The following is a 269,794-nucleotide window of genomic DNA, read 5'->3' as shown; positions in this document are numbered from 1 at the left end:
AATGCAGAATATTCTGCTCAAGGTTTTTTGTGGCAGGAAAAAAGAAGTTCTGATAGGTTCGGATCTGAGACTTATGATATTGTGGCATCCAAAAATCCACTGCAGCATTTCTTGATTTTTTTTTTTTTTTGAGGAGGCTCTCCTGAGGGCAGGAGGAGAGATGATTGGAGAAATTCAGAAGGGTTAGGCAATAACCTTGAAGATGGACCAGAGTGGAGACAGAATGGCTAATGAGGATATTTAGTAGACTAAGCAAGACTTGAAAGCATTGAGGGAAGTGAAACGTCATGTTGGGTGAGAGTAAGGTAAGGGTGGCAGAAGTGTTCATAGGGATATCAATAATCACCTAAAGTCTTACAAGTCACGTTTTGTGTGAGAATAACCACCATGAAGACAGCAGAAGTAAGAGAAGAATGGGTGAATTTGTAAAGAGGGCCAGCAACATTATTCTTAGATTTCTACCTTCAATAATCAGATGAAAAGGGAAAGCTGACAGTGGAGATGATCCGGGACCAGAAATCATAATTTACAGTTGCAGCATTTTCCTTCAAAAATGAAACCCAATCTCGACACACTCAGATTTTTAAAATATGGGAATTATAGACCAGAAAAGAGCTGCTCGGGAGCCGTGAAAGCCTAGTGCTATGTTGTGCTAGTTCTCCCGGAGGTCACACCGGCTTGGGGGCCCGTGGAGGCCACATTTACAACAGTGTCCAAAGAACCAAAATTCTGAGCTCCCCCCTGTTCGCACAGGAGCACTGCTATGTCATTTCTGTGAGTCGTCAGCCCCTCACATATGACCAGGAGCGTGATTTTCCGTATTCCTCCCTTTCGCCCTTCGTGTCTAACTCCCTCACCAACAGCACGAGAAATCACCTCAGCCAGGCACTGCTCTGCCCAGGGTTCTGTCTTCTGTTCCCAAACCTGCCCTTCCGTGTGTCCCGGGGCCGAACTGGTTTGCATGGGGAAATGGGGAGCACTTTGCCTTCGTATATTCATTCGACAAACATTGAAATGCCAATTATAAACCCAACAAGGTTCCACGTCCTGGGGAGAACACCCATGACACAAAATTCTTGCCCTCCCTGAGTTACACTCGGAGCCACAGAACCTCAGTGAGGCCGTGAGGCAGCGATGCCGGAATCCAAGTCTCACACAGTTTCTGGTAAAGATGGCTCCTCCAGCTTTCGGCTCCTGTCAGCACCTCTCCAACAAAACCCTCGTGTGCTGAAAAAGAAGCACCCGTTTTTAGACACACAATGTCCCAACCCATATTTAGAAAGCAAAAATGGACATTTTTGTTTTGTGGGTGGAACAAAGTATCCAGAGCTGTAATTCTGTCTGCTGCATTGACAATCTTTCACATGATTCTAGAGCCTCTGCTTTTGCCTGAATAGTCCCTGGGCCTGTCATGGCGGTCATCCCAGAGCAAGTCGTTGCTGGCCCCGGCAGAGTACCTAAGCTGTCAGCGCTTGCAAAACAGAAAACAGCTCCGCTTTTGACGTCACAGTATTTTTGGCTTTTGATACCTGCCTCAAGATTTCGATGTTCTTGGGATCACGTTTCAATTAGATTCAAACTCAGGGAACTGTGAGCTTCTTCTTCCCCTTAGCAGTGTCTACAAGTTGGCGGCTCTCTGTGGCAGCCTGGGAGCAGGAGTAGACCCTTCCATGAAGGTAATGGAAGTCTCCACTTTTCCCTTTTATATCTTTTTTTGGGGGTCATTGTCTTTTCCCAGTGCACCCTGTGATAAAATGCTAGAACCACAGTACATGACACTTTTGTGAAGGACACAGTTTTTCTGGAAAGGAAAAACAAGGGAAATGAAGGCTTCATTTGAAATGGCTCAGCGTAAAAGTCATGTTCACAAATCAACTCAGATTCTGTAGCAATTCGTTGTTGCAATGTTTCCAAATCCCTTTCTGTACCCCTTTGCGGGTGGGGAGAGTTGAGAGGCGCTGCAAGGGGGCCATGGCACCACTAGGAGGCAGTGTTGGATAGGAACGAAAAGGAAAACCTCACATTCATCCTCACATAGAATGAAATAACATTTCAGTAAATCTTGTGGGTCGGAAGTCACCTGCACTCCGACGGTACTGCCTACACCTACATGTCAGAGCAAGTGTGCTTTGTATTCATTCATTCTTTTTTTTTTTTTTTTTTAAGATTTATTTATTTGAGAGAGAGAGAGAGAGAAAGAGAGAGAGAGCATACGAGCTGGGGGCAGAGGGAGAGGGAGCAGCAGACTCCTGGCTGAGCAGGGAGCTGGAGGCAGGTCTCCATTACAGGACCCTAAGTTCATGACTTGAGTTGAGGACAGCCACTTAACCAACTGAGCCACTCAGGCAGCCAGGGGGAGAGAGTCTTAAGCAGACTGCTCCCTGAGCAGGGAGCCAGAGGTGGGCTGGATCTCAGGAACCTGAAACCAAGAGTTGGTGGTTCAACCGAGGGAGCCACCCAGGTGCCCCTGCGTTCATTATTTTCTCCATTCAATGATAAGTTCCTTAAAGATGACTGTCTTATGCTTCATTCGTCTATACATATTTGTTGAATAAGTGAATATTTTATGAGCACCCTCTGAATACATGCTGAGTTCTTAACAGTTGAAAACATTTTAATAAAAATACGAATTTAAAGTTTTGATGTAGGGTTGACGGTATTAAACAAGGAAGACATAAGGAACCCAGCATCGAGCTAAGTCACTACTCACACAGCCGTGCTTAGTTCTTTGCCGAGTGTCGCCACCTACTTTAGGTCATTTGATCCTCCTGATAACCCTGGGAGCTGAACTGAGTGGCTCCAGGTGTCTACAAGAAGTCACAGCCCTCGGGGACCCATGCAATCGTGTGTTTGGATGCGGAGGCCGGCCGAAGACACCCTGCTCCCTTCGTCTGCCGTGCACCCCTTGTTTCTGAGCATTTTGGCCTGAAGGAGGTGTCGAAAAGGAAGACGCAGTATTTCTGGCTACTCAGGCCAGGAAGGCGGGAGGGAGAAGCTGAAGAATCAGTAGAGATTAGGAAAAATTATAGAGGTATGAGCAGGTTGGTCCTGAACTGTGTGGAGCGGCTCAAAGGATGCGTCATGAGGGCTGGACTTCGGGAGCCTGGAGGCAGCTCAGCCAGCCTGGGGGGGACCAAGTTCTTCGGGAGGACAAGACATGCGGGAGTTAGGGAAGAAGAGGGTGTGAGGAGGGAAGGGGGGGGTGTCCCCGCTGCCCGTGTAACCCGTATACAGTTAGCTGATAGCGCTTAACCTTGAGAGTGTGTCCCTTTAGATGCTAAGAAAGACTTAATAATTTCTGGTGAACACCTGGCTTAGGGACAGACTATCCATAATGACCGCAGAGCTCAGCGCGTCCAACGTGCCTTATCTACCAGACTAGTGAAGCAGCGTCTGTAATGTCCAGACCAATCTGCCAGGCCTTTCACTGAGCGCTTGATAAACGTTAGGCATTACTATTACTACTGAGAGTGTTACTCATTGTTATTATTGCTGCGTCATGACACAGAGGCTTATTCTGACCAATTGTCAGAGAGTACAGCACTTATTTATTTATTTAGATTTCCCCCTATTTATTTATTTGTTTTTAATTCTCCTATAGTCAGCATACAGTGTTCTATTAGTTTCAGGGGTACAATACATGCCTCAACAGTTCCGTACAGTGCTCAGTGCTCACCATGACAAGTGTACTCTTAATCCCCTTCACCTATTTCACCCCCCTGCCAACACCCCCTCTGGTAACCATCAGTTTGTTCTCTATAATTCACGGTCTGTTTCTGGGTTTGCCTCTCTCTTTTTTACCGCCTTCATTCGTTTGTTTTGTTTCTTCAATTCCACATGTGAGTAAAATCGTATGGTAGTTGTGTTTGTCTGCCCAACTTATTTCACTTAACATGATGGCCTCTAGCTCCACCCGTGTTGAGGGTCCAACACTTTTGACCTCTGGTGGATTTGGTTGGCTGCTGGGGTAACTACGCTTTGCCTTCTGGCTTGACAGTCACGGGGGAAGCACACTTGGCACAGCACTGTCCAACAAAGAAATCTAAGGGTGATTCAAGATTTCTAGATTTGTTTCGTTTCAATGTGAGGGCCTTAACAACTGAAGAAGGGCACTCTGGCTGGATTTGCTAGTTGTCTTTTGAACTTAACAGGTCCCATCTTCCTAAGCCACTTTAACATGCCTTTCCTTCTTATTGTAAGAATTTTAAAAATGGGGGCTAGCGGGGCGCCTGGGTGGCACAGCGGTTAAGCGTCTGCCTTCGGCTCAGGGCGTGATCCCAGAGTTCTGGGATCGAGCCCCACGTCAGGCTCTTCCGCTATGAGCCTGCTTCTTCCTCTCCCACTCCCCCTGCTTGTGTTCCCTCTCTCGCTGGCTGTCTCTCTCTCTGTCGAATAAATAAATAAAATCTTTAAAAAAAAAAATGGGGGCTAGGAATAACACCTATGTACTTAATTTATGTTTCTTTTATTTTAAGATTTTTATTTATTTACTTGTCAGAGAGAGTGAGAGAGAGCACAAGCAGGGGGAGCGGCAGGCAGAAGGAGAGGGAGAAGCAGACTCACCGCTGAGCAGGGAGCCTGATGCAGGACTCGATCCCAGGGTCCTGGGATCATGACCTGAGCCAAAAGCAGGCGCTTTTCCGACTGAGCCACCCAGGTGTCCCACATCCATGTACTTTAAAAAATGTTTATTTTGAAAATGTTCAGACATAAAGAAAATTAGAAAAGTGTACTTAACACCTCTCCTCAATTGTTATCTTGCCACATACACTTCATCTATGTGTTTTTTCATGAAACCATTTTAAATTGTAGACTGTATGAAGTTTCAGTCCAAAATACCTCAGCATGTAATCCTATATCACATGGTACCGTTATCACACCCGATGAATGAGCAATTATTTCCTAATATACCGGCTATATTCGATTGCCTCGACTCACCCCAGAATGTCCTTTATATGTTCTTTTTCAAGTCAGGCTCTCATCAAAGCCCATATACTATATCTGTTTGTTATGTCCTAAGGCCCGTATAAGCCAGAACAGTGTCCTCCTCCCCTTTTTCTTCTGTCAATCTGTGAGGACACTAGGTCAGTGGTTTGATCGAATATTCCTAACACCCCTAAACTTGAACTTCATTGTAGCTACTATGCTTGGGGTCGGAAGTGGGGAGCACCTTGTGCCAGGGTGGTGTTGGGAACCTCCATGAGCCACGGGTTGCCTTTGTTTTCAGTTTTAACAGTGATGTAAATTTTACCCTGTCACACACAAAATATAGGGTTGTGACATATTTCACGATTTTACTCCCTATATGATCTCTTTTCAGTTTTCTGTCATGTTTCTGAGGTTTTCACACACAGCTTTTTCTTTCAAGGTTGATCCTCCAAATATCCTCCCAATGTGCTCCTTTTTCAGAGTTTGAATCTGGCAGGTGGAATGTCAGAAAATCAAAGAGGCAGGGCATCCCACAAGGGCTCCATGCCAAGGTTGTGACAAATCAAGATTCTATGTTGTGTTTTCAGGTGGGCCTGGTAACGTTATTTTGTATAACACACTTTTTGCAGGTAAGAATGCTTTTGACAATGTTCCTAATTTTAAGAAAAGGTTTGTAGTGTTTTTGTTTTACTATTGAACAAAGTAAAAAAATCACTGGACCAGTTGCTCAAGGTTGGTGGATAAGATCAAACTTCCTTGGCACCCAGGGTTTGTAACTCTCCGCGAACACTTTAACAAATGCAGTTTCTAAAACCAAATATTTATTTTTTTTGAAAAAATATTTTATTTATTTATTTGACAGAGATAGAGACAGCCAGCGAGAGAGGGAACACAAGCAGGGGGAGTGGGAGAGGAAGAAGCAGGCTCCTAGCGGAGGAGGCTGATGTGGGACTCGATCCCAGGACCCTGGGATCACGCCCTGAGCCAAAGGCAGACGCTTAACGACTGAGCCACCCAGGCGCCCCCTAAAACCAAATATTTATAACATAAAGGTTACAAGTAGAAGTCCTAAAAACTAGTAAGATAAATTTTTGAAGATTATAGGGAAACTCCTTATCTTAGTCACAGAGTTACACCGATGACAAAATACAAAATTTTGTGATGACAAAATACAGAATAAGTATAAAGTTTACTTTTATTTTATGGTAACTGGTATGTATATCTGCTCAGTTCGACCTTATCTAAACAAAGCCTGTTGTAAATCTTGTGGTTTGCGTTCTCAAATGTGCTCGCAGAAACAGCTTCCTGACGTGTCCCTCAATGTTTCCTGCTTCAAACAAGACAAAACCAACAAATGAACAAGACAACTTTAATATAAATTAAGACGGAATCAAAGATATTTGGCGTCTTGGGTCATTTATTTCCACTCAGTGGACTCTCTCTCCCGGACTGAGCACCACTGGATTCCTGTCCTTCTTACCACTACGCATCAATTATACAGGGTTCTTTTTCTTCCTAAAGTGGTTAAGCTGTCACTGGAAATTTCATTCCATTTTTCTTGGTGAAATTGTTTTTGAGACATACTCATTACTCCAGGCTCTCGCTGGAATTTTTTATTCAAGGAAAGGTTGGTCAGCTTGATTGATACTGAGCAGAGAGACCCTTAAGGGAGAAAGAGCTAAGATTCCAGATGCTCATTCTTTCTGCATAGGTGGGCAAAATACAAGCAGTCCGCCTTCGGGGGGTAGGAGGGACAGGAGGACAGGCAGGCAGACATCATGTACTGGCCTGCCTGCTTTTTGTTTCTCCGCTTATGTCCATTGGGCAGCTGGGAGTCTTGGGCCTAGCTGGTGTAGGAGAAGCTTCCCCACTGCTAGTTGGCTATCTCTGCATTTTGTTTCTTCTTTGGAGACCAAAAAGCATGAGAAGAAATAAGGCCTAAAATTTACTCCTTTGAAACACTGGCTGTGAGAATCTTTGTCTTAGCTGGGTTTATTTCGGTTTTATCAAAATAACTGGAGGTTAACCGGAAATCCTGATCCCGCTTCACAAAGACCATGACCTCTCCTTCTTTAAATAGTCCGTCCTGGCAAAGGAGGTATGTGAAGTGAAAGTGGGAATTACCCACGAGGAGAGTGATGAGAGATGAGGGTCTGGAGGGGTAGATGTCCAGGGAGAGCTGGTTCCGTGGACTCAGAAGTAAACTAAGGGTGGTCCAGCTGAGTAGACAACAAGAGGGCTAGTCTTTAAGGGCTGCGTGGTGGTATTTAAAATATGTCCACCAATTCTTTGAGACTTCTCCTTTCAAGAGGTGGAGTCTCTATTCCCTCGCCTTGAACCCGGGTGGTCTTGTAGTTGCCTTGATGAATAAATGTGGCTGAAGCAACCCTGTGTGACTTCCAAAGCTAAATTAGGAAAGACCAGGCAGCTTCTGGTAGTTCCACCTTTGGCACTTCCACGGCCATGTTCAATGTCCACCTGAGGTCGTCCTGTGGGGAGGCCTCCTAGGGAGAAAGGCAGAGAAATGTCCAAGGAGCCCCAGCTGTTCTAGCCTGTAGCTGTTTGACATGTGTGAAGCGGCCTTCAGGGTGATCCTGAGCCCCCACTGCCCGACCGCACCTGCACAGAGAACCAAGTGAGAACTGCTTACCTGCGTCCACTCAGCCCAAGGTCAGTGAGCAAAATAAATTAGTATTATTTTTAAGTCACATTTGGGGGTCACTTTTAATGCAACAATAGATAATTGAAGCAAGGCACGAAAATAGAACAATGCTGATAAATTCAAGTTCTCTCAAAAATTCTGGTGAAATGCAAATAAATCCCACTCCTGCAGAGGTGGGTGCTGCCCTTGTGAGAAAATCAGTTAAAAAGCAGTTTGCTTGTGCTTGAGCCCATCTCTGTTGTGTATTGTGTGAAAAGCAATGGAGTAAATTCCACTTCTCTGTACCAGGGATGGCTTAGAGGAGGTTGGGACTACTGGGGAGGAGAATAATTTCCCTCCACCCTTCTGAGTTCTTGGCTGAGACCCCTGTAATAAACGACAGAGGAAAACAAACAGAAGCTGATGATCACTTATGCCTCCTGTGCACATGGAAGATACTGAGGGGAAAATGAGTTACTCCTGGAGGTGCCTTAGGATTCAGGCTTAAATACCATTTTAATAGGGGAAGAGGAAATCATTTTTAGGAAAGATGAATGGGTACTTTGAAGAATAGAAGTGAGGTTTGATAGCTTGTGACAAAGTCTTTCTGGATGTGGTATCCAATTTTATCAATATTCCCTGGTTGTTGAAGCTGCCCAGGAGAAGATTTATGACGATTGAGTTCCTTTGGGACCATGTGTCTTTAGGTCAAAAAGGGGAGTTCAGAGAAAGCCTCTCGCTGCGTTTGCTATTTTGCAAGTGCCGTGAGCAAGTGCTCACGTCAATCAATGCCCCGAAGTGGCATATTGGGGTGGCATGTCCTGAATTTCTACAGTTATATTTGGGAGTGGCATATTCTGCTACCCTTCTGGGCAAAGCTTTCTTTCTTGATGAGAAGAGATTCAAGAGGTTGAAGGCTTCCCTTCCAGGCCCCAAGTCTGGGGGGTGATGGAGGGGGATAAGAACCCCCCAGTTCCATCTTCATTTTGGTGCTGACCTCACCAACCTGGAATGGCTGACCACTGGGCTTCGTGTTGGATAATAATTGCCCTTCTGAGAGGAAGGTATCCTATTATTTGTGGGTCAAAACATGACATATATTTGACATGATGTGGCTTCCAAGGAATGAGTGATTAAAAAAAAAAGAGTTCTAAATTTTAAATTCTTTAGTGCATCTTCCAAGAGGTTTCCCGGTTTCAAAGGTCACGAGGTGGGGGGCGCCCGGGTGGCGCAGTCGTTAAGCGTCTGCCTTCAGCTCAGGGCGTGATTCCGGCGTTCTGGGATCGAGCCCCACATCAGGCTCCTCCACTGGGAGCCTGCTTCTTCCTCTCCCACACTCCCTGCTTGTGTTCCCTCTCTTGCTGGCTGTCTCTCTCTGTCAAATAAATAAATAAAATCTTAAAAAAAAAAGTCACAAGGGAAAGCTGAAGAGGCAACTTGCACTTGATAAAAATGGACTATTTTGCTGTTTTCCCTGCCCCCCCCATGATACTAAGCCTACTTCAGCAAGTAGAAGTAAGTTAGGAAGCAGATCTGATTTTGTTCCTTCTGTTTCTGCAAATTTTCTTGTGTAGAAAATGATTTGGAATCCCAGAGTGAAATACGAAATACCATGGAAGATAGTTACGTTTCAGGATTTTGTAATCAAAAGCTGTCAGGGGTTGAAGTAAAGTCCTTCCCTGTCTGATTTTAACATTCTAGGAGGGCCAGCTGTTACGGGCTGAATTATGTCTTCCCCAAATTCATCTGCTAAAAGCCTCCCACTATCTCAGAATGTGACCTTATTTTGGAAATAGGGCCTTGAAGAGGTGATTAAGTTAAAGTGGGATCGTGAGGCTGAGCCCTATTCCAGTAGCCTGGCAGCCTTGTAAGAAGAGATTAGGATACAGACAGAGAAGCCACGCCCTGGACTGGGGAGAGAGGACCGACAGACAGACATGAGAACACACAGGGGGAGGGCAGCTGTCTGCAGACAAGGAGAGAGGCCTCAGGAGAAATCAAGCCTGTCCATACTTAGATCTTGGACTTCCAGCCTCTCGAACAATGAGAAAATAAATTTCTGTGATTTAAGCCTCCCAGCCTGTGGTATTTTGTGACGGAAGCCCTAGCGGACGAATGTGACAGACCTATGCCCTTTGACTTATGGTGATGTAAGGAAGAGTTTTTCATCCTTTCATTTCATCACTCATAAGGAAAGGGGTGAAAACACCGCAAGTAAAGAGAAATTTGCAAATAAGTCAAAATACAGAATTATATCCAGTGCCAGTTCTTTGGAAGGTGCATCCAGTTTTTATGAACAGGTAATCAGTTTCATCCCACCCGCACTCTATGTTAAATAAATGTTTATGGATTCTGGTTTGAAGAGAGCATTAAATCATCAGGCTTCCAGGTTTGCTCACAGGGCTCAATCCAACCTCTGAAAGAATAAGGGACTTGGAACCACTTCTTGTGATAATGAGGTGTTTGTGAAGAAGACAGGGAATAAAATTTGACTCATTGATTTGACTCAGCGAGTAGCTACGAGACAATGATGTTAGAGCCATTGTTAATATTTTACACTTATTAGTGGATAAGGAAACACTTGACAGATGTTATTTTTGTTCAGAGTTCCCAAAAGATGAATTAGTTTCCTGAAGGATAGGATCCAGATCTGTCGGATTAACTCTGTTATACAAGGTTGTTTGGAGGCAAATTTGTTTCCTTTGTTAAGAAATTTGATTAGTCTTTGGCCTAATTATAAATTCAGTTCCCAAAACAGTTTGTCCCTAAGTAAATTGCAATGCTGTTTTCTATTTAATTTTCTAAAAAAAGAGAAGTGAATGGAAATGTTCTCACTAGTATTTATCTGTTATTATACTGCAATTAATGGAAATAAGTAGTTATTACTCTTTTTCCTCCCAGGTCATTTTGATGCTATGGAAATTACCCAGGGTGCTTTCTAATAAAATAAAAATAATAGATCAACAATCTTATCTAGGTTTTCTCAGGTCTGTCTTGCAAAATTAGCCATCAGGAAATATCTTATCTACCAAAATATAACACTAGTATATACAACAAAATGGTATTTTTGGAACTGTGGTTCACAACAAAAGATACACAGAGAGCTGAAAGTTTTTAGTATTTTCTTGCCCAGTTTTCAGTGACATTCTTGAAAACAAAAGCCCAACTTATAAAAAGAAAACCAATTCTCTTCGATATACTGGGTGTATCGAAATTTGCATATATATATATGCAAATTTGGGAAAGTCCTCAATGGCTGTGGAATAAAAACTGGAAAAGGCAACTGTAATTCTGTTCAATTTTGTTACCAAGAATGTAGTCGATTTGTTAGAAAAGGTGCCTGCTTATAATAAGTCAATAATCAATAATTTAAAAATAAACATATATGCATAGAACCTTTTATTTGGAGAGTTTTGGCACTATCATCTACAGGAACGCAAATTTTGTTTTTCTCAAGTGAGGACAGAATTCACACAAACAGTTGCAGTTACTAGAATTGGGACCAACCTGGCATATTTGATAAGCCACCTGCCGTGGAAGCTTTCAGGAAGGCCTACGGAGACGAAATTTAATGCAGCAAAAAAAAAGATCAGTATATCTATATACATATTTAGTTAGTTTGTTTATTTATTTATTTATTATTAACATATAATGTATTATTTGTTTCAGGGGTACAGGTCTGTGATTCATCAGTCTTACACAATTCGCAGCACCCACCACAACACATACCCTCCCCAATGCCCACTGCTCAGCTACCCCATCCCCCCACCCCCCTCCCCTCCAGCAACCCTCAGTTTGTTTCCTGAGATTAAGAAGTCCCTTATGGTTTATCTCCCTCTCTGGTTTTGTCTTGTTTCATTTTTTCCTCTATGATCTTCTGCCTTGTTTCTTAAATTCCACATATCAGTGAGATCATATGACAATTGTCTTTCTCTATTGACTTATTTCACTTAGCATAATACCCTCTAGTTCCATCCATGTCGTTGCAAATGGCAAGATTTTATTTTTTTGATGGCTGCGTAATATTCTATTATATATATATCCCACATCTTCTTTATCCATTCCTCTGTCGATGGACATCTGGGCTCTCTCCATAATTTGGCTATTGTGGACATTGCTACTATAAACATTGGGGTGCAGGTGCCCCTTCAGATCACTACATTTATATCTTTGGGGTAAATACCCAGTAGTGCAATTGCTGGGTTGTAGGGTAGCTCTATTTTCAACTTTTCGAGGAACCTCCATACTGTTTTACAGAGTGGCTGCACCAGCTTGCATTCCCACCAACAGTGTAAGAGGGTTCCCCTTTCTCCACATCCTCGCCAACATCTGTTGTTTCCTGACTTGTTCATTTTACCTATTCTGACTGGTGTGAGTTGGAATCTCATTGTGGTTTTGATTTGTATTTCTCTGTTCCAAGTGATGTTGAGCACTTTTTCATGTGTCTATTGGTCATTTGTATGTCTTCTTTGGAGAAATGTCTGTTCATGTTTTCTTCCCATTTCTTGATTGGATTATTTGTCACTTGGGTGTTGAGTTGGTAAGTTCTTTATAGATTTTGGATACTAACCCTTTATCTGACATGTCATTTACAAATATCTTCTCCCATTGTGTTGGTTGTCTGTTGGTTTTGTTGACTGTTTCCTTTGCTGTGCAGAAGTTTTTTATCTTGATGAAGTCCCAATAGTTCATTTATGCCTTTGTTTCCCTTGCCTTTGGCGATGTGTCTCGGAAGAAGTTGCTGTGGCCAAGGTTGAGGAGGTTGTTGCCTGTGTTCTCCTCAAGGATTTTGATGGATTCCTGTCTCACATTTAGGTCTTTCATTCATTTTGAGTCTATTTTTGTGTATGGTGTAAGGAAATGGTCCAGTTTCATTCTTCTGCATGTGGCTGACCAATTTTCCCAACACCATTTGTTGAAGAGACTTTCTTTTTTCCATTGGATATTCTTTCCTGCTTTGTCAAATATTAGTTTACCATAGAGTTGAGGGTCCATTTCTGAGTTCTCTATTCTGTTCCATTGATCTATGTGTGTTTTTGTGCCAGTACCATACTGTCTTGAGGATTACAGCTTTGAAATAGAGCTTGAAATCTGAAATTGTGATGCCACCAGCTTTGGTTTTCTTTTTTACATTCCTCTGGCTATTCAGGGTCTTTTCTGGTTCCATACAAATTTTAGGATTATTTATTCCAGTTCTGTGAAAAAAGTTGATGGTATTTTGATAGGGATTGCATTGAATGTGTAGATTTCTCTAGGTAGCAGAGATATTTTAACAATATTTGTTCTTCCAATCCATGAGCATGGAACATTTTTCCTTTCTTTGTGTCATCCTCAATTTCTTTCATGACTATTCTATAGTTTTCTGAGTACAGATCCTTTGCCTCTTTGGTTAGATTTAGTCTTAGGTATCTTATGGTTTTGGGTACAGTTGTAAACGGGATCAACTCCTTAATTTCTCTTTCTTCTGTCTCGTTGTTGGTGTACAGAAATGCAACTGCTTTCTGTGCATTGATTTTATATCCTGCCACATTGCTGACTTCCTGTATGAGTTCTAGCAGTTTTGGGGTGGAGTCTTTAGGGTTTTCCACATAAAGTATCATGTCATCTGCGAAGAGTGAGATTTTGACTTCTTCTTTGCTGATTCGGATGCCTTTTATTTCTTTTTGTTTTCTGATTGTTGAGGCGAGGACTTCTAGTCCTATGTTGAACAACAGTGGTGATAGTGGACGTTCCTGCCCTGTTCCTGACCTTAGGGGAGGAGCTCTCAGTTTTTCCCCATTGAGAATGATATTCACTGTGGGTTTTTCATAGATGGGTTTTATGATATTGAGGTATGTACCCTTTATCCCTACACTGTGAAGAGTTTTAATCAAGAAAGGATGCTGTACTTTGTCAAATGCTTTAACTGCATCTATTGAGAGGATCATATGGTTCTTGTCCTTTCTTTTATTAATGTAGTGTATCACATTGATTGATTTGCAGATGTCGAACCAACCTTGCAGCCCAGGAATAAATCCCGCTTGGTCATGGTGAATAATCCTTTTAATGTACTATTGGATCCTATGGCTAGTATTTTGGTGAGAATTTTTGCATCCATGTTCATCAGGGATACTGGTCTGTAATTCTCCTTTTTGGTGGGGTCTTTCTCTGGTTTTGGGATCAGGGTAATGCTGGCCTCATAAAAAAAGTTTGGAAATTTTCCTTCCATTTCTATTTTTTGGAACAGTTTCAGAAGGATCGGTATTAATTCTTCTTTAAATGTTTGGTAGAATTTCCCTGGGAAGCCATCTGGCCCTGGGCTCTTGTTTGTTGGGAGATTTTTGATTACTGCTTCAATTTCCTTGCTGGTTATGGGTCTGTTCAGGTTTTCTATTTCTTCCTGGTTCTGTTTTCGTAGTTTATACATCTCTAGGAATGAATCCATTTCTTCCAGATTGTCAATTTTTTGGCATATAGTTGTTCATAATATGTTCCTATAATTGTTTGTATTTCTTCAGTGTTGGTTGTTATCTACCCTCTTTCATTATGATTTTATTTATTTGGGTCCTTTCTCTTTTCTTTTTGATAAGTCTGGTCAGGGGTTTATCAATCTTACTAATTCTTCAAAGAAACAGCTCCTAGTTTCATCGATCTGTTCTACTGTTCTTTTGGTTTCTATTTCATTGATTTCTGCTCTAATCTTTGTTATTTCTCTTCTCCTGCTGGGTTTAGGCTTTATTTGCTGGTCTTTCTCCAGCTCCTTTAGGTGTAGGGTTAGGTTATGTATTTGAGACCTTTCTTGTTTCTTGAGAAAGGCTTGTAGGGCTATATGCTTCCCTCTTAGGACTGTCTTTGCTGCATCCCAAGGATTTTGAACAGTTGTGTTTTAATCTTCATTTGTTTCCATGAATTTTTTAAATTCTTCTTTAATTTCCTGGTTGATCCATTCATTCTTTAGTAGGATGCTCTTTAGCCTCCATGTGTTTGAGTTCTTTCCAACTTTCCTCTTGTGATTGAGTTTCAGTTTCAAAGCATTATGGTCCAAAAAATGCGGGAATGATCCCAGTCTTTTGGTACTGGTTGAGACCTATTTGTGACCCAGAATGTAATCTATTCTGGTGAATGTTCCACGTGCACTAGAGAAGAATGTGTGTTCTGTTGCTTTGGGATGGAATGTTCTGAATATATCTGCAAAGTCCATCTAGTCCAGTGTGTCATTCAAAGCCTTTATTTCCTTGTTGATCTTTTGCTTAGCTGATCTGTCCATTGCAGGGAGGGGGATTTTAAAGTTTCCCACTATTATTGTATTACTGTTGATGTGTTTCTTTGATTTGGTTGTTAACTGGCTTATATAAATGGCTGTTCCCAAGTTAGGGGCATAAATATTTACAATTGTTATATCTTTTTGTTAGATAGACACTTTAATTATGATATAGTGTCCCTCCTCATGTCTTAATACAGTCTTTAGTTTACAATCGAATTTGTCTGATATAAGGATTGCCACCTCAGCTTTCTTTTGATCTCCATTGGCATGATAAATTGTTTTCCACCCCCTCACTTTCAATGTGGAGGTGTCTTTGGGTCTAAAATAAGTCTCTTGCAGACAGTATATCAAAGGGTCTTCCTTTTTTATTCAACTTGACACCCTTTGTCTTTTGATTGGGGCATTTAGCCTATTTACATTCAAGGTAACTATTGAAAAATATGAATTTAGTGCCACTGTATTGCCTGTAAGGTGACTGTTACTGTATATTGTCTTGTTCCTTTCTGCTTTATGTTACTTTTTGGTTCTCTCTTTGCTTAGACGACCCCTTTCAATATTTCTTGTAGGGTTGGTTTGGTGATCATAAATTCTTTTAGTTTCTGTTTGTCCTGGAAGCTTTTTATCACTCCTTCTATTTTCAATGACAGCCTAGCTGGATAAAGTATTCTTGGCCACATTGTAGTAAAAAATATTTTTAAAAGGAGACACAACTCTGCAAAAGACATTTTCCTCATTTTATAAATATATTATTAAATGCTATTTGCTTTCATACAGCACTATTCCACCAAATTCATCTCCTTATTTTTCACGAGGTTACCAAGACTGTAAACGAACATCTGAGTGAGGGGTGGGAGATGGGGCAGAGATGAGACTAAATTATCTCTGTTGTAACTATAAGATTCTGTGGCTTCAGGACAATGAGGCAATGACCACGATAGCCAGTATTTATCTCGCACTTACCCCACCCTAGGCACTGTTCTTAGTGCTTTGTAAAGTCATCTGTGAGGCTCCAGGGTTATACAGAATGAAAAAACAAAGAGCTCCAAATCAGAGGAAAATTCTGAGAAGTAAATTCTAGAGGTTATGGTTTAACAAGAAAACTCATTCTCCCGATGGCCCCAGTATTCTGAGGGATAAGGGAAATCTCATCTTTGATTCAGAGACTCCTGCTTATCCCACCCTACCCATTCTTCCCATTTCTAGCAGCTGCCACGGACTGCCTGGAATAAAGCCTATGGGTTCCTTCCTCCCTTCCAGGTAGGTACGGCCACGTGACTCAGTTGTAGCCAACAGAACAGAAATGAAAGTGTTGTGAGGTATCACGCGGGAACCTGCAATATGAGACCATGTACACGCTTTAGGCGGATCATCCGATTGTACTGTTTTTGTTGCCTCCTTGGGAAGGGACTTTGTACCATGAAGTAACGCATCAGGCTAACTGATTTCTGTACGTCTTGCAACGATACAGCATGAGAGCCAGCCAGCTTTTTGTGTGCTTAGCTTTTTTTTTTTCAAAGGTGAAAATGTATGCAAAGAAAGTTGAAGTCAAGCTATTACTTCAATGAATTGAAGTAAGTAGATAGGATATAAAGCAGGAAGGTAGTAAATATTAGAAATGGAACAGATCAGTAAAGTCTGTGTTGATCCTTGAATCACTGAGGAATGAATAGGTCACTGTGCTAAAGCAAAGCATATTCGTTCTTCACATGTAATAATCTCGTTTATCTTCTGAACTTGGTTTTCTGGATTCTCCAGATCATCTACTACTTCTTTGGGAAAATAACAGCTCACGTTTTAATATTTCTCACTGCCATGGAACATACTTTCCAATGTGCCTAACTTTTCTTTTATTCGTTCATTACCTTATTCATTTTGGAAATTTTCAAGACTGGAGTTGATCCATGAAAACTTCATCCCTCTCTCTTTCTCTGTTTTTGTACTTCATACTTCCTTAGTTAAGGACGTCCTTCTCTTACCTGGTTGACTAACTCCTACAACATGTTGGCTCCAGCTCAAGCATCATGTCTCTTTAGGGAGTCCATTGTTTCTAGGAACCTGGTTTAGGTACCCACTGCGCGCTCCAGCCCACTGAGCCTAGCTCCACCAACGCACTTATTACTCAATGTCGCAGCTTTGTTTGCTCCTCTCTTCTTCCCCACTGGACTATAAGCTCCTTCAGGTCATGGACTGTCTTTCATCTCCCTATTCCTAGATCCCAGCAAAGTGCCTGTCTTATAGCAAATCTACAATAAATTCTTCTTTAAAAGTTTTTCTTTCTCAGATCTGAGATTCCAAATATTTCAAACACATTTTCTTTAATACACTTCTAAAGTTAAATTTATTGAGGAGTGGGGTGCCTGGGTGGCTCAGTTAGTTAAGCATCTGTCTTCGGCCCAGGTCATGATCCCAGGGTCTTGGGATCAAGGCCTGCATTAAGTAAAAGAAATAAAATTATTTATTTATTTAAAAGATTTTTATTTATTTGTCAGAGAGAGAGAGAGAAAGCATGAGCGGGGGAGGGGGAGCAGCAGGCAGAGGGAGAAGCAGGCTCCCCACTGAACAAGGAGCCTGATGCAGGACGGGGGACTCGATCCCACCACCCTGGGATCATGACCTGAGCCAAAGGCAGACACTTAACCAACTGAGTCACCCAAGCGTCTCAAATAAAATCTTTTAAAAAAACTTATTGAGGAGTAACTCACATACAATAAAATCAACATTTAGAATTGTACAGATTGATGACCATTGTCAAAGGTACTTTGTACTTTTTTGAACTTTGCCAAATGTATACAGTCTTGTAACCACACTGCAACTGTGGTATAGAACATTTCCATCACTGCTAAAAGTTCAATTTGCTCCTCTGTCGTCAATCCCCTACCCCATCTCCAGCCCCTGGAAGCTGCTGCTCTGACCTCTGTCTCCACAGTTTTGCTAGTGCTATGCGGTTACATAAAACGGAATCATACGTCGCACGTGTGGGCGTACGTTTTATTGCACTTTGGCTTATTGTACTTCACAAATACTGTGCTTTTGCAACTTAAAGGTTTGTGGCAATTTTGTGTTGAGCAAGGCTATTGGCACCATTTTCCCATGACATTTGGCTCACGTCCTGGCTCTGTGCCACATTTTGGTAATTCCCACAATATTTCAAACTTTGCTATTACTATTCTATTTGTTATGGCGATCTGTGGTCGATGATCTTTGATGTTACTATTGTATTTGTTTTGGGGTGCCACGGATTGCATCCATACAAGACAATGAACTCACCTGATAAATGTGTGCGTTCTGCCTGTTCCCCATCTCCACCTCTCTTCGGGCTTCCTACTCCCTGAGACACAATATTGAAATTAGGCCAGTTAATCACCTTATAATGGCCTGAAAGTGTTCACATGAAAGGAAGAGCCAGTTGATGTGTCAACCTTCACTGTTGTCTTGTTTTAAGAAATTGCCACAGCCACCCCCGCCTTCAACACCCCCCACCCTGATCAGTCAGCAGCCACCAACCCCGACGCAAGGCCCTCCACCAGCCAAAGGATTGTGACTCGCTGAAAGCTCAGATGATGGTTAGCATTTTTAGCAATAAAGTATTTTTAAATCAGGGTATGCACATTGCTGTTTTAGACATATTGCTATCGCACACTTAATAGACTACAGTTTAGTGTAAAGATAACTTTTCTACATGCTGGGAAACCAAAACATTCATCTGACTCACTTTATTGCAATAGTCACATGACTGTGGTGGTCTTGAACCAAACCCACAGCATCTCCAAGGTGCGTCTGTCTGTATTCCTTTGTGTTTCACTTTCACTGGACATAATGTGTTTGCGATCCACCCATGTCACACATGTCAGCAGGTTATTACTTTCCATGTGTAAGCGGTACCCATCTTACGCGTGCTCTAAATATGTTTATCCACCGGGCGGCTGTTATAGTTGTTTCCCGTTTTATTATTAGGGATAACACTGTTAAAAACATTCATGTATAGACCTTTACATGGGCATATATTTTCATTTCTCTTGGGTAAACGTGGAGGATTGGGATTTCTGGTTTGTATGGTAAGCCCGTGTTTAACTTTATAATAAAATACTAGCCTTTTTGCAAAGTAATCGTACTAATTTATACTTTGACCAGTAGTCTATGTGGTTTTCAGTTCATAAATGCTTTTAAAATGAGTATCATATGTATACTAGATTTCTGGTTCTATAATTGTCAGATGTTGCTAAGTAACTTAAGAAAATGTATAAAAATAAATGGATGGATGTATTGAGGTCTAGCTTTTTTTGGTGGCCAGAGTAGAAAGATACTGAATAAGACCCATTCCTCCCAGATAATTCCTCCACTGTTTTAATTAGCAATACTTCAAATTCCTTCCTTGCAGTGTCATTGTCCCCCCAATAATTTGTTAGAACTCCAAGTCCTCAGGAAGCTGATCTGATAGTATCACTTCAAGATTTATGAGGACCAGTTTCCAAAGCCCGAGCTGTGAGTCGAGTGGGAGAGCCATTCCGAGTATGGACAGGCTGAGTCTGGGGACGAGCCAGAGATGGGAAGAGCTGAGTTCCAGGATGAGGGACACGCAGCAAATGGCCAACGACCAGGCTGGAAGGAGACTGGAGCCCGCCGGCCGTCGTACTCCTCTGCCAGTGGCGACAGCGCATCGGAGTTTTTCTAGCTGCGCCACTTGCAGGTCATGCGGCTTGAAGCAAATCCTGCAGCCTTTTATTTAAACATCAGATTTTTTTTTCCCCTCCATCTGAGATGCTGAGGAAATAATAGCAGCCCCATCTGCCTCAGGTGATTGTTGTGGGCATTGCACTGAGACGTGCTGGTAAATGCAATATATATGTCATGAGGGTCTTTTGTTTTTAAAATTTTAAAAAGATTTTATTTATTTATTTGAGAGAGAGAGAGAGAGAGAAATCACAAGCAGCAGAGGAGGGACAGAGGAGCGGGAGAGGGAGAAGCAGACTCCCTGTGGAGCAGGGCTCGATCCCAGGGCCCTGAGATCATGACCTGAGCTGAAGGCAGACACGTAACCAACTAAAGCGTCCCCCATGAGTGCCTTTTAATTGGTCAATTTTAAAAGCTGTTTTCCCCCTAAATTCTCCTCTGTTGAACCTTCTTTTGACTTTTACTCTATAATGACCACATCAATGGTCCCCTCTCTCAGATCCATTTAATCTCTTTTCCTGCCCCTTTAGAACATCCTATGTAGTTTAGAGTAGTCGTCTGTGGTACTTTCATAAATGTTTTTCCTCCCACAGTCCATCTCGGTCCCAGAGAACAAAACTATGAGGTTTTAGACGTGACTGCGATGTGCTTTCAGTTTCGGGTTGTGTGACATGTCAAAGACTCCTCAAATTACACTGTGATGATCCTGAAGGAGGATTCAAATCCATCTGAGAAGCTAGGAGCCTTCTCAATATCTGAGGGGGTGTAGAGATCCTTCTGTGACTCTTCCACTATCTCTAACACAAGCATCTTTTCACAGAAGTTCAGACATCGTCATTTATAAAACGCCTACGTTTTCCTGGAAATTGTCCTATATTCCCTTTCTATTTATAACTGCATTTGTTTTGCCTTTTCTGTGTTCCAGCATGATGTTTGTTTATAAAAAAGATGTCATGTAATCCTTGCAATGCCCTCCATGATAGGAAAGATGAAGTTTTAATGGAGTAAATGACTCGCTAGGGAAAACACATGTCTATGCCATGATGTCATCACTGATGATTCCATGGCCCCTTTGTTCTCTGGGGACCTGTGTTTCCATAGGCCGTCTAGCTCACAGGATGGTTTTGCTTTCAAGTAAAGCCAACCTCAAAATTATGCTAAGTGTGAGGGCCAGAAGTTAATAGGAGTTAAGGAAATTCTGAAGACAATAGTGCAAAGAAGATTCCTCTGTTCTTGGCAGCTAGTTCTCCAGACTGAGTGGAACGAGTCAAAATTCTTACTAAGGTCTTATTAGATCTGATGTCAGTAACCAGGACTATTTGGCACCTTGAATAGGGACTGGCTGGGCTTACTTTTTAGCTACCAAGTGCCCAGCCCAGCCCAGATGGCGGCAGAAGGTGGCTATGCACCACTGCACTGCTGTTTATCAGTGATAGAGTCTATTGCTCATTCCCTATTTTCTCTTCTCTCTTTCTGCCATAATAATGGAACTTGAGAGTTTTAGGTGGGCACCTGGGTGGCCGGAATAAACCCCATTGTCAAGCCTCCTTTGCAGCTAGATGTGGCCACGTGACTAAGTTCTGACCAAAGAAAGATAATCACAATCATCAAAGAGCAGCTTGTGGGAATCTTCCTCTGAAGACAACAAAGATTACCGTGTGACCCCTGGACCCCACTTTTCTTTTGGTCCTTTGCTTTTTCCTTTTGGCTAAAATTTTTGTGTCCTATCTTAGGTCAGAACAGCCATCTTGGACCATGTGGTACCTTGAAATTGAGTCCTCATCTGTGGAGTAATAGGATGACAGAAGCCTGCATGTCTGAGGACTTCATGGAACAGTCACTGTCTCAGCTGTGGACTGCCCACCTCTCGACTTCCAGGAGTGTTTTCGTCCCTGTTATTTCTGCCCCTGCTTCTGGCAGCAGAACCCTTCTGAGGCAACAGAGCACTAGCGGTGGACACTTTGAGGAGAGGAGAGATTAAAAGCAGGGATGGCAGTGTTCTCATGGATTCCCAAAGGTGGTCTCAGGAAGGAAGCAGACACTGCCTATTGGACGTGAGGCCACTGCGACGGGTTGGTCCTTCCACCTCCACTCAGGACACATGGCAACTGTCCCGGTGTTGCTTCAGCATCTGCAGCAAATAGGCCTGGAAGGAGCAGGAACGAGCGGTCCCGAGGCACCTGGATCCTTATTAGCAGCTCCGCCGGCTGCGCTGGTTAAGCGCTGGGTGGGCTGGCCACGCCCAGATGCATCTGTCACCGCCTGTTGGTGGCGATTTTGTGTTGCTTTAAGTTTCAAAGATCTCAGAGGCAGATATCCTGTGACAGGTGGCGGGCTTCCACTGCTCCAGTCCAAGCCCATTCTTGAGGGAGCGCCGCAATGAGTTCCAACATGTTTTGCCAAATTTATGACATGCCCAAGAAGAGGGCACCCAGAATAATGGAAAGAAGACCAACCAGGCAGCTGGCACCTGGATTCTGGTCCTGGCACCAATGATAGAAACACGACATGGCGGGACCTCCTGAGCTGCTCCGGTTCTCAGGTCTTGTGACTGTGAAATGGCGCCGCGGATTACGTGATTTCTAAGACCGCTTCTGGTCTTACAGTCTGCCGGTCGTCCTCATGATCCCTTCTCTCTTTCTTCCGTGAGAATAGAACATCAGAGTTCTGTTATCATTCTGATGATAGATGAGTCCTGTCATACATATTTCTCTCTCTCAAAGTATTCAGCTGACCTGTGTAATATACGTACAGTAAACCATGTTAAAGTCTTTTCATTGGGAATGGAAGAAATAAAACAAATTTGTCATCATCTTTGGTCTTACATTAGTAAGAGCAAGAAATAAAGAGCATTTTGAGTGCCCTTTGGCAAATGAAACTGGACCATGGTTTCGTCTGATTTCATCGTTAAAGCCAATGAGAGCAATGAAGCTGATTCTCTCCAGGTGTCACCTGGAAGGGGGGGTTGTGGAAGCTTGGGAAGCAGGTGGGGCTGGGTTTGATTCTGGCTGCCCCACCACCGGCTCTATGACCCTGGCTGATCAACTTTCCCTCCGTTTGCTGGTTTCCTCAAAATATTTTCTGACTACTGCTGGCAACACTGAACCCAAATTTAAACACTCCTTTGGAGTGATGATTTGGGGGACCAGCCCTACCGGTGATTGGCCCCCCTGACCTGCCAGGAGTAGATGACTCCCCTTAGTCTCCCAGGTACCAGTTGGGTTTTCAGCCGCCTCAGTGCAGACCTCATGAATAGCCAAGGGGCATGACTTCGATAAGCATGTGTTAACCCTCACGGGCCATCAGAATTATCTAGGCAGCTTCAAAAATGTATGGATGCCCAGGCTCTACCATGGAGAACCCATTTGATTGGTCTAAGGGTGGTGCTCAGACATCGGTACAGGGGTTTTTCAGACTCCTTGAGTGATTCTTTTGTGCAGGCTGGCTTGAGACCCATTAGCTTGGATCTCCTATAGTCACCTCACGCCCCATGGTAGGGCAGTAGGGCAGAAATGGGAGGAATATCCTGAGCCAATCACAGAGCCCACATAATAACCATATTGTGAAAGCCCATTATTTATTTGCTGAAATCCTAGCCTTGGCTCCAGTGTAGACATGGGAATGAGCATCACACACTGCTAGAAAATGCAAGACCAGACCTTTCAATTTCATCTTCATAGGTAGCAATAAAAATAGTAAAGGCCCAAGACTTCATTTCAAAAGAGTGTTAATAAAAACATAACCTCAACACTGGGTTCCCTAGCTCTGTGTTGTGAGCATGGCCCTAAGTGTTCCTGACATCAGGACCAGAAGCTTTTGTTTGGGGGGGCAGTTAGTGGTTCTGTTCAAAGCTATTGCTACCAAGAAAAAACCAAAAATATAAGAAAAAAAGCCATTCAATAAATACAACTACACTTAAAAAAAAAAAACAAACCTAGACCATGTGTGAAAGTTAGAAATGATTTTCTCAATTTAAACAGTGAGTGAGGACTTTATGTACTCTCAGCCTGATGAGTCCAGCACTGGGGCAGCAGACACAGGGGGACGATGGAGAAAATTGCTTAAGCATTTCCCAGATGCTTTTTTGTATCACATGCAGTGTTATGAATTCAGCCACCCATGAACAAGCTTGCGGGAGAGCCAAGGAACCACAATGCCATCGTTTTCCCTTTGAATAACTAGCTGCCTGTCACACAGAGTGCAAATGTGACTCTTCAGTAGTTTTTCACACTTTGCAAAATTCTGGCAAAAAAGGGAAGGATGCATTTCTCTCTCTTAAGAAAAATCTGTATTGGCATCTGAGATATTATTTATATTTTATATCAACATATTAATAAAGTGTAGTAGAAAGTTCCCCCAAAACTTTCTTTGTTAGGGAAAAAAAACCTCCGAGGGTTTTGGTCATATGTAAGGCCATTTTGTCATGTTCTCTCTCTCTTTTTTTTAAAAAAAAGATTTTATTTATTTATTTGAGAGAGAGAGCGCATGCACAAGCAGGGGAAGTGGCAGAAGGAGAGGGAGAAGCAGACTCCCCGCTGAGCAGGGAGCCTGATGATGGGGGGGAGGTGCTTGGGGATCAATCCCAAGAGGGGCTCCATCCCAGGACCCTGGGATCATGACCTGAGCCAAAGGCAGACACTTAACTGTCTGAGCCACCCAGGCGCCCCTTGTCATGTTCTCTTAAAACCAGCTTTCCTGTCCCACTTCCCTACTATTCCCCCTGGCACATCATGCGTTCAGTCATCTGACTTTGCTCAGTCATTTTAAGATATTTTCCCTTTCTGACTTCCTAACACCAGTCATCTTCCTCTTGCCACTGCTGTGAGTGCCCCAAGACGGACCCACTGAGTCTCTCACCTGGACTCTGGCCCCCCTCTCCCTGTCTCCTTGCTTGCAGGCTGTCTTCTCAGCAAGTTACTGTGAGCCCCATTGCCAGATTAGGTTTTTTACAACAAGATTTTTATCATTCTTTTGTGTAACAAGCATTCATTTTAATATACCGGAAAGACCATGAACTCAGTTATCGGAGAGCTGAGTTGACATGTGAGTTCCAAAATTAACTAGTAAATCACTTGACTCCTCTGAGCCTCAATTCCTTATCTATAAGCATCGAGCTATGAATTAAATACGACATATGTAAACTGCTTCGTGCAGTGTCTGGAATACACCCTGTCAATTATTCACTAATTATTATATTTAAAGGAGTAAATTCCAGAATCTCAGCCAGTTCCAAGCTGTTCAAGAGTTCCAAGAGTTCTAATACTATTCCATTGTGTTCACAAACCTTCTGCTAAGACAACTCTGCTTAATTTATGGCCCAAGATATTTCCTGTCCCTTTGCTATTTTTTTTCAACTTCTCATTTTGAATCTTGGGCTTGGAATGTTAACTGCTAGTCCTTTAAAGTCTTCCTCCTCCAGAAATTCTTCAGGGACCACTTCAGCATACGCTACTTTCTCCATTCCATGAACTTGCTGCAATTCTTAGCCTGGGGAGACATCTCTCCACGGGTCCCTCATGCGTCTCGTGTCTTTTGAGCAGGGAACTTGCCGCTTTTGCTTCAGAGGATCGCTCCTAGGGTGTTTGTATATTTGCGGCCTGAGAATACAGAGGTAATTTCTCCCTGCGGAGCAAAGGGCAAGTTTGTTTACTGTCCAGTGTAACAAAGATAATGCCTCCTTTCAGGGCAAAAGTCAGACAGGCTCACTGCCCTCAAAAGACATGGGTTCCCCAACCTCGGTTCTGTTCCCGTGATGCAACCCGCTGTGTATGTAAGGGCCGCTGGGCCTTCTTTGGATTAGCCTGTGGGAACCGGGGCCTGGAGGACCGGTGCAAACGATGATCTCTGGCTACTGCTCTTGCCGTCAGTCAGTCCTTTGGGTCTGGTTCCTTGGGTGTTCTGCCAGCATCCCTGACTCTGTAGTATGTTAACTTGCTAGCTTGCGAATAGGAAACCATTTCAGATCCTAGAATGGTTCTTGACAACTATTATTGTTATTGTTATTATTTGGTTGCTATGGCTCCTAAATATTTTTTTGTAACAATCTACTCTTTCCCCACTTTTTTCTTGTCATGGGTCTGTGGGGAGACTGATTTATAGAGCAACTGGTTTGTGGAGAAATTGCTTTTCTGTAGAATGTTCTGAATCATAGGTTGAGTTGATTGCTTCCTGTGATGTCATTTGTCTTGCTTCTGTATAGTGTGATTTCCCCCCAAATTATTTTTCATGTTGGTCTGTCAGCTTCCAATTACACACTGTCTCCAGACCCCTCTCGAATCATTTGACTTTTGTTCATGTTTATTTCTGGCCTTTGTTACTACATTTACGTTTTTTACGGCCAGCATCTCTTTTGATTTGCCTTAAAGAAAAAATCTCCCACAGTTTCTAGTGAACATCATGATTAGAGTAATAGCGTTTGCTGAATGAATGCTCAAGACACACACGATGAAAGGGGTCGTCTAGTCAGGTAATGGCCGTCTTTTCCCTCTTTTCCACCAGAGGGCGCATCCATTTCACCTTGGATTTAGGAACATTTCAGTCTGGGATTCAGTCCTCTTTGAATACCTGAGTGCCTGTGCTTCATAAATGGGGCTGAATGAAGTAAGTGTATAAAAACGCTTGCTCAAGTGAAGCCTTGGTCTGGTTACACTTTATCCTACACTGAAGCTCCAACTGGGGCCAATGAAACCTTCTATGATTTCATCACTATTGCATTTCAGTCTACTAGGTAGTGAGTTGGAAGGCCAAGACCAAATCCTGAAAAACAGGTTCCTGTGATTTTTCACACTTTCCAGCAACCTGAAAGTTTGTGTCAGTGCACACAAACCAACTGTCCACACACAGAGCAGTGGTCTGACTAGAAATTCTGGACCTTGTGCTACTCTGATGGCTATAAAATAAATGGATTCTAAGTCCCAAGGTGGTAAGGATGACTTGACCAATACTGAATCTGATCGATATGAGGTGACAAAGGGCTGCTTTCTTAACCCTTAAGTGAATGTCTTTCCTTAGTCTTTCACAGTTTGCTCAAGGAGGTCAGAGCTAACTGAATCATCAACTCCCACCAGCATTGGACTTCTATTACATTTGAATGGTTCATCCTAAAAGGATATTGTATTAGGATGCAGGGTTTTGTTTTGTTTTTTTTTTAAAGCTTTATAGCTTTCCACTCAACCACAACTTTTTGAGGTCACATGAGGTGACCTTGGGGAGGAGGATAACTATGATGCAGTTAATGTTTTCTGCTCCAAAGTTGCTCCCACTCTGACAGGGAGAGATTGTTTCAGGACAAGTGAGAGGTCTGGGTGAGGTGTGTGCAAGGCCTGTAGACTTCACGGAGATAGTTCTTTGTGAAGAAGCAGAGCCTGTCAAGAAGGCAGGAATGCAATATGTCCCCTCTTCCTAGCTTTAGGGATGGTTTTGGTCTCTGGATTCTTCAGCTTTGCTAGTGCAGAGAAGGGCAGTTGTCCACTGCTTCTCATTTTTAATGGGAAAACATTTCACAGCCATAAACTCTTCAGAGAGCCGAGGGGCCAGTGACGTTGCTCCAGGCGCCCCAGCTGCTGCCTGACAGAGTTTTGAGGGCAAGGCCTCATCTTAATATTCTCCATATCCAGTGCTGTGAGCTTGTGGCTGTACAGGCACATGGAAGGTGCTCATTAAGTGCATTTTGACTTAGTGCACAGCATTCTAAAGGAGAGGATTCAGATACACTGTTTTGATGTGACTTCTTGTTTCTTCAGATATACTGCCTCGCTGCCCCTGAGAATTCGGGTAGATAGAGTACCGCCTCCTCTCTTCACACCCTTACGTCAGAGGGCTTGTGAGGGCTTTCTTCACCCAAGGCCCCTAAAGTCCACTCTGGGTACAGCGCACACACAGCCCCCAGAACTGGACGAACAGTGAACCTTCACTGGGGTTCCTCTTCCCCCTCCCCACCAGGCACCTCAGCAAGCACCCTCATCCGTACCAGGAACGCTGACTAGGTTAACCCCAAGCAAACCAACGAGGAGGCCGCTTTTGCCTTTTTATAAATTAGGGACGACCTTGTAATCTGAATTCCTTCTTGAAAATAGCACCTCACCCTTTGTTTACCCCTGACCAGAGCCTTGCTGTGCAGACTTTAAGCAAAAATTTCCATAGGCGGCTAGTTAAAGGACACAAAGAAAGTTTATACCATCTTCTCACTTGTTCTGCCATCTTTTCGGTTCTCAGCCATTCCTGGGAATCAGACAGATGACACATTTTTTTAAAATCTCAGAACTCTCAACTTCTAGCTCTACGTCCTGTAACTTTGACCTCCGGCGCCAGCGCTCGCGCTGACCGCTAGATCGCGCTGTCGGACAAGGAATCTGAAGCTCCGGACCCGCCGGGAACCCCGGAGTCGGAGGGAGAAGAGGTGGGAGCAGAAGACAGGGAGAGTGAGCAGAGGGAGATTCCGGGGTATAAACCGAGGACGAAAAGCCACAGAGAGCAACCAGGCTGAATAAGTTCAGCCAGCTCTGCTTCAGTCGGTAAATATCAATTCGTTGCAAACATTAACGGATTCCAAGGGGGTGTCAGGAACTGGATGCACTACTAAAGGGGGCAGATTGGAAGAGGGTTTCCTTTTTTTTTTTTTTTTTAAACGCAGTTGCTTACTTAGCGTGCTAGAAGTCTAGCTTGCGTAAGGGCCCCCGGAGGCCAAACCGTGCTGATGTCGTGCTGGAAGGCCCCTGAGGAGCTCCTTTGGATACCCTTGAGTTGCACTCAGGTCCCCTGGGAAGGGGTGTGCTTGGGTTAGCTTGTGGATGTATGTCTGTGTACTCCCCGAACCAGTGTCCCTTCCTTCCTTTTCCTCTCATACGACTTTGGAAACATTGTGTAGAGATCCTTTTTTCGAGGGACGGGGCTGTTTTGAGGCCGGTGGTTTTGTTACAGAGCTTTGCAGCAATCATTTTCAAATGCATTGAATCTGTGAGCCACACTGCCTTAAAAGAGGATAGCCACGGGGGTTCCCAGGACGCCACTCTGTGTTGGAGAGCGGCGCTAAATGAGCGCTCTTGGGGCCCTCCGGCCCCCGGAAGAGGCACCCCACTTATCCCGGGCGGGTGACTGGCCGCTCAACTCCCGGGCTGATTGACACATGTGCAGTTCTGAGTCAAAGCAACAGGAGAGAACCCTTTTTAAAAGCAGTACTATCAACACCCGGAGTTACCCTGCTCCCCAGTCAATAACTTTCCCATCACAAATAAAAAACAACAAAACGTATGTAAAGAAAAACGCGCGCGCACACACGTGCACCCAAACACACACACCTGAGCTAAATGCAAGCCCCAGCCCGCCTTGGCTGGCGTGCAAGGCAACAGTTTTCCTTTTCTAGATAGTTGGGTGTCGGCTTCCCAAGGGGCGTCTCTGGTCGTTCAGGCCACTGTGCGGGCTAGGGCGTCTGCAGGGCGCGGCGCAGCGCGACCAGATGTCCGGCCGGCGGCTGCCGGGACTTATCTGCATTTCGGCTCTGTCCTTGAGTCTGCCACCAGCCCATGTGCGTGTGTAAAAAGGAATTTGAGTGAGGGTGCGGGTGGAGGGCTGGCCCGCGTGCGGAGGCTGGCTCTCCACCGGCTGGGGATAACAGTTCAGTGGTACCCGGCTGTTGACCTGGTTCTGCGTTGTACACGTCGGGTTATTCACGCCCAGGAAGCGCTCCCGCCCTGGGGGTTTGTGCCGGACACCCGGGTTGTGAGAGTTTGAAGGAGGGGGAGAATGTGCACTGTGCGCGTGTGTGGGCTCTTTGTGAGAGCTGCCCAGCTGGACTTCGAGTGGGCCGTGTGTGGCTCAGGGAATGTGCAGAGGTGGGGATTCCCATTTTTTTCCCGTTCTTTCCCTCCAGTCTTCTCTCTGGCTTCCTCTGGCTTTCGCTGGAGGCAGCTGTGAGTGGGGCAGAGTGGAGTGGGGGGCGGGGGGAGGGAGCTCAGCAAGTTCTTGTCATTCTAAAGCCAAGTTCAGAGGATATCGCACCTCTTGGAGGGAAGGCCCAATCTGCAGAAGTCAGATCAAATCGGGAAGAGAGGTTTACACTGGCGACAAAACCTCCGCTTTTACTATCGAGGGCGGTCAATTTCAGGAGCCTAGCTCCTGCGTTAGCCTCCGAGCCCCCTCCTTCATCCGGGTTGCTCAACCTTGCGGGGTAAACCTCTGGGCGTCAAGAGGCCAAAAGTGCGGAGCTTGTGCGGAGGGCACAAACACGGGTAATCTGAACCTCTCCTGGATCCTTTTTCTGATGCCACACTGTACGAGCCCCGCGCTTCCTCCCGTGCGTCCTCCTGGCAACCCTGAGTGCCAGGCTCGGTGCTCAGGGCCAAGGGGGTGGAGCCGAGGAGGGAGGCGGCGGTAGACACGAAAAGATGCTGGCAGAATGTCAGCCCCCATTTGGCCTCCGTCTCTTTGGCAGTTGGGGAAAACTTAATTTCATTCGTCTCCTTGACCCCGCGGGGTTTTAAGGGCAAAGTTTTGGTCCAAAGCTTCTGCCAGGGGTCATCTTATGCTCACGGTCTCTACCGTGATTGCAACTTGTTCTCTAGCGGCTTCTTGTTCTGAGGAGCCCTAGGTTTCATTGCGTCCCTCGCCCTCCCTCGGCTCAAATTAAGCCTCTCAGTTCCGTCCCAAAGCATCAGGGAAGCAAGACAGGACTGGGAAAGCCATCCCGTCGCTGAGCCCCGTGCGGGCTGCTGTACCGGTTTCCAATAGCCGCTCGGAGATTGAAAAAGACAGAAGGCGCGCCGCGTGCACAGACAGTTAGTTAATGGAAACCCTGTAAATCGGTTTTAAGTGCACCCAGGACGGAGGGGGAGAAAAGTGTAGGTGGTGATGATGGGGGATGGGGCTAGGGTGGAGTGGGGTCGGTCACACATTCTTGCAGTTCTAAATATAAGAGAGTCGCTTCCCTCCCTCCTATTGTTCTTAATTTAGGAAAAATAAATTCATTAAAGAAGATCTCAAGGATAGGGAAACCCGAGCTCTCCAGCACGCCCCAAGGGGAGGAGTGCGCGGCTTCCCTTGGCAGTGAACCCGACTGCGGCTGTCCCCCTCTTCGCTTCCTCCTCCCCCTCCCTGCATCCCTCCCCCCTCGCCGGCGGGGCACTGCTACTACGGGGATCGCCACCTCACGCCGAAGGAATGCTGGAAGTATGCACACGTTCCCAAAAGTAGACCTCCTTCACCGCCGGAGGAGCATACATCACCCCGTGGCAGCCGTCCACCTTTTCAGGCGTTTCGTAACCGAGTAAACTGAGAGCTGGGAACAGCCCTCTATTAAGTAGCCCGCGGCGCGGAGCCTCTTCCCACTCGACGAAGGCGAGCCGTCGCAGACGCGTCCGCGCGCGGGCAGCTGCGGTCCCGGGCAGTCTCCGCGGGTTCTGCCGCGTCTGCCGCTCCGCCTGGGATCCTCACCCTCTTTGCCTCCTCGGTGGCCCTGCCGCTGCCCAGCTCCCGGCAGCAGCCAGGTGCTCCTCGAGCGCGGCGCCAATTGCCTGGGCGTGCGGGGGTCACACCGAGCCCCGGCTTCTAGACGCCGGGAAGCCGCTGTCGCCGCCGCTACCTCGGTCACCACCGCCTCAGGTTGGTCCGGCTTCTAGCCATTTTCCCTTACCCCATACCTCACAAAGATAACTAAGGAAACTTGCTTCTAGCCGGTTCCTTGCTCTGCCCTAAGCCCTTAAGGATCGCGGACGAGAGCCGTTTGGACTCGTAAGAGTGGAGCTGTGCCCGAGTCTGACGGGTATCCTGCGGTTCTGTGATTCATTTTATCTTTGAGGGAGTAGGAATTGTAGCTTTTAAAAAGAGCTGTGCAGGGCGGCTGTGTATGTAAAACACCCTGTTCAGTGCTTCTGTTTGTAGAGGAATTTCATCTATAGATGCTGTCGGTTTCAATGAAGGGTGCCCCAGGTTCTGTGGCCACCTCGTTATCTCTTGGCTGTAGCTTTCCCGGGGGTGCGGTGTTGCAGCCCCGGCGCTGAGGAGGTATTTTAGTGACGCATGGCGCGGAATTCTTTGGAGCGCCGGCTGAGTGCTCTGCAGCTTGTCGAAGCTGCGCGGGTGTGTGTGGCATCTTGAGACAGATTCCTAGTCGAGTGTTCCGGCTCCTTCGCTTTGCAGAGCATCTGAGGTGGTGGGTTAATTCAGCTCTAGGAGACTGAGCCTTGGCAGACGTTCTCAACTTCTGGAGAAAGCTCCCCCTCCCTCCTGACCTCTTCCCTAGTGCATTGGTCGAGGCCCTACTCGGGGTCCGTGGAACCTTTGAAGTAGTTTCCATCCTAAATCCTACACAGTGTAAAGATCAGAGAGCTTGGGGGCGCCGGGTTCATTTATGGAGCGGAAACCCGAAGCCAGGGAGCAAAAAGTTACCCCAAATCGAGTGTCCTTAGGGAAAGTTGACCCATTCGGGGCGTTCCAGGACCCCTTTCCCCCCCTCCCACCTCAGCCTGGACTATGTGACCTAAAGTATGCTGGAGCACTGGGGAAGGATGGAGCAAGGAAGGAAAAGAGCGGTAAACTCGCCCTCGGCTAACTAATGTCAAGGTCGCAGTGGGTAAAAGAGGCGATAGGTGACTCGCAAGGAATCTGGAGGAACTCCGCGGGGTTGGGGGACGTGCAATTTTCTTTTTTGAAGCGCAATTTTCTTTTTTAACTGGACGCGGGAGTTAAAGAATTGGTCTTTTCCAGCGGGGTGGGGGAGGGGGCAAGTTGGTGGAAGGAGACCAATCCCTTAGGACCTCCCCCCGCACCCTCTCCTCCGCAACTGACTCATTTTCATTCATGAGGGTGAAGTGAGGGAATCCTCGCTGACACGTAGGGGCGGCCGCTTTCCGACATTTATGTCTGAGAATGTTCAATGAAGCATTGAGCTAAGCATTCACATAAATGTTTTGACTAAAAGGAGAGAAAACTTTTTTTTTTTCTTTTAAACATATGGACGGAATGACTGGCGGGCTGGTAGAACTGACTAGGTTCTGATACCCCGACGCAACAGGATTCATTCTTGCTTCTGAGTCAGGCAGCCAATAGGTGGCGCTCTAGACCCAGACAAAAGAGCTTCCACGGTACGGTTTTTATGCAGAGTTCAAGGTTAAAAAAAAAAGTCTGCACAGAGCTTTTTGATGGGTCGATTGTCAGCCTTTAACTTTTCGCGAGCACGACTGCCAACTGAGTTGGAAATTATTGTAGCAAAGTTAAGGCCAGCCGATGGGAACAATAGGCCAGTCTCACCTCCTGCTTTTCACTGATGGTAGAAGAAGGTTAGAAATGTCAAACAGCTGTTAATTAGGAAGAAAGAAATCGCTGGAGCCCTTGAATCTTCAGAGCAGCGCCAACATTTTAATCTTGGCTTCATAAAAAGGAGCTCTGGGCAATTTGGCACGCCTGCTCTTCAGACGTTTAAAATGCAATTTACACTCAGGCGAGGAAAGATGTCCTAATACATTTTGCCAATAATTTGGAAGGGCATGGTTGGAGCTTGTCAGTTTCTTTTCTCAAAGAGGGCTCGACCTTTGGCTCATTTTTGGATTCCCAAGCAGGACTTCATTTTTAAAGCGGCCTCGTATGTTGCCTTACAATAATTTATGTACTTCACAGTCAACTCTCTTCTTATGTTTTGCCCCTGGCAGCTTCCCAGTTCAGTTCATTGCTAGTAGCTTTTGTCTCTGGATTTGACCTCAGAATATTTTAGAAGATTCCCTTCTGCCAAGATAGATTAAGCACCTACTGTGTGCTGGGAGTCACAAAAGATGAATAAGACTCTTTGTCTTTAAGGAATTAATAACCTAGTTACAGAATCAGGAAAAATCAGAATAGAACATATTCTCCTGTGGAGCATATATACCTGTAATCTTCTGGAATCTGTAATCTTCTGGAATAAGTGAAGTGAAAATAAGTTAAATGAAAATATTGTTACTGAGAATTTTTATAAAAAATATCTTGGGAAAACAGACAAGAGTGTTTTTTGTCTCTTCTATAGCTTGTTTTTTTTTTTTTTTTTTTTTTTTTTTTTTTTTTTTTTAATGTATCTTAGAGTTGTTTTCCCCTCATCTTGGGTAAAGGATTTATCAGATGCGAAGACAAAGCAGCTAGCAGTAGGGTCAGGTTTCAGTTGGGCCTTACATATTTCTGTATAATCCATTTCAGATTTTAAAGAGCTGCATATTTGTAGGCAGAACAAAATGAAGAAAAAAAAAAGAGAAAAGGAGTTTATTATACTTTCCAAATTACCCAGAGACCACTAAAGTACAGTTACCTAAAGAGTTCAGCAGCTAGGAAAAAGCTGCCGGCCAAGTAAAATCCCCAGCTGGAAGAGACATTTAGTTGAGTCAGGGATAAAATGACCTCTGAATTAGCCATCACCAAGGCAGGATGAAGTCATGTGGGGCCTGGTAAGGCCGTCACCCGGGGATGCTAAGCAGGACCCACCTCCAGGAAAACAGGACCCTCTTTAAACTTGAAATCCCTCCTAGTGCCATGATTAAACTGTGATAGATGAACTTGACTTCCAGGGCTCCACAATAGGCCCATTCTATGCTAGGCTGGGCCCTGCGGATATTAAGGCAGATCTGGTCGGGTCCTGGCCCGGGTCCAGCCTCCAGTTCTAACCTGGTTCCAGGCCTGCCCCGACCCGGTTTTGATACGGTCACTGCTTCCTCCCGCAGATCCCTTCATGTGGCTGTGAGCTCGGAGGCCGAGCATGCGGACCAGGCTTCCCCCAGCGCTTGCCGCCCTGGGCGCGGCCCTGCTCCTGTCTTCCATTGAGGCAGAAGGTAAAACGCTCTTCCTTCCCCCTCTCTCAGTGACAATGCAGAATTCTAGAAAGGAAAAAGCAAACGATCTTGCCACTGTTGCTTGCTCTGTTTTCCCTGTACTTCGTGTTTTCTCCGGATGTTTCTCTACTCTAAGAGAAACGCTCCCTTCTCCTGAGGTCTGTCCATTTTCCAGCACTCAGGTCCAGCTCTTTCGTATTCTGCTTAATCCATTCCGTACAGTGCTGTGTGGTCTCCTTGCGCTTATCCCTGCGGTGTGCTGTCCACACTGCCACCTACACTGCTGCCTTCCGAGAGGACCAGCCGTCCGGGAGGGGGCGACAGCTGCACCCGGCTCTACGAACAGGACGCGTCCTGGTGCTTCCCGGGAGCCCCGGAACGCGGGCGCGCTCGCTCGCGTGGCTGTTCACCATCTGGCTCGGGGCTGCGACCTCGGGGACGGCATGAAATAAAGGACTCCAACAGTGCCGGCTCTGCGCCTCTGCGTGTTTTGTGGGGAGCTCAGTCGTTTAGGCGCACGGTGCAGGAGAATGAGGTGGCAGCCAAACCGCTTAGGGGGTGGGTGGCAAGCAGAGATCCGGACCCCGAATGTGTTCTCGTGGCCCGGGGTCACTGCTGTCCCTGTTTGGTTTGCGGGGCTCGGAGGAACGTGGCTCAGGCCCAGCCCCGCGCAGACTCACTGCACCAAGGTTTCCAACCCAGGAAGCAAGTGGGCACCCCGCAAGCCAGGCTCTCCGTCCCTCCCACTTCCCTCTCGCATGAGACCCGAGTGGTGTCTGTCAGGGGCTGGGACATGCATGGGTGGCGTGATCCCCAGGTCTGCAAAAGGGCTCCGCCATGTAGAAAATGAAGGACCTTTGCGAGATTTTCAACCTCACCTTATTCTTTTTGTTGTGTGCACTTGATGCCCTAATTTCTCAGTATTTATTTAAAAAGTTATTTCTGTGTATTAACCTAGTGAGCGCTTCTGTGTTCCCTCAAGTATCATTCGACAACTAGAGTTACTGTTCTGCAAGGTAAATCGGGTAATGCAGTAACAGACATCTTATTTTATTTTTCCCCCAATAAAAATGCCCCGGATAGAGTTAAGGGAGAAATGCGAGGGGCAGCTGTGGGAGTGCCGGGGTGGGTGGTACCTTTTTAGAGGTTGTGGGAAAGGAGAGCTGTTTCATGACAACACTGAGATTTTTAAAAACTTTCTGTTGTGCTTGATTTTCCACTTCAGGACGGCAGGTACCAAAAACAAACAAACAAACAAAAAAAACAAAATGAAGATTAGGAAAAACAGAGAGGCTCCACAATTTGTGGCCTGCTTAGAAAAGTGACAGAAACTTGCTGCTCTTCTTCTCTGACCACTCCTGTGCGAATGCCCAGGATTTCAGAGTGGCCTCTGTGAAGTAATAGTCAGACAAGGTGGCCTCTAATGTTCCTCTCTGTGTCGTTGTTAGGAAGGAATTTTATTTGAGGAGCTTCTGGAAGCCCTACTAAAGATATTTTTAGATAATTCACTGAAGTGGCCTATTTATTGCTCATTAAGGAAATAGTTATTTGAAAATCAGAAAGATTTGAGAATTCCTAGGAAAAGAATCAGGTTGGAAATGATGTAAGTGGAAAAAAAAATCAATTCTCAATTGGATAATGGCTGGTTAGCAAAGTGCAGTTAAAAAGAACATTTTAACATTGTGTGTCAACTATACAGCAGTAGTAGAAAGAAGAGAACATTTTACTGTCTACATTACCGATTATTTCCGTATTTCTCACATTTTATCTTTTCAATCTGGCGCAGCTCTTACTTTTGCTTTCTTCAGCTGTGTCTTTTTTGTCTCCCACCTCCTTAGGGTTAGCATTTAATAATTATATTTTAATGGGATTTTTGTTTTTTGGCCTTATTCTCTAGTTTGCTACTGTCAAAAAGAAATATATCGTAAGCCACAAAAGCAAGCCACATGTGTAACTTGAAATTTTCTGGTTGCCGCATTAAAAAATGAAAAAGAAACAGGAAACATTACTCTTTATAGTATATTTAACCTAACCCACCATATCCATCGTGTTATCACTTCAACATGTAATCAATATAAACATTTTTACTGCGATATTTTACAATTTTGTAGTAAGTCTTTGAAATTCGGTGTGTATTTTACACTTGCAGTGTGTTTCATTTTGAACTGGCCACATTTCAAGTGCTTGATAGCCCCATGTGGCTGGTGGTTCCCATATTGGACAGCACAGTTTGGGTGATCACTACCAACTAAGTAATCCCACGAGCTTGTGAAGGGCCAACAAAATTTGTGGCCACGGCCTTTCTGGGGACAGAAAGAAAATTTCTTGGAAACATTGGGGGGCATTTCAAAATTTCAACTGGCACCCCTGTGTCCTTATAGATCACCTAATTTTCTCATTTGCAAATGGGAAAATGAGGAAGAGAGGCTGAATAACTCAGTCAGCCAATGTGGTTATTCGAGGACAAGGTACAGATGCGGAGGTTTTCTCGTCCTGCTTTAGTACTAGTTTGCCTACACTGTGCTTCTTGCTTGAAAACTGGTCAACCATGAAAGAACACATTTTGTAATGTGTACAGAATAATCCATCACTTGTTTAAAATATCAACTTTTTATTTTTGGTATCTTATAAACACAAATGAAATGAATATATCATGGCAAAGATCATTAAACTTACATTAGCTTTGGATGGAAGGTATAAATTAATGTTGATAGCATAGAGTAAAGCCACTCTTTGCATACTTTTAAAGGTCTCTGATGGTGGAGTAGTATCCTTTCCAGTGTTATCACAAAGATCAGACTAAAAGGTCTTATTAGTTCATCAAGATGATATTTTGGTAGTATGTTTTGGTTTCTCTTTAACATATTTTATATGTTACCAAAACTTATTAGACTATTCTCCTATCTGTCCATCTTTCCATCCACCCATTCATCTCTGCATGGTTGGTAAACTTCCTTTTGGTTGCCATAATGAAAAAATTGTTTTATAAAATACATATCAAGATAGATACTTAAGATTAAAAAAAAAAGTGTGTAAAGTTAATTTGTCAAATTCTATCTATACCTGAACTGGAAATATCTGAATACCACATATTTATTATTGAACAGGCATCAAATAATGTTTTTTATAGAGTAGAAAAATATGTAGGTATATAGGCACCAATGTACAAATATTGCTTTCTAAAGTTAGTCATTCACTCAACTATTTCTCTTTGAAAGAAAGAGAATGCTCTGGAGTCTGACTATAGGATCAAAGTTTTGCTGCTTATTAGCTGTGTTACTCTGAATTTCACTGACTCATTGTGAAACAGGGATAACAGGGCACCTTATGCTGGATTGTTATGAGAAGAAAAAGAGACAATATACAAAGTGACTCGTACTCTGCCTATTGTATAGTAGACACTCAGAAAATGCTAGCTATAATCATCATTCCTAAAAAGCCAATTTATGTAACAAAAATATCACCAGAATGTAGTTTTCCTAGCATAGCTTATTGATAAGGAAAAGCACTATTCCTAAATGGGAGATCAAAACTACTAGAGTTATGAGCACTTAAAATTTTAGTCTTTTCATTATCGGTATTCAGGTTTTTTGAGTATATATCTGATTGCTATATTATTTATTTATAATTTGAAATCTATTTCTCTTGGTTCAGATTCTCATTGTATGCAACTATGGCTCTCTGCAGTCATAATCCATTGTAGATAGCTCGTAATTGAAATATTCTGGCATCTGCATTGTCTCAGGGAACATAGACACTGCTTGTGACAATGCAATGGCAGTTGTGAATTATTTTTATGCAAAAGAAAAGATTTTCAAAATTAATGCAAATATGTTTTGCGTTGGTTCAAGTTGACCTGGGTCCATACTCACACCTTCCTTGTTATCTTTTTTTTTTGAAACAAATAAGCAAAAATGTATAAATGGAGTGGCAAGCCTGAAAGGTTTCACATGTGATGAAAGTAGCAGGAAGAAAAGTGGAGTGGGCTCTCTCTTGTACACATGCTAGTTGGCCGTTCTTTCCTTCTTTTGATTCCCAAGTACCACATCTGAGTTTCTATGAACACCTTAAAATCCTCTGTTAAAGACTTTTCCCAACAGTCAATTTTTCAGTTTTTCTGGAATCCTGGTCATTTGGAAATCAACAAGGTGGGCCGCTGCTGCCCTTCAGCAGTTTTAACCTAATGTCTGCTGCTTCAGGTCAATTTCCTTGCAAGGTTGGTGGTACTGTTTTTCCATGTACTGATTTTATTTTTAAAAGCATGCTCAGGCCGGTTGTGTCTGCCTTTGCATTAAATTTGTCCTGAGCCATTGCTACTGGAACAATATTTTATAATGATATTCTTAATACCTCTTGTTCTATTAACATTTGTTGCATGCTTGTTATACTAAGTGATGACTCCAGTTAAACCTTGCAATATGATTACAGACAGCAGAATGTTGAATAATTAAGCTATGCATGTAGATTAATAGTCTAATCTCACTGCCTGTGTATGGATGGTAAGAAAATAACATTCATTCCACTGCTAGTATATCCAATGAAAATAAAAAGCCATCTCCTACAGTGGGAAGCAGCAGTTTATCAAAGCAAATGTTTGCTTAATTTGTTTTATTTCCATTAAAACGTGCTATTAATATTACATAAATCCCTAACCCCAGTTAAATTCTGTGACTCATGTCTCAAAGCTACTACTGTATTTCAATTGACCTCTATGAAAATCTAAAAGGAGATTGTAATCCCTCAAAAGAGATGCAAAGAATCTGACTCACAAGGAATACTTTTAGACTTAAATACTTTCAGAAGAGGATGGCTGAAAGTCATCTTACTTTGTTGACCTACTTCAAGAATAGTAATTTATAATGCATTGACCATGCACTGACAGTGAGTCAGTACAATGCTGCATGATGAGGCATGAACATTGCAGAGAGAATATCATTATAAAATATTTCTGAAACGTCTTTGTGTAATGACTATTGTACATGGAGGCTTTCGTTCATTGTGGGAAACTAAAAACAAGTCAACATTTCATTGACACATGCATGAAGCTGTATAGTTTTGTATGTAAACTATTTCTTTCTGTACTTTTCAATTATTCCTGTCATTGACTTCTCCAAGTTTTTATGCACAGTCATGTCTTCAGATCCCTGATTCTTCTTCACTGTTTTCTTTAAGTTCTGTAAATAAATGTCCATAAATATATGGTTTGATGTTGTCTTTTCATAATTAACCATCGTTTTGTAAAGGACCATACTGGCATTTTAATCTAAAATGCCACTTCTAGTATGGAGTATACCTGCTGCAAAGGGAAATAACAGTGTTGGTTTACACCCTGCAAACATACAGCATATTGGTGTAAACAGGCCGAATATTAGTTTTATAAACATCTGTATATATACTTTTATTAACCTCCCTTATTACTATTTTTGAATATTTGTCCATGTGAATGTGAATATACATTTAAATGTATATTTCCTTGTGCAACATAACAGTGCTAAATTTCCCATGACTCCTCCCCTTCATTAAATTTCATCTCTGCACAGATTGAGATTTATCAAACAAAATTAATGAGACAATGATGCAGAGAATGAACCAAAACCAACTTTCATTCTTTTCCATATTATGGGAAAAAAGTACTATATCAATGTTCTAAATTAACTTCTATGGTCATAAGCAGGTTGTGATTTGGCATGCTTATTCAAAATGCTCTCAGCATGTATTGAGATCCCTTTAATTGTTATGTGAATTGTTTGCATATGTGGTTATTATCTGTGATTTCATTGTACTTGTATGTACTTGTATCCAAATATGTTTCTATTATGCTTGATTTTGCTGGCCATTCTTGGATGACCTAGCAACTCAAGAATCAAAAGTGTTTTGTGCTGTCTTCTGTAATATGTATACTCTCTGATGTTTTGTCATAGCTTGTCAGCTTTTAATTTTATTCTTATCCAACAAGATATCTTCTATATTTGTTGGAAACAAATTTATGCAAAGACAATTTTAGTAAGCTTTGCTGGACACAATTCTTTATTGATTAAATTGACCATTTTGTGACATTGGAAAATGTAATTGATATCAACTCTCTCTTTTGCAGTTGACCCACCTTCAGACTTGAATTTTAAAATAATAGATGAAAATACTGTTCATATGTCATGGGCAAGACCAGCTGATCCAATTGTGGGTTACAGAATAACAGTGGACCCTACAACAGGTAAGTTTTGAGATGTTGGGGTTTAAAACAAAGACATCATAGATGATAAAATCCAGTCTTCTCCCCTCCTCGCATTTCAATATGAGAAAGCTGAAATTGAGAAAACCTTAGGACTTTAGCCAATGTCACCAGGTATTTGGTGAACTCAGGTCTCCGGATTTCCAACCTAGTACTCACTATTATATTTTTGTAATGTTGAGCTTTATTAAAATGGTTCACTGTGCTAAGCTGCTGTTATTAAAAGTGGACTTTTTTTTTTTTTTGCTTGATCAGAATATTGCTGGTAATCTTTGATTTTATAAAAAAGAATTCTCACTTCCTGATAGTCTTCTTGAGTTTGTCTTTTTAATATTTAATGTGTCAAGTGATGAAGTGAGTTGTTATGCCTTACCCAGTGTCCTACACAGTTCAGTACTCAGGAAACGTTATTCTGGAATAATGGTGAGCTGCTATGATGGAAGACAAGAATTTACTTTAGCTGGGGGGATTCCCACAGATCCTAGGCTGAGAGTCTTTGAAAAACAAAAAACACCTTGTTTTGGTTGTTTTCAGGAGTTATTTTACAGTGTTTATGATGTTGCCCAAGTGTGGAGAACTAATCCCTGTTGATTAACTTTTAGTTTTAACATGGAATGGGAAAATAACCATTTCCACTAGCACTGGCCAGGTGGTAGGAAGAAGTCTTATCTGGCCGATAGTAGAGAAGGATGATGTCAACATAATTTATCACTACAGCTGTGTTTAAATATTTATGGCCTCTAAAAATACTAGTGATTTAAAATGCTAATTTCTCAAGGAATTAGGAAAAAAATTTTTTTAGTAGGATCTGGGAACTTAAGGGGTCAAGAATTTACTTTTTCTTCTTTGAATCTTTTCTCCCCAAATGCACTTTCAGTTAATGCATTCATTTATTCCAAAGCAAAAATCTGTTGAAAAACAGTTCTATCAGTTTCCATGTGTTAGAAATTACTGACTCCTATACTCACCAAACTGGCACTGAGACCCCCCAACCCAGTAGAACCCTGGTGTCTTGTCCGGCGAGGGCCCTGGTTGGTTCTGCATGCTCCACACTTAAACCAGGAGTGTTTCTCAGGGTTCTATTATACTACCCATTACTTTTCTTGATTATTTCTGTTTTGATGAAAATTTAATATAATTAAAAATCCTAGCAGGCACTTAGTCCCTAGGAACTAATGCTTCCCGATTGAATTAAGAATGAATATAATCTGGAAGGGAGTACATAATTGTCAATATATAAGTATAAACCCGGTACACTGTATTTTGAAATGTTTGCTATCTAGTTAAGTCAATTCAGGAGACTATGGTTATCCATTAATGTATGCAACCATTTGAGGATGGAGAATGCATTGCTTCCACACAGACTGCTTTCTACTGCAGCTTGATTTTAACCTATAGTGTTTGCTGTTCTTGAGTTGATTTTCATCCCCTATTTGCCTTTCTTCACTCTCCTCCAGCACATAATTTAAAATTAAATGATTTTCTGTTTTCTGTCTCATTTATGAAATAATTTTATTACTACCATTCACCTTCGGAAACAATGGGAGATTTTGGTTTGATATTCTGGGGTATCTTTATTCCAGAGGAATCCTTGAGTCCTCAAACAGATATTGAATATGATTATCATAAGTAAAGCCTATGCCAGTCCATTTGTAGAATTTCAAAGTTTTGGTTTCAGAAGATAGAAGAAGATAGTGTTTGGATGTTCTGAAAAAATGTATATATATTTAATTTCTTAGATTTTGAGTATATCTGGAAATTACATTATATTGTGTCATGTTATATGTGAAAGATATTTTATTGCATTCATATTTTCCTTTCTATATTTCCAGATGGGCCCACTAAAGAATTTACCCTTGCAGCTAGTACCACTGAAACTTTATTATCAGACCTTATACCTGAAATAGAGTATGTGGTGACAATCACTTCATATGATGAAGTAGAAGAAAGTGTACCAGTTATAGGACAATTAACAAGTAAGGACACATATAAAGTACCTTTATGCTTTTTATTTTGCAGAAGATTTCTCCAGCTCTCAGATTTAATCTGTTATGCAGTTACTTTATATCACTATTAACTATTCTTCTATGATATTAGTCATTTGTGGATGTTAATAATTCATTCTCGATTTATAATCCTGGTCTTGGGAAGCAGCAGGAATGTTATGAGTGAAAACTATTAAAACATTAAACTTTGCCAGGCAACAATGTCCGTGTCTCTTGAAATATATCTAAAATCTCACTAAAAATAATTTGTGTGCAAGGCATTGCTTATTTGGCAGTATTCTCTGAGCATCTGGGCATGTATCATACATTTGAAAGACAGTGGTAGAAAACAATATACTTATATTTTTTTAAGGAAGTATTTGTAGGGGTTCATTTCTTTGTAATAATCCGGTTTTGACTCAGTTCAAACAGGTGGTCCCACAAAGCCAGGTGAGAAGAAACCTGGAAAACCAGAGATACAAAGTAAGTATTTCCCTTAATATTTTTGTTTGGATTTATAGAAGTCCCAAATGTAATATAAAGGAGATGTTCCAACTATATGCATACTTTGATTTTATTCCCATATTAATTTCTATTGGTGTTATCTAGAAGAAATCAGACAATATAATAGTAATATATGACTCAACAGTTATACTACCTACCTTCTGAATTTCTAGTCAATTTTTCATTCTATTTACTAAATTTATTCATTTTACTGGGAGTAAACTGTGAATTGGTGTGTATCCACATTTTTTTTTTTTTGCAGGATTTTGGCAGTAGGTGAGAAACAGAGCTCACCACTAGATTTAACTTATTTCTCAAAGACAAATCAATAGTAATAGGAATATATGAGGAATATAAAGCTAGAACACCAGAGAGATGCCCTCCTTGTGTTTGAAGAATTTCTTGCCATGAGAATATATTTCCAAACCTCTGGATATGTTATGCTCACCTCTAGGGTATTTCCATGCCTTTCACTGATGGCAGTGTCACCATTTCCAGTGTCTGTGTAAGACATCTCTGGTAACATGTGGGTCTTTCTTAACATATCTAAAGCATAATCACATTTTCCAGAGATTATGTTGGGGAGCTGGTGTCTGGGACTCAGGGGGTAAGAGATGGGAGTAGAGTCTTAAGCAGTTTGAAACAACTTCCCTGGTCATTCTGATACATTCTTGTACCACCTCTATTATTATTTCACCCCCACGAAGAATCATGGAGGCAAATTAGAAAAGAAAAAGGCACGAAAAACACTGTTTACAGTGTTTATAATATACAAGTGGGAGCCCAACCCCAAACAAAATAAGATACACAGTGATCCTTGGTACACTTATAACCAAACAAAAGGAATTTTATTCAGTCTAGGTTTGGCAATTTCTAGCCTCCTTTGTCTTCTATTGCTTTGCCTGACTTACTGGGATGGACCCTTATAGGGGTCTCTTGGACTTCTAATTTGCCACCTTATAAAGGTTGGATTTATGACCCACGAGGACAATAAAAGGATTTGAATACAAAGGCCCCTTTATCTGGAATTTTTCCCTACAAATGCCTGTTTGTCATTCTTTCTGGTGTCTAATAATCTGAAATGAACTTTGTAGTATGCAGTTATAATGCTAATATTTTCCCTGAACCATCGATATTTATGGTTCAAAGCATTATACCAAGTATTGACTATTCAATAGACTTAAATGGACCCATTAAATGGTGTGCAAAAATTATTTCGGCATGCAGTTTGTATTTAACTTGCAAAAGTTTCTAGGACCCTTTCCTTCGCTTCCTAGCCAAGTATTTCTTTTATTATCCACCATCTGACTCCAAGGACAAACCATCTTCAGAAAATTCACTTAGTGTTGCCTTTCGAATACAGATTTTCATGAAAATCAGCCTGTTTTCCTTCTGACTGCAGAGAAAAGGAAAGATGTGGTGTTCATTTATAAAAGCCAATCATTGCATTTCAGTAACTTAAAGATATAATGTGCCTTTTTTTACTTTTGAATTGAAGTGTTTTTCTACTCTTTGTTTTGTAAAAGTAGGTTTTAGATGTCAAATTTGAATACACCAATAATTAGGACAATAGATATTTTGGCTGTCTTGTATCATATTTATGCTTCTTTTTTACATCTTTTTTTTTTTTTTAAAGATTTTATTTATTTATTTGAGAGAGAGAGTAAGAGAGCATGAAATGGGGGGGGGCAGTTGGGGAGGGTCAGAGAGAGAGGGAGAAGCAGCAGACTCCCTGCTCAACAGGGAGCCCGACCCAGAGCTCCATCCTGGGACTCTGGGATCATGACCTGAGCCAAAGGCAGACACTTAACTGACTGAGCCACCCAGGTGCCCCTATGCTTCTTTTTACTTCTCTTAGACTCTATTAACCCTCTAGACTAACTCACTGTAAACTTTAGACAATTACATTTTAAAATGCAGGAGAATTTTAAAGGACTTTCTCTTTTCTTCCACTTAACTACATCTGCTTGAATAGGACAGCAATTATTTTGTATTTACTGCTAAATACCAAGGAATGAAGACACTGTTCATTTTGTATGTCTCCCAGATGTTTTGTGTAGTTTGTACTCAGAGAAAAGAGGAAAAGGATGTCGTTTATATAAATAGGTTGATAGCATGAAAACTGCGGTCACATGCTCTTGGAGAGTAGGTCATGTATCTATTTATCTCTTCTTACACAATGTCATATATAGCAATTTAGAGCCATATAGTTCCATAAATGCATCTTAGTGAAGGCACTGAAAATGCGTCTGTGTTTATTAATAAAATGTTATATTCTTTTGTGCATGTCAGTTGTGGGTGAAGAACAATGTGAATATGTTCTAATGAACAAAATGATTTAAGTTTTTCAATGTTCGTTTGTATTCGTTAAGGATGGATAGATCGTTTAAAAATATAACAAATGTATTTCAGAATGCTCTGTCAGTGCCTGGACTGATCTAGTGTTCCTCGTGGATGGCTCATGGAGTGTGGGAAGAAATAATTTTAAGTACATTTTAGACTTTATTGGTGCTCTTGTGTCTGCTTTTGACATTGGAGAAGAGAAGACAAGGGTTGGAGTTGTTCAGTACAGCTCTGATACCAGGACGGAATTTAACTTAAATCAGTACTACCAAAGGGATGAGCTTCTTGCTGCAATTAAAAAAATTCCTTACAAAGGTGGCAACACAATGACAGGTATGTTTTACAAGTTTTGTTATTGTTGAAAATAAATGAAATACCTGTTTGAGGAAGAAATTAAACATCGCACAATTTTCACATGTTAAATAATTTTGAAATTAATCACATGGTTTTTGATTTGGTAAAATTGTGTGGTAAGGAGTGAATGAACATGTTCCTTTTTCACTTCAGGGGATGCCATTGATTACTTAATTAAAAATACTTTCACGGAATCTGCTGGAGCGAGAGTTGGCTTTCCTAAGGTGGCAATTATTATTACGGATGGCAAATCCCAGGATGAAGTGGAAATTCCAGCAAGAGAGCTTCGAAATATAGGGGTTGAAGTTTTCTCCTTGGGTAGGTCACGTTTGGCTGAGTATTTTCACTTTAGACCTACCTCGATACTTAATGCTTACCAAGAGGAAAGGTAGGATTCCTTAAGGAAGGATGCTATTAGAAGTGTTTAGTGCATTTTATAGTGTAGTGTAAAACCATGTCATCTTTGAGTAAAAATTCTGCTTATGTATTTTTCTCATATAACTCCCTTAGCCTATGCGTTGTGAGGTGGTATTCATATTTTTTGCCAGCCCTCTACTTTTCAAAGAATGCTGGCCCAATGATTCTAATGAAGGTCCTCCTTGTATTATCATTAAGTGCTTTTTTTTATGTGTTTCCTATATTATGTAATACTTGAAGAATTTGGAGGGTTCCAGCTCATTCAGGACTCTGGAAGAAAAAAGTATTATCTTTACAGATGGCAGGGACAAATGATGGCATGGTTGGGATGAGAGCCCGCTCTGTTTTATCAACCATTCATTTTCCTTTTTGGGGGGTCACTTTCTGTGAAATTATAAAATGCCTTTGTCATTTGAACAGTTGCACATTCGTTATGAAGCAAAGCAATTCTGGTTTATGACCAAAGAAGGATTTACAAATGTCTTTATTTTTGAAGGACTGAGAAAGCAAAGAACTTCCCTAATCCAGCACACTTTTCTTTTCAATATATCCTTGTCCTTTTGTTTTTGAAGGCATTAAAGCTGCAGATGCAAAAGAACTCAAACAAATCGCCTCTACACCTTCATTAAACCACGTTTTCAACGTGGCCAATTTTGATGCAATTGTGGATATTCAGAATGAGATCATCTCCCAGGTGTGCTCCGGTGTTGATGAACAACTTGGTGAATTGGTTAGCGGAGAAGAAGGTGAGTGAATTGTTCAGGGATCCCCTGTGCTAACCTTTTCCATTATTTGATAGCACTTATAGCTTTATGGTATTCTAAAAGTAGGCACGCTTACTCAAACACATCTTCCAGTGATTTTCCAATTGTATACTCCATTATATTGTTTTTCAGTAACTTGGCTTGTTGATATCATTTGCATTGTTCCCGCTCCCCCAGTGGAACATGAAGTAAAATATTCATATCATTATAAAGTTTTTCAAAATCTTTTTTGGACAACTTTGACTTGCTCTTTTTCTCTGAGACCATTTTGCGCATGTTGAGTGTCCATAATTATTCTCTCCAGGTACTTGCTTTAATGATCTTAACCTCCAATGTAAGCGTGGACAGGCTGGGAAGACATGTATTTTAGCATTCAGCAACATCAACTAATGAGAACACAGTTTCTGTTAAATGGTGAAACAAAAGGGTTTTCTATCATCATTCTCTGCATGTTTTCAAAGCTTTTAAGAATATTTCAAAGATCAGTTTGATCCTTCCACATCTGGAAAATCTTCCCATTTTTATCAGTTATTGCTTCTAAATACATGGGAGAAAGAAAAGACATTTCAGAAGACATTTCATCAACATCCTTTTGGACATTCAAAAGTCACAATTTCCATGATTGTTCTCCTCTTAGCCTGAGAATTGACAAGTGATTAAAGATAAGTTCTAAATAGCTACGTCTTCAGTCATATAAACTCTTTAATCTCCAAACCCCAAGTATTTTGGCAATGTTCGCTGGCTCTGATTCTGTTTCAGAACCCCTTCTCATTACCTCATGGGCTCCAAGCCTTTTACTTTGTTTTACTGCCTAATGTCTGATTCTTTTGCTCTGTGTGAATACAAAATTGACTCCTTCACCTCACTTTCCCCTGATTAACCTCTCTTTACTTAGTCTTTTAAGCATTCTAATGTTGACCTGTCTCTCTGGGGTGCATGTGTGAGGATAGACCAAATGTCCATCCTGCCACTGTTTGAACTCGGCTTGTATGAGGCGTGGGGCTGTATTACAGGTGTTCACCCCGTTCCTTGGGGCCTCTCTTTCTTCCTGGCATAGCCAGTGACTTGTTTTCCCTGTACTGTCTCTGAATTACTCAGAAGTTTTAGCCAGACATCCAGTTGGCACATCTGTTGCTTCCCCCCAGCCCCCACTACTCGTCACTTTTTAGATATCATTTTTATGCACTCCATATAACTGACTGCCTTTTTAAGGAGGCTGTGAGCAAACTTGTGCCTGTTTGATTATCCACTTCTTGCAGGATCAGATTAAAAAAAAATGGAACTATATTCTGGGAAGTTGATTCCACCAACAAATATAAAAGTGTGAAAACTTGATCTGAAGTATCTTAAAAAACTTTGTTATCTGTTAAGTACATGACTATGTTCTATGTTGCGTAAGGATAGAAATGTTTTAGATGATATTACCTTGTTACTATACATGTTATAAAACACCGAGTCACTCTTGGTGGTATTATGAACATAGATGAGCGTTTTTTCTTGGCTTGAAATAAATGAGAATAAAATTGTCTAAAATTATAAGAACTGTCACTTAAGAGCTGCTGAATCCTTTATCTTTCTTTATGTACTATAAAGTGTCTTTTAAAGATTATATTTTAGTTTTTATAATATCAATACAAGAGAAAAAGAATTGAGTAAGTCATTGATTTAACAAGCATTTATCAAGTGCCTAAAGACAACAAGTAAAATACCAAAACCAGAATAAAAATCTTGGTCCCAGAGAATTAAGCATCAAATGTCTTATTATTAATTTCTTCCAATGACTTTCTTTTCTCCTAATTTTCTCAGCTCCCTGACTAAAAATCTGGCACTGAGTCTCTTTTGGTTTTGGATGGGTACAGGTGAAAGCGGAGAGTTGGGATTAGACAGCTTTTCTTGACTAATGCATGATTAATTTGGATAAGGAGAAGTGACCAAACCTAAGGGTTGCATCTCATTGTTTTTTTTTTTTTCAAGTTTATTTATTTATTTAAATAATCTCTACACCCAACATGGGGCTTGAACTCATGACCCCAGGATCAAGAGTCATATGCTCCTCCAACTGAGCCAGCCAGGCACCCCCACATCTCACTGTTTTTAATCACTGTTCTGCTTGTTACTTTGTAGTTATTGAACCTCCTTCAAATCTGGTTGCCACGGAAGTCTCATCAAAATACATTAAGCTAAGTTGGAGTCCATCTCCTAGCCCAGTGACTGGCTATAAAGTCCTTCTTACACCAATGACTGTTGGAAGCCGACAGCACGCTCTCAGTGTGGGACCGCAGACCACCATGCTCAGTGTTCGTGACCTTTCAGCAGACACAGAATACCAGATCAGTGTTTCTGCCATGAAGGGACTGACATCCAGTGAACCCATTTCAATAATGGAGAAGACTCAGCCAATGAAAGTTCAAGTGGGTAAGTGAATAGGTCTATCATTGGGTTTGGTATATGTGATAGTCCATTTGACAGTATGTCTTACTGGTTCAGGTTTAGTTTTAAAATATTTGCAACAATTTTCTTTAAAATAAGTGTGCTTATTAAGAAAACCAGATAACTATATTTAACGATTAATTTATACTTGTTGAACTCTAATGGGCTTTTTTTCTTTTTACAGAATGCTCACGTGGTGTGGATATAAAGGCCGATATCGTATTTCTGGTTGATGGTTCCTATAGCATTGGGATTGCAAACTTTGTTAAAGTTAGAGCCTTTCTGGAAGTTCTCGTAAAAAGTTTTGAGATTTCACCAAATAGGGTACAGATAAGTCTTGTCCAGTACAGCCGGGATCCTCATACTGAGTTCACTTTGAAAAAATTCACCAAAGTTGAAGATATAATTGAAGCAATAAACACCTTCCCCTACAGAGGAGGATCTACAAACACTGGGAAAGCGATGACTTATGTCAGAGAGAAAATATTTGTGCCTAGCAAGGGTTCAAGAGGCAACGTACCAAAGGTCATGATTCTTATCACTGATGGGAAATCTTCAGATGCTTTCAGAGATCCTGCTATAAAACTAAGGAATTCGGATGTGGAAATCTTTGCAGTTGGTGTGAAGGATGCTGTTCGCTCGGAATTAGAAGCTATTGCCTCGCCTCCTGCTGAGACCCACGTGTTCACAGTGGAAGATTTTGATGCTTTTCAGAGAATATCTTTTGAACTCACACAGTCTATCTGCCTTAGAATTGAACAAGAATTGGCAGCTATAAAGAAAAAAGGTTAGCAGACGTCAAGTCAAAATTGCCTCTTCATGAACAAAGCATTTTTGGTTCTAAAATTGTAGATAATATGCTTCTCCGATTCTTTTTACATCCAGGAAAAAGTAACTTTCCTGTCTGATAGAAATATATTGAGCTTAGTTTATTTAGCTCTGAGATATGACTTTTTCCTGGGTACGGATCATATATTTTGGTGAAAAAGCTATTTACCCTGAATCATGAGATGTTTTTGCTCCTAGATCCTTAAGAAGGGGCACCAACTTTATCACACCTATTTGTCATATTGAATTCAACAACCTCTAGTTGAGTGTCTACTAGGTGATGAGAACATAATCCTAGACCTTTGAATTCTTCTTACGTGTTCCCTGCCCTGGACCAATTTTGGGCATCGTTCCTCCAAGCTGTAATTCCTTATCCTCGTTTTTTCATTTGTTCAAATTATATTTGTCAACATTCAGTTAAAAGTCCCATCTCTTTCATCAAGCCCTCCTTAACTGTTAAGTGCTTAACACTTAAGTGCTGTAACACTTACTGTCACTTCCAGTCATCCGGGGTTCTTAGGTACCACTCTGTTTTGTTAATAATGTCACACTCTCCTGTCTTTCCAACTTGATTGTATGTTCCTTGAGAACAGTAGTGTGCCTTAAACATTGGCTCTTCCTATGATTTAGTTTAATGAATATTCTTTTGTTAGGAAGAGTTCCTTAATCATTCCTTTGAAATATCTGTCTACCACCAAAAGTTAATATCTGATTGCCAAGAATTAATGGAAAAATATAGCTGGGTTCATTTTAGGTCTGTTACTGTTTCAATATTCCAGTTGTGGGCAGGACCATTCCATTACTGCTGTTGGTTTAGAAACCCAATTCAAATTAAATTTTAGTTAATCTTTTAAACAGTGTAGCTTAGTATTGCGAACGGTCAAGATAAATGATTAAGGCCTCCCGGTAGGGCTGTAAATGAGAGGCCTTCTCTCAGTGGTCATGTGTGGAATATTTACTCAGTACATTTGTCTCAGTGACTATTCCCTCAATGAACATAAGCCATTTCAGAAACATAGTCATCAGGTCCATTTTTGCTTTATAGATCTAAACATTTTAAAATGTGTCCTTTTTTTTTTTTTTTTTTTAAATAGCATATGTGCCTCCAAAGGATCTTAGGTTTTCTGAGACGACTTCTTACAGTTTCAAAGTTAACTGGTCTCCCGCTGGAGAAAATGTTTTTTCGTACCATATCACCTACAAGGACGCTACAGGGGATGATGAGGTCACAGTGGTGGAGCCAGCGTCAAGCACCAGCGTCATTCTCAATAACCTGAAGCCAGAGACCCTGTACTTAGTCAACGTGACTGCAGAGTACGAGGATGGCTTCAGTGTTCCCTTATCGGGAGAGGAGACCACTGTGGAAGGTGAGATGGGGTTTCTGACCCTGTTTTCCAAAAACTAGCAATTTATTTTAGAACCAAGTTATAGTTTGAAATAACCATCTCCTCTATGGAGATGGTGAAGGCCTTTGTTAAGAGTCAGCATATATAAAGTACAGCTATTCATACATCTCTTTAAAAAGTAAAAAAACTTTATTAAAAAGCCCCTAGCTTTATTTTGATGAATTTGAGGTTAAGAGGTATAGAGAACTGTTAATAATTATGGAATTAACTCTTGAAATACTGCTTACCCAGATTTTTCTGTCCCATATTTCAGTAGTGTTATGTTCAAATACTTCTGAATTTTGTTGATTTTATCTGTGGATGTGATGGCAAATATATCACCAGATATTTTTTCTTTTTAAAAATTGTGGTAAAATACACATAACATAAATTACCATTTTAACGATTTTAAGTATACATTTCAGCGGCATTTAGTACATTCATATTATTATGCTACCATTACCACCATCCGTCTCCAGAACTTTTTTCATCTCGCAAAACTGAATCTCTGTACTCATTAAAAAATAACTCTTGATTTCCACCCCTCCCTGCTGCCCCACTGCCCCTGGAAACCACCATTCTATTTTCTGTTTCTATCAATTTAACTACTCTATGTACCTCATTGGAGTGGAATTATACAGCATTCGACCTTTTGTTTTCTGGCTTATTTCACTTAGCATAATGTCCTCAAAGTTCATCCATGTTATAGCATGCATCAGAAGTTCCTTTCTTCTTATGGCTGAAAGATATCCCATTATATGTGTATACCACACTTTGATTATTCACTCACCCACGGACGGACACTCAGGATGCTTCCACCTTTTAGTTATTGTAAATAATGATGCTGAGAACATGAGTATACAAAATTTACCAAATGTTTTAAGCATTATTTGTTTAGATATGTCCTCTTGACTGTATAGAATTGAGTACTTTCTGATACATTTCATTATATTCGACATTTAAAGGATACCAAGGAACCTGGTTACGAGAAGACTAAGACTAGGCAATTACTTGTCAATAGTAAAAGGCATGTCAATTGTTCTCTATTTTTATTGGGAATAGGTGAAGAAGCTCAAACAGATGCATGAGGAAATTAAGATAGTTCCAAAGAAGTATTTGCCAGCAGGGATGGCATATATTGGCATATCTTGCTGATAAAAGCTAGAGAATCTTTTTTCTCTCGAAGATTTTTAAAATAAGATTGATCTTTTCTTTTTGTGCATGGTTTAGGTATATTTCTACCCGAAGGCCAGCAAATAAAATAATGGCCTAAGTTGACTTCTTTTCTTATGATTTTTGTGTAATCTAGAAGTCCATGCTTAGATATTTCTGATTTTTTCTTTCTTTTTTAGGATTTATTTATTTATTTGAGAGAGAGTGAGTAGAATGGGGCAGAGGTAGAGAATCTTTTAAGCAGACTCCCTGCTGAGCGCAGAGCCCAATGTGGGGCTTGATCTCAAGATCCATGAGGTCATGACCTGAGCCAAAATCAAGATTTGGACGTTTAACCAACTGAACCATCCAGGCCCCTCAATATTTCTGAATTTCTGATGATTTCTCTGTAATGCCAAATTGTTGCTTGATGAGCCCCTGGCCCTTTTCCTTTAGCACTTTGGGATGGGGATGGGGATGGGAATATGTCTCAAGAAGAAATTTAAGTCCAGAGGGCTTTTGAGTAGAGCCAACTGCATTCATATATGCTCTAGTTTTTGCTCATTGGGCTTCAACAACAGCATTTGGTAATACATTTCCCGTCCTATTGTCTGAGTGAAATCTGAGATTTAAATGTTCTTTAGACAATAAGGAAGTTTCCAATTTCAGTACCTTTGTTAGGCTCCCAATTATTTACCGTCAACGTATGTGTCAGGTGCTGTGATAATTGTTTTCCATGGATTATCTCATTTAACCACTTCAATTTTCCTAGAAACAGTCTTTTTTTTTTTTTCTTTTACTCTTGGGCAATCTAAGGTTCAAAATTACATATTCAGCTTCAAAGCTAGTAGAGGAGTTCCCCTTGATCCTCAGCTTCACTTTCCATGGTTTCAGTTGCCCACGGTCAACCACAGTCCAGAAACAGATAATTTTCCTTCTGACTACTGTTAGAAGGTCAATAGTAGCCTAACGCTATGTCATGACGCCTACGTCATTCACCTCACTTTATCTTATCACATAGGCATTTTATCACCTCACATCATCACAAGAGGGGTGAGTACGGCACAATAAGATAGGATGAGAGAGAGACCATATTCGTGTAATTTTTCTTACAATTTATTGCTTTAATTACTTTATTATTAGGTATTATTGTTAATCTCTTAATGTGCCTAATTTATTAATTAAGCTTCATCAAATGTATGTATAAGAAAAACATAGTATATATAAGGTTCAGTACTATTCATGGTTTCAGGCATCCTCTGGACATTTTAGAATATAACCCCTCAGATAAGAGGGGGGGTGGGGAGCTACTATATTCAAATTCATCAGTTTATCTGCCTCATTTGTTCTGGCTATTTATTCTTTTTCCTTGCCATCTAAAATGAGTCATGGGTGTAAGTCCGCCAACTGTTCTTGCTTTTCTTAGGGGATACACTTTCTCCCTGAAGTGATCTACTGATGTGTTGGCTATTCAGATAAACTTCTAATTTCATGTGAGATAAATGCAGATGTATTGCACTGTGCTTTCACTCCAGTGAACTGAGAAGACAATAACCTTTAGTTCATCTTTCCTGAATGTGTGGTCCAAACGGACAATTTGCCCCTTAAATGAATTAGTAATGTTCACTAACTATAAAGGCAAATGATGTTCTCCTTTAGGCTTAATGAAAATCCCATTTAAGATTGTGAGTCTATGGACATTACCCACATTGCAATTTGACTTCAAGATTTAGATCCAGCTAGCATTCATTAAGTACAATGTGTTTGGTCCAATACATGTATGGGTCTAATTATTCTCTAAGTCAAACGATAATACAGATAAAAAAGTTAGCTGTGGAACTGACTGGATAAGACAGTCCATTCAACTGGGTAAATATGGTAGAACTGGGTGTTAGGTATTTTCCTACTTTTCTGAGAAAATCTAGTTAGAGGGAAAGCCTTGGCTACCTATATTTCAAGAAATGAAGTATTTTTATTCTTGAATATTATGTCAATATGAATTTACCATTTAACAGAGTATTTATGATTTTAAAACTTTACTATTAGGTACCTCTTTATTTGATTACAAAGTTAACAGTACTTAGTTTCTCTCTGTATATTGTAGAGTATTTGTTGTTTCAGCATCTAGTTAATATCTGGCTAAATGAATGCTGTAATCAGGTTGTTTGACAAAAAGCTGCTTTTGGATTTGTTTAGAGAAATGCTACAGTTTAGTGATCAAAAGCTTAGTTTTGCATTTTTTTATGTAAAATAAACTTTTTTTAAAAAACAAATTTCAGTAAAAGGAGCACCTCGAAACCTAAAGGTGACAGATGAAACTACAGACAGCTTTAAAATCACCTGGACTCAAGCTCCAGGGAGAGTTTTAAGGTACCGAATTATATATAAACCAGTTGCTGGTGGAGAAAGCAAAGAAGTTACTACCCCTGCCAATCAGAGGAGGATAACGCTTGAGAACCTGACTCCAGACACAAAATACGAAGTATCTGTAATTCCTGAATATTTCTCAGGACCTGGCTCTCCGTTGACGGGAAATGCAGCAACTGAAGAAGGTAGAGGAAATATGCTGACCATATGGTAACAACCCAAACCTTAGACCTCAAGGGATCCTGTAGGCAGCTACCCAGACACTACAGGCCATGAGTCACTGTCTCAATTATCTGAGTATCTTGGACTGTAACCTTTTAGATTTGAGTTACTCAAAGTTTTGACTTACTTATGACAGCATTTATTTGTGTCAATAAAATTATCGTATGGCCTAAATATTCTTTCAAAAAATAATATTATTATTAAATATTCCAATATAAATTGAAGGATGACTATGGATTAAAAATTAAACTGCTATGTACCATTGAGACAGATTAGATATTACCTCTTCAGGAAGATTTTTAAATATTAACCAGTTTTTATTTAAATGGCATGGTTAGACTCCCAGGATAGATTCTGATATATGTTGCAAATAGTTAATGTTTAATATTTATTTCATTGAGAAAAATTAAGGCATTTCTAATTTTCATTTTATTCCCTATCTTTAAAGTTAAAAATAATAATAACAACAACATATAAGCAATAATGAACTGTTATTGAGGACTTATTTGTGTCAGGTTCTGTGCAAAGAGCTTTTCATATATTATCTCATTTAATCCATGCATAGAGTCAATGGAATTGTTAATATTATTATCCTTTTTTATAAGGAAATCAAGGCTAAAGATACTAAATAGTAACTTGAGTCATGCTGCTGATAAGCAGTGAATCTGAGGCAGACACTCATAAGGAATACCCACCCCAGCTCGGCCTGCATCACTACTTCCCTCCCAGGGGAACCTAGCTAAACAGCCTTTCCTGTGGAGACCCTTTCTTTTTCCATCTGCTTTCTTCCTCCTCTCTGCCCTTAGGGAAATCGTTACCTTCTTTTTTCTCTTTCTAGTTGGGGATCTAGGGCCCTTTGTGCCGGGTACATAAAAAGACCCAGTGACTCTTCATCTTTCTAGAGTAAAAGTGGCTAGCTGTTGTGTGCCCAGTGGAGAGTGTCTGGGCTATCTCCAAGGGTTGGGTGACTTGCAACCTTCAGAGATGACATGACCACTCCACCAGAAAAGTCATGAAATGCTAAAAATCGTAGTTGTAAAGGGTTAGGTAGCCCCTGAGTTTTACCCAAGGCAAGGCCTCCCTTGGGCTGTTTCCTCTCTTTTTTTCTAGGGATAGCATTTGGTCATTTATTATTTTTATCACATCAGTGTATTTCCTGGCCATTACATTTAGAAGTTCATAGCATTATGCCAATAAATCTTTTTTACTGAGGCTTTCTTGGAGGCGTTGAAACCTACATTGTGATACCAATCAACATATTTACAATTTGTAGCTCTTTGTTCCACTTTCAGAGAAAAGATTGTAGTTTTTAATGTCAAAGATAGTAACACAAAAGATACTAACCTGTCTAAACACAAGAGAGGAATTGGATGATTTTTGCTTTGTTTCTATTAACACATAAGTCCCAGTTTAGAAATGTTGAGGCTCTGTTGGCTTGTCAACAGTTACAATTGCTGCAGTATCTCTCAGCATAGAAATTTGATGCAGCTTGCGCGCGCGCGCACGCGCACGCACGCGCACGCACACGCACACACGCAGACACACGCACACACGCAGACACAAAGCAATAAAGTGTTTTTGAAGTCATTTTATTAAATAATGAATTTCAATGTTGTTGTTTTTTTTAATGAAGTTAGAGGGAACCCAAGAGACTTAAGAGTTTCTGATCCTACAACATCAACTATGAAATTATCTTGGACCGGGGCACCGGGGAAAGTGAAACAGTATCTCGTCACATACGTCCCAGCGGCAGGGGGTGAAACTCAAGAGGTCACTGTGAGAGGACATACGACCAGTACTGTGCTGAGAGGATTAAACGAAGGGACACAGTACTCCTTATCGGTGACGGCCTTGTATGCATCTGGGGCCGGAGATGCCCTTCATGGTGAAGGAACGACACTCGAAGGTAATTACTGTCTTGTTTTATAGAAATCCCTGAGTTGATTTGTGATTGCATTTAGGAAGCTGAAAATGTTTGCAGAGAATCAAATCTAGAAATGTGCTATCCTTTCTCTTAAAAGGAATTTGTATTGAAAAGTAAGCAGCTACAAAACTGCGTCTTATTCAGAGATGTAGAATGTAAGCAACTGTAAAAAATTAAATTTGATCAGGAAGAGGTATACTGGGGAGCTGAGTGCATAAGAAGGCCATAGAACTATGTTCCTAATGCCATGGGCTGGGTAAGTGGAGAATAGGAGTGTGACAGTTGGAGTAAGAAGCGACCTTGGGAAACACGTGTGGAAGAAAAGGATTTGGGTTGCCCACGTAAACACAGCGGTTTCCATCACTTAGGAGCAGACAGGAACACTTTGCTGACTCTGAGGTTCTTCTCATTCACCATGCATAAAACCATTTAGCTTGAGAAATGTGAGGATCCATGTTTCTGCTTTGTTTGTTTGCTAAATGACCTTAACATTCAGTTCTGTGTTAGAAGTTTGAAGTTCGTGCAGTATTTAGCAAGAACCGCCAAGACTGGGGCTATGTCCTTTGTCCTCCAGACTTAATTGTCAGAGGGCTTCATATTTCTTAGAATCTTTGGAAATATAATGGCAGCTTCCATTTAACTCACTGCAACTACAAAGTAAGTTGTGTAAGAGAGAGAAAGCCACAATAAGAATGTTGTGATATTAAAAAAAAGTATCAGTGATGGTTACGATAATATGTCAGTACTGTAGTTGGGGGCCTAAATGGGAAATCAGGATTGATTCCTTCTTGTTATCACCATCTTTTATATGACCTATTTAACATATTTATAGGAAGAAAATGAATCTGAAGTATCTTTTGTGATGTGAAGTCACAGTGAGTTTAGGTAAAATGTCTGTCAAATTTGGAGGATCCTGGAGTTTGGAGGTTTGTAGATGTTGTAATTAATAGGGACAAGGCCCACAGGAGGCAGTTTCATTAAAACTACAAGATTAGTCAAGAATTAAAAACAAATAGCCAAAAAATATTTTAATCAATTCTATCTCTGACAGTAATCAAGAGTTTAATTCTAATAGTCCATGACATTTATTTTTAAAAGAGGACTTAAATGAAAGATTAAATACCAGTGTGTAAAATACTGATTACTAGAAGACTCCTGGTTTAACTACTTAGCCATGTGACCTTGCAATGGCTCCTTAACTCCTCCGAGCCTCAGTTTACCCATCTATAAAGAGGGGATGATCATTTCTTCCCCTGCATCCCAGATTTACTGTGGAGATCAAATGGGACACTGTAAGTGAAACTTTCTGGGAACTGTAAAATACTATACGTATATAAAAATTCATCAGGAGGAAATGACATTCACTTTAGAATTGATATCTAAAAATATGGCTTTTGTAAGTATTTCAGAGATATTGATTAGCTACACTAAAGTTTTGAAAATAATGAGAGGTGGAAATGGAAATTGCCTTAATTACAGACACCTAATCCAAACAGTAAAGCATGTGATCTTTGTATCTGGAGAAACATCCAGAATTTCTGACAAGTTTGTTCTTCTGTTTTGACCTTTTGAAGTTCTCTTTCTCTTGTGCTTCCCAAAGGCTTTCAACATAGATTGTTTATAGGATTTTTTTAAGGATAAACTTTTGAGCTTTTGTTTTTTCTGGAATAATTGTAGATTATTCATGTTTGTGAAAATTTCTCCCTTGTAAGGAATATCTTGGAAATATTTTAATAGTTTTGCTATTTCTTGTACCTGTTAACCTTCCAATATTCTTCTGCATTTTCTTACTTTAAAAAATATATTCATAGTCAGAATTTTCTTGGGGTTAAAAAATTAGGCATTTTTGCTAAGAATGATATATTAATCTTTAGAAAACAAAACACACATTTTAATTTAACAGTAAACACATTCTAATAGGCTTTGATTTCTCTGGGCCAGGTGTATGGCTAAACTGTTTCTAATTTTATAGTTTTGTACAAGTAGTATAGAAAATCTACCAGCTTGTATGCATGTGTGAGTGTGTGTCCGTCGTGCATGCGCACACACACACGCACACACACACACACACACATTTGATCAGAAATTACCTCCAAGGGCGATACATGGGGAGTAAAATTAATCTTAAAAATTACTGTTCTTCACTTCCTGAGACGGAGGGAAGTGAGATGATTAACTATAGTTAATTGATAACTAAGTGGTAATAACACATTTTTTCCCCATTTACACCAAAGCTCTTTACTACATAAAATGCTGTCAGCCTGATTTTATGAACATATTTATCCCATCGCATTATGTGTGGTAAACTTGACAAATATGTGAAAGCATAGTTGTGACTAAATTAAAATAGTAGAAGATTTTTGCCCCTGGTTATTCCATTTCATTTTATTGTATTAACTCAGCCAAATCCACATACCATATACAGGAATAGGATATGATGGTAAATGCAGGGAATGGAAAGCCAGAAACAGAGCCAAGCAACTGCTTTTGAGGGCTGCTGTTTTTCTAATCTGTTTTTCTCTTGGGAGAGAAGGTGGTAAGAGCAGACCTTGAAGGAATGTTTCTTCCATCCAGAGGCATGGCTCAGGTGGCAGGCGCATTGTGTAGGTTGAAAATTTTATAGATAGCCTCAGGTGCATTCTATTCAAATCAAAAAATATTAAAAAAATATTTAGTGTGGTCTGCAACCGTCCCTAACTTGAATCTGTTTCCTAGTTTGTTGAAATGTAGCCAATGATCAGAAAATTCCCCTGTCCCTGGAAGAGAGATTTATTAGCATTGGCATGGAGGAAGTTGATGGTTTGCGCTAGTACTGTATGAAATAGAATCACAAAGACAGTGCTTATTACTATTTCAGATCCAAACTTTAGAGGAATCTGAGCACAAACTATTAGGTTTGATTTATTTTGTCCCCCCCTCGCCCAGTTGTTGTTGTCAAAATAGATTTAACGTAATTACTAAAGGACGGTTGTACATGTAAGTGTACTTTAGGTCGTGATAGAACTTTTAGTTGTCACTGTTAGTGTGTAGAGAGAGGAAAACCTGCTCTTATAAACCTTGAAATGAATAATGCCCATTTTAATTCTGAGATTTACCACAAATGAATGAAAATTTCAGTTTGGGAATAACATGGTTCTTTTTGTTTTTGACTATTGGTTTTTGGCTATGGAAAAGATGACTTTTCAAAAATTTCCTTTGTTTCAGTTGCTATAGCAACCTGCCAATGTCTTAGACCCGGACAGCTTCCTGTACATCAAACCAAGTTCACTCAGCTGACATTTTGTTACAGTGAGGTTTTTAGCACATCACAGGAATTCCTCTGCATGATGTTGAGTAACATGGGGCCTCTCCAAGACAGACTAAATAAGGTCTCTGTTTCCCTAGATTTACTGCTATCGCATAATTTGAAAAAATCATACATTCTGGGTATAACAACGCTGAGGTTTCCAGGGAATTTTAGCACAGTTACCAAACAGCAATTCATATTTCCTTTCCTGTGCATTAATGGCTCATCGGAGAAATATCTAAATCACACTGGAGACATAACAATTATGGAAGAAATCTCATACAGGCTTTGAGGTTGAAGGGTGATTTAATTGTTAAAGAGGTTTTCAAGAACTATGTATTGCTTAATGTAGTTGTTGCTTATCAATAGTGAACTTTGTACTTTGGAATGGTGGCTCTGATTCACTGGGGTTGTAAATCAAGTGTGTTTCCACATAAACGTGGAAGCAGGTTTTCTGTATTCTGCTGTGGAAAATTGGATGACTTTTGAGCTGAGCTCTAACGGAAAAGACAAATTGATTTAGAAGAGGATTTACATTACATTTTCAATTTAACTTCTATTTTTGAAAGTGGTATGTGAAACTCAATGAAAGCCGACTGGAACAATTTATACAGTTTCATTTCATTATGATTAATTTTTCAGTTATCATCATTGGCTAATTTGTGTTATAATTGTATTTGAATTGGATGATGATTTGCTTTTCAGAAAGCAAATGGAAAAGGGCTAAGGAAACGTAGGAAAGTTACTTAAATGAGGCATTAGTTCTTTGGCCTTGTATGTGGAAAAAAGTGGAAATCAACCCCTTGTGGATGTTCAGATCATGAGAAATGCACCTGTCTAAATTACTTCCCACAGTAGTAGCTCAGAGATGCATGCAAGCAGGCATGAGAAAAATGCCTTTTGAATATACCTAAATATGGTTTATAGTCAGAGCAGAAATGCTGAGTATCAAAATTTCAAAAAACTGATAAATTTTGTGTGTTTAAACGTATGACAGAAAAGGATGCTATTCCTTATAACTATACTGGTACCATACTGGGGAGAATAGGTAACTGGGAAAACTATTGAGAAGGATAAAGTTGAAGGCACACCATCATTATAGAAGAGGACTTATTTGAAAAGACTGCCAGAAATTCTCTTACCAGAAATAAAAGTAATATAGAAAGCATAGTCATATACCCCAGAACAGCAGAAAACAGGTACCGTGAGATTAAATATTATTGAAAACAATGCCACTTACGTGAAATCCTGAACAAACTGAAACATCATAAAAAAAACATTTATAAGTCTTGGGGCAGAGCAAAAGAGGAACTTGAGGAAGTTGGAAGCCTTTGCTAGAGCAGAAGTGGATCCAGGTTCTGGGTAGCATAGTGACAAAGGGGCAAAAAGACTACTGGATTTGGTTCCTATTCACTGGACCTGTCTATGGCTTCCCCTGTTGAGATACAGTAATGCCTCCTGCAGAAAGGCTATAGGCTTGTCTTCTGACATCTTTCCTTTCTTCTTCCTCTCTCTTTCCTTTTCCTTCCCAGATTCACTAAAAAGAGACTCCCAAACCCAATCTAAGCAAACCAGGCCAAATAATCTCTTCCTGTGTTATGGATGTTCAAAGTTCCTTAGATTGAGGACAAAACCTACAATTCAGTATTTTAACCCAAAGCAAATGCCTGGCTAGATAACACTTGAATTGAACTTCATTCACAGGAGAATGTGATCAACTCTTGAATAAGAAGCATGTGTTGAGAGCCATTTCCTTTTGAAACAGGATGAAGGGAAGGAGAGAGCAGTGAACATCCCATGTGTGTTATGGGATGGAAAGGATGTGATGAGAAGATCTGATCAACTTCTCAGTTCTCTGAGGGTCAGCCTTGAGACAGTCTACTACCTAGAGGCCAATTTGTCATGTGTGGTCATAAATCCACACAATGTATAAACCAACAGATCGTCCCATACGGCGTCCCTGGGCCCAACGAGTTTGATCAGTTTTGCCCTCACCACAACCGTCTTTATTTTGAAGGAGCCTCATTTCAGAGTGAAAGCAAGCATGAGGGTTTCTTCCTGCACTGACCAACCACATCTTCCAAATAAATGCCTCCCTAAGGCCTCAGAGAGAAATAGCAGAAAGAAGGGGAAAGAAAGAAATTAGAAAAGAATAAAGAATTGTAGGGGACTAAGAATAAAGAATTGTAGGGGAAGGAGAATAACAGAGATTTTTTAAAAAAGATTTCATTTATTTATTTGTCAGAGAGACAGCACAAGCAGGCGGAGCGCCAGCCAAAGGGATAAGCAGCTCCCCACTGAGCAAGGAGCTGGACATGGGACTTGATCCAGGGACTCTGGGATCATGACCTGAGCCAAAGACAGATGCTTAACAGACTGAGCCACCCAGGAGTCCCAAGAATAATAGAGATTTAAAAGATTTTTTTAGGAAGTATCAGTGCTTAGGCGTATCTCCAGATATTCCAATTTAAATGATTTGGGCAGGGCCCACTCTTTGGCACCCCCGGTGATTCTGTGTATCCTATCAAATCTGGTCCCTTTATTTTGCCCCAGGGCCCTAGGAGGTGACAGCCTGCTGGTGGTCTGCCTGCTCAGCCGGTTGCACACCAGGTCTTAAGACCAGCTTGGCCACTTCACAGCCTGCCAATTTTATCACAGGGTACAATTCAGTTGCTTCATTTTTTGTAATCCAATATTTGTCCAAGCCAAGATTCCATTTAAAAAATATTTTTTAAAGGGTTATAGGTCTGATAAAATTTACTTGTCATGAATACATCATATTCTCAAAATTCTTGGGTGTAATGCAGCAGCTAGAATACCAAACCCTCCAGCTTTTTTGAGAAAAATAGTTTATCGATGTGTTTGACAATGGTATAAACTTAATATTTAGGAATATTCTTATCAAACCGACTGACTGACATATAAGAAGCTTATTGAAGAAGTTTATCTTTTCAATCTTGGCCTCTGGATGGAGGTGCCTTTCTTCTTTCTTTGGATTCCATATTTCTTTGTTACTAACATGGAATGTTGAATGTCAGTGTCTGTAGATAACACCTTTGGGTGTCACAGGCAGATTGTATAATTTTTTGAGGATAGCTTTCTGTAATTGAGAATTTACTCAGTGCTTATTGGAATTAGCGTTGTCATGCCATTAATTAGAATTTAAGAATATTTTTTAGCTAGTATTACATTTGTACTTTAAAAAAGTGCTTTTACTGACTCTTTTTGGGACACTGATAAACCTTGCAAAGGTCTTTATTGCAATTTCACTAGTATTTTGTTCCAGCTTTACAGGTTCTGAGAGTGTTAAAACAGTTGATTAAAATCCATGGGAATGCATGCCTAGTGAACTAGGCTCCTTTTGTTTGTAGCCCAGAAATATCTTTGTGAATGTATTTTTGCTTCAACCACAATTCTTTTCCTATTATTTTCTCACAGTGGAATCATTAGCCTGTGTTTGTGAGATTGATGTCTGTTGTCATGGTAATAAATAATGTCGCAAACTCAGTGCTGTACAAAGTAGGGAGGAAAACGGGCTGAGAAACACAACCTTGGAGCAGATGAGAAGCTGAAATTATTGTTTGTAAACTACTCCAGTGTTAATTTGGAAGATAATTCCCACAGTCTAGCTAATTTACTCGTCTTATACTTTTTTGGAATGTCATCAATGCCATTTTTAGCTCATTTAAGTTCATTCACTTTCAAGTACAACGATTTTACAATGGCTGCAATTCCTAACTGCAATTTAGGCAATTTAGAAGGGGCCCATGTGAAAAAAAGGTGTACATCAAGCAAAGGAAACATGTGCTGCACATTTAAATCTTAGAGACCAGTTGCTGGGATATCAATGATCTAAACAAAATAAGACATAAAAAACAACAACTAAACTAGATCAAAGGATCTAGTGGGCATTTAAGTAGCCAGTACAGTAAAAGAAGGCCTTCAAGTAAGAATTAGCCTGAAGTACTGAGGGAACAAAGTCAGTATGTTCTTGAAAAATAAGTATTCTTGGTTTCAGTGAAATATGTAGCTAATTTCCCTCCAGAGATGAGATGTCCTGTCAGCAGTTACAGTTATTTATAATGGAGTTCGAATTTTCCATTTGTGCTTGGGGTATGGTAGGATGCCCAGCTCCTGTTTTATTTATTTTTCCCTTTAAATTCTACAATATGATAGGTTTCTGTCTACCCAGATTTCTTTTCTTTTTCTTTTCTTTTTTTTTACTTATTGTTATCTTTACTCTTTGTGTTGAAATTTAGTTGTTTAATTATGAGTATTTTTAAGGTATTCATTTTTACTCTTTGATTCAAGTAAAGTAATAGTCTTCAAAAATCTTGTAACGGCATTATATATCATTTGCTTGAATTTACAACAATTACTAGTGAAATGTATGCTGTAGAAGCAGATAGTTTTATATTTATGTCATGCTGTGGCATAAACCCTAGTAAAGTTAGCCAATATAAAGTGACCTGTATATTTATCTTACATTTAAATTATGGAAAGTGAGGGTTTTATTGGAAGACATCTGTGCTTCCTATTAAGTTGAGGTTTCCATATTTTTCCATTTGGGTTGTATTTTTTTTTTTTTTGAATTGAAAGAGCCAAAATTTAGTAGCAGACATTTTCGATCAGCTAGAACAAGTGGTGTGTTTTATTTTGATGACTAATTGCTTTTGAGTTTTCCAGAAGAATTGGTGGTTTTTAGTTTCATTAGAGTTAAGCTATATTGGAAGTTTGCACTTCTGCTTTTAAATTGCATGAGCAAAGAGAGTTTTCACCAAAAAATGATGCTGGAATTAATTTTTGCAAGTGATATGAAATTGTGGAAGTTATCAAAGGTCATATATTGAAACTGAGCTTATTTAAATTACATCAGAGGAAAAAAGATGGTAAAGAAATAAAGATCTTTGTGAACAATGGGCTATGTCATAAAGCAGACTGACATAGGGTAAAATTTGGGGATTTCGGTGCCTTTTTTTCCCTTGGAGAACACATTTGTAGGCACGTACTCTTTCATGTTTGGATGGCATCCTTGTCCTGAAGGGCCTTACAACCTGACTGAACATGTGGGTGCCAGGGTGATAGGTGGGAATCAGAAAGATCCTAAAGTTTTATTCCATCAATCTGCTCCACTGACAGAACAGGACAGACAGCTCAGGAAGAAGAAATGGGCAACTTTAGACAAACTGAGTTTGAATCCAGCAAGTTAGAATGTCCACCAGGATGAAGGAATATTTACATATCTAGTAGACATTGAAAAATCATTCCCCTGTAATTTTTATTCTAGAACGTGGTTCACCTACGGATTTCGTTACTAAAGATATCACTGACACATCAATTGGGGCGTATTGGACATCTGCTCCAGGAATGGTTCGAGGTTACAGGGTCTCATGGAAATCGCTTTATGATGATATTGAGACTGGAGAGAAAAGTCTTCCCGGAGATGCAATTCACACTGTGATAGAAAATCTGCAGCCAGAGACCAAATACAAGGTTTCAGTCTTTGCAGTTTACAGCAGTGGAGAAGGAGAACCTTTAAATGGAGAAGCCACAACTGAATGTAGGTAACATCACGAGTGTGTTTCGCTGTGTGTTGGGGCTGCCTAATAGCCATCAGCTCAAGTGACAGTTGAATCGCTTGCTTTTATTTTTTGTTATATGATAAATGGGGATGAAAAATTAAGACCTTTAAAGACTATGGTTTAAATTCAGGTTGGTTTAGTTCCCTTTGTATAAAAATTATATCACATTTTGAAATATTGAATCCCATCCAACTACCTGTATTTGTCTCTGTCTTTTTTTCCTGATAGGATGGTCAGCTAGATAAGAAACTCAACTAGTGAAAAGTTCAGAGCCATGGAGACAAAGAGAAGGAAGGCCCATTTATAGTTGTATGACTTTGGGCAAATGACTTAACCTTCTTTGAGTCTCTGTTTCCTTATCTGTAGATTGCAGTCTCAGAGTCGTCTTGAGGGTTAAATGAAATAACAGTGTGCAGAGCACCAGGAAGAGTGCCTAGCCACTTAGAGTTGCTTGATACATGAGAGTGGCTGTTGAGACTGATTATTATATACCCAAGACCAATCCTAGAGACTTGACTTTATCCCTCTTGTATTTGGTAAGGTTACATCGAAAGTCCCCTCAATTTTCTGGTGGCTCAGATTTACCTCAATGTCATTAATATTCTTTCTGGTGAATAATTTTGAATGAAAAAATAAATTTTGAATTTATTATCAGCTGGTTGGTGAAAAATGCACCAACATCCCTTAATTCTCTTCCCTAAGAAGCCGTTTATTCCTATTAAGCATAGGCATTTCTAAGCATTTATAGGAGAAAAGTTTATTCCTTTTGTTCTGGGAGGGTTTTAGGAAAAGGGGAAAGCATGGGCTATTCTTGCATTTCCTTTTATTAGAAAGAAATGGAGGGATTGAGGGATTTTTCTGGTAGAGGAGGGGAGAGGAAAGTGCCATGAGCAATTTCAGATAAGCCCCATATCCTGATTTTCAGTTGTCCTTAAATTAAAGTCTTTTCGTCTGAGTTGTCTGAAGAACTCATCTCTCTTTTTAATCACTGGCAAACTCAGTAGGATGTATCTAAGTTTAAATTTGTGTCAAAATTTACCAGATTAAAAAAAGTCAAAGTCCTTTTTGGAAATTTAAATATGTGAAAAGCCCTTTTCTCAGATATTCACATGATTGGTTTCCATGGTAGTAAATGAAATCTCGTGTCTGAATATATTGGTTGATGTAATTTAAGAATCTGGCAGAAATTCATCTCTATTTCTGGCAGAGATTTATTTGTTGTAAAGAGAAATCATGATATAAACTAGGCCAGATATGACACATATAGCTAAATTTATCTGTAGGAGTAAAGATACAATTCATGTGGTTGAGCAATTATGAAAGTATATTATTTAAAGGGAAGATTTTTCAAAAATTCTCCTCCATTGTGTCTTCTTCCAAAAAGACCGGGTCTTCAGATATTTATTTGGGATTGAAAATCTCCACAGGGGATATGTTTTAGCCAAAAGCAAATATGTTAGTAGAAATCCTAAATAAACTTTCATCTCTAAGAAGCTGAGACTCTAAGAAATTGTCAGTATTTCTTGGCTAATTGATTGATTTAAAGGTAAGTGAACAGAAAGGCCTCTTTTTTTTTTTTAAAGATTTATTTATTTATTTATTTATTTATTTGACAGAGATAGAGACAGCCAGCGAGAGAGGGAACACAAGCAGGGGGAGTGGGAGAGGAAGAAGCAGGCTCTTAGTGGAGGAGCCTGACGTGGGGCTCGATCCTGGAACGCCGGGATCGCGCCCTGAGCCACAGGCAGATGCTTAACGACTGCGCCACCCAGGCGCCCCCAGAAAGGCCTCTTTTGAACTAGAAACAGACTAGGCAGGAATGAAATGTACATTTTTTTTCGAGTTTTATTTTTGTGCAAACTGCTCAAACATCTAAGCAGATAAGAGAGAAGGCAAGAAACTTCCTTTGCGCTACTACCATTTTGTTGAATTTTATTTTGCTTTCTTTGTGGGAAGTAAAGCAGTTTATAAAGTGCTTGAGAAATCTGAGTCAGATGTGGTGTTTAGGTACTGGATGAATCCTAAAGTACGGATAACTGGGCAGAGTCACTAGGTCATGCTCTTAGAGTTTCTTCTAGATTTCCAAGGGGACATTTTGGAAGTATTTTCAGGATTGCTTTTACCTAAAATTCAGCAATATGGTATGCGGACTGTTGATACAATGAAAACCATGGATTGCGGCTAGAAAGCCAGCAGATGGGAACCTTTCTATTGGACCTCGAGTCTATGGCAGCTGGTTTAGCAGAGGTGCAGTGGGTGTTGGAAAGCATCTCGTGAGAGTTTCCAAAATGTGAAAAGAACTTACGATGTGACTGTTGAAGCATTTTATAGCGTGTAGCGTATCTATCAGTGAAGTGAAAAATCTTGCTTTTTACTCATGGGATGCCAATGTAGCTTTTTATTTCTCCCTAAAATCCAAAGTTTTCCATTAAAACTAGGGTAAGATATGTTGTACCGTATGCTTACATTGCTGCTTTTAAGATTTTCTTTTTAGCACTGATTTGAAGCAATTTGCTTCTGATGTGCTTGTTGTAGCTTTTTTCATGCTTCTTGTGCTTGGGGTTCACTGAGCTTCTTGGATCTGTGCGTTTATAGTTTTATAAAATTTGAAAATCTGTAGATCATTATTTTTTCAAATACTTTATTTATTATACACCCACTCTCTTTAGGTACTCCAATTATACATGTATGTTAGTCTATTTGAACCTATCACACAGCATACTATTGTGCTGTTCAGTTTTTCAATCCTTGTGTTTCATTTAAGATAGTTTCCATTATCATGTTAACAGTTTCACTAAGGTTTCTTTTTGCAATTTTGAATCTGCTGTCAATACCATCCTGTGTATCTTTCATCTCAGACATTGTATTTTCCATCTCTAGAGGTTCGGTTTGAGTCTTTAATTTTATATGTTCTGTGTCTTTACTTAACATGCCTACTATTTCTTCTGCTATTATCAACATCTGGAATATAGTTGTAATAGCTGTTTTACTGTCCTTTTTGAAGAATTATGTCCTATATGTCATTTCTGGTTCTGTTTCTACATATTTGATTTTTCTTCTTATGGGGTGGTGTCTTATCTCCAACTGCCATAACAAAACACCATGTACTAATGGCTTAAGCAACAGAAATTTATTTTCTCACATTTCTAGAGTTGGAAGTCCAAGATCAAACTTCTGGCAGAATTTGATTTCTGGTGAGAACTCTGCTCCTGACTTGCAGATGGCCATCTTCTCGCTATGTCCTCACATGGCCTTTTCTCCTCTCTGCATGTGGGTGGAGGAGGGGGAGGGGACGAGAGCATGCTCTGGTGTCTCCTTTTCATTTTATGAGGATTTCAACCCCATCAGATTTAGTACTGTACTCTTATGACCTTATTTAATCCTGATTACCTCCCTAAGGTCCCATTGCCAAATACTATTGCATTAGAGGTTAAGGCTTTAACAAATGAATTTTGAGGAGACACAATCATTCAGTCTATAACATAAGTCATATTTTTTTCCTTCGTTGCATGCCTGGTAATTTTTATTAGATGCCAGACTTTGCGAATTTTACTTTGCTGGGTGCCAGATATTTTTACATTCTTATAAATATCCTTAAGCTTTGCTCTGGGATTCAGTCAAGTTACTTGGAAGTAGTTTAATTTTTCTCAGGCTTTCATTTAAGTTGTGTTAGAACTAGAGCAGAGGATCCTTTAGTTTAGGGATAACTTTGCCCCATTAGTGGGGCATTACTGGGGACCTGCATGAACTCTAGGAAATAATTGTTCCTTCTGCTCCTTTTGGGTGGTTCTTTCTCTAGTTTTGGGTAGTTTCCTCATACATATGCACTGATTAGTACCGGGCTGAGAACTCCAGGAGGACCTCTTGCAGATTTTTGGAGCTTTTCCCTCTGTTACACCATCTCTTCTTCAGTACTCTGCTCTGCAATTCTAGATGCCTTGGACTCCCCTGACTCACAGAACCATCTCCTCAATTAAGTGAGATCACCAGGCTCCATCTGGTTTCTCTCTTGCTGAACTGGAGCTGGAAATTCTCTCTAAGCAATAAGCCAGGACAATTGTAAATCTCACTCTCATTCCTTTCTGTCTCTCAGGGATCACTGTCCTATATGGCCTAATGTCCTATGTTTGAAAAATGTTGTTCAATGTATACATTTAGTTTATTCAGATTTTTTAGTTGTTCAAGTTGTCCTTGCCTATTTGAACATGAAAATTCCTCATAGGATTAAGAAGCGTTCTTTGCAACATTTCCTTCAGTTTAGTGTCTTTGTATAGAAAATGCTTATGACCTTTGCATGTTAAGATTATTGAACCGAGGGGCGCCTGGGTGGCTCAGTCATTAAGCGTCTGCCTTTGGCTCAGGGCGTGATCCCAGAGTCCTGGGATCGAGCCCCGCATCGGGCTCCTCTGCCGGGAGCCTGCTTCTTCCTCTCCCACTCCCCCTGCTTGTGTTCCCTCTCTTGCCGGCTGTCTCTCTCTCTCTCAAATAAATAAATAAAATCTTTAAGAAAAAAAAAGATTATTGAACTGAGTGAAATAATCTTGCTTATAAACTCTATGTGAGAGAAAAGAGATGTGTGTTGGCTCTTCGTGGATGTGGGATGATCTGTTTCTGATACAATTATTGATAATTGTGAGATATTAGTAAACATTATTTAACAAATAATATTGATTATATATTTATGAAACACTTTTTATATAAAGCATTTCCTAAAGCACTCAGTGTTATACCAATGTATCTTTAGGGCCCTTGAGATATATTTATGTGTTAGAGTTTCCTATTCTCTTGTGTTCATAGTTTTACATGTCCGTGGCAGTCAGAAAGAATAGTGTTAACGATAGTCAACTCTGGCTAGTCATTTATCGACTGTATCTTTTTCTGAAAAGACCCAAGTAGTATTTCTGACCCTAAATTCATGATTTTTAGTATTCCCCACAGCATGATTGCCACAGGAATTATTTACAGCTGGAGATATAATAAAAATTCTAAAAGCTCATCTCCGGAAATGGATGTTTTTTTTACTAAAGTCTCTAGAATGCAAAAGGAAATCCGTGCAATAAAAACTTCCATTTTTTAGTTATTAGCTAGATAAAGAGAAAACATCTTACCATGATCTCACCGAGATTAGGTTCACGCGCCATCATGAATCGATGAGAGATCGTAATGCTAAGCAAGAGCACAGTACACATATTTAAGAAACCACAGTTTCTTTTCACATAAATGGGAAAGTAGACATGTGTATTTTCTTTCAACATAGTATACACTGTAATCTTCCTTTTATCTCACAGTATCTCAGGATTCAAAAATCTTGAAAGTGGATGAAGAAACGGAAAACACAATGAGAGTTACCTGGAAACCGGCCCCCGGGAAAGTCATCAACTACCGGGTTGTGTATCGCCCCCGTGGGGGTGGGAGACAAATGGTTGCCAAAGTGCCACCCACAGTCACCTCAACAGTGTTAAAGCGACTTCAACCCCAGACGACATACGACATCACAGTTCTCCCAATGTATAAGACAGGAGAAGGAAAGCTCAGGCAAGGATCAGGAACGACAGGTATAAAATAACTAATTTTTTTGGGGGGGAAGAGGGTAATATTTTAAAGGAAGGCTTTCATGCATCTACTTTATTTGTAAATGTCTAAAATTAATTCTGTAATAAGTTAAATTGTAATAATTAGATAAGATGCCTAATTAGCATTCTGTTTTTACCACTCTAGTTCCTGGTAAAGTGATTCTACATATTAATGTTCTAATGTTAATCTAATCTTCTCAATTGTGAGAATTATTTCTATGTCCACTTGGGTAGCACTTCGTGATCAGGGTTTTTATTGGGTATTCTATCTGGTGCTGCCTGACTTAACCCTATTTATAAATATAAAATTTGAAGTGTGATGTATGTGATGATTCCCATGTTTATCGCTTAGATATTTCTAATTCAATTTCTTATTGCAGAGGAGAATAAAAAACCCAAAGCTTAGTCTTATGGATAATATTTTAAGATCTCTTTATCCTTACAGCTTCTCGATTTAAGTCGCCCAGAAACCTCAAAACATCGGACCCAACCATGTCAAGCTTCCGAGTGACTTGGGAGCCTGCTCCTGGGGAAGTAAAGGGTTATAAAGTCACGTTCCACCCCACAGGGGATGACAGAAGACTGGGGGAGTTAGTGGTTGGACCATATGACAATACAGTTGTTTTGGAGGAACTTAGGTAGGAATGAACTGTATTCAGTTTTTGTTAAAAGATTGAATAATTTATGGAAATTAGTAGGCCTTCCACAGATAATCACTTATGTGTCTGTTTGCTAGCAGAGGGTTTAGAATCAGCAGAAGTTGTTCTCTTATTCTTGGACTTGCTGAAGTTGAGGTTAGGATTCAGAGGCTAGCAGAAGTTTTTGTAATGTTTTAATGATTTCTGTTATTAAGTGATCAGGAATGGCATTTTTTCAGTAACATCCTGCTTTTTAAAAATTAATGTCCATATTATACGATTTCACCAAAGGCAGCTTGTCCTAGCCAGACCCGTGGAAGCATGGGGGTTCTTGTGCCTTCTGGAAAGGCCCAGGTGACTCACGCTGAGATGCTGAGTATGAATCCCCTTCCAGGGTGGGCCATGGGACAGAGAAGCAGGACTTTGTTGTTGGTGCCAGCTGGCAGGATTTGGGGCAGGGTGGGCTGATTAAAGGTCTCGCTTGAGGCTGTGCAGTGGAAAACAAGGAAGTTTGAGTTCGAACAGCACCCTACATTCATTACAGTAGGAAGAATGGACTACTGTGGATTGCCTTTTGGGAAATTTGTTTGTCTCAATCATTCATTCAACAATATTGAAATCTGTATAAACGCTCACTATTTACTTTTATCGGATTAGACAGGATGAAATGTACTGAGCCCACTATGTGCCAGGCACTTTATGTTACCTTGCAAATGCAACATTAAAATTATTTTCTTAAAGCCCATTGCTTAGAAGCAGTATGTTATAATGTGCTTTAAGTGAATGTTTGTAAATCAAGATGAATGTCTTTAATAAAGCCAAACATGCTACCACTTGAGCCAGTATACATACAGACTATATATTTTAACATTTCAGGGCAGGTACCACCTATAAAGTAAATGTTTTTGGAATGTTTGATGGAGGAGAGAGTTCGCCACTTGTTGGACAAGAAATGACAACCCTTTCTGACACAACTGTAATGCCGATTTTATCCTCTGGTAAGAAATTGAGTTACATTGCCCTAGGAAATCTTAATATTATGAAACCATTTCAAATGTGAACTGTTAGGTTAATCACACAGTGAAAAGCAGCTATAAACATTTTATATTAAAATGTATTTAAATAATTTATATGCCTAAAAACATATCTTCAAACATCCAGCTAAGCATGTCTTCTACAGTATTTTTTTAAGGCCTGTTTTGTCAACATTGCATTGGTTACGTAGTACTATATTATTTAAAAGATGAGTTTTTGCAGTGGGTAGGTAATATAAATTTTCTCTCCTTTTGATGACTAAAATGCAATTTTATTTTGTTAATGTAGTTGCAAAAATGATTTACTTGGGCTGAGCAAGTAGAGTTGGGTTATATAAGTAGGTGGACAGCCATGACTTGGGAAGCAACATGGTAAAATAAACCTTTAGATTTTCCTGCTCTTGCCACAATTATAGCTTCGATGTGCACGATGCTAGTTCTGAACATTCTTAGAGGTGGAAGAGCTGGATAGAATTTACTTCCCAATATTTTCCAGCATTTGATAAAAAAGAGTAGATCTGGGCGGGTAGGGGAAGGCTTGCAAAGGCTTAGGTGTTTGGAGTAGTATCTGGGAGTCCTCGGCCCTGATGGAGTGTACTGTGCACGAAGGACACCTTTGTAGTGTGATAAACATCATTTAATTTTTCTCAATGAGCTTTTTAAAACAATATAAAGATCAGATGCTAAGATGGCAAGAAGTTGGGAAAGTCATGGCTGGTAATGTAAGCTCTCAGAAAAGGGCATTTAAAAAATATGGATGTGGATAAAATAAAGTGTCAAATCCTGTTTTGCATGAATGCTCTGTTGTTTCTGTTATGATGATATTAACTGACTTATATTTTTATTTTGTAGCTTGTGCACTGAGGATATTGGGATTTTTCTCTCTTTCCAAAGCACCCTAGCTTTGTATCAGTGTTTGTCCTTGTTGTCTCTACAGCTCTCAATTTGTATATTTGTTTGCATACTTCTTCTAAGCTGTCTCCCTTCTTTCTTGGTTTTTTAAATGTGCAGACTTCACCATCTGTATATACCTGATTGTTATACATAGTAGATGATAAAGTTAAGCAGCTAACAACTCAATAATATAATAGCTATCAGGTTTTAAAACAAGGTATCTTTATTTCAAAAAGGCCTAATTTTAAGAGTCATGTGTCTAGTCCTTCATGATATATGTAATAATTACCCAGAAGCTTAGTTATTTTAGAAGATGTTTTTAGCTCAGTAAAACCTTTCTTAGCTCACACATTTTATCAGTTCATTTCATACTTGTCTGCTAATGACCATTACAGCTTATGGAAAAATGCAGCATCTAATCTTTAGATCACATTAAAATTTTATTAAAATTATGAATGCCTTATAGTTAGATGGCTGTACATTCTCATTCATTTATTTCAGCTCTTGGGTTTGTAAGCCCATTCACATTTACAATGATGGTTTAATTTAAGTCTCCAGGGCCTACGACTGTGGCCAGGAAATATAGTCAAAGATGAAGGGAAGACTTGCCATAGAAATAATCATTGGAGGAATTGGTGATTCTCATGAATGTTATTTGAGGTTAATAAATCATTTGGACATATGTTCAGAGTCTTGACCTCCAAGTCACAAAGCTAAGCTACAGAACTGAAGGCAGCTAGGCAACACTGAGCATCCAGGGATGGCAGAGGCATGGCTAGGAAGTAACCCTGCTAAGAATTTGCTCCTGACCTTGTCCTGTCTCATGATTGCCATGTCAGGAATGGAGTGTCTCACCAGAGCAGAAGCAGACATTGTGTTGCTGGTGGATGGATCATGGAGCATTGGCCGGGCAAATTTTAGAACCGTGAGGAGTTTCATCTCTCGCATTGTGGAAATCTTTGATATTGGTCCCAAAAGAGTACAGATTGGTAGGTCTGGCAATATTGAAGACCTTTAGACATTTTAATCATGCTCTTTTATATATGCTAATGCCACTGATGTTATTTTAGCCCTTGCTCAGTATAGTGGGGACCCCAGAACAGAGTGGCAGCTAAATGCTCACAGAGACAAGAAGAGCTTGTTGCAAGCTGTGGCAAACTTACCATACAAAGGAGGCAATACTCTCACAGGTGAGTAAGGATGATGCGGTGTGCTTTTAGCTTTTGTTTTTGGTCAGAACTGGTGGCTGAGTAATCACGTGACTGGTTCTCTTTTAAACATAGGCATGGCTTTGAATTTCATTCGTCAACAGAACTTCAAGACCCAAGCTGGTATGAGGCCTCGAGCTCGAAAAATTGGTGTTCTCATCACGGATGGAAAATCACAAGATGATGTTGAGGCACCTTCAAAGAAACTCAAGGATGAGGGTGTGGAGCTGTTTGCTATTGGTAAGCACTCAAAAGGCTAGCGGTGCCCTGGGGGTTACAAAAGCTGAGGATATTTTTGTAGCTAAAAATAGTTTTTGAAGCACAAAAAACAAACAAACGTATTTTCCCTATCACATAATTTATCAAAATGATATGCCAAGAAGTTAACTAGTTTTCTTCTTTTCCCCTCATAATGGGACAGAAGTACATGGCTTCTTAGAAGAAAGTAATGGATCAAGAGGACAAATGTGCTATTAATAGGATTCAGGAAAATTCCTGTTTGGTTTTCCATGGCACCATGTTTATTTTTGATAGCCATTATTTTACTTTGCAGAAAAAACACTCAACAGACTTTTTGGTGGGAAATTGGTGCTAGAAGCTTTTAGAAGAAGCTAATTCAGAATAGCCTTTAGTTTATATTATTTTTTCTTTGTTTCTATTTTGTAACTATAGATAATCATTTTATTATTGAGGAAAATCACATGTATGTTCTACTTAACATTGAAAATTCAAATGCTTTTAATTTGAATATGTCCTTTTTTCCCCAAGGTATTAAAAATGCTGATGAAGATGAATTAAAGATGATTGCAACAGATCCTGATGACACCCATGCATACAACGTGGCAGATTTTGAGTCACTCTCTAAGATCGTAGATGACCTCACCATCAACTTGTGTAACAGCGTCAAAGGTCCAGGTAAGATTAGCCAAGGGTTTCTCACCCTTAGCACTGTTGATATTTGGGGCAGATCATAATTTTTGGGATGGGGGAAGGGAACACTTAGTGTCTTGGGAAATGTTTAGCAGCATCCCTTGGCTCTGCCCACTGGATGTTGGTGGCATACCCTGAGTTGGGACAACTAAAAATATCTTCAAATGTTGCCAAATGTCTGCTGGGGAAAATAATGCCCTCAGTTGAGAATCATTAGTTTAGTCCCTGATTTTTTCTCTGATTTGTTTCTGATGGCAGTAAACTAGAAATGGCTTTAGCTTATTTGAAGATAAACAAATAATGTGGTAGAAATCGTTCATATGCTTTGGGTACCGAGTACGTACTTATTTGACTTTTTCTTCTTGAGTTTTTCTCTCCAAACATTTACAGATTTTCTTTTTGGATTTTGAACAACAGACTGACCTTTTCCCTGGAGAAATAAACGAGCCAGGAAGCCAGAATTGTAGGCTTCTGGCTCTGGATTAGCTGAGAGAGTTGTAGTTTTATTTAGTTGGAGAGGACTTTGAGTGGGGATGAAAACATCTTTTATCTGTTTTCCTTTACTTTTTTTAAAAAAAAACTATGTAATAGTTGCATTCATTCTAGTTTCCCAGACAGTAAAATTGCTTGATAATTTTGTAGGCTTGATTATGACCCAACTATAATAAAGGTTAGAGTACTAAGAATGGAAATGCTTTCCCCAGCTTTACAAAGACAGTTGAGTTTTTATGAGATTGATTGCCATGCCAATGAAGTCATTGGATTAATTCTCCTTAATATAGTATAATATAATATACTATAATAAAATATATAATAAACTATAAAATATAGACATCTTTCTAATGGTGATAGTGAGCTTAGTATTTCTATTTTCATTGATGTTAATTCTAGATATTGTTCTGTAGTCATTCTGTTGTTCATTGGTCATTTCACTTTATCTACCCACAGAGAGCACAATCACAGGCAGTAGCATATTCCCAAATTTCAAAAGACTTGGTTGTTTTTCTTCTTTCTTAAGAAAGTGGTTAGCTTCTCTTACCACTGAACTAGTCCCCATTGGGGAACTAAACATAAATAAGAAACCAATTCCGTTCTCACAGAGCATAACCTATAGTTAAGGAGATAAGACGTGATGAATATAAATAATCAAATGATAACAAGGGCAGTGAACTTGGGTGGCACCAACAGTGATAGAGACAATGGAATTTCCAGGACCCAAATCCTTCTTCAATAATTATATGTATAAGATTAGAGACAGCACTAAGTATTCAAGGATGATGCAGATGTTTTTGAGTTAGGCGACTGGTAAACTGGTGCCATAAGGAAGGGTGGGACTAAGTTTTAATGAAAGACAATGAGCCCAGGCTTGAATCTTCTGGGACTGAAGAATCCTTTGCCTACCCATTCAGGGAGGTCTTACGAGCAATGGGACTCTAGACTGTTATACTGTATATCAGTATATCAGGATGTGTATACAAGTTTGAAATATGAGACGTAATACTATTTTAATCTAATTTCAAATTTCATCACCTTGCTATAATAATGAAAAAAGCGTATGTATTTTATTTCCATGTGTAGGTGACTTGGAAGCACCTTCTAACCTAGTTATTTCTGAGCGAACCCATCGTTCTCTTAGAGTGAGCTGGACACCTCCTTCTGACAGTGTGGATAGGTATAAGGTGGAATACTACCCAGTTTCTGGAGGGAAACGGCAAGAAGTGAGTAGGCAACACCTACAACCCACTCCGTCCTGAGAGTGATATTGAGTCCTTCACATTAGGGCTCAGAAAATGTTGGGGGGGGGAGCAGGAAGGATGTAGAGTGGGGCAGAACTGAGTCAGCATTGGTGCTTTCTAGTCCTTGCTAGGCAAGCACTTTCATTTGGGCTTAATTAAAGGATAAGAACTTTGCTTAAATTCTTATGGTTCTACAAATTGCAGAATATCAATATGGTTTTTAATTAAAGGATGCTTGATTTATTTGTGAATTTATATTAAAGTCATAGAGTTGGAAGGAAACATTAAAGATGATCTAGTTTTACCCACTCATTTTACAAATAAGGAAACAACAGCTGGGAGAATAAATTATATAAATTGCCTAAGATCTCATTGTAATCTGGTAATTTCCAAAAACAAAAGACAATGGCCTCACTGAAATATAATTTTTAAGTTCATTGTAGTTAACTACTTTATAATTATACTAGAAAAGAGGGAAGCAATTACAACATAGGTTATTATTTTTTAAAATTTTCCCCCTAGTTTTATGTGAGCCGCCTGGAAAGTAGCACAGTACTGAAAGATCTGAAGCCTGAAACCGAGTATGTTGTTAATGTGTATTCTGTGGTGGAAGATGAATACAGTGAACCTCTGAAGGGCACAGAAAAAACCTGTAAGTCAGATTAAAAAAAAATCTTCTCCTTATTATCTTTTTAAAGATAAACAGGTGGCATTCCATGTGGGCTTTTGGCAGCCTTCCAAATCATTCCTTTATTCAATACCCATTCAACAAACATTTACTAAGCATGTTCTTCATACAGGTGCTCAATAAACACTCAGCTGCTCTTACTGGCTGTTCTTGCCATCATGGGACCCCACTGATGGAATGGGTAGTCATGGCCATAGATAACTTAGAGGGATAACTTTCCTTTCATAGAGTTACTCACTTCTTAAGAAAGATATCATGTGGGGAGTGGGACTAAGGTTGGGAAGGGGAACTGTGCAGAGGTGACCTATTTCAGTTTTGCAGGTGGTCAGATCTTCCTGCTGTCAATGAGATCACCCTTTTTTTCCTGTCCTTTGCCTCCTGGCCTTTACTAGAGAAGCTCTAATAGCTTTGACTTTGAGTAGAGCTTTTGGCAAAAATGTTCCTTGCTCCTATTCCTGGCAGGGTTCCTGAGGCCTAGTAGGGTTTCTGAAGCCGTATGAAAATAGTCTTTCCTTCTCCCATCTTCTTGGCTGGACTCCAGGGCACGGGAGGCCACTAATAAGACAAAGGAGTGGGCATCACTCTCTCCAAGGCAAGAATTGACTCTATTTATCTTCGGTTCCGTAAGTCTTTATCTCTTCTCTCTCTCTTTGCTATGTAGGTTTTAGGTATAGAACATTGTAAGTCAATGTCTGTATACACTACAAAGTGATCACCCCCCTGAAATCTATTACCATCCGTCACTCTACACGTGATCCTCTACCCCTTTCACCCACCCTCCAACCCCGATCCCTTCTGGTAACCACTGATTTGTTCTCTGTATCTATGAATTTGGTTTTGTTTGATTGCTTGTTTGGTTTTTGTTTGCTTTTAGACTCCACATACGAGTGAAATCAGATGCTATTTGTCTTTCTCCTGGTTTATTTCACTTAACATAATACCCTCAGGGCCCATCACAAATGGCAAGATTTCATTCTTTTTTATGGCTGAGCAGTACTCCATTTTATATATATTTCATTATATACATATTATATACATATCACCTTTTCTTTATCCATCGATGCACATGTATGTTGTTTCCATATCTTGGCTATTATAAATAATGCCCCAATGAACATAGAGGTGTATGTATCTTTTGAATTAGTGGTTTTGTATTCTTTGAATAAATAGCCAGTAGTGGAATAGCTGAATCATACGACAGTGCTATTCTTTATCTTTTTTGCAGAATCTCCATACCATTTTCTATAATGGCTGCACCAATTTGCAATCCCACTGATAGTGTATAAGGGTTCCCTTTTCTCCACATCCTTGCTAGCACTTGTTACTTTTGGTCTTTTTGATAATAATCATTCTAACACGTATGAGGTGATGTCTCATTGTAGTTTTGACTTGCATTTCCCTAGAAATTAGTGATGTTGAGCATCTTTGCATGTGCCTGTTAGCCATCTGTATGTCTTCTTTGGAAAAATATTTATTACATCCTCTGACCAATTGAGTTGTTTGGTTTGTTATTCTTGTTGCTGTTGAATTGTGTGAGTTCTTTATATATTTTGGATATTAACTCCTTATTGGAGTTATGATTTGCAAATATCTTCTCCCATTCAGGAGGCTGCCTTTTTGTTTTGATGATGGTTTCCTTTGCTGTGCAGAAGTTTTTAATTTGATGTCTCATCTGTCTATTTTTAGTTTTGTTTTCCTTGCCTTTGGAGTCTGAGCCACAAAAACATTACCAAGACTGATGTCAAGGAGCTTACCATCTATGTTTTGATTCCAGGAGTTTTATGGTTTCAGGTCTTACATTTAAGTCTTTAATGAATTTTGAATTAATTTTTGTGTATGGTATAAGATAGTGGTCTAGTTTCATTCTTTTGTCTGTGGCTGACCCGTTTTCCAATACCACTTATTGAAGAGACTGTTTTTATTCCACTGTATATTCTTGGCTCCTCTGTCATAAATTAATTATCCATATGTGTGGGTTTATTTCTGGACTTTCAATTCTGTTCCATTGACATACGTGTGTGTGTGTGTGTGTGTGTGTGTGTGTGTGTGTGTTTGTGCCGGTGCCATGCTATTTTGATTACTGTATCTTTGTAATATAGCTAGAAATCAGGGAATGTGATACCTTCAACTTTGTTCTTCTTTCCCTGTGATTACTTTGGCTATTTAGGACCTTTTGTGGTTTCATACAAATTTAGCATTATTCATTCTGTTTTTGTGAAATATGCCATTGTCATTTTGATAAGGATTGCATTGAATCTGTAGATTACAATGGATACTATGGACATTTTAGCAATATTAATTCTTCCAATCTATGAGCACAGTGTATCTTCCCATGTATTTGTGTATCTTCAATTTCTTTCATTGGTGTCCTATTGTTTTCAGTGTATAGGTCTTTCACCTCCTTGGTCAAATTTATTCCTAGATATTTTGTTCTTTTTGATGCAATTATAAATGAGATTGTTATTCTTAATTTGTCTTTTTGATAGTTTGTTATTAGCGTATGGAAACACCACAGATCTCTGTATATTGATTTTATATCCTGTGATTTTATTGAACTCATTTATTAGGTCTAACAGGTTTTTGGTGGAGTCTTTAGGATTTTCTATATATAGTATCTTCTTTTGCAAATAGTGGCAGTTTTACTTCTTCCTTTCTGATTTGAATACCTTTTTTTCCTTGCCTAGTTGCTATGCCTAGGACTTCCAATACTATGTTGAATATATGTGGTAAGAGTGGGCATCCTGTCTTGTTCTTGAACTTGGAAGAAAAGCTTTCAGCTTTTTCCCACTGAATGTGATGTTATCTGTGGGTTTGTCATATATGGCATCTTCTTATGAGGTACATTTCTTCTATAGCCATTTTTTGTGAGTTTTTAAATCATAAATGGATGTTGAATTTTATTAAGTGCTTTTTCTGCATCTATTGAGATGATCATGTGATTTTTATCCTTCATTTTGTTAATATTATGTATCACATTGATTGACTTGTGAATTTGAACCATTCTTTTATCTCTGGAATAAATCCCACTTGATCATAATGTATGATGCTTTTAATGTATTGGTGAATCTGGTTTGCTGATATTTTGTTGAGGATTTTTACATCTATGTTTGTCAAGGATATTGACCCGTGATTTTCTTTTTTTGTGTCATCTTTGTCTGGTTTTAGTATCAGGGTAATGTTGGCCTCGTAAAATGTGTTTGGAAGCATTCCCTTCTCTTTAATTTTTGGAACAGTTTGAGAAGGATAGGTATTAAATCTTACTGGCTGTTTGGGAGAGTTCACCAGTGAAGCCGTTTAGTCCTGAACTTTTGTTTATTGGAAGGTTTTTGATTACTGATTCAATCTTCTTGCTAATAATCTGTCTACTTAGGTTTTCTATTTCTCTCTAATTCAGTCTTGGAAGACTGTATATTTCTAAGGATTTACCCCTTTCTTCTAGGTTGTCTGGTTTGTTGGCATATCACGGTTTGTATTAGTGTCTTATGATCCTTTGTATTTCTGTGGTATCAGTTGTAGCTTTTCTTTCATTTCTGATTTAATTTATTTGAATCCTTTTTCTTTTTTCTTTATTAGTTACCTAAAGGTTTGTTGATTTGGTTTATCTTTTCTAGCGCTTTGTTTCATTGATTTTTTTCTGTTTTCATTTTAGTCTCTAATTTCTTTGTAACTCTGATGTTTATTATTTCCTTCCTTCCACTAACTTAGGGCTTCCTTTTTCTTTTTCTAGTTTCTTTGTAAAGTTACATTGTTTACTTGAGATTTTTCTTGTTTCTCAAGGTAGGCCAATATTGCTATGAACTTCCTTCTAAGATCTCCTTTTGCTACATCTCATAGATTTTGGTATGTTATATTTCTTTCAGTTTTCTTTAGGTATTTCCTGATTTCTGCTTTGTTATCTTTGATGACCTCATGGTTGTTCAGTTGTATGTTGTTTGATTTTCATGTTTTTGTATTTTTTCCAGCTTTGTTATTGTAATTAATTTTTAGTTTCTTACTATTGTTGTCAGAGAAGATGCTTGATATGATTTCAGTCTTCTTGAATTTATTGACGCTTATTTTGTGGCCCAACATGTAATCTATCTTGGAGAATGTTCCATGTGCACTTGAGAAGAACATGCATTCTGTGGCTTTTGGATGAAATATTCCGTATATATATCTATTATGTATACTTCTATTATGTCCATGTGATCTAATGTGTCAATTGAGACCAATATTTCTTTATTGATATGTGATCTGTTCATTGCTGCAAGTGAGGTGTTAAGGTCCCCTACTATTGTTGTTTTCTTTTTAATTTCTCCCTTTAGGTTTTCAAATATTTGTTTTATATATTTTGTGCTCTTTTGTTGGGTAAATATACACTTATTTATAAATAAACACTCATTTATAAATGTTATAAATAAACACTTATTTATAAATGTTATATCTTCTGGTTGGATTCATCCCATTGTTGTAATGTGGTGCTCCTCTTTGTCTTTTAGTAGAGTCTGTTTTGTCTGACATGAGTATAGTTATGCCAGCTTTCTTTTCATTTCCATTTACATAGAATAATTTTTCCCATTCCTTCACAGTCTGTATGTGTCCTTACTTCTGAAGTGAGTCTTTTGTAGGTAGCATATAGACAGTTCTTTTTTTTTTTTTTAATAAAGAATCTATTTAGTCACTCCTTGTCTTTTAGTCAGTAAATGTAGTTCATTTATATTTGAAATAATTATCAGTAGGTATGTATTTATTTTCATTTTGTTGTTTTCTGGGTGTTTTTAAAGTTCTTCGTTGTCCCTTTTTTTCTCTTTCTTTCTTCCCTTGTGGTTTGTTGGCTTTCTTTAGTGTTATGCTTAGATCCTTTCTTATTTTCTTTTATGTGTTTAGTATAAGTTTTTCTTCGTGGTTACTGTGAGGTTCACATGTAGCCTCCTATGTATATAATATTCTCTTTTAAATTGATAGCAACTTAAATTTGAACACATTCCAAAACTTTACATTTTTATCCCTCCATGTTTTATATTTTTGATGACACATCTTATGTCTTTTTATTTTATGCATCCTTTAGCTAATTATTGTAATTTTAATTAATTTTACTACTTTTTGACTTTCATATTTTTGACCTTCGTGCTTGCCTTATCAGTGATTGATCAACTACTTTTATTATCTATTTACCTTTTCCAGTGAGATTATTACTTTCATATATTTTATTCCTATTAATTATTGTCTTTTCAGTATAGAGAAATCCCTTTAACATTTCTTATGAGGTGAGTTTAGAGGGGATGTATTAGCTTTGCTTATCCGGAAAACTCTTAATCTCTCCTTCAATTCTGAATGATAATCTTGCGGGGTAGGGAATTCTTGGTTGGAAAATTTTTCCTCTCAGCACTTTGATATGTCATGACCCTTCTGGTCTGTAAAATTTCTGCTGAAAAATCTCTGATAGCCTTGCAGGGTTTCCTTGTATGGAATAAATTGTTTTTCTCTAGTTATTTTAAGATTCTCTCTTTATTCTTAACTTGTACCATTTTAATTATAATGTGCCTTGGTGTGGTTCTCTTTGGGTTCATCTTATTTAGAGTTCTCTGGACTTCCTGAACCCAAATGTCTGTTTTCTTCCCCAGATAAGGGAAGTTTTTAGGCATTGTTTCTTCGAATAATTTTTCTGGTTCTTTCTCTCCCTTCCCCTTCTAGGACCTCTATAATGCAAATATTATTCCATTTGATGTTGTCCTAAAGGTCCCTTTAGGTATCCTTACTTTTTAAAATTCTTTCTCATTTTGTTGCTCTGTGTGGTTGAGATCCATTGCTTTGTCTTCCAGCCCACTGATTTGGGCTTCTACTTCATCCATTCTGCTATTGAACCCCTCTAGTATATTTTTCATTTCAGTTATAATTTCTGTTTCATATTTTCTTCTAATTTCTATCTGTTTGTTGAAGTTCTCACTGTTCATCCATTCTTCTCCTGAGTTCGGTGAACATCTTTATGACCATTACTTTGAACTCTTTATTGAGTAGGTTGCTGTCTTCATTTCATTAAAATCTTTTTCTGGGGAAAAACATCTTATTTCTGGGAATTTGTCCTGTTCTTTGGTTTGGAATATAGTCCTCTGTTTCCTCATTTTGTCTGATTTTCTGTGTGTATGTATCAGGCAAAACTGCTACCTCTCCCAGTCTTGAAGGAGTGATCTTGTGAGGTGATGATCTATGGGGTCCAGAGTGCAGTTTCCCCTGGGCTCCAGAGCCAGACACCCAAGGGACATCTCTTGTGTGGACTGTGTGCACTTGCTGGCTGTGGTGGGGCCACAGCTGTGGTGCAGGATAGGTGGGATGTGGGGCACTCATCCAGCCTGGTTGTGGTGTGACTGCTGCTGGGATAAGTGGAGCATGTAACATGCACACCAGTGCTAGCAGACATGAGGGAGAACACCAAAAATGGTGCTTCCAGCTCTGTTAATAGCAAGTTAGAATGAGATTGCAAAAATGGTACCTGCCAGTGGTTCTCTCCATAGAGAAAGTCATTACAGGTTCCTGCCTCTCTGGCAGCTGCTTTAAGAATTGTAAGCAGGTCTGCCTCACTTATGATCTAGGCACTTTCCAAACTGTTGCTTTTATGGTGGATCTCAGGGCAAGTGGGTCTGTGTGTGAGCCCTTTGAGAGCAGGTTATCTATTTCCTATAGTTTTATGCTTCCCCTGGACTTCACCCCTGTTGATTTTCAAAGTGAGGAATCTTTAGGGGCTTCTCTTTCATGTGCTGGACTCAAAGATTAAGGAGCTTGATGTGGGGCACACTCCTTTCACTTCTTGAGGGAAAGTTCCATAATTTGGGAATTCCTTCCCAATTGTGGGTCATCATGCTTGGGGTGGGGTCCCAGGCAAGCTTGAGTTTCTACATCTCCTATCTGCTTGATATGTCTCTTTTTTCTTTGTTCATCTAGTTCTCAGGTCCTTTTCAGAGGATATGATTTCATATGTAGCTATAAATGTATTTTATCCATGGGAGGAAGTGATTTCAGAGTTCTTATGCTGCCATCTTGAACCCCTCCTCCATCTTTTCTCTTACTAACCTTCATATGGCACCATAGGAGGTGGGAAATAATATATTTCAAAATGAGCAAGATTAATCTGCTAATTCCTTAAAACTTTAAACTCAATCTTTGGACAATATATACCAAGCCATATGGGTATTAAATGAAGAGGAGACTGTAAATCTTTTACTATGCCTCATGAGCCTATCTTTAAAAAGCCCATGAATCCCCTAAGTTCCAGTTAGTAATGTATGGCACTCTCAGTTACATTTATTTTTTTATGAAAGATGAAGTAAAATACTGTGCTGCTTATTTATGTATGAAATTCTATGATTGAAGATTGAAAATAGTTGACGTAAAGATGTTCCAGAAAAAGAGATTGAAATCTCAGGAAGTTGGTATATATTTTGGCTCCCATATAGATTCATTGGGATGCCAGTTGAAATTTAAACTTTCTGCCCCAATGAAATAGTTGTAACTTGCAGTCCTGAGTATGAGATGACAATGAACAATGAGATTGGCTTTTTCAGGGGAGAGGAAAGAATTCTATTGACTCTCACTGACTTCTCACAGCAACTCATTCTCTATTTAGCATACATAAATATCACTTATTAAGTAAAAAATAATTAAAAAATTAGTAGAATGACAGGAATTAGACTGATGTCTGCCTTTACATTCCAACAGTACCGGTCCCTGTGGTCAGCATGAATATTTATGATGTTAGCCCTACCACCATGCATGTGCAATGGCAGCCAGTGGGAGGGGCTACTGGCTACACCTTGTCGTATGAACCCACCAACGCCACAGAACCAAGAAAACCCAAAGAGGTGGGAAATATTTGTTTCTTTATCACTGGGTCTTTCTGAGACTTTATAGTTTTAGAGTCCGCATTAAATTGCAGTTACTTATGAACTCATTTATAACTTTACATGCAAAACAGAAAAATAGAAAATTAGACTTGGGACCTGTGACACATTTTAAAAAACATTGGCATGAAGAAGGAAATTCATGTCAGAGAGATGAAAAAGAAAAGCTGTGTTATAATCTAGTGGTTACAAATAGATTGTAATTTGCTATCTGCAGTAAGTTGAAACGTTTGATTTGAATGTCTTATTTCCTTTTGACATGTCCATATGCAGATGCGTGTGGGGCCAACAGTGAATGATGTGGAACTGACTGATCTTTTTCCCAACACTGAGTATGCAGTTACAGTCCAGGCTGCCTTGCACGACCTCACTAGTGAACCTGTCACTGCTCGAGAAGTCACGTGTAAGATATTGCCAGTGTTCTTTCTTTCTTTATTGCTGTAAACATAATGTTCACTAGGATTTTTCTTTCACCCAACGATGCTATCAATAATTTGATAATTTATGCACAAGTTACAGGGTTATTCCTTAGAGCGATCAAATTTGAGAATTAAAATTAACTCTAGACTTACGGCAGCATCTTAAATTGATCCTAGGATGTATTTTTTTTTTCCCAAATTGAATATAGTTGATATTGAAATGTTTCTTACAATTGATGGTGTACTTTTGGCCAAGTGTCAGTCAGGGAATAGAACATAAAATAGTGGTGCATCTTAAAGTTGACGTTGTTGTAGATCTATGAAGTAGGGTATATAACACTAGTGAGAAGGGAATGTTGGCTGAGTGTAATTTTGGAGGAAGATACTAGACTTAGGATTAAGATGTTCCAAGTTTTTGTTGAAGTAGGTTCTTTATGGCACATATAGAAAAGTCTGTTTCAATTAAGTGAGTTAATCAGTTTACTCAATCTAAAAACATATTGTCTGTTATACTTCAGTCACCATGCTAGGTATTGGGAATGCACCACTAGGTAATACCAGGCAGTGTAGAGCAAGTGAACTCCTTTGTGGTTTGCACTTCTTCTGTGTGTGTTGATTAATTCCTTTTGTGGTTTCAGTTTGTTTCACTGGCATTTGGGTGCTTTTTCTTGAAAAGTGACAAGGATTGTACCTACGACCCTTGCCTTTCCTGGCTGGAAGTTTTGTTTTATGCTTGTTGAGGTCATGATGAGATAAATGACTTGGCTTAAATTTGAGGCTCAGCCCACATTTCTAAGGAAATTAAGAAGACGGTAGGAATCTTCAAGGGAGAAGAGGGACTGAGAAGCATGATAAGGCAGAAAAGAGAAAGAGCCCCTGAAGGGCAGGACAATATAAATTCATTGACAACAAATAATCACTTTTTATATATTAGACCCTGTCTGGAGCTGGTGGTTTTGTAGAAATGGGGTAGTGGCAGATGGAAAGAGTGGGAAGCCAACTAGGGATGGAGACATGTGTCCTCGAAGTGCTGGGAGAGAAGACCCAAGAGTCATAGTGGGATGAAAGGCAAGTGTGGTCATGGATTTGATATGGAGTTGACTGCCCCGGTGAAGGAAGGGAGGCCACAGAGAGATGCCAAAAGACAAAAACATTGAAGGGATAAAGGTGCAGAATCATGGAGGTGGAGGGAGACATTCAGGAGGAGAGATGCAGAGTTGAAATGAGAGACAAAATGAAATTGGTCAACGGGCAGTTAAAAAGTGAGATCTGTCTCATGTAACAAAAGAAAATTTCTTTGTTAGTTATCCTCACCTCTGTTCTTTTTAAGGTAAGTCTTTGACTCGGCAAAAATTTATCATTTGGATTTTCTTGTAACTGTTTAGGCCCCTGTGGATTTTCTTTTAAGTTATTGGGTGCTTAATTTTGCCCCATCTTCATTCTTCACTCTCATAGCCCTTTGTTTTTCTATCATTTTGCATTCTTAAGAGAGCATAACTCTTTCGATTTTGTTTTCTAGCTTAACTGATTTAAATATCTGAGAAAGAAACACGAGCTGTACATTTGTGGTGACTTATGATTTACTATAGCTGAGCAGCAAGTAAGACCTTATGAAAATAGAGTGGAAGTTTACATATAAAGGAGAAATTAGAATTGTAATAAAAATTTCAACTTCTCATATTTTAAAAAAATCCTTCTTAAGAGGAATTGAGCTCTACCTGGTAGAATCATCATACTTTTATCATCAGAGCTATTTGTTTAAAGTTATTTTGCTGCACACTGTTAATTTTCTCTAAACAACTCCTTGAAAGCTTGTGTGAATGCTTTAGAGCTTTGTGGTTGAGAGCCACATCTGGATCTCATTTCTCGTGCATTTCCAGTGCCTTTACCCAAACCTCGAGATCTGAGACTCAGAGACGTGACTCACAGCACCATGAATGTCTTATGGGAACCCGTGCCTGGAAAAGTGCGTAAATATATCGTTCGCTACAAAACACCAGAAGACGATGTCAAAGAGGTAGGTTGAAGATTAAAATGGATTTGGAAATACTTGTTTTCCTAGTAGGTTTAACAACAGAACCCAAACAAGTACAGAGGGTAGCATGTTTTGAATATCTGTCACTACATTAATATAGTGTTGAAAGCTTGTTATATTAGTAGAGCAATTTTTGAATATCAATAATATATTGGATTGTGTTGCATTTATTTTAGAAATGTTTTCTTCTGTGATACTAATCTCAAAATCATCATTCCTTAGTGGACAAAGAGTCATAGAATACAGATAGTACTTCCTTCTCATTTTATGGTGCTCTGCATTCTATGAATTATTTAAAAAATCATATAATAATGTGTCTAAAAATAAAAGCTAGTAAGGGGTGCAGGAAAGAAGAAGGGAGTTTGTCAGATAATAGGAAGATAGGACAATGGAGCAGGACTGAGAGAATGGGTAAATAAATGGATTCTTAAACGAGTGTCCCTTTGGCCATGAGCATTTTTGAGATGATGTTGGGGCAGAGATCTGTTTCCATGACAACCTAATTCAAAGTGGGAGCAAATTGAGTGCTTTCACTAGAGAATGGGTTTAAAACTAATGTGTGCTTGGGGGCGTATTAATGTCAGAATCTCAGAGACGTTTTTGGAAGATAGAAATAATTCCTGTAAGTCCCTAGTTATTGATTGTGCGGGTCAGCTGGATTATTACCAAAGCTGATTTATACACATCCACACATTCATTTCATTCTGGGCTTCAATTTCAAAAGAGGCACAATGACCAGTGGGTCTCACAGGGCTCTTGTGCACAGCAAATGAGATAATGCACAGGAGAATATTCCTGAGAGAAATCAGGCAGTGTATACAAAGGGAAACAGGGAAACTGTCAGTGAAAAATGATTAGGTTGTTTGAATCTGTAAGAAGTCATTATTTACCGAACCCTAGCATTCAGACAGAGCTCTACTACATACATTTTCCCACTTTGGAAGCATTTAAACTGTCTCCAGTTCCTGGACTCTTATGCATATTAGAAAACATTGCTATTTTTTGTAGCATAATTCTTATGCTCTTGTGCAGTAAACAACAGAGATGTTAACTCTAGACCCTTCATAAAAATAGTTCCACTGCTCTATTACAGGTAGAGGTAGACAGGTCACGGACCAGCACCCCTCTCAAAGACCTCTTATCACAAACCCTGTACACAGTAGGTGTTTCTGCAGTGTATGACGAGGGAGAGTCTCCCCCAGTGACTGCTCAGGAAACTACCCGTAAGTTGTGATCATGCTTCACTGATAATTGAGAAACGACATTACGTGACTGTGTAACTGAACTTATTGGGTCATTTTGTTTCTTGGTGCTATTTTTTTTTTATTTGAGTATTTAATGTTTGAATTCACAGATTGCTTTTCACTTATTTTCTTCCCGTCTTCTACCTTCATGTCCATTCTTTTAGTTTATTTATTTTTTATTTTTATTTTTCAATTAGGTTTTTTATTTTAATTTAATTTTATTCTAATTCCACTATAGTTAACATATGGTGTTACATTGCTTTTAAGTACACAATATAGTGATTCAACATGTCCATTCCTTTTATGGTAATTTTTGTCCTCCTATTATTCTACCAACCACTGTCATTAATTCATCTTCCAGATACTTAACTGGTGTGTATATGTGTGTGTTTTGTGTGTGTGTCTGTGCACGTGTATGCAGTGTGGGGGGCAATGGAGAGGAAGTATATTCTTGATGCATGTTGGACATTTTCTCTGGGAAAGTTGTGTTATCAAATATTTTTTGAGATTTTACTATGTATGAAGTGCTATCAGGGATAAAAAAAATGTAAGTATCTTTGTGCTTACTAGTTCATGATTCCATTATGGAGATAAGAAAAATTAATTGACAACACATGGGATGGTGTAGGGAAGGTGAGGTAAGTGGCGCTCACATTGCACGCTGTCGGATGTCAGGTAAAGGGGAAGCTTGCACAGTGGAGAGGCAGGGGAGATGCAGGGCAGCCTAGGCAGGCTCCTCCTCACCTCCATCTGTTGCTGCTTCCAGAGATGTCTGTTTCTTTCCCTCTCAGGGTACTTCCATAGTATTTAAGCCAATTATGATTGCTTGTTGGTTTTTTCCTATCTATTCTGCTTTCCCCTTTCTCTCCCCCAGTGAAGGCAGAGACATACTTACTCTGTACAGCTTTGCATCTCCAGTGCCTGGCACCGTGCTCAGTGCATAATTTCCTACTCGAATAGTGGTTAAGAAGTTAAGGTCTAGAGCCCGCAGTGTTCCGAAGAAATATAATGGGAGCTACTTATGTAATTCAAAATTTTCTAGTACCCACAATTGAAAAAGTAAAAAGAGAAGAAACTGATTTTGATAATGTATTATATTCAACCCAATATATCAAAAATATTATCATTTCAACATGTATCAGCAGAATAATTGTTAAGATATTTCACATAATTTTTTTCCATAATAATTCCTTGAAATCCAGTGTGTTTTAATTTTATACTTAGCGTGTATCTCAATTTGGACTAGCCATATTTCAAGTACTCAGTAGCTGAATATGGCTAGTGACTCTGATAGTAGACAGCACAGGTCTAGAGATTTTAAAATGACTTGCCCTGCCTCATCTAGTGAGCTATTGGTGGGATCAATACAAATCTGGGACTTTTACTTCCTGTTCTGTAACTCCCTCACTAGAGGCTCAAAACTTCTCCTTTCATACCTAGCTGTCTCTACCTGATCAGAGCCTCTTGTCAAATGGCACAGCCTACTCCTTAACATCAGACAGTTCTACTTCTGCTACTTTCTTACCATGTGGTCCCTCTTAGCAATCTCACTTGCTTTCTTGGCGTCAGTTCTTACTTGGTAGGGTAGTGTCTGGATGTGAAAATTGGTGCATATGAGTGGACTGACAGCTTTGCACAAGCATAACAGATGTAGTAGAGAAAAAAATCAGGAAAAAAGACTATGAACTGAATTGGTAAGATACTTGGTTCTAAACAATATTTTTAGCCTGTTTCCTCATGTTCATGAAAATAAAACAAGGTGGTTTTATTATATTGCTTGTTCAGAAACTTAGTCCTGCTTTATCTCATGATAGGCACTGTGCCAGCCCCAACAAACCTAAGGATTACCGAAGTAACACCAGAGAGCTTCCGAGGGACTTGGGATCATGGAGCTTCGGATGTGTCCCTCTACAGGATAACCTGGGCGCCTTTTGGAAGCTCAGATAAGATGGAGGTAGAGTTAATTCTCTTCCTTCCTCCCTCCTTCCCTGTGTCCTTTCCTTCCTTCCTTCCTCCTCCTCCTCTCCTTCCCTCCTTCCTTCCTTTCTCCTCTCCTTCCCTCCTCCCTTCCTTCCTTCCTTTTTTAAAAAAATCTTATTTCGTGACAACGAATCTTATTGGAAATATGTATTACCTCTATTTCCTGAAAAGCATCCTTTCCTATTAGTGACATTTGAGCTCCTGGCATACATCAAAGGCAGAAGAACATCTGGCTAAATAATGTCAACAAACTGCCATTGAGAGTGTGATAGACATGGTGACTTAATTTTGTGTGGGTTTTTTTTTTTCTCTTTCACTAAGACCATCTTAAATGGAGATGAAAATACTTTGGTGTTTGAAAACCTGAACCCGAACACTCTCTATGAAGTTTCTGTTACTGCCATTTATCCTGATGAGTCAGAAAGCGATGACCTGACTGGCAGTGAGCGCACACGTAGGTGTTCAGCTTTCAAATAGGACATTGTTATTTTGAAGTTAATTTAAAAAAAGAGCTATAGCTATATTAGTAATATTTCCCAAATTCTGTTTTTTTTTTTATTTTAGCACGTTTGATACCCTTAACAACACAAGGTAAGAGTTTAATTTGCTGAGCCGTATGAATGACCAAATGAATGAATGAATGAGCGAATTAACAAGTGAATGAATGGAAAATACCACAAAAACCCTTGTAAATGGTTTTTCTGCTTTTAAATTGGAAGGCATCAACTGGGACCTTCTTTTAAACCTTTCTTGAAAAAACGTTGCTTTACTGCCATTTGTTAAGGCGTCATTTAAGATTCCATGACCATCATTTATCATGAGGTTTAGTCCTAAACCTACAAGTATACTGATTTTCTTGTGAATGGTGTTCATTTTGGGAAGAGGCCTCATTCTATGAGCTTACTCTGTTTCTCAACAATCATTTTTCAGCTCCAAAAAGTGGCCCACGAAACCTTCAGGTGTACAACGCAACCTCTAACAGCTTGACTGTTAAGTGGGATCCTGCCAGCGGTCGTGTGCAGAAATACAGAATCACTTACCAGCCTTCAACAGGAGAGGGCAATGAGCAAACGGTAATTTTTTTGAAAAAAAAAAAATATATATATATAACTTGGACAAATTCTACCTTTTCTCCTCAAACTCCTTCCCCCCTTGCAATGTATAGTCAGTCATACTACTTTGAGAGATGCAAAATTTACCATAATAAATGGAGTTATTTGACTCCATTCCTGATGGGAACTCAGTGGACAATCTCATGGGGGATGAAAGTTGCTTTTCATGGAAGGTAGGCCCACAGCATCAGGCATGTGCCTCATACATGCACATTTCCCTTACAAACTGCTAGGGCTGGATTATCTATGAAGATTTCTAGATTTTTTTGGTCTTTAGATTTTTCATCCGTATCTCTCTAACTTAATCAAATACTGTAAGTTTGCCAAATTTCTGTTATTGTAATTTTCCAGTTGTGGCATGTCATAAAGGATCTCTTGTATCTGGAGTTTCCAGATCTAGGTGGCTGTTCACCTAATTCATACTGTTTATCATTTTTATATTTATCCAAATAGAGGTTTCTGAGAAAGATGGTATGACTGTCAATTGCCTTCATCTTCTTTATTTTTCTGGTCTTCCCTGGTTTAGGAGAGTCCTAGTCCATTCACCTTGCTTACGTTAGTTGTTTGTTTTTGAACCTTCTCCAGCTTTGCTTTGTGAAATGTGTGATTAGAACTGCACGTATATGGTCATAGGTCAGGAAGCACCATGATTTTTTACACCAGGAGGGATGCTTCCTGATTTATTTCAAATGCCTCTTTTGGTAAGGTCCAGTATTTTGTTAACATGCTTTGGACTATAGTAATTCCTCACATAGTCTTAGAGATATGAGTTATTATCAATTAGTCGCCTGACTTGCTGAGCTCCAGCAAATGGGTTCTACCTCTTCCCAGTTTAGAGATGTTAGCAGGGGTGGATGCTGGCCGTGGTTAAAGGTTTCTGATATTGCATATTAAGTGGGCTTAGCTGAACCAGAAACTCTCCCATCCTCAGTGTGACTTTTGAGTTGATCTTTTGAGGTTTCCGTACAATTAGTCTTAGATGGTATTTTTGGATAGAAACTTTGTCTAATTAAAAAGGTTACCGAAAATAAACTAAATACCAACTGTAGTCAACTGGCTTTTGTAGGAAATAAGATAAGACACATTTGGTGAACTGATATTTCCATGTCAGAAGCAGAACTTCTTTTGCTTATGCTAGGCCAGGTAAAACTGTAAAGCAGGTGAGACTTGTCTTCAGCATTTCCCTTCTTGGTGACAGTGACCCTCCAACTGCTGTCCTTTGTGTCTTTACTGTCTCACAGCGGTTTGTTTTAACTTGAAGGAGTCTCATAAACTCACCCTCTGGAAAGCATTAGCTGATAATTCCTTGAGGTTTGTTATTCTTAGGGATATTTGCACTTTACTGCTAGTCCTTGGAATAAAGTAATGAATCACTTTTATTAGAATTATTTTGGAGAGTTGGACAGAAGAAGTAGGTAGACAGCCCTCTGCTTACTCATAGGGATAGTTCTACTAAGTGGATGCCTTCAGATTTGTTAAATATCGAATGGCTTGTACGGATATTGATACTTTTCTCTCATAATGTTAAATATTCAATTTAGCAAAATTAGCCACTGTTGTTTAATTTGCTCATATTGAGGATGCGTACAGTGTTTCACTGAGGTTTTCTCTGGAACTCAAAGAGTTGATGGGTGGTAAGTTGGAAACATCTGGACTGTACTAGTGCATCCAGCCTCCAGATGTGTACTCTTCATGGGCAACGTGCCATTTTCATACGATTTTAATTAGTATCACATAAGTATTTGAATTTGTTAGACTGTTAACAAATCATACAAATTTTCTTTCAACAAGATAGCTAGATCACCTTAAGCAATGAATAAAAAATTTCAAACTCTGTAATTGGAGGAAATTGAAAAGCTTCATACCGCAAGGCTGGAATCACAGAGATGGCTGGGAACCCCGGCCTGAGAATGGTCTGGCAAAGGGTCCAGTCACGTAGTTTGCACAGCTAATGCTGTTAGAATGGCAGTTTGGGGGGGAAAAGTTTTAGATCTTTTGCTGAATCATCTTAATGTGTTTCCTAAAGCAAATAAAAAACCACTGTAAAAAAGTAAAAATAATAGCAAATGGTGTGGACTCTCTAATATTTGGCAGTTCTTTGCTATCTTAAAGCTCTTTTGTAGCTCACTTATGATTAATGCCTTTTGGGGGAAGAGATCTGTGAAATGTGTTTTGGATGAAATTTTGCTACGCTGGCGGTGAGCAAGTTGGAATATCTTTTTGAGGTCATCAGTTTAAGGCTTAGAATGCCTTTTATGATTTAAGGTGCATATTTTACATTTAAAATTATACCATAAGATATATTTTAAACCTTCAGTGTGGTATGTGTTGCCAGATTTTGGCCAGGGTCTCAAACAGCTCCCTTGTAGAAAGAGCTTTCTCTAACAGATCAGTGAGATGGAGAGAACAAGGCTAACACTTACCCTTGTTTTGCTCCAGACCACAATTGGGGGGCGGCAGAACAGTGTGGTCCTGCAGAAACTGAAGCCCGACACTCCTTATACCATCACTGTGTCCTCCCTGTATCCTGATGGTGAAGGAGGTCGGATGACAGGAAGAGGCAAGACCAGTAAGTACCAGACTCCCGTAGCTTCTTTAATAGCTACCACAGAATCCCATCTTTACCTAGAAACACTGGGGTGACACAGTTTTGCTAATCAAATTTTAACGTATTTAAAAAATGATGTTAATTGCTTTTAATATCCTTGCTCAGAGTTACCGGTCTCTGTTTATGGAGAAAGACATTTATTACTTTCTAGGATTAAAAAAACAAAAAACAAAAAAACCAAAGCAAAACACCCTGGGACCAAAATATCTTGTGGAGAGGAGACATGTGTATCAGATTACCACAGACATTCTTTTATTTATTCAGTACCTCAACAAATATTTGTAGGGGGTCCACTGTGGGGTCCCTGCCCTGTTCGAGGTACCTCGGAAATATCAAGGAACCTGCATTTTGAGTGTGCTTGGTTGTTAGGAACATAGTGTCAGGTGATTTCTGTGCATTGCAGAACCTCTGAATACCGTGAGGAATCTCAGAGTGTATGACCCTTCTACCAGCACCTTGAATGTTCGCTGGGACCATGCGGAGGGAAACCCTCGTCAGTACAAGCTCTTCTATGCACCAACAGCAGGTGTTCCAGAGGAAATGGTAATTATGTCCTGTAGTGAAAATTTCATGTTTATTTAAACTGTAGCTGAATGATTTAAAAGCCAAGCTAAAAATGTTACCCAATTTGCTTTAGTGCTGAAAAAGTTCATATTCATTTATTAGAACTTGATGGAGGGTAATAGATTGTTGCCTTAGTGCCAGGGTGATGGGGGGGTTGTAGGGGATTGAGCTGGAGGAAGTAATCATTTCCAGAATTTCTAAAGGGGGATCCTAGAGTGAGCGTAGGGGTCTAGAGAAGTCTTTATAACCTCTTGTAACAGTTCATACGAGGCACATCTTTATATCCCAATATTACAGAAGTTGTTTCTTGACTTGGTCTTGAGTTAGTATTTTGAGTATTATATTGTTTGAGGTATTATTTCTTTTACAAGTTTTTCAAGTGCTTTGTGTTTATTAAAATGTCTAGGTACCAATCCCTGGGAATACCAATTACGCCATTCTTAGGAATCTGCAGCCAGATACCCCATACACTGTTACAGTAGTTCCTGTTTATACTGAAGGTGATGGAGGACGCACATCAGATACTGGAAGGACATGTAAGTTGAGAAGGAAGAAAAATTTGGCTTTTTCATTATAAATTTTGCTTTTCATTATAAAGGCCACATAGACCCATTAAGAAAATTTGGAAAATTCTGAATGATAAAATAAATATATACCAATTACCCATGGGTTATCTTCCAAATACCAACAACTGTTAACACTTTGATGTCTGAAATAACACATTTATGATGGCGTTTTTCTTCTGAAATGATACTATGAGGATTTATGAACGTGCATATGATCATCAGTCTGCTATTTCAGTCATTCTCTTTCACTGACAAAAGCTCATTTTGCTTTGCTTTGTGCTTTACACATTTGTGTGAAGCAGTGCTTTGTAATTGGCTTTTAGAGTGTGAATTGTTTGTCACAGTACTTGATCACACATTTCTCTGATTTGCTGATGAAGTGCTTTTGGTCATCAGAATTCTGCGGGCTTTCATTTGACATTGACATCTTGAAAAACCAGTTTATAGCAGTTTTACTGTTCATAGTATTGCTTACAGGGTTTTGTGCACGCGAATAAATAATTTCTTTGGCTTTAAAAATATACATGTTGATGGCTAAAAGGAAGCAAGTATGGGTGGCTTCTTTTGGTAAGAGATTAGTGCTCTAGAAAGATGATGTTGTTGGCTCAAGTAGACTTCGGGGTTAATACACGGATTTAATTTGTATGTTTTTCTAAGTCCCGCTTGGGGCAGTTAATGGAGAACTGAGTGTATGTTCTATTTCTTCCTCCTTTTGCCTTTTAATCACGCAACACATCAGTAACTATTTCTTGAATGAAGAAGGAATGAATGAAAGAATGAATGACTGAAACCAGCTGACTGAATTAGATGGGCTTCATAGCTGCTGTCAGTTTCTACTTAGAAGGCAGACACTGTAAAATTCCTTTTCTCTATCTCTCCATTATCTGTGTCGGAAAACCAAAGCTTCTTTTCCAGTCTCTTGTCCTGTAACCCTTGTCCTTTTATGGCCAGCCCAGTACTACTACTTTTACTAGCTTGTTTTTATTTGCAACAACTTTGCTTCCATATAGACAAAGGCCATAATTGGCTAACTTAGACTAAATTTGGATTTGGAGTGTTTTAATCTGCTTTTGTGTATAGATAATCAGAAATGGAAGGAGGACAGTGTTTTATCCTGTTACAGGGTGTAAGTCCTAGAGAAGTGGTCATGAAAGCTCGACATATATAAACAGACTTCAGAAAATATGTGCGGCTTTTCTTTCCTCAGTGGTGAGAGGGCTGGCAAGGAATGTCCACGTGTATAATCCGACACCAAACAGCCTCGATGTCCGCTGGGACCCCGCGCCCGGGCCTGTGCAGCAGTATCGCATCGTGTATTCTCCTGTGGCTGGCACGAGACCCTCCGAATCTGTAAGTAATTTTGTCCTCTTAGAGTTCAGTCCAAGAATTGTGTAGCGTCCCCTGCGCCTCCTGCCATGGCTGCTGGGCCAGAGCAGCAAGTCAGTTGTCAGTGCGGACCCCGGTCTCATGGAAACGTCCTTTCCTGATGAACGTACTCTTGTGTTTGTGTCTTGTTTGCTGGCCTGTGAGAATGCCAACCACAGACATGACAATGAGTAATGCTTTTATGGTTGCTCCTAATGATTTAAGGCAGGTGTAAATAACTGCAGGGTTAGTTAGCAAAAATGAATTTTGGGAAAATATAAATTAGCTATATGAGTTAAAAAGCCCAGTAGTAAATGCAAATCATTGATAGACCTTGTTGATATGGGGTTTGTTGTAACATAGAAATGGCTCCGTTATGAAAACATCTTAACGTTTGCTTTCATTAGCTCTTACAAATTGTCCAGTGTATTTTCAATTAACAGTACTATTCAGCTTTATAAGTAGATTGATAATGTAGGAATGAGAAGTTACTAATTTGAATAAGCATAGTATCATAACACCTGAGGGAAAGTAAATCGATAGACTAATTTATGTCTTTATAAAAATGGACAATGGTGGCAAACAAAGATAAATGATTTGCCTGTCCCTGTGTATGGTAGGACTTATTCAGACAACATTGCCCTTTTCCATTTGTGGAGTGGCTATTTTAACACAGACTCTCTTCTTGACTAGCATGTGTGGGGGATCCCTTCTCTTATGTGTGTCTAACATTCGGGATACTCTGTAGGTAACTACCATGAGCCCCAGATGTTGTATTTGAGAATCTTCGCTATAAACATAAATGAGAGATAATTGAAGCTACTAAGGGTAACTTAATATGTTTATTAGCTCAGTAAGTATGAACTCACTTTTTTTTGGGACAGGGAATTTCTGAGGATAAATTGTATCTCACAGTGTGGCTTTGTCAGATCTCATGAGGAGTCATAGTAGTTAGCTTCTGACGTGCCTAGGCTCAGTTTTTTATTATAAATGTTACTATGTTGACTAATAGAAGACTTGATAAGCATTTGAGTTGCTGTCCAGCAGAATTTGGCATTTCCTTCCCTCCAGATTGTGGTGCCAGGAAACTCGCGCACAGTGCACCTGGAGCGGCTGATTCCCGACACACCCTATTCTGTGAACATTGTAGCTCTCTACTCGGATGGAGAGGGGAATCCCAGCCCTGGCCAGGGCCGAACGCGTGAGGCAGAAATCCTTTCTCCACCCCATTCCCTTGTAACTCAGTTGGCAGGGCTTGTCTGAGTGAGTGAGAAGTGGGAGATGGGTGGTGAGTGAGAGGTGGTGAGAACTTTCTCCACCTCTGCACAGGCGAGCGTAGGCCTGAGCATGCTGTTCTGCCTGGGCATCCCCACATTCAGATTCCAGGCTGAGGCTCTGGGCCCGTGACTGCCCTCGGTGCTGAGTGAACTGCAGTCGCCCATTTTCTCATCTGGGACTTAAGGAGAGGTTTTCCTCTTCTGCCCTGCAGTGAGTCTTGTCACCAAAGGGGCACTTTAGAAATGTGAGGGCTTGGCCTCTATGTTTCATTAAACAGGAGGTGGTTATAGTAGTTTAAAATAATCCTTTTCTCTCCTAGTCGGTATATTTAGGCTCAAACCTAGCTCAGTGTCACTGAAAGTTCAGCACATAACCGTAGCTCCGAAATGTAGCACTTTCTATTATTTATGGTTTTGCAGAAAAACCAGAGGAAGTCTATATTTTATCATAAGGGAGTAAACATCCTGGTGAATGTGAAACTCCCACAAATAACTTCTTTAATCTGACCTGGGAAGAATTCTTTTATTACCTGCCCCCCCGCCCCCCGCCACCCCCATGTCCACCGTGCTCACAGGCAGGCAACTAACTTGATTGTATTTTTATTTATTTAGTACCACGAAGTGGACCAAGAAATATGAGAGTCTTTGGGGAGACAACCAATAGCCTCTCTGTATCCTGGGATCATGCCGATGGGCCAGTTCAGCAATACAGGATCATTTATTCTCCCACTGTTGGAGATCCCATTGATGAATATGTGAGTCCACTTCTCATTTAGTCAAGCATTTTGTAATCTCTTACCTGGCTGGAAGTTGAAATTAAGCTTCTTTCTTTGGGAGTGTACTGTGATTGCAGTGAGTAATTGTGTGATAGTCACATTTGATGTGTCTTCCTCTGACACGATATTGGGAACACCCAAATGCGTCTAATGTGGCCTCCCACATTACAGAGAATCAATGTCTTTGGGCTCATTTCTGTTCTAAAGACTGAAAAATTGTCTTAGTGCATGAAATGCATATTTCTAGCCACCTAATTTTATTCATAGGAACTGAGTCTAGTGAGACATGATAGCTAATATTCTGAGCTACTTAATGTTCAAAAGATGTGACCATCCAAATCTTCTCCTTTCTTTAAATCAAATTTCTCTACCAGGTATACAAGTATTCAAGTGCTAACTGATGTCTCTTTTCTTTAAATTTAACATTTTTCATCACACTTTGGTTTTGGAATATACACGCTCTTATATTAATTTCAAACTTCTTGTGTGTCATACTATCTCTGGAGAACCAGATTTAGGTTTCTTGTAGTTTCCTCATAGCCCTCACCAGGCATATCCATTTGTTATGGATGGAAAAACTCACCACTCTTTAAAAAGTGTACTGATTAATTGAAGTGATAGGTCAGTAGAAGATTACACAAAATCTTGATAGTAAGGCATTTAGGTCTGTGGTTTGCAAACGTTTTGCCACAGACCCTCTTGGATCATTCCCCCTTTGTTATCCCCATGTTATACTTCATCTATTTGAACTTGATATGTTAAGCTTCAATTCAAACCCACATTTTTATTAATCAGAAACACATGTAATTGTCATTTAGAGTTTCTGATCAAAATGAGATAAACAGTATTACCACACTTGGTTTGCCAAAGCAAAGAAGCTGGTGCTTTAGTGTTTATTCAGCTTTGCCAGGAACGAGTACTTGACTTCCCCCCACTTTCTGAAAACATTAAAAATATAACTTCTTCCCCCAATTCACCATTTGTAATCAGGGGACTCTATGCTGGGAATCGCTGGCATAAGTGATGCACGTTGTTTGTAGAAGTAAAGCATAGGGTTGGAAGAGAGATTGAGAGATTTATCTGGTTCACTTCCTCATCACGGAGGTAGTTGAATGTATTTTCCATTTCCTGTTTTTCATCTTTTCCACCTGATTAGTATCAGCCAAGCTGCTATTCCTGAGGGCAGGCTCGGAGTCCATGTTTGCCCACCAACGCATTCGCAGCAGCGATCACCACACCTGGCCCACAGTGGCTGCATGGTGCATATTTATTGCAGGAATGCATGAGAATGTAACACACAGATGGGAGGTGGAGACAAACATAGGGCCGCTGAGTGCTGCAGTAGTCAGGAATGTGCACTGAGGTGCTGTGTGTTCTTACCTTTCGTCCTCATAATTTCCTCCAGAGACGCTAAGTCACAAGGCTGGTAAGTGGCTGACCTGGGATTCAAGCTCAGCTCTCTCTGACTCTCAGACCATTCTTGCACGGTGCACAGAGGCAGTGTAGACCTGGACATGAGCATTGTGCAGCAGAAGCAAAACATGAAGGAACCATTGCCATTTATAGAAATACATAAAACTTGTTGTCGTTTGATCTGGAAGGCCTCTGGCTGATAATTAATTTGTAATTTAACTTCCCTACAGACCACAGTCCCAGGCAGAAGGAATAATGTGATGCTGCAGCCGCTACAACCTGATACTCCATATAAAATTACTGTTATTGCTGTTTATGAAGACGGAGATGGCGGCCATCTAACAGGGAATGGAAGAACTGGTAAATGTCTTATCCCTTTTATAATCTTCAACTTTGCCTTTACCAATGCATCCCAAATACTATATTAATACTGAATTAACATTTACATTAAACATTGAATTTTGGCAAAAATGATATTAGAATAGAATTTGTATTTTAACTTTTTAAAAGTCCACTTCTTAAAGAAGAAAAAGGAGACAAAAATCTGTGTATTCTGCTTTGCTTGAGATAGTTTTGTTTCTCCTTTGAAAAACCATTGCATATTCTCTGAATAATGTTTTAGTGTGTGTGGTAGCTGTTAACTCAGTCCATGTAGTATCAGCAAAAAACACTATCCTGATAGAATCTTAAGTCATAAATAGAGAAGCAAGATGATTAGCGGTCGTCTTCTGTCTTTACAAATTTTTCAATTTCTTTCTATTGTACTAAGTAATTTACAGAAAATTACAGTGTTCGGGCCCCTTTCTACCTTACATAGGGGTCAATTTCTTATTTATTTATTTATTTTAAAGATTTTATTTATTTATTCGACAGAGATAGAGACAGCCAGCGAGAGAGGGAACACAAGCAGGGGGAGTGGGAGAGGAAGAAGCAGGCTCACAGCGGAGGAGCCTGATATGGGACTCGATCCCACAACGCTGGGATCACGCCCTGAGCTGAAGGCAGACGCTTAACCACTGTGCCACCCAGGCGCCCCAGGGGTCAATTTCTTATTGGTTAGAGCAAAGGTTCTCCAAGTTGGTTGCTCATTGAAATCACCTGAAGAGCTTTAAAACACGCTTGTGCCTGGGTACCACCCCCAGAGATACTAATGGAACTGGTCTGAGGTGTGGCCTGGATCCGCTTATGCTCTAGTGTATAGCCAAGATTGAAAGCCACTGGTTCAGCACAAAGGCAGGCTGGGCTATAGGTCTGAGTTGTTACTGGTCAATATTGGTGTTCCTCTTTACACTTCATCCCACAAAAATCCACTTAAGTAAATGATTTCAGGTTCCTTGTTACACTCAGTTGCCCAAACTCCTTTGGTGCTTAAACAATCTTGACATTACGGAATTTGGGAGAGGTGACATTTGAAAGTTCCCAGGAGAAAAGCATGACTAGATTTGTTTCAGCTTAGTCTCTCAAGGCCAGAAATTTATATATTTATTGATACTTATTGTCTACAGGACTGAGTCAGTGGAGACTCAGTTTAGTGATTCAAGATTATTTAAATTGAACAACTTTTCATTTTTCACATTCCCTTAGGTTTTACAATATATTTTGGTACTTTTCCGGGGGAAATGGCATGTTTTAGAATTTTGTGCTTATCAAAATACATTAAAAAAATCTTTACCAGACTTGAATTTTCCAGGATGTGCCAAGCCATTTCCAGTTTCTCTTGTAAAAAAAGTTTTTAAGTTGAATTCTTTATTTGTGTAATGCTATATCACCCAGCGTGCTGCCTGATAGCATTGGTTTACGGGGTGTGCAGCTGGAGGCAGTACTTGCGGAGGCTTGAGGATTTGCTCTAGGTTATGCTGGGGGAGGATAGAAGGGTGCTGGGAATGAACATCATTTCGGTCTAGCTGTGTGGTCTTGGGCAAATCAAATCTTATTTATGTGATAAGGTGGTGGGACTAGGCAATTTCCAAATTGCTTTTTGGCTCTAACAATCTGTAATCTATAACATGCTTAAAAATGGTATGAGATCTCTCGTAGTTTCTGTAATTCTGCATTATATAACCTACGAGCTCTGGGACTCATCAGTTCCTGAGTCCATTTGAGTTGCTGTTCGAATTTGGACAACTGCTAAGCTTTCTGTTGAACATTTCAAAACTTTTAGATTGCTTTCTGGATGAGGGCATTATAGGATTTTATTAAATTATTCTCATGGGACCGTGCTATCAGTGCTCATAATCAGTACTCATAAAGTTCTGTGCTGTCCTTGTGTGTCAAGTCAGTGATGTGTGCCAATATTTGCTTCCAGTGGGACTGCTTTCACCTCAAAACATACACATCTCTGATGAATGGTACACGAGATTCAGAGTATCCTGGGATCCTTCACCCTCTCCGGTTCTTGGATACAAAATTGTGTATAAGCCAGTGGGTAAGGAAGCACCTTTATTATCATAAAATGCATTAAAGAGTTGTTTGTTTATGAGGGAGCTCATTAGATTCTCTTGATAGTTCGGTTGTCACCTCCTCTCCCACTAGAGGCAATATTTTTGGAAATAATGTCCTAAGCCAATAGTCCAAAGTATCATTGTTACTATGGGTGTAGATGAGACTCTCATCAAATTGCATGATTAAAAACTTTGGCCTGGTTCATAAAATTACGCTAGTGGAATCTGTGTCCAGACATTCTGTATGTTATTATGATTGTGAAATAATGCATATTTAATCAATATAAACTTTTATATTTTCCCATTATGTCAAGGTATTATTCCATTTTGGGCATATGCATTTTAGTTTATTCCTGCCAGGCTTGCTTTCAACTTCCTATTGACATTTGCACTTAAATGGATATCACCTTGATTAACTGATTTGCTATCTTTGTTTCTGTGTTCTGTCCATATGTTTAGCGAAATGGAAGAAAAATATTCTTTGTACCAAATTTGCCAGGGTCTCTTCCATGCACCCAGAGAGGGTGTGAGCTAGGAAGAGATTAAGAAGAGAGGACAAGAGAGAGAAAACATGGGCCTTAAGAGAGATAGCTGAAAGGTGGAGGAGGTGTTGGTAACTAAAGACATTCAGTAACCAAACTCGTGGGACGAGGACCAAGACAGAAGTTCTTAAATCATCTCTACAACAAATTGGAAAAATGTTAATTGAGCACCTACTATGTGCAAAGTTGCCAAAGTGGGGCTTAGAGAAGAGGCTTGAGGGTTTAGGGTAGTTGAATATATGATTGAATTTATTCATTAAAGGAACATTGATAACATATCTACTACTTTCTAGGTACTGTGCTATGTACGCTTTGAGAGTAAGAGGTGAAGAATTGAGTCTCTGCTTATAGCTTCGTATTCACCATATAATGGAATGTATGGCACAGTAACAAGTGCATGATGGGCTGTGGAATCAATGGTGTTCATACTATCATTTGAGTATAAGTTATTTGATTTAAAGGAGAATTTGAGACTAGGAGTGGAATATTTCTATGTCTTTTTGTGATTGTTATTAAAGGTTCCAATGAGCCCATGGAAGTTTTTGTTGGAGAAATGACATCATACACGTTACACAATCTCAATCCTAGCACCACCTATGACGTGGATGTTTATGCTCAGTATGATTCTGGACTCAGTGTCCCCCTGACGGATCAAGGCACTACCTGTGAGTCACGTATCTTTTTCATGGTTGTAAGAAAAATGTAGTACAAATTGCAAGGTCAGCCTGTTTTAATTTTATTTCTTCTTAACATATGCATGTTTCCTCAGCGTTAAGTAAGTGGCTCTTTCTTGTCCAGCCAAACAAATATATAAGGAATATAATTGAGTATACAAAAATGTATGTGATGAAATATATTTTGAATGTTGAAAGACAAAAAGTATAGAAATTACGTTTTTATCCTTGAATTAGTTGTAAAATTAGATTTGGAATGCTATGTAGTTTTTTTGACATATGATGTTGAAACATATGTTACCTAAATGCATTGATTTAATTGAAAGTTTTCACAGAAATGCCGTGATTACTGACTCAGCCCAAAGATAGATCTTTTTGTCAACAGGTACTGAATAACTATTTAAGGATTTAGAAGAGCCCTTTGGAAAAGTTTCTTATTATTTTACATGAGACGCATTTGTTATTTGTAGTGTCCAGTAGAACTATATAGAATGTCTTTCCTTTGAAAATTAGAGATAGAAAGAGAGGTCTGTTTTAGCGGCACCACATTTTCATGTGTATTTCATGTAAGTTTCTTACAAGGAGACCTACTAAGAATTCAGGCATTTTTTTTCCAGCCACAGTGGAAGTTTTAAAATTGTGTTATGATTAAAAGTATGCTTTTTTTGTCTTTATTTGCGAAGTAAATCTATTTCTTTTTTTCTTTATTTTGTAGTGTATTTAAATGTGACAGATCTGAAAACTTACCAGGTTGGGTGGGATACATTCTGTGTTAGATGGTCACCTCACCGGGCAGCCACCTCCTACAGGCTAAAACTAAGCCCCGCAGATGGTACGTGTGCCAAAAAAAAAAAAAAAAAAGAAAAGAAAAAAATACTAAAAAGAACTGGAGCACATAGTAGCAACATTTTAAACTTCAGTAAAGGAGATGCCATTTTGCCTATGAAATGATATATAAAAATGTCTTTAAATATAATTGATGGTGACAGTGGTATTTCTCTTTCTAATAATCAGGAACCAGAGGACAAGAAATCACAGTGCGTGGATCAGAAACCAGTCACTGCTTTACTGGCCTCTCACCAGACTCTGATTATGGCGTCACTGCTTTTGTGCAGACACCTAATCTCGAGGGACCGGGAGTCTCTGTCAAAGAACATACCAGTAAGTTTTTGAGTAATCTGAAAGTCTCTGTAAGGCTTCTGAATAGAATGTTCTATGTGTGGGAGACTTCAGTGACTCCTGTGTAGGCACTTTTCCCTACAGGCCACAGTAATGATTATAACGATGGCAGATTCATGAAGGAGTCTGTGGCTGGTTCAGGACCTTTTTCTACAACATATCCATGTTTTCCCTGTTACAGAGTTGGTGTTATTTTAAGAAAAAGGCTACAGGAGGGAGATATGGTTCTAGCTGGCAGTGAGAAGGTGAATATGCACCCATAGTAGTGACTTTTACTCATTGACCCTATTTGAAGGCCTTTCATGCATGCTTTCAAGTGTGGTTTTGCTTCCCACAGCTGTAGTCAGTATTCCAATGACTACCGATGATACCAAATTTGGACAAAATAGAATTTTCAATCTCTCAGTGCCAGTGAGACTTCATTTGCTATCTAGGACTTAAATTGCTCTTAAAATGTACGTCCTGTCATATGAAATTTGCACAGGTTATGGTCTTCTAATTATCATTTTTTAATTCTAGCTGTAAAACCAACGGAAGCCCCTACGGAGCCACCCACCCCACCTCCCCCTCCCACAATTCCACCGGCCCGGGATGGTAAGTGGCAGTACATTCAGCTGATCGGGATTTATAGCCTTCTTATTTATTTATTTATTTATTTATTTATTTATTTATTTATTTTTTAAAGATTTTATTTATTCATTGTACAGAGGTAGAGACAGCCAGCGAGAGAGGGAACACAGGCAGGGGGAGTGGGAGAGGAAGAAGCAGGCTCATAGCAGAGGAGCCTGATGTGGGGCTCGATCCCATAACGCCGGGATCACGCCCTGAGCCGAAGGCAGATGCTCAACCGCTGTGCTACCCAGGTGCCCCTATAGCCTTCTTATTTATGTAGCCTCTACATGATTTCCAATTGATACAGGGTATTTCTGATTTACTGTTCTTGCTGAAGGGTTTTTAGATTAAAAAAAAAAAAAGATTATCAGTAATTGTTCTTCTCCCCCTCAGGCCCATTTCTGTGTGTATAAAATCAGTCATAAACTACAGCTCTTCAGTTGCAGCTCAGAAACAGAGCTGTTTCCTCAATTTTGCAGATTAATGTCTAGCGACACTTCGCGTAGTCCGTGGTCACATGATGGGCATTTCTTTCTCCTGTCTGCTGGCATCAGTAGGCACTGTGAACTGTTTTGGCTGTATCTTCAACCTACCTCTGGGGCCTTTGGCTTTGGAATTCCTGGCTTCTGCCCTGGATTGCACAAAGCTAAAAAATGTTCATTCACTGAAGTTTGAGACATAATTGTCACTTGCAGTGAACTGGCAAAAAGATATGCTGAACTAATAGGACTGGTCTCTCAGTAATTTGGGGCAGTTCTCAGTGTTTTATCAGATTAAGTTTAAGCTAATTAACTACTGGTTTAGTCTTTTCCCACATTCTGTTTCCAGCATTTAATTGAAAGAACTTCAGATGTTAAAAGTATTTTTCTTTTGTCTTAGAAGGTTCTAGAATGCTACAACTTTATTAAACCTATTAAATAAATAAAATTAAAAATTAAAAGTATATTCTTATAGGATAAACTAATATTATACAAGGCAAATAGTATTGTTATAAGGTAAAATAATAATGGGTTTCTTTAAATTAGACTATCGAAAGAAATTCAGTAAATAAACTTGGCTTAAAAATATTGATTTTTTTTCTTAATAGACTCTACTTTTTAAAGAAGTCTTAGGTTCACAGCACAATTGAGCTGAAACTACATGGAGTTCTCATATATAACCTGCATCCCTCTCCCCCCCGCCCCGCCCCCAGACCCCCAGCCTCCCCTAGTATCAACATCCAGCACCAGAGTGGTGCATATGTTATAATCCGTGAGTCTACATTGACACATCATTTTCATCCACAGTCTACAGTTTAGGGTTCACTGTTGGTGCTATATATTCTACATGTTAAGTTTTTATACACTAAAATTTTAATTTTTTTTAATCCTCCAAGTCTGAAAATTCAAGTCAAAGATATTATTTTATTCCTTTCCTTTCTTCCCTCTGTATAATTCTAGTGGCCTAATTTAAAATGAAAAGGCACCTTATTTCCACCAAATCTTCGATAATTATATACAAAATCTCCAGACCCACTGATGGCTATTCTTAAATTCTGGACATTGTTGCTTTTCATTTGATTGCCTCCTCATCTATTGTTTGAAGCCACTTGAAGAGTTCCGTGAGAAAAGAGCATATATTTGCATCATGGATCTAAACAGATGGGATAATTCCAGAGCAGAACTTGAGGGCCAGTTAGACTAGTGCTTCTCAAACTTTCTCGTGCATATGATTTGTCTGGGTACCTTCTTGTTGCTAATCTGATCCAGGAGGTCTGGGGTAGGGCCCAGGATTCTGCATTTCTAAGAAGCTCCCAGGAGATGCTGCTGCTGCTGAACTACACTCTGAGGTTTTAGGCTACATTTCTTGGTTTTGTAACTTCATTTGAATGAAAAAATTCATGAGAATTGGTGTTTCTCTGTTTTTTTCCCCCCCAGTATGCAAAGGGGCCAAGGCAGATATTGTGTTCTTGACTGATGCCTCCTGGAGTATCGGGGATGATAATTTTAACAAAGTTGTAAAATTCATCTTCAATACTGTGGGAGCCTTTGATGAAATCAGTCCTGCTGGAATTCAGGTGGGTGCTGTTTCATAGGTGGCTATTCATTTGTAACGTCTTGTTATTTCCTTTGAATATTTGTTTTTAAGTAGAAGGGCTTTTCAGTATAAACTATGTTTTGACTTTTGTTACTTACTTTTTCCTGACACATGTATTTTTGGGAAGGAGTTGGGTGTAAATGGCAAATAGAAAAATAAAAAAAATAAACCCTCCTCTAGGTATTCTCTTGGCTAGATGATACTCCTTTTGGAGAGTGTAGGGCATTCCTGCTCTGACTTCCTGATTAAGACTTCCCTGGATGATACATTTCCATAAAAGGTCATCTAATGTTCTGGAAACTAAATGCATTATGATTGTCATATGCTGTTAAGTTAGAGGACTCAGTGATGAATAGCGATTGGTGTGGGTGTGTGGCATTTCATACTTGGTCATTGTGGCATCCTAGATTATGAAAATAAGAGATTTTGACATAAGTCACAAATAATTTCATAAACAAATCACTTCTTCTTTTATGGAATAATACTAAATTTCAAATCCCCAAATAATCCTGCGAACATTTTTCCAACCTGAGAAGAGTAAAAATCCAAGCTAGTTATAGTCTTAATTAATGTGTTAGCAACCAAGCCATCTTTTCCATCCTTTTAGAAATTGAGATTTCTAATAAAGAATACAAGAATAAGCACTGTATTTTATTAACTTCAGTGTGCCAGCTACTTTCTATACATGATTATCAGTTCTTAAAACAACTCTAGAAATAAGTGTAATTATCTCCATTTTACTGATATGGAAACAAAAGCCCAGGGATGTAAAGAACTTACCCTATGTCACATAGCTACAAACTGGCAGAGCCAGGATTTGAGCCCATTGAATTCTGACTATGAAGCCTGTACTCTTTCCAGTAAATCATATGCTACTAAGTTTGTGGTGAGTGCTGATTATTATCAACATAGGCATAAAGAAAGGAGGGGTAATCAGAAGGGGGAATGAAACATGAAAGACTATGGACTATGAGAGGCAAACTGAGGGCCTCAGAGGGGAGGGGAGTGGGGGAATGGGATGGACCGGTGGTGGGTGGTGGGGAGGGCACGTATTGCATGGTGCACTGGGTGTTATATGCAACTGATGAGTCATCGAACTTTACATCGGAAACCGGGGATGTACTGTATGGTGACAAACATAATATAATAAAAAATCATTAAAAAAAACCATAGGCAGCATTTTAGTATTACTGTGAAAAGTAGATGCAGTTAGTGAGAAGAAGCAGTTGGCTGAGAACCGATTGCTTCGCCGACATTTGAGATCAAGATGGTGTGTTCTCATTTCTAATCCTGGGACCTCACTCTTCCCTAGCTTCACCCATCCCTTCCTATATCCTAGAAAAAGGATGTGGATACCATGTGAATACAGCATATTTATAATGTTAATATTATTGACAGTTTCGTCAAAGAGTGGAAATGAGAGAATTTAATGAAACAGTAGTCAGTGTTATAACAATAGCTATAAAGAGCTTTTACTATTCTGTCAGACCTAAGACACTTCCCCATTCAACAGCAGGAGTAGCCACTAGAAAATTAAAATATAAAAAGAGGCATCTTAACTCACCACCGACCACATTCCCTTTCAGGTCTCATTTGTGCAGTACAGTGACGAGGTCAAGTCTGAGTTCAAGCTGAACACGTACAATGACAAGGCCCAAGCCCTGGGGGCCCTCCAGAATATTAGGTACAGAGGAGGCAACACAAGAACAGGTACAGTTAATCAAAGTGTACGTACACCTTCACTCTCGAGAGTGTTGGGAGTGGTAGAACTGAGTGTACTATCACGTTTCATTACTCAGATTCTTATCAGTTGAGTGTGAGTAATGGCACTTGGGTAGTATTCACTGAACTGACACTAAAATCTTCCATACCACACTCTATAGGCAAGGCTCTCACATTTATCAAGGAGAAGGTCTTGACCTGGGAGAGCGGCATGAGGAAGAATGTCCCCAAGGTGCTGGTTGTGGTCACAGATGGTCGGTCACAGGATGAGGTCAAGAAGGCGGCTTTGGTCATCCAGCAGTCAGGTAAGCATAGGCATGAATTTGATGCCTCGTGATTGCACTATTATCTTAACAGTTTTACATGTTCAGGAATGATTGCAAAAGATGACACTGCTGCTTTTACTTTATTGTTCCTGCTTTACTCTGTACTACGTACCCTTGAAATGTTAGTTTATGTTTAATCATGGATGGTTTAGTAATTGCTCAAAATGGACATGGTGTATATCTTTGTTGAAGATGTGACTCAGGGTGTGTGAAAGAGCAATCCTTACTTCCCCAAAGTGGCTGGAAAGCTACGGAATGCAGTAATAGAATGCTCCTAGAGCAGGCTTCCTGCCACAGCAGAAGTGAATTTTGATGCTGGGTCCCTGTGCAGGGAGAAACATAGGGAAGCCTTTCACTTTAGCACATGCTTGCAGATGTGACCCAATGCAGCTTGCTGAAAGGAGATGTAATGAGGCCTCAGAAAGACATCTTGGGGGTAGACCTTGAAAATCAAGTATCCTGAGAGCCTCCTGGCAACACTGTCCCTTGGATTCATTTTTTAGAATTACTAGAGATAAAATGAGGTCTGACCAGTACTTGCATTCACACTTTTCACACTCCTAAATCCCAACCCCCAGGCAGAGTCCAAGGTTAACATATTTTGGAGAGAATTCTCTTTTGTGCGTGATCTATTGTAGTAAATTGCAAAATAATTTGTTATATGGAATTTGTCATCTGCACATACATGATTCTTTGGCTAAAAGTATGAGTCATGATTAGTGCTAAGTAATACTGTCTTCTTTCAATACAGGTTGTTCTTTGCACTGTTTGTTTTTTGTTTTGTTTTGTTTTTATAAATTTTTGCCTTTATGTTACATACTTTGACTAGATATCTACATATTTTGGGCTTTTGGTTGGTTTAAGTTTGGGCTCATGAATACTTGCTCAAGTTACCTTATTTATATCTCATTAGAGAACTAATTTCTTACATAGTCTATTTTTTCTACTTCCAGATTAAGCTTTTGGAGTGAAGTCTTTGTTTATTTGTATTAGCCTAAGTCAATGAAAGTTTATTGCCCATGGGAATTGTCAGTTCCATTTCGAAAGTGGCCAGAGTGCTGCCTTTGAGCTTGAGTTTGTTGAGAATATCAGTTTCAAGAACTCAACTTTTAAAATGAGCCCATTCTTGGTTTTTGAATTACATAAACCTTAAAATGTTAATGGTGGCTAAGAGAGCTATAGAATGGATGGGTATGTTAGAACTGTGGAACTCTGGAAGGAAACGTGCACCACATTAAGACTTGTTGCTGTTAAAATGTTCTTCTCTTGTTAGGATTTTATTTTAGGAAACCCAATTAGTTGAGTTTTCTAAGCCAGAAAATAGGAAGACCTGGAAAAAGTACAATTTATTACAGAGTGTTTATGTCAATTAAAAGGACTTGCTGCATCTACTGAGAAAATACAGCATCATTTCTGAAAAGATTTTATTTTGAATTGCTGAAACAATAAAGGATGGAGAAAGGGATATGTAATTTACTCTATAAACACTGCTTTGCAGGGTTCAGTGTCTTTGTAGTTGGGGTGGCTGATGTTGACTACAACGAGCTTGCCAACATCGCCAGCAAACCAAGTGAACGGCACGTGTTCATTGTTGATGACTTTGAATCTTTTGAGAAGATTGAAGACAACCTCATTACATTCGTCTGTGAAACTGCCACTTCCAGTAAGTCCCAGTCCAAATGGATCCACAATCTCACCTGTTTTGGAAGATACTACTTAGTGGACAACTGTCTGTGCTATATGGGATCAAGTCTGTGCATAAATAGATTCCAGGGAAATCACTTGGGAATCTGATGAATCATTGTTCCTATTGAGATCGTGCTAAATGTGTGTTTGTCAGAGGTCCACTTTTAGCCTTGACGATGTAATATTCCTTGTATGGAAATGAAATGTTTTAACATATCCTTTTCCCACCATCCCAATATTATGACATTTGAGTATATTAATCTTCAGCTTAGAAATTCGTTTATAGAAGCATTTCTGTAAGATGAAGGTTTTCCCTATTAGTAATCAATTGGTATTTGTTCTGTCAACATCCGTGTTTCAAGGGAGCAGTGAAAACACTGATCTTTGCATGTGCACTCCATAGAAATGCACTTGGTTCTCATTTGTTTTTTTGGGTGTAGATTTTTTATTTTTGGCCAAGACTTCAAGTTCAGCTTTTAAAATCCAGTGAAGGACCAAAGATTAATTATTTAAGTCAATTTATCTTCTTCCCCATCCATAAGTGCCGATTCTTGGGATATGATTTTATGGAGACAGTTTTGTGGCTAGTATAGGCCCCTGATCCTAGGGAGGGCTATGCTTTACAAGTGTGTTATATTTTCCCCTATTAAGCATTACTAAAAACTCAGAACTCTGGTTAGAGGTGGCAGTAGTCAACAAATACCAGCGGTTTACTATGAGAACTTACGCTGAAGCTCAGCATGGAACTGCGCTGGTGGAAGTGGGTCTGGAAGTACTGTTGTCTCCCTTGTGCTGCAGGGGGTCCTGAAAGCCACCCTCTGTTAGCCCTGTCTCTGGGGGGTCCAGGGTGAAAAGTACTGCACACTCGTCACTGTTAGGTGATGTTTGGTAGGCGACATGAGGCTTGGAGGCATGGCAAAGATGGCTGGATAGGGACAAACTCCTCCTGCCTTTGCATACCTTTAAAATCCCTTGGGAGAAAGTTTCTTTAAGCTATTGAAGAACATCTGAAAATTTAATTCTTTTTAATTCTATTTTAATTTATTGAATTCTCTATTAAAATCCTGTAATTCTATTTTACTATTCATGAGAACACTGTAAAATTCCCACTTGGGCTGGAGAAATTTCAGAAAACATTGATTATACTAGTCAGTACAAGAATTTGTTCTACACAAAGGACGTGTACAAAAAAATTACTTATAAAAGGGTAGATTGATGTTATTTTTTATAAACGGGTCAACAATTCCCTGGTACATGTACATAGCTGGCTTGTGTGCATATGTAATGTTTGCATGTCATGTCGATGAATCATACTTAAAGAGCACTGTACATTGCAGGTTGTCCTCTCATTTATTTGGATGGCTACACCTCACCAGGTAAGCATTTATACCCTTGAACTAATTTATTTCAGGATTTAAGCAGTAAAATCATTAACCTGACCTCATTTCAATATTTGCTTTTCTTTTTTTGTTGTAAAGGTTTTAAGATGCTTGAAGCATACAACCTGACAGAAAAGAATTTTGCTTCTGTACCAGGAGTCTCTTTGGAGTCAGGGTCTTTCCCCAGCTACTCAGCTTACAAGCTTCAGAAGAATGCCTTTGTGAATCAGCCTACAGCGTAAGTGTGACAAGTAGAAGGTTCCTTTTCTGATAATGGGCCTGACACTTTTTTGAGGTTCTTAGAATTTGTGCTGACTTCTTAAAAGCTAGAAGCTTTAGAATTGTTAGAAGTCTTCTTATGGATGATTTAATTTAGTTTCCTTAAATACAGTCGGGTTAAGTGTCTTCCATCGGGTCCCGCAGGAGACGAGAACTCAAGCCTTGGTATTCCCAGACCCAGGAATCTCACCTGGTTCTGTAGTATTATGGATTACGGGCCTTTTGGGATTTAAGGTGAGGATTATAGATTTAAGGCTTCTAACGGAGGCTGTTTAAATAGGAAGGCAATTAATTATTTTGAACATTTCTCCCTGTGGTGCAGAGGGACTGAATGGAGTAAGTGCAGAATGAGAGCCGGCATTCTTTTCAGTGTTTCCAATCTCCAGAAGATGGACTATTGTGGCAGTGTTGCTTGTCTAAGGTCAGACAGGCAGTGGTTAGTTTTTATTGGCCAGTGCTCTGGCAATCTGATGGGTAGCTCTAGCTGTTGTTATTTTACTTCACGAAAGTTTGCACCTGGGTATCATAACTAAAATATGGTTTTTTTTATTCATTAGAATTAAAACACTTTAATGTTGAAAATATGTGTTTGGCAGCTTATGGAGAGAAAAGAACAAGAAGAAATAAAGCCATCAGAACCTTAGGACAGGGTCAGAAAATGATGTCTGAAATTTGAAATCCTTTGGGAAAGCTGATGGAAAATTTAAACTAAAACCAAAGCTAATTTCTTTTAGGAAAGCACAGATCATATTGTTGTAGTTTGACCACATTGGAAGGTCCTAACTCTTTTATGGTTAACCATGTTGGTTCGCAGCTTTAGGCTTGTCAGTGAACCTTAATACCAGTGTTTAACTTTCAGTCACCACAAGATATGATTCCTATATTTTAACTTACGACAGCCTTGCGTTCTTCAGAGTCAGAACTTGTGGCTGAAAGAAGCTGAAAGAAAGAAGCATAAATGTAGTTAAAAGTTTTTTCATAAGCTCTTACTAACTGAGGAAGGAGAAAAATGGATTGGGTGAGAGATGAATTAAGATGGAGAAGATAAGATTTTTAACATGGAAAATTATGAAGATAGTGGGTTTTTGCACATACAAAAGGCATCGTGTTAGCTTGCCCAGAACACGTGTTTTAAGAAGCAGGGCAGCGTCGTATTCCAGAAGCACCAGTGGTGTGGTACTGGGACGTGAAACCTCAAGAGAAACTCCGTGAACTCTGTCAAAGTTTGTGAAGGAATAGCTTCTTTTCTGTCCAAGAGTTGATAATTAAAGCCTTTTCACTACCTTCGGGAAGAAAGTATTATTAAGTGATCTTAGACAGAAAACCATCAATCCTGCTTCAGAGGTTCCCCCAGAACAATGACTGACTCAACTCTGGAAGAACACACGGGACCACATTTTTTGTCTAATAGCCTTAGAGCCAAGAAACACTTCCTTTTAATTGAATCACATCCTTTATCATCACTAAACGTTTGCACATGTACATGACTTTAACATTTATTACTGGTTTTATTTTTGGGAACATGTGAGCTTCTGGAGATTATGTGATTTATTTGATTTCAAGGGAGGAATTTGGAAGTGTAAAAGCTATTAGAGATAGTGAAGGAGAAATTAAAACCTGAAGCCATATAACTTATGATCTCATACCTTTGACATTGGAAATTAAGTCTATTTAGTAAGATTCATTCTCTTTAAATTACATCCATAGATACAATGTTTATCACTCTAAAATTATTATGTAATTTTATAATCATCTTTGTGTCTAGAAAAAATTAGGATATTAATAGTTGTTTTTTTTTTTAAAGATTTTATTTATTTATTTGACAGAGATAGAGACAGCCAGCGAGAAAGGGAACACAAGCAGGGGGAGCAGGAGAGGAAGAAGCAGGCTCATAGCTGAAGAGCCTGATGTGGGGCTCGATCCCATAACGCCGGGATCACGCCCTGAGCCGAAGGCAGACGCTTAACCGCTGTGCCACCCAGGCGCCCCAGGATATTAATAGTTTTTAACAGTAGGATAAAAGACCATTGGGCAATTTCCCAGACTTTTGCGCCCTTAGCAGATTGTAAATAATCTATTAACTACTTATGTAATGGATCTTTAGTGTTTGTGCTTTTGATGTTTTCCCTAAAGTTTTCCTCTTCTCATATGCAGCCGGATTATTATGAATGGATTCTAATACTACCGATAATGAGATTATCTTATAATAAAGTATTCTCTATTTCTGGTGAGAAATCCTTATTAATTAATTAATCAATTATGTTTTATCCAACAGAGATCTACACCCAAATGGACTCCCTTCTTCATACACGATTATATTATTGTTCAGACTTCTCCCAGAAACTCCCAGTGACCCTTTTGCTATTTGGCAAATCACAGACAGAGACTACAAACCACAAGTTGGAGTAATTGCAGATCGTAAGGACTTTTATCTTATACCAAGGCACATGCATACATATTTTTTATTATGTTTTCCTTTCCAGAAGGTTTTAAGAACCTTCTGAATATATATATGTATATATTTACATGATATATGCTTTTATGTTTAAAGTTTTAAAAATATATCTGTAAATATTCTAATTACATTTTATCTCAACCTAAATGATTGAATATTTTAGAAATCTCTCCAGCAGGAATTAATTGTTAATACTTTCAACATAAAGTATATCATGCCTGTGATTTAATAACAATTATGTGTTGGTTATAGCTTCTAGCAAGACATTATCGTTCTTTAACAAGGATACAAGAGGTGAGGTGCAGACTGTTACATTTGACACAGATGAAGTGAAGACATTGTTTTATGGAAGTTTTCACAAGGTAAAAACATAAAAGTATCTGCTTTTTTTAATAGAAAAAGAATATGACTGAAAATTTAAACTAATTTATAATTTATTAAAATATCAGGTTAAATTGGTAGAAACATAGCTATGTCTTCTAAGAACAAAATCTTATTTTAGAGGATTTGATTAATTCAAGAATATTTAAAATAAAACAATAATTCTACTAATAAAGAGATAACTAGTACAAACATTTTGATATATTTTCAATGCTAATATCCTTTCAAAATATGAGTCACATAGTATAAATAGTATTGGATGTCTATTTTTTCTACCTCCATTTTGTTGTGAAACTTTATGTCATCTCATTTCAAAAGCTGAATTTTTGTGGATTGTATTTTAATTGATAAAATTATTCTGTTTTAGAGCACAGTAAGCTGTTTCTGCTTGCTTATTTATTGAAAAGTTACAAATATGCTAGTCTAAAAGTTATGATTATCTACCAAAATAATTAATATAAATATTTATGAGATTAACTTTTCAATGAACACACTTATGAATTCTCTAAAAAATATTAAATGTTCTAAGATGCATTCTTAGGGGATCATCTGTTCTTGTTGATCTTACTAGTTTTTTTGTATGTCAACATCAAATTTCTAAAGGATGATTAATTGACACATAAGTACTAAAGTTGGGAACATTAGGAATGAGAAAAACCGTCTAGGTTAGGAATAGACTTTCTAATAGTATTCCTCCATCCGCTGGATTGAGTTAACAGGAGGAATATCACTTGAGCAACAGTACGGCACTCAGAAAATTAGCTAGTCCCCATGCATAGAAGACAGATATTTCCAGTTCAGTCTGATTCCCAAGTGAAAATTGAGCTTTCCTGTACTTGAGTAGTTTAGCTAGATTTCTTACAGATTCTATTCCTGAGAATCTTGGTTTCTTTCCAGAATGTTTTTTTAAATTGATGAATCACTCTTGTTGAGGATGGCAAGGGACTCTCCTCATGGAGCTCAGAGTGGCTTCAACGTGCACATTAGTGAGAAACACAACAAAACAAAAGCAATGAAGGAAAAACAAAGAGTTCTGAGTCTAATGGCATATTGACTTAACAGTTACAGATTTCCATGATGAAGTACAGTAAAATAAATGCCTCACCAGGAAAGCAAATTCTAGTTTGACAAATATTATTAGCTTCAACTGCTCCTTATCTGATAGTAGATGTTGAATTTGGCTAAGTTCTTATGAACTTTTTTGGCTCATTGATACACCTATTAAACTTACATTTGAGTACTTGCTAAAAAGAACTATTTTATTTTTCCTTCCATACCACTGAAATTATTAGAAATTTAGTCTTCTATGAACCAACTGATAACCACTTAAAAACTATTATTTTTACATTTCCACCTTTCATCAAGTACTCCATTTTACGTAAGGGAAAAAAAAGGCAGTATTTTGCAGAGGTCTATAGTGACAGTCTAATTACAAATCAAGATAATTTTTTTTTTGACATTTCCTTCTTCGCTTGCCTTTATAGAAAGGTATTTGTGTTCTTAGGTTTATGTAATGCCTCTTCTTTTTCCTTCTGACAAGCTCTCTTGTCTACTCAAATCTCTACCTTCTTTTTTCATCAGACTTTTCTTTTTTTAGTTTTTCCTCTACTTTTTCACTATGCTCTTTTTCCTCCTCCATTCCTCCACCCCATTCTTTTAACCTATTCTCACTTATCTCATCAATTCAAATGCCAAGTTCAGTCACTGTTGTCTATTTACATTCTTAACTGATCCAAAGATTCACTTTTCTTTCCATTTCTGTCCAATTTGGGAACTGAAGTTCTTCAGTCTTTTGGATGAGAATGGGTGGTACTCTGATAGCAGGCAAGTAATGAAAATGACGTGCAGGGGGCTCTTGGGAGAGAGGGTGGATAGGCTAAAAGAGCTTAAATAAGGAATGGCAGACAGCTATGGCTTCTTAAGGATTCTCTTGACAAGTTTTTGTGTCTCTGTTCCAAGTGAGAAGTTTGTAATAAAAAGAAAAAATGGAATAGATGAAAAATAAAGATTTAGGGAATGGCAGACCTTGGGAAGGGAGATGAGTTGATAAGAGTGTTCCTATTGTTTGACTTATTTCACTTAGCATAATCTCCTCCAGTCCTGTCCATGTTGCTGCAAATGTTGTGTAATCGTTCTGATGGTTGAGTAATATTCCATTGTATATATGGACCACATCTTCTTAATCCGGTCATCTGTTGAAGGGCATCTCGGCTCCTTCCACAATTTAGCTTCTATTTTTCTGTGACCAAAAATGTTTCACAGCTGGGAAATAGTCCCTGAATACTTGGGACAGTGGTCTACAGATGCAGAGCCCACTCTGAAATGTTATTATGCATGTGTTTAAAATGTAATGAGACATATTGAAGAGATTGTAGCAAAATATGTTTTTAACATGAATTTCTTAATGGTTGGTATTGACTGACAATTGGAATAATTTTGTTACAAATTAAAAACTTTGATTTAGAAATAATTTTTGGGGGTACTATGATTTCTCAAATGCTTTGTGAATTTTTGGCCCTGAGATTGTTCATACAAGAGCCAACAAATAAAATTTTTTTAAAGCGGGTGTGGAACCCAATGCAAGGCTTGAACTGAAGACACTGAGCTCAAGACCTGAGCTGAGATCAAGAGTTGGATACTTAACTGACTGAACCACCCAGGAGCACTAAGTTTTAGTTCTTATTAGGTAGTAAATACCTTGGGAATGCACATATGATGTTCTTCTTGAATTCGATGTTAGATGATTGTTTTAGGAACATTTAAAATTTATTTTTAGTTAGCTATGTATCACTTTTATATAAAAGCAATCAATATGTAATTCACACTTACAGCTTATAGATGCACTAAATTAGTGTTTTGCTGGTGATTCTATATGGGAAAAATATTCACTGTTTAAAGACATTTCCGGGGATTATCCTAATGCTTATTGACTAAAAGCATTTAAGAGAATTTCTGTTCCTTTTAAGTTGGAGCCAAACTTTTCAAAGTAATCATCAAGTACTTACTTGAGTATTTGTGCTGTGATAAGTGGAAACTATGAGCATAACTATAAACACAAAGATTACCTGCAACCATTTTTTACATTGTTGAAATACAAATGTTTTGTTAATTATACGCACTAATAGATTTCAAATTCTGCGTGTCCTCAATCTCAGATAAGAAATAAATCAACATAAGATTCTTTCCTTATAAGGAAATTGAATCTTGTATCTATTGATTTCCAGAATTGAATCTCTGTAGAAGATATGTGCTAATTCTTTACTATGTTAGGTATCTATATGGTGTGCAAGTTCTTTTTGACTAAGATTAGGGAGTAACATTAAAAATTGAATTTAGCAAAATCAGTGGAAGACATTTGAGGCTCCTTTCTACTGAATATAATAATATATTAATAATTTCTTAACTTGTGTCTGAATAGTTTTTTATAGTTAATGGAATCATTTCATCTACTGCTCATCCCTGGTCATCTCAGTAAGGGTACATATGGGAAAATAGGAAATTATGCTGTGTATGTGGATGAGGCTCATTCAGTTTGATGTTGTTAACAAATGATATTGACATTGCAATCTGGTTCTTGGACTTTTAGTCCAAGACTTGATTGGGTTAAGAGTAACTTAACATGTTTTTTAACCTGTGATCTGAAAAATGCCGAAGTTAGCCAAGTTTTTTGGGATAGAAATTTTATAATGGAAACAAATGATCTTTTTAGGTTCATATCGTAGTGACCTCAAAAAGTGTTAAGGTTTATATCGACTGCTATGAAATCATAGAAAAAGACATCAAGGAAGCTGGAAATATCACAACCGATGGTTATGAAATTCTTGGAAAACTTCTTAAAGGGGAGAGGAAATCAGCCACAGTAAGTAGCACTCTTTCTTGGTACCTGGTGTTAAGATTGAAATAGCATTTTAAAAATAATCAGTGAGTTGTTTTTTGTTTTTTGCCTGTCTCAGTGAGTTTTATTTTCTTTTAAAGATTTTATTTATTTATTTGAGAGAGAGCACAAGTGATGATTTATTTGAGAGAAGGGCAGAGGGAGAGGGAGAAGCAGACTGCCCTCTGAGCAGGGAGCCCGACATGGGGCTCAATCCCAGGACCCTGGGATCATGACCTGAGCCGAAGGCAGATGCTTAACCGACTGAGCCACCCAGGTGCCCCCTCAGTGAATTTTAAATTGTCAAATTTCTTAGATTGAAACATTGAAAAAGTTACATTGAGGAAATGCTACTGACAGAACATAATAATGTGCTTGACCACTAGAAACAAAATAAGATGTCAGAGCACCAGAGAACATCATGTAGTCATCTTGAAATAGGATCAAGTTGGAGAGTAAAAAACAATAGTTGCCAGGATAATTAGTTAAATCTAAAATACTCATTTTTTGTTCTTCAAAGATAGTGATTGTTAGTACAAATTTTTACAATCAAGACATTAAACATTTGTAGCTTAATGACACAGACACAGGCTGTCACTGTCATAGAGCCTACACTGTCTCACAGAGGAGTCATCATTGGTCTGTCTCAGAAGGAAGATTGGTGTCATGGGGCGGCCAGCTGACCGACCGCATTACTCACAGTGTGCACTGGCTCAAGTTTCAGGCATGAGCATGCCAACCATATTTACAGTGCTATCTAGTAATAAAATTTTAAATTTAGAGTTTTCACTGTCTCAGGCTAATTAAGTTCATATTAAATGTTAGTCAAGAATAATGTTGTTGCTAAAAGTGAGGTTAACATCTTTGGCTTCTATATTTTTTTTAATTGCATTTATTTAATTTAGTTTTCTTCCATGGACAGGATTTCCTTTTCCTAGATTCACAAGTGAAGTTTTTATTCCACAATGTAGAAATAATTAGTGCAAACTTAATATATTGTGATTAACATCTGGACTTTTGATTTAATTAAATTTTAAAATTTTTTAGAGTTTAATAGAATAGTTAATATGTTTAATCCCCTAAATTAATAGCAATGCTAATTATGATTACTAAGATTTATCAAGCACTTAGCATGTACCTTTTTATTTTTCTTTATTGAAGTATACGTGACACATAATGTTATTTTACTTTTAGGCGTACAACAGTGATTCAACAAGCTTATACATAGACTTTTTATTGAATATTAGATTTGTTCTTTACCTAGAATAATTGTAACAGGTTTATAAAAGGATGGCTGTATCCAAGCAATCTTTTCCTTTTTACCAAAAGAGCTTTATTTTTAAAATGTAGAAAGATAGAAAGTATATACTATATTGAAATAGTTGAGCTGAGGATAATCATAAAAGTTATTAGTCAGCCCCCAGGTAAGAATTTCTGAAAAGAAAAGCATCAGTTTTAGAATAAATGAGGAATTTTTTTATTTTTATTTTTCTACAAGGGTGGACTCTTAAAAGTTGATTTAAATGTGTATAGTCTTCAAATTCTTAATTAAATAAAGTCTTAATTCTTAAATAAAGAAATTAATATTCTCTTTAAAAAGGCAAAACTCAATCGTGCATTTTATTTTAGCCAAGGAAGTGAATCAGAACTGGGAATTTCACATATGCATTTTGCCTTAACATCTCTTTCTCTTAGGCATAGGTTTTTATGTTCTTTCCTTATGAAGTAAGGATCATGTTGCTCTCAAGGGTTTGCACCCTTGAGAGAGTCTTTGTGAGAAATTGGCAAAGGTTAAAATGTAGAAACATTAATATAAAATGTTTTTCATGCATCTTTAGCTGATGTTGCTGTTGGTTGTTTGCAGTTCCAAATCCAGAATTTTGATATTGTCTGCAGTCCGGTGTGGACCAGTAGAGACAGATGCTGTGATATTCCCTCTAGGGTAAGTAAAACGGAATGGAATCATGTTGTGGTCTTACTAGTCCTCCCGGAGTAAGGGATGTGGATGCAGATGGTCCGGGAGAGGAAGCAGCACTCAGCAGCTGAACCTCCAGGATGGAGCTAAGGGACAGGCACTGTGTGCATGCTGATCCGCGACCACAGCCCAGGCCAATGACCCCTCCTTCAAAAGCCGGGAATACACAAGACCACATCTGGAAGTTCTCCCTAACAGCCATAGTGGTTATGTGTGGTTAGAAAAGTCCTGCTGAGTCAGTGTGTTTGATAAATCTACTTATTACAAGGCCCTCCTATTGTTTGTAAAATACCAGCATTTTACAGAATAAACCATCATCTGTATGGATATCTAAGGCTTAGGGTGAACGTAACTATATTACTTTGTGAGATGATGGTTTTCCCTCATTGTGTCTGTGTAAGTGGTAACAGTTACAAAGTGGAAAGTAATGATGGATTGGACACTTTTGGCAAGCAATGAACTGCATACATCCACAGGATGAACGTGTGTTATTTCTTCAACAAATACTTATTGAGCACCTATTTATTGTAAGCCAGGCAGAATTCTATGTGCTTGGGTTACGGCAGTGAAAAGTGAATATTCTAATGGAAGGAAGGGGGAGAGAAAAAATTAACAAGTAGATACACACTACATTACAAAGTAGAAAGTCCTATGATACAAAGCAAATCAGGGTGAGGGGACAGAGAGCCAGGTAAGTACCATCAGTCCCCAGTGATAAGGTGAGGTTTAAGCAGAGATGTGAGGAAGCGAGGAAGCGGACATTGTGGATAAGGGAGAAACAGCATTCCCGTCAGAGGAGACTGTACATGCAAAGGCCACAAAGTGCCCTAAATATCTGAGAAATATGAAGTAGATCAGTGGGGCTGGAGCTACGTGAATGGAGGGGCAGTGGTAGGCAGTGAGATGGGCAGGGTGGTGCTGGTTTGCAGAATGTGTAAGGACTTGTAGGCCATGGAAAGGATTTTAGATTTTGCCCCGAATGAAATGGTATTGATATCTGAGCTACTCAGCATTTCTCTAACACTGGATTAGAGAAAATTGTATTAAATTACCAGTGGTCCCTGGATGGTTTTGTAAACATTTCTTTGTTATGTAAGGTTTCCTAAAGTAAAACATAAAATAAGGACGTAAAGGACCAAAGCAAGATTCAACATAATACTGTTTGTCATGCTAAATACAAATTATTTCTTCACATTGAGAAACAGATTTCCTTGTGTATAGAAGATATAGGGAGGGAGGATTGGAAATCACTTTGCTCTCAATTCATAGGTAAATATTCTTTTCAAAATTTCAGAGAGATGAAGCAAAATGCCCTGCTCTTCCAAATGCTTGCACGTGTACACAGGACAGCGTTGGGCCTCCAGGTCCACCCGGGCCTGCGGTAAGGGAACTGCACCAGTCCTAGCTTTTCCTCTAACTCTTCAGCGTGACCATTTTATTGCCAATAGATAGTGGATAAAATGCTTCCAGCCATCTGTATTTCCCAGGACAGAGCAAGCTAAATTGCAGACCATTCTTTATGATATGTTTTGAGATCTGAAATGGAATAAATCAAGAAGAAAATTTGAACACATTTGCACACATTTCTCCAGTCATGCAGGAATGAATGATATTGGCTAGTATTCAAGAGCTTTTCTCTTTAAGATGTAAATCTGGTTTTCCATCTATAATCACAGGATTTTGAAAATTTCTTCTGTCTCCTAAAAGCTTCTTGTATGTATGTTGTGGAGCCATGGTTGAGAGCTGATCCAGAACAACTTGTTTAGAACCTAGGATATGTATATTTTATGTAGCACACATATTATGAGAATAACATTCTAGTAGGGAAATTTACGTATGTGATGATATTATAAACTCTGGGTGAAAATATAGGGGTTTGGAATAACTTGAAGTCTATGACCAGGTGTATTCATGGGGGAGGAAAAACCAAGAAGGTGCAAAGCACAACACTGAAGATTGCAGTGAGAGATTTCACCGATCAGTGTGGAACCCCTTGAGTTTGTCAATCCGGCATTTAATCTGGTGTGGTTTTCTGGAATGGAAAGGATACCTCTAAGACCTATTGGCCTCTTTAAAGAAAATGGTTAATTAATGTAGGAAAAGCTCAGAGAGTCTCAGAACACCAAATTTTATCATATTTGGGTCATAGCAAATAATGTAAATTGATTTTAGGTTAATTACAAACCAGCTCCTCACATATAGAATCAAATGTCACTGGAATTACTACCACTTATTTATTTATTTTTTATTAACAGTGACTTACCTGATTTATATTTGTAATCATAAAATTATATCCTTCTTGTGACTTAGATGTTTTTGAAAAGTGGGGATTTTTTGTTCTCAATAACATTATTGGATGTCACTGCCATATTTATTTCCTCTTTGTTCAGTGAACTCTGAATTTCTGTTACTAAAGTACATGTTCTTGAGACATTCAAGATACTCTCATTTTTGCATATTATTTTCTCTGAAGAATGCATTCATGTAATTCCAAAACAGAATTTTCTCCTTACTTTCTCCTTACAAGCATTTAAGCAATGCTTGTTTTTTCCATTAAACTTCAAGTTTTCAAATAAATTTCAAAACTTGCTAATGATTAAGAAAAGTGCAGAATGTAAAACGTGAGACACTTAAAATGTGCAGGGTTTTGAAATTCTCTTTCCCTACATATTTACGTGACATGTAATATTCACCTCAATATTTTGAAGGTAGCTATAGAAGTATTGATTGCCTATAGAATACCCTGCTTCTTGAAGTAATTACTATACATCAACTTCTCCCTACTTTCCTTATTTTTACCCTAAAACGTGTTCTTACTGTGTATTTTAGGGAGGACCTGGCGCTAAAGGTCCCAGAGGTGAAAGAGGAATCAGTGGGGCAGTTGTAAGTATATTTTAGAGTGCATTTAGATTTTCTCGTATATGTTGAAGTCTGATTGTTCAAATTTCCATTAAGGTGATATGTGACCTTGAGCAAGTTCAAGTTTAGTGCGCTTTAGGCAATATAAAGACTTATGTCTTGTCTCTAGTTGTCAAGACGATGGATTAGACTAGCCAGAGAAAGAATTGTCCAAGGCATCTCACTGCTGTAGGAATTACACCTAGGAAGTCCGCCCCAGAACCTAAGCGTTCTGCTGCAACATGGAGAAACAGAGCCGGTAACCCAATCATCAGTCCGAAGACACATAGGGAGCAGAGTCCCGCTGGAACACTGGAGAGGGTCAGGAGCAGTTGTGCTGCTCTTTACTTCCCCTGTCTCAGAGAAAGAGCTGAGTGACCGTGTATGTGTTCACTGGGGGTCACTGACCCCTTTCCACCAGGTCCAACTCAAGCTTATTAGGGCAATCTATTATGAAGATAATGTGTACTTTTTGTCATAATAGTAGTAACGATAATCTAACCCAGTGGAGAAAGGGTGAGGCTGGGATACTAACCCAAGGTCCTGACTCCAAGTTTGCACCTTTTCTGCCTGGACATGTTGCAAAGAAGCTCCAGCATAGCGCATCTTCTTGGTGGATATCTGTTTTTCCTTGCTTGATTTATGTATATATTAGTCCCAGAAGTAAGCCCAAGTCTAAGAGAAATCAGGACTAGCTAAAACTAAATCAAATCCATGAAATTCAAGCTTTGATCTCCTCTGAATTCATGAATATAAATGTATGAATATATCCTATTCAGTATGTTCTGCTTCTTTAAAAAATCTACTTTTAATGCGACTTCTGGAAATTTAAGTGTACTTGTGATGAAAAGTGGTATTGCTCTTTTCAATTGATCTTTAATGAGTAATAAAGGGAAGAAAAGAATGGTATTAATAAATGCCATATAGGTGTGTAGATCTCTAAAATGTTTGCAAACATTATGTGATTGATGTCTTAGAGTTACGATAATAGGCTCCTGGTTGGATGTTAGCCCTGGAAGGTTATTACATGACTTTGTGGTTGTTTCTCTCTTGTGTGTTTTAGGGGCCCCCTGGCCCTCGTGGAGACACAGGTCCTCCAGGCCCCCAGGGTCCTCCAGGTCCCCAGGGACCCAATGGACTCTCTATTCCGGGAGAACAAGTAAGCACAAAGACTTCCTGTATTTCAGTGAGGATGGTGGATTAACATTAAGTTTAAGTGGAATATTTTTTTACTGTATTTTGCCAAACTCAAATGTTTTCTGAGAACTCAACAAGGTTAGTCATTGAGATAATTTCAGATATGTAAATAGTGTATGTAACAATGTATAAACATGTAGATAAAATTATTGCCACTAATTTGACCTTTAAAAAGTAATAGGTGATGCATTGATCCTTCAACATTCTGAAAGCTTGAAATTGCTTTCAGCCTTGGCAGCCTGTGGCTAATGTTGATGACCTCAAGGCAAGCTTGCATTGTTTATCTAGGTCATTACTTCCTTAAAAAAACTTTTAAGTAGAATGTTGACCTTTTGTTCCAAATGTGAATCTGAAGTTATAAAAGGTTTTTACCCTTTAAGACTCATATTTTATTTAACTACTACCATTTTTTCTATACCTTAAAATAAAAAAGTACAGTAGACAAGTAAGAACATGATAACTGTATAGTTTTAAAATCAAGTCTAAACTCCCTGTGAAGATGCCTTCATAGAGGACAGATAAATTTTTTTTGGCACTTAGAGGAAAAATAATCGACATCAGATATAGCTAGAAGTGAGACCCGTGGAGGGATAGGGCTTCCTTGCTCAGAAGTGTTGACTGTGTCTGTGTTTAGCTTCTTATGTCCAAAAGGGAGTTTTGGGGCTTTTACCTGTCTTACTACTATTATTAAATCGATCAGTTTTAATTAATTCAACTTGGCCTCTGTAACAAATGTCTTCTAGCATGTAGTTATAAAGACCAAAATTATGTTGTACCACAATTTTCATTGATTGACTTTCTATTAAAGTTAGCACTTAATTAAATAAATAAAAAAGTTTTTTCTCTTCAAATTTTATTTCTATGAAAATCCCTTAAGTTAAACCATGTTCTTTTAAAGTAGGTATATCATCCCATAATTATATAAAATTACCCTCTAATATTATAGGTGGAAATCAGAACACAGCACTTGTAATTTAAAAAGTGAGCATCAGTCCCCAAAATGACGCATTCACCTACCTTCCCAAAGGTGTTTATATTGGATTTATGAAGTGATGCAGATTTCAGAAGTGACTCATGTCTTCCTCTTTCATGAAATCACTGTAAAATGCCTGAGGACTGTTTTCCCATTGCTGCTCTAGGGGCGCCAGGGGATGAAAGGTGATGCTGGAGAGCCAGGACTTCCCGGCCGAACAGTGAGTTGTTCTTCAAGTTGCCTTTTCTTTCACTTGTCAAGTGCCACTTGAAAAGTTGCCCTTATAGTGCCCCAAAAGGTGAACCCAGGTGAAGCAGCAGAGCAGAAGCCAAGCTATGGGCTTCCTATTATTTCCATGTCATCCCTTGGCCTTAGTTGTCAAGTTCGTGCTGTTCAATTCAGGTGTTGGCTTCTTGACAATCGTCTACTCTATGGCTGGCACTGTGCTTAGTTCTGGTTTTCTACTGCTTTTCATAGTCCCCTGAAATTTTTTTTTAAAGATTTTATTTATGTATTAGAGAGAGAGAAAGAGAGTGAGCTCGTGCATGAGTGGGGGAGGAGGGGCAGAGGGAGAGGGAGCAGCAGACTCCCTGCTGAGCAGGGAGCCCAATGGAGGGCTCTCGATCCCAGGATCCTGAGATCATGACCTGAGCTGAAGGCAGATGCTTAACCGACTGGGCAACCCAGGCACCTCCCCACCCTGAAATTTTTTTCAAGCATTTTGAAGAATAAAAAGTGTCTTTTCCCATATAGGAATTATATTACAGCATTTCACTTGTTTGTTTCCTTTTGTGTAGGGAACCCCAGGATTACCTGGCCCACCAGGACCAATGGGACCTCCAGGAGATAGAGTAAGTTTTCTTGGGCGGGCTCTGATGATGTCGGATAGAATATCACAGTGTTGCCTATTAATTAAGAGCCCTCCACAATTCAGCTTGCGTGGCTGGAGATGCGGAACTCACAGATCTTGTGGAAGGCTGGTGGACCACCCGATACCGGATCAGTCTCAAGGTCTATGAAACAAAATGGTGGGACTTTCGGCAGGTCCTTGAAATTTTCATTTCGGGAATTTTTAAAAATTTTATCCTGTTCAGAAAAAAAGCTCATAAAAGGAGTGTTAGCTGATTGGAAAGAGATTCAAGAATCCTAACAAATTCTTTTAAATCCTGAGATTAAGTTCTTTCTATGAGGCAGCTTATATGGAACTCTGAGAGTAGTCTTCATTTCCATGGCGTTTTCTATGAAGTCAGGACATCTTTTATATCACGTCTAGAACCAAATTCCACTTTTACACCTTGAGAATGCGATAGACAACTTGTACTCAGTAGGAATTTTGCTCATTTGTGGTGGCTTTCAGATTTCTCTTGACTTATGATGGAATCTGTGCAGGAAACCTAATCTTTTCTGGGAAAAGTAATGAGAAGCACAGCGAACATAACTTCCATATTCTAGTCAACGTTACAGAAACATTTGGCTTTGCATAGGTAACGATGAATACTTTAGTAAGAGATTTTAGTGTCATTCAGAACCAAGGCACCATTGCCTTTTCCGTGTCTTAGGGTTCGGACGATAGCCCGGAGCAGTGTGTATTCTAAGTGATCAAGTTCAAGCTGATTGGCAGCAGGATCTGCAAGGGCTAACACTGTAATAGCTATCACTAACACACTGATGTGTTAACTTTTTAAAAAGATTTTATTCATTTATTTGAGGCATGGAGAGAGAGATTGAGAGAAAGAACATGAGCTGGGGGTGGGGCAGGGGAGAGGGAGAAGCAAGTTCCCTGCTGAGCAGGAAGCTTAACATGGGGCTAGATCCCAGGACCCTGGGAACAGGACATGAGCCCAAGGCAGATATTTAACAGCCTGAGCCACCCAGGTGCCCCTGATTTGTTAACTTTGCTAACCTTAATACCTCTAAGACACCAGGCAGAAGAGGAGGGTAATTCAGTTGAAGCAAAGATCTGCCCAGATAACATCAAATGGTGGATGATATGCCAGTGAACTTTATTTGCCTACTTTGGAGTTTAGATGAGAGAGAGGTCAAAGAGAAAACCATGTTCTTTGGAAATCTGTGACCCGGAGGTGGTAGTTATGTAATATATTCTTCTGACTCTTTTGAGACTGGCACTTCAGTTTTTTTTGAATTCTTATTTTACAATAAAAGACAATAGTAAGATTGCAGAGGTGACAAGTCAGTCTATTCAGTTAGAAAGCAAAACCAAAGATACTGCAATTAAGTAATGATGGGCTGACTCACTTGGTGCTGTTACTATGGAAGTCTGGTTGGACCCACCATGTCCAGCCGCTGTGGGCTTCCTGCAGATACTGTAGGTCGCCAGTGATGCCCCATCAACAGGTTCTTCCTGAACTGGTGGTCAGGCAGCCGTTGCCACCATCAGTGCTTCTCTGGTTGCCATGGGCAGAGGTGAGGAGGAAACAGAGAGATGTTGGTTAAAGGCTACAAAGTTGCGGTTGTTATATAGGATGAATGAGCGGAGCTCTAATGCACAGCCTGGTGACTATAGTTAATAATACTATATAGTATACTTGAATTTGCTAATAAGTAGATCTTTAAATGTTCTCACTGCACTCAAAAAATGATAACTATGTGAGGTGATGTATATGTCAATTATCTTGGTTGTGGTAATCATTTCACAGTGTGTGCATACATCAAAACATCATGTTGTACCCCATAAATATATACAACTTTTATTTGTCATAAGCTGGGGGGAAATATGGTTGATCAGGAAGTTCTTAAGCTGACTAAAGGAAGGTTATTCAGAAATATAATACCCACCTAAACAAACAAATAAAAGGGTGTCCTATATAGACGTTAGAGAAATTTAGATGGAAGAAATGCGATTCAAACTACCCAAGCGATACCACCAGAGCATTTTTGCTGCTTAAGTGGCTCTCAGAAGCAATGTTGATGTTACATCAGATGAACTTGGAGTCTGTTTTTTGTTAAGCAGGCTTGGATCTCCCAGAAAACAGTCTGAAATCTTTATCTGTTTAAGTTTCTGGAAAAAAAAAAATTGGGGGGTGGGGGTGGTGGAATATTTCTAATACAATTTTAAGGAAATAATTTAAACTTCCTCTGTTGTAAAATCAATGGAAGCATGGATACTTATAATGCAGGCAGTTATCCAAAGGCTCTTGATTTTTGCTAGAATCCAAGAATATGGATGAAATTATCACTCTTATTCCCTGCAGAAAATGAGACAAAAATCTCCTTTGACAGAGGAATGCAAGAACTATAAAAAAGACCTGACTCAGAAATCCTCTGCTGAATTTCAGAGATCTCACTGTTGGAATGAATGCTAACTGGGTAGCAGAGTGACTCATTCCAGGCAGAGGTCATCTGGCACTCATAAGGAGGCAGGCCGTGAGAGCCACAGAGCTGGCCTGCAGGGCGGGGCGCCGCACTGCCGGGGCACAACTCTCTTCCCAGTCAACCTGACACCCATGCGGATCTGGTCTTCTGTGTGAGATGAGGAGAGACAAACCACTAAAACAATTAGCTGGGGACCTGAGGATTTTCTCTGGAGTGGAAGGCAATTAAGATAACTTCACACCTTTCCAGGGTAGGGGAGAAAAATGCCCCAGGAGTGGAGACATCAGTGGTCCTGCCCTTGGCTGTCTGGCCATTGCTTAGGAAGTGAGGGAGATTTTACTCAGGTGGTTGGACTTTCCTTCATCTTTTATGATACCATGAGTTTTGGTCAGCAACATTTCCTTTCCTCCCACTTTGATTCTTTCTGGGCTAGTTTGTGGACATTGACTTTTCGGTAGAAAGGGTTAGCCTTGCTCTAGGCTTCCTCACACTCGCACAAAAGCAAAAGCTAGCATCTTTATAAAAGGAGTCTACCTTCTTGTAAGAAGACTAGTGCGACTCTTAAGATGACTTTATTTATAAGTATATAAATGAATAAGTATGGAAATTATTCAATAAAAGGCATAATGTAAATTGGAAAACTTTTTTTTGTGTGTGTATTTGTCTTATATTGGAAGGTTACTTGCACTTGGGTACTTCACCCTTCACTCTTAGCAATCTCTTTAGTATCTTTCTTTTTCACTCAGTCATTTTTTCACTAATTCATAATTTTATGTTTACAATAGGGCTTTACTGGGAAAGATGGTGCAATGGGACCCAGGGGCCCCCCTGGGCCACCGGTAAGAACTGAACGTATTACATTGTTGTCTCTCCCCCTCACAACCTCTGCCCCCATTTGCTAGGGAAAAGCTCAGTAATCTGGCCTTTGAGGCACATTCCATCAGTGCTGTGGGGTACATGGTCAAGGGAGCTGTTGGTTTTATTTTCCTAAATCAAAATGGGCTACAGAAAGCAGATGTGTTAAAATAGTCTTTCTTTTTAATCGAGTTATATTTGAAAAATAAAAAAATACCCTTAACTAGCTTGGCCACTGGCTGTTACAGTGCTCCAGTTCCTTCCAACCCCACATTGAGTGGTAGGGTTTTAAGACCCTAGTGGTTACTTTGTGTTCTAAAATTTTAAGAATCTATAGTCTGTGGTATTTCAATTTTAAGGATATTTCTTACACTATCAGTCATTCTGGGGAAGTAAGTTTCACCTAAGTAGGTCTTCTAATTAAGATCTTTGGGGAAGATACGGAAGCCAATGATTTGGGAAGTGGCATCTACATACGTGCATCTGGGTGAGATCATAATGAACTTGTGTGAGATGATGGATGCTCTTCATGTCTGACGGTAGGATGTGAAGACTTGAGAGAATGTGTTAAAGTAATGTTATTATTTATGCTTAATGTTTAATATATATATTCTCAGGTAGAAGAGAGTTTAAATGTATAATAAACTTGCATTTTAAATATTTACTACAGAGTTTACTTAATATTTGCATAAGTGACAAAGTAAAGGATTACCTATCTTACAAAATTTGATGATTCCATTTTCAGGAAATTTTAGGCTTTAGAACATGAAGTATTGGTTAGGAGAGATTATAAATATTCTTTGAAAAATATGGCTAAGATTTTTAAAGCTGTGTTAAAAGCAACAGGGAAAAATTTTTATGGTTTGGATGGGCTGAAGGGTGCTGATATGATAGAAGAAAGCGGAAGTGTAGAGAAGGCACCAAAAAAAAAAAGTGAATTTCTAGGCGGAGAGCCATACTCCCAGCAACAGAGGAAGACTCGGCCACAGCGGTGCCCGATTTAGCAAAGACCCAGCTACTTTTTAAATTTCTTCCCCAGCCAAAGTTTTCACTCCTGTCTTTTGATGGGTTTTCTGGTTTTGTAATAGAAAGGAACTAAAAAACAGGGATTGCTTTCTGCAAATCACAGTCTGTGAATTGTAAAACTGATCGTGTGTATGTACAGATTTTTTTCAAATGGTCCTAAAGTATATTTGAGAACTATACACTCCATAAGATTGAGAATTATCAAGATTTTCTTTTTCCCTTTTGCTATCTTAAAATTTGGTTTTACTCTTCCCTATTGCATGCTGCTTCTGTGAAAGGCTTTAAAAGCTGGCCACGTTAGCTAGTTTACTTGAGATGGGATTTTTCTTTCATCGTGTCATTCCCTTTCTTGGCCTGGCCCGTGTGTTGCAGGGAAGCCCAGGCTCCCCAGGCGTTACAGGACCGAGCGGGAAACCAGGAAAACCCGGAGACCACGGCAGACCCGTAAGTGGACAGGTTGCGTGTCGAGAGTCCTTTCCCTGTGGCCATAAGTAACAAGGATACTGCAAGGCTTTGGCCTATTTATGTTCTCTCTGCCGTAATGGGTTTGAAGCATTTGTTGAAACTATGCTAAACCCATGGATTTCACTTGGTACTAGTTCTAAAGTTTTTCTCTCTGAGTTATAATATTTGGGGATGAAAATTGTGGTCATTGGGTTTCTTTAAAAGGAGAATGGGATTTTGAGCCAAGACACATATTTCTGCACTGTATAAACACTCAAAGCTGGGTCAGCAGAATGATTCTTTTATTTAGAAGTGGTATGCTGTTTAAGATAGAAAAATACGTGATGGTGATTCTCGGCGCCTCTGTCCCGTCCGGAGTTTGCAGATGTTAACCCTTCATGAAGGTCATCCCGTCACGCATTCACTCATTTCTCTTTCACTGAGGATGCTAGAACAGTAGTCCCAGGATTAAAAGGATTTCTCTAATCTACTACTTTACTGTTTTATATGGCCCTTTTCCAATTTATGTACAGCTTAACTTTCTTTCAGTCAGATGGTTTGGTTAAAATAATAGTTAAAATGGCATTATGCTGATCTAGTATTTTCACGTTAGTCCCTCCAAAACTGAATTTGAAGTTCCTAAAATTACAAACCCAGAAGTATCTGTAATAACTGTTGAGCATCATCTTCTTTACAGCCTTTTCCTTCTTTGTATGTATAACGTGTGACAATATTTTCAGCAGTTTATTTGTCCGAATTGAATTCTAAAAGATAAAGTTTATGTCAAAGATAATGAAGTCTAACTATTAGCAATGACACAAATCCATCAGGGCTGTTCTCTGGACAGAACTTTTTTTTTTTTTTAAAGCATTGTCCAAGTTATATAAACCCCTGCTTAAAAACTGTTTAATGTCAAAGAAACTTAGGGTAGAATCTTTATGTGACAGAGCCTGCCTTCCATGTTTACACAAAATTAAGCAGGCAGCATAAAGATGAAAGGACTCCTGATATACTTTACAATCTGTGTGTACCCTAGCACAAGAATTTATTGCTCTCTTTTCCTCAATGAATCATAGCAGAAACTTCACAAGAGTAGTTAGAAGCACATGGAACTTTTCTACCCATTCACAATTCTATTTCATTTGAGTATGACTGAAATGTAGTCTCACATAAGAATCTACCTGATGTAATTGATGGCTGGAACTAGAAACCCAAAAGGAACTTCTGCTCCCTTTACTTGAAATGTGATCTCTAGACACTGGCAATAAAGATGCTTTCTACAAATCATATATACTAGAACAATCTCAGAGTGGCAGTAAATTAAAACACACACACACACACACACACACACACACACACACACACACACACCAGGAACAATCTGAACGTAGCAATAAATGTAGAAGAAAAAATTCCTTGCAATTTACAGAAGGTTCCAAACTAAGTCATAACAGTGTTTCCATGAGAGTCTAATATTTTTGGCAAAGGAGCACCAAATTCTGGTTTCTTATTATAATTTAGTAACATTTATTTGGACTTTATCTACCCTCTTTTCTCACTTTATTTTCCTCATCCTTCTTTTTTTTTATTTTAATGTTTTTTTATTATGTTAGTCACCATACAGTACATCCCTGGTTTCTGATGTAAAGTTCGATGATTCATTAGTTGCGTATAACACCCAGTGCACCATGCAATACGTGCCCTCCTTACTACCCATCACGAGCCTATCCCATTCCCCCACCCCCCTCCCCTCTGAGGCCCTCAGTTTGTTTCTCAGAGTCCATAGTCTCTCACGTTTCATTCCCCCTTCTGATTACCCCCCTTTCTTTATCCCTTTCTTCCCCTACCAGTCATCCTAGTTCTTATATTCCATAGAGGAGAGAAATCATATGATAATTGTCTTTCTCTGCTTGACTTATTTCACTTAGCATTATCTCCTCCAGTGCCGTCCATGTTGCAGCAAATGTTGAGAACTTGTTCTTTCTGATAGCTGAGTAATATTCCATTGTATATATGGACCACAGCTTCTTAATCCAGTCATCTGTTGAAGGGCATCTCAGCTCCTTCCACGATTTAGCTATTGTGGATAATGCTGCTATGAACATTGGGGTGCATATGGCCCTTCTCTTCACTATGTCTGTATCTTTGGGGTAAATACCCAGTAGTGCAATGGCTGGGTCATAGGGTAGCTCAATTTTTAACTTTTTAAGGGACCTCCACACTGTTTTCCAGAGTGGCTGTACCAACTTGCATTCCCACCAACAATGTAGGAGGGATCCCTTTTCTCTAAGGTGGCAAATTGCTCCTTCTTTTCTGACTTACCTTTAATTTCTAAAACTAAAGCTAGCAGGTGGATACATAAAAGTCTCAGCAAAGAGCTTGGCTCAATCACTGTTAGCTCATGTCATTAGCTATGGTAACCAATTGGTATTTTCTTGCTACCTTGTAACATGATGTTGTATAGCAGATGTTTTAAGGAACTGCTGGTGGAATTTGTAGTCATTTACTCAACACCCTTTTGTTTAGTGCCTAAATGTGTTAGTCTGTGTTCCAGGGTCTGGGGATACAACAAAGTCTGTGTAAACAAGACAAAGTCCTGGTCCTCATGGAGATTCTAGTGGGAGATACAAACCAAAAACGTATAAATAAACAATATAGTTTCTGGTGGTGTTGAGTGATATGAAGAAAAAGGAAACAGAGTAAGGGGTCAGGGAGTAATTTGATAATGAGAAGGTGGCTATTTTAAATAAAGTAGTCAGGGAGCTCCTTTGAGGAGGTGACACTGTAGTGATGTGGGGGAGGAAGCTGAAGATCCGTGGGAAGAAGATTCCAGGTACGAACAAAAGCCCCGAGTGAGAAATGAGTCTGGCAAGTGAAGGAACAGCAGAGAGGCCTGCGTACTTGAAGTGAAGGGCGTTGAAGGGGAGAGGGATAACAGGCAGGGTCAGAGAGCCGGGCAAGGTGATCATGTGGACCATCTAGCCTAGGATATGGAATTCTTATTTTATGCTAAGTGTGATGGGAAGCCCTTAGAGGCAAAGGAGTGACATAATCTTATTTACCTTTTAAAAATATCGCTCTGGCTTCTGTGTGGAAAATAGACTCTATAGGGGCAAAATGGGAAAGCAGAAAGACCAGTGAGGAAGATATTGGAGTTGTTCAGGCAAAATTCTTGGAGGCTGGTTTGGTGTGGGGTATTATCTGAGCACTGGGTTTGTCAATGGTTTGGATGTTCCTTCCATGATTGCAGTTGGCAGCCTAGAAACACATTATGGAAAGACAAAAACTTCTTGCACTTTAGAAAACCTTTTGAAGATCCTCTCATGGCCAATGAGAGGCTTGACAGAGTAGGGACAAATATTCTGTGGCTGTGTTTCGATTTGGGACCACCATTTGGATTGAGTTATTTAGTAAGAGAGACGCATGGCTCCTTTTATACCCAATGTACACATGCACGCACGTGCGCACACACACACACAATTATTGGAAGAAGTTAGAGATACATATTTAGTTAGGAAATTGACCAAGAGTCCACTGGTTCTTACTAGAACTGCACCTCATGGACAATCTACATAAGAAGCTGAGCTGCCCAGCCACGGGGATGGAAAGTATAATGGTACCAACGGCAATTTCTCATCCATATTTTAGTTCCAGGCTTATATCGTGAACAGCATTCATAAATGTATGTAGCGTATGTAACTTCTAAATGTGTGATCATAAAATTCACATCTCAGCACTAATTTGGAGGATATGTGCTTCTGAGAGAGACAGAGAGACAGGGAAAGACAGAAAGATTGCTTTTTACAGACAGGCAAAATGCGAGTAACTTGGCTATCAATATGCTGTGTCATTTTGCTAATCTGTTAGAAAGCAGACCTTGCTGTCTTTCATCATGTGCCTTCATGAATCATTTTAGATCGTGTTTGTCGGTTTCTAATCTATGAAATTCCTGTATTTCAGGGTCCGTCTGGATTGAAAGGAGAGAAAGGCGATAGAGTATGTATTTCTTAAAATCTGATTCACATTTATTTTGTGTGTTAAACATTGAAGTCTGAAACTATAGAAATAATATGCTAATGATTCTCATTGATTTAATTAACAAGGGAGACATTGCTTCCCAGAACATGATGCGAGCAGTTGCAAGACAAGTCTGTGAACAATTGATAAGTGGTAACATTTCTTTTATTTTTAATGTATGAATGGTCTTTAAATTTATTGCAGGAAAATGCAGAGTTTGAACATAAAGTTTCTAAGATACTTGTTTCTATTTCATTTTGATGATCTCGTATTTTTACACATTCTCAGTTTTGGATCTGGTTAGATAAAACTAGTGATATTTTAATGACTGTCATTAAGATAAAATAAGAACCCAAAGTAAAACAATAGTCTACTATCCTGTACTTAATCTGATGCAAAATCATATTTTGAAAGGGCTTTTCAATTTCCTTATTAGGATTTTCAGTGATCTTCACCTGGGTGTACGTACAAGCAGCCAAGACTGGATTTTTAACGTTAGAAACTTTACGTTATTCTATAACTTTAAGGAAAGAGGCCCATCAAGACTAATTTGATCACAGAAAGTACATTTTGGTGGGAACCTTTTTATTGCCTCCTTATTTTTCAGACTCTTTCTTCTTATTCTATGAAGCCTACCACGTAATAAAGCTCAGTGCCCACAAACCGAGTATGGCCTTAAACTCAAGGTTCTCTATTTCAGAAGTCTAAACAGTGTTTCTTCAAGTGTGATCCTGAGGAACACCTGCGTTAGAATCACCTTGTTAAAAATGAGGGTTCCTGGGCCACCCAAAACATAGCGAATCAGGGTCTTTGGAGATGAGGCCCAGAAATCTATATTTTTTAAAGGATCCCGTAGGCGATTCTGATTGACACTGCAGCCCGATTGTCATTCTTAGGTACACTCAAAAATGGTATACTTTCTTAATTTAAGAAAGATTCTCTTTTGAGTGACATCATCTGGCAAACCCCAGGGCTTTATCTCAGAGCTATATTGAACTTTTACAACTCTTTTATGGCCTATAGTAATGCCGTGGCTTCCTGGTCAGTATTTTGTGGAGACAGTTGTTTATCAGGGATCATTTTTGTCCTGGATGGCTGGAGTGTTTTATATTTAGGCTTCTAATTAGAATGTGTCCTGGCAGGGGAGGAATAGAGATTTATTTCACTAGCCACTATGAGAAAAAAGTTTCACCATCTCATCCCTTCCCTACTGGGTTTCTTACTAACAAGTCTTCCTTCTGTTTGTAGGTCAGATGAACAGATTCAATCAGATGCTGAATCAGATTCCAAATGACTATCACTCCAGTCGTAACCAACCAGGCCCACCGGGTCCCCCAGGCCCCCCTGGCAGCGCGGGAGCCAGAGGAGAACCGGGACCTGGGGGGCGACCAGGCTTCCCCGGCACACCAGGGATGCAGGGACCCCCGGGTGAACGAGGTGGGTGTCTCTGGCTGCTACGCAGGGATAAAGGAAGGAGTTCGCAAGTGTGGGATCTGGGTCAGGTTGAAAAGCACATGGAAGACTGAACTTGGCAAACTGCTTTAACTATTCTTGTTTGGACAGCCCCAGAAGAGCTGTGTGTCCATGAACCTGTCTTTTCATTCAGGCAGCCCCAGGCCATCAAGATCTGTATCAAAGAACACAGGAAGATTTTGTCAGGAGATCTCAGTAAAGATAATGCTATGTTCTGATGGTTGTTGTCATTGTTGATGGAAGAAACTGTATTTTGGCAAACTCACTCAGATGCTAAAATCTGATTAATTATTGTGACTGGCAAGAGTTGGGCACCAACAGAATGTACTTAAGTAGCCCTACAGTTTTAGATCCAAATTCTCTTGGTGACTTTATTCAGGGCCTGGCACTCGTCTTACGTGTTTGTTTGGCTTTAATTTCATGGTAGGTAAGTGTCATTGAAGGAAAAGAAGAAAAATAAGGTGATTTGATTCCAGATGTTTCAGGATCCTGGGGTTCGCTCTTGTTAAAGCAGCAGTTGATATTCTGGAGAAGACTTAGATACTTTGGTAATTCTGACGGTTTGGATGCTGTGCAGTGGGGCTACCAAAGACAAGATACCTTTAAGATGTTTCTCAATGAGTTGAAACTATTTATTCAAGATTCCTGTTCTTAATTACTGTTTCTAAAAAAAAATATATTAGACATGTTTGTTTTCTTCAAATAATTTTTCCCCTGACTTGTAGCCAGATTTGTTTCTTGGCCATGAATCTGGAATTACCCAAATGTCTAGAAAGAAGTTAGCTTCAAAAGTGAACTTTTGTGAAAAATTAGGTTCTGCTTTCACTAAAAGAAGTGAATTACTTGAATTAAGTATTATCAGTTAAGATGAAAACTACGTGTTTCCCAGTAATTTTCTCCCTGTGCTTTCTCTTTTTGTCCTTGCTTAGGATTGCCGGGAGAGAAGGGCGAAAGGGGTATTGGGTCTCCAGGACCTCGAGGGCTGCCTGGCCCCCCAGGTATGTTTGCCCGGACATCAAATAAGTAAACAGCAGAAACAGTGGGAGAGCATACAACCCCAAGAGATTCACAATTTCAGCCTGTTAGCTTCGGGCATGCCTGCCCCCATGAATATATTTTAGCAAGAAGTTCAGCTTGTATAACTCCTCATTTTTATGTTCTCTTTGTTCAAGAAACTGAATGTGTTCCATTAAGCATTTCCTATCACTTTAACATACGAGGGTATGAGTTTTAGTGACACAGAGGGTTGTTGTTTCCGTTTTTATGGAATTCCTACTTGTTTTGTTTGGCCACATAGCCTTTAAGGATGGTGTTATTTCCTGTTTCTTCTCATATTCTTTAAGATGTTGCTCGCAGACTGCAAAAATATATTCTCACTAAAAAGCCTGACACATTGCAAGATTTCATTCACAGTTTCTTTATTGATGTTTTGGAAAGAAATAATAGTCGTCCAGTTGTTTTATGCACTTCGTTTCCTAGACTGAAAATGAAGTTTTGTTTTTCTTCATTGTAAGGTCCACAAGACCCTTGTAACCAAGGTCAGCCCTGGTGGTTAAATCTTTAGGTTTATGTTAACCGTAAATAAGTATAACTTGATCCAGAAATAACATCACTTTACATAGTCAGGAGGTGTGGAGCAGGCATTCCCATGTTTTCCTGGCAGTCTGATGTGGCTAATATAGCCATGTCCTTCAGAGAGTTTTATTTCTGTAAGTGTGGGAGCCATCCGGGGATCTCATTGAGATCTTTAGTTTGGCTTAATTCTTGGTAAGTGAATTTTCTTTGGATAAAATCGTTAAAGTAGTTATATCTCTGTCATTAACTCTCGGTGGATCACTGGTAAGAAAGTTCCACACATTGGTTCATACTGGTGATCTCTTAAGGAAATACTTTCTTAACATACCCTAGTGAATCATGTAGTCTTGAGAATTGTTGATTGCCTCAGGAGATGTATTTAGCAAAAAAGGGGAAATCTTTGTTTTAACCCCGTACTAGGTCCACAAGGAGAATCCAGAACGGGTCCACCAGGGTCCACAGGATCAAGAGGACCCCCTGGCCCCCCGGGTCGTCCTGGAAACTCAGGTATCCGAGGCCCCCCAGGTCCTCCTGGATACTGTGACTCGTCCCAGTGTGCCAGCATCCCATACAATGGGCAAGGCTATCCAGGTATGTTGTTGCCGATGTAGGAACCCACATTCACCTGAATTAAGAACCTTTATGGAAATCAAGTTCTCCAGGATTGAAGGAAGGTTGATTTGGGGATTTCTTAAAGATGTCAACTCTTTCAGTTACATGTTTTGATTATGTAGTAACATTGTCCTCTCTCAAAGCTAAAACATTACTTCATTGTTAGGAGTTGAAGAATTATTTGCTCTTTCTTCCTGTATTTCTACATTTGCCAAATCACATCGTAAACCTCTCCTTAATTTCTTTTGGGAGTTCAGAGAATGTTATCAAATGACTTTTTTTTTTTTTAAACCTAAAGATTTGTAATAGGGATTTGTTGAATTTAATTGTAGAATGGCAAGAATACATACTAAGAAATTGTTTTGGGTATCTAATGTTTAGGCAGACTACTTGATAACATGGTGCAGACAACTGAAAATAATTCACTGTCTCACACTGTCCATAGTATTAATGTTCATAAAATCTGGGACTTGATTTTTTCAAAGAGTTGGTAGTGCAAATCTAGTGTTTGACCATTATAGAGGCCAGGCCTCTTATGCCTTCTTTTGGGGAATGTGGGGACAGGGGAGATATGTTGATCTGGGAATAAGGAACTCATGCTGTGGTCAGTGGTGACCTTTTCATCAGCGCACCCTCAAGCATCTTGCAAGTTTTAAAAATGATACTGCTGTTTGATATGGTTGGCTACTAGCAAATAGTGCATGAGTAGTTGAATATCTAAATATCTATATATCTATATATTTATGTGCATACTTACATATGACCAAAAGTAATAATGAATTTTAATGCAAATTTCTCATGCAACTTATTCACAAATTTACAATTTAATTCTTTATAAATTTTAATCACCTCTACCTTATGGTATGTATGAATAACTGGAAATATATGGATATATATATATATATATTTTAACCATTACATACTTAGATGGATGTGTATATATATTTTTTGCATAGTAATTCAACTTTTAAAAACTATCATCTTTGACCTGTTTCAGGTTCCGGCTAACAAATTTTCTAAGTCGCCAGTGCTGCTTACAGTTTGAATACATGAAAATCCTGTTTCTGAGATGTTTGCGCACGTGCTTATTAGGAAATGAGTCTGTATGGAAATTTCACCACAGATGTGGTTAAAGAACCGGGTGGACATCATAAAGGAGGGTGGAGACTCTTTATACTAACTTGAATGAGACAAAAGCAGTGGTGTTAGTTTATAAGCCTGATGCATTTCAGTCATAATGTAGAAAAATATTATTTAAAAAAAAAGTTCAAACCCACAACCATGAGGAGCCTCAGTTGTGAAAGAGGCGCATAATAAAACTACTAACGAGCGGAGATTATGCCATTTCAAGAAAAACAATTAACCTGGTTAAAGAGAAATGTCTTATGTAAATAATAAACTAATTGTGGCTTGTAAATGATTTGTATGTGATCCTGTCCACTAAAATCACTTAACAATTCTACAATAAGCTTCTGCATCAAAGCCTGCTGCTTGCTCTGTGCCGGAATAACACCGAATGGAATCTCCTCATCTCTTGCTTGTTAGCGACGTGTCTGATTCAGGGCGTGCGTCTTATTTTCTTATTTTTTGTACATGTACTCTCATTTGGGTTTTGTAATTGCAATTTTTAAACCAAAGTTTTATAATCACCTTTTTTCTTCCTGTTTCGCTGTAGTCACTGGTGTTCCTCACCCACCGACTGTAACTCAGTCCGTGGGAGAGACAGCCACAGAAAATGTCACGTACTGTATATTACCTGGTGACAGTGGCTTCTCACCTCCACAGTTCAGTTTCTAGGAGCCAATAAAACCTCCCCTTACCTCCTCACCTTTCCAAATTGTTCTTTGAATTGAGGAGTCTGAACTCATGAACAGTTGCTTGGGGATTTGCGAAAATCTTGTCTAGGTTTGTGCGCTCGCAGGTCTTCTGCGCAGCCTCTGACCGGTCCCAGGCACTTGTGCAATGATTGTATTTACTGCTGCATCCTTGAAGGTTAAAAAAAAAGGGCCATTTCATTATTTGATCATCGCCAAATTCTCTCTGCAAATGGACGTAATCAGAACATTGTAACCTATCTATTTATAGTGATGAGATTAAGACTGGAGTGCCATCACCTCGGGTGATGATTTAGCTTTTGCTGTGTGTGTGCCTTCCAAATCATGCCGTAACTGTCATGTTGAATCGGACAGAGCCCTACGTGCCCGAGGGCGGGGCTTACCCGCCCGAGCGCGAGCCCTTCATCGTGCCGGTGGAGCCGGAGCGGACGGCGGACGAGTACGAGGACTACGGCGCCGACGAGCCTGGCGAAGAGCAGCCTCCCCACGGGCGCTGGCGGCGCGCCCTGCCCCGCGGCCCCGGGCAGTGAAGCTGAGACCGCGCGCGCGCGCGGCCACGCTGGGGGGAGGTGTTGGGATTTTCATTTGCAGGTCAGAGCAGTGAACGTGTTATCAGCGTTTTTTCTTCCGGCGTTGCTTCATCCAAGAGTGCGCTTTCTGACTGTAGAGAACCTTGTTTCTGCAGGAAACCTAGCTCCCTGCACGCAGTCTTGTAGACATTTTTGCCTTTGCCCTTGAAATGCTTGCAAAATACTTTGCTCGCAAAAGCTGCAAGGAGAGAACGTGCCTTGTGCCTTTAGTTAGCAGGAAGGGCAGCCTCAGTGAAACTCTTAGGTTAAGCAGTAAGTCCTGGAACCCAGAACTACTGTATATTTCGAGAGGGCAGTTCATCTTTTCCAGTACTTGTTTGCAATTCAACCATACCACGATTCAAGTAATTCCCCTCCTCAAACCGAAAAGGAGGAAAGAAAAAAAACTCCATTTCAATTATTTCTCTTCCTTTTCTATCTTCTGTTATACCTTAGGGCATAGAATGCTCTTATACATCTCTTTAACAACCACAAACCTTAAGCCATGTAGCTGAAAGTATTGTATCAACTGGATACAGTTCCATATTGCCTTAAACCTCCTTGTTTTAGACACACTAACATTTATGCCCAATTGCAGATTATTCTGCAGAGATGGAGTTGCATGTTTGTGTTGTATATTTAGTATGAACTTTTTTTTTTCAGAACATAATGTTTCTTAGTTATCAAAAGCAGTTGGAAAATGTTTGCAAGACTATGAACATAGAATTGCTGCTTTTATATTTTAACTGCAGATTGTGAATTTCACTGCCTTATATTATTTATTTCTGAAACAAAAGAGGCATTTTTCAATAAAACTACTGAAAATTTGACATGGTATGTTTTTTCTTTGAATGGCCTTTTGGAGTGTTCAGGCGGTTGTCACAACAAACAAGTTTATATTCTTGGATACGGTTACAAATCTTGCTAATACTATTAAATTATGCTAAATAACTTTAGATTTTTAATGATACGGTGAAGTCATAGAGAATGTCGAGAGCCTTAAAAAGCTCAGCGGATTCCAGAGGCTTTATTGGGAATGTAGAGGACGTGTGGGTTGGTGGAAAAACAACGAAGTATCCTAGGAGACCCCAAACAACCAAATAATCTTTAACAACCCACATGATTTTGATTTAATCACCTTCCTATACCATATTTTACCCAATAACATGTTTAATGCAAAAAGGAAAATTCCTTAATGGAAATTTTTACATTTAGTTTTAAAAATTTCTTGAAATTTCCTAGATGTAAAAATTTCCTTTTGCACTTTGACGAATTCAGTAACTTCATTCTAAACAGCAAAGAAAACAATGTAAATGTTGGTTTGAAAGAACCAACATCAATCGAAGGAGAGAGGTAGTGATAAAAACTTTGCTACAGAGCAAAACATTTGAGTTACATACTTCCTGGAGGCCAAGATCCAAAGGAAATGACAATACATGAATACATTGTGTTCGGGAGGTTTCTAGCAGATAGTGCTAAAGTCAGAGCATTCACCTGTAATTCCCCAGTACCTATATTAAAAAAAAAATTGTATTATTATGTTCAATTAGCCAGCATATAGTACATCATTAGTTTTTGATGTAGTGTTCAACGATTCTAATGAATGCGTATAACACCCAGTGCTCATCAGCACATGTGCCCTCCTTAATACCCATCACCCGGCTACCCCTTCCCCCAAACCCCCTCCCTTCTGTTACCTACATTTTTAAAGTCAGAAGAGACTACTGAGATCATCCCAGTTCAGTTCTCTGCTTTATGGAGAAGGAAACAGACTCAGCTAATTAGAATCAGAACAAGACTAAGACTCTAGGTCTTGTGGTTCTTAACCCAGTTTTATTACCAGATACGCCCGGCTCCCCTCCTGGGAACACTAACTCTCTGGGCAGGAGCTTTCAAACCTTACAGTTCTATCAAATTATTCTGATTAAGTTTCTGATTAATTTTGGTTTCTGATGCTCCTTAATGAAGAGCCTCTGTATCAGGAGATTGAAGACAGGTTCAGTTCCTTGTCACTGACCCAGCTGAGTCCCAAGACCACATGAGTTTGAGGCACAAAGGAATCCCGTCTTCCCTCACTGGCTCTATGTGGGTTTGATTCTTGACATCGCGCGATGTACTGATTGAACTACTTGCTAGTCTGTGCTGGGAGAGGGGATGAGGGGCCGAGACAGTTCTAGCCGGGGGATAAGCACAAAATTAATATCTAGCTGACATATATGTTGTGATTTTTATTTTCATAGTGTATTTTCTCCTTAGGTTTGGTGACTCTTATGTTAAAATTATTTTTGTAATACCTGATTGAGTGAATATGGACACGTGACAGGGAGAAGAGGCCAGGTAGCCTGGGTTTAAAAACTAAAACCCCACAAAATCAAACATGTGAGTGCTGTTTTGTTTATTCAAACTTACTTTGGAGGAAACCTAGCACAACCTGAACACTTATTCTAGCCCTTTAAACTTGAAAGTGTTATAAGAAATTCATTTTCTGTAATTTATATTTGAAGCTAGGGCTCTTATTTTTAAGAAACTAGTCTAAGAAGTGGGAAGGGATTGTAGCTTCGAATGAGATCTACTGTGGGAGATATTTCAAAATTTAAAAACAGCACATACATAGATACTAACTTCCGAGTATTCTTACAAGAATATTTTGTACAGTGGGATTAGCGTTTTTTTTTTTTTTTTTTAAGTTTAACGGGTGGCTACATGTATATTTTCTCAGATTTGCGAGCGTGTATTTTTGAGTCTGTAAAGAATTAGCTACCTATGGGGTTGCTCAAGCTTGCATTTAATTTTTGTACAAATAAGGTGAATGTAATTGTTCCTAAGTATTTATGATTTTTTATCTATCTTGTATGGTATTTGGCACATTGGGTTATGTCCTCATTTGGTTTTAGTAATAATTTCTCCATAATAAAAAGGGTTTGATTATACTGCTCTCATATGGTTTGAGCGCCTTATAAAAAGTAGCAAATTATATAAACAACAGCTGTGATAAATCTTTTATTTTCAAAGGCAATCTTTTAAATACAAATTAACATTAATCCCTAAGTCACTCTATACTTGTGGTTAGAAAATGAATTCAAATGTGAATGTCTAAAAGAACACTTATTAACTTTTTCACTCTTAGATCAGGCTGCTGATGGTTATTGGAAAAATCACATGGACTTGCTTTCAGGGAGTGACCTCCGTGTGGTCACTTATAGACTGTCTCCAATGCTGATGTCTTACCTGGTTTTATATCAGTACATCCAACAGTATGTCCCTCCCCGAAGTTCTACAGACAACTCAAAATTAACACATTTGATATTTATTAGGATTAGAATTCAGCCGTGACTAACAGAAAGTCACAAAATATCTAGCCTGAACAAGTAGCAATTTCTTTATAATTCATGTTTAAAAAGCCAAAGACCCAGGCTCTTTCTATCTTGCTGCTCTTTGTTTTGTGGTTTCCATAGCCCAGTTAAACGGATGATCCAAGATTGTTAATAGAGCTCTGGCTACGATGTCCATATTCCCCTGCAAGAAGGAGAAAGGGCAGGGAAAAATCCCCACCCTTCCATTTAAGTACACTTCCTGGAAGTTGCAAACGTAACTTATAACAACAAATTTATATTCCATACCATTAGCCAGAACTTAGTCATTTGGCTATATCTAGCTGTTAGTGTGAAATGTCACCTTTATTTTGGGTGACCGTTGTGCCAAACTAAAATCAGCTACTCTGTTACTATGTAAGAGGGGAAAGGAATACTGGGGTCAAGTCAAGGCTTCAGTCTTTGACACAGTGTCCAAATCTCAACATATCTCTCCATAAATCTGATTTCCTCCACTGTCCCCTGACTCTCCTACCATCAAGTTCTCAGGCCAGAAATTTGAGAATGACCTTAAACTCTTCCTTCCTTCGTTTCTCACATCTAATCAGTGACGACTAGCTGAGTGAACTCCTTCATACATCTGAATCACCCTAATGACTCAATGGTTGCTACTCAATTTTAGACCCTTGGGATTTCTTGTCGTGACTATAATAAATTGTCCATTTAAGGGTCTCTTTTCCTGTAGCCTTGGCCTCCCTCAAATAAGTCTTCAGATTCCGGAGTGATTCAGCATGTTGGAGATGGAGACCCAAGAATGTGTACATTTGAAATGTATTCTTCAGGCGAGTCGTAACGATCAGCCGGAATGGGAAACTTTACACCTTCTGTCTCTGGCTTTGGATATACTTTTTATGCCAAAATTACATTTCCAGCCCAGTCCTTTCTTTTGATCCTTTAAGCATATATATCCAACTGCCTTGGTACATCTCCAGTTGGACGTTTTACAGGCATTTCAAGTTCAGAATGAACAAAGTGAAAACCCTCACCCCTTTGTCCACACCAGTATTTTCTACAAGACAAGTTTCTTGTCCCTGAGTGATACTTTCTCAATTATTTAATTCAGAAACATGATAATTACCATGACTTTTCTTCCCCTCACCTCCTACGTCCCATCAATCACTAAATCCCTTTGGCTCTGTCTCCTAAGCATCTTTCAACTGTTCATCTCTCTGTATCCCCACTGCCATTCTCTCCCTCTAGGCCCCATTGACTTGTCTGGATTCCCCAGAAGTTGTCTATCTGGTCTCTTTCCAGCCATTCTTCCTTCACTCCAATCCATTTTTCTTACAGCTTAGCATCCAAAATGATTGTTAAGAATGCAAATCTGGTCACACCACTACATTTCTTTAAATTTTTTAGTAGTGTCTAGTTCAGAAACCTTATCAATGCTCATTAGTCATTAAGGACTTGAGCTCTTCCTACTTTTTGACGTCATGATACCTCACTTATCTCATTTGGTTTTCTCCAACTACACTGGACTTCCTGCCCTGCTCTCCAGTATTTTGAGCCTTCACAGGTGCTATATCCCTTCTCTGGAACATGCTATCTTTATTTGGTCATATCCTATTAATCCTTTGATGCTGAAATAATCACTTCCTTTGGGACACCTGTCTTATCACTTCCCAAGTTCAAGATCCGTGCAATGTGGCAGAGACCATATTGATTTTGTTCACTCTTGTGTTTCTAGCAGCCACCAAAGTGCTGGTATTTAGGTGGCGTTCAATAAATATTTATTGAATGAATAACTTCAGGTGGAATAAACTATTTTCCTTGACACACCAGATTCTATTTGAAACACCAAAATACTGTATGAAGATTGAATAATTCGTGTGTGATTGAACTTCTTCATGTCCACTTTGTTGCAGAGCAGTGTTTCCCCCCCCACCCTCTGTAGGAGCCATGAGTGATAGAAAGTCTTGATTATTCCTTACTTTGGGCTGTTATATAATATGCTTCTTTTCATGGTAATATCCTACTGTTGGAGGAGAACATCAAGAGAACATGACCACCAGTAGACCTATGAGCTGCACCCGGGCAATCGGAGGCTCTCCCCATCTCTGCCCTTCCCATTCCCACACTAGGAGATGTTTCAAGGATACGGCCTTGAGAGAGTAAAGTGTTCTTGGGAACATCTGGACCGAATATATGATTGAACTCGGTTAAGACCTCTAGATATACTTTTTAAAGATTTTGGTGGGTAGATGCGGATCTTCTTGTCTTGTAACCACCTAACACAAGCTTTGTAAGTTCCCTTGCTTATTAAAACTGCCACCTGTCAATCTGGAATGGTCTGCCTCATTCTTGGTTTTCTCCTTGTCCTCTTTGTATAGGGTCCAGTTTCAGATTTCACCAGGGACGTTCCCAAGGTTTTGAATCAACAGTTGGTGAGCCAGCTAGGGCAGATGGGTGTTGGGAAAGAGGCATCCATGAGGGATATCCTGTGTTGACCATTGACGTCTATGTGGGGAAGGGGGGCTCATATGTTAAACACTTGTGGCCCGTAGTGTGAGACTGCAGGGACACCCTGAGCATGCTGGCTGGTCTAATGCACTTGTTGGAGAAACTGCATGGGGGGCGAGTGCACTGCAGCAAAGAGAAACACATGGCTGCCACAGGGGGCTGGGCTCTACTGTGGGCAGTTTGGCGGCACACCTGTGTGCAATTAGAGCTTGAGCTAGCTTGAACTAGCAAGTTGAAAGTAGAGCTGAGAGTAGAGAAGGATGTGTGGTTGTCCACAACTCTGTTGATTTTGGGGCTGACAGATGAGGTGAGAGAGCAGGATAATAGGTTGGCGACCTTAGCATGTCATTCTGTAAAACCAGGAGTTTGCAAGCTGCTGTGGATGAAGGTGGAGCACTGGTGACGAAGTCTGATTGGGGCATGAAGAGGTGGAATCCCTGGGAAAGGGAGGAGAACAAAACGGAGGATGCCGTAGTGATTGACAGTGGAATGGAGGAACACCCCAAGCCGTCTGACTCCTGATACGAAAGAAAGCGAAAGCACAGCAACAGCAACCCCAGGCAGCAGGCAGCCCCCAGTTCAGGAACCATTCACGACGAGAGGATATGCTCCCACTGAGCTTACTGATAGGGCTGCCAAGTTCCAGCAAAAGGCCAGGGAAAGTATCTAGACCTAGTGCGGCTGTGCAGGTGGGGGGCAGGGGGTGGGGGTGGGGTGGGTGGCGGTGGGGGGAGTGCGACGGAAGGCGGTGGCATTTTTCTGACTCGGCAGGAAGCAAAGAAAATGAGCGACCTTACGACACACCGTGCCCTCCAATAGTACCTGTGTTTCGGGGGTCCAAGGCACTCACTACTGTATAGCTTGGGTTATGCTAGTCTGCAGGGAGGCTTGGCCCAGTGAAGGGGCTTCTCTTCTCTCTGGGCATGTGTGAACCCGGAAGTCTCTGGAGGAGGTACGACAAATTCCTAGGGAGTAGAGAGTGAGACACATCATCTATGCCCCTGTCTTCGAAGGCCCAGATCGGGTCACAGTCACGGTAGGAATGAAAGCCATGATACTCCAGTCTGCCCTAGTCCCCGGGGTGGATGCTGACATGTATGCTGAGCCTAGTTGTGGGACACATTTATGATAGTGAGCTGTCCATTGCGGATAAATACAGAGTAGATAATTGGTTAGGTATTAGGAAACATTTCATGTTTTCTTCTTCTTCAAGGTTGACAACTGGAAAATGAGAAATAGAGGTTGTTCCAATGTCTCACTGAGTTATTAATGTAAAAAGCCTCAGGTGCTCAGGAAATGCCACAGAGAAGAAAGGATGTTTTTATCTTCTTTCATTAAAAAGAACTCTTCTGTCCAAACCACTCCCTCCAGAACTAAACCTCACAGGATAGTTAGACAAAGGTGTTTGCTATGAAATTGCTATTTTGTTGAGAGAACTGTTGTCAGTCATTGGAGCTTTTGATTGTAGCTAAAGTTACCGCAAATGGGATGAACCAAGCACGTAAAATGGGAAATACCTTTAATCAGAATGTTTCGCAAATCAAAGCAGATGTGACGTATTTATCAATGTAGATTTCTGTTGTTTACATACCTCGAAGCAAAAGCTACTGAAACATGTTGTTTAAGGTCAATTCATTTGAGTGAAGCTCAACTAATGGAGAGAATTTACACATTTTTTCTTCTCTATATAGAACTTCACACTTACATTTTCTTTTGTTTTGTTTTACGTTTTGTTTTTCTCAACCTCTCATTTCTTAGTTTCTCAACTAGCAATATTAATCTTAGAACAGAACGCACAATGTAATTGATGCAAGGACATATTAAGTTAGATTTTAAGAGAACTTCTAATGAAGTTATAAAATATTTTCCATGGATGTTTTAAAGACAGGAAATAAAACAGACATGTAAGTTCTTTTGCACCTGGCATGATGCTAAGGGCCTCCGCTTAAGCATTCTTGAAAGTATTATTATCCCCATTGTACAAATGAAAAAAAAACTTTCGGAAAATTAAACGACTGCTGCAGGTATACAGTTAGAAAAGAGAGGAGGTTTCCACTCTATGCCCTTCTTCTACGCTGTGCCGTCCTTCCTTGTGGTGGCGTCGGTAGAGTTCTGTCTACAAGTCATAATGCAGCTCAGAGTGCAGACTTTGCTCTCGGATAGACCTGGGTTTAAGCCATAGCGCGGGTGCTTTCCTACTGATATCTTAAGAAGTTAGTTGACCTCTCTGATTCCGAAGTTCTGAAAACTCGGGCCTTATGCCTAGCTCTAGTGTTGTGGGGACGTTAATACCAAATTCGTTATATTTTTGACCGTATTAAAAAATTAGGCCTGGGATGCCTGGGTGGCTCAGTCGGTTAAGCGTCCACCTTGGGCTCAGGTCATGATCCCAGGGCCCCGATGGAGCTCAGCCTTGGGCTCCCCACTCAGCGGGGAGTCTGCTTCCCCCTCAGCCTCTTCCCCACACTGTGTGTGTGTGCGCGCACGCATCTGCTCTCTCTCGCTCACTCTCTCTTAAGTAAATCAATAAATGAATCTTTAAAAAAAACTAAAGAAATGAAGAGGCCAGTAGCTCTACTTCCAGCTCTCCCTCCTGTGAGAAGGTATTAGCGAGTTGCCCAGTAGTTACTCCAGCTCCTGCAAGGGTCATTCAGTTCACTTTTCAGCCGAAGCTTTCTTACTTTCTCTTCAATTTCCATTCCATCATGTGAAGTTTTAATAGCCGCTTCTCCTTTTACATGTTGATAACTTATAGTCCCTATTTTCGTTACTCTTCTCAATCGAGTAAGAGGAGATAAAACATGGCTAGCACATTGGTCGCTAAAAATACATGCTGTCTCTTTCCCCACGATAGCTCCAGTAAATTGGTTTTAATGTAATGATTGGATTTCTCAGTGCTTCTTGGGGCTCCTGGTGAAAGCTGTTGTAAAAGGTTTTAGTAAAGCCCTTCCACCCCAGGTATTTAACTGCCTCGACTTAACCAAATGGAAGAATGTGGAGGAGGAACATGGAAGGGCTGCATGAGACGGGGAAACTTTGGGAATAATTTTTTTAACCTCTATCAGAATTTGTTAATGAGGAGAGTTTCACAATTTTTAAAGGTATTGGAATTATGTCTTTCTTAAATAACATTGTGTTCTTAAGTTGTGAAGCCAAGAGTTACATTTTAAGAATAAAATAGGAAGGGAAAGCAACTCACCCAGGGCTTGGCAGGGCAGCAATGGAAAAAGAAAGGCTCTGGAGCCAGGAAGACCTGGATGCGAGTCTGGACTTCGCCACTTACTAACTGCTTTGGGAAAATAATTCAACTTCTCTGAACTTTACTTTTCTAATCTATAAAATGAGTATATCTCTCTTGTAATGTTGTATCAGGGGTAATAGGTGCATAAACACTTGATATGTACTAATTTACTTTTAATCGAGTGGAAATTCTTAAGTAGAATTGTTTTTTCCACATTTGATACAGGGCTTGTTTCCATGTGGATGTTCTGTCATACATTCTAAGGAGTGGGATGCCAGCAAGCTGTTATAAGAGAGGGAAGGTACCAGAAAGAAATGTAGCTTTCCCACACTCTTTTATGCTACGTCTAAATTGAGGCTGACTGGGAATTCCTCTTCTGTCTTCCAGTTAATCAGCTACTTAGCAGAGTATCTTTGTCATGGCATATTTCTTAGCAGAGATCTCTCTTGAATTTAAAGGATTGTCAGTGAAGTTAATAACTATCTTTAGAATTGATGTAAGGATTAGAGACCATCATCTTAGCGAAGCACGTGTTCAAGAAATGATAGTGTTGTTACTACTGGAAATACCTTAAAAGACCTATCCATTCAGACAAGGATGGATAGGATTTAATTACACCAAGGATTTAATTACATTTACTATCCAAACTGGATGCAATCGAATTGTTTACTGTGACTTTACCTTGAGTATTTTGAGAGCTTCCTCAAATTGGGCTGGCCATTAAATGAATTGCTGACTGAAGTATTCGCTGGACTTCCAGCATATCCAGTGTGTAAATATTCTGCTCTGCAGATGAATAAAATGTATGTCCAGAAAATCGCTTTGGCAAATTTAGTGCTTAATAATTTATTTGTGAACAGAATGAATGCCTCTTGGCCATCTCCTCAAACACGGACAACATTCCGCTCTTTTAGATTTGAATGAAAAATAATAACATGTGTCAACCAGGAGCTAAAACACCCTTTGATATACTGCGGCATGCAGCTGGGCAAGGGGGTCACTCAGACATCCTGGACACAGAAGCTTCATATGGGTTTTGTTTGGGGTTTTGATTCTTGTGGGCAGGCAGCCCTAACCACTGAGTACTTTCCATGTGAAATCCAAAGTCTCTTTCTGGAACTTGTGGGTAGGGAGAAACTTCCTAAAAAGTGGGCCCAACTTCTCATTAAATCTTTGGTCGCTAGTGCACTGAAAATGACTAAGCACTTGTATACTAATTCTTCAGTGAAATCTATTGAAGAGATTATTAAAATTGAGTGTGATAAGATGATAACAGCTGAACCACCAGATTGGCGGGGTGGGTGAGGGGCAGTGGGGGATTAGCAGGAGGGAATCGTGAAGAAGGTTATGTTTGAGCTAAGTCAAAAAAGAGAATTCTTTCGTTTTTTTCACTGTCAAGCATGGTGCTAATTCAAATATCTTTTGTAAAATGTGGCCTCATTATTTCTACAACACAGTGGAAAACAAATAGTGTGTAGAAAGATTACATTCTATAAAGGCTAAGGTAGTCTTCACTGTGATAGAAAGTGATAGATCCTTGTTTTAGTTCTGATTTTTAATAAGTAGTCAACATTTAAATTGGTTCAATAACATTATTAATAATATCAACCATTTATTAAGTGTTTTATCATGTGTCACTATGGTACCAAACATACAATAGGCATGAAATGAGTTAATACATGGATGGCAAGCACTGAGATCAGTTCATGTCGCATAGTGGAAGCTCAAGAACATTTCTAACAAGTACTGTTATCACACGTCTACTGTTATATATAACTTATTATATAATGGATATGTAGACAGAAGTTTGAAGAGATTAAGTAATATACTCAGGGTCACAGAGCTAGTAAAAAACAAATTTGGGACTGTAATTCAGGAATCTGTAATTCAGAGCCCAAACTCTGAATCATTACGATATACTCTCCAATTTATTAAAATTATTTTCTAACAACCTGTAAACTCAATTCTTATGAAGTAATGGTGAAGAACACGAGCTTGTACACATTACTTTAACCTAGACTTTGCCAGTTTTAAAAAGCCCTAATAACACATTGTATATTGTAAAGAACAATTTATTCATTGGTGGGATTTAAAAATCTCTGGAGATAAAGCAGCTATGCATAAACAGGGGGTCCAGATATATCAGGAATCTGACAATACTGGTGAAAAGGAAGTTTCACTGAGCATGAAAAATGAAATTGTGTTGGTGTAAGGGATCGGACAGTGGGGAGGAGTCAGGTCACCATGGGAGTCAGTAAAAGCAGGTGGCAGCGCCTGGGAGAATAGAAGAAGCAAACCTCATAGTTCCTAGATTATATTGGGGATTTCTATGGGTTTTGTCTTCTGTCATTAGATTTGCATAAAGTAAATTGCCAATCAGCCACATTTATCAAACTCCAGCAAAATGGAAGATCTTGGTTTTGCTTTTGTGTACTTATTTACTCTCTGCTCTTTCTTCCAATTGTTTTTGTTTTCCTTCATTCTTTTCTCTTTCAGCTCCAGTGATACACTCAGGATATCTCAGGAAAGAAATTTTTTTTTTTTTAAGATTTTATTTATTTATTCGACAGAGATAGAGACAGCCAGCAAGAGAGGGAACACAAGCAGGGGGAGTGGGAGAGGAAGAAGCAGGCTCATAGCAGAGGAGCCTGATGTGGGGCTCGATCCCAGAACGCCAGGATCACGCCCTGAGCCGAAGGCAGACGCTTAACCGCTGTGCCACCCAGGTGCCCCTCAGGAAAGAAATTTTATCTGAAAGCCAAAAAAAAAAAAAAAAAAAAAAAAAAAGAGAGAGAGAGAGAGGGAGAGAAAATCTGTTTTGAAAGCCATAGCCTTCACACTCTTGGAAACTGGGGGTGCCCTGAGATGGAACCATGGGTACCAGGTTTATCTTGAAGAGATGGAAGACTTCTCTTTAGATTTTCTTCTAGGCTGGGGCTAGTTCACTTCTAGGGATCTAAGATGGTACCTCTAATACTCACTCCCAAACCCATTTCCATTAAACTGAAAAAAAAAAATTTTTTTTTGAAATTCACAAATAGGTGGAAATCAAACATGTATAAGTAATCAATGGGTCAAAGAAGAAATCACAAGGGAAATCAGAGAATCCTTGAGATGAATGAAGACAAAACCTGCCAAAACTTGAGATGCAGCCAAAGCTAAACTTATAACTGTAAATGCTCATATTAAAAACAGGAAAGATCTCAAGTTAATATTCTAATCTTCCACCCTAAAACACTAGATAAAGAATAACAAATTAAACCAAAAACAAGCATAAGGAATAAAATAATAAAAATTAGGAAAGACATTATCAAAATAGAGAATGGGGGTGCCTGGGTGGATCAGTAGGCTAAGCATCTGACTCTTGCTTCTGGCTCAGGTCCTGATCTCAGGACTGTGGGATCCAGACCTGTGTTGGGCTCTGTGCTTAGCATGGAGTCTGCTTGGAATTCTCTCTCTCCCTCTCCCTGTAACGCTCTCCCAGCTTGTACTTGCTCTCTCTCTCTCTCTTTCCAAAATAAATAAATAAAATCTTAAAAAATAGAGACTAGAAAAAAGCAGGAGAGAAAATCAACAGAACCAAAACTCGATTCTTTGAGAAGATAAACAAAATTGACAAACCTTTAGCTAGACTGACCAAGCAAAAAAATAAAAAAGACTCAAATTGGAGATATCAGGAATGAAAGAGGAATATTACTTCTGACTTTTAGAAATTAAAAGAATTATAAAGAAATAATATGAACAACTGCATACCAACAAATTAGTAACTTAGATGAAATGCATAAATTTCGAGAAGGATACAAACTATCCAAGTTGACTCAAGAAAGAATCTGAATAGGTCTATAGCAAGTGAAGAGATTGAATTAATCATCAAAAACTACCCACAAAAGAAGTCCCACGCACAGATGTCTTCACCGGTAAACTCTACCAAATATTTAGAGAAAAATCAATACCAATTTTAACAAATTCTTCCAGAAAATAGAAGAGACGATAACATTCCCTATTCATTATATGAGTCTGGTATTATGCTGATAGCCAAACCAGACAAAGATATCAAAGGAAAACAAAACACTGTGAACCAATATCTTACGAATATGCAAGCCAAAATCTCCAACAAAATACTAGCAAAACACTAGCAAACCAAATTCAGTAGCATATAAAAAGAATTATATGCCATGACCAAGTAGGATTTATCCCAGGAATGCAGTTTATGGTTTAACAGTTGAAAATCAATTGATGTAATACACCACATCAACAGAATAAAGAGCCCAAAACCACACAGTCACTTCCATAGACCCAGAAAAAGCATTTGACAAAACACAATACTACTTCAGGATAAAAACATTCAGTAAACTTGGAACAGAAGGAAACTTCCGCAATTTGACAAAGGAATTTACAAAAAACCTCACTGCTAAAATCCAGCTTAATGGTGGTAGACGGAATCTATCTGTACCTTAAGATCAGGAACAAGACAAAGACGATCATTTTTGCCACTTCCATTTGCATTATTTTAGAGATTCTAGGCAAGGAATTTAGGAAAGAAAAAGAAATAAAAGATTTCCAAACTAGAAAGGAAGAAGTAAAATTTTATCTATTTGTAGATGCATGATGTTATGTATAGAAAATCCTAAGAAATCTACTAAAAGCTATGAGAACTGGTAAATGAGTTTCAAGATACAGGATCAATATACAATAATCGGCTGAGTTTCTGTATGGTAGACATGAGCAATCTGCAAATTAAGATGAAAAAATCTGTTTATAACAGCAACCAAAAGAATAAAGTGGGAGTAAGTTTGACAAAAGAAATACAAATCTTATACTCTGAAGACAAAAGAAAACCTTGAGAGAAATTAAAGAGGTCCTAATTAAGTAGAGAGACATCCCATATTCATGAATTCGAAAACTTAATATTGTTAAAATGGGAATTCTCTTCAGATTGGTCTACAAATTAAACACAACCTTTATCAAAATCTCGGGTGGCTTCTTTGCAGAAATTGCCAAGATGATCCTAAAATTAATACGGAAGTTCAAGGAACCTAGAACAGCTAAAATAATCTTGAAAGAGAATCAAAAAGTTGGAGGGTCAAAACTTCCTGATTTCAAAACTTACTACAAAGCTATAGTATTCAGAACAGTCTGGTACAGGCGTAAGAGTAGACAAATAGAACAATAGAATGATATTAAGAGTCTATAAATAAGCCCTTACATGTTGAATTGATTTTCAACAAGGGTACCCAGACAATTCAATGCGGAAAGAACAGTCTTTTCAATAAAGGGTGTCGAGATTTCTGGATATCCACATGCAAATAGGTCCTTTCTCACACCATACGCAAAAATTAACTCAAAATAGATCATAGGACTAAATGTAAGAGGTAAAATTATAAACCTTTTGGAAGTAAGTATAGGACAAAATCACTTTGATACTGCTTTAGATAAAACCTTCTGAGAAGTGAACAAAAACAACAAAATAGATATGTTGGCGTTCATCAAAATTAAAACTTTGTGTTTTAAAGGATATATCAAGAAAGCAAGGAGACCACCCACAGTACTGGAGAAAATATTTGCAGATGATATATTTGATAAGGGACTTACATATGCATATAGAAAGAACTCTTACACCCAAGTAATGAAAAGATGTATAACCCCATTAAAAAATGGGCATAAAATCTCAGTAGACATTTTACTGAAGAAGGTATAAAAATGGCCATTTAGCAAATGAAATGGTGCTCAACATCCTTACTTCTCGGGGAAATGCAAATCAAAACCACAATGGGATACCACTTCACACTCACTAAGATGACTACAATTAAAAAGAGATAATAACAAATGTTAGCAGGTTGTGGAGAAATAAAAACCATCACACACTGGATAATAAGAATGAAACATGGTACAACTTTTTTGAGAATATACCAAAAAATATACCACACCATCACAAAGGCAGTATTACTAACTATAGTAAAAACCACGGAATTGAACACTTTAAATGGGTGAATTGTGTCTCAATAAAGCTGTTCTTTTTTTTTTTCTAAAGATTTTATTTATTTGACCGAGAGAGACAGCGAGAGAGGGAACACAAGCAAGGGGAGTGTGAGAGGGAGAAGCAGGCTTCCTGCCGAGCAGGGAGCCCATGCGGGGCTCGATCGCAGGACCCGGGAATCATGACTTGAGCTGCAGTCAGACACTTAACGGCTGAGCCAGCCAGGTGCCCCTCAATAAAGCTGTTCTATAAAAAAAAAAAAAAAAAATGGAGGCCCCCATCTTAATCAGGTGGAGGTAGAGGATCTCAGAATTTTAGGATGGGTACCAAAAGTTGGGTCAGGGCCGAGGGGCGGTCAGAAACTTAGGGGATTTGATGTTTAACCCTTTTCTTTTGGAGATCCATCTCAGTCTCCACAGGTGCTTGGCTTGCTCCTTGCACGTCTGACTTGATGGCTGCTTGTATTCAAATCCTATTTGGTGTATGTGTGTGTGTGTATGTGGGGCAGGTGCCGTGGGGAGCGCTTTAAGTTGTTATTAGTGATCTATATTCTAGGGCAAATAGATTGTGGATAAAAGGTTTAATCAGGGAAATGGGAAAGAACCTCTGAAGGCACCAGATATCATGGTAAGAAGGCGGATGGAATTGTGAAAGGCTGAGAAAAGGAATGGTGCAAGAACCAGAAGCTGGAAGTCTGCCCTATTAAGATCCCGGCTCAGCCAAGAGCTTTACTTCAGTTGTCACATTCTCGTAGATGTGAATTCCACAGGTAAAGGTCCCATATTGTATGGGTGGCACTGGCCAAGAAAGACTCTGTCTTACGTTTATGAAGACTGTTGGGGCCAATAACTCTATCCCAGATGTATGTTTGTGACGGGCTCAGTCTAGATCAAATCGTGGAAAGCCAGGGGGAACTCCTTTGTCTGGCTTGTTGGAAATACTCGAGGAGAAAGTTGGGCTATCAAAATAAAATCTAGATATCTTCAGTCTGAATACTTTCCCCTGTTTGGCCCAAGAACTCTAGTTTCGTGATTTTCAATTACTGGAGGGAACGTTTTCCTGGGAATGGTTGAAGATCATATCGGAATCTGAGAGTTCGTGGATATTTGAACATGCATGTTCAATATCCTTATTCTGTTAGGAACACAAATTACAGACAACGAAGCTCCTTAGTCCTTTTGGTTAGGGGAAATATGCAGGAGAAAAATGAGAAAGCACTGTTAGAGACATGGGCTAGGGAGTGTCGATAAATAGTGCTCTAGGCCAGCAGGATGTAAAAGTCCAGAACGAAGGATGTTCCTCTCTGATGAGATGCAAGGATGCTTTCAGTACTTGCAACAGTGCAGCGAGGGCTGCATTTGACTCAGTGACCGAGCCGAGCGCTGAGGAAAAGTGTTAGTTCACCAATTGCGATGTCTTGTGTTGATCACATGCTCGGATCTCCCTCCAGCTTTTTCTAGGGAGCCTCTTGTGGGAAAGAGCAATAACATCTTTCATGTGGTTCCACAGACTCTCCTAGGGAGGCTCGCACTTCAGAAAGCACGTGGCTTATCAACTTGAATTACGGATGCTCGATGATTGGCCAGAAAACAAGAGTCTTAGAGTTTTTAGGAGTGTCTGAGATCATATGCTCTTTTTATAAGTGAGATCGTGCAAGGATGAAATTTCAAGTTAAGTATTAAGCTGACTTTTTTAATGGGAATGGTTCATATCTCTAGTAGTATGAATTAATTATACCTTCAAAAATGGAATCATTAATTCGCAAATATGCCCAACTAAAGTGTGCTGGCTATTTTCCTTTTTCTCACCCTTCAGCCCTAACTCCTGGATCTACTCTGTGCTCTTGGCCTCTGGAAGCTAACATCTTAGGAAGAAATCCCTTGGAGTCTTTTCCTGGCTGGCTTTCGTCTGGGTTCAGGCAGTGAGAAGCACCCGCAGGAGATCAGAGGAAGGGGGAGACCACTTACTCCGACGTCCCCTCTCTGGCACTAGCCGTGTCCTGCCACCCCCACCTCCTGCCGGGAGCCTTCCTCTCTCAGCTCCAAGGCTCAGTGAGCTCGGACAACAGCAACATCCATATTTTCTCCGCAGGTCTCTTCACCGCTGGGGGTGGTAATGCCTTCCCATTAGCAAGTCCAGCGCTGGTTTCTGGATGCTTTACCATTCTTGGTTTATTTTCATAACTCTCTCCCACCTTCGTAAATCTTTGCTTTATTAAAGCCTTATCCTTTGCATCCTTTCGGAGAAATTTCTTTTTCTGGGACTCTGATGGATACACAAGGTGTCAAAATTTAAGAAAAGACCACTGAATTGGAATTAGAAGTAGATTGGTGATGAACTGACTCAGTGGTCCTTGGGGACAAGGCTTCAGCTTTTCTGAGCTTCTGTTTCGCCTCATGTAAAAAGAGCAGGAAAGTATCCTCGGACTCTAACCAAACGCGGCATAAATGGCTGAAGGAGAAAGCGGCAAGATGGATTGGATGACAAGCCTCATGGTTTTGAGGTAGTGGAAACAGGTACAAGAACCAAACGGCCGAAATCAGGCGCTGTGGGGAAATTTTATCTTTGCAGAGGAGGAAAACTAACAGGCAATTCAGTCTCAAGCCACACATGACTTAAGGCTGCATTTCCTTTCAATAAGGAAAACTGACAGATTGGCCCAGCAAGCTGGGGACACCTGGAATTTTAAGGAGTTCAGGTTGGAAGAGGCAGCCTTTCCCTTGATTCCCGAAGGCTCTAATTCAGGAGAATGAGCTCGCTGACGAGGTACCCGCGGGGTGCCGTCACTGCTCAGCTCCGCGTGCTGAGGTTCCAGCCTGAAGGTCCCGCGTCGCTGCGGACCCCAGCTTTAAGGCTCCAGCAGCACCCCCGGTCCAGAGTCTTCAGTTCTCAGACTTCGTCAAATCTGACTTGCTATCTCCTAAGGAACTCTTTTTGTAATCTTACCTTTCCATTCCTCGTCCTCAGAAAGCACAAAAATGGGTGGTTTAAAAATAACGATTACTTTCAGTTTTGTTAAAATGCAGACAAATTTTCAATAAAACCAGATTTATTCATAGCCTTACAGCGTTCTGCTTTCCTGGAGGGCTCGAATGGGGGATTAGAAGTTTTTCAGAAGGCTTGCTGCCAAAATGTCAAATGTGGGGATGAACGAGAGAGTATGGAGGGAGAATAAGCAGAGAAAAACAAAAGAAGAAATCGTGGAGAGAAGGAATGTATTTGGAAAGAGACACACACAGATTGAGAGCTAAATTTTGCTCAACAATGGAAAGAGGAATGATGGGTATAATATATTAGTTTATTGACTAACCGTAGAAAAAAGGAAAACTATCCCCGTGATATTTGGAGAACTTTTCATTGAATATTTAATTTGGCAGTAAAATCTCCAAAAGAAATGCTGAAAATGATGATTTGCAAAAATATGACATTCATATAAATATCAGATGAACACATTTACAAGAAGGCTCAAGGGTTGTTGTAACATAATTTGGTAAATTTTGAAAATACGAACAAATGGAGTAAGATCCGTCACTTGATTTTGTTCACTGTTGTCCATTCATCATGAGAAAGGAAAGGGGTCCACCGAGAAGAGCACAGGCATTCTCAGTAAAGGAGGACAATCATTTAACTGATGTCTGTAATTGGAATAGCTTCTCTAGGAATAAGTCTCCTCAGCTGCCAAAGATAAGGAACGCTCCCTATTACACCAATGCTATATGTATTTCTTTTTGAAGTTCTTCCAGCTTTTATCAGTTATGTTTGATTTTATTGGGGGTATTATTTTTTTTTCCTCTAGCCAGCATTGTCTGCACGTAAGGTGCCAAGGAATCCTTATTTCAAGAACAGCTTGAATCAGTTCAGCTTCGGCCTATCAGAGCAAGACCTAAATGTGTCATCCTATTAGTATGTCATCTTGTGGCATGTATGCTGTCGTTATTCATGGCACTTAATTCTTGGTCATCTTATTTTTTCCTTTTTGCTTTATCCATAGCTCTTGTTCCCTGTCTCAAAAAACACCAAGAAATGATCTTGGGAAAACAAATAGAAAGCCTAATTGTTAGCGTAGAACCCATCAACCCCTGGAGATGTAAGGAAGAGACATAAAAGCACAAAGGGAGAAACTGGTGGACCAACTCTCCAACTTCTTGTGGATGTGATTAAAATATTATTCTTTTTTGATATTTATCATGGATTATAGGAACTTCTCGTGATTATTTCCATAAAACACCGGAATAGATAGCTTTATAACACTGTAAACTATAAATAATTTCTGGTTATTCTGATGCTGAATGAAATGAGCTTCTTGAATACTCAAGTGCCTCAAAAGCTTAATTTATAGTTTCCAACGGCCTTTTAAATGATGAGCTTTAATTATGATTTTCAAAGGACTTTTCCCTTAAAAATTTTGATGATACCCATTGACATTGTTATGTCCTTCAGCATTTAAGCTCTAAGTGAACAAACGTTGGCAGCAACAGTGGCTTCAAATATAATATATGATATAGTCTAGTGCACAGCTAAGCTGAAAGTCACATGGTACCCATGACATACATATATATATATATGATGCTGAGTATTTCTTTTGGTGTTTCATTGGTGGTATTGCTGTTTTCACTTGGATTCTAACAATTTATCAGTTCAAAGTAGATACTAATGGTAGAGTTTAGACTTCCCTAAACAAGACCAAGAGTAAAACTTTAAACTAAAACTTAGGCTCATTTTGTTGGTGGCAAGATATACCACTGAATTACTACCTTTGGGTTTTTACTATTTTCTCCGTTAAGAACATTGCAACGTAACTGAGCGATTTGAGTTTCCTAGAGGAAAGACATTCCTGGCAGATGGAGCCCCTTGTAAAAATCTGTGATGGAGCATGAAGGGGGGGGAAGAGAAGGCTGGGAAGGCACAGGGCTGGGTCCGATGAGGGAAACAGGAACCAGATGGTGGAGATAGGGTCCTGCAGTCAATCTGAGAAACTTAATTTTTGTCTTAAGGATGAGCATGAAGGTTATGTCGAGAGAGGATGAGGGAGATATTTATTCCTCGAGTGTGACATGATCAGAAGTTCCCATTGATCCGACCCTGGCTTTCCCCTGGCATTGCTGGGTCTTACCGTCACTGTGGAATTTTTTCCTCCAGTCATTGCCTGGGAAACAGAGGCAGCCAGGAGAGGAGAGGAGAGAATGAAACTGGTTTTTCAGAGTTCCTTTCTTGCCTGGGGGATGGCTGCTTTCCTGCGTTTAAAGGGGAAACTCAACTTGCTTATAAAGTTGTTGTTAGGTGACTTGGCAATATATTTGTTTGTGTAGAGTCAGTAGACCAGCTGAGCAGCAGCTCGTGCCTCTGCTTATGTGCCCTCTGCTGCACCGAAGACACATTTAAATTTCCTAGCCAGTCGTGACTAAATGGAAACTGAAATCCTACAGATCCCAACAGAGGTATTACGGTGTTCTTAAGGGGCTTTTCTTCACTTGTTCCTCATTCTCAGTTTTCATCAGGGTTATGTAGACGGAGGCTTGTGAGAACTCTCTTGAGCACGCAGCTATGTTCACGTTCAGATGGGTAATCATCCTTCTAGACCGATCTTATTGTCAAGGAAGGAAAAGGGAGAAAATAGGAGACAAGGAGATGCAGTTTCTGCCCCAGGCACAGTGTGTTCTCATCTGAGAATGTGTTAGGATTTCCAAACTGGATTACTGTCCCAGTGGTTGATATTTTTAGATTATACTGATAATCAGAGAAGTTATCTGAAAAGTAATTAAACAAAAGAGCTTCTTAATCCACACTAATGGAAACCCATATTATAGACGTGTGTTATTATTAGAACACAGTAGGCACTCAAATATGTTTTGAATAAATGATTGAGCAAATATCCTCCTGGGAATTGAAGGACTTATCTTATAAACATTTGGTGTTCCAGTATAAAGACTAAACTATTTGGACATGTCCCTCTGTGGGATTTTCACAGCTTGGGACAGATTTTGTTTTGTTTTGCCTGCTTCTGTTTGCTTGATAGTGAAGATTTGAAATCTGAGGCTTTCCAAGTGCAATTCGTCAATCTTGAGCCCTCTATTTCAACAGAGCACACTTAAACTACGTTTTTTATTCTTAATTTATTCAGAGGCGCCGCGTCAGCCTTTTTTGATAAACTGATGAAGGGGCACCCTCTGCCCCTCACAAAGTCTTAGTTTATAGCACAGGATGATTTCTTGGAAAAGACCTAAGTAACATCATTTGGAAGACAGGTCAAGTGGTAGCCAATTAGCTATCTAAGCCCTTTATCTGAGTAAATTTCCAGAGTTCTCACACGTGGCACAATTTATGAGTTCCTTCCTGTCTGCCTGTAAATGCATTCAGGTTTCCCCCTTAAGAAAATCACACTTTAGACACTTTATCTCGTTCCTTCCTTTCACTGCCAAACTTCTTGAGAAACGTCTTCGCCTGTTACTTTCATCGTCCGGCCATCAGCTTCCGCCATAAGTCCGTGGAACAGAGCGGGCATTCCCATGGCTCAGCTCAAGCGGCGCTTGCAAGGCCGCTGAGTATCACTGTATACAAAGCCTTTTTTCTTTTAATACTATTCTCTTTGATGTTTGCTGCACGAGACACTTTTGGCCTCCCCCTCTTTCTCGAAGCTCTCTTCCCTTGTTTCTCACGGTATTAGCACATTCTAATCCTGTTATCTGAATGGCTGCTCTCTCTTGCCTGAGGGGTCCACTCCCCTTTGTTTCCTGAATATGTGGGTACCTGCAGGGCTTTCTGACTTGGCTTATTTCCATTTTTCTTTCTGCTGGTTCTAGCACCTTAGTTTTCCTTCAGAGAATCAACTTCTCTGTCATCTTCAGTCCACGTAGTGACAGAAGGGCGGACCCAGCAACTTGGTACCGGGGCTCTGCACCTGGCCCTGGCCTCTACAATCAGCAGGCTCCATCCCTTTCCTCCCCTCTCTGCTACCACAGTGATTGGTTATGGGATGGTTGTATGACCCAAACTGAGCCAATCAGAGTCAACCCCAGAACACTGGCTGAAGAGGGCATCCTTGCAGGGAGGCGAACAGGAGCAGCAGCCGTTCGGCGCAGGGTGTCAGGGCCAAAGCAAATCAGAGTGTTCTCAGGACTGCAGCGGCTTGGAGAGAGGCTTTTGAGTCTAAGTGGTGAGGTCTGAATACTTCTTACCTCTGTATAAGTATAATTTATTTAATTGCACATTCATATAACTTAAATTTTAATATTTTTAACAACTGATTCACAAAACTCCTGAAGACTTAACAATCAACTCCAGCTTATCGATGCCTCTAGTCTGAATATCCATTGATGTTTCTTGGATGAATTATCACTATGATGGCTGCCAAATGGTAATTTTTCATAGTTCAATTGTTTCTGCTACACTTACTAGTTGACCTTTTAACTCTAAAGAACAGCTTATTTATTTATTTGTACATATGTATGTATATACAGACTCACTGATACTTATTTTTATTGAATAAGTTATAGTCCATTAATATCACAATTTATTTTGATGCTTCCGTCATCCACAATTTGGCCAGTGAGGAGCCCTTCAAGCTGCCATCTGTTACCTTTTGACATATCCTCATAATTTTTTAAGACTTTCCTTTAGGATTTTTAGTTACCTTCTGGTACCAGAAGATAATTCATTGTCTGTTTACGTATTGTTTCCATCTCCTAGGTAGGTTACCATTCTTTCATTGCCATTGTTGCCTACAACACGGAAGCCCTCCTCGTTGCCCTTGGGTCCCCACAGCCCACTGCAGGACCCCACAGCTCTGAACAGTCACTCTCTTTGTCTGCTTGGGCTGCGGCCCCTGTCTCCATGCATAGATGCCCTCCTCACCTGGCGTTGGCTCTGGTATCCACCCCTACCTCATCTCCCCCTGGGTGGACTTGATCTCTATGTAGTTTATGCTTTTACGTATTAGTTCACTCAACTCTGTGGTTGTTTGGTTAAGGAATTTCTCATCTTTATCAGGTGTTGGCAAACTTTGTAGAGGGCTCTAACATAAATATTGTTTTTTTGTGGACCGTGTATGTGCTGTTACATCTTCAACTGTTCGGCTTTGCCATAGCAACTGGACAAAGGCAGTTATGTTCCAATAAAACTTTATTTACAGACAGCTGGCTCACAGACCGTAGTTTGTTGGCCCTTGATCTATGTTCATGAGGTCTGTAGTTTGGGTCGCTAGTTTTCTTTAATATTTTGGTCGATTTTGGTATCAGGGCAATGCTGACTTTATGAAATGAGTTAGTATGTTTTCTCTGTTATTTTCTGGAAGAGATTGTGCAGAATGGGTATAATTTCTTCCTTGAATTTTCAGTAGAATTTTCCAGTGAAACCATCTGGGTCTGAAGTTCTCTACCAGTGTACTGTCTTTCACAAACTGGGCTGTGGAGGCCAGGAGTTCATTTCATAATAAGCAAGAGTGGTGCTTGGTGAAAGCTCAACAGTGAATCCTTCTCTGACCGCCTTTTTTTTTTTTTTTTAATACCAAGTAACTGATTACCAAAATACTTTTTTGGTGGGCATACAGTGCCCACTTTTCTCTGAAATTCTTAGATGAAAGCTTGATCTACTTAGAATATAAAATAAACCAAGTTTTATTTTTCTGAACTGAAGAAAATGTAGGAAAAGAGTTAAGAATCTATGTATGTATGTATGTATGTATTTTTTAATCTGTCATCTCTCTGAAGATGTAGACCCTAGCAAGCAGACAATATGAAGGACGTTCTGGTGTACTTTTCATTATAGGGGTAGCGATGCGTGTGACACTCTTAGGTGAACACCTGAACTTACCCTGTGTTGAGATCCTATAGTGACGCATCATCTCACAGCCACAAGTCCGTCGTCAGGTGATATTGCTCCTGAAATAGTCCAGTGAGAGGCCAGGAAGTCCAGGCCCTTCCTATAGCGCTGATTGTCCACCGTAGTGTGCACAGACGCATGGAGGGATCACTGGCCTGAGTGGAGACCAGCACAACGTGCTTGCCCGCATGCAGCCAGCAACACAGCTTTGACCTGCTGGAAACAAATAATGCTAAGAAAATGAGCTTCCAGGTTTATTGATGTTGGCCCTGAGGATGCATATGTCTGTAGGACATTTGGGTCCTACAAACGGATTAGGAGAAGCCAAGTCTAAATTAGTGACCTTTTTGTTCTGGGAAAAGATACATTCCCTAGCAGTGAATGAATCCTGTTCTTGACCTCACTGCCAAAGGCATGTTTGTGCCGTTCGGTTTGCCGTCTGAACGACATGTTTCTGTTCCACAGACTGTGCCGAAAGATACTGTGTGCTTCCTTAAAGCATTACCAGCCTGACGTCGAGTGGCGAGGCAGATGCTGTCCTGGGTATCTTCCTTTGTCTGTTCAGGGCCACTGCCCCCATCCTCCACCCTGCTCTACGGCCAGCAGGCTGACCTTGGCAGATTACACTTATAGTCTCTCTTGCTTTCCGGTTTTGAGTTGGATTTGGCCAATGGGGAGGCACCCCTCCTTATAGGTTCTTCGCTGTCTGGTTATGTCCTTCCACGGAGGCTCACAGCTCCTGGAAGCTGGTCTCCTCCATGCAGCTCTCTCTTGGTAACAACTTCCTCCCCTTCCCTCTTCAGGCATAGGAGTGGTGGCAACTGGGATGATGAGCCCTGAGGATCCTGTGGTTTCCTTATACCCTGCCCATATCCCCTCAAGGAGTCTTTTCTTAAAATTTTCATATTCTATCTTTTTTCCAGCTGGTATCTGGACTGATACAGAAGGATCACTACAACAGATCTTAAACCTTTTTATTTCTCTGATGTCATGCCATAACTTCTTAGCTTAGTTCCCATAGATTGAAATCAACTCATCAGAAAATTCCTGTGGGCAATAAAAAAACCGGAAAGTCAACCCTGTATTTCCAGTAGGCAAGTTAGTTTTGTATATCTGCAAGGTTAATTGAATACAAGCTGGTTAAATCTTGTTGCTCCAAGATTCGGTTTTGTAAGTTTTTGGAGTGCTCTTTAACTCTGACTGTATATACCTGGTTTGAGATACCTTCCTCCTAGGCCCCAATTTTTGCAATGAATAGAAAGCCTAGATCATGGATTGTTTTTCAGAGTTTCTGAGAGCTAGGATACAAGAGGCCTGTATTACATTTTTTCCTCTCTTTGTTAAATACAGGGAAAATTTGGTTGAAATTTCTTCTTTACTACTAATTATCAGAGAACTTCTGTTAGGTCGCACTTGGGCAATGTTTTAGTAAGTAAAATGTTTTGAAACATATGCAGTCTTAGGTCAGTCAGTTTTTCCATGAGTGACCTGGTTTGAGAGGCCAGATGACAGTGGTAGGGACATAACGTAGGCAAAGGTACAGGTGAAGTTTTAGCCGAAAGAAAAAAAAAATATCAGCAAACAATGGTACTATATTGCTTTTAGAATATATTTGTATTTTTTAAAATCCTGAAGTAATAATGTAGCAAATCAAATATTAGGCATCTCCTTTCTCTTTCTGATCTACAGATCCTCTCTCCCTACTTTTTGAAATTGATGTTAACTATTTGGTATATGTTCCATGTTTTCTCCTGCTTAGCTACAAATATACTCAGACATGAAGATTTTTTTTTTCATTTTAATATTGTACTACACACATTACTTGGTTCTCTTTTTTATGTGAAAGGCATATAATGAATGTCTTTTCGGTTCACTACACATTCATTAAATCTCTTCTTTTCAATAGTTGTAGAGTGTTCCACAGACCGTCTCGTGTGGTGTATGACAGTTTATCCAGCTCCTCTTCTCCTAGGGAAGCAGGTTAGCAGCTTTTACTGCTACAAACAGTGTTGCAGAGAACACTAAGGAACATTCACCGTTAAATATTGGTCGTCTTACTTCTGTGGATAGAAGTTTAGATATGGAAGGGCTGGATCAGAAGTTACACACGTTTAAAAAAAAAATAAAAATAAGATAAAATAAAAAATAAAAAAAATAAAAAACAATCTGAAATTTTAAAAAAAGTCACACACATTTGTAGTTTTGTTAGATATGCGAAGTCACTTTTTATCAATTTATCAACTCATATTCCCATCACCACTATGTGCGAGCCCCAGCTAGTACTGGGGATTATCGACTCCTTAATTTTTGCTCCTCAGGTGAGTAAAAAATAGGCTCTTGTCTTTTCTTTGTTTCTTTGCAATTTCAAGACTCCCAATGAACTTAGGTACTTTTCATATGTTCGTGAGCTACTCTCATGTCCTCCTCTGTGTTCAGTTACTTATTCTTTCACTTTTCTAATTGGCAATTTGAGGGGGTCTTTGCTTCTAAGTATTTACCAGTGGTTAGTCACAAGGGTTGCAAATGTTTTCTTCCAGTGAGAAAGTGCAATCTTTATCACAGAATCATTTTGCATTTTAATGAAGTCAAATTTGCCAAACTTCTCTTTTGGGAATTCTACACATATCCTCTTGTTTATAAATATTTTTATAAATTTATACGTAAAATTAGATCCTGTAATATGTGGGGTTATGTTGTAGCTTTCTTGCCTGGACAGGAAGGGGGGGCACTCCATGCTTCTCCTAAGTTCCCAGTTTCTCCGGTTGGGAGAAGCTGGGCGCTGTCTCCAACCTCAGCTGTGAATGAATCCCCCTCTCTGTGGGTAGCACGGGAATACGCCACGCTTCGTACTGGCTTTGCTCTGGGGGCGATCAGCTCTGTTCACTCACCTCTTGGTTTGAGCACAGCTTAATCACAGAACTTCTAGAAATTGTTGTCAGCTTCTCTGGTCAGATGGGGCCAGAAGACTCCTCATAGTGGATGGGGCTGATTCAGCTCCTTGCCTGAGCATGGACCAGCTGGGCTTGAGGGCCAGCAAAGGTCCTCATTCGAGGATCTGAATCGGGCAGATTGGTAACCTGTCAAGTTTCATGGTCAGAGTGAACCCTGTTCTGGTTCCGCTGACGAACCCAGCTGCTGGTTGAGATTAGTACTTGGGAACTGCAGAAGTGATCTCAGTCTGCCAAAATCCTTGTGCTGGTTGTGAGAATTCCCTCCTGCTCCTGCGTCAGTCAGATTCCCCGCGGTTGAGCCCTGCAGATTCCTATGCAATCCCTGTGGTGCGAGATCACAGTCTGGGCTCCGGCAGACAACTCATAAGGCTGTGGTGGCTGGATGTCCTCCCCAGGTTCTCTCTTCCCACTGAAGGAAGCAGAGGCTCAGGGGGTCCTCTTTGTGTGGTGCTGAGCTATTTTGTGGGCGGGCAATGTGGTCAACCCATAGCCATTTCTTTTACCCTTCTAATACAGTCGGCCTTAGTCTCTGTGGTGCAGGGGGTACTCTAGACTCACCCTGTATTCTAGGATTCTCTCAGTGGTGTTTTGTTCTTGAATAGTTGTTAGTTCTTCTTGTGAGGGAGAGTGAAATCAGAAACAACTCATGTCGCCATTTTGGTGACATCATCTATTCCTTTTGTTGCCTTTTGCAGTCACATTTTTTCAGGGCATGTGTGTGGAACAAACCACACATGGAGAGCTTTCTAGATTAATTTAAACAACATGAGGGAAGTGCCCAGACCTTCCTAGCTATTATATTAGCAACAGTAACCATCACTTTCATTGAAAACGAATTTCTCTTCTCCGTGGTCATGAGTTTGTCAGCATCTTTATTAATACCATTTTAATGCCTTTAAAAAAAAGGTTTTAAATAATTGACGACTGAAGTTGGTGGAGAATCTCTGCATTTAATTAAAATAGTTGTTTTATGAGGCTGAGACCTTCAACTGTTGTCTGGAGTCCTTAAGTGATTCTCTATAGATTTGTGCAAGGCAAAAACTACCTTAAGACATTTGTTCCCATTTTCTTGGGGGAGAGTATTTATCTTTTGAAAATTACTGATATCCATGAATTGGAGCACCAAGGCTGTTTTCATAGACAAGTGCTTTATGAAAACTATTTCTTATATTTATATTTATTTTTTTATCAAATAGTATTTAAGGAAAGTATTTGGGTCTGATTATAGTTAGGAAACTCAGAGATTTCATGGGCCCAAGTCATCAGTGATGAACAAGATTTAGATTAAGAGATGCTTTATCAAGTCAGTAAAATAAATTAAAAACATGGCCCCAGTGAACTCAGGTCTCCAATAACGTATATAACTGATGAAAGAAATATCAGTGGTCTTGATCCAGCGGATTCTACAGTGCCCTAGTAGAAATTTCAATACTTTTCCCCAGTGCCTATCCATCTCTGTCAAGAATTTGTACAAACTTCATGGGACAATTCCCAGCCACTTCACCAAGAGACAAGAGAGTTTCCCTCTTCTGAAGTTGTCAGCTGCTAGTCTAAACCTAAATAACATATGACATCAGGCTATTTCCCAAGATGATTGACTTGTTTTACTCTCTGAAGTTAAACCTTTTCATATGTCTCCCAAGATCCTGACTGGCTCAGAAACACATGAAGTAAATGCATGTAACAAATCCCTTATTTTGAACATGAGCAGAGAACATATATTTCTTATTAGTAGAAAACTCCAATTCTCATTGGACTAAACAAAGGTTTAAAATAAATGTATGTATTCATGGTTTGAAAGGATGCTAAATGTTTAGCCTTCTCAGGGCACGGTCATGTCTCTTCTGGCTCTGAGGACCAGATAAAACCCACTGGTTCCCAGAATCTGACCAGGGGTCTGGTCTTACCAGGTTGTTGTGAGTCAACCCTACTCAGTCTTTCAGCATACAAATGTAAACTTGGGCAAATGCAAAAGCTAACGTTTTTCCTTTCCTTTATTTTTTTTTTAAGATTTATTTTTATTTGTTTGAGAGAGAGAGAGAGCAAGCACAGGGGGAGGGGTAGAGGGAGAAGGAGAGAGAGAGAGAATCCCAAGTAGACTCCCCACTGAAAGCGGAGCCTGTGGGAGTGAAAGGGGGGTCGGGGTGGGGGAGGAGGCTCGATCTCACTACCCGTGAGATCATGACCTGAGCCAAGACCAAGAGTTGGACATTTAATTGGCTGTATTACCCAGGTGCCTTCCAAGGTTAATCTTTAAAGACTTGGTCTACATATCTAAAAGGGAAAAATGTGTGAAGTAAAAGTTGTTCCAGACTTAAAAGTCAATATTCTTATTATATTCATCTTTCCTCTGAGGCTCAGCTCATCACCCACCAAGGAGGGAAAGAGCTAATTCAGATGTAATCATTGATTGGACCAAAAGTGAGCACTTGACTCATGTGTTCCTAGAGCAAAGAGCTGTGCCCACACATAACTGATCTTATGTGATTAGATTTCATTTTGTAAAACTTAGGACAAAGGGACACAAGAGGCAGACAGTTGGGGTTGAGGAGATCACAGGGGAAACATTGGAGCTGGTCACATTTTATACGGTGTGCTTGACTAGAGTATGAGTAAGCGGGGGAAGGAGATGTAGGGATGTGTTACAGGGGCTTAGAGTGGGAGGGACTATTGCCCCATGAGGCAGCGTGAGGCTTTTAGGTCCTTATTCCCAAATTCTCTTGGTGCCTGGAAGTGTCTGCTATGCCCCCGCCCCATGTTTGTGAGAGCCCCTCGTCCTTTCAACTTGACTTAGTAGGAACAGTTTCTGTTTCTTGCAGCCAAAAGAGTCTTGATTGAAATAAAGACATTACTATAAAATCCCAAAGATTTGGAGGTGGACTGGTAACAGTAGTATGCTTTAGAAAGAACACTGGTCCCTTCTCCTCAAGCCCTGGCATCTTGCCAACAGCAGAGCAGCCCCTAGAATGAACTTTAAATTTCTGGGTCACAGATTGTTTACCTGCAAAATGGGAGAGGAGAAAGAGGAGTGAATTGCACTATCGGTGAATTACCCTCAGGTTTTAACATTCTTGAAATCTACCAATTTTGTTTAATTTCAAGTGGGCATAGCTATTTGGTTTCTACAAGCTCTAGAGAGTAGAGAAACATAAAGGGAATCACGGAGGCCCAGGAGTAGAGGCTTCTTCGATTGTAGATCTAAGGATGCTCAGTCAGTCTTGGCATCTGAAATACATGGTCATCTGACCGAGCTAGACTGTCCCTTTATGTTTATATTGGTAGGGGCTGGGATAAGAAATGAAAGTCCCCGCATGCTTCAGTTACCCAGTGTGGGAACCCCTTCTCTGGGATCTGGAAGTTTCTACTCAGAGTATCTTCTGGGCTCTAATAGTAATAGAAGGTAAACTCTTTTCTTGTCAGTAAAATAGCTGAAAGGGGAGTGGAGAACTTATCTGATCCTCTCTGGCTAGAATGGCCTTATGGATATAGAGTGGGATTTAAGGATACTTACAGGCATGCTGGAGCATTCCCTTGTTGCTCCTTTTCTCCCCTCCCCTGTCCCCCTCCCACCGTCCTGTCCTCCCTTCCCCCTACCCAGCTCAGATTTTATACCTTAAATGCCATGAATGATGGTAAGCACTGGCCTCTAGATGCTAGAGTGTATTCAAGACTTCTAATTTAAAATTTAAATTTTCTCTGGAGATGGACGAATAACAAGTTTTCTCCTCCTTCCAGGGCAGAATATCCTGCATTATCCAGATGGGCCCAATTTAATCACAAGAATCCTTAAAAGCAGAGAATCTTTCCAGGCTATTGTTAGAATAAGGGGGGGATGTGACTATGGAAGAATGGCCAGAGAGAAACAACATTGCAGGCACTGAAAGTGGAGAAGGGGACCCCAAACCAAGAAATGGACCCAGTCTCTACGGCTGGAAAAGTCAAGGAACAGACTCTCTCCTAGAGCTTCCAAAAGGTAATGCAGCCCCGTTTACATCTTGATTTTAGCCCAGTGAGACCTGTGTTGGACTTCTAACCTACAAAACTATACATAGTAAATTGCATTCAGCCACTAAGTTTGTGGTAGTTTCTTCCAGCCGGATAGAAGACCAATATGGTTTACACGACTATGAGCGCTGCGTGCTTACCTTTTCTCTAGGACTACAGTCTGGATTCCTGGTGATTAAAGGACAGTTGGCAGCTTCTTGTGATCTGTAGTCTAGAGCTCTTTCTGCCGAACCAGAACTCAGAAGGTCACAGTGGAAAGAAGACCAGGCCAGAAATTGAGACATAACAGTTGAAGTTCAGGCTCTATCCTTGGTAATTATGTAACCTGAGGCGAGTCCGATGCTTCGGCTCGTTTCCTCAACTCTACCGTAAGGGCTTTGAAGTAAGAGAACCTCTATTTCATTTTAGTGCTGGCCCTTGATGATTTCTCTGAGCGCTTGCCGTCTGCTGGGGGTGGGTGTTAACGGGACACTCTGTCTCAACGGCCCCCACCCACCAGGAAGTGGTTTGAAGGAAAGTTCCATGAGGAACAGTACTGTTTCAAATGTAATTGTGTTTGTTTGGTGAAGGATGGTCTTTTAAAAGTATTTGTCAAAGGGAAATGTTTTATCCTCATTTTTATGATTCCTCTATAAGGAATGACATTTGAGGACCATTTAGGATGTGTGAGAGAGAGTAGATCAAATCAAGGACCCAAAACTTACGGTTTAATTTTCAGTAGAATATTGTTTATTTTACAATTTTGTAGAGCAGACTTAATTGATCCCACAACTTCTCTTCATTATGAAATACAGGTTCTTTGATAATGTATCTTTTTATTTTTATCCCGGCAAGAGTTTTCTCTTTGTAGTTTGCATAGCAATTATTCTTTTCCCTTAGAATAGTCTGTACTATGTTTTTGACATGCTATTTACTTTAGTCTGCCTCATTTATATTTATATTTTTGACTCACTTTTTGACTCATTTGATTACTTTTATTAACTTTTTTACTGATGGAATTTTAAAAACCTATCAACAAACCTAAACCTCCCTTAAGTTGTTTTTAGTTATTTTGCCAATGATAATATCTGTAATGGTTGCTTGTTTATTATATGTTGAATGGCTTTGGTTACTGAGATAGAGGAAATATGCTTTAGTTTTGGAGTTATTTTGATGTCAATGACAAAACCTTTACTTTTGAAATTCACATTTCCTTTGTTGTCGGGCAAATGAACACGAGGAGACTGAATGCATTCGAAAAAAAACCTCACTTTGTTTTTTTAACTGAATATAAAAAATTTGTATGAAATGTACAAAACTTAACCTTAGAGTCATGCTGAGATCCATGTAAAATGATATATAATATTTGGGACCCTATAATTACAGAATGTCATAATTGGTAAGGACTCTAAACTACAGTTATTATTATTTTTATCATAAACATTTATTTCAAGCCTTTCGAGTCAAATGTTTACTAAATCTACCAAAGTAATTAGATTAGAAAATTAAATCGCACATGTAAAATGAGCTTAGAATAGATAATCCATCGTATCTGAATAATAAAAACAACTCTAAGGGAATTTACATTTAATTTATAGCCCTTTTTGAATTTACATTTTGTATTGCTAGTACTTCATGATGACCCCAAGTCTAAAACAAGTCATTAAGATGACCGTTTAGGGATTCACCCAGCAGTGGAAGGAACACTTGGCATGGGCCCAAAGGCTGGTGCATATGCCCCAGTGCTCGCTCTTCCTCCCTGTGCAATCTTGCGTCAGTTCTTTCATTTCTCAGGTCTTAGTTATTTCATAGTCCAAATGAGGCTCTTCATCACCAGCTTAGAACCTCATCAGTAATGCATTATTGAGAGAAAAGGCCCAGAATATAGCAGGCATCCAACAAATCATTTTGTTCTTACATGTATTCTATTTGGTTCCTAAAGAATGATACTTCTATAGCACTCTTCCAGAAAAATCTGAGTGTTGTTCATGGTGTACTTTATATTCTGTGGGGCTTAATGCTTTATGTTCCATGATGTCCTGCATGTTAGAATATTCGAGTGGTGGGTTGCCGCACCTGTATTGTAGGCATAGTGCTAATAGTGACCTCATCTCCTTAAAAGTACTATAGCTATAAGGCTATTTTATTGTTTGCTAGAAATCTTAGGTGCACTTTTCTTATCCATTTGTACCAGTGCATAGGAATCTGTGACATGAATTTTTGTATTTGCTTCATTTGTGAGTCTATTTTTCTTTCTCATTTATTTCCAATTTATGCTGTATTTCTTCATTTCATGTAACTTTGTATAATGTCACTTCTGTTTTAGAACAAGGTGGGGTACTAACAAACATATATCTGTTTGTGTGTGTATGTGTGTGTGTGTGCGCACACTGATATCATAATTACTGATTTTAAAATTATACACTACAAAGAAGAAGTGGGTGAGCTTTAGAAATCTGTCTAATTTGTACATGGCATACTTTTTTTTAAAATAATATTTTTTATTATATTATGTTAGTCACCATACAGTACATCCCTGGTTTTCGATGTAAAGTTCGATGATTCATTAGTTGCATATAACACCCAGTGCACCATGCAATACGTGCCCTCCTTACTACCCATCACCAGTCTATCCCATTCCCCCACCCCCCTCCCCTCTGAAGCCCTCAGTTTGTTTCTCAGAGTCCATAGTCTCTCATGCTTCATTCCCCCTTCTGATTACCCCCCCTTTCTTTATCCCTTTCTTCCCCTACTGATCTTCCTAGTTCTTATGTTCCATAGGTGAGAGAAACCATATGATAATTGTCTTTCTCTGCTTGACATACTTCACTTAGCATTATCTCCTCCAGCGCCGTCCGTGTTGCAGCAAATGTTGAGAAATCGTTCTTTTTGATGGCTGAGTAGTATTCCATTGTATATATGGACCACAGCTTCTTAATCCAGCCGTCTGTTGAGGGGCGTCTCGGCTCCTTCCACGATTTGGCTCTTGTGGACATGGTATACTTCTGATTGTCCTTAGCAGCTGGATATAACAGCTTCGTGATAAATAAGAATTCATTTTGGGTATCCGGTTGGGAAATTTTCCCCTTAGAAATATTGCATGCCGAATTTGTGAAAAGATTGAGTCCATATTATCGAAGTTTGTTTATGTATGCTTGTAACAAAGTGTTTGCGACACATTGTACTTTAGATTAAACCAATTAACATTTAATTGCTTCAGTGATGATTTTCAATTTTTTAACTATGTGAATGAGGGAACTTCACCCAACAGACCTACCTGGGGTCTTCCCAGCTCTCCCAGGCAAAGCATAATTCTAGAGCTTGTTGCCCATTTGCATCTGGAATATTATACTGCAAGAGAGCATGGGGATCTTTCTGAGGCCTGGGTTTCTTCAGAGGTGCTGTTTTGGGAGATGTGATACCCAGGCAATTAATATTTCAGTTTAATATTGGGCCCATTTACAAATTTGACTCTCATGATACTTTTTTTGAGGATTCACCATCCCTGATTCTTCCTTCCTTCCTTCCTTCCTTCCTTCCTTCCTTCCTTCCTTCCTTCCTTCTTTTTTTCAAGATTTATTTATTTGAGAGAGAGAGAAAGAGAGAGAGCAAGTGCAGGGGGAGGGGCAGAGGGAGAGGGGGAGAATCCCAAGCAGACTTCCCACTGAGCAGGGGGCCTTATTTCAGGGCTCAATTCCACAACCCTGAGATCATGACCTGAGCCGAAATCAAGAGTTGGAAGCTTAATGGAATGAGACACCCAGGCGCCCCTCCCTGACTCTTTCTAATTCACTTCCGTTTGTTGTCTAAGCTCTTTTTACCCTGGGTCCTCATTTATCTTCCTCCAGCTGCCACATCATTTTCTGGACACACACAGACAGTATATCGGTAAACACATACAATATACATTATTTATATTTCTTCTAAGCTTCAAAAAAGATATTTATGAAAATAAAATGACAACTGAACAGTATTTTGTTTGTCTTGTTTTCCAAAAACATAAACCACTTGACAAAGGAACAGAACATACCTGTTCTGATGTTTGTAACAGTACAGCTTATTTACTTTAATCTTATAAGAGAAATAAATATAAATGGAGGCACATTTTTGTTGGCACGAAATCCTTTAACAACTAATGATTTTCTTCTCTTTTTTTTGTTTTTCCCAGTTTTCATGCCACCTATTATGTCGTCCCGTTCTCTGCATACCAATTAACCTGGAGATGCATTAAAATAGCATATGCTGAATGTTTATGGGACCCTGAGAGCTTTATGAACGGGTTCATTCTATGGGTTGCAAAAGCATCCTGAAGTCTATAAATGGTTAGTCATTTAATCAATTCTAAGAAAACCAGCACCCACAGAGAGGGGCGAAATTTATAACATTTATTTTCTTTGAAATCTTCTGTCGACTTTAACTCGATATGGCAAATTTCAAATACTAATTTCTTTAGTTCTCCCTTCCCCAAAACAATGAGCTCCCCATCACTAGAAGTATTTAAACAGGTAATAAACAGTGATGTCAGGAATATAAAGATCTCCTGAAATATGTGTGTGAAAACACTTTGAATGTGTCAAGCATTAAGCAAAAAGGACTATTTCAGAACACGAGCTTAACTTCACTGTACTATTTTGTCTGCCATGATTTTCCTCAAGTCCAAGATTCGATACTTGAGAATTTAGCTTTTTTTTCTTAATATGGATAACCAAAAGTGCTTTCTACCCATAATGTCAGCCAACTCTACTTCCTAACTAGCTCTTACGCCTCAAGTATTAAAATACCAAAATATGTGTGTGAAGATCCAATAAAAACACTTGAAATATTAGGAAATAGATATTGAAGTCCTTTGGGATGTATAAGTGAACAGGATGACTAAGTTTATTTGTAACTTCCAGTTTGGTTGGATGCCCGGGCAAATTCAATTCCTATTATGTATGAAGTAAAATTTTGGGATGTGAAAATATCCTCTTACAGGTTCTATTATTTATGAAATTTCTTAGTTTTTTTTATTTCAAAAATAATAAGAAAAATATTTTAATGGAGGTTAAGGTATAATAATAATAATAATAATAGTTAATATATAGTGAAAGTTTACTATTTGCAAAGCACTGTTCTTAAGGACTTTGCAGGTCTTCCTTCATTCATTTCCATAATGTCCTTCTGAGATTATTAATTTGATCATCTCCCCTTAACTGATGAGGAAACTAAAGCCCAGAGAACTGAAACAACTCACCTGAGGTCATTTGGAAGGGAGCATACCGTCGGCATTCAAACACATTCAATCTTGTTCTAGAAATCTGTGCTTTTTACCACACACCATGCTATCTCCCACATAGTTCAAACCCAACAAGACTTGGGTTCAAATCCAGGCTAGAGTTTGTATCAACCGAGTAACCCTGGAAACTGAGTCTCAGTTTTCTCCTCTGTAAAATAAGCACAGTAATACCTGTCCTACTGGGCTGTTATTAAATATGCTGTTATAATTCTATACTGTGGGTCAGTGTAGCAATTAAAAAAAAAAGCTGGGGGTGCCTGGGTGGCGCAGTCGTTGAGCGTCTGCCTTCAGCTCAGGGCGTGATCCTGGAGTTCTGGGATTGAGCCCCGCATCGGGCTCCTCCGCTGGGAGCCTGCTTCTTCCTCTCCCACTCCCCCTGCTTGTGTTCCCTCTCTCACTGTCTGGCTGTCTCTCTGTCAAGTAAATAAATAAAAATCTTAAAAAAAAAAAAAAGCTGTATCAATATATGCCAACATTATGAGAAAAGCATATTAATGAAAATATATGCCATGCTACATAATATATGTTAAATAAAAAATCCAAACAAATCAAACAAACAAAAAACAAAAAACAACCAAAAAAAGAATAAATGAGATAATCTACATAAATGAACAGCAAAGTACCTGGCGCAAAGTAGATATTACTGTGAAGTGCCAGATGCTTCTCTTTCTCCTAATACAATGAACTTAAAACATTTTATGGAAAAAAAACCTTCCCCTTCCACATGATCTTTACAAAACCTAGGTAAAACATTTAATAGCAAACGGCTTACTCATTCTCCATATTCTTTAAGATTATTGTACAGAAAGCAGAAATAGTTACCTACAAGCATAGAAACTTGTCTATTTTTTCTCTCCTTTCCTCTCCTTTCCCTCTGCCACTGCTCAATGGGGATGTTTTTATGATAGGATGGGGTGGGATTGGGGCTGAGGCAGAAACAGTTGAATCTCTGGTTCTTTTTGGAATTTTAATTATAAGCTCAAGAATGCTCCTTTGATTAAATTTTGTTATACGTTTTCTTCAGAAGATTGCTGTTTACTGTCTCTTAAGCGAGGAATTACACAATACAGATTCCACATCTTATAATAAGCAAAGCCCCTACTGAACATTACTCTAAGAAGAGAATCATCTATACAGGATTTTGTGGTGAAATTGGCATATGGAGGAGAGATCGATGTGTTAGACGTCATTCAGATACGCTTCTCCAGCAGTAACCGGGTCTGTTGCTGTGGATGAGGGGTTCAGGCATCTCCAGTATCTAACTCTGAGGGCTGTGAGGAGGGAGAAGCACAATGAACTCAGCATTCCTCCGTCTGTTGAGTCCCTTGGTGTCAGGCTCTGAAGGAGCCAAGCTTGTGGTGAGAGGGGCAAACAACAGATCGTTGAAAAAATGTGCCCTTGTCCTTCCACTGCTGTTCTTTAGAACAGTTTAGCTTGAACATCTTTAACATATCATACACTTATCTGGTATTGGATACATGGAAAAAAGTCAGCATTGTGCTCTGTGGGTCATAGGCTGTGGTTTGGCAGGACATGTGTGTGGATTCCCAGGCCACTTAAACCCACGTGAGTAATGGTAACCAAACCCCTTTTCCATTTCCCACCCGTACACATGTCTGCAGAAGAAAAAGACTAAACAAAATGTTCTTTTTTTATCCTAAATGAAAACAAATAGAAAAATGAGTGGCAGAAAGATCTGGTCCAGTTTACTGTAAATGCCTCTGGAAAGAGGCCCTATCACAGTAAGTGAGAAATCCTTTGTTCTCAGGTTTAAAATTCCCGGACACTCTCAGTGAATATTTAACCTGGGAGCTCCTCTCAATATAAATGAAGTTCTCATTGAGTAACTCCCTTGTTGCAAAAGGTGTGTGGGCCACTGGAGTGGGAGGCCTGTCTTCAGAGAACTTGCAATTTTCCTTTTGATTGTTTTATTTAAAATTTTATATTTGTCTCTGAATAAAGATAGCAGAAGTAACACAAGTGTTTGTACCTGCTCCCCTTCAAAATTCTACTAGAGGAATGGTAAGGGAATACAACAGAGAGAATACCCAAAGGCTGGAGAGAAAGAAGGAGGGGAGAGCAGCAGGTGAGAGATGACAAGTCTCTGAAGCTGGAAATTAGAGGACTTGTAACAGATTTAAAGGGGAGGCGCAGCTGCAAGTGTCTATGGGAAGGACGGCCAGGAAAGCAAGCTGAGTTTCTCCTGCAGAATTTAGCAAAGGGTCAGAAGATGGAGGCCCCAAGTACTGCAAAGTCATGGGGTTGAAACCAGGAGGGCAAGTTCATACAGGAAGCAAATGCCATCATGATGCCTGATTGGTTCTTGATTTAGGAAGATACTGGGCAAGAGTGAGCTGGTGGGCTGGAGAAGGGAATAGAGTGAAGTCTATCCTGGATGCTGAGCCACACTGCCCCCACCTGGCTGCCTCCCTGGTTCTCAGGCATTCACTTCCCAGGCAGGCGGTGGGAGAATCTTTCTCTGAAGAAACTGAAAGGACGCTGGCTTTTTGACATTTGGAGAAACCTCCTAAGAAATCCATCCTGTTGCGCACTCAGCCTCTGGTGAAGCCCGCCCCTTGACAACTCCCTCCCTCTACCCCTCCTATTCCTTACCTTTCATCTCCCCCAGTATGGAGAATATCCAGTTACCCTTGGTTAGCTTCACTCTTAAACATGAACTGATATCCCAGGATCACCAAGAAATAGTCAATAAAAATCCCTTTCATTGAATAGAGACCATAATAAATGAACAGAAAAAGGAAGTAAATAGAAGGAATAGATTAAAAAAAAAAAAAACCCTAGAGTTTAAAATCCTCAGAGATAAAAATCACTGCGTCCAGAGTATTAGACGAGGAGGCTGTGAAAAGTAACATTGAGCAGCAGAAAAAAAATCTTTGTGGCTCTTAAAAATACAATACTCCAAATTAAAATTAAATAGAAGGCAATATTGAAGAAATGTCTAAGAAAGCAAAATGATGCATAGACAAGATTAAAAGGTATGAAAAAATTAAAGTTGACACTTGGTTCTAAGAGGTCCTTAGAAGACACATTCACTTAAGAGAAATTATGAATGGAGGACCAGAAAATTGGAAGAAATTTCAAATAATCCATATAAGGACATAAATTTCCGGATTAGAGGGCCTATCAGAAATCCAGAATAAAAAAAAGACCCACATCATGATTTATTAGGAAGTAGAGAGAAGATTCTGAAAAAATCCAGGTTGATAAAATGTTATCTTTTCCATTCAGGGCTAAGAATGGCATAAACTGCTCAAAGAAACTGTGAACTAGAAGATAATGAAGAAATACTTCCAAAATTATGAGGGTAAGTTATATCCTCCCTGAAAATTATAGTACTGGATCGTTCAAGTTTTCAAAACATCGTCTGTCCTGCATTCTTTCTCAAAGAGCTACTGAAGGTTGTACGAGATAGAAGTAGGGGACCCAGAAAACATGAGACAAAGAATTTTCAGGATAGTGACCTAGGGAAGTCTGAGTTATTCCTGTTAACAGTTATTTACCTCACCATAATAATGTAAACACTGATTATTATTTTAACCAAAAATTTGATAGAATTGTATCAGGAAACTAGGGAAAGGTGAAGTAAGTATATTATCATTGGTGGTGTTGGAAGTGGGGATTGCGGGGTAAGAGACTGACTTATCATAATAGGACATAATGTTTAAAATCCATAAGTCAAGGAATAACAACAGAAGCACATTATTTAGTGTGACAGAGTTGACGACTGTAAGATTTGCTGTAAGCGTGAAATTAGTTGCTTCTAGGGGAATGGACCTGGTTTTGGTAAGGATTAGGCAAGTCTTCTTTTCTTTATGGCTTTTTAGTGCTATTAGAATTTTTTAAACTACACGCCTGAATGACATAAAAATAAATATAAAAAAGCACGTAACGCTTTCTTATTTTATCAATCAGGATAGATTAGGTTATGCTGTAGTAACAACTCCAAAACTTCAGTAGCTTAGTGCAGGAGAAGTTGTGTGTATGCCTCATGTCCAACATGGGTTAGGGGAAGTCTTGGATTTCCACCTCTGCAGTCACTCAGGAACCCAGGGATGGAGGCTTTGTGTCAACTGTACTTTCAAAACCATTGTAGGAATGACAAGGAACCTCTGGAGGTTTCTAATTGGCAATTGAGTGCTCCGGCCCGGAAATGCCACACATTACTTCTGCTCACAACTTCCTGGTCAAAGTTAGTCACCTGCTCACCCCAGGCTCAAGAATATTAGGAAATTCACACCCAAACCCCAAAAAATCCAGTCAAGAAATGGACAGAAGACATGAAGAGGCATTTCTCCAAAGAAGATATCCAAATGGCTAACAGACGCCTGAAAAAATGCTCCACGTCACCAGCATCCGTGAAACACAAGTCAAAACCGCAATGAGATTGCACCTCACACCAGTCAGAACTGGTGTTAAACTTATCAACTCAGGAAACAGCAGATGTTGGCGAGGATGCAGAGAAAGGGGAGCCCTCTTGCACTGTGGGTGGGAATGCAAGCTGGTGCAGCCGCTCTGGAAAACAGCTGGAGGTTCCTCAAGATGTTAAAAATAGAGCTGCCCTATGACCCAGCAATTACACTACTAGGTATTTACCCCAGAGATACAGATGTAGTGATCTGAAGGGGCACCTGCACCCCAATGTTTATAGCAGCAATGTCCACAATAGCCAAACTGTGGGAAGAGCCCAGATGTCCAGAGACAGATGTGATACACACACACACACACATGCACACACACACGATATTACTCAGCCATCAAAAAGAATGAAATCTTGCCCTTTTGCAATGACGTGGATGGAGCTCGATGGTATTATGCGAAGCGAAGTCAGTCAGTCAGAGAACGGCAAATACACTATGATCTCGCTCATTTGTGGAATTTAAGAAACAAAACAGATGAAAACAGGAGAAGGGAGGGGAAAATAAAATAAGACAAAACGGAGAGGGAGGCAGACTGTAAGAGACTCTTAACTATAGGGAACACACTGAGGGTTGCTGGAGAGGAGATGGATGAGGGATGGGGTAACTGGGTGATGGGAATTAAGGAGGGCATGTGACGTAGTGAGCACTGGGTGTTATAGACAACTGATGAATCACTGGATTCTACCCCTGGGGGGAAAAAAGAATACTAGGAAATTCAGTGTTCCACGTGCACAAAGTGTGAGGAGAACCAGGTATCAGTGAGCAGAATGAGTGACCATGACATACATTTTTCCATTTCGTTTTGGTTTTTTCCCTCTCTCCTTTCAATCTTCTACCTATCAAACCAAGTAATCAGTATTAACTATGTGAAGGTTTTTCTACTTTTTTTGTTTTTGTAAAAATGCAGCCATTATCTATATATGTTGCTCTCTCACTTGTCTTTTTTTACTTAGTAGTATACTGTATTTTCTTTTTTTGTTTGTTTTTTATATTGTATTTTCTAAGGTCAAAATATTTTGATGTAACTGACTGTACATAATATAGCATGAATATACTAGAGCTCATTTAATCAATCTCCTACCATAGATGTTGAGGATGTTTATAGACTTTTGTCACAGAAAACAGAGCAACAATGAATATTCTTATACATGCATCTTTCTATGTTGGAATTTTATTCTTTTAAGGTGATACCCAGAAGTGGGATTGCTGTGTCAAACAATAGGTGGTTTTTACATTTTGAATGGTTATCAACCAAATTACTTTCCTTTGAGATTGTTGCAATTTATATTTCCACCAGCAAAAATCAAATTGCCCACTGAACAGCCATCCTTACGAGCACCATGCAATTTTTCTTCTTCCTTTTTCTAAATTCTGTTCTCTAAATTGACGGGTTAAAGTTTAATTGAGGAGATATGATAAATGTACTTGAAATGACTAATGATAAAGAGAATATGCAAACAAGAGAAAAATGACGTGTTACGGCAGTACAGAAGATTCTCAAGGGGAAGACAGTTCTTGAACTATAAGGAAGTCAAAGAACATTCCAGAGGAGGAGAACAACACAAACAACCTCCCAGAGGCAAGGACGGACAGCAAGAGAGGCTCGCTTGAAGTGGAAAACACATGGTGGACAATGGAGTAAACACAGTGCTGGGCTGGTAGGGTGGGAGAGGGTTGTTCTAGGTGTTATGATACAGCAGAGAAATTTAGACCTGAAATGGAAGGGAAAGGTCAGCAAGCATAGATTTCTCCACGGAAAGGTGACGTGACAGGCAGAAGTGCTTCAGAGAGCCTTTGGTTAGTAAGCTGTAGGTAGATTGAATGAAGACGAGCCAGGATGGGTTGTACTAATAGAGGCATGGACAGGGTTTCAATGTCCCAATCCACGTCTCCTTGCACGGAGCAGACACGATTTTGCTTAAAGAAAGAACACGATGACATAGAGTTAAACTGTAGTTTTTGTTTGTTTTACAACCCTTGAAATCTTACCAGAATGGCAAAAAACAAAAGAGCAGAAATGTGAGGCAGATCAGGCTACACGGAAAGCAAAGGAATGAATAAGACTAATTCAGAACATGCCATGGAAGAAGAAAGCAACATTAAACAGCAGAAGGCAACAAACAATTTGGCAAAGACATCCTCTGTATAAACACAGCTGTCAGAGAACAGGGGACCTCAAAGCAAAACTCCCTCCTAGAATGAGTAATATAGTGTACGACTACTATAGGAAGGAAAACTATTACGTAGGTTAAACTTCTGATACATTTTTGGCCGGTGAATACAATGTAGCTATAATTCCTTCAAAATTTGGATTGTTTAAATCGATTTTTTTATTGGATCTCTATTGTGGCCTTTGTTTTAGACTGGGAGGAAAACAGAAATGCTATTTTTAGAATGTGGTATGAGACCTTAGAGTAACATATGATCATCGTAAAAACTAAGAGGAGAAAGTAGAGACAGATACGCAGGATTGTGTGTAAAGATGTATATTATAGGTGCAGACACACACACACACACACACACACACACACACACACACATACCCTTTCCCAGCAACGAAGTAGCCATGTCACTCGCAGGCTAATAAAAGTTTAGCACGTTTTAAAATCAAACAACAACAACAAAAAAGGTTTCATTTTTTAATACTGAAATGCAACTAACGAGTTTCTTGGAATTCTTTCAGTTTTCTGATCTCTTTCTGCAACAATGCAGGAGGAGCCACTTTGGCTCACAGTCTTTTCGTTCTTGAGGGACACTGAATTCTCAAAATAGAATAATCAACAATTACTTTATTTTTTTTTAAAGATTTTATTTATTCATTTGACAGAGAGAGAGAGAGACAGCCAGCGAGAGAGGGAACACAAGCAGGGGGAGTGGGAGAGGAAGAAGCAGGTTCCCAGCAGAGCAGGGAGCCCAATGCGGGGCTCGATCCCAGGACCCTGGGATCACGCCCTGAGCCAAAGGCAGATGCCTAAAGACTGAGCCACCCAGGCGCTCCAACAATTACTTTAAATAGGTAACTCTGCAGGGATCTCTTTGGACATTTGTTGCATTTTTTTTCTCTCGGGACGGGTAATGTAACGTTCGTGATGACCACTTCTGGCTCTCCTTCCTCCAGACAGCGGGCTCTGGCTCCTGGTTGCTGCTCTGCACGCTGTTGGGTGGTAGCTCTGGGTAACGGGACAAGTCGTCTCTCTGCTCTCAGAGCCCACTTCTTTTGAGGGACACCCTCCTTCACCACTGGCCATTCCCATTCTTCTTCTGTCTCCTCCTTCTGCATCAGTTAAGTTATGAAAGATAGTAAGTGTCACACTGGTTCTGTCCTTCTGGCAGCTCTGTCATTCAATCAACTCACCATATTATTTTTGACAGCAGCTTCAAAGGGCATTTTGTGGGAAGTCATGCATCCCTTCGTGACATCAGCATTATACAGTGAGACATTTCACCTCCAGAACAAAGGTTTCTAAGCTATCTTGGCGTTTAATGTTACTCCCTATAGCGGCAGTATATATGGCTTTGTAGAAACGATGTCAGTAAGCTACATAAAGTGCAAAGAGAAAAAGGACAGCATAGAAAAAATTTATTTTCTTTTTACATCCCATTTTCAGTTCAGAAATCTAGAGTTAAAGTGGAATTTTTTGTAGTTAATTTCAGATAGAAGATCTGAAATTGGCATTTTAGGGGAATATTATATTGGGGTGAGATATCTGGTGTGGGCAAGAATTTGTTTTCTAAAGTCATTTTCCACCCCCTAAGTTGGTGGTTCTCTATTTGTGGTAGAGGACTAGCTTTTCCTGCATCTTTGCAGACTGGTATCTTTGTAAAAGTCAATAAAACTAATAACAAAAATAAACATAGAAACAAAAGCATAAGCCCCCAAATTTAATACTAAATGTAAACATAACACTATTCTGTCAAGTTGCTCTAAAAGTTTATAAACGCCCATCTCAAGGTGTGCAGTAATCCTAATACAGATGGGAGGGGGGAAGCTCAGGGACGCCCGGGACAGTGGTGGACCACGCTCTGAGAACAGTCCCTGACATTCTTGCCCAACAGTATTTACAGTTTCCCAGAAAAGAGATTCTTCATGGTGTGGTGCAGAACATTATCAATAAAATAAAATTTATGAAAGAGAAAAGGAAAGAACATAAGACACTTGGCTTTGAAATAGACACACTTGTAAAGTTCCAGGATAGACTGAGTAACTAAGGGCTCATGGGATGCGTGAAGGCTGACCTAAAGCCAACTGTGAACTCACCAAAAACCTACCGTATATGCATTGGAATGTGATTTCTTAAGTGCCTTATTCCTGTAAGGACATGGATAAAATTGTAGTCAACCAAACCGCCTTTTGTGTTTTTTGGAAGGCAGTTCTCGATAAGCCAGCTGGGAGTTGAAGGTGAGACTATGAGAAATCGAAGGAGCACAGAACTGCTCTGTGCCATGCAGCGTAATGATGGGTCCAGTCTGTGAACTTTGACATGAATCTGAGCTCTGCTACTTACGAGGTCTGAGAACCTGAAAATGTCACTTTCCTGAGACTCTGTTTCCTTGAGCGGAAGAAGGAGTCACAATAATAGTGTATTTCATAGGGCTGCTACTGGGATGACTAAAAATACGGTGCTCAGTATGTGCTCGTTATTATCGTTAATAATAATCACAAGTTGTTGCCTACGTCGGTAATGGGGTGGAAGGTGTGTGGATTTAAGGACACTTAACCTTATGTTAGATAGGACAGTAGTCCCTAAAATCCTACACAGAAGGTTAATTATGTTCCACATCGAAAGGGTCTATAGCCTAATAAATTTTGGAAACCCTGCATGTTTTGGGACTCATAAGACACATTGTTACATTAAGGTGCCTGGGAAATCCTGCATAAATACACTTGGGAACTTTTACATAGCACACTTCTTCCTAAGCATATTCGATCACACGGTGTTTCATAGGGAAAGGTATCGGCCGGTGAGAATGAGCTCACGTTATGTACTGATTGTGCGTCAGGTACAATAGAACAGTTAGCTTATTCCTACCAGTTTACCTTGCTATCCCTGTTTTACAAGGAAGGTTAAGTAACTTGTTCAAGATTACATACCCCAGAAGTAAAGGCTTAGGGTTCACGACCAATCATTTGGTCTCCGGTGACTGCATGAGTAACTGTTTCACTCCCCATTTTCTTCCTGGGATCTAGCATTCAACGGAAATGCTGGTTATGAACAGGATTTTGTTCAGGCTGGGGTAGTCACCGTGATTAGTATACACCGCGTTGTTCACACCTGTATTCCTTTCCTTACACTGTGCCACTCATTCTCTTTTTCCATCTTAAATTTTACAACTTACTTAAGACCCTGGTCAAATACACGTGTTCTTTTCCACATAGTCTTCCTTATAGTTTCAGCCATGCTGGTCTCGCTTCTTCTGAAATCCTAGACCCTAAGCATCCGTTTCATTGAGTTCATGGACAGATGTCCTACTGAACTCTGGATAGGTTGTTTATGCGAATGTTGCTTTCTTAACTAGCATGTAGAGCTTTGAAAATGGTACTGTTTTATGCTAGAAATTCTAACAGCATAACAAATGTATGTTGGTTAGTATTTTTTATTTAACATCTGGAGCTGTTTCAACTTTACTTGGTATGAGTCCCAAATTGCTAACATGAAGAAATGAATTCCATTTGTAGCCCTAAACGATTACCATACAAATTGGAAATGATCACTTTTGCTTATTCATGTGAGTGAATAATTCACAAATTCTTCTAAAAATAACATTTTGTAATTATAAATTAAAGCAAATGACTAAGCATATGTTCTTTAAGCTGACATTAAATAGCACTAAGTATATTCATAAGGACTTCTACAAAATATACTTATTAAATCACATTTCATTTGCTTCCTAGTTTGATTATTGGGGTGACCTCTTTCCTGGGTGGTTTGGAGAAGACCTGATAACAGCATTATTTTAAAATCAAGTCATAGGGCTTAAAAAGCTTCTCGAAGACTCATCTAGTTCTCTTCTGTAAGTTCCCACTTAGAGATATGTCATTATAAACTGCAGAGAGGTTAGAACCCATATTTTTCTAGAAATGAATATGGTCCAAAGAGTTATAACCTTCCGTAAAATAGAAAATACTCAAGCCTTTCTCTACCTCTTAATTCCATCTCAATATATCTATTTGCTGTTACTTGAAGATTGAGAAATGTGAGTGGATGATAGTGAACTTTTTATAAAAAATAATCTAAAATATGCTATTGAATTAAAATTACTACAAATTCAAAAGTTTAAAGCAATGAAAACTATTCTAAAATACAGAGGTTTTGCTAAAAACTGTTCTGTGAGCCAGTGGAACTGAGACAGAAAGAGAAAAAAATTAGTGAGTTGCTCTGAATTCTTGAAAACAGGGTTTATCATTAAAACCCACTCTTGGGTACACTTGCCACGACCTGAATCTTCAATATGCTCCCAGGGCAAAGCCCTCATTGGTTTTGAGAAGCTACTGCTTGTTCTTGGAGCCGAAGGCCACGCATGCCGCTTGCCTCCTACTCCAGCAAGGTGACCTCTGCAGTTCCCAGTCGTCACATGACCTTCTCAGCTCCGACTTGCATCTGGCAGACATGGGCATCGCAGCATCCAATGCAGTTGCAGCCAAAACCCATTTTTCACATCATGCTGAGTTTGAGTGTGATGGGTGCAGTTTTGCATTTTTGTTCCCGCTGCCAGATGCTGGAGATGCTGAGACAGACTGTGGCCGTTGCCTGGAAGCATCATAGTCAGCAGAGAGATGCAAAACATACAAAGATGGCGCCATGTTGAGTGCTGGTGCTGGGGGAGCTGCAGGGGAAGGGCCAGAAAAAACCGTGGTAGGGAGCTAGCTTTTGAGGTGAAGAGCAAGCGCAGATGGGTAAGGCATCTTGGGAAATGGGAACAGCACTTGCTAAGGCCCCAGAACATGGAGAGTGTGAGCCTGAGGAAAAAAGATGATTTAGATGGGTGGCTAGATGGCTGGGAGTATTAATCAGGAGATGAAACTGCAAATGTAGATTAGGTCTTATTTTTACGTTTTACCTTTTGTCTCTTTTTGGTTTTGTTTTCAGTAGTATTTACTCAGCGTCTCTCACAAATTAATGCAACTCCTAGAAAGGAGAGAGAGATTTCTACTTCCTCTGTAACTCCTATCAGTCACCAGAGAAGTACTTGTTGGTTGCTAATGAGATTACTTGCTAGATTATAGTGTTAAACTCAGGTCATTAAACAGTAGCAGAATCTATATTCATATGCAATATTATAAAAAATAGTAGTAGTTACATAGAGGCTTACTTAACATCACTGCATGGAACTTAATGTCAAAACAAAACAGTTTTTATGTAAGTAATTAAACATATTTTGTTGATAACATAATGCTATGTAAATATTTTTTGATTTATCTTATAATTTTTTATTACTTTTTGATTATTCTTTTGATTGCCAGGGCTGGATATATTTATGATTTTAGGATATCTTTTGTTACTCCATTGTCACAGTAACTGTTATAAAATTTATCACCATTCAGACTTGATAAATGAATGCTTTTCTTTGGCTATTTAATTATGAGGCCACTGGAGGCGCTTGGCATACTATGTATATTTCAGAAATGTAGTAGGTAAAATCACATTTTAAAAAATCGCAAGATATTCTAAAAGCATAAAGGGAGCAAGATAACAGCTCCCTACTCTGATTACTTCTGTGATGTGTATGCCAGTTTCCATTTGGCTTTCTTGTGAATCGAGATTTTTATCCATCAGATACATCAGAAGGATGGTGCATTTCTCCCTTAAAGAGAATTCCAGAGACTTCTCATGGCAATATATCATCCTATAACTTTTAGAAAAAAATCGAAGTACTTCTCAAGTGAGGCTGTCAATGAAATGTTAATAACTTCATAGTATCTCAAATAAATATAGCGGAAATTATTGCTCAGTTGCAGTTTTATAGATATGCAATTCACAAAGACTTAGTTAGGCATGTCAACCCTAATGGAAGGATTTTTTAAAGTGTGGTTATAGAAATGTAACGAACAGTATTTTAGCCAAAAAGATCGTGTAAATATTCAAAATCTCAAGAATTGAAAAGCAGGAGAATCTGATTTACCCAGACACTAACAGCATGTCAGAGTTAGTGGCTTCTATTTAACCCAAAGTTCCCGTCTTTAATATAAGCAAGGTTTGCTGCACTTCCGGCAGGAAGCATGTGATTGTCAATGTAAACTCACGCTCACTGTTGAGAATGGAGCCTGGCAGGATGAAAAAATTGAGAGACTGTGACCTCCTTCAATTCAATCTAATAGCTGGCAAAATCTGAGATGCAATTAACTTACGTATTTACCCTACCTTTCCACAAAATGGTAGGTGGAGGTCTGTAGGACCAACTTACACAAATGGCCCTACTTATTGCAAATCCGTCTGGAGATTGTTGAATATAACTTACTGACTTTCATATGAACATTTCTCCTTGTTCTCATGCTTCCTGAGAAATACAAACATTCATGCATGGCCCCTGGCACTCTCACTACTATCAACTTCTCCTCCACTGCAACTGATGGGCTATTGTAATATTTTAAAAAACCTGACACTCAGAAAGGTAAAAATAAATAAATAAATAAATAAAAAATTCTGCCAGCATGGTAGGTTTGCTAGCTACAAGCCTGATCTCAAAAAAGAAAAAAAAAAAAAAAAAAAAAAAGGGAGGGGGTCATTTGTACACTAGAAGAGAAGTAGAAAAGATTTAAAAAAGTACTTTTTCTCTGTATTCAGTCAAAGAAAAAATGTGTCTCAAATGCAATGGTAAAAGGACATATTCAGAAAGCAATTTTATTTTTGAATGTTTTTCTGTTTACAGAAAGCTCTTTTATGTTATAGCTATCAAATTCATTTTCTGTGCTTTTCTAAGCTCTTTGGAGTGTCACTGCCTGAGGGATCCACTTGATTCCTGGCTGTCACTGAGTGCTTTGTGGGAGCAGGGAATTTTCTTTGTGGGAAAACTTTTAATTGCAGATTTTTTGTTAGTTACATGAATGCCCACATTTTCTATTTCTTTTTCTTTTTAAGCTTTTATTCATTTATTTGAGAGAGATAGCACAAGCAGGGGGATTGGCAGGCAGAGGGAGAGGGAGAAGCAGGCTCCCTGCTGATCCTGGGATCATGACCTGAGCCAAAGGCAGAGGCTTAATGACTGAGCCACCCGGGTGCCCCTCTATTTCTTTTTGTATAAATTTTGGGTAGCTGTTTTTCCACTTACTTCTCTACTTCAGCTAAATGTTCAGATTTATTGGCACGAAGTCATTCATAATATCTCCTATTATTCAATAGTCAGTAGTCAATAGAAGAATCAATCTTTGTTTTTGGAGATTTTTCTTTATTATACTTTGTTACCCATTTTATTAATTTCTCCTCTTTTAATTTCCTTTCTTCTACTTTGGGGTTTATTTTCTGTTCCTTCTTTTAACTCTAACACAATTAACTGTGAGATAAGTCATAGATAAATGATTTTTCGTATTTCTTCCTTTGCTAATATATTCAGTTGTTAGCCTAGAGTTAAAACATGTTTCCTTTAATTATTAGAGTCTAGTACCAATGAGTACGGTTACCAGTATTGTATCATGTTTAGGTCTCAGAACTCCAAAGACTGCTGGCCACCCTTTATTATTATTGTTATCTGCTATTGTCATTTTCATTCTACACACAGTTTAAACCCCATACAACATTACTATTATCGTTTTATACAGTCATATTGATTTAGATTTCTTTCTTTTTCAATTGTCATATGTCTGGTGTAAATTATTTTCCCTTTGCCTGAAAGGTTCTCTCTCTTTTTTTTTTTTTTTTAAAGATTTTATTTATTTATTTGACAGAGATAGAGACAGCCAGTGAGAGAGGGAACACAAGCAGGGGGAGTGGGAGAGGAAGAAGCAGGCTCATAGCAGAGGAGCCTGATGTGGGGCTCGATCCCGGAACTCCAGGATCACGCCCTGAGCCCAAGGCAGACGCTTTAACCGCTGTGCCACCCAGGCGCCCCTCTCTCTTTTTCTAGCTTAGTTTAGTTTCAGTATTTGGTAGTGTATCTTCCAAAATGTGTTGGATTTAAAGTTGGCAGCTGTTTTCTTTCAGCTCTTGAAAGTCATGATTCCATTATTTTCTGGCTTCCATCATTTCTGTCTAGGGGTCTGTTTAAGTCTTACTGCTGCTTTGAAGGCAATGTTTTGTTTTGTTTTTTTTTTAAGATTTCATCTATCTCTATCTATCTAGCTATCTATCTATCTATCTATCTATCTATCGCCCACCCTGATCGGGGAGAGAGGGGGAGGGGGAGGGAGAGGGAGAATGAGAGAATCTCCAGCACACTCTGCTCTAAGTACCGAGCCCCATATGAAACTCAATCTCATGACCCTGAGATCATGACCTGAGCTGAAACCAAGATTTGAGTGCTCAACGGACAGCCACCCAGGCGCCCTTGTTTGTTAATTTTTGACAGAATCTATTACTGCTTTTTTTAAAGCAGTATGTATGTATGTATGTATGTACGTATGTATGTATGTAATCTCTATACTCAGTGTGGGCTCGAGCTCACGACCCTGCTGAGATCGAGTCGTATGCTCCTCTAACAGAGCCAGCCAGGCGCACTCTATGACTGCTTTTAAGATTATCATTTCCTAGCAGTTTTACTATAATGTTCCTCGACATTTTTTACTTTGTTTTCTGCTTTGAATTTGTGAGATTTTTCTTGCTGTTGCTTAGCGAATTTCATCAACTTTGGGAATTAGCTATTATCTCTTCAAATATTGCTTTTACCCTACTTGCTCTTTTTACCCTTATGTATACAGGGGAGAACATGTACATGCTAGGCTTTTCCACTGTGTGATTGAGATATATATATATATATATTTTTTCCCCCCTCTCCTCTTTTCCTCTTCATGTGCCGGTTTGCATAGTGTCTCCTGAATTGCTCTATTTCCCATTTCTCCTCAGCTCAAAACAATCTGCTCTGAAATGAATTGATCGAATTAATTGTGTTATTAATTTGTCATTGGGTTAGAGAATTTCTATTAGATCATTTTTTATCGTTCTAATTTGATGGCAGAGTTTTCTATTTTGTCATTTGCTCTCTAACAAATTAATCACAGTTATTTTAAGGTCGACGTCTGATAATCTAACATACACTTCATTTTTAGCCTGATTTCTATTATTTATCTTCTTCCTTGGCCTGATTTTCAGGTATTCCTGGTGAGTTTTAATTTAATACCTGATTCATTGATGTATGTGTGTGTGTGACAGAGAGAAAATTATAACGACTATTATCTTATTCCTGAGAGTATGAGTTACAGCATCTGCCAGATAGTTAGAATAATGGAAAATCATCTTTGTACAAAGAGGGAGCCAATTCAAGTTGGGTTTGAGTCTTTATAGGGCCTCATCTATTAACAGTTTGCTTCTTCCCCTAGAATGTAGCGCCTTACATCAGAGATGCTGATGAGTTTACCAGGATCCTACACACCATTGAGGAATTGGTTTATGCTGCTAGGGAAAAAGAGGTGCAGGATGTCAGCCACTGCTATTCGCATCTCTTTGGAATTTTTAACTTAAAATTTTCCTGCCTTGGTTTTTGTTGTTTATTTTTGATCATTTTGCTTAATGGAAAATTCCCTGTGCATGGGGGGGAAGCAGGTTAGAATTTTGGAGTTACTTGCATGTGCTGCTAATTTCCCTAGTATCTTGACCCTTCAAATCCTGGAAGCCTTGCTATCTCTGTCATGCCTCCAAAAATATATTTTAAAAATGTATGCATCATATCTAGTTATTTTTGGTGAGGTGCTTAGTCCGCTACAAGTCGATTATCAGAGACAGAAGTCCTCCTTGAAATTGATTTTACGTTGAGTCTTCTCTTGGCTGTCCCTCTTCTACCTTGCTGACCCTAGCGGACGTTGCCCTTGGCTGAGGAAGCGCTTTTCCTACCCTTACTTCTCCTTCCCCTCCCCCATTTGCTGGTCACCATTGAAAAGGTGGGGGGTGGAGATAAAGTGTACATGTAAGTCCTTACTTGATTGTTAGCGTAATAAGATAATTTTATTCTCTCTGGGTCTAGTAGGCACTTGGAGTTGATTCCATCTCTTGTGGGCCTTCTGGTAGTTTCTTCCGAGGACCCACTCTAAATGTTTATCTGCACTTCTTGGGTCTTAGCCACTGCTTTCTCCTTCAGTTGACCACTCTAGTCTCAGCCTCTGATCTTCTGGTGGTCTCGTTCTATCAGATTCCATTCCCTTTCTAGGGTCCGTCTTTGGGAGGACTCAGAGTGGCTTCAGATTATCTCTCTGCCCCTTATATCTCACATCTTGTTTATGAGAGACATTCAGAATCCTACCTTGATAAGTGAAGATGTAACTGGTTTTTAAGATATTCTGGTCTTTTTGCCTCACTGCCTTGGGCTAAATCTTGTCTTTAAATTCTTTAAGTGTTTTTATGTATCATACAGCAATCCATTGTGATCTCTCCTCCTCTTTGAAGTCCCTGTGTCTTTGGAGAAAACACATGCCAAATCTCTTGCTGACTCATGGTACACTAGCAGCTCCTTTTAAAGAAATCTCTATCTCAGAAAACCAAAAAACCGAAAACTCTCTTACCTGCGTCTTTTAACCTTTTGCATTCTCGTATCAGTTTTCCAGGGCTAACCAAATACAGCGAACTGGGTAGCTTAGAACAGGAGGCTAGAAGTCTGAATCAAGGTATTGGTGGGGCCATACTCCCTCTGAAACCTGTAGGAGAGTCCTTCTTTTCTTCTTCTTAGCTTTTGGTGGTTTGCTGGCAATCTTTAGCATTACTTGGCTTGTAGAAGCCTCCTCCTATCCCCTGTTTTCGCAAGGCCTTCTTCCTGTATGTCTATCTTCACACAGCTAACTTTTTATCGGGACACTAGTCACATTGGATTAGTGCCTCCCCCCCCCTTGCAGTATGACTTCAGTTTAACCAGTGATATCTGCAATAGCCCTATTCCCAAATAAGGTCATAATCTGAGGTACTGGGGATAAGGATTTCAACATATCTTTCTTAGCAGGACACAACTCAACTCATACAATCTGAGATATATTTGATTTGTCTAACTGACTAGCGAACACTGACTGTGAGATCCTCTAAGTTAGTTTCACAAGTCATTTTGGTACCTGATGTCTATTGACCTTGCTGCCTCCGTTGAAACTTCCAATTTAGCACCCTGATAGGTTTGAATAGAAATTATGTTATGTATACAGTTGTTAAACTACTACTAGTGAGCAGTACTGGTTAACTGGTGTTTAGGCAATATATGAGTAATCAAAGAATGGTAAAAAAATTCAGGAAACATCTAAATTATTTATTTTGAAAGATACCTTCATACTTAAATTTTTTTGGTAAGAGATAATAAATTTCAGTTTTCTGATGTCCTGTGACTTAGTAATTTCAATGACAAAATGATCTCAAGCTGAGTCAACTCAAGAAATTTTATTTTAGGTAGGCTCCATGTCCGGTGCTGAACCCAGCGTGGGGACCCTGAGTTCAAGACCTGACCTCAGATCAAGAGTCTGACACTTTACCAATTGAGCCATAGGAGACCCATAAGAAATTTTAATTTATTAGAACTGAAAAAAAGGCGAGCCCCTAAATATAACACAATTTCATTATTATTGAAATTTGCCTATACTTTAAATAAATCTTGCTATTGATGCATTAGTGATCAATAAATACAAATAATATAAATAATGATATAAATAATATAAATTGTTCAATAGAGCTTTCTGGGTAACTTCAAATATAATATTTATCACTCAGCAAAAAAATTAGACATTTCAATGAGAAATTGGTAAAAAATTAGAATCTATATTAGCGCAAAAACTTTAAAAAGCATTTAGGGAAAAATTCCGAATTTACAAGCCAGATTTCTGTGGCCATTGAGAAAGCCTAGACTCCAGTGTTTATTTGGCAAAAATTGAAAAGGAAATTAAGAAATTACTTATTAATCAATATAGTTATGCAATGTGAAGGGAAAATTATTGACTACGCTGCCATTTGCAGAAGAAGAGTTCAGAAACAAAGGCTTCACCTATCTTAAATATAACCATTTAAAGAGTGTAAAAAGCTTATAATAAAAAAAGGAGACCCTTAGTGATTTTTTTATCCCACTACATTTCCAGAAGATGGCTACTTTTAATTCTTTTAACTTCTTCAAGAAATTACCTCCATAATTCTAAATGACGTGTATGTGTAATACTTTCTCTTGAGTAGCATTTTTATACATTGTCTATTGACTTCTTACTGTGGTATATATAAAGATTTTAACTCTGTTGCATCTTACTTTTTCCACTGTAGTTTTATCGCTATAGTTTTATAATTTTTATTAAATATTTTCATCGATTATGATAGTAAATATTGTTACTGCACAGCCAATTAATGTGCATGTTTATGTTCTCTTTCTTTTTCTGCTGTTTGCATCTCCTGGAGTTAATAATTGTCTTTATTTTTTTCATTTGCTGTTTCTTTGAACGTAGGACTGTCTCCACATTTTCCAACTGCTCTGTAGATTACCTGTCTTTACACTTTCCGATATGGTCAAATTGGTCATATAGTCTGTAATTTCTATTTTTTTCCTCCTGGAGACTTCTAGTGCCTTCTATACTCCCGCTCCAAAGTAGATTTGGTATACAGGATGATAGCTGTCATCTTGGGATGCCCTTTTGCAGAAGCTTCAGGAATTCTCTGTATTGGGTTCTCATTTTCTGTTCATGTCTTTTTCTTGGCTCCCCCACTCCCCTTTATTTTGGTGATGCACATTGTCCAATAGCTTCCTGAGAAGGGATACTCAGGAAATAATAGAGACCATGAATGTCTGACATTGTTTGCATTTTATCCTTACTCTACATTCTTGCTGAGACATGAACTTCTTTTTTTTTTTTTTAAAGATTTTATTTATTTATTTGACAGAGAGAGAGAGACAGCCAGCGAGAGAGGGAACACAAGCAGGGGGAGTGGGAGAGGAAGAAGCAGGCTCATAGCAGAAGAGCCTGATGTGGGGCTCGATCCCAGAACGCCGGGATCACGCCCTGAGCCGAAGGCAGACACTCAACCGCTGTGCCACCCAGGCGCCCCTGAGACATGAACTTCTAAGTAGAAACTAATTTTCCTGAGAATTTTAAAAATATTATTCCATCTTATTTTTATCATTGCTGCTGTGAAGTCCAGTGATACACCTCTTCTCAATTCTTTGCTTGTGACCTTTTTCCCCTGGAAATTTTAGGATCCTCTCATTTTCCCTAAACATCCATGGTGAGGTGTCACAGAATGGTTACATACATATAATAGTCTTTGTCCTGAATGTTTCCAGTTGGGAAACTTATACTTTTTCAGTTCTATAAAAATTCCTTATTTTTCCCATCTGTTCTGAAAAATCCTAGTAGATTTTGATATTCTAGATTCTTGTCAGTGTTGGCTCTTCTTCTTTGTGCACCTTTTATTTTAGGAAGATTTCTTTATCTTCCCACTTGTGCTCATAATTCTTATTTTTGCTATCATATTTTTAATTTCTGGTAGATTTTTTTGTTCTTTTTTTTTTTTTAAAGATTTTATTTATTTATTCGACAGAGATAGAGACAGCCAGCAAGAGAGGGAACACAAGCAGGGGGAGTGGGAGAGGAAGAAGCAGGCTCATAGCGGAGGAGCCTGATGTGGGGCTCGATCCCAGAACGCCGGGATCATGCCCTGAGCCGAAGGCAGACACTTAACCGCTGTGCCACCCAGGCGCCCCTGTTCTTTTTGTTTTTTGTTTTTAAACTCCCCTTAAAAATAATATCCTGTTTTTATTTCACGCATAGATTATACCCTTATCCCTGAGGGTGGGTGATATAATTATTTTCTTTTCTCTCTGTTGTTTTATTTTCTTCTACTACTTCCACAGTCTCACTTTCTTCTGATTCCCTCACATGATCTCTTTTCTTCATGTAAGAGGCTTTACTCAAATATCTGTTGATGATTCTCGGCTATTCGTTCACACTTAAAAGTGAGACTTTGAATGATCTGTTATAAACTCTGTACGTAGTTTATTTCATTGGCAGGAAGGACTCATTGTAAAGCAAATGGGCAACCATCCAGGTTTCAACCTACATATCAGGCTTTTTTTTTTTCCTGACTACATTAACTTTCTCCAGAGAAGAGTAGGTTCTCCAATAAGGTAGAAGTTCAGAGACAGTAGAAGACTGAAAGGTGGCATTCTGGGTCTGTGCAGGTTTCATTTCACTATTTAGTGCGTACATTTTCACTTAGTACACTTGTGTTCAGTCAAGCACCTCATTCCAATCCTCCTTTCTGCCTTTGCTCCCGAGTCCAGAACATCTCAGATCTTAGGTTCGATTCATCTGAAAAAATACACTTCTTTCTCCTGTAGTAAAGTGTAGCAGTTGTTGTGAGATGGGGGTTAGGGTGAAGATGGGAACTGGGGATCCACTGATTAAGGTTTGCCACTGATTAAGGTTCACTGTCTCTAACTAATGTGTTTGATCCATTATTAAGAACTCAGAGCTGAAACTAGGACTTTGCTGTACTGTGTCTGTAACTCCTTATTGTTTGTTATTATGTTCTGGAGTGAATTTTTTGAAAGAGTTGATTGTTCACCTAATTAATTCAAAGACTGTTGGTGGTTTCATTTATTAAGTTAAATGAACTCTAAATTAGTCTTTTTTTCTCCCAGAATTTTCTGGGTAATACATCAATCCAGTGGTCTCGCTCACCATAGTTTTTCTCAAACATAATATTCATTCTTGTCTGCCAAATTAGTTACAAAGTTTGGAACACTGTATATACATTAAAAAAATCCATGACATCTGTTGATTTGGATTTGATTCTTTCTGGCAGGATATAAGATCTCTTTGCTCAGAAAGTACTCCAGTCCTTTTAATCTCCCGGTGATGCTATAAACTTCTCAATAGGCACTTTATACATATTTGACAGCTATGATTTTAAAAAGTGGAGTGGATAGCAAAGAATAAGAATCCAGAGAAACAAAGCTCTTGGGTGATCCTAAAAAATGCATGTACAGAACATTTTATATGAGATAATGGTTTGGGAATAAACTGTCTTTCTGAGAAATTAGAAACAGCCTTTTCTTCACGGATCCTCCAGCGAATTCCCAGTTAAGCTATGCCAAGGTAAGCCATGCTGGTGTACGTCTAAATCACTACTAAAGGAACGAGTGTTTCTACGAGTATAAACCAATTAACCTGTTCCCCGATCAGCAACTTGGGATAACTTCTGTCAAAAGCACCTCCATTTTGATAATGCAGTTTGGTTTCTGGTTTAACTTTTATTTCACTGAGGCTAGTATGATAGCTTCTGAAATAATCTTCACACGTTTAGAATCTTCTGTACATCCTGTTAAAACACTACTGGCCAAATTTAGCAAATTGAGCTTCATCCAGTGTAACTCTGATCATATCATCTTTTGGGGGGAAAAAAAGCAAAAAACAAAAAACAAAACCCTCTGTAGGTTACTCTTTTTTTTTTTGAGAGACAGAACCAGTGCAAGTGTGGGGGGGGAGGGGCAGAGGGAAAGGGAGAGAGAGAATCTTAAGCAGCCTCCACGCTCAGCGACCCTATGATCTCACGACCCTGAGATCATGACCCTGAGATCATGACCTGAGCTGAAATCAAGAGTCAGATGTTTAACCTACTGAGCCACCCAGGTGCCCCATAGGCTACTCATTTTTTACCCAATTGAGATACCATTTAAGGATATCCGTATAACTTTTTCTTTCCCACTTGTCCTTTGCTATTTTTCTTAATATAGTTTGTGTTCCGTTAAATAAAATTATGTGCGTTTCTCTTGTGAGCTCACGTGACTACAGGACCCAAGCAGGGAAGGATTTTTTTAGTGAAGTATATATTAAGGAGAGCACGTGTTGTGATGAGCACTGGGTGTTATACGCAACTGATGAATCATTGAACGCTACATCAAAAACAAATGACGTACTGTATGTTGGCTAATTGAAAATAATAAAAGAAATAAACAGCATTATTGAGCTATAATTGATACAAAATAAACTGTAGATATATAAATGTACAATTTAAAAGGTTTGACATATGTGTACACCTGAGAAGCCATCACTACAATAAAAATAATGGAAGTATCCATCATCCCAAGAGTTTCTTTGTGCCACCTTAGAATATTTCCCTTTTGCTCTTTCCTCCCCACCCCTCCCCTCAACCTCCTGCTTCCAAGCAACCACTGATCTGATCTGTCACTATGGATTAGTTTGCTCATTCTAGAATTTCATATATGTGGAATCACACAGTATGTGCTCATTTTCTGGGGGGAGGTCTGGCTTCCCTTTTTGTTCAGAATATTTTGAAATGTTACCTTCTTGGGTATTAGATATTTTTGCATGCCTATAAATGTTACTGAACTTTGTTCTGGGATGCAGTAAAAATACTTGAAAACAGTTTGATTCTTTTATTCCTTGCTCTTAAGATTTGTTAGATAGGGCAGTCTAGAGCTAATTAACACCATCGAGGCAAGACCCTTCTGATCACTTACCTCGGGCCCCGTGAATTATGTAGTTTTTCTATCTGCCTGGTAGGCAGGCACTATTCCCAGTCCTGTGTGGGCACAGGCCATGTTTCCCTGTAATCCTCAGTGGCTCTTTCCTTGGCCTAGGGGGGTTTCTTCACATGCATGTGCTGATCAGTACTCTGTCAAATACTCAAGCGGGACCTTTTTCTAGATTTCTGGAATTTTTTTTGATCTGTGAAGCTCTCCCATTGTCCGTACCCTGTCATGCGAATTCTAGTCACTTTGCTCTATTTGACTTCCAAGCCCACCTCTTCAACTCAAGAGTCCGCAGGGCTCCACTGGGGCTCCCTCTGCCTGCACGGCTGCCTGGAGACTCTCAAGGAAGGCAGACCAGCAGGTGACTCACCCTGCGTGTTTTCAGTTTTTTGGGAATTACTGTCTTTTGTTGTCTGATAGCGTCTTGAAAACAGTTGTTGCTGTTGGGATTTTTGTTACTTTTAGGCAGGAGACTAAATCCAGCCCCTTTTACATTTTCTAAATATCTCAACCAGATATGGCCTCTTTAATTTTGGAATCCTCACAGCACCTCATCTCTTTCTATGACACCGCTGTGTATGCTCTATTCTATGATTACGCAGGCCATGATTTTATTACCCCAGCAGGTCTGAGGCTCCTTGAAAACAGATGCTACTCTAATGCTTATCTTTGTCTGCTCTCTCTTCCGTAAGTGGTTGTCCTCTGTGAAGTACTCAATAAATGTATGTGAATCGAATTAATGTAAAAGACATTTTGAATTTATAGATGAGGCCTAACCTGTTGTTACTTCAGAAAATGACTTTTTGCTTAAATTCAGTAATCTCAAGTGAATGCTTAGATGATCAGTACTGGAACTTTTCCTTTTGTAAAATAGTGGCATAATGAAAGCTATTATGTTTATTATATGTATAAAAATATTTCCCCCCCTATATTAAATGATCTGTAGCTGCTAAAGTCTGGGCATTTTCCAGAACTGTCATGGTTGCTAGAAATTAACCTGCTTTTAAAAAATATGTTACAGGGGCACCTGGGTGGCTCAGTCAGTTAAGCATCTGCCTTCGGCTCAGGTCAGGATCCCAGAGTTCTAGGATCCCAGAGTCCCACGTCAGTGGGGAGTCTGCTTCCCCCCTGGCTCGTGTGCATTCTCCCTCTCTCTCTCTCATTCTCTTTCTCTCTCAAATAAATAAAATCTTGAAAAAAATAAAAAATATATTACAGATATCAGTCAGATTTGCCATAAGGGACCTTATGTGTCTGACAAGAATATTGACATTATCTTTCACTGATGTACAATATGAAAGGTGACCAGAGTTATGTCATATAGTTTTATCATAGGCTCAGTTTATTGGCACCCCTCATGATGTAATTTTTTGGAAGTGCCCGTCTGTCCTTTACCAAACTCCATGTGATTTCTTTTACATCTTTATTAAAAGTATGTATCTCTGGTTGATTCCTCATTATGTGTATTATTATTATAGGAGAAGCTAAGGTTGATAGAAATATCAATAATGAAACATGGAATACTACATCAAAAACTAAGGATATACTGTATGGTGACTAACATAATAAAAATTACTATTAAAAAAACAAGAAAGAAATATCAATCAAGAACTGGATGAAGGCCCATTTTCAAGTCCTGACTCTGTCACTTAGTCACAAGGAGACTATGGAAAAAAAATTAGAATATGTGATTCTCATTTCTTCATTTAAAAAATATGGATGATAAAGTCTTCTTCAAAGGGTTTCTGTGAGGATCTCATGAGAAAATGTTTGTGAAAGTGTTTTGTAAATTGTAAGGCGTCAAACAAATACTAGTTCCTACCATTTTCTCAGAATTTTTGTGCCTTGTCTAGGGCTTGGGTCCAGGAGCCTGCAAAGCTAAGTCTACTTGCCACAGAGTCCATGTAAGTCAACCCACCAAGTGAGGACAATGTTGGACATCCGGGTTCTATTAGTCTAGCAACTGTCAAGTTTCTGAGTTCCGAGGAAATGCTCATATTTCAGTAATTAATTCATTCAAAAATATTTACTGCACAACTACTATGGTCCAGGCCCTGCTCTGGTGCCTCGGACAAACCAAACAATAAAAGAACAGTCCCTGCCCTTACAGGGCTCACATTTTGAAAGGGAGGAAACGGCAACAAACAATGGACATAAATAACCAAATTATTTTATTGAGGTAACAATTGCCGTAAGAAAAGATAAAAACATACAGGATAAGGGGGAATCAGGAGTATGGGGTAGGGTGGAAGTGGAAACTTTGAATAAGGCTTCATAGAGGGGCGCCTGGGTGGCACAGCGGTTAAGCGTCCGCCTTCGGCTCAGGGCGTGATCCCGGCGTTATGGGATCGAGCCCCACGTCAGGCTCCTCTGCTATGAGCCTGCTTCTTCCTCTCCCACTCCCCCTGCTTGTGTTCCCTCTCTCGCTGGCTGTCTCCATCTCTGTCAAATAAATAAATAAAATCTTAAAAAAAAAAAAAAGGCTTCATAGAGAGGGTGACAAGCAAGGGAGGGCACGGAGAGACCATTGTGGCTGTGTGGGTATCTGCGGAGAGTGTGTCAGGCCTAGGGGATGTCTGGTGCAAATATGCTAAAGTGGGAGTAGCCAGAGGAAGGGGCTATAATTAGCAGGTCAATGGCTTATTAAATGAAAACCATGTTTAAATTCCAATTTTTGGCACAGCAGTTTGGTTAAATAATGTCAAATGATCGATTCTCAGAGTTTTTCAAACTGAAAGTTTTCATCTCTGTGTTTAGCCATGTATCAGTGGCATCTTAAGAAAACCCCTTGTGGTTGGCCTTATTATTTTAGCCAGATTTCAGGAGTGGAGGCAGGCCTGCAGTTGGCCTAGAGGACCCGAGGACACTTAAAGTGTGGTGTCCCCTCTGTGGCAGGTTTACCAGCTTCTGATTCTACTCGCACAGCTTGGGCTGGAAGACGGAGCCCCAGCCAGAAAATGTCAAGTAAATGCAGCCAAGTGTTTGGCTCTCTCTTGACATTGGAAAAGGAAATTTTTTTTTCTTTCACTTACTTACTCTCTCGCAAGAGTGTGAACTTGTTTTCTGCAGCCAAAACAAACAAGCTGGAAGATGATGAGACATATCACACCCAACCACAAAAGGATGGGGATTATTTGAGCAAATGGCTTCAGCATGGCCCCTGGATCCTGCCTGTACAGCACACCTGATTAACTCCAAAGATAGTCCTACAAACCATGGACCCCTTTCCCCCCACTCCCACCCCACGTGTAGTCCCTCCTATTATGAATTTGGGTGTGGGCAAAGTAGTTCCAAATGGAAGACCAAAATAATGGGTCTGTATGATGAGTGATTTCAGGGCCTGCACTTACATGCAGAGCCCTGGGGTGCAGGGACCCACCCTGTCTATTGCAGATGGAACACAAATCCTGCAGGGAGTGAGCAATAACTTCTTTTGGCATGACTGTCTGCCATGTGCCATGAATGTTAGTGATAGCCGTCGGCATCCTAGTTCTTTCTAAAGACAATCTACATAAGCACATAGCTTCATTTCATGATTTTCACCAGAAAGATGATGATTTCTTGTCCCATGCCATGAAGGTGTGATCAAGATTAATAGATTTTACATTAAATGTTTAAGGAACAATCACACTTCAGGTAATTTTGAAATATGAATACCTTGAGGAGGGCCCAATCTGATCCCTGCAGAAGGAGAGTTTACTGGGCCTTTTAACTCCCAAATAGGCATTTGAAATAGAGGTCACGATCTAATAATAGTCTCAGGTTATCCAAAGGCCAGGTGCAAGTTTGATTCCAACAGGCTAACAGGAAGACCACTTAAAGGGTTTTCAAAGACCATCGGCAAGCTTCTATTTGTAAAATTCTGAAGTGAGTAATCTATCATTGCGAAAAACTACCGTGCTGGTGTTTCTTAAGTAAACTTTTGGATGAAGCAAAACATGCATAAATAACAGTGCACGAGTTTCTAGAGTATAGCTGAAAGAATTTTCACAAAGTACACATATCTGTATAACTGCTACCTGTAGCAAGATGGTGACTGTTACAACCCCTTTTTGCTCACTTCCAATGAGCCAACCATTATTCTGATAATAACAGCATTGATTAGCTTGATTTGTTTTGGAGGTTTATGCAAATGGAGACATACAGTTATGTACTCAATGTTTTCAAGATTCATTCATGTTATTGTGTATGGAAGGTATTTTTCTCATATCTGAATGGTATTCCATCGTATGAATATCTCACAATTTCTTTATCTGTTCTGCTGTTGATGGACATTTGAATTCCCCCCCCCAGTATTTGCTTGTTTTTGATAGTGCTACTGTTCACATTTTATACATTTTTGGTGCACAGCAGTGTACATTTCTGAGGGGCATTCTACTTAGGAGTGGAATTGCTAGATCATAAGTTATGCATGTTTGGCTTTAAATATGACCAATGAGGACATACATTCTTACAAGTCCCATTGCTCCCCGTTCCTTATTGCATATTTATGTTTTCATCGGGGATCATTTTCCTTTTGTCTGAAGAACTCTACAGTTATTTTTTCTTAGGCCTTCTAACAAATAGATTTTTTTTTTTTTTCAAATTTGCTTGCTGGGAAACACTCTCATTTCACCATCATTTTAAAAGTTGCTTTTGCTGAGTGTAGAATTCTAAACAGTTTTTTCTTTTGGCATTTTAAAGTTGTGACTGCATTTTCTAATGGTTTCTATCCTCTCTGTTCAGAGTGGGAATGTCAGTCTTAATGTTGCTCCTTGATTTATAATGTCTTTTTTGTATAGTTATTATAAATTTTGTTTCTTTGTGTTATGCTGTAAACTGTGCTTTGGTGTAGTTTTCTTTGTATATATTTTGCTTGGGATTTCTTGCACTTCTTGAATCTATGGCTTGTGTCTGTAATAACTTTTGGAAATTCCCACTCATTATCTCTTAGTGAAGTATTTGGAGTTTTCCCTACATAACATCATGGTCTTTATTTGTTCCGTTTAAATTTGGATGACTATTTTTCTTGTCTAATTATCCTGGTTAGAACCTCCAGTACAATGCTGAATAGGAGTGCTGAGATCTAATATCTTGATTTGTCCTTTATCTTATGGGGAACTTATTCAGTCTTTTACTATTTTTTTTTTAAAGATTTTATTTATTTACTTATTTGACAGAGAGAGACAGCCAGCAAGAGAGGGAACACAAGAAGGGGGAGTAGGAGAGGAAGAAGCAGGCTCTTAGTGGAGGAGCCTGATGTGGGGCTCCATCCCAGAACGCCGGGATCACGCCCTGAGCCGAAGGCAGACGCTTAACCACTGCGCTACCCAGGCGCCCCTCAGTCTTTTACTATTAAGTACTATGTTAGTTGTAGGTTTTTGTAGAAGCCCTTTTCAGGTTGAGGAATTTTCCTTCTATTCCTAGTGTGTTGAGTTTTTTGACATTAAAGGCATTGGATTTTGTCAAATGCTTTTTCTGTACCTATTGAAATGGTCATGTGGGTTTTGTATTTTATTCTACAGGTATGATGTGTTACAGTAATTGGATTTTGAGGATTAAACCAACCTTGAATTCCTAGATTAAATCCCACTTGATTATAGTTTATAATCCTTTTCATAATTTTCTGGATTCAATTTGTGAGGATTTTCCCATATATATTCATAAGAAATATTTGGTCTGTAGTTATTTTTTTCCTGTTATATCTTTGTCTGATTTTGGCATCAAGGTAATACACTGTCCTCATATGAGTTGGGAATTGTTCCTTGACCTTCTGTTTTATGAGTGTTCATGAAGGATTGGTATTAATTCTTCTTTAAATGTTTGGTGACATTTACCAGAGACGCTATTAGGGTCTGGGATTGTCTTTCTGGGGGTTTTAAAATTAATAATTGAATCTCTGTATTAGTTACAGGTTTATTTAGGTTTTCTATTTATTCTGTAAGTTTTGGTAATTACTTATTTCTAGAAAGTCTTCCATTTCATCTAATTTGTTGGTGTACAGTTGTTCATACTATTCCCTTATAATATTTTTTTCTGAATGTCGACAGTAATGTCCCTCTTTCCTTCATGATTTTAGGAATTTGAATTTTCTATCTTTCTTTCTTAGTCAGTCTGTATAAAAATCATTACTATTTAAATATTATTTCTGCCCCTTCTCTTGCTCTTACCACTCAGGGGCTCAAATGATACATATGTAGCCATATTCACTATGGTCTTTATATTACATATTCAATTCTGTATTTTCTACTGTTTTTGTGTTGAAGTTGGGAAATAGTCTACTGATCTTCTAGTTCATTATTTCTTTCTCCATTTCTTTCTCTTCACTCTTTATTGGTTAAACTCATTTACTGTGTTACTAACTTAGTTATTTTTAAGTTCTAGAGTTTCTATTTTAATTTTTCTTTATTGATTTCAATTTTTGTGACTTAAGTCTCTATTGTCATCAATTTTCTTAGAGCTATTAGTCACAATTTTAAAGTCTATGCCTGACAACTCAAAAATCTTTATCACTTGTGACTTTTCTTAGTTTATTTACTCTCTTGATTCTATTTCTTGGGAGCACTGGTAATGTTTAATTGAATGTTAGGCACTATAAATATTATAGAAGTTTGGGTGATATTATCTTTTTTTTTTTTAAAGATTTTATTTTTATTTATTCTACGGAGGTAGAGACAGCCAGCGAGAGAGGGAACACAAGCAGGGGGAGTGGGAGGGGAAGAAGCAGGCTCACAGCGGAGGAGCCTGATGTGGGGCTTGATCCCACAATGCCGGGATCACGCCCTGAGCCAAAGGCAGACGCTTAACTGCTGTGCCACCCAGGCACCCCTGGCTGATATTATCTTATACCTCATGAGAAGAGTTACTCTATCTTCTGGCAGGCAGTCAGAGTAAGGGCAGACCTCCTCAATGCAGTTCAAGAGTGTGTTCTCTTGATTTTGGGTCATTAAGCATAACAATGCATTTAGGAAATAGAACTTCCCTATTTTGAATACATTAGGTTTTAAATTTTAAGATATAACTTAGGAAATGAATCTTTAACAATTTATTTCAATATCTGTGGCTGTGCAAAAGTCAACACAATACTTGAGTAGGAAAGATCAATAGAAAAAAGTGTTGTATTCATTTTAAGTCATGGGCTGTTAAATACTGGAATACTATCAAGTGTTTTGTTTCTTGCCCCTCACAGAGTTGGTATTTAGCAGACAGCTTCTCATAGGATAGATGCTAAATAATGTTTGGTTATTTAACTGAAGATTAGAAGTTCTTGCTTTGAGGTTTGTTAACAGAATTGTAAGGACTAATTGTGGGATCAAACAAGTACTGAATGCCCTATGGAAGAATTCACTTTTATTGTACATTTATGAAAAATTTTAGTTAGTTTTAAAAAATATTGTTTAGCATACTCTGTCTTTTCCCTACTCCTTCCACCCCCAACATACTTACATACACACATCCATTGTTGCCTGTTTCCTTGTTGTTTCCTTGTTACTTTAGGCTTTGGGCACCAGATATCCACTTATCTAATATTTCTATCTTAGTGGTGGTTTTCAAATTTTAATATTTGATTATTTAGCATTATAACTGTCCTATCCTATACAATACTTACATTCTTCCAGGTCATTATAAATCTCTTATGAGTTCTTATGTAAGCCTTCAGCCTGAATGTTATTTGAGAAGAAACTATTGGAGAGTTTAACTATTAAGCCAAAGTCAATCCAAACAAATTTCAAATCATTACTGATTTTCCAGAAGTTTTGGATCAGTGACCTTAGTTTTGAAATTGTGAACTTGTTAACTTAAGGCACGAAGCGTGAACACAATGAAATATTAAATAAGGCTTCAAGGTCTCTCGTGATATAACAGGAACTGCAAATGAGTTCACAAGAAGGAATTTTACCTTCTGTAAGATTACTGTTTTTTTACACAATAAACAGAAATAATTTTTTCCCAATTCTTTTCAAATAAAATTAAGGGAAGCTTATTGAATTCAGTTAAGTACAATTACATTTTTATTTTATAATTTATATGTCTCAGGATTGCTTATTAGAGCACCTTTAAACAGAGATGCTACAAACCTCTCAAAAAAAAGCCCAAATCCTGGCTTCCTCCTATCAAACACAGGGTTATTTTCAGAGTTAAGCAATGTTAATGTTTTTAGATGGAAACAATCTCTTTGGAATATGAATTTCTGTTTTCCTTACAAGAAAACATTTTACCACGTTGGTGGAGAATGCTGACATTTAGATTGCACATGCACGGTTACTCACTGTTATGGTTAGACTGGATTAATTTAAGGAAAGAGAAATTTTAAAGGCTGTGCACTAGCCAATGAAATTGAGGAAGTGACTTGGCAAGGTCTAACCATGGAGCTTTCTGGTATTTGGAAGAGCATTTGTTAGTGCTGTATTGTGATTCGGGAAATGCATCCTCGACAACATGGCTGTGAATGTAATTTTTTTTCTTTTTAAGAAAGCACTTGAGGCCTCTCCTTTGGATCATCACCAACCCGAGAGAGCTGTACATTTTCTGTGAATAACCATTGTGCTCTTACTTCTTTCCAGGAAGGAACTGACTCTTAAATACAGTTTTCCCTGCCAAAGAAAGATTTCATTTGTATCAGCTTGCGAAATGAGTTGGAATCACCATTTTCTGCTCTTTATACTAAAAGAAGGGAGCTTGATTAATCAAGTTAAAAATAATAGTCTGAACACAGTTCAGCTTATTATTTTCATAGGTCCAATTAACAAACCGAATATATTTTATTAGCTACTTTGATGAAGAGAAAGAAATAGTTTTCTTATTCAATTAAGGTTTATGATAGAAGGACTGAAAAACTAATGAGAAAAATGTTTGGTTTAATTTTATTGAAAATTTAGAGATCCTCCTTTTGAAAATTAGTCATTTACATCCTTTCAATATAGAGTCTGGGAAACATTGTGCTCAACGTGATACTTTTCTAGTTCAGGGTGATTTGTTCTTTAACCACCCCCATTAGGGCCCATCAGAGAAAGAATGTTCACGAGGCACCAAAAGGTCACTTTTAAAAGTTCAATGGCACCTGGGATCAAAGACTTGTATTTCCTACAGACGTTTTGGAAATTCAGTGTGGGGATAGATTCTGTCCCTGGGAAAGTAAAAGCACAGGAAGTTCTAGATTTAAAACAATAAAATGCCGTTAATGCCCACGAGGTACCAAAACATACTCTAAAGCTGGTTAGCAGCACATTACTTGACTAGTACCAAAATCAATAAACACATCAATGGACAGAATAAAAAACTTAAAAGTAGACCTTAGTTAATAGACGAATTTATGTATCACCCCGAAAAGTGTTCTCACAAATCAGTACTGCTGAGTACTGTTGGATTATAAATTGATAAAATTGTGCTGTGATGATTGGATAATATTTGGGGGAAAAAAAGGTAAAACTTTACTTCATTGTATATGCTGAAGTAAACTCAGATAGATTAAAGAGTTAAATATAAAATATAAAACCATGTTTTAAAAGAAAAATATGAATAAAATCCATCTGATTTAGATTAGGGGAAGTCTTTCTAAGAATAAGAGCCATGAAGAAGTGCCAAATATTGAAACTACTTTAACATTCAGATATACAAAGTTTAACCATACAAACTTTTAACTATGTAAGAATATAAAACACCATCAAAATTAAAAGATGAATTAATGTGACAAAAGAGTTAATATCCTTCGTACAAGGATATTTGTTAAAATGATTAAGAAAAACAGCAAAGCTTCAATTAATACATGGTCAAACCACATAAAAACAAGGCATGCAAATGGACTATAATGGATTTTAAAAAGTTCAAATTCATAAGTAAGCAAAAATACAGTTAAACATTGGATTCACATTTCACGAATCCTGTGAAAAATGATACTAGGAATGCTGGCAAGGTTAGGCACAGAAGACTGGTCTCCTCTCTCCTCAGTGGTAGGAATGTCAGTTGTTATTAACTCCTGGAAAATAATACAGAATGTGTGCTTTTTGGCGAGGAGTGTTTTAGGATTGTAATCATTCTAGGAATCCATTCTTAAGAAATCATCAGACTTTGAGTCAAACGCTGATAAATAGGGAGATTTTTTGCATCATTAGTTATAGTGGCAAATAACTTGAATAAAGCTCTCCATAAATGTCCCATGAAAATAAGATTATCAAATAAAATTGATGGAATATTATATAATTATTACAAATTGTGTTTTCAAGGAATTTTCAAGGGTATGGAAAAATATCCATTGAATTGAGATATGGCAGGATAGAAAATTTATATAGAATATGCTATAAATTTTGTAAATTTTTAATGTGTGTGTATGCACACATATATGTATGAAAAATACTGGTTGGAAATATATTAAAGTGTCAATAGTACTTTTTTCTAGGTGATAGGACTAGAATAAATTTTAATTTTTGATTTTTGTACTTTGTAATTTTTATAGTTTCTACATGAAGTTTGATTTCATTTTTTAATTAGGAGAAAAACACAGTTTTTAAAAAAGATTTACTTATTTATTTTAGAGAGAGAGAGCACAAGTGCGAGTGGGGGTAGGGGCAGAGGGAGAGAATCTTCAAGCAGACTCTCCGCTGAGCATGGAGCCCAATGTGGGGCTTGATCTCATGACCTATGAGCTCATGATCTGAGCTGAAATCAAGAGTTGGACGCTTAATTGAACGAGCCATTCAGGTGCCCCAAGAAAAATATCATTTTTAAGTTAAAAATTCAGTATTTCCTTTAATAATGAGATCAGTTTACTTGGAATTTTTGAACTTAGACAATGTCTCATGATGAACTATGTAAAATTGACTAATGTCTTGATTAATATCTCTGACTCAAACATTCAATACATTCCTTACAAGTTTTAGCAAGCAGGTGACATCCTTGCTCTTCTTTCTCCAATCTATCTCTTCACTTTTAAAATGTGGCAAGAATAGTGGAACAATGGGTTTCTTCAAGTAAATGGAGCAATGCAAAAAAAAAAAAAAAATCAGACATTCCCCATGGGATTTGTCAGCTTTTTTTATTCCTGGCAAATACGGGTGATTAACAAATGGAAAAGTTGGCCACAAGGTGACAAGCAATTCTTTCCTCTGGTAAAGGCAACATTTATCCCCTCAAAAGAGAAAACTAGTAGACTGATATAGTTAGGAAACTCAAGCCATAAGCATTCTCTTTCTCTCCTTGACCTCCGTCATACTCTAACCCTCCCATGCAATCTCAGATCCCTTGAGCTGGTCTGTACCTATGTCCTGATTTCCTGACCACTCACTCAGCCTCTTAGCTCCAGCAGTGTGACTCTTTCCATGCCCATTTCAGTAAGAACACACTCTCAAAAATATCAGTGCCGAGGCCCGAATCGCCTTGCTTCAGTTTTCTGTCTCCTTGACATCTCCAAAATATGCCAAACTTAATCTTCTTTACTTTGTACTAGTCTCTTCCCTTGCCTTTGTGACACTATATCATGCCTACTAATCGTGGATACTCTTCAAGATTTCATTGGCCCTCTGAACTTCTGTCTTTGTAGTCTCTGGGGTGGTAGAGAACAAAATTACATCGTCTTATTTTAGCTATTCCTTCTATAAAGATTGTCAGTTTATGAATTTCTTGCACAAGCAGCACATCCCACGTGCTACGTGCTTAGCTGGGAACTAGGTATATGCAGATGATGATGACGGCGACGATGATGATGATGAAGAATACCGGCCTTCAAAGTGTTCTAGATGGATTAGCTAATTTCATTTCTCCAATAGTCCTGTGGAGCAGACACTATTATTTCTCCCATTTTGTTGATGAGGAAATTGAGGCACAGAGAGTTGAAAACACAACCCCGATCATGGAGTTAGGAAAAGGTACACTCAACATTCAAATCCAAGCAGTCTGTACTTCTAGCACTCTGCTGTAATACTGACAGTGCCTTAAACAAATTAAAACCCAAGTGGGAAAGTCATAAAACTAAAAGAAACTACAGCACAACGTGGAGATTGCCATTACAAGATACCGGAAAGGCCCTGGAATCACAGAGGAAGGGCATGTACGCCATTCTGGGGATACAGAGGAAGCTTCCTGGAGTTGACTTTGCAATGTGAAGATGGGGAAAAGGCAGAGACAACTTCATGTGCAAAGATGTGTACATGATGTGAGAAGCAAGTATTATATTCCTGAAGAATTGCATGTCATTTGGTCTTCCTCTCTCTGTGATGGATTCTCCAGAGTGCTAGGAAACGAAACAAGAGATAAGCAGTGACCAGATAGCACAAAACATGGAAAACCATGCTTAAAGTGCTGGCTGCTTTTCTGAAAGTGATGGGATGCCATTGGAGGACTTTATAATGGGTAGATATAGGACCACCTTTCATTTTCTAAAGGCCAGCCTGGAAACACTACGGAGGATGGAAACAATAGGCTGCAGACAAGTGAGTGGGTGGTCCAGGTGAGAGGTGAGAGGGTCACAGCGAAGTGTCCGCATGTAGAAAGGAGGGGAGACTCAGACACAAGCTTTGGGAGGTAGAATCCACAGAAGTGGTATCTGGTTATATATGGAGAAAGATCCAAGGGAGGAGTAGGAGTCAAGGGTGACTTTTATGCTGTCGACTTAGGTGAAAGATGATCTCAATTCCTAAAATAAGGAATGGGATAGGGGGGCAGGTCTGTGGATGAAGACGGGGAATTCAGTTCCTGAAACGGTGAGTTACAATAGGTTACTGAGTAGAAGATTGGAAAGGAAGCTGCAAATATAGGTCTTGAAGTAGGATGAGAGGTCAGGGAATACAGACTGGGAAGTCCCAGGACTGTGAAGAATGGCAGATGAGTTAATCTTGTGGAAGGCACAGGGCAAGAAGAAAAGCCAGGCAATGGATCCCTCAGAAAATATGGATATTTAAAATGAAGAGAGGCGGAGAAAGCAGGAAAGGAGTTAGAGAAAAAACTGCCAGAGAAATTTGTGTGTAGTTTTGTTAAGTCCCTCAAAATTCATAAAGAGCGGACTAGCCTCCTGTTACTTCAAGAAATCGAAATTCCATGAATTTCTAGTGGGCAAGTGTGTCAGGGAAGGAGCCCTGGAGGTGGTTAAATCTGGCTTTCTTGCTTTCTCTTGATTTCTAAGAAAAGGCAAGACTGTTTTCAAAGGATGATAAACAAAAAGATCTATTCTGTGAAGTTCAGGATTTTGCTAGACTGACCATTGGAAAGAGAACTGGAAATGGAAGAATAAACAGTGGGGTTGCCTGAAAGGAGGATGTCATCTTGGGAGAGAAAGTTGACCACTTGTTATTCTCTGATTCTATACTTCCCAAATATCTTTGCTTTAATCAATTTTCAATGTAGATTTTGCTCTTACAATCATAGAATCATATGACAGACAGTCCCACTCCAAGGCATCTACTGAAAAGAAATTAAAATATATGTCTATACAAAGGCTTGGAATATGAATGTTCAGAGCAGCATTATTCACAATAGTAAAAAATGGGCGAAAAATTCAAACATCTGTCAAAGAGTGAGTGGATAAGCAAAATGTGATATATTCATACGGTAGAATACTATTAAGCAATAAATAGGAACAGATTGTTTCATATATGCTTAACAAGCATGGACCTCAAAAAATTACATTAAGAGAAAGAAACCAGACACAAAGACTATGTACTGTATGATTCCACTTATATGAAATTTCTAGAAAAGGAAGAAACCAGAGCAGCTGTTGCCTAGGGCTGGGGGAAGGGATTTACTGCAAACAGTCTAAGGGGAATTTATAAGGTGATAAAATGTTCCCAAACTCTATAAATCTGCTAAAAGAAATCAATGACCTGGACACTTATGATGGGTGAATTTTGTAGTACATAAATTCTACTTCAATAAAGCTTTATGTACCATGAGAATCATAGAATCACTTTTTTATGGCTGAAAGAGATAATGTATCCAACTCTTATTTTGTTTCAGATTCTTCCAATTTTTTTCTCTTATTATTTCTAGTTATTTCTAGTTTCCCCTCTTACCTCACTGACAAGCTTCTATACATGGTGACTTTTATTGAACCTGTCTAGGAGACAGACTGAATCATAGACACTTATAGACAAGACGAAACATTATCATAGTATGTAGTCACCTTCCTAAATGACTAAATAGATTTGTTTGAATTGGGGACAGAACTTGTTATGTGGGATAGAGAAGGTTTATGCTTCCTGTTGAAATTCTCACTTCCTTCCCTTGTGTAAATCTGTGACTCACTAGGAAAACTAAGAATTCTTGAAGTTTGGTTATGTTTCTCTCTGATTTTTCTCTAAGGAAAATTAAATCTCTTTCATTCTTGAAATGCAACATTTTTTTGATGAATCTTACAAGTATAAATTGTCAAAGAGAAGGTCCTTGAAAATCATATGTATTGTACATATGTAACTTTATTTCACCTCTGAGTCTCACAGCTTAGTAATTGTAGAGATAGAAACAGAGTTCTGGTTTTGGTTTAAAATTCCTAAGTGGTTTATGATAGTCTTCAAAGATTTCATTTTAGTTACCTAATACTTACCTCTTTGAGCTCTTCTCTGAGAAATAAATCTGTTTATCCAAATTCTAACTAGAAATGTGGATGATCCGTGAACATCTCTCTCCAGGGGCCCAAACTGAAGTCATCATATACTCTTCCTTAAAGTGGCTAAGTACTTAAGATCATTTGTTTTATTGGTTTTCAAATGACAGCTTTATTGCATGTTAATTTTGTGAACTTGCACATGTAATTTAGCTTCTTAAAGTCCTTAGTTTGCTTATCTCTAAAATTATAGTACTTATAGGATTATAATAGCATCCCTTTGTGGTAAATATCAAGTGAGATAATTCCTTAAGGTACTCTGCACAAGGTTTCAATGACCATAAGGTAGTGGGTTTCTTTTGCTTGTAATTAAGAACATTAACTGATAGAACTGTAGAACCCTTTCATCAAACAAAAGTGTGCCTAGAATATGGAATGTATAAAACCAATAAATATTTTTTTCAAATGAGGCTATCCAAAGCTGAGCAAGCTGATTAACTAAGCTTATGGACTTGCCGCCAGTTGATGTGAACTTTATGGTGATTTTAGAGTAAGGGGGAGCAATGGTCTGGAATAATGGCAGCTGCTCAGGTCCATGGGACCCTATCATTTTGGCTCTTGAGTGACAGCGGCAACTGTCACCTCATGGAAGTAGTAGAAAAGATTAATTCTGCCTCCTTTTTGAGTTTTCCTTGGGAAGGTCTGGTAGCTGGTTCAGTCAGCTTCCCCAGGGCCCTCTGTAGGCTTCACACACGGGACCATCCCTTTGTGGAAGGCACGGTGGGGATGGAGGTAATGAGGCATGGTTGGGAGCTGATGCTGCACAGTTTGTTGGGGTTGGCCTTCCCAACTAGGTCATACAAATAGGAAATGCATTCACGTGCTTTTAAAGATAAAGAAAGGCTGTGGGCTACAGAATTTAAAGTATGCTTTTTGTGCCAGGCCAGTCTCAGTCTTTGGAAGGAGGGTACATATAGACTATGGCTTCTACACAACGGATTACTCAAGAGTTACCGCGTATGACTGGTTACTCTCCACCATAGAGCAAGGGGATCTCTTTTTGCCAAAATGTCCAGGAAGAGTTCACCCATAGTCATGACAGGTGTTTTTATTTCACTTGCAGTCTTCTTTGAAAAGCCCCTGGCATGGATAAGTTCTTGGCATGCAAGCTTAACCCGAAGGGAGTTCCAAGTTGTAGAAAGCCTTTTCTTTGGCTAATAAAATTCCTCTACCTCTTCCATTACCAACCTCCTCCCTCTGCTTCCAGGAATTTCTTATTTTCAGAGGTCTCGAACTGGCTTACACCAACATCTGCATACTGAAAGCTTGATTCTGTATGTTGAAAGATTTTAGAGACCAATACCATATATCCTCTCTTCCTGTTTCCACATTAAAATCTATGCCTTCTTCTCACACTGTGGTTCCTTCTTGCCCTTGGTCACCCTATAGCCACATTTCTGCGGAATACTTAATAGGATTTGCGTATCACATCAGCTTTTAGGCATTCCTTTTGAAGTATTTACGAGTCTCTTGCTCATTGTTTGACTCCTGTTTCTTTCCTGGTCAGTTACTTCCTTTGTTTCCTGCTTCCTTCCTTTCTTTGTCCTCTGCATCATTTACCGCTCTTCAGGGCAGTGGGAGGTGTGTTAGCTTTCTTCTCCTTTGTCCATTTAAGTGTTTATAGTTACATTAGATAAAAGCACAAACACAAGACAAGATTCTCAATGGAAGTGTTTATGACCCTGAGTAGCACAATAATCTCAGCACAACTCTTGCCCAAGGAAAGTGCATCGCTAGATCATGAAATGTCTTGACTTGGGGGGGACAATTTGAAAGCCATCCCCTACGTCCAGACAGACTCTCACCTACTTCATCCCACACAGAGTCTTTGCCAATGGGAGTTTTATAACCTCCCCTCTAGCATCTTAATGATGGCTTTTAAGAAATTCTGCCTTCTCCGGGGCACCTGGGTGGCTCAGTCAGTTAAGGGTTGACTCTTGGTTTTGGATCGGATCATATTCTCACAGCCATGCAATCAAGCCTCGCATCGGGCTTTGCGCTCAGTGTGGAGTCTGGTTCAAATTATCTTTCCCACTCACTCTCTCTCATTTTCTCTTAAATAAATAAATAAATAAATAAATAAATAAATAAATAAAATATTAAGAAAAAAAATTCTGCCTTCTGTTGACACACAAATATAGATGACATGAACAATCAAGGTGTCAAATCCTTTGTCTCTGCATTTCAGAGGATAGTTTGACACTGAAATGGACTGGGAATTCCAGATTCAGCTCAAGGTCAAATTTCAGAGGTTCGTTGTTAAGAACGCCTCAAGCTTACTCTGAGCAAATTCTGTTCTGAACCTAAGTACAAAGACGGTCTTAAAACTGACCAGCCTACAGAGGTTTTTATGCTGGGTGCAAAGACTGGGATTTAGCTTGTAGAATTTGGGCTCAGTACACATCCCTAAAACTGCAACAGAATTTGACAAATTTCCGGGGGTAGAAAAAATACCTTCCTTTCGTCAAAATATTTTGGTATTGGATTACCATGAATATCCTTATTTCTCCTCCTCTGTATTTGGGGGAAAGGAGAACAACAGACAATATTCTTCTTCCTCTTCTTTTTTCTTTTTTAAAAAGATTTTATTTATTTATTTGAGAGAGAAAGTGATAGAACATGACCGGGGTGGAGGGGCAGAGGAAGAGGGAGAAGGAGACGCTCCCTCACTGAGCAGGGAGCCCAACATGGGGCTCAATCCCAGGACCCAAGGATCATGACCTAAGTTGAAAACAGACACTTAACCGACTGAGCCACCCAGGCACCCCAAGAATATTCTTCTTTTAATAGCTATTGATATGCATAGTGGGAAGAACCAAACAGAATATAACTGACATGTAACTCTTATTGTTCATGAGCAGAAAAGCCATTGCATATGGGGCTTAATCTAGACACATTCTGAGGAGACAAAATATGTGTTTTCATATTTTAATCTCCATATCTGTGCCTTATCCCATTTTCATTAGTCTTCTTTAATGCTAATTTCCATACTCTATATGTACCCAGCACTCTTATGTGTTCTTCCTACTTTCAGCCTTTTAAAAACTTGCCCTCAGGAAAAGATGAAAAATACATTCACACTGTGTTAACACTACCAGGACTATACATACCGAAAATCACTGGATAAAATAATTGTAAAACTTTTTGAGAATTTCAATCCATCAGTAGTATGGGAGATAGAATTCTGTGTGGTCCTACTTCATAGAGATATGTAATATAGGAACTTGAACCATAATTTCTGACCTGAAGTTAAGTATTTGGAATTGTTCTGATGTGATGACAGGCAAAATATTTGAAAGAGGGGTTGTCTAGAAAAATCAACACAAAGGATTGTCACACACACACACACACACACACACACACTGTCTGCCATATCTTCATAAATTTTGCTTTTTCTGTATTAATCCGAGTCTAAATCCCGCCCAACATGGCTTTCTCGTTTTTATTAATTGGCTGTTAGTTAACAGTGGCTTTAAACTACTAATACCAACTCTGGAAATTGGTCAAACATAAGTTACATCGATGGGAAAGCTAACACATTATTAAAAATTGTTGTAAGTCACTTTGACTTCAGTAATACTCATAATAAAGGCCTTGTGTAGGTCGACTTCAGGATATGATTACTGAATTAATTTGAAAATCATTTCCAACAAATAAATTTGAAAAACACCAGTTCTCTGTAATTTTTTTTATGGGCTGCCTTCCAACATGGAGGTGCATGGGAAGGAAGAGGAGTGAAGGCAGTATCCATTTCTAGCCTGGAACAAATTGCAACTTTTCTCAAGTTTATATGAGTGACCATTTGCAAGACTATTCTAGAGGAAACATTATAAAATAAATCTGTTGGAAATGTGGTCTTTTCAAAATTTTGAGTCAAGAGCCCTTTTCTTGGTTTAAATAGTTGGGATTTTTTTTTAATGCCCTTTGTTCCTTTCTAACATTCAACCTCACTTTTCATTATGCAATAGCTTTTCTTCTCAAGGAGAAAAATCTATGTTCACATAAACAGTAGGTATATAAAAGCTACCTTTTATATCCTAATAGATTATCTATCCTAATAGATTATTTTCAAGAGTAGGGAAGGCAAATCTTCAATGCATTTCATAATGGTTGGCCCAGGGTAGATACCCTGTAAATACTAGCTTAATGAAGAGAAGAAAAAGAAATGAATGGCCAATTTGAATGATAGACACAGATGTTTTGCTTTGAAAAGGAGCACTAGTTCATGCCTTAAAATGACATCTGTCATTTTATGGAATATCTTCCAATTTCCTCTAAAATAATTTTAAAAATAAAAATCTAGTAAAAATGAAAGTACAACCCAAGTGTGCTTAGAGACAACCTGCTGCAGACACTTGGAGAAATCCCAAGACATTAAGGTTGCCAATAACTGGATTGATAACAATTAAACTACAAATGTAGCCTAGCTGCATTTCGCTTAATGTGACAAAACCAACGTTACATACCTGAAGTAATGGAAGACATCTCCCTTCTTTTCACTAGGCTCTGAGTTAGGCCCACATGATAAATCAGCTAGAAAAATGGGCAAACAATTCTCCTGCTCATGCTCTTGGAGGAGAATGATACTATTCTTCCACTCCCATTTTTTCTCCCTACTAAAAAATATGCAAACTCATTAAGATGACAAATAACCTCAGAAGATATTACCTCTCCAGAAAACCACCAGAAGATTTGCTGATCAATCAAAACTATACTTAACAAACCTACTGTAATAAGGGAGAACACTACCATTATTGTGTTAGAACGATCTCAGAAGATGGGGCACCTGGGTGGTTCAGTGGTTAAGCATCCAACTCTTGGTTTCAGCTCAGGTCATGATCTCAGGGTCATGAGATGGAGTCCCACGTTGGACTCCATGGTCAGCATGGAGTCTGCTTAAGATTCCCTCCCTCTCCTGCCCCTCCCCCCACTCTCTCTTTCTATCTCAAATAAAATAAAAAGATAAAATCTTAAAAAAAAAAAAAAGGAATGTCTCAGAAGAGGGAGGTCAGGGCAGGATATTTCTATGTGTTAGTGTCCAGACTCAAGTTGCTTAAAGTGGGTCTTTCATGGTGGGGAACATATTAAAATTGGGCAAAGTTCATAACATAATAGTTTAGGGTTGGTGAATGCAATGACGTGAGGGTCTCAAGTTAAATCTTCATAAGCAAGATATTTGCCCAGATTTTTTTTTCTTTTTTAAATAAATTGGTTTGCAGGAATTCACTGCAACAATCAGTGATATCATTTATTGGTTTATATTCCTATCTTCCTTTAATAATGTCCTGAAATAAATAGTTAAGTCATGTCGACAGAGATGGCCTGATTTCTCCATTCTGATAGTTAAACTCTGTGGACACAAGTGGTCTCAGCTCTCAAAGGTTTGGAAGCAGAGGGAGAATGGTGACCATTGTTTCCTGACACATTCAAAACCAAGGTGGTTGGGGTAGAAATAGGAAAAGTCCTAGTTTTAGTGGATGCTGTGGATTACAAGTGTACACAGTAGGAATATCAGACATCTAAGGATCAAGATTTGAAGATCTCCCCTAAGTTTGGCTCTACTACATGAAATCCTCCAAGACAATGGGAGCCTGGATTAGAAACTACACAGTGTTAACCTGTTCATCCTCAGTAAGTCTTAGTTGGCGTTTTGACTGGCACCCAACCAGGGAATAAGCAGGGCCAAGGACCTGCTATTTCCCTAGTCTTTTGGAAACACCAGGTCTTTATAGGTATCTCCTTATCTGAGGATAAGTACACAGAACGAAACTTACAGAGGACCAATAGAAATACAATAGGAGAATGGAAGTAGGACACCATTCATAGCACGGTGCTCAAAATTATTTACCTTGGAAGTCAGAAATGTTTTATATGCTATTTGGCATCCTTGCTAGGGTACAGAATGACCTGACCACTCCGAAAAAGAAGGAGAAAATTACAGGTCTATTAAAGGAAAAGAGTATAAATAAAGAGGCAAAACATTAAGATAAAGGGGAGGGGAAAAGAAAATAATTAAAATTAATAGTCTAATAGCAATTGTTTTTCAAAAAGTTGACCTTGTTGAAGAATAAACAAAGCTTTGAGTTGTGTTACAGAATTTGTGACTTTAGAAAGAAATTTTGTGTTAAGCATGTCAGAGCAGAGATAGAGTGCTGCTGTTCAAACGTGGGAACTAACGTCATAGTGTTTATGGTGCTGGTGAACACAAGGATATAGATTTGGGGGAGAAAACGGAAATTTAGAAGTTACACTTTTTGTTATCAGTTTGTGAACGGCCACAATCACATAAACATATTTCATAATTCTTTGCATTCATAAAAGCATTTAGAATTTTTCAGAGCAGATGTCTAAAAACAGGACTTTAAAAAATTAATTGTGATATAACCCTATTTCCTTACATTGAGTAGTAGGAAGACACAACAGAACATAATTTCAAGTACATTGGAACATAGTTAGAAAAGTGCTATTAGTTTAGCTCCCTGGGTCCTAAGTGTTCTGTATCTTGTAGCTTCTCCCACCAGCAAAGAGAAAATATGTACGATATAGTGCTGGAATTAAAAGGAAGAATTCCCTCAGAAATAGGTGAATGGCTTCACAGTTTTCTTTCAATTGGGGCTGACTCTCTTTTAAAAAGGACAATCACATTTCTGGTTTCATGTTTTTTCTCTCGCAGAATGGGCGTTCTAGAGCCTCTAATTCAGAGACTTGTAGGAAGTTCTGCAACCGGATATGGGGAAAACAATTGAGTTAGGAGCAACAAGCTACATAAAGTTAAGTAATACATACAAGTAATTTTATTTATAAATAATTTCATAAACAAAATTCAAGAGGAATTTTCTGGATAAGACAGTGAAATGAAGCTGTCTTGTAGAATCTCCCCACTCCAATCATAATGAAGTAACAGGTAGGGGAAAACGAGGCGAAAGAAGGGCAGGGCAGCAATCGAAATGAGAAAGCGATAAAACTCAGGGCTTCTAAGAGGTACAGCTCAAGAAAGAAATGTGATTCTGGAATGGCAAGACTCCAAAAGCCACAACGTCAGCCATACTGAGGAGTTCATGAAATCCTAAGAATTCTCCCTACTCTTCGTCAGTCTGGAGAGGGACACCCTGAGTAGGTCACCTTATATTTCTAAGTGATCATCTTTTAAATGAGAAATAACAACCCAATTTTACTATATTTTACTGCAGATTTCTTTCCGTTGTGGTGCTAGAAAATAGCTATGATTTTGGTATATTCCCAAATACAAACTGCTGTAATATACAGATTATTAGTTGGGTAGAATTTCCAATCTAAAAGGGCAAGAATCTGTTTTGAATAATAAAGAGAAAAATGGCTAATGTTTCCCACAAATCAGTGGAGAGAGCCTGGTTCATGCTGAGTTTTACTGGACTCTTCTCTTCCTCTAAGGTTTCCAACTAGGAGTGTCACTTTCAGTGATTTGAAAAATACAGATATCCTTCAGTTCCTTCTTCTATCCCCTCATCAATTGGAGTTTGGAACCACACATATGTATTTTTAGAAAAAATTTCCACAAGCAATTCTGATACACATACCCCGCTAAACACCCCTTTTAAAATGATATTTGTTTTGTGAAAAGGTACAGTAAAATAATAATTAAATAATTGTTCCATGGCTAAATAAAGTTGAATTAAACAAGGCAAAACAAGTTTTTTTTTAAAGTAGAATTATACAAAGATTTTAATATACTAATATGATTGTGAAATTCCAAACAGGGCTATTTTTTTAAGCAAAGTCTGGAAACAATGAACAAAAGGGCCATGCTGGTTTATTTATAAAGAATATTTCAATGCAGCCCAAACTTTTTTTATCCTCAGGTTTAACAGGAGGATTGTAATCTATTAAATCTGCCTACAATATGCCAGATCATATTACATCAGTAATACCCAATGGCTAGTCACTTTGTGACTTTGTTCAAGAAAGGCTGAGAGGACATATGCATTAAAAGTTTTATTGGGGTCAGGCCTCCCTTTCGAGGGTGGGCCAGGACGCCTCGCTGGGTTGTTGGCGCTGCCTAAGATAAAGCCTTTTGGCTCTGACTCCACCCTGCCACCCTCCTCTGCTCCAAGTCTAGGTACACTCAATGAAAAGATTGTTTTTCCCAACTTAAAAAAAAGAAAAAGCTTTAGTGAACATTTGTTTGTTCTTTGGTTCCCCAGTTGTTCTTTTTACAGTAGAGCTCGGAATACCTTGTGCGGCATTACTAACATAAGTGGGCTCAATGTGAAATGCTTCCCAGTTTCTCCTTCTTACTACAATAGCTAAAGAAGCCTTTACTTGCCCTGAGGCACATTCAGTGTGCAAGCATATGATCCACACTGTGCCAGTCGGGCCCTTATCCCCATGACTTCAGAGCATAGGAGATACGGGACGACTAGAGTACAGATTCTATCAGGAACATCATTTACTCTTCAATTCATTGATTAACAAACACCGTGTTGAAAATTTGGATGAGAGTATTATTCATAGAGTTATCCACAGCTCTTTTTCCAAGATAAGGGTGCTTATTTAGTGATGTACCTGATGCAATTGGGAAAGTTGAGTGGTTTCCACCAGGCCCTTCCATCCTTCTCTTTTGTCTGCAGGGAGATGCCCCAGCTTGAAAACCAAGCCGACATAATTCATGGTTGAAAGAGGACAAATGTAAGGATGTGTAATAAATCAATATCAACATCCTGAATGTCTTGCCAAAAATTTATTCAGTGCAACAAACATTTGTCCAGCACTTATACTCTGTGCTAGGTCCTCTGTCATACAAGGTTATTTAAAACTAAAGCATTTTTCATTTCCTTTATAGCAATCTGACTCATTTACTTCCCAAGCGAGGAGTAATGCCACAAGATAGTAAATATTCTCTGTAACTTCGCAAAGCTTAGTGACGATCCGGGACTGAAACCGATGCCCAATTCAGGGCTGCTTCCTCTGCTCCCATTAGGCGCAGATGAAAGGCTGTGCTGAAGAGGGTGACTGTCCGCGGTGTGCAGTTAAAGCAATGGAGAAGCAGTGACTAGGTGGGATGAAAAGAAGAATTTGTCAGTAGGGCTATCATAGATTCCTGTGAGTTACTAAATCTCTTCTTTAGGAGGCTTCGAAATAAATATCACAATTCATCTCCGTGACTCTATTTGCAAGTGGCCGGTGAGGGTGTACCCAAATTTAGAAAATAAGAGCATCGACCTAGGGCTCAGGCGCACAGACCCTGCTCTTACTTCAGGACGAGTGTCAACCCTACTGAGTCTATTTGTAAAAGGAGCAGTTGAGCTAGAACACAAGCGGGTGATCTGGGGGTGCAGCCTGTGTGGCCAGACGGCCTAAATCCAAATCCCGATTCTCTCACTGACTCATTCCATGACCATAAGCATATTACTTAACTCTTTGTGCCTTGGTTCCTTTGTTGTAAAATGAGGCTAATGACAGTACTGGCTTGTCTGATTTTTGTGAGGATTAAATGAGTAATAACTACTAAGCTGCCAGTACAATGTATGTTTTGGCTCTTACTGTTACATGATATCTGCTAAAGTCTCTTCCAGATTAAAAAAAGGTATCTAAAATTCAGTGCTATACAAATATATTAGATGTATTGGCTACAATGTAAAAAAAAAAAAGCACAATGTGGAATTTAAGAAACGAAACAAACAAAAGAAAAAACAAAGAGAGAAACAAACCAATAAACAGACTCTTTACCACAGAGAACAAACAGGTGGTTTCCACAGGGGAGGTGGGGGGGAGGGGTGAAATAGGGGATGGGGGTTAAGGAATGCACATATCCTGATGAAAAAAAATAATAAAAAAATTGGAAAAGCAGAACGAATATACCTGCAGATGAGGAGGGTCCCTCTAGCCGTATTTAAGGCATCTCCTGAGCATCCTTTATGTACCTTGCATGGCTCTGAATGGATTAGGCGACTTTTTGCCTCGAGTTGGGAAGAACATCTTAAGTAACATTGTGCTCTGATTTATGATGCTCATTGTTTTCCTTTATTGTCATTGTAAAAAAAAAGTATATAGAAAAACAAAGCTATGAAAAATTAGATCTGTGTCCTCAAAACCAAACAAGTATCAGAAAAGTGTTAGAATCAAGAAAGGAATCAATAACCCCTCGGAGAACCTGTGAGGGCTTTCTATGGGAGGTTGGAAATGTCTTCATTATCACCAATACCTGCCATTCCCACAGAAACAATCGGACAGAGGAAGCACTGGGTTTTTAAGAACATAGAAGTTGTTTTAAAGAGCGTAACACAAACTTGAATTCTTCCTGAATTCCATTCCCTAATCTGAGTTAGAAGTCAGTCAACGTTGAATAACACAATTTTCTCAGCTCTGGGCTGGTCATTCTCCGTTGGCTGAGCTGGCACTTTCAGCCATGTTGATGAAAATTAATTATCGTGCCCACTGAAAACTCTTTTACTGTGCCAGGGACGTGGAGTGATTTACTGGGATTCCTGCTGACAGTTCTGTCCTGGAGTAATGGGCTCCTGATTTACTGGACTTTCCTTAAGTGGAAGCTCATTATTGTTTTCATTTGCAGCTCTCTTATTTTCTCTCTCATATTTTCTCTGTCCAGTACCAATTGTTCTCCCCAGATGAAACTTAGATTCTTTTCTTTTGAAGTAACCTTGAAAGACTCCGACATAACACTTTGACTAAGCTTGAGTCACGAGACTGGTGCCACCCTGTGCTGTTTTTCTTGCCCCCGAGGCCTTTGGCAGCACCGCTTCTGATATGAATACCATTTGTAGTTTGCCTACAGTTTTAATAAAACCTTTTTTGCTGGAATCAGCATTGCTCCTTCCAAGTCGCTGCTTGCCTCAGAAGGCAATGCCCCTAAGTGCCACCATATGAGCAAATCCTGCAAAACTTGTGTCTTTGGTTTTGTTCGCAGATGCTGATGAGGAGATGTTCTCCCAGAGAACTCAGGTAATTGAGGCTGCATTTTCACATGAGTGGAAGCCTGCTTTAGAAATGTTTTTGAAAGTACTTTCAGCAAATGTGTGAAGAAATTATGTAAATAAAAACCGTGAGACACTTTCATTTTAAGAAGACAGTCAGAGATGTTTTCCTGGAATAATATCCCTACTTAGCTCCTGCCTTGAAACAACAACATTGCTACCATCATGAGGTTAGCCAAACACAGTCCTTAAGGGCGTGGGCAGGTGCTGAAAGAGCAGGGGTGGCAAGGCTGGTCTACCATAACCCTAACCTGCCGAGAGGGCTGTCAGTCCAAGCCTTGCTCACCTCTGTATCTCCCTTGAGCCCCACGCCTGGGGGAACAGGGGCTCTCTGCTGGGGAACCTCTAGCTGAGTGTGTATCCGTGCACCAGTGTTACTCTCCACTGTCTGGGAAGTGAATAGGACAGAATCTGCCCAAATCCACCACGTGACTGGAAAGACAATTCCAGATGATGCCGATAACATCTCCGTGTACAAAACAAATGCCGTTAAAATTCTCAAGAGAAGTCACTTAAGGTGTTGGTGATTTATTTTTGAGATTCCTAAATTTAGTTTTCTTTTAAACTTTTCCTCTTACCATCAGAATGAGAAAGGTTATGCCTGGGTGTCTCAGTGGGTTAAGCGTCTGCCTTCGGCTCAGGTCATGATCCCAGAGTCCTAGGATCTCTGCTCAGCCGGCTCTCTGCTCAGCGGGGTATCTGCTTCTCCCTCTGCCTGCCGCTCCCCCTGCTCGTGCTTCCTCTCTCTCTGACAAATAAACAAATAAAATCTTAAAAAAATAATCAAACAAAGTAAAAATTACCCAAATTCTAGCGTCCAGAGATAACTACAACTACCATTTTGGTGAATGTCCTTCTAAATGCTTTTCCATGCTAGAGTTCTCCAATTGTGCTACACAGAGCTCTGGTTCAGGTTATATATTATTTTTTAATGAGAAGAGTTTAGTGATAAATTAAGTCTGAGACATGCTAGGTTAAACAATATTAAGAATGTTTTTCTGTTGTAGACCTTTTCAGAAACTTTACTATCTGCTTATGCTATGACAACCACTAGAAAATGTTACTACGTCGCAGTTCCCAAGCTTATAACACTGGGATTCCTTTTTGGTAAACAAAACCCCCAAATCTGGAAAATGCTGTCCTTTGAGCACTTACTCATATATTAATCTACTTTACACAAATGAGATAACAAAACTCAAGCCAATCTTTATCTTGTTTTCATGTAAACTCAACAACAGAATGTATAACGAGTATGTATATTCATGAATGGAGAGCCACGTCATCATTTTTAATGGTAAATATTCCGTTGTACATTTGTATTATCTTCTACTTAACCAAATTTTCTAAACTGACCACTGGGACACAAAACCAAAATAAACACATACACACTAAATTTACAAAAATGTTTGCAAAATTATAATGAAATTAGTAAGCAAAAAGGTAAACAGATTATTAGGAAAAAATAAAAGAATATACACAATTCACAGAAAGAAAAACAATAGGCTAATAGAGACACAAAATTATGTTCAAACTCACATCTATGCTGTGCAAATAAGGACATCGAATTACAATGTTTTATTGATTAGACTGGTAAAAAATAGAAAGACTAACAAAACTCAGCATTGGTGAGGATTGGAAAAAATGTACACTATTTTCCCAGTTAGTGAAAAATGTAAATTGGTACCACTTTTCTTGGAAGGTAACATCTATATTTATTGAAGTTTTCAGTGAGCATATCCTTGGAACCAACAGGTCCACTTTAGATTCCTTTTTTACTGAAAAACCACAATCATCTTTTATAAAGTACCCGTTATTGAGGTCTTATGGTTGTCAGCGTACTGTGTTAAATCTGTGGGCGAGACAAACCTCTGTTCTCCACGTTTCCTCAAGAAGCTTATGAGGTGCAACTTTGAGCGAACCAAGCTCACACTCAGAAAAACCCCACAGGATTTTTCACCAAAAACTTTTGAATACCCAATAACAAAAATGCATTTGACTAAAATCCTGATTAGAACACTGAAATTAATCAAGCTCTTTCTAAACAGAATTTTTCCACTTTCGGTAGTGACTAAAAGAAAGTTTATATTCCCAGCAGTTCCTGGCAGGGCTGGCATTTGGTACAACTGGAAATCCTTCTAGTGAGTAGAGGCTAATGAAGGGCGGGTTTCAAAAATCAGGATTTCGTGTTCAGAGACACACTGGCTTGGCATCGCTGCGCTTCTGTTTCCATCATGTTTCCCTACTTTAGTCACCGAACAGTAGCTTTTTTTTTTCTTCGGAAAAATAAATTCTGGTGTAGGGGGAGAAGGCAGCTAGATAAGATAAACCCATTCAGCTGGAAGCTCCATGAGAAACTTAATTGTACTGGAGTCACGGCAGGATCTCCAGTACCCGACGCTTATTGCCCTGCCCTTTGGGTGGGCTCAGGAAAGACTTCCAGACGCTACTCATGAGCAAACCTCATGTTAATAAACCCAGACTTCTGAAGGTGAGCTCTCAATGGAAAGCCTAGCCGTGACACCCACTCCACAACCACGTACTCCTTAAGCATAATTTCCTAGCTATAAATATAAAATCACTGAATAGAGAGAATAGGAACGTCAGGGCCAAATGGAAATTTAGCTGAATGAAAATTATAAAGAGTAAATATTTGGAAATGCTCCTGTGTCAAAATCAGACAGGATCATTAAGACGGAGTATCAAGAAGCAGGTGAATAAGTCACAGGAATAAAAGGTATCGCATAAGGGATACAGTCAATGATGTAATAGTGCTGTGTGGGGACACACAGTAGCTACACTCGTGGTGAGCACAGCGTGACTTACAGAGCTGTGGAATCACTATTTGCACACCTGAGACTGATGAAACATTGTGTGTCCGCTATACTTCAATTAAAAAAAAGTAGGTGATTCCATAGATATGAAAACAAAATGGAAGGAGGAGGAAAGGCAACGAGAACAAATACTTATTAAGCACCTTAAGGGCAGCTAGAGGCTTTATGTATATACTGTGCTTAATCTGATGCTATAAGACTGTTGTTATTGTGCTTATTTTACAGATGAGAATAGAGCGGGTCTAACAGTTTAAATAATTTGCTAAAGCCCCCCCCCCCCCCCGCATCAATGGAATAAATGGCTCATATATTAGAAATAAAATCGGCTTTTCCTCATGACAAGGAAAGACCTGCCAAACACAGCAAGGAGAGCAAATCAAAGGGACAGCGTCAGAATAATCAATTTGATAAGCCAGGGTGGTAATTCTCAATCTTTAGTGTGTATTAGAATCACTGGAGAGCTTGTTAAAACCGGCTTTCTGGGCCCCACCTCTAAAGCCTCTGAGTCAGTAGGTTGGGCCTGGGGCCAGAAAATTTGCATTTCCAAGTAGTTCCCAGGTACTGCTCCTGTGGCTGCCAGACCAGGAACCAAATTTTGAGAACCACTGGAACTTGGCTTTCGTTTGTACTGATTTTAGAAAAGCAACTGAAACACATTTTCATAGTATCTTTTTGGTCAAGATTTTTCCTGTATTAATCCATAATTAGTTTCATTAATCAAACATTCTTTCAGCAAACTGTTCACTCAACAAATAGAGCAGTGCTAGGTCAGAACATGGAATTATAGATTGAAACCTGTTCCCAACCAATAAAATGTAACTGAGTAGGAATTCAAGACAAACTTTGATCATAAAGTCAATATATGGTTAAGAAGAAAAAGAGGCTCTAAAAATGCTAAGGTTACCTCAGGATATATTAATACAAGTCTATATTACAGTTATGGAAGGAACCCACAACTGGGTTGCAGACAGTACCTGGATTAAGAAGTTAAATCCCAGGTACCACTTAAGAGTGTAGAACAGATTCCAGGGGTGGAGAATTTAGCTCAAACACTCAATGATATTGCTGCCTTGGCATCCATTTTGTTTGGCCAAGCGGCTGGCAGCAACCTTAAGCAGACACTAATCCCTCATGCAAACACATGCCCAAGACAACAGCCACAATGTCACAAGTAAATGCAACTTCTCCAATGTCCCTTGTGATTAACAGTCTCTCCCACCTCTCAAGGTCTTCCCCTTGTGCCCTCTTAGGTAAAACCCTGCTCTTTCTGGTCTGAATTGTCCAATCTAGCCATAGCCCAAAGCTCTCCTCCCACAGACCTAACAAAGGGAAGATCCCAGGGACTCTGCTCTCTACCTGCGATTTGAGTTGTGCCATGTGCCCCCTTCAGAACCTGTAAGAGACTTCTCTATTTCAATTTCCCTTGTGGTCTTTTGTCAAACAGGCTCCCTATCTGGCACCCCAGGGCTGTACTTAATAGATGGTAATTTAACAAAGTCAACACACTGGACTAGAGGTCCGGAACTGCTGAGTGAACTGCTACGTCACCGAGAAGACTCAGTGGCTGAAACCATTGGTTGGTGGACCGGCAGCCTATAATGGTGAGGAGTTGTCCTAAATTAGCTCTACTTCCCACCTACGATTCCGTTCAAATTATAGGGTAAAGACACACGGGAGGAACCAGGAGCTGCAACAGAGCTCATTAAAAATGTGCCAGGAAAGAACAGGAAGGATGGAGTGGATAAGACTATCGTGACCGATCAAGATTTCACAGTGACGCTGCGTCTGAGGTGGGGCATGAAAACGGCAGAATTTCAAAATGTGGAGTCACTGCGTGTGGAACTAGGTGCCTGGGGTACAAAGATAAATAGGAAAATCACCCCTGTCCTCCAGAGTGCCCAGCCACTGGACATCAGGTCGTGAGAAGAAAATAGAACTGGGTCCCAGGGGTCATGAAGTTCACATGGTAGTGGGGAGAACTCTGCGATAGAGTGGGATCGAAATTTTGGAAGGGGGTGGAAAAGTTTCTCTAAAGGAAGAGCATAAAGAGAAACACAAGTGTGGTTGTGACATGCATGGGGCCCTCTCTCTGGCTGAGATCCAGTGGATGGGGTGTGTGGGCAAAAAACTGAATCAATGCAGCGAGAGATTGTTTCAGTTGGTAATAATGTAGGTGAACAAAGTAGGCCTGTCTCGTGAAGTTTGGGCCTGATTGTTGGGTAACAGGCTTTATATAAAGGATGCTGGAGACTAGGGGTGACATGATGCAGTCTGTGATCTGGAGACCAAATTAAGGATAGATTTGGGGAGCACGAGGTTGGAGGTAGGGAAATTAGATGAGAGATTAGATCTCACACGCTACAGATCATGAGAAAGATGAGTGCTTTTGTTCCATCATCACTAGGACGTTCAAAGATGAACCCAGGTTAAATAATTTATAAGGAAAAATACACATGGCATTATGCTTAAAAATACTCAAGGTAGGGGCGCCTGAGTGGCTCAGTCGTTAAGCGTCTGCCTTCGGCTCAGGGCGTGATCCTGGAGTTCTGGGATCGAGCCCCACGTCGGGCTCTCCCGCTGGGAGCCTGCTTCTTTCTCTCCCACTCCCCCTGCTTGTGTTCCCTCTCTCACTGGCTGTCTCTCTCTGTTAAATAAATAAATAAAATCTTTAAAAAAAAATACTCAAGGTAGACATTTCCTTTCTTTCTTCTTTCCTTTCTCCTTTCCATGTCTATTTGTTTCTCCCCTACCTGCACCTCTCCCACCTTCCCCACTTCCCTACTCTTTCTCTTTTCCCTCTTTTCCATTTGGGAATATGTTTCTGAGTCCATGAGAATATTCCTGCATTAAAATCAGCAGAGAACATGGAATCGTAAGATAGTATGTTGGCATGTTATGAAGCATTTTCTGTGGCTCCCTGATTCTGCAGGGACAAGGACTGCTGGTCTGGACTGGTTTGGTCTCTTCCTGATTGTTCAGCACCTCTGTGTCATACAACTCAGGGCTTGATTCCCATGGAGTCTGTGCGTGGTGTGCCCTGGAGTTGGGCGGCATAGAGGAAGCAAGGCTGCAGGTAGCCATGCACTTCAGGGTTGGCAATGCAGAAGATCCTGCAAACAGGCTGGGCTGTGGAGTTAATCCTGAGTCTTACCACTCCCTCATCCCCCTACTGCTCCCAACATGTGACTCTTGCTTATTTCCCTATGTTTGCTTTTCTTTTCTTTCTGTTTTTTTTCCCCCTATGTTTGCTTTTCTTGTTATCTGACTCCATTCGTCTCATTTTCTGGTTTTGACTTTCCCTTTAAAGTGGCGTTATTATTTAAAAAAAATATATGCAATGAATTAATCTTTTGGACAAGTAGCAACATATAGATGCAATGGATGCTAAAATAGCTTCTTCGATAGGTGCTTCCCAAAGTAGGTATGGTGGCAGTTTCTTTAAGGCAGAAAGCCTTGCCTCATACATTTTTTAAAGCTTCACTGTCTAATAGCATTTTTTCTAATATGAATGTAATGCCAAGATTATGTTCCAGACTAAAATCCCAAACAAAAGACAGAGATTTATGAAATTCCTGATATTTCATAATAATTTGTTTACTGGCTATTTTTTAAATAAATAAAGTGAAATATTATCTCAAATCAAAGCATACACATCAAATTCCAAGCAAATGAAATGGAATGACAAAAATTGAGTCAGTGACCGAGAAGTATTTATTGGAGGCCTGTGACATGCCCAACACTGTGTTAAGTGTCCAGGGATGCATGAGAGAAACAAAAGAGTCATCTCTGTTCATAAAGATCTTTAAATCTAGATGGAGAAACTATGCACAGAAAATAATCCAAGAACAATGTAGGAAAATTACAAATACCTTTCGATAGGTAAAAACGTTAAGCACAATACTAAGCAACCTATATATAGTCTCAGTGTAGGTTGAGTTAGGAAACTGAAGCCCCCAGTGGAACAAACAGAGAGAAAAGATGTTTTCTGCTTTACAGATACATTTGACATCTTGATGGTGGTTGGAAAAAGATACTTTGTGAAACTAAAGATACCAAATGGTCATGCTGAGAGATAGTAACTCACAACTCAGGTCAAATGCACAGTAGGGGAAACATTCTGTCTTGGCAGGAAAATGAGCTGAAACAAACAATTAGGCACTTTTTCATGTCCAGAAAAGGCTGCACAAACTGAAGTTAGGGGAGAATAAGGCAGAATTATGAAAAGGTCAAATGGAAAAGAAATGGTGAACCGCCTTGTCTCTATGACTCACCTGGGAGTGAAACTGCTATCACATGAGCCATTTCCTGAAGTCTTTCTAAAGCCTCAGCCCCATCCTCGAACCCTTGTCCATCTACCTCTCAAGCTTGTGTCCCTACATCCTTCATCCTCCCATGAATGGCCCCTGGAGGGGTTGTTGGGAGGGTAATAAAATGAGCTGCTTGAGGCTCTTCTGGGAGACAGAAGACATTAGGGAACCCAAGCTAGGACAGGGAGATTCCAATTCCAGTGCCTCAAAACCACGGCAGGTCTAGGAGGCCGCCAGGGCTGGTGGTGAGTAGAGGCTGGTAGAGAGCACCCACAGGTCTCAGAGGGTCCCCTGTTAATCAGCTCCTGCCATCTGTTAAGGAGATGGGGGCATGTCCGGTCTTCCAGTGTTTCGGGACAGCCAGAAATCCAGTTGTTCGTGTAAAAACAACTGTCACATTTCAAATATTGGTATTTAATTCAAACTTGTTTAAAAAAATAAAATGCCGTGTAGGCCAAATAAAACATATTTCTAGTTCATAATTGGCCTGTGAGTCAACAGGTTGCAAACTTTAAGATGCTGTGCCATTGGAGCGGCTTCTCTTATTTGAAGGTTTCTTCCCTTCTTTACCAGAGAAAGCCTTTAGAGTGAAAAGGGTCATCTTCCTCCGCGCCTTTGATTTCTAGAAGGACGGTGAAGCTACTGGGAAGAGAGAATGGCGATGGATTGCAGGCTCGGAAACTGTATGGGTCTTGCCCGCAGAAGTCCCAAATAAGCCGTTTGACCCTGTGCTAATTCCCCTGCAGTCTGTATCCATCTGGACTGTCGGCCTGTGTAGGCAGAGGTGGGCTTTGTGTACCTTATAACGTCATTGGTCAATGGGTCCAGGACTAGGCAGAAGTGAGTGCTCAAGGAACACTCAAATGTTGACTAAAACGCTTAGTGTAGATTGAGCCGTAGAGAATGGCCAATATTTGATTATTTTTGAGCTAAGAAAGTCAATTTTATAGTACTGTGACTGGCTCAAAGTCATCTCTCTTCTCAGATACTAACGAACCTATGGTTGTAGCAGGTGTGATAGACCTCAAGCAGGTTTATAAAGTTATCAGGATTTGTTTTGGGGAGAATTTAACATGATCAATGTAAGCGTGGACGATGAAGCTGGATTGCCTGGGTCTGAAAACTGGCTCTGCTAGTTTCTAGCTGGTTTGCTTCAGTTCCCTCCTCTGTGTAACGGGGCCGAAAGTAGAGCCCTACCTTCTAAAGGTAGAAGCCACATTGTGAGGGTCAAAAGCATTATTGCGTGCGACACCTAGAAAGATCCTGGGCACATAGAAAGCTCTTAGTAAAGGCGAACTATTATTTCCTTTCTCTCTTTCTCTGCCTCTCACGATGGGTTGCCCAGGAATTGCTTCTGTGACACCTGTGGCCCAGCTCTCTTTTGACAGCACTGCTTGTCTCCCGGTCCAGACGGCTTTCCCACCAGCTCTAGCCTTAGTTATCACAAGAAAGGCAGTTGGCTAAATTATGACGGACACCAGTTTACTGGGCGACTCCTGCAAGTGGCATTTGCGTGTAAAATAAAGCACTCAAAGAAGCAATCTTTTCTTCCCCAAACTTTGCTGATGGCAAGAAACACCCAAGACTGTTAAACCTCCAGATGGCTTCTTTGGAAATTCAGGTTTAGCTGGGCCGGGATGGGCCCTGGGGATCTATATTTATAAAAAACTACCTCAGAAATTATTATTTGGTTAGTCTGGAAAAACCACTTTAAGTCAAATAACCCTATTTCTGCTGATTACATCCTCTGTGATTGGCATGCTTTCTTCTTTCTTGGGAGTGGTTTATATGAGCCCCTAAATCACAAACATAGGCCACTCTTGTCCATCCACACAGATAACCTGAGGTCTTAATTTCAAAATCAACAGTGAAATTCTAATTTTTGAAAATTGCTGTCATAAGGAAGCAATTAAAGTCTATAAGGAAAAGAGCTTGCTTGTAATCATTACTCATAAAAATGCTGTTCAGCCTAGTGTTAACTCAAAGGGAGGAGGGACAGGAGCACTCGCTTTACCTGGAAACTTGCTCATTGTTCACCATCTCAGGTCCCACCCTGGACCTCATGAATGAGAATCTGCATTTTATTTATTTATTTAATTGACTTCATTTATTTATTTAAAGGACTTATTTATTATTTATTTATTTAAGAGAGAGAGAGAGAGAAAGAGAGAGTGGGAGGGAGAGGAAGAGAGACTCGGAAGTGGACTCCCCACCCAGCACAGAGCTCACTGCAGGGCTGGATCCCAGCACTGCGACATCATGACCTGAGCTGAAACCAAGAGTTAGAGGCTGGAGGCTTAACCTACTGCACAGGCCAGGTGCCCCAAGAATCTGCATTTTAATAGAATCTTTGGGTGATTCACATGCATTTTAGAGTTGGAGAAGCACAGCTTCAGAGCAGGAGAAAACCCTGCTGACACACATGTAATTGACTCAATATAATTTGGCTGGCAATAAAATTTACAAATTTTTCCTGTGTTTTTGATGTTCTCTTTTAAAATAAGGTAATTCGGTGTTTTGTATTTTCACAATATCGTTTTTGCTGAAAAGGAAAACATTCTGTGATATATTTCTACCGGTAAAGAGTCTTTCCTGCATCTTAAAACTTCCTCCACATACGTAATACTTTAAACAGTACATTTTAATACAGAAATGTAACTACTACAAACATTAGCTCAGCGAACGTGCGGAGTATGCTTTCACGTGTGCCAAAAAAAGAAAAGGCCACGTTAGCGTGATCAATTTTGATATATATCTGTGGTTTCTTTGCAGACTATGTCTTAGCCACTTCTCTAATTTTTAATGAAAAGTTAGAGAGAAAAACTAAATCTGATTCAGATCAGTGACATCGATTTGCTTCATAGCGCCCTTTTTTTCATGTTTAATAGGGAGAGCAGTTCACATTTTTAAAAATCAAGTTGACTCAGATATGTGTGATAAAATTAAAATCGTCTTTTTGTCTTAAACTTCACCTCTATTCTCCCACCTGCAGCCCCCAAACCTCTCATGTACCACATGTCCCCTACATAGTAGCGGCTCATTTAGTATTTGTTGAATTGAAATAGAGCTGAGTTTCACTCGTGGACTCTCTCTTTTTTTTTTTTTTTAAAGATTTTATTTATTTATTCGACACAGAGAGAGACAGCCAGCGAGAGAGGGAACACAAGCAGGGGGAGTGGGAGAGGAAGAAGCAGGCTCATAGAGGAGGAGCCTGATGTGGGGCTCGATCCCATAACGCCGGGATCACGCCCTGAGCCGAAGGCAGACGCTTAACCGCTGTGCCACCCAGGCGCCCCTGTGGACTCTCTTTTTATGCTCTTGGCCCCCTAACAGTCTTTTCAGTCATGGCTAAATATACATATAATGCTTGTGGTCCACACCATTTTCTTTTTCTTTTCTTTCGTTATTTTATTTTGAGAGAGAGAGAGTGCGCATGAGCAGAGGGAGGGGCAGAGGGAGAGACAATCTCCAGCAGATTCTACCCTGAGCCCAGAGCCTGATGTGGGGCTCAATCCCATGACCCTGAGGTCATGACCTGAGCCCAAATCAAGAGCTGGTGGCTTAACCGACTGAGCCACCCAAGTACCGTAGTCCACACCATTTTCAATGTGAGAGTGATTAAGGTCTATGTGGACCATTAAACTCATTGATGATTATGTTGCTTTTACAGAATGTTTCTTTGAGGAGAAACATGAACAGGAAAACATGTTTATGTGAATTTTTCATCTATTTTTAGTCTATTTGCATGCTCATCAACCACTAAGTGACTCAGATGAAATGTGTTATTTCACGTACGAAGAAGAAACTACTGACGAATTGTCTAGAGAACATATGTTTTTTACCGGAAAGGAATTCAGTTTCTTTGAGTCATCTACACTCTCCAATGGACTGTCTCCTGGGAGAGGGGGCATCTGGGTACAGTTTTATGTATCAGGTGTCTCAGGGTTTAAATCAGAGCAATCACAAATCACTAGGATTGCTGTCCCACTTTGGATAACCATGACTTCTCTTTATACTTACATTTGTAAGTCAGATATATGTGGAGAATTGGTTTATTTAAACTAAGATTTTAACTATACAACCAACAACCTAGAAACAGAATTGTTACTGCTTCTTAGAATGAAAGCTGACTTGAAATATCTTCGTCATCAGAATATTGTTAGTTTGACTCTATTTAAAGTTAAAAAGATGGTGAGGTCCAAAGAAAAGCATTTAGTCAATGCTCATCAATGGCATCAAGCATATAAATATAAATGTGTTATTTTATGATAGCCATAAAAATTTTTATAGCTCTTCACTGCCACATGTAATCATGTTGTTTTAAAACTCTTTTAAGTTCAAATAGCTTTAAAATTATAAACATCTGGAGGAAGGGTTTTCTTAAAAATTTACTAATTTCATGGTACTTTATTGTATTTTCAGAATAGCTTACATTTAAAAACTCAATTACCTCTATATTCCAACATAAAGAGAACACACTAAAATTCATGATGTGGTAAAATGACAATAGCTGTGTTTGCAATGATCTTGGATATTGAATTTCGAAGGGGTAGAAAAGTATTAAGAAAAACATGTTTAAATTGAAAAAAAATCTGTTAAACAAGATTATTTCCATATTTTTATAGTTAGGAAGAAAATGTGATATAGACATTATCATACTACTGTGAATTTCAAGATTAATTTTTTTTAATAAGAAATGAAATGATGCTTTGTATAGTGAGACAAAGGCTGAGAACCCCTTACAAATTTCTTGTGAGATCTGCTGCCTCTTCTGGGTGAAGCCTATATCTGTGCCGTCCAATACAGTTGCCTCCAGATATAAGGGGCTATAGGTTACTCAAATGTGGCTATGAAGACTCAAAAGATGAGTTTTAAATTTTATTTAATGTTAGTTAAAATTAAAGTTTAAATAGTCACATGTGCTGTTGGCTGTGATCTGGGTAAGCGCAACTCTGGACATTAAAAAAGGAAGAGAATTCTAGTTCCTAGGGAACCACTGCTGGATTTTTCTGTGTCTGGAATTTTGTCAGTAGATTGCCATATCCCAGAAATTGGTGTTGGGCTCTCAGATATTTTTTGACTAACTAGCTACTTTAGATCAAATATTAAGCATGGTTCGTGAAGAGGAGTGGTATGTGTGCTCGCTCAAGTAGTGTACTACCAGGATTACTAATGTGACTACATGTACATGTCTCTTCCAAATCCTCTGGTTTTCCAAGAAGTCCATCCAAAATTCTGCATGTGGGAGCAACTTTGGTGTGAGCTTCTCACTCTCCTTGGCCCAATCCTGCCCACCCCTTCTCCCAAGTAACCTCACCGCTGAGTTACTTATTTGGGCAAAGGAAGGCATGTCCAGCATTGCAACCATAGTCCATCTCTTTTTCTTCAGGCTCTAAAGATTGAAAAGCTATACAAATGTGATTTCCATTCATGTGACAGTGACTGGAAGATAAATCCACAAACATACATTGGCAAAAGGCAAAAGTTGAAGCCCTCTTCTGATCAAAGTCAAGGGAAGTGACAGAAGTCTGAAGAGCCAACCAAGCTCTTGAATAAAAGGTATGTACCAATGCTAGAGGAAAACAACAACAACAACAACAACAGCGTGTTCAATGCTTTAATTTAGTTCAGGAAACATGAGGGTAAAGAATTTGATAAAGCGGGTGCCTAGGGGCTCAGTGGGTTGAGCAACCAACTCTTGATTTCTGCTCAGATCATGATCCCGGGGTCCTGAGATTGAGCCCCATGTCAGGCTCCGCGCTCTGCACAGTCTGCTTATCCCTCTGCCTCTGTTCCGCCTCCTCCTCCTTCTCTCTCAAATAAATAAGTTAATTAAAACTTTTTAAAAAAATAATTTGGTCAAGCAACGTGTGGTTTGATAGATTTTACTGGTGCAAGGGCGCTTACGAAGAGCCATTTCAACATCTTACATAATAAATTTATCCAGAGAGGATAAACGACTTGACTCAGATCACATGTATCTGGGAAAAGAACTTGACTCTACCTTCTGAGTTAATGGCTAGGCCAATGGGTTTAACGTAAGAACACGTTTCGGGCTTCTCTAATACTCTGTAGAAAAAGCCATTTACTGTTGCTTCTAAGGCAGGCCTAAAAGACAGCAGTTCAGAGCCAACCTACAGCAGGAATGTCTCTTGTCTCCTCCGTTCCCCAGTGCTAGCCCCAGAAGAGAAATTCCCCAGACAACTCTTCAAATATGAGCTCTTTAGCTACCCGCGATAACCTATAATTTCAAGCCTTTTAAGGTCATTCTGGGAGAGAGGTTTAAGATGAGAGAGTTCTTTTTCCTTTTGAAAAAAGAAACCTCTGGTTTTCCAAACATTTCTTAAACCTCTGGAACTCTTTGGAGTGAGCCAGAAGTGGAAAAAGTAACTGGAACTTCTTGGGAAAAATTAGCGGTAGCTGTCGAAAAGAGCATTTATCAGTAATCCAGACTGTGAAGAAATTTGGACATTGCTGAATAGGCAAAGTGTGGCCAGAAAAGCCCAGACTTGGGGTATTGCTGGTCAGATAACCTGGTCTTGAAGTGGGTTGTAGTAGCTTCCTAGGGTTACTATAAGAAAGTACCACGTAGTGACTTAAAACAATGGAAAGGTATTCTGTCATAGCTCTGGAGGTCAGAAATCCAAAATCAAGTTGTCGGCAGGGCCATGCTTTCTCTGCAGGCCTCAGGGGATTTCCTTCTATGCCTTTCTCTTAGCTTCTGTTGTTGCTGGCAAGCCCAGGTGTTCGTTGGCGTGTAGACACACATGCCAATCTCTACCTCTGTTGCCATGGGCCTTCTCTCCTGTAGCGTTCTCTCTCCTCACCGGTGCATGTCGCTCTGACTCAGGGCTACTCCCACACATGGTGACATCTAGTGGGTCTGGTCATAGGCATCCGAATCCCCTTGAATGCTGAAATTCCCGGATGGTTTAGCTATCCTTCACTCTGAAGACTGCACGCCCATGTGTTTTCAGGGACTTTTGCGGATCCTGCAGGGCTATCAACATGGAAGGAGACTCAAATCTATTAGCAGCTCTGCAAACCCGAAAGATATAAAGTATGCTTGACCACTTTTTTTTTGAGAGCCAATACAATTCCACATTAGCCAAGATGGAACATGAGTCATAAGTTGTTTTCTCCATCTTTAATACCTAGGAGGGGCACAGGCCCATCTGAAACAGACTTCACATCTTTGTATATGATAGTTTGCTTCATTGAATGTGGCTCTGAAATGGAAAAACAGAAATCTGTTTCACCCAGTTCCCTATCAACTTTTCCTTGGTTCCCCTGCCCCTCTTCCATTGTCAGCTTTGTTTCCGGCCCTTGAGAGAGGCCTTCGTCTTCTCCACAGTTGAGCTGATGGATCATGTTTAGCTAGAACTCCTGCATACGTACTGTATACACCACAATCCTAAAGGAAGCTTCGTGAAATGTTCAAGTGTGGTTTGCTTTAAATATTTAGAGTGAGGCATATAGACAGCTGATATGAATGCGGAACCACATGTTAAATTTTAAACATTAGGTGAATAACATCAAAGAAGTGGAAATGTTGGCTTCTTGTGAATGTAATCATTGGGTCAAATTTGGGTGTTAATATAAGATCAGATTACTGTTTGGTGTTCTCAAAGTGGGGAGAAAATAAGGTAGCTCTTTGTCCCAAGATGAAGGCTTCTGCAAAAGCTGTGCTACCATTTGTATTTTTCTTTCTAAAAACTTAGCAAAATCAAAGTAGCATCAGCCAACTATTTTTAATTTTTACAATCGTGTTGCCCGGCCATGAGCCTATCTACCTCTGAGGGCCAAGATGCCACTAACTTTCCGATTGTTGCTGGCCTGCGGCAAGTGACTGCTGCTGGGTTCCACCAACCAGTCTGGAATTCTTGTTACCATCACTTCTGAGAACCACACTTAAGCCGACTTGACACCACCGTGAACTAACAGGTTGCCTTCCCCTCTTTGCGGTTCCCTAACCTTCCCAAGTGAACGTCTCAGATACCGAATGCCACTCTCCTGTTCTCTAGTGTTTCCTTTTGTGGAACTGCCTTTGGCTGATGTTCTCTAGTGTTTCCACTTGGGAACTGCTCATGGTGGGGAGGGACCTGTGGTCTGGACCGCGAAGGTTGTGTAGGGAGATTAGCACGGTAATTCTATTGAAAGGGAAGGTCTGTGAAGTTGCGCTTGTGAACAGAGACATTTTCCACAGATTAAACACATATTTGAGGTGGTTTGGGGAGAGGCTGCTGGAGGTTAGAGGCAGTGGGATTTAAGTCCTCCCAGGGTCTCCCATTTGTTCTGCTGCTGAGCCTAAACATTTCTTGTTTTCTAGAAAATCTTTCTTTTATCTCAAGACCTTGATAAGCGGTAGGAAAAAACCCTAAATGTTGTTTGTTTGTTTTTTAGATATAATCATATTAACACTTGAACAGTGGCCCTAAATATCTTAATCCAAAAAGACTAATTTCAGTTTCTTTCGGCAGTACAGTATGTCGTGCAGGGGGCGTGGGGGGGGTGCGTAAGGCAGTGCTGTTGGTAACTTAGAATGTTTGGACCCAGATGAGGCTGGCTTCTCTAACTTTATGCACAAGGCCATCAAACAACAGGAATAAAGGTCTTGGTTCTCTTTCACTTTTCCCCTTAAAGTCCCAGATATGGTCTCTCAGTAAACTTCCTCTAGGGCAATAAACTTCCTCTTGAGAATGAATATTTGCTTTGGGTTTTAATTTCTCCAGCAAAATAAGATCCTTATCGTTGAAGTCTTCACAAAATACCCAATCAAGCAATTTATTCTTCTTACTCTTTTCTTGACTGTTTTTCTATTTGGTCTTTCTTTCTTTCTCTTTGTACAATAACTCACTCTCCTTTGTGGCTACTTGCTGAGAAAATGGGAAAGAGATAGAACCAGGAGACAGTTTTTCAGGGGGAAGATAAAACCTAAATCTGACATTCAGACAGTCTTAGGCAAGATGATCAGTGGAAGCCAGAACATCAGGATAATAACAGGAAATGTCATCGAAACAGTATTCTTAAGTGTTTGTTTGTGTCTTAAGAGGGATCCCTGACTATGGCCAAAACCTGTCAGGCAGAAATACTTCCTCAGCAGCTGTGAGGTCAAAGTAGGTTTGGGAGTAACTGTAACTGGTTTGGGAGTCAAATGTAGACAATGGAGTTAGGAACAAAGATGGCAGTTCTTAAGTTTTCTAAGTTATAACCTGATATTGACTTAAATAATCAACTTTACCTTGGTCTTGAATGATAGGACAAAGGATTTCAGATTTGCCTTCTTTTTACTTCAAAGTGGACAGCATGTCCTCCTAGACTATCTCCTTAAGGAAATAAAAAAAGCAAAAAGTCTTCAATCTAGAAGACAAAAATCCATTTTTTCATATGCTATTAATTTTGGAGGAGAAAGCCTTTTTTAGTAAGTTTTCCAGTTCTTTTGCATAAAAATTATCTATTTGCTTCTTACGCCAGGTACATATTATGAAAATTAGACACATTCTTCTTCTATTTCACACAAATCTAGATATATCTAGAAGAAAACCAGTCATAGCCATTCCTGCAGCCTGGCTCCCAGTATAAAGATGCTGTGGAGTAGACCTGTGATGGGCAGGTAGTGTGAGTAAAAATTAGCCTTGCTTTGGCGAACCACTGGAGTTGTTTACTGTCACAGTATAATTTGGCACACATCGACTGCTACAAAATTACAAGTAGGTAAACAAGAGCAGCAATAAAAATCCACGGTGGCTGATAAGGGATGTAGGAATGTTGTGTGTCTGTGTGTGTATGACTGCACGCATGATTCTGTACACACACATGTGTTTATGTATGGACACCTGATGATAAAACCTTTCCCTTTCCTCATACCATCCATTCGTATAACGAATTCTATTTAGAGTAGTGAATGGGAAAGGAGGGTCAAATTTAGAGCTCGTTTCATCCATTTCCTGCTGGGAAAGGAGGGCGGGGAGAACAACGTTTTGTTTTAATCTGGTAATTCGAAAGGAATTGAATCTGATTGTCTTTGCAGATCTGGCTAGTTTATGACTTTATGTCACGTTTTTTTTTTGTTGTTGTTGTTGTTATATGTTCATGCTGACTGATAAGCATAGCTAAATTTTCATGAATGAAACAGACATTAAATCTTTTGTCCAGCTTAAGCATGAGAGAGGGCAGAGGGAATAAGTCTATCAAATACTGACCGTTATGCACGGAGATGTCTAGAGTACGTAGGTGCAACACAGAGCTAATGATGACCAGATTGCACATGGATCCGTCAGGTATATTGTATTATTATTCAACCTGTTCCCATATGTTTCCGGTAGCTGAACCCCCCTGCCCCTTGGGCTACATATGATACACTGTTTTTTGTGTTGCCTTTTGTGGGTATCTTCATTAAAATATGCCCTGTAGAATGCAGATTTTGCATTGACAAAGGGATTTCAAGAATCAGTGGTGAGAAAGGAATGTTGGAAAGTGAGAAAAATTAGAGTAGGGGTGGTTTTCCCCTGAAATAACAGAAAAGGGACTGATTGTCTGATCTGTGTATGGTTGAGTTGTTCTGAATCTACTATTGACAAACTTCTTGAAGATGTCAAGTGTGATTTGCTAAAGACAGCATGGGATGTGGAATTCAAGGCTGCTGCAGCTTGGGTTCCCCTGGAAACAGAAACTGAGATGAAGATTGACATGTAGGAGGTTTATTAGGGAGTACTCTTGAGATCAACACCTCCGAAAGGGAAAGAAAGAAAGAAGGAGGGAGGAAGAAATTGAGCTCTGATGCAGCCTCATTGGAGACCTTGCTGACACAGAGGGAAGTTTTCATGATGGGAAGACTTCTCTGAACTGTCTCAAGATAGAGGAAAGGACCAAGCCTTTATACCTCCATCAATTATTCACGGGATGAGGGCCACCTTGGAAAAGGTGTGGCTTTGGGTCCGGAAGTGACGTTAACTTCTATTTTTTTTTATTTGTTGTGTAGGCTAGGAAGGCTTACATTCCCATGAATTATACAGAAGTGTTATATCAAATGAGACACTAGAAGAGAGAGAAACCTATGAACAAGAAGTTTCCTTTAATGCTAGTGTTCTTAGGCTACACGGGCCAGAAGCAGAGCTGGTGTACTGCACAGTTCCAAGGGGTTTGTAATCTCTTATGTAGTTCAGATGAATATTGTCCATATGAATAACACTCTCTAGATTTGTGCAGTAAACAACCCGAGCAGCCATACACTTGCTGTGCCTTAATATAAGGTGGAAATATAAATGAATGTGATTTTTTGAAATTCCCAGAATTATCTTCTCTAATTTGTCAACATCCGACTAAGTAATGACCCAAGCTATAGAGCTGGCTTGCTCCTTTTTAAGCTCACCTGGCATCACTTGTTTTATCTCATTGTCTTCGTCTTCCTTTGAATCTGTTTCTTTTTCAGATGATCCTAAAATATCCAAGGTCTGAGGATCCCATTTTAAAGAACAAAGACAAAATAATCTGCTTTCTTGAGGGGGCTGACAGTGTCTAACTCTTTCTTTTTTATAATACAACATAAAATCTGTGAATGTACTGAAAGAGGTGACCACGTAAATGGGATGCCGTCTTCAGGAGTACATGTGGACCCAACCTCTACACGTGCACACAGCTCCCGAGGAGAGAGGCAGTCCTGAGAGTCAGCTTAGGAAAACACCAGGTTCACATGCATTCTCACTTCTCAATTATCTGGGAGAGCTGAGGAAGGGCAGTTGTTCCAGGCAAACGTCCCTGTGCAGTGAGGGCACAGCTTCCCTCGTCTTGACTGAAGACCCTGGACTTCCCTTCCTGTTACGTCATTTCATGAATTTTTATCTTAGCTTAATTTTTTTTTTTTTTTTTTTTTTGATAAGGGGATCCGGGTTTTTGGCGCCTAGCTCTAAAGCGCAGGATGGCACCTGCGTAGTTTCACTTCCTCCTTAGAGATGTAGGATTCTTCTAATCTACCAGAAAACTGGGTTTTTAGATGACTGAGAGCCATTTCGAGGAATTCAATAGACTGGTTACTGAAAATACAAGTTGTCAAAAAAAAAAAATTAGGACTTTATCAACTGAAACCAGTATGGAGAGTTCTGCTTGGACAAAACTCGAGAGTAACTGACAAGATATGGCTCACAGCTGGAGCGAAAGATACTGTCATGTAGGGCATGCCACATCATAGAACCTTCCGTAAGGCTTCGGAGACTGGCGACATGCGCTGGAACTGCCAGTCGCTCATCCGGCCGGTTTCCTCTTGCCCAACACCCCGTGCTGTCCGCTCCAGGCTCAGAAACACACTCGCGTTCCAGAGGACTTGGCCTTTGGACCCAACGCTGCCCATTTGCAGCTTGGCCGGGTCTAATCAGGTGGCTTGGCATGAAGCACTGTCCAATTGAGGGAGCAGCTAGTTAGCGAAGCCTGAGAATAAGAAGAGAACAATGAGAGGGAGGTGAGAGCTGAATGGACTGCAGAAAGAAGAATTAGGGGGCTTCCGGGACATCACAGTTCCAGCTGGCCGCAAATACCCTCCGTTAAAGCAAACTGGGGGAACCTCTGTTTGTCACAGGCAGCCAGGCTTTAGCCCTTGACCCGACGTCAGCCACCATGCTGGCCTGGTTCTAAGGGAGAAGGGACCTGATCACTGAGGGGGGTGTCATCACCTCTAGTGGGAAAGACCGCAATATCTGCCTAATGGAAAAGTATGAACCAGCCAAAGCCAACGGGGAGTAAAGAATGTGGAAAAAGAAGAGGTCACGTTGTGCAAATCTTGAGGGTAAAGTTTCTCTCTTCCTACCCACCTTTCCTTCCTGCCGTGAGATCTTCATCCAAATCAAAACAAGGCCCCCGTTTGAATAAATGCCAACTAGCGAGCACACGAATGAATTAATGGAGGTTGCTGGTGAACCATCACCCAGATTTTAGGCACACGGACAATTTTAAATTCTGAACAATTACATGAGCAGGCTTGTTTTAAAGTTGAGCAGCCAGGCTGACAGCAGAAAATCTGGAGACATTAAGCAAGGGAACTCCTGAAATTTGTAAGTACATCCATTTTAAGACTACGAGGGTGTGTCTGCATGCATTTTTGGCGGCTGTGGCTGTGCGGCTAGGTGAAAGTATTCAGACTAACCATGAATGGGAAAGAGTTGATAATTTAGGGCAGAGCCCAGCGTGCTCAATTCAGCACGCAGAGGAAAAGATAATATGATTTAATGCCAACTGTGTCCATGTGCTCTTATGGGTCTAGTATCTTAGTGAACTGGAAAAGTTATCTCCTCTGTTTGCGTAAGCATGCCGCTGGTATTCCTCATCCCAAGATGCATTCCAACCGTTTACGTTTCATGCTTCCTGGAAAACAAAATTTCAGACTGCCTGGAAGGTTTTGCTACTTTATGACATTACTGCCAGCATTTCATTAGAACCATATTTAGTTGAATACCTTCAGAAGAATTTTATACACAAAAAGAGGGACCCTGAACTAAATCTTAATATGTTGCTATATTTTGACAAATAATAAGTAACTTGAAAGAGAACTAAAATTCTTTAAAGGTAACATTGTTGACTTAGTATTTACCTATATGACAAACTAAAAATAACTGCGGTACACAAAAGTGATTGAACGTTAGGCTTATAGGGCGCCACACAGACACGGTTTAAAGGCTCAAAAGGAAAACACTCAAAGACAGCATGAAATCCGATTCCTTGTGCTGTCACGGAGCCAAACACTGGTGGTCAGAGTTTGGCCTCAGCGAGCCCATTGTATATATATCACAGTCATCGTTCAACAACACTAGTAATTTGTATTCCTAAATTGGTTTTGTGGCTGTTTGTTAGTTCCTGAGAACCCTAAAAAATGAAGTGTTAGAGAACCTGAAAGGGGAATATTTATTTAGAGTCGATCAATTGGTGAAAAGAAATCCATCAAACCATTTGGCTGATAATAGTATCCTGCCTTATCCCCAGGCTGATGGAGGGATACTATGCCAGGAATGAAGCAGTGTCCGTCTTCTGAATGTAGCTCCTCATGAAAGAAGGCAAAGCTAAATTGGAAGTTATTTTAAATATATTTAAGTATAAGAACATTCAAAGTTCTCTAATCTTGACTAATTGTAGGGAGGATTAGTGTAGTAGTAAGGTCTATTTTGTCAAGTGGGCCAAGCCAGTAAAGTCAGGAAAAAAAAAATGCCAAAGACCTTGATCAGCTGCTGCTGACATCTACTAAGGTTTAACTGAACTCAGCATCTTCAATTTATGTACAGTATTTTAAGTTCTTTAATTTATAAAAATTAAACATGCTTCATGCAATTTTACTTATAAGATGAACTTGTCCGGAAGTTTCTTTTTCATGGGCAATTTTAATGTAAATATTGCTTTGTGCCAGCTTAAACTTTTATGTAGTTCAAAGATGTGAAGTCTAAATTAGTGATATTTAAAACTATTGAAATATCACAGAACAAAGTCCAAGTTTGTTGTAATAATTTGAATATTTTTGTAAGAGAAATGGATGTCATAAAACTCATACCACTAGCATGTGCATAAATAAATAGGCACCATAATTTGGAGACACCCAACATTAATCTAGATTTTGGAATTCTTTTCTTTTCTTTTTTTTTTAGAGAGAGAGAGAGTGCACAGGTGTGGGGTGGGGGCAGGGGAGGCAGAGGCAGAAGGAGAGAGAATCTTAAGCAGACTCCATGCCCAGCATGGAGCCTGACACAGGGCTCCATCTCACTATCCTGAGATCATGACCTGAGCTGAAATCAAGAGTCTGATGCTTAAACGAGTGAGCCACTGAGGCGTCCCTGGGATTCTTTTTCAAAATTGAATCTAATCCTGTCTTTCTGAAAGCTTTCATGCCATATTTTGATGTGTGGAAAGTTAAACATAAATGGTTAGGTTACATTTTCCTCCTGTGGTAGTTTGTGGTAATTTACAACAGGCAAGACTCTTCCATGATCTGCGTCTATAGCTGTGCTGTGTACCAGACCCCCTCTAATGATTGTGTAGCCCAGCTGCCCTTTGTCCTTGAATCGCCACTCCCTTCTATGGAGACCCTGGAGTTTCCTTTCAGGATTTACCTTCCTACACCGCTTCTTCCTCCCTTCCTCTCCTCCCCTCCACCATCACCTCTCTCCCTCTCCTATTCCTTCTCATCTTCCTCTCCTCCTTCTTCTTCTTTTCCTCCTCCTCCTCTCTCTCTAATAATATATATAATAATATATAAAAACACATATATAATATATATGTTTTATGTAAGGTGATTCAAATACTATATACATACATTTTATAGTAACCGTATTTTGCACTGCTGAAAACTAGAAAATAAAGTAAGTAAAAATCATATTGTCACCAACTCTAGATCACCATTTTAAACTCTAATGCATATCCTTTCCAATATTAGACCTCTATATAACACATATAATACTCATATATAGTTTTTCATATATATAGTTTTCCATATATGTGCACCTATTTTGTGTGTTATGTGTGTGTATACATCATATATAAATACATATGTATTTATGAGATTTGTTGTTTTATAACATGCTTTTTCCAGTTAGTTATCACCATTTTACAATTTCAGTAAATTTTCATCTCGTATAATACTTAAATCTTATTTAAATTTCTCCAGTTGATTCCAGAATGACCATTGCTGTTGCTTCACCCAAAGCAGTATCTGATTAACAACGTGGTGTTTATGCCCCCCATAAATTCTTCTTTCATCAAACACAGTCCCTTCTATTAGGATGCTGACTTGTTGCAAAAACGGGGCCTGTTGTCCTGCAGAATGGGTTTCCTTCTCTTCCTTGTGTCTAACAGTCCCGGGTGCGATGACTTTATGGACTACTCCAGGAGGGGACACACTTTGATTTTTTATTCACATTTCAGAGTGAAAAATAGCCATTGATAAGTAATTTGCCCTTCTCCTCTAGAAGCTTTTATGACTTTCTTCTTATTCATCAGGATATACCTACATGTGTTTTCTTTTTCATGAAAACTGACTGGATCTCAGTGTGCAGAAATTCAGCTCTTTTCTCAGCCCAAGGATATTATTTTTCATGCATCCCATTTTTTCTTTCCAAACACCCATGAGTTGTTTGCTAGGTCTCCTACCACGCTTTCACCTTTTCCCACATGACTTCTACTTCTTTCGTTCTTATACTTTAAGGTATTTCTGGCTATTGATCTGGTCATTCATTGGTTGAACTCCTTTATTTATTACCTACTGATTTGCTTTTGTTTGAGAATAATGATTTGAATCTCTAGAAAATCCTTTTTTTTTTTTTTGGTGCTGTGCTTGACTCTTCTTAAGTGTTCATGACCAATTTGTATTCAGGAGATCATCTGTCTCATGCAGCAATTCTATCTCACCGTGTGTGTCTACACTGTTAGTCTGATCCATTTCTTTTAGGCTGTGGGGGCTCCGTGGATGGGAAGTTAATTCCCCTGCCAGCACATTAGAGCTCAGGCCAGTTGTTGAAATACTGGTGAGACTGGTGGGAATCCTCTTGTGATGGTCTGATCCATAAACTTATGGGCTACACGCAGAATGTCAGCACACTTGTAACACACTTACGGTGTTCCTGGAAGAAGTCTGTTCTCTGTCTTCTTACAGTTTCTTAGCTGGGTGAAAATAAGGAACACTTTCCAGAAACTGAGTGAAAGTAAGGAAAACTTTTCACTTGCAGTCTTGGAAATTAGATCATATAGGGAAAAGACCCATACCCAAGAATCCTATACATGGCCAAGATGCATTCACATGTCAGGGTGAAATATATGATCTCAGGGGTAGGCAAGAACTCACACTGAATGCCACCCAAATTCCCTATATTTGGAAAATTTCTGAGAAAAGACTGGAATAAAATAACAAACTAACCAAAGCAGGGACCTCATCCTGGACCAAAATGAAGAGACACAACCTGGACCAAAATGTGGTTGAAGCAGTGTGGCCCAAGAATTATAAATGCAAGTTCTGAGTGGCTCACCTGAATTTAGTTCTTGACTATGTCACTCATTTGCTCTATGACATTGGGTAAGTATTTAACATCTCTTTGTCTCATTTTTTCACTTACAGAATAAGGAATGGGAATAATGGTAGGACTTATCCCACAGTATGGTTGCAAAGAATAAGTGAGTTAATATATGTAAAACATTTAGAAGAGAACCTGGCACATAATATATGCTCAGTAAAAGTTATCACATTAGTATGCTACATATCAGTCTAAGAAAACACTAAGAGTACATGAGAGCTGGATAAAGACTCTTGAAATAGAAGAGACATTTCATAAGGGAAATTTTGATACGGTAATCACTAAGTTATCTCAGCAAACCATTGGTATGTGGGGAAAGAAAGGCAAGATAAAAGTAACCCAAACGATGGGGGGTTATGTAAGGAAAGAAGAATGTGGGGAACGTTGAAGTACTTCAAAGTTTTGATTTTTTGTTTTTTGTGGGTTTTTGTTTTGTTTTGTTTTGTTTTGTTTTTTGTTTTTGAGAGGTGGGGAAGCAGGTAGGATTAGAACATCATGGTGGGGAAACAAGAATGTAGTGTGTATCTTGTTTCTAAAGCAATCATAGTGACATATGTGTCTGATTAAGAGAGCAGGGAAAGAGATGGTAACCATTAAGGGAGTGGAAAAATACACCAGAAACTTTAAATTAACATGGGGGAAATAGGAACGAACAGCAATTCAATCAAACTGACAAAACCAAAGGGAAGAAAAATAAGGAAACAACAATGTAAGTAAGTAGTAAACAACGGAGTAAGGCGAAAGGAACACAATCAACAACAGTAGGGCTCCTACTAAATGTGAATAGACAGGATTCACCTATTAAAGTCAGAAATTGCTCCTTTGGGTTAAAAAACAAAATGTGGATCTGTGAATTTACAAGTGCATGTTAAAAGTAAAAAATTTCTTCCTCCCTTCCTCCCTCCCTCCCTTCCTTCCTCCCTCCCTCCCTTCCTTCCTCCTTCCTTCCTTCCTTCTTTCCTTCCTTCCTTCCTTCCTTCCTTCCTCCCTCCCTCCCTCCCTTCCTTCCTTCCTTCCTTCCTCCCTTCCTTCCTTCCTTCCTATAAAGGAATTGGGCAACACGAGGAAATGCAAAACAAAAGAAAACTGGAATAACAATATCAATATTACAAGGATGAAATTAAAGGTGAAAAACACTTAGAATAAACAGGCATTTTGTGTAATGATAGGAATCTAAGTTCATGAATAGTTGCCATAAAATGACAACACTATGCCAAAATCTACAAAGCAAAAATTATTAAAAATGCCAGGAAAGCCTTATATAAGTATAATGATAGTGAAAGATTTTTTTTACCATATCCTTCTCAGAAATAGATCAATTTACTAGATTGAAAAATAAGTATTTCTTTAGCTAAGTTGATGTGTTCGATGTATAGATCTTACATTCTTCAAGTAGAGAATGTGATTTTTTCAAGTATCTAAGTAATAAGCAATCGATCAGATACTTAGCCACAAAGAAATCTATACTAACTTTTAAAAAAGGGGAGACATTTTAGGACATACACACTGTTAAAATTAGAAGTAAATAATAAAATGGAGACCCCGTCAAAAACTTAAAATAGTTTAAAAGTAAGAAATAGTACCAGATAATGTTTGGTCAAAAAAGGAAATTAAAAGGAAAAATTTTTCTAGATATCAGTAGGAAGAATACTTTTTTCAAATTTCATGAAACCTAATTAGCAGGTCTCAGGAAAAAAAAGTATAATATTAGATACTACCACCATTAAAAAGTCAAGATTAACTAGCTACTTACCTTAATGATATTGAAAAAGAACAACAAAATAAAAGAAAAAAAGGTGGGAAATGAGAATTAACTGATATAAGACCTTAAATTAATGAAATAGAACACAAAAATAATTAAAAAGATAAATTAGTCCCAAAGCAAGTCCTTTGAAAGAGAATTACATACTTCTATTAAGCTTTACCTAAGGCTCTGATAAGATCAGACTCCAGCAAAACAACAACAACAACAGCCACCAAAAAACCAAATGGTTCACTTAAAGTAGGATAATTCCAGGATGTCTTGAAAAGATACTGCTCGCTAAGATAAGGGCATAGGATAGGAAAGACAGACAGAAAAGCCCAGTATTTTCAGGGAGTAACAGCAGAGTTGTCAACACCACTTGCTCATAAGGGAACAAAGAGAAGACGCTATAATCAAAAACTTGGAAGGAGAGAACTGTGCAGAAAAGCCACCTTCTACGGCTTTCAGTGGAGTCAAAACCAGCCTGATATGACCCTGTGGGGAGTGAGGCAGGGGTCATATACTATAGCTGAGCTTCACTCTACTCTTTCCTTCCTATCTCCTGCTGGAAATCCCCATTGGTAAATCTAACCGGAAGTCAGAGTGCCCTGGAATTCACTGATATGGTCTATAGAGGCTCACCTCTTGGGGCACAGAGTAGGGTGAAGAACAGTGGAGTTCATGTGGAGGGGCAAGCAGGTATCCAGCACATTATCAGCTTCAGAGCAGGAGTTCTCAGTCTCAAGTAGTACCTTTCACAGATCATATCCTGGGAAATTGTAGATTGTCAATAATCTGACACATACAGGGCAGATAGTAGCCAATAAACTATCGATTTAAATTATATGTAGTGAAAAGAAGGGGCACATGCTCCCCAATGTTCATAGCAGTAATGTCCACAATAGCCCAACCGTGGAAGGAGACAAGATGCCCTTCAACAGACAAATGGATAAAGAAGATGTGGTCCATATATACAATGGACTATTACTCAGCCATCAGAAAGGATGAATATCCACCATTTGCATCGACATGGATGGAACTGGAGGGGATTATGCTAAGTAAAATAAATCAAGCAGAGAAAAACAATTGTCATATGGTTTCACTCATATGTGGGACATAAGGAATTGCATGGAGGACCACAGGGGAAGGGAAGGAAAACTGAAGGGGGGGAAATCAGAGAGGGAGACAAACCATGAGAGACTATGGAATCCAGGAGACAAACTGAGGGTTTCAGAGGGAAGGGGGTTGGGGGAGGGGGTAGCCAGGTGATGGGTATTAAGGAGTGCATGTGTTGTGATGAGCACTGGGTATTATATACAACTAATGAATCATTCATTGAACACCGCACCAAAAACTAATGATGTGCTATATGGTGGCTAACTGAACATAAACACACACACGCTAACACACACACAAAGAACACACGCACAAAATATTATACTATTGGTGGGCTTTCTTTGTGGGAAAAAAAAGAAATAATTGAACAATTTTTTAGTGATTATTTTGTTCCATCGTCAAGTTGAGAACGTTTTTAAAGTACAATTATAATTTGTTATTGTCAAGAGTGTAACTTACTTAAAGTTTTGAAATAATATAGAGATTTCAATTTAAAAATTCCAAGAGATTATTTGAAATTTTAAAGAGTATTAATAACCCACGTTGAATCAATAGGTAAATGACACATATACTACTTAAGGGAACTGAGGTTGGAATCTTACTTTGATCAAAGAAATATTGTCCCCATCTGGGGAAGAGGGGACTACAGCCGCTTTTATGGTGACATCTATTTTACTACTCATCTCACAGTATTGCCTTTGGCTACTCTGTAGTTTTACGGTCACGTTTATGTGGCGCTGAAGAAACTCCAATGTGAAGCATCAATTACAACTCTAACCAATATTCATCAGTCCTGTGGCTTGACATTTCAGGCTGCTATAGACGTTTCAAAATGGCGTCTTCACTTTTGCCAAAGAAATTCAATTTTTATCAACTGCTGCAGGATAGGAGGTCTTTGTGCAGAATTAAAGAACACATATGATACAATATAGGTTTATTTTCCTAGCTCCTATTCGTGAATGCATTCCATGCATTCCTCTTTTTTGGTTCCCTCATGCCGCACAGTACTACATCAATGATTAACCCTCAAAAAGCTGTCACTTTGGAGATTCGTTGATTGGGGAACCACAGTACTGTTTAAACCTTTATGTAGCAATAATAACACTTAAAACACCAAGATATGGAGGAGACTGGGGTCTGTCCTATTTCTTTGATTTCCTGACCTCATTCCTTTGTATAACTCTGAAAACTTTAAGATTTATACTAGAAGCTTTCGTAGTGACTTCATCTATGATGCCAAGTAATAGAATAATAGAAAATAAGAGAGGAAAGAAATCTCAGGGATAATCTATTATAACTCTAATTTTAAGGATGAGGAAAATGAAGTCTAGAGACATTAATTGCGTAGAGGACACAGTCCTTAGTGGCCAGAATGCTAGAGGTTCACTCAAAATCCTAGAACATTGGGAAAAAACAGACTTAGAAACCTATGTGTTGGTGTCTAATTAATAGCTTTCTTCATTATTCCCTGATGACTCTAAAATGAAAAGCATAATTTACAGAAAACTTTTATACTTACCCCAAACTATATCTAAGAAAGCATTTAAATAAAAATTAAAAGCGATAAATAGAGCAAGTTCGTGCTGCTAAAAATTATATGTATTCTTACTCTAGTGCCTAAAGTAGATGGGCATAACTATATGTCAGAAAAAATGACATCGATTATAATTTTTGTCATAACTTCAAGTAAGGGTACTTATTTACTGTCACGATCTTCTAGTGTTTGAAAGATGGTAGATAATATATTTCTTTCAAGATGGTCTTATAGCTATTCAGAGTAAGAGGAAAACCTTATTCCAAATACATTCTCATTTGGGAGAGAATGGTGAAATATTTTGCTTTTAATAAAAAAGTGGTTAGACTCATGAAATCCCAGAATTGGAAGGGCGTGTAGAGATTTCAGTCTCACTTCCTACCCAAAATAGGAGTCCCTTTTGCAGTGTCTCTGAAAAGCAGCCCTGTGGTCGCTGCTTGCATATTTCCAGTAATAAGAAACACACTATTTGTGAAGCAGCACTTTTTACCAAGATGTCATAAAATTCTTCCATATTGAGCTTAAGTCAGCCACCCCTATCCTCACAGCTTCAGCTCAATGTAAGTTCTTCCCTCTAAAGCAAAGCAAAGTTTGTTCTTTCCCTGGTAGTCATTGCACAAACATTTAGAGATTGTTACTCTGTCTAAGTGTTCTCTTCTGTTGCACTAGCATTTCAAGTTTCTGTAGTCGTTCCATATAAAGTGCAACTTTGAGATTCCTGGCTGGTCTGACAGTTCCTCTGAATTTAGCGGTTTGCCAACGTACCCCTAGAAATTCATGCTCACATCATGATTGCGGGTTCCCAATATTTTCTTGTATATTCCAGGTACTGCTTAACAGCTCAACTTAAGTTGGCCTACCATGTTCTTGGATCAGGGCATTAAGCTTCCAGTACAGTTCTGGCTCATGTTTAGCTTGGGGGTCAATAAAATAGCCCAGGTCTTTTAAACATGAACCTTTGCAAAATCATCTCCCTGATCCCCTCCTGGCGAAATTTGGTGATAAAATTTAAATGCGGAGCTCTATATTTTTTCCCTGCTAAATTTTTTCATGGTTTGTTTCCACTGTTCTAGCATTTTGAGCTGACACAGACAAGTGACAAAATTTGCTAGGCAATCTGGGACTTAGCCAAAGTATAGATAGTATGGTGTCTATCAGGATGGAACTACCATAAAGATGGTTATCTAGTGAAAACTCTGGACTCTAAAAAATGGGCCTGGGTAGGAAGACATCCTAGCCTTTAAGGGACCAGCTGATAGGGATAAAGATGTATCAAAAAGGGAGTCAAGCAGAAAAGGAAAAATGAAAATCTTCCTAAGACAAAGTCCATTGTTTACAATTTTATCTAGAGTTGGCTAGGAATAGGATATTTTTTTGACATGTTAATATTTTGTTGTATAGATCCATCATTTATGCAAAAAAATGCCATAGGGGTAAATTAGGGATGAATTAGTAATCAAAGAATTTCTGTTATTCTATTTAAATTTCTTTAGAGCAGGGTTTTTCAATGTCAGCACTATTGACATTTTGAGTGGAGTAATTGGTTGTTTAGGAAAGCTGTCTGTTGAATTAACTAACGTTTAACAGCCTCCCTGGCCTCTACCTACTAGATGTCAGTAGCATCTCCTACCCCAGTTGTGGCAGCCACAAACATATCAGATGTTGCTAAGTGTCCTCTGGCAGGATAAAATTGACCTTCGTTTAGAACAGCTGGTCTAATTCAGTACGTAATTAATAAATTACACCGATCATGGTAAAAACATATTCCGTTACATTTGGCGTTAAGAGGTCAACAGCACACATTAACTGAAGGGAGTGTGGCCATCAGTAACATGTTCCATGCTCTTTTTTGTGCATGGTCTATATAAGGGATTGTTTATGTTTTATTTTTTGCCTTTATGCTATTAGAAAGACCTCGTGGATATTTCTTGCAAAATCTTCAAAATATTTATTGATTCGTCAAGTAAATATTTGCTGAGCTGAGAACATGTTCCAGGTATAAATAAGATAAAAGTCTCTGCCTTCATGAAGCATATATTAGTGTGCGTGTGCGTGTGTGTCTATTCAGGTGTTTGTGTGTGTGTGCGTGCATGTGAATACAAGTGCATGCGTGTGTGCTGGAAGTGAAGATGAAAAAACAATGAAAAAATTTTTTAATGTATACGATGCTATCAAGTCATTGGGGTGCCATGAAGAAAGCTGCAGTAGGGTAAGGCGTAGAATGAGGTGCATTCGTGGACCGCTGTACAGAACACAGCCTGTTTGAGGAGAGGACATTGGAGCAGAGCACTGAACGATGTGAAAGAAGGAATGGAAAAAATTCTTGGGAAAGAATATTTTAGCCAGAGGAAAAATTATTGCTCTGGGCTGCCTTGCATCCTTTCCAAATTCATATGTCGCGTTCCTAACCCCTAGTACCTCAGAATGTGTTTGTAGATAAAATCTTCAAGGAGGTATTTTAGGTAAAATGAGGTCATATGGGTCTCTAATCCAGTATGACCGGTTTCTTTATAAGAAGAAGGGATTTGGGGCGCCTGGGTGGCTCAGTTGTTTAAGCGTCTGCCTTTGGCTCAGGTCGTGATCCCAGGGGTCCCACATCTGGCTCCTGCTCCTCCTTCTGCCTGCCACTCCTCCTGCTTGTCCTCTCTTTCTCTGACAAATAAATAAATAAAATCTTAAAAAAAATTAAGAGATTTGGACACAGACACAGACAGAGAGGTCGTATAAGGTTATAGTGAAGGGTAGAGTATGCGAGCCAGGGAGAGAGGCCTCAGGAGAAACCAAACCTGCCATACCTCGATCCTGTCCTTCTAGCCTTCAGAACTATGAGAAAATAAATTTCGATCGTTTAAGCCACCCAGACTGTGGTCTCTTGTTATGGCAGCCTTAGCAAGCAGCTGCAAGCGTGCCAACCGGAAAGAGCTTGATAGGTCTGACGAACAGCAGGTAGGTCAGAATGGAAGAAGGAAGAGTGGTAAGAGGTAGGATTGGAAAGAAAGACAGGAGGTGGTAAGGAGGCCGGATTTTGTTCTTAGTAAATGTGAACAGGCTTTTGAGCAGGGGGTTGGCCTGAGTAATTTACGTTTAAAGAAGGGCAATCTGACTGCCAACCGCACCACTGACCTTGGAGGCTAGTGTGGAAGCAGGGGATTGGTTCGCAGGCATGTGCCATAGCCCAGGGCAGACGAGCGCGGGGCCTGGACCTGGCTGCTGCTGGTGGCGGAGGTGAGAACTGGTGGGAGTCACGGTGGCGGAGGTGAGAACCACTGGAGTCAGAGTGTGTTCTGAGGGTAGAGCCAACAGATTTTGCCAATGGACTGGAAGTGCTGTGCAAAGGAAAGGGAGGCTGACCTGAACCTGTATCTTGCACGTAGGTAAAAGGGCTGATGGTGGTTCTATATTCTGAGGTGCGAAAACCTGGAGGAAGCATTATCCTAACCTTTGAATGTAGGCTGCTACGCTTTATGTTAAGTGCACCATGAAATATGTTTCCTTTATTTAAGAAATTCTAAGCATAACATTTGTGGGAAGATCAAAAGATGTAAGAATATATGAAAGAAAAGCCCTCCTTTTGCAAGCTTACTCTTCAGACTTGAACACTTTTAACAGCAAATTGTGCATCTTTCTAAACTTTTTTCCTACGTATATTTACTCTCTCTCACAATCTTTCTCTCTCGCAATCTCTCTCTCTTCTATCACACGCTCATCCACACACACGCACGTGCACGCACACACTTCTTAGAAGCTGATTTCTATCACGATAAAAAAAAGTGTCACAATTCTCAAAAAACAAAGAATTCAATGGCACATGCATTTATTTTCTTCTTCTTCTTCTTCTTCTTCTTCTTCTTCTTCTTCTTCTTCTTTTTAAGCTTTAAGGAAGCTTGTTGGAGTTGTATGTGGAAGGTCAGGCGGTGGGCGGTAAAACCACCACTTTGTGGAAAAAAGAGTGGCGTTCTCAAATGGCAGTGGTTGCTGGTTTTCTGGGCTCCAGATTCTGGATCTTTGTTTTCAACTGGATTCGGTTTTTATTAAGGTGAATTTTGTTCAATATATCCAAATTTTATTTGTCTGTAATTTTACAAGTGGATCATTTTTGGGGCCTGATGAGAAATTATACATACCAACCAAAGGAGTGATTTCTTTACTTCTTATTTGGTTGATTATTACTATTTTAAGCAGTCGAGGTCTTTTAATGCCGTAATCTATTTTTTTCTGACATTTTTATATGATTAAACCAAATGTGAACAAGGTGATTCAAGAAATCAAATTTACTTGCTGAATTCACCAAGTATCCAGATGGGAAAAACATAAATGAACAGATTCCATATAAAACATGCAAAGGAAAGGACAAAATAAAGTTACATTTTTCATCTGAAATACTTTAACAGATTAAAGTTTTTAACCCGTAGAGGCACCATGAAATAAGGTAAAGTAAAAAATTATGTGTGTGGTTCTTATGTTATTATGTATTATAAAAGAACATTGTGATACGTGGCGTGTAATTCTGGAAGAGAGATTCTCAATCATAAATCAACTGATTCTCCATAGCCCACCCTCTTCTGTTCTTTTTGGTCTTTCTTCTCAATCCTCATACAATAAGAAATATTTATAGAAAAATGAATTACACAGTGCTCTCAAAGAGAATGAGCAAATTCAGAGGACCAAATACAGCTCTGAGGGGGGCGGGGAAGGAAATGGGTAACATAACCTGCATGAGGTCATTGGAAAGAGTAATGATATCTCCATGGCAATCACTGTGATAAGAATTTAATGTTGGCATCTAATTTAGTCCTTGCATCAACCCTAATTAACGTTACTATTCCATTTTGTAGACAAGCAAACAGACCCAGAGACGTTAAGTGACTTGTCCAAATTCTTCTATCCAGTAACTTGCAGAACAGGATGGAACATGGACCTGTTGACTTCAAGGCAAGGAACATAGACCTGTTGACGTCTCTCCTCCATGATCTGTGGCCCTCTGCTCTGCATTGGAACACCGCACCGGTGTTTACTAGAGCATTCATCAGTGAAAGTTTTTATGTGTATGTCATTTGGCTTTAGCTCATTTATATTTAAAAGGTTTTATAATTGTATTTTCTGTTTCCATAACTACATAGTAATACTCATTGTGTCTTAATCATCTTTATATCTCCAGGCTGTAACACTACACTTTCCACAGAGTAGATGTGAAATAGGCATTATTTGAAGGGATAATAAAGGTAGATCTTTTGTCATCTCTAAAAAAGAAATTATCTATGACAGTAAAAGCCTATTCTTATTTAAGACCATGCTATATATACATTATACATCTTAGTACAATATACACAATGAAAATAAAGCAGAAAGAGAAACATGAAAATTTTATTTAGAAATGTAAAGGTGGAATCAATAGTTACCAAGCTGTATAGACAAAAGGTATAATCAGTTCTTGAGAGTTGAATAATTTCCTTTATTGGGTTAGTCTCTTCAGTGTTGAAAGAAGTTAAGAATTTTGTTATTTTAAATGATTTCTCAGTAGTAGTACAACTCATTACTCTTCCTTGAGCTGCTAAAGTTTTATTTTATAAATAGTTTCAAAATGTGATAGTTTATGGCTGTGCATATATTTCTCTGTCCAAATGTTAAATTGGCATGTATAATAATGCAGATTTTGAACTTTTCTTCATTTCTTTATGTTTAGCCGATAGAGCTTATCTAGGACACAGCTGAAGGTATTTATGCAGGCTAATTGGAATAAAAGATGGCCAAATTCCTAATTTTGTGGTGTCACATTAAGCAACTGAATAGTTTTTCGACTATGTATTACTTCTGAATCTTAAGGTTTTATGGTTACTTGTAAATAATTTATATGTCTACTATATTTCTCACAAATAATTTTGTGCCGGCTATAGGAAGATTTCTTCTACAATCAGGTTAGGTGTCAAATACAAGTGTGATTTGTTTCTTGACATTCAAAGCTGGAAAAAGCAAGGATAACATTTTTAAGATAATGAGGTAATAAATTTTTGTCTTTTGTAATTCCCCGTTCCAAGTAATTTAACAGTTTCTTTATGAAGATCTTCAGATCACAAATTTTTCCCATTGTAAAAAAAGGATAACTTTTTGCCATTAAAGTTGAGACAAGCAGTCTTCTTTCTGGAAAAGGAAGGGTCAGACGCAGACAATGTTCCACTCGGAAAGGAAGAGAAAGTAGGAAGCCAACTGCTTCTCCCAGGGGATTGTGGGAAGGGGAAAATGGAGATCAAATACGCAGTAAGACTATGGGCCCAAATCTTAGGGAATGAATTGCATTGTTTAGTTTAAGAGAAAAACCTAAAGCAGAGGAATATTAGGTCATTCCCTTTTTGGAACCCTAGAAAAAGACTGCCTTGGTGTGTGTTCTCGAACAACGTGTCAGGGTGGGGAACAGTGGTGGTGCACGTTAGAGTAGCTGTAGCAAAAGATGTTTGCATAGACAATTCCGACTGGGGGTTCTCAAGCTGAATTCGGACTCTGGTATCATAGAAGAGACCCCAAAATTCTGACATGCTCTTTGGGGGAAGTAGAATATACTTAGGAGTTTGGTGAACCTGCCAGAAGGGCTTATCATAATAGAGGCAAAGGATGTTTCACAAGGACTAGAAAAAGGCAGACTCATCGAGGCAGGGACTCCAAAGAAGTTACAAGCAGACCTCATAAGAGACCCACAGAGCAAGTGAAAGCTAAAGTAGTATTGGGTCATCAAGATGTACAAACAGGAGAACACCAGCCGTCTGGAGGCCAGCAGGGTGTCCAAAGACCAGGCTGACTAGAGCACAATGGAGAGCAGAGATCCTGAAAGACAGAGGCCAAGACAAGGACCGATGTGTTTCGACTGTTGTCCCTCCTTCGCAGTAAAGTCATGTAAACTGCCTATCTGTCTTGCTTTAACCTGGACCCATTCCCAAGGTGAGTATGAAGAGGGAGAAAATTTGAATGACTGAGCAGTGATTCAAAAGAGATGAGTAACAGAAAACAGTCTCTTGAATTAGAAGATATTACCAGGGATGTACTGTATGGTGACTAACATAATATAATAAAAACATCATTATAAAAAAAAAAAAGAAGAAGATATGGAGATGCCACTACTCACAAGGTCAAGCTCTCACTTTCTTCCACTATGAGTCAAGGTCTTGTGAGGAAGGGTAGATACATTTTCTTTGCTCCTTTGTAAGTCAGTGCAGTCCTGCAGTTCTTCTTGACAACCTTTTTTCAGTCATCTTTAAAAAAAATCAATCATTTCCCTAGATTGAGACGCCACGGAGGCATGGAGATCCTGTCTTATAATGTTGAAGGAAGCTGCTCAGTAGCCGCCATATTGGCTCACACCACTACTATGCCACATGCTCTCTTCTTTTGAAGACTTTAAAGGGTCTTGAGCCCACTGGATTATTCCTGGCTAGTGACGATTTGTGCGTAGTAGCGCTTTCATCAGCCTCAGGCTTTAAGTTTCCCTTTCAATCTTTAAGAAACATTGATGCTCTGTGTATACTAAAATTTGGTCTATTTGGCCAATTACAGTTCTTTGTCTTTGGTTACTTGGTTGATTCGTTAACTTCTTCAACAAATATTTATAGTGCAGGTGCCAGGCACAGTGGATAAAACTGAAATGTCAGACAAGGTCTCTGTCCTTATGGAACTCACATTTCGATTATTTGGATTAATATCACTAGATAGGGACACCCCAACTCCTGCGTGCATAGTTTGTTCCTTACTCTTTATAGGTAGTCCCGTTGTCAAGTAACTCAACTTTTATGTATATACTTTTGTCATTTTTTCTCCACTTTCCATTTTTTCTTTACTTTTATTCCCCTTGTAATTGTATACCTTTTAATAACACTTTCAACATTCTCACTATGTTTGCACTTACAAGACTTTATAAAGTTCCTAATGTTTGGAAAACAGTTAAAAATTAATCGTGCATACAGAAAGCACACTGACTAATAAAACCCGCAATGCCCCAAGTTTTTAATAACCCATGACAACCACCAACACTATGTGCTGGTGATGAGCTTTTGCTCTGAGGCATAGCTTTGTTCATATCTACAGCAATCTCTGAGTTGAAAGTTTGTAACTTAAAAAGAAAAAAACACCCTACTTAAAAAAAAAGTTGAATTATTTAACTGAAGTAATTATAAACAATAAAGTAGTACCCAGAAAGATAAAATTTAATAATGAAAAATTCCTGCCTTTATTGCCTGAATGAGGAGAGAATTATCTAAAAATAATATTGAGAAATCTAAAAAAAAACCCTCCATAGTAGAGTTATGTATACAAGTGTTAGGGGACTCTAAGTGAAGGTATATTTAATTCTCTGCAGAGACGAGGTTACAATTTGATGTGGGCCTTGAATACTAGGTAAGAACCGGCTGAATAAATGGGAAAGAATGACGTCTGTACAGGGACCACCATAGGTAAATGCAGAGGGGTGTGAACACTGCCATGGGGTACAGCATGAGGGAGAGAAAGGAGGCTGGGCACTAAATTGGGGTCTGATGATGAGGGACGCTGTGCGTCATGCTAAGGAGGCTGTAGTTAATTCTATAAGGGGTGGAGAGCCTTCAGATGCTGTAAGATTGACCTGTTCATGCCTGGGTTTTGGAGTTGCCTGGCACCTGAGAGTGCAGGCACCTTTGTGATCGGGGAGAGGTAGAGAGTAGTGGTATGCACCGGAGTGTATTCTTCATTTCCTTCATGAAACCCCTTGTAGCATGATTTTATTAGTTTGTGAGTTAAAATATCAATTTGGAATATTCTACAAATCAGACACATGCGTCCTGTGTTATACACACAGTGTAACTATATAATTGTTGACTTGATTTTTTTCTAATAGTGCTAACTTTTCATTGCTGAAGAAAAGCCAATTCTCAGAAACATGACTTTATCTGACTTACATTACAAGCTTACCATTTGCAATCTCAAATACTTTCAGCTTGTTCTTTGTAGACGTAGTTATTGCAATGTCCTATCGTAAGAAAGTGTGTTTGGCTCACACTTACATTTCTGATATGCCTCTATATTTTAATTATTTTTAAAAGGTAACATGCTGCAGAAAATAATTAGGTTACTTGAGCTTCAGACGAAAATAAATTTAAAATTATTTCTCCATACAAAGAGCTTAAAAAACATTAACAAATGTATAAATTCTAAAAATTGGCCAAAACCTTCACCAAAGTCCTTTTAAGGATTTGTTTCAATGTAGAATCCATTTTTAAGAAAATAAAATTTAGAGTTTCTCTAAATGTAAAACACAGACTTTTATAAAATAGTATAAAAGTAATTTTCAGGATTCCCACTGATTCTACTGAAGTGAGGCTCTGAGGAAGAATTTGGGTAGGAGACATCAGGAATAAAGCTAGAACGGCACTTTGCATGGTGAAGCCTACATAGTTCAGTGAAAAAGGTCAGCATTGAATGTACAATTTCTGACACTATGATGCAGAGTTTGGTGAAGCGTCTTGTCATGGTATACATGGTGTCTTTACAAAATTTAGAATCTTATAGAGCAGAACTACATTTCAAATTACTTGTCACAGTTTATAGTTGTATACATACACATTTAGAATTACTGAACTATAAGTATTTTGTGGAAAAGCTGATAACACAAAAAATTCTTAAATGGCAATATGTATTCTCTCTGTTCTGCTTTTGAACATTCCGACTTTAGAAATGTTTGAAATTAAACCAATCTAAGTGATTTATGATGGTATTACACTTTTTGTAAATGTGTCCTCGAAATGTTGGCTGCATTTTCTTCAAATTGGCTGGGAATCTTTGATCAAAGTATTTAATGAATGAAGGAGTCCCAAAGCTTCAGCTTTCAAAGTATTTTAAGAAACGCAGTTACTGAAAACAAGCTTGTAACAGGAAAATTATGGTGCTTATACCAACAAATTAAAGGAGAAACTGAAAAAATTAAATAACATGAGCTCTAGTGGATTCAAGATTTAATTTAGACTCCCTTAATTTGATCTACACCCCAGACTATATTATAGTTAGAGGGTATTTTTCCAGTTGAGAGACCGGAGATGAGAAGCAGTTGTACTTTCCAACCTGGCAAGTCCTGGCTTCTTTACTCTTTATAAGTTTGCTTCTAAAGTGGTTAAGTTTTGCTTTAGCTTATCTCTTTTTTGCCACATTACCTTATACACAGATAAGAACAACTAGCTGACTTCCAACATTATGCCTAGAGAAGACTAGAAGATTCAAACTGCACTGATGATTCCATTTAAAATCAAACTTTGAGGTTCTGGTCCAAGATGGTGACATAGGAGGATACATCCTGATCAAGTGGGATTCATTCCAGGGATGCGATGATGGTTCCACACCCACAAATCAATGTGATACACCACATTAAGAAAATGAAGGACAAAAATCATAACATTTGACAAAATTCAACATCCATTCATGATAACAATTCTCAAAAAGTGGGAAGAGAGAATGTACCTCATCGTGATATAGGTCATATATGCCAAGGGACAGCTAACACATACTCAGTGGTGAAATGCTGAAGGGTTTTCCTCTAAGAGCAGGAAAAAGATAAGGATGCCCACCGCCACTACTTTTTTTTTTTCAACAGAGTACTAGAAGTTCTAGTCAGAGTAATTAGGCCGGAAGAAGAGAAATAGAAGGTATCCGAAGCAGAAAAGTAGAAGCAAAACTGTCACTGTTTGCAGATGACATGATTTCATATATGGAAATCCCTACAGACTCACCACAAAACTGTTAAAACTAATGAACAAATTCAGTAAAGTTGCAGGATACAAAAATCAATTGTGTTTTTATATACTGATATTGAACTATCAGAAAGAAAAATTAAGAAAACAATCACATTTACAATTGCTTCAACAGACTAAAATACCTAACAATAAATTTAATCAAGGAAGGGAAATAGCTGTATACTCAAAACTGTAAGACACTGATGAAAGAAATTGAAGACACAAATTCATGGAAAGATATTACACACCTACTGATTAGAAGAATTCATATTATTAAAATATCCACACTATCCAAAGTAATCTTTATATTCAGTGCAATACGTGTCAAAATTCCAAAGGTATTTTTCACAGAAATAGAAAAACAATCCTAAAGTTTGTATGGAACCACAAAAGATCCTGAATAGATAAAGCTATCTTGAGAAAGAAGAAGCAGAAGGGGGAAGGAAGCATGAGAGACTATGGACTCTGAGAAACAAACTGAGGGCCTCAGAGGGGAGGGGGGTGGGGGATTGGGATGGGCTGGTGATGGGTAGTAAGGAGGGCACGTATCGCATGGTGCACTGGGTGTTATACGCAACTAATGAATCATCGAACTTTACATCAAAAACCAGGGATGTACTGTATGATGACTAACATAATATAATAAAAAAACATTAAAATAAAAAAAAATAAAAACACATTTACTTTGTAATTACCATTGGGAAAAAAAACTGGACGTATATAACGCTTCCTGGTTTCAAATTATATTACAAAGCAGTAGTAACCGAAACCATTATGCTATTGGCACAAAAACAGACATACACATAGATCAACACCACAGAATAGAGAGCCCAGAATCAAACCCCTACATATACGGTCAATTCATTTACCACAAAGTATGAATGAAATTGGACCCTTGTCTTGTACCATACACAAAATTAACTCAAAAAAATAATGGATTAAAGTATTGAATGTAAGACCATTAAAGAAGATTGAAGCCATTAAAATCCTTAAAAAAACATAGATGGTAAGCTTCTTTATATCTGTCTTGGCAATGATTTTTTTGACTTGTCACTAACAAAGGCAAAAATAAACAAGTAGGACCATATCGAACTAAAAAATTTCTGTACAACAAAGGAAACCATCAACAAAGTGAAAAACAACGTATGGAATATGAGGAAATATTTGCAAATATCTGATAAAGGGTTACTGTCTAAAATATATAAACAATCCATACAACTCAACAGCAAAACAAAACAAACAAAAAACCAAACTGATTAAAAAATGGGCAGAGGAATTGCATAGACATCTTCCCAAAGGTAAACAGATGATCAACAGGTACCTGAAAAGTGCTCCACATCACTGATCATCGGGGAATGCCAATCAGCACCACAAGGAGATACCGTGGCACACATTTTAGAATGGCTATCATCAAGAAGACAAGAGATAACAAGTGTTGGAGAGGATGTGGAGAAAAGGGAGGCTTGG

General features: G+C 39.2%; 1 protein-coding gene across 3 annotated transcripts; it reads left to right on the top strand.

Annotated features, from left to right (window-relative positions):
- The first annotated feature begins 30,609 nt into the window (after positions 1–30,609).
- COL12A1 (collagen type XII alpha 1 chain) lies at positions 30,610–145,211 on the top strand. 3 transcript variants are annotated; one of them, XM_057304041.1, is made up of 66 exons: positions 30,610–31,079; positions 34,160–34,267; positions 40,362–40,478; positions 42,329–42,472; positions 42,905–42,964; positions 45,398–45,661; positions 45,836–46,000; positions 46,672–46,845; positions 48,988–49,278; positions 49,478–50,080; positions 51,216–51,488; positions 54,938–55,210; positions 56,881–57,153; positions 65,745–66,017; positions 71,328–71,594; positions 72,058–72,250; positions 73,127–73,248; positions 75,018–75,167; positions 75,249–75,368; positions 75,462–75,626; positions 76,155–76,301; positions 77,895–78,034; positions 78,575–78,704; positions 86,433–86,575; positions 86,888–87,017; positions 88,914–89,054; positions 90,166–90,291; positions 92,127–92,266; positions 92,614–92,746; positions 92,857–92,883; positions 93,223–93,365; positions 95,844–95,973; positions 96,416–96,555; positions 96,983–97,112; positions 98,350–98,492; positions 99,579–99,708; positions 100,397–100,539; positions 102,204–102,333; positions 104,279–104,398; positions 105,475–105,621; positions 106,346–106,462; positions 106,645–106,791; positions 107,329–107,403; positions 109,338–109,477; positions 111,084–111,207; positions 111,381–111,524; positions 113,044–113,208; positions 114,569–114,607; positions 114,710–114,848; positions 117,165–117,307; positions 117,597–117,706; positions 121,435–121,584; positions 123,464–123,541; positions 124,869–124,955; positions 126,404–126,457; positions 127,536–127,631; positions 128,809–128,862; positions 129,440–129,493; positions 132,761–132,814; positions 134,229–134,300; positions 138,261–138,296; positions 138,404–138,470; positions 139,566–139,754; positions 140,720–140,788; positions 141,786–141,956; positions 144,167–145,211. In XM_057304041.1, exons 2-66 carry the CDS (start codon positions 34,195–34,197, stop codon positions 144,340–144,342), a joined length of 9,363 nt encoding a protein of 3,120 aa, XP_057160024.1. In that variant the 5' UTR covers positions 30,610–31,079; positions 34,160–34,194; the 3' UTR covers positions 144,343–145,211. The 3 variants fall into 3 exon arrangements, with proteins under 3 accessions (XP_057160024.1, XP_057160025.1, XP_057160026.1); XM_057304042.1 differs by having other exon boundaries at positions 142,975–145,211; XM_057304043.1 differs by lacking the exons at positions 40,362–40,478; positions 42,329–42,472; positions 42,905–42,964; ... (10 more) ...; positions 72,058–72,250; positions 73,127–73,248.
- Positions 145,212–269,794: the final 124,583 nt, after the last annotated feature.

Source organism: Ursus arctos, unplaced genomic scaffold (genome assembly GCF_023065955.2).
Source record: "Ursus arctos isolate Adak ecotype North America unplaced genomic scaffold, UrsArc2.0 scaffold_29, whole genome shotgun sequence".
Lineage (NCBI taxonomy): Eukaryota > Metazoa > Chordata > Mammalia > Carnivora > Ursidae > Ursus > Ursus arctos.
The sequence above is the reverse complement of the archived record's forward strand: the minus strand, read 5'-3'. Positions and strand labels throughout refer to the sequence as shown.

Excerpts from the sequence above, each read along its gene's own strand:
- COL12A1 (XM_057304041.1), top strand. The coding sequence starts at position 34,195 with ATGCGGACCAGGCTTCCCCCAGCGCTTGCCGCCCTGGGCGCGGCCCTG. Across the intron at positions 73,249-75,017 it reads AATGCCGATTTTATCCTCTG|GAATGGAGTGTCTCACCAGA; the intron begins GTAAGAAATTGA and ends TTGCCATGTCAG. Across the intron at positions 92,747-92,856 it reads GACTGGCAGTGAGCGCACAC|CACGTTTGATACCCTTAACA; the intron begins GTAGGTGTTCAG and ends TTTTTATTTTAG.